The sequence below is a fragment of the Gouania willdenowi genome, chromosome 13, assembly GCF_900634775.1.
Source record: "Gouania willdenowi chromosome 13, fGouWil2.1, whole genome shotgun sequence".
Lineage (NCBI taxonomy): Eukaryota > Metazoa > Chordata > Actinopteri > Blenniiformes > Gobiesocidae > Gouania > Gouania willdenowi.
The window spans coordinates 24,467,267-24,730,849 of record NC_041056.1 but is presented as its reverse complement, the minus strand read 5'-3'; the positions used below and the strand labels follow the sequence as shown (position 1 = coordinate 24,730,849).

Sequence of the window (263,583 nt, the reverse complement as noted above, 5' to 3'; positions counted from 1 at the left end):
CCCAGCTTTATTGGCTTTCTCAAACCTGGGAGAAGGCTGACAAGGAGGACAGATGTGCAGTGATGCTTAGTACAGTAAAGGACTGGGGAATAAAAGTTGACCTTGAAAGGCAACTCAAGTTTCCAGAAATTGCAGTCACCAATCTCCAACCAGACATTGTGCTCTGGTTCCAGGCGATAAAGTAGGTGGCTCTAATAGAGCTGACGGTATCCTGGGAGGAAAGGACTGAGGAGGCACAGGAGCGCAAGCTAGGCAAATACTACCAGTCACTCATCTTTGAGAACCATCAGAGGGGGTGGAAAGCCTGGAATCTAGGAGTGTAGGTCAGTTGCAAGAGCTTACCTGGACAGTAACTCCAGAGAGCACGGTTGCTCGGTGTCAGAGTGATAACTCATAAGAACCTGTTAATGACATCTCAAAGCAGGTAGAGACGGCATCCAGATGGCTATGGTTAAAGAGAAACAAACACTGGCTGAACAAGAATGGCAGAGGAGGGGGGCAGAGCAGATTGAGGAAGGCCGGACGGGCCGGGGGGGAAGTTCCAGGATGCTGGTCCTGCTGTCAACCACTATCATGGTGTTGTGAGCCAGTTGACGAAACAGCAGTAAAAGTAAAAGCCACCCCACGTTAGGAGCAGGAGGCAACTTCTGATAGGGGTGTCTGCAATATATTTAATGTTTTAAAGACAGTTGTGTTTTGAAGGGGGCATTTATTTTGCATGCACAAAGGAGGCAATTTTTTCACTGCCTCTTATTTGTTTGTCTGTCTGTCTGTTTGCAGGATTTCAACATCATTTTAACTAAAGATAGACCTCACGGATTCTATTAAATATTGCAGGGGATCCAGATCAATATAGTGATTCTGGATCAGTTTGAAAAATCTAAAAATCTGAATCTCTCATTATTGTCGAAGTTTCAACAATTCATATCTCAGTTTGGAATTGATCGATCCTTATCACATTTGATTCAATTATGGCGGATTGCTTCCTCAATTTCCCTCCCCGAGTTTTATCTGGATTGGATCAGGGTTGCGCATTTCATCACCATTTTTCAAATTAATGGAGGTGCCATTGATAGAAAGCCTTTAAAGTGTGAAAAATCATGATTCCATATATCTGCCAAAGAAGAGATTTGCAATGCAACATTTAAGTGGGTATGCATGATTTAAAGGTCACATCACTAGAACTAGAAGTTAAATAGATTTTTCAGAAATGAAAATGTAAATATGGCAGCAGGTCACTCCTCTGCACAATTCGACTGCAAAATTGTATACTCGGTATCTTATATGGCTCCTTTCAGCATCTGTGGAGCAGCTCCAGAACCAGATCTGAACTCATCAGAAAGAAGAGTCTCTGCTTTGAACAAGAGGATTGGATTTAGTGTCAGTTACCAACATCTACAACATCACTTTTCTCCAACATCCACTACAAACGTCAGCAGTCTAGTTCTTTTAAATACCTTTCCAGATTTAACATTTTTTTATTTTTATTTATTTACCAGAACTCATAGTCAAACAATTAAATGCTCCTTTCATCGCACATAATGCCTGATTAACAACCTGTTTGTTACCTGGTGGTATAAACCTACTTTTAGGTGTTGAATGCCTTTTTTTCCTCAAGAACAAACTAAACTTTTCTGCAGTAAACTTTGGTCACAACTTTGTTGTCCACCAGTTATTGGTAAAACTTGAGCATCATTTTTTATGTTGCATTTCTTGTCAGAATAAGAAGTGATGAAGTCTATGTCCTTCTACCAAGGGGCCCAAGCATGACACCCTGTGGACCGAGTGCCAGTCAGATGTAGCATGAATCAAGACAAATCTATGTCTATGTTGTTGCTGTTGGTTCCTTCTGTCTGCCTTAAAGTTGAAATAAGTCGAAACATTTCCATTTTTAAAAACATCACAGAAAGATCCCAGGCAAATTTAGTACTCAAGCCCAGGGTGCCTTTAGTTTGTGGACACAGTATCAGTATCTTTCCACCCAAACTATATCTGCTATAGACAACTAAAGTTGTTTTAGGCTTTTTTTTTTTGTACATTGCAGGATTGAAAATTCTCTCAGCTGTAGTGGAAAGTTGTTCTGGTAAACCAATGAACTTTGAACCATTATTAGGTCAGTGGCTTTGGATTATTTCCAAAATTTGTTAATCAAACATAGAACACATTCACTAAAATCCTTCAATTCTAGGTTCTACTTGTAATGCAGTGGGAATTATGGGTTTTGAAGCAGCACTGTGTGTCTGAGTCACATTATCTCAGTGTGTGTGTGTCACATGGGGCAAAGTTCCCACTGAGTTTGGTAATATTTAACGGGACAGTTTTGGGTGATACAGCTACACACTGACATTAGGAATCTGCAGCAGCATCGTGGACATGTATACGAGTGTGAGAAACCAAACCGAGGTGAGTCTAACAGAGGGTTTGACTGTAAATTAAATACAACTTTGCTTTGATAATTGTTAAACTTAAAGGTCCAGTATTATGCTATTTTTTCATTTGTTCTAAGAACCCCAGAAACATATTATTTGAAGTTTATTTTCCCACACTCGCCTGTTTTCTAGAGTTTTAGCCCTCTGAAAAGTCAGTTCAATGACGCTTCTGAAAACGGACTGTTTTGGGGCCTTAATGCATATACATGGGAGGGCATGTCTCACTGACTCCACACAACATTCAAGATGGTAGTCCACTGTTTTGTCCAACCGCTGCGTCACATTGGGTCACAAACATGTCAGATCATGTCAAAGGAAATACAAGGCGATATAACGGTTACGAAAAATGGAACTGATTGTAACTGCTCCCTGGGCGTTTAAATGCAGAGAAAACATTTTGTGTATGGAGCTTTACATATATGACAATAAAGTATAATGTATATTCTATATCAAACCGCAGTGTTCGTTTTACTGTGAGGTAGTTTGAGAGGGAGGAGCTCACATTCTTATAGGATAAGAGGAGCCAGGATTATCAAGAGGAGGAGTTTCTGACAGGTGACATCACATGGGGAGGAAAATCCAACTCACCCGTTTGGAGTTGATTTCCCAAAATGGGGAATAACAAGGGAGGGAGGAAACAGAATTTTATCAACTTTGAGCTCTGAATAATGCTAAATTCCAACAGGTCTTCCAACTTTTCACGAGTACTTACAACCCCCTCTGTCTGCATAAAAGCAGTGTTGGAACACTGTACTTTGATGAGTCAAACATTTAGAATACATTTGGTCTATAAATTGCTTATTTGTTCTGTGCTTTCATTTTAGAGTGCAATGACATAATGAACAGAATAATTTTCAGTAAAAAAATGGAAAAAGTGTGGTGTTCTAAAACTTTTGACCGGTAGTGTATATCACTCTAGCAATACCATTATAAAGTGAAATTTTCATAATACTGCCTCTTTAAATATGTGGCATCATTGAAATAATTGAAAATCAAATGTGTGACAAGTATAGAATACCATACATATTACAATAAGAGTGAGAGACTTGTTTTTGTTTCAGGACTGGTCAGTGCTAAACAATGGACAGAAGAGCTTGATGGATTAAACATGGGTGTTTCTCTTCTTTTGGTGATCTTCCTCTTATGCTGTACTGAAGGTGAGAGTTCAGCTCAAATCAAATAGTTGCTTGTTTGACTTGTGGAGACAGCACAGAGGCCAGTTACATACTGGTAAAAACAGCTGCATTCAGTACAGTGGTGGGTGTGCCTGCAGCACTGCTTCAATGGAACGAGCCAATAACTAACACCTCAGTCATCTTTCTTGAAGCTGATGATAAATTGATGACTTAAAGGTAATAGATTTGTCCAGGGGCCAGCACAGATCAGTCATCTGTTCATGGTCCCCAAACTATCTAAAAACATTGCCATGAAAGCGGGGCTAAATCATCCACAGACATATTCACACAAATTGATGCAGAATCTATGATTTATTTCATTCTAGCTGCAGCCCATGCAGTTAGCTGACTAGAAATAAGTTATACAGTACATCATTCTGAGTACCATGCTATAAACTATTTCAGTTTTCCAATATTCCAAATCCATCCCTCATATAATGCAAACCTACAATGTCACACTTAGATTCAACTGAGGGCATTTTTCTGTGTTTATTCATCTGAGTGGACATAACGTAGTTTGTCAGAGCAGATAGAGGAGAACAGGTTAAAGCTGCGTTTTAATATTCTCCTCACCAATGTTGGCAGCATACATTTTCTGTTTGTTCTTTATCTTTATCTTAATAAAGTCAACCATCCATTAAAAATTGTGTTCTAACCTTACATGTTGAGTCTACAACAGCATGCTGTTCTATAAAGCCTTGTATTTCAGCGTATTCTTCTAAAATATTTCAATTCAGTGCAGGTACCGATTGCTTCAAAATGTATAATTATTTCAAGATGAGCGCACACATCCTCTTCAAATCGTTGCAACCTTTTTTTTAAAACAAACAAAAAATCTGACTCATTTCAAATCTCATAGAAAATAATGTACAATTTGCAATCACATATTTTAGAACTGTAATACAGCTCTTTATTAATACATTGCAAAGAAAAAAACATTTTCTATTGTTCATAATTAGTTACATTTATTATATATCAGCATCACTTATAAGAGAACTAGAATGGATGAACATGAGATCTTTAGGACAACTACGACTCTGATTTTAGCTATAGCTAATCACCTGCTTCATTTATTAAAAACAAGATGGCAAATCATATCAAATGCATAGATAAATGCATTATTTATTTAATATTAATTATTCAGACAAATTGAGCTTTAATTCAGATTCTAATTCTTGTTTAAAGCATAGTTCAGTAAGGATTCAAGGCTGATGGGCTGTGGGGGTGCAAATGGGAGGGGGTGTGGCCGCTCCTCATGCATCTGTAGTTCCTATGTTTGTACCAGGGGTGTCCAAATGTGGTTCACCAGGATTTCACTGTGTCCCTGCTCTAACACTTCTGATATCCTGAAGCAGCTCTGCTAATGAGTCTCCCAGCTATGTTGGAGTAGGGACACATTGAAAACCTGTTGGACCACCGCCCCTCCAGGACCAAGTTTGGACACCCCTGAAACTGACAGAGTGCACGGATGTAAATGTCTGCAAAAAAAGAAAAGAGCTGCCAGTGGAGGCATAGTGACTTCGGTAGCGTGATCAACCGAGTGTTATGATTGAGGATTGCGCTTAAACACTCGCAGCCCAATCATTAGACCGACCCACTGTGAATTGTCCCAGTCCTCCCGATTAGCCACTCTGTGCCTGCAACCATTCTTTCTTAATGTATCCAAGGCTAAAGAATTGCTTGACTTGAAGTTATAGGAGACCCATTCTGCTTTTCACTAGTAATTTCCACCCTGATTATTGATGATTCGCAGACATTAACTTTGATTCAAAAGTCATTGAGGTCGGCAACGTTTACTTGGATAATTCTTTAATGCAACAAAAATGTAGAGGTTTTCTATCACAATTTAATACACTTTTTTCAGGTTGTGATTTATTAAATGTTATTAGAACAAAACCAAGTTCCCAAAATATAATACTACTACTACTAATAATAATATTATTATATTTCTATCATTGTGGTGCCAACTTCCTGAAACATAATTCACTAATTGGGGAAATACCAAGGCTCAGGTGGTTGCCTAGCAACATAGTATAAAAGTCCAGCATGTCACCCCTAGTACAGTTTCGGAGTGTTATTTTTACACCACAGCTTATGTGTTGACGTTCAAATCAGCACAAATTCTATGATGAAATGTGTTTGTATTTGGTATGTTTTAATACTTTTATTCTATTTAATGCTAATTACAAGAAATGACATCTTAAAGCACGATGAAAATATAAAATTTGTAATAAAAAGGAAAAAAAACAACAAACTTATATGAACAAGCATAACCGATAGTGGGAAGAAAAAACTCCTTTCTAACAGTTTTTCTTTTAACAAGAAGAAATCTCCAGCAGAACCAGGTTCAGAGGTGGCAGCCATCTGCCTCGACTGGTCGGGGTTAGTGGACAGAAGGAGGAACAGAACAGGATAGAGAGAGAGAATATCAGAGTGTCCCAGACTAGTTGAGACGTGAACCACAGATCAGGAACTGCCGTCATCAGCTTCAAGACACCTGAAAAAGAAAAGAGAGAGAAGGGCGAGGGGAAGGCACAGACTGCAGAAAAATATGATACATTATTATCAGGTCTGCCTGCATGGAAACACCTGATGCTAATGTGTGAGTGGAATGAGAATGAGTATGGGGTGAACATCAATATAAATGGTGTGTAAGCATTGTGAGCAGTGTGATGGGTATACAACAAAGTTTAGAAGTGGGGGTTGGTTGACTGGACTTTATCCTTTGCAACCCATTAGAGCTATGTGTAGATGGTGGATTATGTTTGAATTTAGTGTTGGTGTTCTACTATATAATCTTAATTTTTAGTTGCTAATGTTTTAGGGTTAGGGCTTTGACCTCGTGGTCAGGGTACTTATTAATCAATATTATGCGGTATACGCTTTAGCAAATAAGTAGGTTTTGAGTTTAGCCTTAAAGGTGGAGAGAGTAGCAGCCTCCATTAGTAAGACTGGAAGCTGGTTCCAAAGGGGATGAGCCTGGTAGCTGAATGCTCTGCCTTCTGTTCTACTTCTAGACACGTTAGGAATTTCCAGTAGACCAGCACACTGAGAACGGAGAGTTCTGCCCGGACGACAGGGCACTAACATGTCTTTAAGATATACAGGAGCTTGATCATGTAGAGCTTTGTAAGCTAACAGGAGGATTTTAAACTCTATTCTAGATTTTACAGGAAGCAAATGAAGGGATGCAATACTGGAGAAATATGCTCTCTCCTGTTAGTACCTGATACTATTCTAGCTGCAGCATTCTGAATTAACTGGAGACTTTTCAGTAAGTAACTAGGACATCCTAACAGTAGAGAGTTACTATAATCTAGTCGAGATGTAACAAATGCATGGATTAGTTTTTCAGCATCACTCTGGGCCAAGATATTCCTGATTTTAGAGATAATACGGAGTTGGAAGAAGGCTGTCCTTGAGATTTGCTTAATATGAGAGTAAAGGATAAGTCAGTATCAAAGATAACACCTAAGTTTTTTTACTGTGGAGCTGGGTGACAGAGTAATGCCACCCTGAGACACTATTTGCTCTGATAATTTCTCTCTGAGGTGTTTTGGACCGAAAATAAAATCACTTTGGTTTGATTTCATCCTGGTTGAGAAGGAGAAAGTTATGGCTCATCCAGGATGTGATGTCTTTAAGACAGGCCTGGAGTTTTATTAACTGATGGGTTTCATCTGATTTTATTGACAATTAGAGCTGTGTGTCCTCCGCATAGCAATGGCCATTTATATTATGTTCTCTGATTATGTTACCGAGTGGAAGCATATATAATGTAAAGAGTATTGGTCCTAAAACTGAACCTTGTGTAACACCATGGTTAACTCTGGCGTGCGCTGAGGAGAGATTATTAACATGAGCAAAGTGGATTCTATCTGATAAATAGGATTTAAAACCAACCTAGCACTGTTTCTTTAATCCCAAAAACACTTTCCAGTCTCTGCAGAAATAAATGATGATCCACTGTATCAAAGGCAGCACTGAGATCTTAGAGTACCAGAACTGAGACCAACCCTCTTTCTGAGGCTAAAAGAAGATCAGCGGTTACTTTTACTAAGTTAGTCTCTGTGCTGTGATGGGCTCTCAAGCCAGACTGAAAGCTCTCGTATAAATTATTCCTATGTAGACGATCGCATAGTTGACCTGCAATGATTCATTCAAGAATTTTAGAAACAAAATGGAGATTGGATATTGGCCTATAAATGGACAAGTCACTTGGATCAAGGGTAGGTTTTTAAGGATAGGTTTGATTACAGCGGTTTTAAAGGCCTGTGGTACTTGACCTGTTACTAGAGATGTGTTAATCTAGTTCACCATATTAGTGCTAATTGGTGGAAAAACATCTTTAAATAGAGGAGTTGGGATTGATAAAAAAGACAGGTTGTTGGTTTAGAAACATTAACTATTGAGGTCAGTTCAGATAGACCAATTGGAGTGAAACTGTGTAAATAAAGGCTGCATGTTGGGGATATTTTAGGAGCTGCTTTGTTTAAGAAATTATTGATCACTTCTGCAGGGCGACATTAGCTTTGTTTCTAATTGTTCGAATTTTATCAGTAAAGAAGTTGATGAAGTAATCACTGCTCAGGTTGACAGTTATAGAGGGTTCAACAGAGCTGTGGCTTTTGGTGAGCTTAGCTACAGTGCTAAATAGAAACTGTGGATTATTTTTGTGTTCCTCTATTAAAGTTTCCGGGAAGTTCTAGCTTTGTTAGCTTATAAACAGCTCTTTGAAAACTCTTTCTCCAGGCTATATGAACTTCTATCATGTTTGAAGAGAACCACTTCCTTTTCCAGTTTTTCACGATGCCTGTTTAACAGACGCAATTCAGAATTATACCAGGTTAGCGAGCATTTTATGACATATCGTCTTCTTTTTAAGTGGAGCAACAGCATCCAGAGCTGTGTGTAGTGACAACATTGCACTGTCGTAAGACATCGATAGCTACTCTCTGTTGAGGTATCATATGGATCAGAGGTAAGCAGTGATGAAACTAAATCTTTAAATATAAGTGATCTACTATAGTGTACTCTTCTCTCAGAGTTTAAGCAAGCTGATATTCTGAATTCAAAGGATAACAGGAAATGATCTGAAAGAATAGGATTTTGAAGATATATTGCCAGATGACCAATATCTAAACATAGAACCACATAGAACCAGTTAGAACAAGGTCCAGGGCATGATTAAGATAATTAGTTGGTTTGTTTACATTTTGTGTAAAGCCAATCAAATCTAATATTGAGGTAAATAATTTATTTAGGCTGTTGTTTTCATCATCAACATGAATGTTAAAGTCACCGACTACGATAGCTTTGTCAGTGCTCAGCACCAGATCAGTTGGAAAGACAGAGAATTCAGAGAGAAACTCCAATATGGACCAGGAGGACGTAAACTATAACCAGTGAGATGGTTTTTTCTATTTTATTTTTTGGATTACAAATTTCAAGAGAGAGGCTTTCAAATGAATTGCAATTAAGTCTGGTTTTTGGGGTGACTGATAAGCTAGAGTGAAAAACTGCTGCCACTCCTCCTCCCCAACTGCCCTCACAGGGAATATGGTGTTTATCATTGCTGGGCGGGCTGGCTTCATTAAGAGCAACAAAATCTTCCTTTTTGAGCCAGGTCTCTGTGAGGCATTATAAACCTAGTTGAGGGTCAGTTATAAGATAATTCAGTCAGAGAGATTTAGACAAGAGTGATCTGATATTTAACAGTCCACATTTAATGGTTTTTTCATTGTTTTGTGTTCTGTTCATGGTTTTAATTCTTATGCGATTTTTATGGTTAATTCCTCTCCTTTGGACTTTAGTTTACACTGCTTACTGCTCTAAAATGCTCAGCACAGTGTTTATAGGGTATGAGTGCTCTGTGCTTTAAGTAAGGTAAGGGGCTTATCTATGAAGGAGTCTGTAGCTGCATATTTATTCTCAGCTAGTCATGCATGTGTAGAGCTGTGAATCACAGACTGTAAATTAGATTTTAGCATTTGCGCTCCATGTAAATTAGGATGGATTGAATAGATCAGCATGTTTCCAAAAAAGATTGAAGTTATCAATAAAAGTGAAATTATGGAGTTCGCAGCAGGATAGTAAAAAGTTGTGCTGCTGTAGGAGACGGCTAAAGCATTCTATACCTCTATTTAGTGGAGGAAGAGGACCAGCGATGAATACTTTCCCACATGTCTTCAGGATGTTAAAGAGAAGGTTAAACTCATTCATGGTCTGCATCGATTCACGTTGGGTGGTATTGTTTGTACCTACATGTTATACTATTTTGGTAACAGTTGCTGGCAGTGTGGGTAGCATTAGATTAAGTTTGTTTAAAATAGTGTGAACTGTAGCACCTGGAATACAGTGTGTGTGATGGCATGAAATAATCTAATGTTCCAAGTTCTTGAATCACCAATAATGAGTGTGGTTGGAGGAAAGAGAGTGCTAGGAATGTGTGTAGGTTTGTTTAACTAACCGGGAGTGTCCGGCGACGGGCGGGTCACAGCTGGTTGCAGTGGAGCTTCCATCTTCAGGGTTGGCTGGTATTGGAGCAGCTGTGCGGGAATGTCTGATGGTGTTCGGGTCGCTGAAGGCTGCGGGGAAGTCTCCGTTATCAGCTCCGGTTGATGTTGAAGCGGCTCTGCGTCTAACGGCCAGGGGGTCGCAGTGGCAGGCAAAGTAGAGCGGTGTTTGTCAATGTCTGTGCACATGGAGCTAGAGTGTCTCTGGACTGCTGCTCTAAGGAGTTTCCGATGGGCTACGGAGGAGTATTTGGGAAAATAGGAATTTAATGGGCGTTTTCCTGGTGGCTGTTTCAGTGTTCAGAGGTGGTGCTTCTTCAAGGATTGTCAATAATGTTAATGCTACCCATTGTTGTACGATCTCAACAGGTGAAACTCAGATGAAACTGTCCCCCTCGACCCTCACAGTCCTCAGAGGTTCTGAGGCTCGCTTCACTTGCAGTCCTGGAAACGCCCGGTGGACTGTCATGGTGTGGATCCTGAATGGGAAAGCAGAACTAACCATCTCCAGAAACAATGGCGTCCTGCCCTGGCTTAATCCAAATGTGACGGCAGAGAGAGGTCCCAACTCAAGGGGGGAGAGCTGGGTGTTTGTCCTTAGGAGCACGGAGAGACACAACCATGGTCAGGTGACCTGTGATCTTCAAGGCATCGATACTAAAACGGCAAACCTGTTTGTGCAAGGTGCACACACACGCACACACACACACACACACACACCCTGAACTCAATCAATGTGCAAAGAGAGATGAAATGTGAATGTAACCTTGATGAAACAAAAAGCAGGTGGAGAGAAAGGTAAAAGTGAGGATTAAGCGTAAATTGTGTGGGTGTTTTTTTTTGCCATCTGACCCTGTGCTTCATCCAGAGAGAGAGAGAGAGAGAGAGAGAGAGAGAGAGAGAGAGAGAGAGAGAGAGAGAGAGGATGTGGTGTGTGCCTCAATATCCAACGTCCACAACTTCATTAGGTTTCTTTTATTTGTGATTTGCTTTGAAGTGTGACTACAGTTTTCAGTTTTGAGCTAAAAAGCAGCACTCATGCCAGAGCAAATTGATTATGGTGTATGCTGATAATGGCAAATCATTAGGACCTGTGTGCTTTACTGATGATGTTTTAGCATGTTGACAGTCTTGATCGGCGTATAGATCGGGGCAGAGATGGGAATTGATTGGTCGCTGTTGTGGGACAAACTGGAGATGCTGGTAAGATACACACAGCGTTTAAAGTGTCAAAGTTGCTGAGGCGGAGATGGACAAACAGCCTCTACATAGCTTCATCAAATGTGAACAGGGTTTCACTATCTGCTGGTTTCCTGGTCTCACAGATTTAAAGATGGTGTATGCAATCCTGGGTGAAATGGTCTTTCCATCCTGAGAGTAGTTATTAGATTAGGTATGGTATTTATAAAAAAGATGGATATCTGGAAATATGGAAAGAGGGGTTCTTGAATTATCATCTACTTCAGTCTACACAGATCTTCTCATTTAGTGGAAGTTTATGTTATATTTTAAGGTTTCATTTATTCAGACAACTTTTTTTTCTCCATCAAATTTACTTTGATTTCCTGACATGTTTCAACTATCAACTGCCAGTCTCCTTCAGAGATGTGTGCTGATAGCGTGAGTAAATTTTGTCTTCTTTTTCGCACCTCTGAAGAAGACTGTCAGTTGACAGTCGAAACATGTCAGGAGATCAAAGTAAACTTCCTGACAAAAAAAAAGTAAATAAATGAAACCTTAACATATTATTAAAAAAAAAGACAAAATGAACTTGCTGGATTTACTACGCGGAAGACCAGGACACATCAAAGCAATCAGCACACGCCTCTGAAGAAGACTGGCAGTTGACAGTCGAAACATGTCAAGAGATCAAAGTAAATTTCCAGAAAAATAAAAAATAGTTGTCTGAATAAATGAAACCTTAACATATTAATAAAAAAAAAAAAGACAAAATGAACTTGCTGAAATTACTATGCGGAAGTGTATGTGTTAAAAGAGGGGTTCAGAGCAAGGATTGGGTGGTACAGCACTTAGGAAGCAAACTAGGGTCAGGAATACTGAAACAGCCATGGAGACACAACCATTAGGTGCAGGACTGGGAGAATGTCTTATTGTCTCTTGATATAGGAAATCAAGGCACTGATTGGAAGCAGGTGCAACTGAGCTAGAGAAAAGGGGCAGAACGGAATGGAATTGCAGACATTCAGACAACACCCTTTGGAAGGTCACACTGTGGAATTTTGCCAATAGTTGCTCATAAAGATCCTGATCATGCTCTAGTGCTAACTCCACTGATGTTTTTTTCCCAAACACAAAAAAAATCACACCTTAAAAGATTCACTTTTCTTTTTTTTACTTCAATCTACAGGAAATGCCTCAAATAGCACAGAAACATCTCTTTGGCACAGAGTGACAAGACAGTAAAGGACTGACCCATTGCCTTTAATACACTTTGGTGAGAGCCCCCTCCCCACTGCAGCCAATGCTACAAATCCCCAGTGACACCCACATCCATTAGCAGCAGTGCATGGTGAATCAGGTCCACCCCTGTCTGGATGCAGACCATCACTATGGCCTGACATAGCCTTTAAATTAGTTGTGCATTCTGGCACGCCCAGTTAACAGTCAGCATTCTGCCGGTGATTTGTGCACTGCAGCTTCAAGAATGCTGGTGTGGAGCTTCAGATTTACTGCCAAGCTGGGTGACTGAACATACTTTTATCTGCATCCTCTGCTTCAATAGTCCCATGTGAAGATCATGTAAATGTCAACACTATACTCTTTCTAATCTTACGCAATGGATTCCTCCTCCTTGTACAGAAACAAAGAGCTAGAAAAAGCCCAGTCAAAATTTGGTGTAATGGCCTGTACATGCAGATCTAATTCTCAGGTTACAGTAATTCTGCATGGAGATCCCTGATAAACCTGTTCAGGGACTTCATGCTACTGTATCTCACAGTTCATAAAGTGTGTGTTTGAGTCCCCGACAATGTTCTTTTCTGCAAGCCTGCACCACTTCTGAAAGAATTCCTTTACAGACGATGTCAAGGGAACATCCAACACTCATCTCCGCTGCCTTTATGATCTTCTGCAGTGCTTTTTTGTGTTCTGCACTGCAGCAGGAGTACCACGTCAAACAAGCAGAGCATCAATGTGCTATCCAGTGATGGTAGAAAGCAGCTCAGAGAAACGATTATGATGTTTTTTCCCACGTTTATTTCAAAGAGCTGAAGCGCACAGAAAATGAGGACAGATGGTTTGACAAATAGACTGTCTCATGGGGCAATTGCATCATGTCATGTTCAGACAGACGCAAAACCAATTTCTGATAAAAGGCTGCTCTGTGCAAATCTAAAGAGTGCTTTTGGATTCTTAACCAAACCCCCTCTCCAACCAGATGGTAGAGGATGAAACACTAGAGTACTCTATGGAAAGCCACTCCTTAAATAGTGTAGGAGACATAATGACAAAGCACAATCACAAGGGATTATTCAACTCACTTGTTTTACAGCACGTTCAAATGTTCAAGAAGGAAACCAATTACTCGGGGTGTAAAACACCAGCTTCATCACGATACAATGTCAATATGTTTGGATGACAATACGATGTTTGCCGAGATCACAAAGTCTGTCATGATATGATTTCGATTCGATTCGATTTACAAGCCTGCGATTGATATGATGTGATATCATATGCCCATCTCACACAATCATTTACATGTATATCAACTCCCAAAAAACAACTGAAATATCATTTGACCATTTTATTTCTAAGGACTTTCAGGTATCAGGAGTTAGTATAAATAAACCCCTTTACGAGCACTGACCGAATACTGATAGTATCAGATCTCAGTTTGTGTCTGTGCACTCACGTGCATGCAAAACCTCTAGCTAAACAACATTCTTCAACCCATTTCTTATAATCTTAAAATCAGCATCACTACTATAGCGCTGCACTTTCATTATTATTTAATTTCCTGATATATACAGCAGTTCATCATTTTTACCTCTTTTCTCGCGTGGCTTTTTTTCCTTGACTCCTCGCTTTGCTGAGCAACAATGTAAACAACACAGCTTCCATGCAGCTCTTGGGTTACTTTCGCGTCTTCGTCGTTGGTGTTTTATATCGGTTGGCTCCACATTCAGGAAGCGACAGCGGGGCATTACTGGTTGAAAACCACACACGCACACACATGGGACTGATGTGGCCAAAGTGGAGAGGATCCCTCAAGACAGAAAAAGGGTAGCAGCCATTCACTAACTAACTAACTAACCAACTCACTGTGTGTTGAAACATTGCTAAAAAACACAACAAATACAAGCATTACTTTAATGAGCAAACAGGTTTTTAACCAATTTTATTTTCTGATTGCAGAAAAAGGCAGTGTGAAAGTCCTTGGGGAAGAAAAGCTGGCTTTTAAAGGACAGACCATCTTATTCCAGTGTGAGGGCACAGGATGGTACCCTCAACCCACTGTGCAGTGGCAGGTGAACAACAAAACGGTAAATTATTAGAGATGGGCATTAATATCGGTGTCGGTTTTTCCACAGATATTGAAAAAGCTATTTGTGCTGTTGTTTGAGACAACATAATGAAAAACAAAGATGACAATTTTTCCATGACTGAAGTTAAATAAGACACATTTAATGCATTATTAAAAAAAACATAAAACAAAAAAAAAAACATATTTTTTTTTTTTAAAGTGGGGTGCAACATTAAAAAGTTTGGGAACCACTGCCTTAACCTGTTATTTCCATGATATATACAGTATATTATGTGAACTGAAATTTATTATCCATTCATCTAATTTTCCAGTCATCATGATGAACATTCTAGTAATTCAGTATAAGAATAAAGCAGAAAAACATGAAATGTTATGTACAAATAATGATGTTTTTTGGCCTGTGACTTGTGTGGAGGTGATCCAGGGGGATTTTAACACCAGCAGTGAAGAGTTGGTGAATAATCTCTTCAGTGTGAACAGCAACTTCAGTGTGAGGGCAGCAGTGAGTTCCCATGTGGACTGCCTGGCCTCTGTCTCTGCTTTATCTACGCCGCTCAGGAGCAGCACCCGTCTGTTAGTGTGTGAGAAACAAACGCATAAATACACATTATTTTAAACAAAACATGCATAGTGTCAGGCTTTTATTTGTTTCTTTCTCACTGTCGTGCTTCCTGAGTGTATGAGTGGATTTCATTTTGTTTTCCAATCTATTCACTTTGTATCGGCATTATCTGATTGTTTATCAGCACATGTCAGATTCGATTTGGAAAGAATATAAAACACTCTGGGAAGAATTTTTGTTCAGTACTGTCTGCTTACGTTATTTAATTTCTATTGTTCAAAGGTCAGCATCTCTTAGCAAACATAATTGTACATACCTTTCCAAGGAAATCAAAGTCAGCCTTTGCCACAGTTTGTCTGAAAATCTCTAATAGAATTTTGTAAAGTGCAAATTGAATTACAACGCTGCCTATGTATTTCTCTTCCGATGTGATGATGTGATCTTTCCTCAGTTGCTGAAGTGGTGCAGGATGTAGACGACTGCACAGTCCCTCTGGCAGTGACCGCCTCCCTTTGTGCTCTTCTGCTGCTCATTCTGCTCTGCATCTGCACTGTCCTCTACTACAGGCAAAGGAGACAAGCAAGTAGGCACTTTTCTGCCTCTTAAGTTGCTTTGTGTGAAACCGTGATTAAAATGATAGATGGTGGTATGATTCGCCACTGCCCTACAGCGTATGCAGTATTCTTTTGAAGAATCCAGAACTTCTGTCAGCAGAAAGCCGAGAAAATGTTTAACAAGTATTTTATTATAACATGTAATACAGATTATGCCTGCTCAGTTAATAGCAGAGGTGAAAGGTGAAAGTAACAGATTACAAGTACTCATGTTACTGTAATTGAGGTGCTTTTAAGGGTACTTTCAGTAATCAGTAATTTTACATGTACTTAAGTACGTTTTAAAAGAAGTAAAGTAATTCATTACATTTCGACACCCAACCGTTACTGAGTAAGTTATTTATTTATTTTTGTTTTAAAATTGTGAAACTACAAAACATGAAATTACCAGACAACAATCAAATGCATAACATCATAGCCGACCAACCAAATTAAACGTAATGCACTGTGCCAAAACAGCATTGAATGCCGGTTATTTTCTCAGTTTTAGAGTTAACACATTTAGCTATACTTAGAGTCTGATTAAAAAAAAAAAAAAAAAAATTGCATTGAAATCATTGGTGTTATTTTATTTTATACAGATGCCTTTGTGGAAAACAAATTAAGTTCCAATTGTGCAAGATTTAATTTCCTTTTAAAGTTTATACATGAGATGTTTACTGTATGCAAGGGAACCGTGGCAAGATTTATAAATTATTACCAAAAATGAACGTGGGGGGTGAAGGTAACTAGTAACTTTTACTTTGAGTACTATCTAATTGAGCTACTTTTTACTTGTACTTGAGTACAATTCCAATCAAGTAACAGTACTTCTACGTGAGTAAGATATATTAGTACTCTATACACCTCTGGTTAGTATAGCTTAAATCCTGAAGCAGATCTCTCTAAAATAAAAAAATAAATAAAAATGCATGTATTTACAGGATGTATGCAATGTGTTTAATGAAAATGGGTTTATGGCAGGTGAAAACAGGGTGAGCAAAAATATAAAGGAATTTATGAGATAGGACACTTGGTCAAGTAAATACAGAGCGGTTTATGGGCGATATCTAAAAGTCAGAGAGTCACACGTTTTTTACCTCATGTAATCCCCATGATTTATTCTCGACCGGTACAAATTATGATAGTGGTTTGGAAAAGAAGGATTACCACAAGGTCGGTGTGACCTTCTTCCAGCAGCTGCAGACTGTACACCTGTGACTGTGAGACACACACACATCCCTCATTTATAGTTTTCATGCTGATGAGAGAGTGCAGTGAGCTCCTCTTTGAGAAAACCACCTCTGCACAGAAATGTGTGCCTCGCATTGGACAGATTTGAGGTGATGCACTTTAATCATTCTGAAAGATTTTGGTCAGCAGAGATTTAAAGTACAGTGACAAGGCATGTCTTTGTTCCTGTAAAAAAAAAAAGAATTTATACCCTCTCCCCCCCCCGAGGGCAGCACCATCTGTGCCACTGTTACATTGTTGTGTTTGGGTTATAGCCAGGAGGACCTTTATAAAGAGAGCCATGGAGCCATGCAAGGAAACTCATTAACTCAGCCTCAGCTTTCATAGTTCAATTCCCAAGTGCCTTGAGGATATTCAAAAAATAAAGAAATAAAAGACAATAAACTGCAAGACTTTAGTCTTCACATTGCTTCAGATGCAGGGAGAGTGTACAAAAGTTCTGTAGTCAATGCAGTAACAAAGTTAGCTACTGATTCCTTGTGTTGTGTCTGTTCCTTAAACTTATTGCCACTATTTGTCTTTTATTTTTCAGAAGACAGACCACAGGAGGGCATAAGGTAACACACTAAATCAATTATCTGCTGCACACTTTCAATCTTTGTGGACACTGTATGTAACAGTGTTCTGACAAAAAAACCTTTAACATCTACTTTTTTGTCTTGAGTGAGAGTTAAACCACTAAGCTAATACAATGACACTTAAAGTTGATGAATATGTTTTGTTCTTAGAAAGACGCATTTATGGATCATTGTAAAAACCTGAAAATTAAACTCATAAATTGGAAACTGCACACACCATAAATTTTGGTTTGGGCTTGGAATCTGCTATAAAATAATGCACTTTGCGTGTTTTTGGTCTTTTAAAGTACTTCAGCCTAAATATGAGGAAACCTTTAACAAAAGTGATTCAGTGAAAGATGTCTCTGACAGATTTAACCAATCAGTGGCTGGGAACAACCTGGTTGTTGAGGCACCAGGAGGGAGGGTCAACAAAGGATACTCCAGCGAGAGTCGTGCAGGTGAGAAAGATAAACCACAAAAATGCACAAAATGACCAAAAAATACGCAAAACAACAGCAAATTTCAAACCTCCGCAAAGCTAAAATATATTTGCTAGATATTCACAGTAAGCTGGATCAGTGATCCCGATCATGTTACCATGATTATTCACACTATAAAAGCTTGTTAGAAATTTTTGTCTCATTAACAGAATCAGAATCAGAATCAGAATCAACTTTATTGACCAAGAGTAAATGGACTGGTAAATGGACTTGATTTTATATAGCGCTTTATAACCACACTGAAGCAGTCTCAAAGCGCTTTACATAACAGCTCATTCACCCAATCACTCTCACATTCACACACCATTGGGACAGGACTGCCATGCAAGGCGCTAGTCGACCACTGGGAGCAACTTAGGGTTCAGTGTCTTGCCCAAGGACACTTCGACACATAGTCAGGTACAGGGATCGAACCCCCAACCTCTCGATCAGAAGACGACCCACTACCACCTGAGCCAGTGTATGAATACACACGAGGAATTTGTTTTGGTGACCTGTGCTCTCTCAGATAGTGTAACATTAAATAATAACAATCAACTAGAATAAAGAAAAATAATTAAAAAAAAGACGTATAAACAGAAATATAAGAGTAGACACAGTAGATCAAAATATATGGGCTCCCACTTTATATCAAAACATTGCAAAACATTGCAATGAAATGTGCAATCGGGATCTGATCCAGAGGAAACTTAGTGGGATGATTACAGAACTAACCTGACATAACTGAGACAAATTTTTAGATCGGTCAATTACAAATCAATCTATGAATTTTTGAGATTTTGCCAATGATGACAGATGGGAATTTTTGAGATTTTTCACACTGTACATTGATCCAGATCTCTTTTATAGTTTAATTGTATAAGGCAGGGGTCATCAACCCTTCTTAAACTGTAAGTTACTTCATAGGTACCTTGTAGTCCGAAGGGCTACCAGTTAGAAAAACACTTCTTCAGTACTCCATTTTCATTGCTTCACTTTAATTAGAGAGTAAGATAATAAGGAAGGCTAGGAAATGTTGAGGTTTCATTATGAAACATTTTGGTTTTCCTAATTTATGCAACCTTTTCATTTCCATAAAGTCTTCTAGAAAATCCACCTTATATATATATTATATAACATACCACTGACCATACACCAGCTCACAATGTTTCAGTGAAAATCAAAATTTAAAGGTGGTTAATTATTAAAAATAGAAATAGATTTTAGATGGAGACATTGGTAAGTAGGGCTCTTGAGGGCACCTCACATGGTCCTCACAGGCACCGTGTTGGTGACCCCTGGTATAAGATCTGTCTTTGGTTAAAACACTTTTTAAATCAGTTGAGTACTTTTGACGTAATCCTACTGACAAACACAAATAATTAAAAGTTGGTGAAAAATATTACATCCTTGGCTGAGGTAACATTAGAGTAAGGTTATCTGTGTTCCACTATATCTATAGATATATAGTTACTAACGATCAAACCCGTTACAGACGCCTAAACACCAGCTTGAATCCTGCGCGGTGGCATAGACCTGAAGGAGGGACAGCTGTGCTGCGGCACGGATTACCATAAACAAATGAACATGAAAAGCTGTAAAATGCAGATGTAGAGCAGGCATGTGCAGATGCTCAAAGAAACTCATGAGGTTTTTATGTAACATGTTTATCAGATGAATGGCAGCTATAGACACTGAGATATAAACAGTGACAACAGTAAGCAGCACAAGTCTAAACTCGCTTCACCTTTGCTTGTTTACATTACTGCTTTTGCTTACTGAAAATAATATCAACACTGTGTGATTTAAGGTACAGCGACTTAAAAACCAGCAGTTCTTGTAACTAATGGGAGTTCCCCTTCTGCTCAGAATGCTTAATACCAACCAAGCAAAATAAAGCATTTTTGCGTTGGGATTTTGTACTTTTTTTGTGTATGTTATGTTTTGTGAATTAACAAGCAGAATAGAACAGGATGAGAGAACCAACATTTTCTGATGACACCCCTTGAACAGTAAATGTTTACATACTGTTCTTCTTCCAATTAATGTTGTAATATCCTTCACACACACACACACTTGCCAACACAACTACAACTAAATGCTCCTAATTTATTAGGAGCCGACTAGTGGTTCAGTGACATGCCTAGGGACTCTTTAGACACAGGCATGAATAGGATTTGATTCACAAAGACAAGTTCCCTGCCTTTGCCGCCCTTCAAGGACAGCAAAGGCAAAGACATTACGCTAAGGCAACAATCTATCTGGGGTTTGGCACAAATGGGGGTAAGATTAAAATACACAGTATGTATACATATATATACTTAGCAATTGGTCTGTACCTGACTGTTGCCCATGTGTGAAACCCTTGAGTGTGGAGTGCGAAAAAAGTAATAACAAAAGTGAGGGATGCCAATAAAGATATCATCAATAAATGTTTAGAGCATTCCATTGCGATACAACTTTTTTTTAAAAAAAATAGTTTTTTGTGTCCATCTCTCAAAGGGGGAGTTGATGACCACTTAACAGAATAAGGCAGTGTTCGAAATAGCATACAAAAGAACTACTCTCATACTAAGTCTGAGTCAGAATGAGTATGTAGTGTGTTCACATTAGATAGTATGGAAATATTGAGTACGTGAGACACACCTGGATGTATACCATATCGGGAAATTTTTTAAGTATGCCCAGTTGGCACACTAATCACACACCGCCCCATGATGCATTGCAAACAGTACATAAAATTGTACTGGCACGGGATTCAAACTAAAAGGCAAACAACCCAGTTTAAAAAATAAAAGCATCTCTTCTTGTCTTCCATTAGTTTTTAACGCTTTTGTAAATAGGGCTCTTGTTTTGAAGTTAACCGGACGTTTAGTCAGTAGCACAATGGAAGGTCTTTTATGTTAAAGGTGACATATTGTGAAAAATAATTTTTTGTAGTTTTTTTGACTACATATGAGGTAACTTAATATAATTCTCTGGTCTTTGGTGAGAGCAGACGTGTTTTTCTTTGCTCCGATAACACGACCTTGGCTACAGCTGGCTACAGCTGAACAGCCTGAACAGCCTGAAAAACTGGGCCCAAGACTGAAGGAAAATGGTGAAAAAACCGCAGGGAGGCCCTTCAGAACCCAATTCGGGTTTGGAAGAGGTCAAGGAGATGATACGCGAGGGTCTACAAAACCTATCTGCCGAGATAAAGTCGTTGGAAAAGACGCTGGAAAATTCACTGGAAAGACTACAAAGCGAAACAAAGGTACTGAAAGAAAAGAATGAAAGAAATGCTGAAGAGATAAAATTGTTGAACGCGAGGGTTGAACAGCTGGAACAAAAGGAAAGAGAGAAAGATGTCATCATCACAGGCCTAAAGATAAAACCCAGGAGTGACGAAGAAACAAAATCGATTGAACAACAGGTCATTGACTTCCTGAAGTCGAAGGACATTGTCCTGAACCCTGACAACATCAACTCCTGCCATCTCCTGCCAAAGAGAAATGATACCAGAGCTGTAAAAATAACCTTCACGAATATAAAATTCAAAGGAGAAATAATCAAGCAACGAAACAAACTCAAGGGAACGAAAGTGTACATCAATGAAAACCTGACGAAACAAAATGCAAGCATTGCATGGAAAGCACGCCAAATAAAAAAAGAAGGAAAGATTTTGAAGACGTGGTCAAAAAACTGCAGGATTTACATCCTGGAAGAAGAGGACGGAAAACCAGTTCTTATCAAGACGATGGACAACTTGGGAAAATACGAAGGATCCACCTAAACAACAACATTACTGATGGTAATCATGGATATGGACCCAGATCTATACAAACACTGGAAACAAAACTCAGACTGTGATTATTTTACGGAGACCGAATTAAATGTGGAAACCAAGAGTAAAAAAGGTCTGTCATTTATTCATTTTAATTGCTAGGTGGTGGGGTGAGTAAGGATTACATTAAATTTAAATTCAAAGTGTTTATTGTCATATGTGCAGTTAGAAACACGATTTTTTTTTTATATACAATGAAATTACTGCCTTGCTTATGAACTAAGATATAATAATGTGTTTATACAAGTTAAATCTAACAGTGGAAAATACAACACTGCCAATAAAACTAACAACAGCAGTTAGAAACACGCTTATGAACTAAGATATATTACATTAAAATACTACTTTGCTTGTGAACTGGATGTGGTGATGTGTTTATACAAGTTGGATCTGATCCCATCATCAGACAGTGGAAAATACAACACTGCCAATAGAACTAACAACAGCTGGATTACCCTTGATGTAGAGACAAAACAAGGTGACATTGTGGATGAAAAGGGAAGAATCTTCCAAACACCTTCGAAAGAGGAACTATTCTTGAACTGGAGGAATGCTAACAACGTCTGGCAGGGAACAAGGCCAACAGATGAGAATACACAAAAAAGAAGAAATCAAGAATGTTTTGACCAGAGAGACATGTAAACCCATGTAAATCTGCGATGGTAAAACAGGGGACGGGACCCGGATAAGCAAACTGCTTCTCTCGTCTCCTTTTTCGGCATGTACAAAAAATGTAAAAAAAAAAAAAAAAAAAAGTGAATGTAACCATGTCGGAAATAAACTGAATAAATAAATAAAATAAATAAAAAACTTGAGTGTCCACCAGCACACAAAGGGTAAAACACATCCATCCATTCCTTTTTTTTGTGGTCTTACAGCACAGAGAAAAGTGCTTTGTTTAAAATTTTCTGAGTTTGTGACGTCACAAGCTAAACTCCGCTGGTGAGAGAGGGCTGATCACTTCTCCGGCCGTTCGTTTTTACAGCACTTATCATAGACACAGCCGCTTTTACAGTTTAAATGATCAACTTACGGAGTTACTAAAGGCAAGGAAAGTTAAGGCAAATTTATTTGTATAGCATATTTCATACTCAAGGCAACTCAATGTGCTTTACATGATAAAACATTCAATTGTTTAAAATCAATAAGAACATTTAAAATCATCAGTAAAATCAATTAAAATCATCAGTAAAATCAATCAAAATCATCAGTAAAATCAATTAAAATCATCAGTAAAATCAAACAAAATCATCAGTAAAATCATCATGACATCAACAACATGACTAAAAATCTCTCTCAATCATATGCAGTAGAGAAAAATAGTGTCTTTAACTTTGATTTAAAAATGTTCACATTAGATGCTGACTTCAGCTCTGCTGCAGTTTGTTCCACTTCTTTGCAGCATAACAACTAAAAGCAGCATCACCATGTTTACTGTGAGCTCTGGGCTCCACTATCTGACCTGTGTCCATGGATCTGAGAGACCTGCTGGGTTCATACCTGACTAACATGTCACTGATGTATTCTGGACCAAACCCATTCACAGATTTATACACCAGCAGCAGAACTTTAAAGTCTATTCTGAGGCTGACTGGGAGCCAGTGTAAAGACTTTAAAACTGGAGTAATGTGTTCTGACCTCTTTGTTCTGGTTAAGACCCGAGCTGCAGCGTTCTGAACCAGCTGTAGCTGTTTGATGCTCTTTTGGGGGATTCCTGTCAGAAGACCATTACAATAGTCCAGTCTGCTGGATATAAAAGCATGGACCAGTTTCTCCTGATCTTTCTGAGCCATTAAACCTTTCACTCTGGAGATGTTCTTTAGGTGGTAGAAGGCTGTTTTTGTGATAGATTTGATCTGACTGCTGAATGTAAGATCTGAGTCAATCAGAACACCAAGGTTTTTGACTTGGTCTTTAGCTTTTAAAGATCGAGACTCAGGATACTTGCTGACAGCAGTCCTCTTTTCCTTGTTACCAAAGACAATCACTTCCATCTTGTCATGATTTAGTTGAAGGAAGTTTTCACTCATCCAGCAGTTTACTTTTTCTAAACAGTCACACAACACCTCGATGGGACCACAGTCATCTGGGTTCAGTGATAGATATAGTTGTGTGTCATCTGCGTAGCTCTGATAATCAACCTTACAGTTCTGTAAAATTTGTCCTAAAGGAAGCATATAAAGGCTAAACAGAAGAGGTCCAAGAACAGATCCCTGAGGAACCCCACAGGACATTGGTAATCTGTCAGATTCAAAGTTTCCAATGCTTACAAAATAGCTTCGCTCCTCCAAGTATGACTTAAACCATTGCATTACTTTTCCATTTAGTCCAACCCATGTTTGCAATCTGTGCAACAAAATTGTATGATCTACAGTGTCAAATGCAGCACTTAGATCCAACAGAATGAGAACAGATACTTTTACTGAATCAGTGTTCAACCTTATGTCATTGATCACTTTGATAAGAGCAGTTTCAGTGCTGTGATGAGAACGATAACCTGACTGAAATTTATCAAATATTTTGTTGAATGTTAAGAATTGACTCAGTTGGTTGAAGACCACCTTCTCAATGATCTTGGCCATGAATGGAAGGTTGCTGATTGGTCTATAGTTAGCCAGTATAGAGGCATCCAGTGTTCTCTTTTTAAACAGAGGTTTCACAGCAGCAACTTTCAGGGATTTTGGTACGGTGCCTGATTGGAATGAGCAGTTAATTATCTGACACAAATCAGTGACAATTGACTTTACAACAGTTTTAAAGAAGTTTGAGGGCATTGTGTCAAGGCAACACGTTGATGGATTCAGCTGCTGAACAGTCTCCTCTATTGTTTTTGGGTTCACTGTAATAAACTCTAATATTGTAGTTGACTCCTTCCTCAGTGGTTGAAGCTGTTCAAGCTTTTTGTGATTTTGCTGGTTTGTTCTGATGTTTGACCTTATTGATTATATTTTTTCATTGAAATATACAGCAAATTCATTGCATTTTCCAGCTGACAGTAATTCAGGGGCTATCTGATCTGGGGGGGTTGTGAGCTTTTCAATTACAGAAAACAACGTGCGAGAGTTGTTGACATTTTTGGCAATAATTTCAGAAATGTATTGCTGCCTTGCTTTGAACAAGCCATCATTGAATTTTCGCAGACTTATTTTGTACAGTTCTAGATGATTTTGGAGTTTTGTTGATCTCCATTTACGCTCAGCTCTTCTTCAGTCAGATTTCAAATTCTGCATTATCTTAAAGGATAAGTTCACCCAGGATGTAGGCTTATTCAAGAAGTTAACGGCTTTAAATTTTCCCCGGTACGTTGAGAAAGTGCACTCCAGGGACACACCCCCAAAACAGAGTGCTCTCAAACAGCAGTTTTATACAGGGTAATAAATCTCTTCTGTTGCTTGATTCATGTTATGTTTTGACCAAACCCCAGCACATATTTGTAATTTAGACCACAGGGAACTGTTTTAAAAGGTGAAAAATTGGTATATGTCCCCTTTAAAATGTTTTCAGAACTTTCAAAGAGTGATTAATTAACGGAGATATTTAGCCTCAGTGTGCTTCAGGTTTTTGCCCTTGTATTTTTGAAATGCATCTTGGGAAACTTCAGTGAGAACGGTCATCACTAATACTCCTAATCATACTAATAGTATATAGAGGACAGTATATACTCATTGAGTGTGAAGTACAGTAGTATGTGATTTTGAACACAGCCTTATTCTGTAAAGTGGTCATCATCTAAATTCAAGATAATGTGGCAGGAAAACAATTGTTTGCATTCATTTTGCTCTACTTCAAAACAAAATCTAAAAAGCAAGATATTGTGTTTCATTATTCTACATTGTAGCTCTCTAGATTTTAAAATCTCCCGAATACAACTCACTTCTGAGTTTGTTTAACCTAAACGTTGAGTTGGGCCAGTCACTAGAGCTGTCAGGCTTGGTCACGCTAAAAGGCTGTTCTTTACTCTGCAGATGCAGCTTACAATGAACTAATCATGGAAACTCATAGCCAGACGGACTGTGTCAGCTTTCCCAAGGTAAGTTAGTCAAGTAGAAGTTCAAATAGATCGAAGGAAGGAAAGTCCCATGACTGCAAAATAGCACAAGTCCTTCTGCTTAGATGAGAACCCTTTAAAGGATTTTGAATTAAATGTAGGACTTCCTAGAGAGACTATGAATGCAGTGCTGTACTACTAAAGTGGCTAGTGCTTCTCAATAATTCCACACATGGAAACAACTTTTTTTCTGTGTGTTATTGATAGTGTAAGTGTGTTTTCCAATGTGTGTGTCTGCTCTGACCTTAAGCCATAACTGTAATTAATTGTTGGAATGAACCCATGACCAATAATTAAAAAGATCAGCATCTGTTTCCTTCTATGAAAAAACCAACAGGTTTTTTTTTTTTTAATGTCCCGACTCCTCCAGGTCCCTGATGCCATGTCATCCCACAGCCCGTCTCTGCAGAGTGAGGCCCAGGCATCCCTATCAGAAGAAAACTTCAAAAGTGTCAGGAGGATCACCACTGTCTAAATATGTTTATTACACATGGTTACATATTTGGTTACTTTTTTTGTTCCATTTCATTGACTTGTGAAGATAATCACTGATACTAATGATCCAAACCTATAGTATGTAGTATTAATATGTCTGGACAGTGTGTACTACACGCTGTGTAGTAGTAAATATGCCACTCAATGTTACTGACATTTTTTATGCTTCAATAGCTGCATTTCCATTACCCTTGGAAATGCGCAAAATCTAAATAATGCAATAAAAACTGCTAAAAGGAAACGTCTGAATTTAGAAAAACACTGAAATAAAACTAAAAAGATTTTATGTTTTCATGAGGAGGAATTTCAGATGTTTTGATATTGAAATGTGCTGCAAAAGTGCTATGGAAACACTTTTTCGGAAAAACACGTCACAGAACGTGACGTACATGGTCACATGACCACTTCCCTTCGAGAAAACATGCCGTGGTACGTTTAAACAGAAGAGGAGACCGAGACATTTCTTAGCATTATACTTGAAACAACAAAGGAATACAAAGTGTTATAAGGAGGTTTGGTGCGTCCGTTTTCCTGCAGCAAAGTCTCGCGGGATGAGATTTCACGGGAGTTATGAGGCTCTTGCCCAAAACAACCTTCAATGGAAACACGTTCAAAGCGCAATTATACTTCAACATTTAGAAATATTTCTTTTATTTTGCAAAAATCTGAAATGGAAAACCAGCCACTGTTCTCTACTTGTAATTGCTAAAAAAAAAAAAAAAAAGTTCACTGCCCAAGCTCGAGGGTTAACTTCCATGACTTGCTAATGAAATTGCCAGTGAAATTTCATAAAGATCGAGATTTGAACTTTTTACATTTTGCCATTGATGAGAGATGGTGCAAGGTCTCTCTTTTGTCAACATGTTGTTATAAATTCTTTAAGTACTTTTGGCATAATCCTGCTAAACAAATAACACTAATGAAAATATTAATTCCTTGGCAGTGGAAATAAAAATTATACATTTTAGAAGCCAATAAAAACCATCCAGCAAACTTTTAGAATATACGATTTTAAACTCCTTACAGAATCTCTCACACACACACACACACACACACACACACACACACACACACACACACACACACACAGCTTTGGCGGTTTAGGCGCCGGGGGACCGCATGGTGCCTGTCTGTTATAAACCATTGACCAACTCCCTCAGATTACATTTCAGTTGAGTTTTTTCATATATATATTGTTTGTGTTTTTTCTACATGTATTACAATTAATAATACACACTGTTTTGCAATATATTTTCCGTAGCAGTTTGCATTCTTTCCTACTTCTCTATCCTGGATGGGGCTTTCATTTACCAGCTTTGATGATCCCAAAAGAGTTTTATTCAAGACCCTGACATTTTAAAGGCACCTCAAAATATATTACAGCTTTTACTACTAGACTTAATTTGACTTTTTTATAATCTTATATCAATACATTTAACATCTTTCATAGGAGGACATGTTGTGAAAAGCAGGAAAGGAGCGCAAGGCATGGAGGAGGTTTACTTCAGTCAAAGGATAAGTCAGCAAAGGCAGGAGTACAAAAAGGCAGAGCAAGAAAGAAAAAAAAACTAGATTAAAGAATCACAGACAGCCTCATGAGCGCTGAACTCATTAGGCGAAGGCTGGTAAGTTTGGTCAACACAAGGCCGAACACAGACAAAGTAGGAAGTAGAAGTGCTGTATTTAAAGCAGTGGAATCTGACATGATTACCTGCAAATGGGAGACACAGGTGAGGTGAGTGAGGATGATTAGCAGACGAGCACTGGGAGCAGTGTGACGATATACAAAGTTCATGAGATGAGACCATATATGATACTGGGTTCACTATAAAGATATACGGGACGATATTTTTGTAAAGAAAAAATAGACAAAAAAATGTGAAGTTTGAAAAACAACAAGTTCTGGTTGTGAATTTCTTGCGCAGTTCTGCGTACGTGACGTCAAATGACGCTGTTGCGTGTTCTCAACGGCTTGGAAATAAACCGGAGATAAAAATAGTATGAGAAGAATATGGCTTGGAGACTGAAAGAAGACAAGTACAGTAGATTAAACTACTGTTTGCTTCCACAGATCTACGCAGAGGCTTGTGCAAAGGCAGTTGCGGAACAAATCAGAGCAGGGCCAAATGACCGGGCCCTTTAAACCCAAATAATAAAGCTCATGATATCATCCTCTTACAACATGCACATGCGCGCAACAGTGGGGCTTACACATTTTGACACCACAGAGAGCATATACGTTATTTTGAAGTCCATCAAACGGACATGAAGTATAACAAAACAAGAGAACAACAAAAACATTAGGATGGTCCCTAACACAAAATCAAAGCAGTTCAGTACCACTGATAGCGACCGCATCATTTTGACACCCACTTTAACCATTTCAACTCAGAGCCTGTATCAGTAGCTATAAAGTTTAGTAAAACACAACGGCCCACATGTTCACAAACACTATCTCAATATGAAATACTATAGGCCTACTATGTCCATTTTCTTTGCTCTCTCATTCTGTATGGACAACATGGCAAGTCCACTCTGTCTCTCCTGTCCCACTGTGCTCCTCAAGTGGTTTTTAATGAGTTTTAACTTGGAGAATGAGCGGGACACGTGACTGACGTGTGAGCGCATACTGTGCATAAACCATGTTGTTTACATATGTGTCGCTTGAAAAATTGAAAAATGGCAATGAATTAACCACTGTTAAGGCTCGTAAATAGTTCGTAGTATGTAGAAAGCTTGTCATCTGAGGATGCAGTCGCTTATTTAAGGAAACTCATTTTCAGTACAGGTGAACGATTGCAGAATCCATGCAGCATTCCTGAAAACGAGTGGTCATATATGTGTGCTCCTGGCCCAATGTTCAATGGCCAGACATTTATACATATCTGATAGAAAAACCCAGTGTATATATGAAAGAAAACCTAAAAGCATTAAGTCTCTAGATGCTTATAATTGTTATGAACGTAGGTCGGACGGTAGGACGGCTGCTGTGCTTCTGTTAACAAAGGTTTCCCTGTATTTCTGATCAGTTTCAACGGATGAGTTTCCATCTCTACATTAAGTCTCCTCCTCACTGTCCCACGTCTGCATATCAGTCCATTTACAGCTTTTTATGGTCACTTTTTACTGGATCCAGACTGCGATAGCGCTCTGTCTGCTCCCGTGCACCATCGCCTCAGCAGTCCTCCGGTTGTTTTACACCGAGCCTGCGCACACATGCACCTAATTTAGTATGCATACATCACATGAAATGAGTCTATATAACCCCTGTATAAATCTGCATGATGGGTGATGTTAAACAGACTGTGCCCATACTTTGTGCGCTTCTGGGCACAAGTCATGCGAGGGCCCGCCTTCTCCGGCTCCCCTGAGCCGTGGTAGAGGCCCATCCCCTACCTCCGAAGGGGCACGGGCCCGGGGCCCCCCCTATAGCTCCACCCCTGTGCATAGGTCTTGCAGTAAACAGTCACATAAGTAAATAAACCGTGAGTTCGGATCGGGACGCATTTTCTCGTCTAAGTCCGACAGTGAAAACCTAATTTTTTCTCAAAGAAATTACATATTTATGTTTGTTTTAGTGGTAAGCAGATTTTATTAACAAACAACTGTTAATGTCAACATGAGATCAGCGCACGAGTAACATGCGAAAGTGAAACACAAACGGGGGCGCAGTGCACGCAAGAAACCCAACAGATCTATTCACATAATCCATGTATCAAAGATAAGGATAATCCATGTTATTGTGCAGAAAAAGGAATGTTTCAATGGTGTATTCCTTTAAAATTGTTCTCTCTCCATTCTCCTTGTGCCGTGAATCACAGCTATCACTGTTATACAGTTGCATTATTCAGGGCTACATCAGCTGTGGCTGCTGCAGCAGGAAAGGAAGAACGCTGCGCACAAACGACACTATGTGACCAAACCCGAAAACCAGTTCTAAATATCTGTCCGAACCCAACCCGTCTGGTTTCAGTCGGGTATCCATCTTCTAGTATCAACTGTAAACAGTTAATGCGTGCCCCTGCGGCGACTTGGCTGCTGGCTGCTGTTACCCTAACCACCGTGGTGTCACTATGGAGTCTGATTTTTAGATACTGCCCTATGCTCCTTTAAGTATTAGCACTACAAATAATAAATAAGACCAAATGAATGCAAAAACAGCTTTTGGTTGCTCTAAATAATCAGGAAAAGTTAAAGATGCCGATGTGAACATCTTTTGTTTACCGAAAGAGGATAAAAACAGTTGTGGCCCAAAAAATTATCTATGACCGCTTGGGACAACAGTTCCAACCCTGCAGGTTTGGTAGACAATGAAGCAGAGAGGAAGGGCTCAGTGCGCGGCAACCAAAAGCAGCACAAGTTGGCATTTTGACAGAAAAAGCTGCTAAATGCTTCCCTCCAATAAAAAAACATTATTTATTACCAGGTTGGGTCAGGTATGTAAGTAATGTGTGGCACTTTGCCACATTCACCCCTCTTTTCCACCCTAAGGGGTTTTTGATAGCACTGCATCACCTCTGGGGTTTAAATGTGGCCTTATATACGGTACACTAAAATGTGTTTGCAAATAAATACTTTGCTATTTTCCTTATGAAACAGTTACACTCAATAGTGAGATGTGTAAGGGAAGGTGACAGGTAATTGTATTGTTACAGTGAATGAAAATATAACCTGCGTGTCATACTGTGATGATATTAAAGTTTGAAACGGTGATAAATGAGGGTCGGTGCAGCTCGATGGCCACCATATAACCACTTTTGCTTTCGGCCATACTCATACTTTATCCTCTGAATTATTATTTTTTAGCACATACAAAAAACTGTCTGGAAAAGAGTGAGAATTAAGACGGGAATCTTCTAAATGTAACTTTCTAAATGATATACAAGCAATTATCCTGTATTTTCAATATCTTATCTAGTTATCTAGTTTCTAGTTTCTTTGCTAGTATTGAGGCACCATTAAACCACTTCAATCCTTTTATCGGGAGTGCATTCTTCATTTTTTTATGTGTGTGACTGTGTCTTGATCAATTTAACAGCTGTGCCTGAGAAGAAAAGGTTATAAAATACAGTATCCACATGAATGTAAATTATCATTGTGAGGGGTGTTTTCTAAGAGATCAATGGCAGAAGGCTCATGCGTACACTTACAGATTTATATCTGCATGCAGAGGGTGTCAAAACATTTGCATGTCATAAAAGTGAATGACGGAGGTGATTACAGTTTAATGGATCTACCAGACTCCATACAGTATCTGGCTGCTTATTTATTTAGGTTTTTTCAGTGATGAAACTGCATTGTTTGTTATGCATCTAAAGCCAGTGACAGAGAACTAAATGACATCATTTATCATAATTTATAAATAACATATGATGAGCTGCAGTGAATAAAATGATGAAACAACTGTGAGGACCTTGAGAAAAACAAGAGGAGAACCAAAGTTTTGTTAAATCACAATTACACTGACAGTTGGTGCACATCGATGAAGCTCCTCAGCTCTTGAATTGATTTTGTTTTCTACCTTCAAAAGAGACTGATTAAAGCCATGCCAAGTGCATAGGCCTAATATGTAGTTGTCACATCTTTCTTCAGGAAAAGCCAGAAAAGCATCCATCTTGTAGGAAATGAAATACAAATTAACTCATGTATAGAAATGAGCCCTTTAATGGATTTTATGACAGCCTGCAGGTTTGCATAATTGAAAGTAACACCATGACACAATCTTGCTAGTCTCACCCAGCAGATGGCTGACACAGATCCTGTCTTTGGATATCTCTAAAGTGGATGTAAAGAAAGTGTTAGTCCTTACTCTTACTGAGCTTTCATTGCTTTCTGCTTTCTGCTTTCTTACATTCTGGCATTAAGCAAACAGCTCCTGAATAATTCAAAGTTGGTGCAAAGGGGTCTGATGTGGACAGCCATGAAATGAGTTGCATGTTTGCCAGTTTAATGTCTCTCCTTATTCCATGTGTATCAGTCAGGCAAGTGGTTCTCAAACTTTTTTGGCTCAAGTACCCCTTTCTCCTGTTTCTGAATCCAAGTACCCACTTTTTAACCTTGCCTGCAAGATGGATTCTCCTGGTGTTCACAAACACCAGAATCCATCTTGTGCTGCTCCAGCCCTTACCCTTCGTAAGTAAACTGAACTGGTTCAAACCAATCATGAGGCAGTGTTGTGGTTTAGGGCGGGATATCCTAGTGTGACGAAGGCCGAAGCGTCAAAGCAAAACTGGCGCATGCGCAGTTGCGGGGAGAGGAACTAGCTGGGCTACCGCTATTAGCATAGCCCCGAATCAAAATAGAAAGATGTCGACGCAGGAGGATAAACGTGTGGAAGCTGCTATAAACTCAGTTTTAGAAGAATCCAGCATTTCCTTTTTGAAAGAGTAACAGTGAAAGTTGTGCATTTTTGGACGGTAAAGACATATATTTTCACCAGCAGAGCCTTGTTGTTGTTGTAGCAGCGTCTCTGCCGTGTGATTGGCTAAAACAAATCATGGTGGACAGGTGCTTCGCCCAATCATCTTCAAGCATTCTGTTCATGTTCCTCCCTGGTTCTGAAAGGATCGCCTGACACGGACCCAGATCGATGTGGAGAACTCGACTTCGAGGGAGGGCGACACATCAATCTGGCTGTTACCAGGTCACCCACTTTTGTCCAATTACAACATTTTGCTTAGAAAACTATTTACTGTTTAAAAACAACCATAGAGCATAATGATGGAATGAACAAGTGATAAAACACAAGATAACAAACATTTAAAAAATCTATTTACATTTACAAATGGGGTCCTGACCCCAAGGTTGAAAAACACTGATTTAATACCTCCTGAATAGGTTTATTTTGATCGTTTTTGTCATTTCCGGTCATCTCACACCTGGGTGGGTCCCCCTAGGGGTACACATACCCCCATTTGAGAAACACTGAGTCACACCATAGCCACAAATTGATGTTTGACAACATTTGGAGGACTTGAAGCTTACGGAGCCAAAAAAAACCCATGGTGGACACTAGTTTCTGCTTTTCCCACCACATCAGTTTCACCTTGAACTAAAGGTTTCCCCAGGAGTGTCTCACATATTCAGCATCCGTCTCTTTTATTTCTCTTGCTGATCACAACATGGCCAACACAGCAGTAAGTCTGCAAAAGCTTGTTACTCTTACCCCAGTTTACACACTGACTTCAGTTCATAAGGAACATACTGCATGCTATACAGAGGTGAAGAAAACCATCAGGGATGCGGGGAGGACAATCTGCTGCTAGGGTGTAGCTCCCCAGCTCCATCAACAGGGTTGGTAATTTGTAAGCAGCGACTTCACTCTTCCTTTAGTGTGGGAAAAAATAAGTAAATGGAAACTTTTGTTAATGGACCTCTGGAGTACAATGTCTTATCTCCAGGGGCTTGTTAAAGTCTACTTTCCACTTCCTGATCATCAGGGTCCATTAGCAGTCCACGCACTATGGTGCTGTTGGAAGGAAAAGAAGTGAGCAGGGAGCAATATGGACCACATGTTTACAACTAAATGTCAGACAAACGTAACCATAAAGCAGGAAGGAAGTTATTATTCTATTCATGTATCGTTCTCGTATCTGATCTCGGTAATGTTGGGATTTGATGAGTCGTGTATTGAAATGACAACTAAATATTTTTTTTTTTTTGTCAAGGTCTTTTTATTGTTACTTTTTCAATTATACATACATATAAACAAAAACATTAACATCAATGATGTTTCAATTAAGAACAGTGAAACATCCCCCTCCCCCACCCCATAGCTCCAGCTGAGCTATTCTCATGTTTTATAAACAATAACGGAAGTTCAAACATGCTGAGAAAGGGTAAAATATAGAAAGTATATAAAATGTACAAAATAAATATATGCATATGTACACAATACACACATGCCCACATATATGGATACATAAACTAAAAACGAATTGAAAAAAAATAATGAGTGAACAACAAAATAAATAACTTACCCAAAAAGTGGTGGGATCATCAGCTCTAATTTACAGTATCCTTAGATTCCATTTTCTCTATGTAACTGAGAAAAGGTTGCCAGATAGTATAAAATTTCTGGGCACTGCCCCTTGTGGTGTATCGTATTTTCTCATATTTCAAGAAATGAACAATATCATTTAGCCATGATTGAAAACTGGGAGGATGTTTGTCCTTCCATTTAAACAATATCAGTCGGCGTGCCAAAAGAGAACCAAAAGTAACCGTAGTTTTGGCCCGACGACTGAGATGCAAGTCAGGTGGCATGACCCCAAATATTGCCGCTATGGGAGTGGGTTTTAATGACATTTTTATAACATCTGTATATGTTGAAAATATCAGTTTCCAAAACCCATCCAGTTTTGGGCAGGACCAAAACATGTGTGTAAGAGTGCCTGGTGCTTGCCTACAACGGTCACACAAGGGATCAATATCAGGAAACATTTTAGATTTTGGACCAATAAAGGCGATGCATAACCTTAAATTGGATCACGGCGTGTCTTAAATAAATGGAAGAAGAGTGTATATTTACCACAGCTTCTTCCCAGACTCTCTCAGAAAGTTCTAACCACAATTCTTCCTCCCAACAGTTTTTCAACCTGATCAAAGGTTTCAAGTCGTGAGTGTTAATTAAAGAATAAACAAGTCCAATCGAGCCTTTAGAAGATGGGTTCAGTTTCAAAATCGAGTCTAGGAGAGAGCTGGTCGGTGTGGATGGAAAAGAGGAGATAAATGTTGATACAAAATTACGAATCTGAAGATATCTGAAGAAATGTGACCTTGGAATATTGAATTTTGATGTCAATTGATCAAAAGATGCAAAAGTGTCATTAATAAACATATTTCCAATTGTAGTGGCTCCTCCTTTAACCCAGACATCAAACGCTTTGTCCATGATTGATGGTTTGAAGAGATGGTTTTTTGTTATAGGGGCGTGGATTGAAATATCTTTTAATGAAAACACTCTTCGAAATTGCGTCCATATCTTAAAAGAGTGTTTAATTATTGGATTTGAAGAATATTCAGATATACGTTTAAGTAAAGGCAGATTTGTATTAAGCAATGCATCTAAAGAGGTAGAATGACAGGACAAATGTTCCAATTGAAGCCATTTAGGGGTTGAATCAGACTTTTGGGATCCTTTCCAGTAGAGTATATTTCGTATATTAGCAGCCCAGTAGTATTGTTGAAAGTTCGGGAGGGAAAATCCACCATTTTGACAATGGCGTTGTAAGATATTTTTACGTATTCTAGGTGTTTTCTTATTCCAAATGAACTCTGATATTTGTTTATCAATTGATGTGAAAAAAGATCTCGACAGGAACAGAGGAATGCTCTGAAAAACATACAAAAATTTAGGCAGCACATTGATTTTAATTACATTGATTCTACCTCCTAATGATAAAGGCAGCAGACTCCACCGTCCCAAGTCTTGTTTTAAATGACACAATAATGGGGGGAAATTAGCTTTGAAAATGTCATTAAAATCATGTGTGATCCAGATTCCTAGATATTTAAATGTGCACGTGTTAGTTTTCAGGGAAAAAAGGGTCAAAATTAATCAATTTGGCAGTAGTATTAAGTGGCATGATTTCGCTTTTTTTGTAAATTAACTTTGAACCCTGATATTTTGCCAAATTCTCCCAATGTGTTCAGTATGAACGGTAAGCCAGTCATGGGTTCAGACAAGAATAAAAGTATATCATCAGCGTAAAGGGATATCCTATGTTCCAAACCATTTTGCCATATCCCCTTCATATCAGCTCTACCACGTAGTGCAACAGCTAGTGGTTCAACTGCTACAGCGAATAATAGGGGCGATAGTGGACATCCCTGTCTGGTGCCACGTAACAGTGGAAAATAGGCAGACAGATTATTGTTCGTACGTACAGCAGCTGTTGGAGAGGAGTATAACACTTTTATCCATGAAATAAATTTGAAGCCAAAGCCGAATTGTTTAAGGGTATAGAACAAATAATCCCACTCCACCTGTCAAAAGCTTTTTCAGCATCCAAGGATAAAACTATCTCTGGGATGTTGGATGGAGTGGGGTCATAGATGATATTAAATAGGCGTCGTATATTGAAAAAAGAGTGGCGATTTTTGATAAACCCTGTTTGGTCATCAGAAATAATAGAAGGAAGAATAAATTCTAACCGATGTGCCAGTATCTTGGCTAGAATCTTGCTGTCCACATTTAGAAGGGAAATAGGGTGATACGAACCACACTCCAAGGGATTTTTATCCTTTTTGTGGATTAGCGAGATAACCGCCTGGCGCATCGTAGGGGGAAGTGAGGAGTTGGTAAAGGATTCCTCAAACACAGGGAGCAGAGCAGGGGCAAGCTGGGCAGCAAACTTTTTATAAAATTCACTAGGAAATCCATCAGGACCTGGAGACTTTCCATTTTGCATTGAAATTATAGCATTTATCACTTCTGCTGTGGAGAACGATCTTTCCAAATCTGTAGCAACTTCATTATCAATTTTAGGTATCTTTAATTCTTTAAAAAATGAACTAAGCAAAGACTCGTCTTTCAGGGATTCTGTAGTATATAATTTGGAATAAAATTTATGAAAGCAGGTGTTGATATCTAAATGATCTTTATGCCTCACCCCAAATTCATCATTCACCTCTGCTATAATTCGATTTGAGGATTTCTGATGGAGCTGATGGGCAAGAATTTTTTCCAGATTTCTCTCCAGATTCAAAAGTTCTACTCTGCGTTTTGAGAATTAGATTTTCAATATTTCTTGTCGACAGAAGGTTAAATTCAGTTTGGAGGATTAATCTTTGTTTAAATAAGTCATTAGATGGAGTAGCAGCGAGAACTCTATCCAAACTTAAAATATCACTGGTCAGCATTTCCAGTCTTGAGTAGTGACTTTTTCTGAGTTTCACACTGTATGAAATAATTTGACCTCTAAGATATGCCTTCATCGACTCCCAAACTGTTGATGCAGGCATCCCTGGGGTTTTATTGTACTTAAGAAATGAGGTTATTTCTGATGATATAAAATTAACAAAGTTTTCGTCAGATAATAAAAGTGAGTTGAGGCGCCAAGGACGATACGCAGTATGAGAAGTCGGCACACGTAAAGTTACTAATAATGGAGCATGGTCAGATACGACTATTGCTTCGTATTCACATTTAATTATCCATGGAAGAAGCCTTTTGTCCAGAAAACAATAATCAATACGTGAATATGTACCATGGACAGGTGAAAAAAAAGAAAAACACTTAGATTTGGGGTTCAAGAAGCGCCAAGCATCAGCTACTCCATTTATATCGAAGAATGACTGAATTGTATGAGCAGTTTTGGATTTGATTGAAATGCTAGATGAGCTGCGATCTAAAGCAGGTGACATAGCACAGTTCATGTCCCCGCCCAGAATGAGATGATGCGTGTCCATGTTTGGAAGGTAAGAAAAGAACTTTGTGAAAAAAGAGCTATCGTCCCAGTTTGGGGCGTAAACATTAGCAAGGATGACTGGAGTGTTATAAAGCCTGCCTACCACTATTATATAGCGACCTGAAGAATCGGTTTCAACCTTTGACATCACAAATGGGATGTTTTTATTGATAAGAATGGCTGCCCCTCTAGACTTATGGTGAAAATTTGAATGATATGACTGACCAATCCATCCACCTCTGAGCCTAAATGATCAAATGTACGCAAATGCGTTTCCTGGAGGTAGGCTATACCTACATTAAGCTTTTCCAGGTGAGATAATACCTTTTTGCGTTTGACAGGGTGATTCAAGGATTTCACATTCCAACTAATAAAGGTTACATCGCAGCCAACTGGTCCATTTGAAAGATTGTGTGTAGTCATTATCTTATAAGATAAGAGAAAATATTATCACCATTCTGTTCCAGGATAGACTTGTGTTTTAAGAGAGCTGATAATTTACCCACTGAAGAAAAAAAAAAAAAAGACAGAACTTCGACTTAGATACATCAGATTCCCAAACCCCAACACCCATTAGAACGAGGTGTTCCCCAACCCCTTTGCAATGATATACACACATTTAAGTGTTTTTAGGGCAACTCCACTAACCTTACTGAACAAGCTCTACTGAGATCAAAAATTAAAATAAAACCACTTGATAAAAGGCACAAGGCAGACTGAACAAAATAATGATACAATAATATTTTATTCAAACTTAACAGCTTTACCATTCATATTTCCTTTTTGTTGGAAATAAAAGAAAGAAAATACAAAAAACAAAAAAAACAATAAAATACGTATGAGTAGAAATAATAAATAAATAATAATAATCAAATAAAAGGAAACAACAGTTGGAAATACTGATAATGTAAAAATAATAAAAGATTTTTAGATGTATATGGTCATTTAGATAATATTTATAACAATAAATGAAATAAAAAATAATAATAATATAAATTAAATGACCTAATTAAAAACAAACATTTTAAGATAAAAGATAGCTTAAAGATAAGTAAATTATACACCAGCAAAAACTAACAAAGCATCTAATGACATATTTTAAGTTATTTACTGAGTGTTTAAGAATCATAAATTAAATTAAAAAAAATAAAATAAAAATAAGGAAAATTAACTAAAAAAAAAAGTTTAAAAGATTTAATAATGCTAAAGCAATGATAAACTCGATGAAAAGGTTCCACAATAGTTTTGTGAGGTCAAAGAATTGTTACTAGGACTAATCAGAAGATATATTCAAGTATTTATATAGAGAGAAAAAAAAAGAAAAAAAAACAAGCAGAAAATGGGTTTTCAGGAACATTGGTAAAACAGGTAACTAGAGAAAGTATATTCAAACCCCTAAAGTGTCATTCAGATTTTATCTTCTGACATTAATTATATTAACAGTATATTTATACAACTAAATATTTTGTATAATGGTATAATTACTATATGTTAGAAGCAGAAAACACAAGATATGAAAAAAAAAAAAAAAATGATGCTGCAAAACCTTTTTTTTTTTTTTTTTTCTTTTCTTTTCTTTTTTTTTTTTTACAAATTGCATTTCTTGTGCTACAGTGTTAATTTTGTTAATTTTCGTCATGGTTTTTGTCAACTGTATCTTTTTAAGTGACAATAACTATATACTATTTTCGGCATGTACAAAAAAAGAAAAAAAAAAAAAAAAAAAAAAAAAAAGTGAATGTAACTATGTCGGAAATAAACTGAATAAATAAATAAATAAAACTATGACTAATTAAAAAAAAAAATATGTGAACACAAATTATATTAAATGTATTGATATTTTTGCCGACTGACAAAAACTATGGGACGAAATTCAATCATAACTTTCTTTTTTGGAGGGTATTCAATCAAAACTACTTGTTATGTGGAAGGAGGGACCAGTCTTAATACCATCCCATATAAAGGTGATAAATAGTGTTGATAGTGCTGATTTTCCCAGCTATAATCCACTTGAGATCGACTTGCCTCCCTTAAAATGTTGATGTTGTTGTTGATTAATTTGAATTAAATGCATGTTCTCTGCACTAGTTGGAGAACATTCTCTAGGGGCAGTGCTGTCAGGGAACCACTGATAAATAACTCAAGGTGTCCACTCATTATTAAACAACAGTTCAAGAGCACCAAGGCGTGAAATTAAAGCCCCTCCAAAGTTCCCGTGCAGCTGAACTGTGTGCGTTACCATTAATAGTAATAGGGGTAAACGTCCTTGACACGACCTTGTTAGCATGTGGATTTTCCATTACTTAATGTAACTCCACACTTGTGGAGTTGGAGTTATCTAACTTAATGAGATCATAATGACGGAGCTGCTCTTTTGCTCCCTGTCGCTATGGGTATCAGTACAAGTCTGTCTATGACTGTATTTTAAGCTGAACACAATCCTCTGGGGCTCTATATTGACAATGACTGGTGTAAATGCAAAGTGCAGGGAAAAATCACACTCTTTATTATTCAGCGTGAGCAGCCTTGTTCCTTTAAAATTAGATGAAATGTTTGCAACCTGCACCTCATGGTATAGATCAGACATAGGCAACTGGCGGCCCAAAAATCAATGTAAAAAAAATCAGAAAAATACACAAAACAAATGCCAGAATACATTAAAAAATAAAAAAAATACAAAGAATTACTACAATGTAGGAAAATACAGTAAAGGACAAGAAAAAAAATACAGAAAAACTCAAAAATGAAACAAACGACAACAGTAATCAGAATCAGAATCATTATTAATCCCAGGGGGAAATTGCTTTTGTTACAGCCAATTAAGAAAAAAAATCACAAATAAAAGAATAAAACGTTGAACAAAAACGAAAGAAAGAATCAATGTTAAATAAGTGTATAATTAAGTAAAACACTGTTAATAAGCAAGGTTACTCTGAAAAATATAAAAAAATGACAGAAAATGACAATAAAGGTACACAAAAAGACAAGAAAAACACAAAAATCACTCTGCAAACCCTAAGTACTAACAAACAAGCAAAACGACAACAGAAATACACAATATGACTCCAAAAAACATATGTTTGACAGCAAAAACACACAAAAGGACAACAGAAATGCCTCACAACGAGCGACAAACATACACAGAATGACAGAAAAACACTCAAAATGACTATAAAAACTCTTTGTTCTTTCCTGTGTTAATGCTCAGATCACTCATTATTCTAAATGCTGACATGAATGCTGATCATGTGTCCTTCCGATCAAACAAACACATTTTTGTGGCCCCGCTGTGATAAAAGTTGCCCACCATGTAGATAGTATTCTCTCTCTGTTACAGGCACTAAATGCTTATACTGTATAATATGGTGGATAATTTACTTGTTTTATGCTGACAACCTTATGTTATGACATTTATTGACTTAATGTTATGGATACTTTACTGAACTCCGCTAATGGTTTCTTGAATGTTTTCTTACTCTTGGAACCATTCTTGAGCACCAACAGACCCCTGAGACCCTCAACTGCACAGAAGTTTGGGGAAATAATTACAAAACTAATTTACAATCCATAGTTAAACTTTAATAGAGAGAAATACGCTATATACTGTAAATATGACTTTAGATATTTGGATCATACCAACCAATTGTTCCTCAAGTCAAAGTTACATTTGCAGATTTAGTTGTTTTTGACTAAAACTATTCAAGTTGTATTTAAGGCCAAGTATAAATTATTACCGGGAAACATTCAAAAGTTCTTTATTGAGAGAGAAGGGGCTTACAAACTGAGAAGTAAAATTATTTTAGGTCCGTTAGTGTCCGGACAACGAGGAAACAGTTTGCCAATGTAAATTCAAGAGTGTACAAATATCAATTAATGTTTAGGAAAATATAAAGAAAATATCTTTATGTTGTATGGCAATTGTATAAGATGTTTTTTTTATTTATATTACAATAAAAATCATATAAAAATGAGACAATTTTAATTTATTAACAGCAGCAATGGTTAAAAAACAGGATGCTGAAAATTAGATTATTTTCTCTACTGTAATGTTGGAAAAGGGGTGGGACTACTACGTTTATACTTCCACCCACAAAAAGCATGTCTATGTCTATGTTTTGTTTTTTTGTTTTTTTAATGGACGGAAGCCATCTGCATCAAATCTTTAGTTTTTTGTATTATTTTTTTCTTGTATTTTTGCATTTGCTCAAAATAAAACAGTAAATTCAATCCAAAGCGAGCACAGGTGATGAATGAATGAATGAATGAATGAATGAATGAAATGTAACAAAAACAGTTTTTTTTAAACGTTTCATACCATTTGCAGCCTGTGGAAAGTTGCATTTTTGTACATAGTGTCCAGACACAGGGCAGATAAGTCGATCATCCCATAAATCCCAGCTGTACCATGTGATAATATGCTGCAGTGGGCTAAGCTGGACAACATGTTGTTATGAAGTGAAAGCCTCTTAGTGAAAAAAAAAAACATGCAATAATTTTTGAACTGCGCTCTGGTTCTCTGACCTTTTAATGTAGATGTAGCGATGCAGAAACAAAGAATTGTCTTTCCATAAAAATACAACCACCACATGCACTCGTCCTCCTATCCTCCATGCAGCTATTAAACCGTTTGTGTTGTTAATGAAACCTGTGTATCCTAGATTTGTATTCATCACTGGTTACCAGTTAATGCAGTATTGATGACTTGCTGATTGCTTACATTCATCATCCTGTTGTTCTTCAAAGGTGGTTTTCTGGTGGTCTTATTCTTTAATTTGTCTGAGTACTACACTGAGGTCTTTCTCATCCTTTATTTTACAGATGGTAGTATGCTTTTCTCTACATGTTTTTCGTGAACTTTTTAAAGTAGCTTAACAGTATCCTTTTTTTCCTACCCACGGCCACGGCTCTTTTGTTTGTAATACTGTACAACAAAAGAGTCCCAACAAGGGATGATGGAAGAAGCTTTGCATATTTAAGGAGTTCTTTAAATCACTGTAAAAAAAGTTTAGTAAAATAGCTCTGAGGTATGTTCAATCTTTCAAGCTGATGACACATAAATGCATCAGCCTATTCAGCACATGACTATTTTTATTTTTATTTTTTGCATTGGTTTACTTGAATAATGGAGATTTCCTCATCTTTTTTTTTTTTTTTTTTTTAGCTCTAAGCTTTCTATTGTATATCTTAAAAAATAACAAAATAAATAACAAAGGAATACCATCAATATAGTTTCGGACCTGATAAAACAATATTTTTCAAAGGTTTTCAAATGTTTTTGGAAAAGCTTCAAACTTCTGCATATGTAGTGCATATATAATTAAATAAATACTTTAAGATATGTAAGGGTTTAAACAGGAAGTGCCATTAAAGGCCACAAAGAACTTATTCAAGCACATTTTATGAAGTATTGCATTGTTCACTGACTAATGGGTATTGTTTTGGGATTTGGTGGACACAAGCACAAAGATGAGGAGTCACTGATCTCTCACAGATTTAAGAATGTAGAGTTGCAGATTAGAGGAGCCAAAACATGTTAAAATCACTACTACTACTACTGGAGAACATCAAGCCTCTGCTTCAGGCACTCCCACCAAACAGGCGACCTGCACTTAGGCTGCGTACAGTCAGCAGCTTTTAAAGCATGAATCAGATTTTTTTGAGAAACCAAATTTTCATGTGTGCTTGTTCATAATACACAATAAATATATCTTCTATCAGTTTAGAGTAGGAACTCAAAGCGACCCTGAAAGGATTTGCATGTGCAAAAGAGGTGAGCACGCGTGCATGCATGCACTGTGTTTACGAAAGTAAATATGGAGGCATCTAGATTTTTTGCAAATATTTATAAATTCTGAGACCTCACTCTCCTTCCACTCTCCACTCCATTTTTCACCATGGAGGTTTTTTTTCTGCTTCTTTTTTCACTCCTCTTGGGACAAAAATGGGATTTGTGTTGTTCAAACTGTCTTTAACAAGTTGTATACAGGTCACATATGGGGAAAAATTAAATGATCTGCAGTCTAAACGTAGTCTTAGAGCAGTGGTTCCCAACCTTTTGTGTCTCGTGTACCCCTTTGCAATTTTTTGAAAGTAAATACTGTCTTCTTTGTCAAATATGGTAACTAGATATTGTCTCCTAATGTCAGAAGTGTGATAAAACAGCCTCTAAAGCATAAATTAATAATTTCTAATAAATTATAGAAAAGGACTGTATTTTATTGAGCATTATTATTGTTATTTTAGAGTTAATTTGTCCAAAAAATAACCTCAAAAGGCAAGAAAAATGTATTCCTATTAATTATTAAATTGATAGACGATTGAGGGGTGCTCCTGTGCCCCTAGGGGTAGACGTACCCCTGGTTGGGAACTGTTTTAGAGAACAGGTCACAGTTAACAGTTGAAAATATGCAAATAGGGGTTGTGGAGGTATGGCTGTGATTAGACTATAATGAGAGGAATTGAACTATCTCATGAGTAATGAGAATTATGTTGTTGTCTTTATCTCAACGCAAGTCAAAACTGCCCCTGCTTAAAACTATGATATATTGCAGTCCTGGCTTGTATGGCAGCAACACAGTTAAGCAAAAATAACATCACCCAAAAAAGATGGAGCATGGCTATATATTACAGGATTAAAAAAAAAAAAAAAGTGGAGGAGGTGGCAGGTCTGCAGCCATGTGGAGAGAGACAGGCTGCGTCCGAATAGTCCCTCCTATCTTCTTTCCTATCCACTTTTCCATAACCCTGTGGATGACGTCACATTTAAGGAAAGGTGTTATGAGAGGAGTTAGGGAAAGGCCATCACATTTGCTTTGACAATCAGATACACTTCCTGTAAGTAACATAAAAATCAGACGGCCGCAAAGGTTAGTGACGTCTGCCGTGGTGAAAAAACTACAAATTTCCTAAAAGCACATTTTTCCCATGTGCCTTTAGACTATTATTTGAAGTAGTTCAAGGCATATTATTGCATTAACAATTACAGATGTCAGAAATTTCCTGTAGTTCTTCACCAGGTTTGCACACACTCCAGCAGGGATTTTGGCTGGCCCACTCCTCCAGTCAGATCTTCTTCAGATCTTTCAGGTTAAAGGGCTGTCGCTGGGCGACATGGTGTTTCAGCTCCCTCCAAACATTTGGCCTTTTACTGAGCCGCCCCTTAGTTACCGTGGCTGTGCATCTTCAATGCTCTTACTGTTGTTGGCTAAAAAATTGCAATACAGTACATGCCCCCATCCATCCTCCTCAATTGATGCTTAAAAGCACCCCCGAAGTATGATGTTTCCACCCTCATGCTTCACAGTTGGGAAGGTATTCTTGGGGTTGTTCTCATCATTCTTCTTCCTCCAAACACAAAACTCTATTTTGGAGAAAAGGATGACCAGGATGGAGCTGCCATACAGGCAAGAGGAGATGAAGAAGACCAGTGAGGAGGTTGTTGATACTCTGAGGGGGGACATGTAGGCCATTGGTGTGAGGAAGGAAGGAGGTCACAGGAGACAGAGGGGATTGGAGGAGGATGATCTGCTGTGGCAGCCCCTAAAGGGAAAATACTGATAAAAGATTTATTCTTCCTATATAACATATTTATCACTGTAGTCTGTGTTCGCTTTATTGGTACCATTTACTTTATAGTAGGAATACTAATAAAAGGAAATTTGTCACAGTTTCAAGTTATAAAATATTATGCATTGTTGGAATTATACGTATCTGGAAATAATCTCTAAACTAAGCTCTGAGTCTATCTCTGTGAAGAACAAGCTTATTGATTATGGAGGTAAGTCCAGGGAGCGGCTGTGATTGGAGAAAAGAGTTTGCACTAAATGACCTGTCTCAGAATGATGACGGAGAAATATCTGAAATGTATTATGAACACTGCAATGACAGTGACCTTAGCCTTCTGCTGTGGATTTGCAAAGACACAGTGAGAATAAATGGAAAGCTATATGATTGTAACAATAATAGTGGCTGGTATTATAAGTAATAAAAGCTGACTAAATTGTGATTACGATACGTCTGGTTCCACTGGCTGCTAACAGTGGATTCTCATCCATTCATCTTTCCTCTATACAGTATTGGGGTTTGCCCTTACAGTGTCGACGATTAGTAGACAGATTAATTTACATTAATGACAATGTGTTGTTGCAATAGTAACTCATCAAATACTAAACTCAAGCAGTAGTTTGTGTATCTGTAGCAGCAGATTCCAGAAGTTGTAACTGCAGAGCAGGGATTGTAACCGATAATCGGCACTAGTAATATAAAAAATGTGGGTAAATGTTGGATTACAAGTTTATGCAGGTATCTTATTCTTTTTTCCGTGTTTTTTAAATTTTTTGGAGGAAGGGAACCAGAAAAGTCACACACAGGGAGGAGAACCTGCAATCCCTACTTAGGGAGTTCACGACCTGTGCTTTTTGAGCTCTAAAAAACAATTATCATTCTATTAAATGTCAGTTCAGTTTAAGAGATGCTCTTTTCCAAGCTCACAGGACTCGCAATACAGAGACACATGAGGAAAAAACATCTGCAAATGTAATATTTAATTAGGGTCTCATATACAGCAAATACTTGTACTAATTAATAGAAATTATTACGTCACTTATTATATTCCACAATTTCTCCAAACTTCATTGCTATGGAGCAATAATCAATCTGTTTAATTCAGTTAGTAAGTTATTTTCAATAACAATCAAATTTTTAATTGAACTTTATTTATATATCGCCGAATACAAGTCACAAGTGTTTTCTTTTAATTAAACAAAATCAAGCTAATATACAACAACACATAAAGTTACATTACAATAAGGAACAAACAATTTTCCACATCCTTCTGACTCGTAGCACTCTTCTTTATTCATGGTCAAACGCTGCTAAATTCCCTGTGATCCTCAAATTTCATTTCCATGAAAGCATTATAGCATTACAGGCATCCCTTTGTCATTAATGCTCAGTAAATTATGTTGGTGATTTGTTTAACATAGCTCAATTATCATTTTGTTTCTCAGTGGAATGAATAAAGAGCTGTGTTGCCAAAATTCCCACACCAATCAATTCGGACATCTGCTGACTCGGCATGATGCACTGGCTTTGCTCCACTTTTAATGCAATTGCTATTGATCAATAGCACAGACAAGGCAGAATAAATGGAGTCCAGGCTTCACAGGCAGTTGACGAGGACATGAAGTATGTGGGTTTAATTAATTCCCCCGTCTTTGTGTTTTTCAGGGAGTCTCTGGCTGCTGCCTAGAATGTTGACAGCTGATCATAACATCACATCAACTGGCACTATTCCCAGTAATTAGACTCTAATTACAAACCGATACTCTGTGTACTTTGCTGGAGAGCTCCACTGGGTACGGTAGAAGTGTGTGTGTGTGTGTGTGTGTGTGTGTGTGTGTGTGTGTGTGTGTGGACTCAGTTTTAAATTGTACATTGCCTTCCGTTCCTCTCAGACATGAACAGGCTGGTAATGAAACTTTGATTGTGTTGTTTTTTATTTATTATGGTTGTTTTCAAACTGTCCAAAAACTTCAACTCTGTGAGCTAGCTCAACTCTCAGTTCAGGAGAATTGGCCTGAAAATGAGATGAAGGTCAAAGGATTATTTCTGTATTTTTCAATGTGTGTCTGACAGGCCCTGAAACTCTATGTTTGGTTTGCACATGTGTTGACATGACCTGAAGGTCAGCGTAGGGCTGCCCTGTGATATATGGATGTCTGTACCAGGCACTCATGAGTACGGTGCAAGGAGGGGTTTGCTTGCGTCTCTTGCTTTTGAACAGATAGAGTGCAGATATAATATGGATCTCCATTTGCAAATTTTCGCAAAATAAAAACAATATTTCTAAATGTTGATAAGGAAAACTGCGCCTTGAACGTCTTTCCATTGAAGGTTGTTTTGGGCAGGAGGCTCGTAACTCTTGTGAAATCTCATCCCGCGAGACTTTGCTGCAGGAAGATCGACGCTCAGAATCTCCTTATGGCACTTCATATTTCTTTGTTGTGTTCTGTCTAATGTGGCAGTAATATTTTTTAGGCAGTGGCTATTCGTACGTTTGCCGTATCAATATACCGACATTCTATCCGTACACAGCACCCCTATTTGGCCAGTTTAGGTAGCGTGACTAAGACTAAACCTAACCCTAAAAAATGTTATAACCTAACCTTAACCCTAAACCCTAACCCTAAGACGCTACGTACGTGTACTTGGGTAACCATACCAATAGCACCGGGGGTTGTCCGTACAGCAACCGTACAAATAGACACGTTCTGTTTTTTAAGTATAATGCTAAGAAATGTCCCGGTCTCCTTTTCTGTTCACACGTATCGTGTCATGTTTTCTCGGTGAGAAGTGGTCACCTGACATGGTACTTCAAGTCATGTGACCATGTACGTCACGCTCTGTTACGTGTATTTGCGTAAAAAGTGTTTCTATAGTGCTCTTGCGAAACATTTCAATTTCGAAACATCTGAAAGTCCTCCTCATGAAAGCGCAAAAACTTGTTTGCAATATTTGAGTGTTTTTTTTTTTCGAAGTTCAGCTGTTTCTCTTTACCAGTTTTTGGAGAAACACAGACGTCTTCCTCTACCACCTCCGTGTGGACTAAACTTTGCTTCTGATTCTGAAAAAACCTAATTGAAATTATACTACTCTTGTCATTTGTCCTTGGAGCTTTTCAATGAAAAGAGCCGGAAGAAGGTAGAGAAAACCTTACAAAGGCATGGAAGTGTAGTCCTGGCAGGCAGTGGATGTGAACACCAGTGTGTTTAGTCTGCACATGAGAATGTAATTTAACAAAATCATGAAAAACAGGAGTTCAATCGAGGTTCTTTTTGTTTGAATCCTTTACAAAACAAACTGACAGCTTTGCCAAATTTAACCTCTAACATGTTTTACATTTTTTTCTATTTACATTAAACAATTGATAGGTACACATCTCTCCAGACATGCAGGATGTATACACACATATGTCAGTGTCAGGTTCTGTTTAGTTTTAGTTCACTTTAGCTCTTGTGGTCCTCTTTCAGTTTTTCTGTGGGTCTTTGTTTATTCTGTTTAGTTTCCATTCTAGTTGTAGTTTCATGTTTGACCTCTTGTCTTTGTGCTTCCCAGGTCTTCCTGTTTGTCTCCACCTCACAGTGATGTCAGTGTGTTTGGCTTGTCAGTGATTAGCTGCTTCATGTTTTGCACCCAGGTGTGGTTCGTCCCCAATCCAGGGGTCCAAACACTCAGCTAAACAGTGAGGGATGTTTAGCTGAGTGTTTGGACACAGAATGATTACTGGTTCATTGTCAATGTTACCCTGCGTTTTTGCTGCAGCGTGTTATCTCCTGGTTTCCTTTTGCCTTTTTGGATTTAAATTTTTGTTTATTAAAAATGAACTGTTTCTATGAATGCTACGCCTGCCTGCTGCCTTGTTCTCTCTCTGCGCTTGGGTCCTCCGCCACACCATCTCCAAGGCGAGACACACACCCTTCACTTAGACGTATACACACCCTTCATTTTCTGATTTCTAGTATACGTGGATTTGAACTAGACTGGCGGCCTTTCCAGGGTGTACCCTGGGTACCTAAAGATAGGCACTAGCAGACCCTCGCGATCCTGGAAAAGAAGGAACAAGTGTCAGAAAAAGGATGGATTGATGTATTTGAACTATTGGAGTAAACCAAAGCAATAAAAGCTACATATATATCAAATATTCTTGCATGATTTTGCAGGCAACTACCTGATGCCTATTTATCTTTTAAAACATTTTACTCTGAATGACTATTACACTTTCTTGACAATCTTACAACACATTCCTTAAACTGAATACAGCACAAAATAGTGCACCCACTTAAGATCACATTCACCATGTTTTGTAAAATCTCTTAAAGTGATCCTTCACTGTTTTTACAAATTTGGCCTAAATTTTTTTTAAATGTCTTTATTAGAAGATGTATGGCTAACAAAACACATTATTTTGCATCATATTTGTTTTATTTACCTTTAGAAATGTGATTACTTTACTGTTTGAGAACCTGTGCGCCACCATGTTGAAATGACTTCATTGATGATGCGAATCACCCCTTTTAGTCCATTGAGTTCTATAGGAGGTGAAGCATTCAGGATCATTTAGCAGCTTTTTCAGTCAAAATAACAACTTGTGTTGCTCTGGGTTGCTCTAATAATCAGTGAAAGTTAAAAAAGTTGATGTAAACCTCTTTAGTTTATCAAAACTTGAGAAACAAAATCCGTGCCCCAAAAAAATGGTGGTGGATTATGATGTAAAAAGTCTCTAAAATGTCACAAGCCACCATTCTCCAATTAATGGCCAATAATAAATTCGATTGTAATAGCCCAGATCAACACACAAGGATCAATCGACAACACTATTTAATACCAAATACATTTGTTTTCAGCTAAAACCTTTACATTTTGATGCCAACACCTAATGTATTTAACTACTCAAGGTGAAGAGCTACTTAATGGAGTTGGTTCAGCGTGTATATACTGTAGGTGCTAAATTCAAATCTAAAGATGCTTGCCAAGTGCTCTTAAGTACAGCTTTGTTTTCCCTCTCTTCAAACAAACACTATTTATCTCATTACTTGCACCTGCTTTGTCTTCATTGAGCTGTGCACAAATAAAAGCTGACTGGCTCTGTGGTTTTCATTGCCCAGCAGCTAGCACCTATTATAAAAATGGTTGTGCACACAACAGATGAGGATGTGCATTTCACCACTCAGCGACGTGGTCCCTGCAGACAACAGTCACCCACACACTAAGGCATAACGAAAATGGACAAGGACTAGGTAGATGACAGAAGATGAAGGTTTTATGTAGAAAAGATATGAAGTGGCAGTAGTTGCAGACAATAGCTACAGATCATGAAGGAGAAGAGGATTCCACGCAGGTCGTCCCATTGTGAGGTTATTTCATTAAAACAAGGATAATATCTTAGGCTCTTTTGACAATTCTTGTTTAGTGAGTATGAGAAAGTGCAGTCAGAAAAAACAAGTTCTGATGAACTCTGGCTGGAACGTCTCCGCCCTGAATAGCCGTACCACATTCAAACAAATTAAATTGTGCGATGTAAAATCATTATCCACGTTGAATTGCCATTGAAACTATACATCACACAACTATGTTCCGATAAATTGAAAATGACTGAAAAAGGGGGTGGGCCCCTGGGCTCTCGTCTCCCCCCTTTCAAAAAGGTCTCAGAGAGGCTTTTAACATCCGCTCATAGAATATCAAATTACAGCTCGATTCAACGAGCATTAACTGAGGAGTTGTCATTTGAAAAATGGGGCGCACCCCCATACGGAGTAATGGGCCCCATTCATATATTGGTTTGTGTCAATGATTTGGTACCACCAACTGTTGCAATATTTGACTCACAAATAAATGATAAAACGACTTTAATGGAAATTGCCACACAATCAAATTGTGTGAGGCATAATCATAATCTACATTGAATTACATTTGAAACAATATATCACACGACTATGTTCCCATATATTTGTAAATTACCAAAAAGGTGGGGTGGGCCCCCGGGTCCCATTTCAAAAAAAGGGCTCCGAGCATCTCATCATATTCATTCATACCAAACTGCATCCTCATCTAACGAGAATTAATGGAGGAGTAGTCCTTTGAAAAATGGGGCCCCCAGGGTCCCCCTGGCACCCCGGGCCCCATTTATATATTGGTATGTGCCATTGATTTGGTACCACCAACCGTTGTAATATTTGACTCGTCAATAAATGAGAAATCGACTTTCTTTTTTATTTTCTTCTGGGGCCCCAAATCAAAAATTTGGCTTTGAGCGTCAATGCGTACACATCCATAGATTATATCTACCAAATTTCAGTCTAATCCGTTCACTGATAACAGAGTAGTGATTTTAACTAGTGTACACCAGAAGAAGAAGAAGCCAAGCCTAGTCTAAAAATAAAACCTGTATGGACTGTAGTTCCTTACAGTTAATACAAATGCATCATCAACGTGTAGCTTCTTATTTCAATTACCCTAAAACCCTGCAGATTTAGCCCGAACACGGAATAGCTGACAGGTATTTGACTCTGGAGGAATTTAGTCTGGATTGCAGCATTAGTAGATTAAAACTATAATCACCACATTTATATGACTGAGGTAAAGTGCCTGCATGAACTATAGCAGCACAACGGTCTGCGCTATATCAGCAGAAGCTGCAGCACCACAGGTTTAACTTTATATTACACTCACACACTCCAACATCACCGAGCAGGATTACTGAAGCAGCTCCTGTAATGTGCCAGTGTGGCACATGTGGAAACAAGAGCTATATTACTGATTTAAAAGCTTGGGCTTGGCGTTTCAGACATGCCTTTAAAAATAAAGAAGAGGCTGCTTTAGCGTATGAATTAGAATATATTTGAACCTTTGGGATAAAGCTGCTGGCTGAAAACTGGGCAGATAAATCAATAATGTGAGCACTCAGTATGAGTAATTATTTGTGGGAAACATGTAATACTAGCTTGGTCTATCAAAGCATGGGGGGGGAATGTTTCAGATAACCTTGATTAGAACCCTGCATTAGGTTTTGGCATCTGCAAGATTATTCAGGAAGCAATTTGGAAGAAAAAGAGGATGTTTTAGAAGTTTCACCCGCTGCTCAAAGTTTCCTAGAAATTGACAAATTACATATACATTAATTATATATAACATTAAGGAAAAGTAAGGTTCAGAGATTCCACCAAAGTGTTGTGACGCCTTTAATCGAGCATATTATGAAGGGAAGCTGATCACTGATTTTATATTTTATCACCACGAGCACAATGCATTTCTTTGAAATCCTTACTGCAAGTTGTCAAAAAGCACAAGATCATTTTTGTCATGTCAACAAAGCCACGATGCAAGTTTCAGTTTGTTTTTGCAGAAAAAAACAACACAAGTTTTCCAATATGCCTTTTTTTTTTATTATTTGGCTCGCAATGTTATAGTATGGAGCAACATTCAAGTGTCTTGTGCAACCTCTAAATACTGTTTCATTTGCATTACATTTGGACCCAAATAATTTGGCAAGATATGGAACCAGATGCAGGGTTCAAACCTAAATAATCTAAAGAAATGTTTTCTTGGACCACCATAATGTAATACACACATTGATTCTAACAACATGTGCAGCCTGTTCCAATACACGTTCTGGATAAAACAATCTGATTGAACACTGCATTGGGGAAGGACTGCTAGCACAAAACCTCTGAGATCCATCGTATCACATGACAAACAGTAGGGGTGTTGAAAAAAATCAATTCAGCGATATATTGCGATATTACGTCGCACGATTCTCGGATCGATTCAAAAAGCCTCCATATTGTTTTTTTTTTTTTTTTTTTTTTTTTTTTTTACTTTTATTTAACCAAGAAAGTCTTTTCCACTGCTGGAGACATTGTAACTGCACAAAGAAGTGCATGTTGACCAGCTTGTGTTTTTTCAATAAAATCTAAAAAGAAAGTACTAACTTTCTGCATTTATTTTTTTTGTTTTAGACATATACAGTACCTCAGTTAAGTTTCACTGAAGTTGGTTAAAAGGCCACAAACAGATTGTATGTTATTTTTGTTGTTGTTGGCACATGGCATGTTTTGAGTGTAAAATATGCCAATAAAATATATTTCATACATAATGTTCTCATGAACATCTTAAGTCATGTATTAAAAAAAAAAAAAAATCACAATAATTGCTTTATACTTTAATATCGGGATATATCGTATCGTATCGAGACCTATAGCCAGATACCAGGCAATACACACCCCTAATAACCAGTCAGTAGTTCAATCAAACACCAAATAGGAATTCTGAGAACAATCATGAAATCAACAGAGCCAAGTAAACCACACTAAAATTTAATCAAATGCTTTTTCTCGGGTTACTTTAAGGATTATGTAACTATCCAAACAAATCAGATTCAACTTTATTGCCTATGAAACATCACACATAGTACATGGCAAAAAAAAAAGGTTAGCATCCAACCAGAAGAGCATAGGAACAGTGATAAAATTAATACAGTAACAAACATAATATATTTACATTGTAAAATACAAGGTATTTACGGTGTGTACACTAGTGAAAATAAAGTATAAACTATGTGACATTTAATAATATTACACACACACATTTTGTTAGCCAAGTTTGACATAATTACAACTAAATCACAAGAATATTATCTATTATTAATCAGTACAGTTGTACATGATCTACTAATTGATTAGTGAATGGTTGGTGTTTAGGTTTAAGGGGCTGTCTGATGGGATGCTGAGCCATGTCTATGAGTCTTCTGAGTGAACTGACCTTAAAATAATGCAGCACTGCTTGTGCCTTCATCTTCTTTTGCAAACATCATAGTGAGTCTCCCCCTTCACTCTTAGCCCGCCTCCACCACATTCCCTTTCATGGTGTTATCATCCTCCCATTGCTCTTTCCTTAGGCCATTTCTTGGAGCATCTAATAAGTTTTCTCATTCCTTCTTGCTCCAAATTGGTCCAAGTTGGTTTCACTATTCAGAGAAGACCTGGATGTTAGCATTTGTTTGGATTCTTTTTATTGATGATTCCTATTTCTGTCTGAGTTTTTGCCATGCTTCCAATTACACCTCATTTCAGTTTTCAGTTTCATGGTCTGTGGTTCCTTCCCCTCATTCACCATCCCTGCTGTCACGTTCTCTTTGGTTCTTTGTTAAGATACACTTGATCTTTTCAGCCCTCCTCTCCTCTCTTCTCTTCCATTGTCATCTCTTCTCTCCTTCTCGAGACCAAATTTCCTCCTCTGCCTGAAAACAAGGGTTTTTCTCAGAGGCATACAATTTACTAATTCCCTGTCTACTGCGTTCATTTTCATTTTATTCAGTCAATTCAGTTCTTCATATATTTTATCCATATGGTTTCACATTCCCTTTGCTTCTGTTTTAATATCTAGTTATCTACTTGCAAGCTAAACTCAAGATTCCACAGCAACAAATGAGGCTAACAAGTTATTTTTATACATGACATAGATTACAAGTCTAAATATTATCACTCACAAATTAACGTACACTGTCACAATTAAAGCTTTAAAAAACAATCCTATAAACATTATCTAAGGTTTTATCTCGTTTGGCGTCTCCTTAAAAGTGTTCAGTAGGACCACTTCAATCATCCTCAAAGGTTGGTTTAAATCCATCCAATCACATGAACACAACATTAGAAAAGTCTTTTTTTCATGGCTCAGTGCTGATTACTTGCTGTGTGGCCAAACAAAGGTATAAGCAATGCATGTACAAAATCTCAATGTAGTCTAGCACTTTATTCTTCAAAAACATTCACAAATTATTATCGAAAAAAATACTTTGATTTTCAATCTTTTCATCCTTCCCATGAATTTTGGCAGGGAAAACGACTTCCCAGATAGTTACAGCGTGATTTAAAGCCAAACTGACATTCAAGACCACTTTATAGGACAAAAATTATTTTAACAACAGCAGCAGTATATTGTGAATTTGTACAGGGATTTTTGGGCAGAGCAGAGTTGTGTATCATCAGCACATATGGCTCACTCACACCAGACGGCAACAAACCCGGAAACAACTCAGAAAAGAGATGGATTTAAGAAAAAAACAAAGAACCCATGTAAATACCTTGTAAAATGTGGCAGAGAGTTTATCTTCCTAAAGAGCAGCAGGATGGGACACAGTTACACGTTCTATAAGATTAGTAACTGATATTTTAGCATCTCCCACAGCGGAAGGGACTACGTAAGTCAGCATGAAAAATCAGCCAATCACAAGCCCCACAAATATACACTGCTTTACAAAAGTGTTAAAGGACGTAAAGTCTGCAACAAATCTATCTAATAAATCATTAGTGAATACCAGAGAACCACATCAGTGAGAATGAGAAATTATAAAAAAATATGTAAAGAAAATAAAATGTTAATGTCTAACTTAAATATATATATATATATATATATATATATATATATATATATATATATATATATATATATATATATATAATAGCTTATTTTGTATCAAAATACTTTTAGGAGTGGCTACTTTTATTTCTCAGAACAACATGTAAAGCTCAGTTAGACTGCTCCCCAGGGATGGGTTAAAATGCAGCGGACAAATTTCAATATATGTGTAACAACATATACATGACCAATAAAGGCTTAAAGCCAATTTAATTAATTTAATTAATTAAAGATGGATTAAAAAAAAAAAAAAAAATTAAAGATGGATTAATGAGTGTGTTCTAACCTAGACCTTCCCCATTACAAGCCACACTACAGAACTCACTCACACGTGCTATTCCTTACAGGAAAAAAGCCAAAAGTGACACATATTGTGCAGCTGTTTGTTAATAAATGAGCCTGTGTAGCATTTTGCATAAGCAAATTTAACCCAGAATTGTCTTTCTGGTCAGACTTCATTTGAATTCAAATTATCAAGATTTATATCGTATATCACCATTTTGAGAAAAAAATATTGAGATATGAGTTTCCGTCCACATTGCCCAGCCCTAGTAGGAATGTTCACAACATTTCAATGTTAATAAAGGTCGACCAACCAGATTCTAATCACCTAATTGTATTTAGTAAGTGGTTGACAAGTGAGTAATTTAAATTTCCTGTACACTTACACAAATATTAGGGATACTGGAGCTTGGTTGGGGTGGTGGGACGGCTCGTAGCGGGCGCCTGAAAATTTCCCTTATTTTCAAATCCAAAACTTGACAGGTATGCCACTAGGCCATCTTGTAACCTAAAATTTCGATTTTTTGGCTAGTGTGAGTGGAAATGTTCTGTGCTTCAGTACGACATGCTTCATTAGCATGACACGGTTATAAAAGGTGTGCTTGGGAACTGAACTCTTAATGTGCCACACACGCCGCCGAAGGGTTAACATTTCTCAGATGAGAGGCATTTAGCATAGCACAGATTCTTCTTTGGAGATTTTATAGCATAGACTTGGAGTGTCTTAACTGCTCCTATAATCAAGTTATTTCTTACATTTCCAGCCTTGATGCACGTCAGCCAAAACTTTAGGGTTTAGTTACCCTTTAATGAGTATAGCCATAGTGTATAAGTAAAGTAGAAGTCACTTCAAATAGTAAAGAAGACACTTTAGACGCTTTTCTGAAGAGACAGAACAAGCAAAAATAATTTGATTTCCTATGTAAATACAATATAATTTTATTGCTCACAGTGTGAGCACAGTGTGAGGTGGCTGCGTTTGTTCGGACAGGCTTGTTCTGCATACTAAGTTTGTAAAATACATTGCAACTGGATATGCCTCATGCAGTCAAAGTGACAGTGAATTAATACTTTACATGTGACTCACTGTGTGCAGTGAAACTCAGTGAACTGTCATGAGGAACACATTAAATGTCACCAGGACAAATCTGTGTGCAGCATCGCTGCTTCATAATTCAGGAGGTGGTGAAGTCTACTAAATGTGAGTAACACTGGAAGGTTAATGCTCTTTCATTTGTTTAAAAGACGGTTATGAATTGCAGTTTATTATTTCAATTATTGCAAAATGTATGTGTTGCAGGGTATGGTTACCCAGTGTACAGAATCGTACCATAAAAACTTCAAGGGAATTTTTTTCTGGTAAAAAGAATTTTTTTCCAGTTACAGTGTTTCTTACTGATCAGACCTATGTTTAAATTTTTAACATTGCTTTAAGATTCCAACAGAACTTAACATAATTTGTTCCCTAATATTTCCCATTTACACTGATCTGTTTTTCACAGTCAGTTCTACATTAAACCAAATGAGATTATTGTATTCCAAGCTCTTTAGAGTGGCACATATTGAAACCAAAACAGATTACTGTTAAATGTTTATGAAAGGTTTATAATAACAATAACATTTTAAACATAGTGAGGAGCGAGCTACAATAATGTGTGTGGTTGAACAGATGCTGATCTTTCTCTGGTTCACTGGCTTTACTGGCTTGTCAGTGTGCATTCAAATCTAAACTATTAGACCCACATCCCCCTGATACAGTACAAACTCTACTCAACTCTACACATGTCAGTGTTTTCATGAGGCAGTAGTATCTGGTAGTACGTCCCAGTGTTGGTCCTCCAAACGAACACTGCATTGTTAGACATTGGCAACATTGACTGATGTGGTCATCTTATCAGTTACTACTTGTACCACCTTTTTTATTCTGTATCTTCTTATTAGGGCGAACGGTGGTGTAGTGGTCAGTACATCTGTCTCACAGCAAGAATACACTGTTTTCAAGTGCTGGCGTGGACACGGGTTTTTTTCTGTGTGGAGTTTGCATGTTCTCTTTGTGCTTGTGTGGGTTTTTTTCCAAGTACTGCCACATACCAAAAACATGACTTTGGTTGATTGGAATCTCTAGATTGCCAGTGGTAGTGAATGGCAATGTGAGTGGTTGTCTGTCTCTGTGTGTGTTGCCCTGCGTTGCTACTGGCACCCCCCCCATCGGGGGTCCTCTTTCATAACATTTGTTTTGATGTCTCACTATGGGATATACGCCTCCGAGTCATTTCTCAGAAGCCCACTCTCATTAAGCAAATCCTGATTGGCTGGTGAAATGTATTCATCTGCCGCAGGTAGTCCCTCCTACTATGTAGAAGGGGCGGAGAATACAGCGCCATTCCAAAACCTCTTTTCACTCAGAGCTATCTCGCGTTGCAGCAGCTTAACCGTTCACAGGTGGAACCTTTTCTGGATTCACCGGACGCTGCTGTTAATACTTTTTCTCTGCTCTCGACCATTGCTGCTTGTCACGTGGGCTTTGGGGATAAAACTGCGAGTCAGCATCCGCTGATTGTTTGTTTTATGAAAGGAGCATGCAGGCTCCTCCCTGTGTCCATACTGCTAGTGCCTCTGTGGGAGCTGCCTGTGGTTCTGGAGGGATTTAAACGTCCTCCTTTTGAACTGATGGGATATGCAACCTTGAAGTTTGTGTCCCTTAAGGCAGTGTTGTTACTGACTTTGGCGTCAGCTAAGTGACATCCATGCACTGTCAGTGCACTCATCTTGTGCTCAGTTCTTCCCGGGCGATGTGAGGATTGTGTTGAGGCCCAACCTGGCATTTGTGCCAAAGGTGTTGGGCTCAAGTTCTCCTATTGACCTCATGGCCATCTCTGCCTCACAGGGCTAGCAGAGGCCTCATTTGTTGTGTCCGGTGCACGCTGTGCGCGCCTACGTGGATTTGACAGGGAGTTTCAGGAGCGATCAGCTCTTCATATCCTGGGCTTCGCCCCATAAAGGGAAGCCTGTTACTAAGCAACGTCTGTCACACTTAGTGGTAGAAGCGATTGCTTTGGCTTACACGAGTCAGGGTCTGCAGCTGCTTCTTGGCTTGCGTGCAGATTCGACTCCTGGGTCTTGTTCAGGGGAATGTCTGTTTCGAATATTTGTGCTGCAGTGAGTTGGTCCTCGCCGCTCACTTTTGTCCGGTTTTAGCATCTGGATGTCTCCGCTCCGTGTGTGGCACAGGCAGTTCTCCTGTCCTGATTGGAACAGTGCGTGCCCTACGGGCTGGTGATAAGCTTGTCTGCTATACGGGAGCTACCATATCCCCATAGTGAGACATCAAATGTTACAAAAGGGAACTATAGGTTATTTCAATAACCCCGGTTCTCTGAGTAATGAGTGTGATGTCTCACCAGACAGCCCTTCTAGCTGGGTGAGTGAGAAGAGGTTTGCTTATTTGAATGGCGCTGTATTCTCCACCCCCTCTACGTATAGTAGGAGGGACTACCTGCGCCGGATAAATACATTTCACCGGCCAATCAGGATTGGCGTAATGAGATTAAGCTTCTGAGATATGACTCGGAGCCGTATATCCCATAGTGAGACATCTCAGTCATATTACTCAGAGAACCAGGATTATACAAATAATATGGATATTCTTATTCAGTTGAAAAGGTCTTATCTGTATTAAGTATGAAAGTATCTACACAGAGTGCAATGAAAGCACAATATATGGGTATTTTTTCCTTTCCAAAGGAAAGTTATCTTGAGCCAATTATTGTCTAAAGCAGTGTTTCTCAAACTTTTTTGGCTCAAGTACCCCTTTAACCCTTTGTCCGACTACAACATTTTGCTTAGAAAACTATTTTTTTAAAAACTATAGAGCGTAATGATGGAATGAACGAATGATAACACACATTTTGAAGAATCTCATTTTGTAAATAAATGGAAATAAACAGTATTTAGTGCAGCGGTTCCCTTTTTGGATTGTGACACCATTTTGATATCAAGAACTTGTGGCGACCCCAAATACCTTTTTTCTAGAATTAGTTTTTGACCATGTTTGAGCTCAGATTTTATTTATTTATTTATTTATTTTAATGCATTTTAGTTTAACTAGATTTATATTTCACAAAGTTAAAGTAGAGCAATACAGTTGTTTGGGATTGTGTGTTGTTTTATTTTTTATTTTTTTTAAAAAAAAGAAAGAAGAAGAATTAAAAAAATCTAAAAAAAAAAATCTGTTTTAATTTTTCAGAAATGTTTTCAGGTCCCAACCCCAAGGTTGAAAAACACTGACTTAGTGGCTGCTGAACACATTTATTTCTATAGTTTAAAAAAAATATTTTCACATCTGGGGTGAGACAAAACTGACACTTTATTTGTAAATTTTCCACTCTCTCTCTCTCTCTCAAGTACCCCTTGTAGTGTCATTGTGTACCCCAAAGGTTACATGTAACCCCATTTCAGAAACACTGGTTTACTGTATAATGAACTCAGCATATCGTCCTACCCCTACTAAATAATCAATTTACCATTCTTACAAATCTACCATATTCATAAAGTGAGGCTTTAACAATGTTGTAAATCATATTGTAATTTACTGAAAATTATATTATCCTGTAGGAAACAGCCTCCATAGTTTGTAAAGTGGAATACTACAACACATTAGATTACATTCATTCTAAAAAGTCGTTATCAACATACTACCTGCTCGTTATAATAATAGTGATATCATAGAGGTCCAATTGGGCCTTATTTTAATCTCCATCTCCACACAGCAGAAAGGTCACTGAGGTTATTCTGTACCTGTGAACCAACCCACTGTGCACAGACTGGCTTCTCCACACGCACACACGCACACACGCACACACTGATAAAAGGGAAATGCATGTTTGTGCCTGCTGTTTTTAATGTGACTTTAATAGTAAGTGTGTGAGTAAACACTGATGCTTCAGTGAAGAGGAAGATGTGGAGGAGTAAAGCACAAGTGAAATAATGGTTTCTACAGAGGCAGAGCAGCATTTTTAAAAGTGGAGGTGTTCATGGACCACGATAACACAATGTTGGCAGGTCATGTGATTTCTCAATTCAAGATTTAAAATCATAAATATACTAATGTAGATATTTTTTTTATATTTTATAGTCTCTCAACCTTCCTTTATGCTGAGCTTCCAAATAAGGCAACTTCTTTATTTTAAGCTTGAAGAAATCAATGCAAACATCTACAAAAAGTCTCCTTAACATTAATTTGCATTTTTTCCATAGAGAGAATAAAAATAAGTTCAAACACAGTGGGAGGAAATCTCCTATAAAACAAAGAGAACAAAGGATTTCACTTGAATATGTATTAGCTGATATCTTCAGAAAGCATGACAGTAAATTCAAGTGAACAAAAGGGAAACAAACGTAACCTCAGCATGAGGATGAGGTCAGTGTGTATCAAAAATAACTCTAGTAGTTCTTTGTTTGTATGTGAGTGACTTTGGAGGAGGTCACAAGTAAGAGCAGGAAGATCCAGATATATTTTACATGATGGACCTCGTTTCCCGCTACAGTGACACAGCCTTTAACAATGGTATTTGTTCCCTTGTTTTCTTAAGCACATCAGATGATAGAGATGATATTTTATAACAGGTTTATCTTTTATCAGGATTCAAACAATATCTCCCCATTGTTTAATTCAAATGAAACCTGGACGTTGCAAAACCCATAATGCACAGTGTTGGATTACATCATAATCAGCTCATTCCTTTCTACTTTATTCAGGTGTAAAAAGGAAAGCAGACGTTCACTATATAAGCAGTGAGAACTGATATCCTTTAAGGTGCTCACTGAATAAAGCAGTCCTCTGTTGTTCAAACCTAAATCATTTCCTTTCCTTGAGGTCATGTTCACTCGCTCCGGTGGCTCCGACAGCTGTTTCACAAAATATCCATCTGACAAGATGTCCCAGCGCGTGAAAGTTTCACTACTATCATCCCTGTGGACAAAATCCATTGTTGTTTTGTTGTTTTTTTTGCTCTCTTTACTGCTTTTACATTTATTTCCTTCTTTATCTGCTGCAGTAAAACACTTCCTCGCACACTTGTGTTAGCTGTACGTGTCTCATGACAGACTTAAAGTACGACCCCAGGGTTTAACTGAAGATGAACAGAGTAGAAATTCAAATTTCTACTCTGTGTTTTTTTTGTTTATGAACAAAAAAAACAAGGATTCTATTTCAGGTCAGCTTTTCATTAACAAGTGAAAGCAGTCTTTATTACACACACTGCAGACCTATATATATATACGTACATATATATATATATATTCTCCCTGAGTCGTATTGGTCGTATTACTTTACGTATTAGTTACTCAGGTTTCTTCTAACAAGATAATTAAGTATTAATTGTTGTATATAATGTAATAATAATTGGCCATTATTAATAATTAGTTAGTAAAGAAACATTTTACATACTATATTTATCCATGCGATTCATGCATTAATTTCATCCCAATGGGAGGAGAGTAGAAGGAGAGAAATGGATGGAGGTTGACACAAATGAATACAACAAGATGACGAAAACCAACTGAATATTTTTCAAATTCAATTTTTTAAAGTAATTTATTTGCCGTGTCAATCTGTCAGGTTGACATGCAGATTGACTGTTTAGAAATGCACAAGAGAAAAATGACATGTATAATCCTATTAAAGATATACATCAAAGCAAGACTGTTCAGTTATTTCATGCTCTAGAGGTGGCACCAACAATAATGAGTAAAAACAAGCTTAATAAAAAACAAAATTCAGGTATGTAAGACCTCAGAGGTCAATTGTGTCATTTTTCTTTTGCCAGAGTCAAGGGAAGCTGGACGTATGATTATTTTAAATGAATGTCAATCTGTAATAATTATACTCAAATTGAGTAACCAGTGATGATATACAACCATGCTTAAGAGGGTTCCCCTAAAGCAGGGGTCGGGAACCTTTTTGACTGAGAGAGCCATGAAAGCAAAATATTTGGAAATTTATTTCAGTGAGAGCCATATAATATATTTTAAGCCTGAATTTAACTAAATGTGAGTATAATAAGCCTCTGAATTTCTTCTTTTAAATAATGTTGTTATAATACTCACCATTAATGCGACTTCTGGTGCTGCATGGATTTGCTGATGGCTTTGTAGTCTTGTTGGTACTTGGTGAGGTTAAGCTTCATGCAGGCGTTGAGGCTTTCATCCATTAAACGTGATCCTAGGTTGGACTTGATGTTTTTAAGATGTGAAAATGACTGCTCACATGAATACGTAGATCCAAACATGGTCAACACAGCAATACTCACACGCTTCAGTGTGTCGTATGTGACAGGAAGCGCATTCCAAGTTTTGATAATCAGCTGATCTTCGAGTTGAAGTTTTTTCATTTCTGTCCACATGTGCTTGCTCGCCAACTCTGCTTTCTATTGTGCGATTCTTTCTAAATCATCATTCAGTGACTTGAACTTATTCACCCACATGTCTGAGGCCTTCAGATCAGCCACTTCTGCTTCAAAATCTCTGAGGGAGACATCAGGAATGTAACTCAGGTTGGCTGTGTTCAGTGAATACACGTTTGGATGGGTGATGAACTTAAAAAGATGAGTGTGCTCACGAAAATCTCCAAAGCGTGCTTTGAACGACTGTAGGAGACTAGATGTGAAACCAGCTAGCTGGTGGAGATCAAAGTTTTGAGTGGGCTCACTTGCTGTGCACGCATCTTTAAATTGTCTCAGTTTTTCAAAATGTAGTAAACGACCTGTTTCAAGATCCATGATAAAGAGCTCCAGCTTGTTTTCGAAAGCAAACACGGCGTGTTGAAGGGATAACACTGTTTTTCCAATGCCTTGCATTTTCACGTTGAGCTGGTTCAGATGTTCAGTCATATCCACGAGATAGTAAAACTCGGTTTCGGCTAGCTCAGGATGCTCGATGCCTTTTATTTCAAGGAAAGTCCGGATTTTGTTCAGGCAAGCCGCAAAACGGCTGAGCACCTTCCCTCTTGACAACCAACGCACATTGCTGTGCAAAAGCAGACCGTGATAGTTATTTCCAACTTCATCCAGCAGTGTTTTAAACTGGCGATCATTTAAGGCTCTGGCAACAATAAAGTTGATCACACGAATGACCAGCGACATCACTTCGCCAAGCTGCCTGTCACACATCTGAGCACAAAGTGCCTCCTGGTGTAGAATGGGTCTATTTTCATGTTCACGGAGAAGCGCCACAAATCCTTTGTTTTTCCCCATCATACAAGGAGCACCATCAGTACACACTGAGAGAAGTTTATCCATGGGCAGATTTTTTTCATGAGCGAACTCCATGAAAGACTCGAATAAATCTTCCCCTCTTGTGGACCCTTTTATTGGCAGAACAGCAAGACTTTCTTCGCGCATTGTGTCACCAGCAGCATATCTTGCAATCACACTGAACTGCGACAAATGACTTATGTCTGTTGACTCATCCAAAGCCAGGGAAAAGAACGGCGCTGCATTTATGTCCTTCGCTTGCGTTTCCTCCACTTGGTTTGCCATCATGATGGTACGATCATGAACAGTTCTTGCCGACAGAGGCATGTCTTGTATCCGTTTAATTATCTTGTCTTTGTTTGGAATATCATCAAAAAGTTCATTGGCTACATCCAGCTTGAACGTTTTAGCATACTCGCCATCTGTGAATGGTTTTCCGTTCCTCACTATTGCTAAAGATCGGGCAAAACTAGCGGAATTATAGTCACCTTGCCGGGTCCATAGGCGGAGTTGCTGCTGGCTAGCTTGCACCCTGCTCAGTAGCTCTTGGCACGCTTTCTTCCTGCTGTCTCCCGCAGGGTATTTAGATGCAAAGGTAGCATGGCGTGTGTCAAAATGCCACTTTACATTCAACCGTTTCATCGATGCGATTTTGTCATTGCAAATTAGGCACACCGCAGAACCTGCTCTCTCCACAAAGGCATTTTCTTCAGTCCATTCGTTCTGAAATATACGATACTCATCATCTTTTTTTCTTTTCGCCATCTTCTTCGTCGAAGGGTTAGCTTTGAGCTAATGGCCGAGCAGACTGATTCAAAAGGGGGCGTTTACCTGATTACCCATAATCCTGCAGCCCTGAACAAGACATGAGCAGTGGAAAATCGATGGATGGATTAAAACAAGCGATAATATTTTATGTTTTATCTGAAAAGCCGAAATCCGCGAGCCAGATGCAATCATCAAAAGAGCCACACCTGGCTCGCGAGCCATAGGTTCCCGACCCCTGCCCTAAAGCAACCTTCCCAACCTTTTTTGGATTGTGACCCCATTTTCATATCAAGAATTTCTGGCGACCCTAAAGACTTGTTCATGTTTGTTATACAATATTAATGTACGTTCACACAAACGTGACTTCAGTGACTATAGTTGCTTAAATCACCCATGATGAGCCGTTATAGTCGCGCTTTTTGCTCGCTTCATCACTTCATCTACCAAAGTGACGTGATAACCGGGGAAGTGACGTGTTGTGAAACTTGTTGCCAATTGGACGTCACGACACAGCGTCACTCTTAGTTGCTTGAAAAGTTCACAGTTTTCAACGCGCGATTGAGTCGCTGGAATTGCGTGAGTCGTGTCGCTTGAAGAGAGGTTGCATGACGCCTTTGCTTCATTTACATGGATTTTTTTATGTAATCTAGTCCCAAGAGTCGCTTTCGGTGTGAACGCACCTTTATAGATAGAGATGCCAGTTTTAGTGACAAGTTGTGTTATCTCATATTTTCATACTGCATTTTATCATTATGGTACGTTCACACCAAATGTTTTTCGGGTGTCAAAATTGTGCCTCACGCCTGTAGTTGGATGCTTGTGCTCATTGAATCAGTACGCTTGCCACCAGCGTTGAAGATGCTGGGACGGGCGTTCAAACAAGTTGGGAAAGAAATGCGTCTGTTCGCTGTTCATACCATGAATGATATTGTGGCAATCCGTTACGTTCATAATTCACCCAGTGAGTGTGAAGTGGTGGGGAACATTGTGTTGAGAAGGCTGTGTTTCCGGTCGGATGTATTTTGGTGTGAATCAGTGTGTGCACTGTGATGTTAGAGGGTTGTAGAGAAGTGTAGGTGAATGGAGAATAAAGTTTAGAGTTCCTTGCTGAACACGACGCCTCTGACTCCCGTTCATCGGCTCTACATTATCCAGAGAGTGGCTCGGCTTTATTCGCGCCTTGGCGCCGTTTCTGGATTCACCAGAGATGCGCTTGGATGAGAGTCTCTTTCAGCGCTACTTCTGTCTCTCCCTCTCTGCCCAGTTTGGTCGATGCGCTGCAATATGCCCCAAAAGTTAAAAAATCCTAACTCCAGTGTCGGCCGCGTTGGAGGCGCCGGACGCACGTCAAAAGCTTGAAATCTCAAAACGTACCGCACAGGAGGCGCGGGACCTCCGACGCTCCCTAGAAGCGTGTCCGCCATATATTGTGAATGTACACCTGATGCTGTTGACGCTTTGGTGTGAACATGCCATTATTACCTAGATTTATGTTTGACAAAGTGAAAGTATACAATACTGTTGTTTAAGATTGTGTGGCTTATTAATATGAAAAAGAACAATAATTAAAAAAAAGTTTAAAAAACAAAAAACATTTTTAATCTTTTTTTTTTAAATGATCATTGACGACACATTTCAGGCGACCCCACGAGGGATCCCGTCCCCAAGGTTGAAAAACACTGCCCTAAAGTAACTTGTACAGGGCTAAAAACAGCCAGAACCATATCTGGTGATGCCTCATGTTTGGACCCTGCCACCTGTAAGAGAGACGAACAGAAAGGAAGGCTGTGCAGTATAATGTTCTACATCTAAGGTGTGAATCAACAGGGCTCTTTGTGGTTGATCCTACTGTCAGGGACGCTGTAGGTGGTTGGGGGATGACTATGAATACGCGGCAGCCCTCGGCACTCCCATTGGTTCATTAGTGCGGTGATGATGACACGGAGAAGGGCTGGAGCTTTATAAAGCGTCGGTGAGCGGAGCTTCACTCTAATAAAAACCTCTGTGACCTAAACTTCTCTCCTGCGTCTCCTCCACCGGAAGCAGACAAGAAGAAACCTTTGACGTTTCCGTCCATCATGAGCGAGGTAGGACTCAAGTCACCGTTTCAAACAAAGACGCGTCGGAGTTTCTCCAAATTACGCACGACGCACATACAGCGCACGGAACAAAGGTTGTTGAGCAGACCATAAAGAGCCGATAGTGAGCTGTAGCGGACAGAGCGTTGTTGGTTTACACATGAATGGATGTAGTGGATGCACTGGATACACCGGAGCGCGTCAGAGAGCAATGATAGCCAGCTTCATCCATTGATCACAAACTGAAACTGATGTGTCAAACTAGTGCAGAAGGTTAAACTCGGTGCAGCGTTGAGCAAGCAGGTGTTTTCTGTAGAAGCAGGGAAGCACCGTTGCCATAGTGTCGGTGGTGGAGCAGATAGGCGCACAAACCACTGCGCGCTGTTGGTTTTTTGTCTCAGTTTACAGAGAGAGGATCCAGCATCAGAGGATGGAGCTTTCAATGGTGAAATGTTGTTAGACAGAGTCACAGATGTTTCTGCGCCTCTGCGGTATAAATAGCTCTGGATGTGAATGAGGGAGAGCTTTAAGCTGCAGTGTTGAATGTTGGATGTTTGAGTTGTACCTCATATAATAATAATAATAATAACAATATTAATAATAATAATAATAATAATAATAATAATAATAATAATAATAATAATAATAATAATGTGGATAAATAAATGAATAAAATAGGGAACATTTAAAGTCTGATGATTGTGTTGTTTCAGTTGTTGCAGATTTTTATTTTTATTTTTTTTTTTAGAAATAAACTTTGTAATAAAAGGTAAAAAGGTAAAATATAAACCATGTTCTGGTCGCAGAAATGTAAATTATTGAAATATTTATGTTTATGGGGCGACTGTGGATCAGTGGTCAAATAAACAAATGGTTGGGGGATCGAATCCCGCTCCAGCCAAGTCATTGTCGCTGTGTCCTTGGGCAAGGCAATTTACCCACATTGCGTAGTATGAATGTAGTGTGTTGGTGGTGGTCAGAGGGACCGATGGCACACTATAGCAGCCTCGCCTCTGTCAGTCTGCCCCAGGGCAGCTGTGGCTACAATAGTAGCTTACCACCACTGGGTGTGGAGTGAAAGAATAATGCACATCAATGTAAAGCACTTTGAGCATCTATGATAAAGCGCTATATAGATTTCCAATGTATTACTATTATTATTATTTGTTATTATTAATGCCGTAAACATTGATATACCTAAATGTAGGATTTGTGTAGGTGATTATTTATTCAAGAGTTATTTTGACATTAAACAATTATATAGAAAACACAATAATAATGATGTGAATTAAATTATTACCTTCATTCTCGTGGTAACATTAGTGTGGAGCTATAATATACATACAGTAGTTTAGAGCTTTACTCCTGTCTGTCTGTCTGTCTGTTTGTCTGTCTGTCTGTTCTTTCTTTCTATCTAGCGACAAGTCTTAGAGAAATTGTATGGTTTGTAGGTTATTATTTTTTTAACATTTACTTTGAAATGAAACAATTACATAGAAAACACAATCATAATGATATAGTGGTTTAGAGCTATACTCCTTTTTTTCTATCTATCTATCTATCTATCTATCTATCTATCTATCTATCTATCTATCTATCTATCCACTGTGCTTAAATATGTTTGATGAATTATGAATTCATTATTTATGCCCCTTAAATCTTCTGACTTAACAATATGCTGTGGCTGCGAAATTGATGTATTTCAGCTTCTGCGGACATGTGCATTTGATAATGTGATTGACCATCATTGTACACATCTTTTACAGTCCAGGGCCAAACACACATTGCAGACCTCAGGTTAATGAAGCACTTAAGACGTCAGACATGCTTTAAAAGTGTCTGCAGTCATACATCTGCTTCACTAAAACTGCTTATTGGAAACAAAGAAGCGAGTTAGGCCATGCTGTGGAATGTAATGATTGAATGGCAAAGTAAACAGAAGGCTAGCTGTTTTTTTAATGTTAGAAGATAAAAAGGCTAAAGACTAGTGAAAACAACATGTTGACTTGGAGCCAGAATCTGAAGCAAAGCGGCTCCGCACGTTTTGGATAGATGATTCTCTCAATGGTCAGCACTGCAGTCCTTTCCTCTCCATTTCCCTCCAACTGCATAGTCCAATACAATACCAGGGAATTTCCCTATTATTTTAAGTTTTATTTCTCTTTCTTGGCTGCTGAAACTTATTAAAAAAGTCATAAATCAAAATATACGACCTCCAGTCTATGGTGTGTCAGTGGTAACCCCAGGGAGCAAAGAATAAACCAACAGGATTGACTGAAAGCTGTCAGGGGCTCCAGATGGTGAAACATAGCTGACTCAGATGTTTCTTTGAGCTGCAGAAAAACGACAAAGCTTCCGTCACTTTGACTGCTACGTTATGTTATGTTATGTTGTGTTGTGTTGCGTTGTTACAGGCTAATGCTGCTGCTGCTGCTGCTGCGTGGTTCCTGTGGATTTGCTTTAGCACGTTCGACATCTTTCATCCCTTTGTTACACAAAAGAAAAATGTTAGGGGAACCTTGGGAAATAAAACAAAATTCAACAAGGGCCTCAGCGATTACGACTTTCCACAGTTATTGCCTTTAAAAAAACCTGATACTGATATTTAGTTTTAAGAGGACAAGATTTACAGCATGTGTAGAAATAATAAAGTTGGAATGGTTTGCTAAAGTAAAAAAAAGAGTTGCAATGACTTCTACAAGGCAGGATATAAACCAGTCTAACACAGAGTTAATACACAAAGTGCACTTTTACAAGTACACACAAACCTAATGAGGACATGTACACTTTGCATAAAAGGACTAAGGATATTTACTCACTGAGCAAATATTGGTTACCTCTATTTCACGAATGTTCCCCAGAGCCAAGATCAAATATGATTAGTTTCTTTTTTATTTTATTAATGTGCAGCAAATTTTGTCAGAGATAATTAACGCAAAAAACACAGGACACTATTGCACACTTGCATAATTGTCCCATTTTCTTTGGCCGTTTACAACAGTGTGTTTCTCAAATGGGGGTACAAAAATGGCATTACAGGGTGTACTTAAGAGAGGGAGAGAGTGGAAAATTAACAAATGAAAGCATTAAATACGGTGTTTTATTATGTTTATTTTAAGTTAAAAATGATAATCATACTAAATATTACCAGCAACTTACAAAACCACACAGAATAAGATAAAAAAATATACTGAATAATAAAAATAACACACAACAAAATACACAAAATGACACCAAAAAGAAACTAAGAGAAAAAAATACTATTACCAGCAACACACAAAATGACAACAAATGAGAGAAAAATACACAAGATCTCTACAAACAATACAAAAATAACACAAACATACAAGACAATATAATAAACAACCAAACAACACCAAAAACACAGGCACAGAGAGAATGATTTAAATAATACCAACAACACACAAAATGACACCAAAAACACACAAAATAATAATAAATAATAGAAATAATTTTCATTAGAACATAAACAGGAAATACAAGAGTCTTGGTTCCACACCATGCAGGAAATGATTAAAAAAAAACACTATTATGCTCTAATGTTATTTTTTCACAAATTTCTGAGCAAAATGTTCTCGTCGGACAAAGGGCTTGGTTTCAAACGTAAGAGAAACAAGTTTCTTGAGCCAAAATAAGACAGAAGATTCATTGCAAAAACTAAATTTGTTTCAGTTTTATCAAAAATGATAAAACAATATCTGCTTTCTTACACATTCATTTTTACATTAAAAAATGCCCACATGTATGTGTTATTTCTTCTATAAGCACCACTGTGCAGCTAACCATCAGCTAACTAACGGTTGACACTCAGAGTGACTCCAAAAGCAACAGCAGACAAGCCTCATAAAACCCGTTTTTCTCACTGTCACATTACACCATTCAAAGTCTGTGAAGCAGGCCCTGCTTATGAGATGAGTGCCACACTCAGTGTGTTCACATATACACAGCTATTGAGCGATGCTGTTCAAGTCGATTAGGAGCTCTTGTCTTGTTGGAGAAAAAACCGAACTCCTGATGAACTGTGTCAGATTTCGCGTCAATAGGTGGTGCTCAATAGGTGAAGCTCAGTAGATGGTGCTCAATAGGTGAAGCTCAGTAGATGGTGCTCAATAGGTGAAGCTCAGTAGATGGTGCTCAATAGGTGAAGCTCAGTAGATGGTGCTCAATAGGTGAAGCTCAGTAGATGGTGCTCAATAGGTGAGGCTCAGTAGATGGTGCTCAATAGGTGAGGCTCAGTAGATGGTGCTCAATAGGTGAGGTTCAATAAGTGATGTAGTTCTTGTTGACCCAAAGCAGAAAACAGGAAAGGATGAAAATCATTTTTTCCAAGTGTTTCTCCCATTCATTTATTCTCAGAGGTTGATTGGTTTCCTCGTCCGTCCAAAAGTGCTCCGTCTGTTTCTTTCTCGTCATCAGTCTCGAATTGTCGGAGTAAAAGTGGTGCATGCACAGATTTCATCCAAATGGAGCTGATGTGTCTACATGCTCTATTAGCTTGAATGTCTATTGCATCATCTGCGTCCATTCAGCTAAGATCACCTATGCGTTTAAAAATGGGACTAAGCCATTAGGTTTTCTAAAGCTACATGTACAGTATGTTAGTCCGGGACCGTTGAAACATTTATGAAGATGTTGTTCCTGGAAATGAACAGAAATGCTAAATAGCTTGAGTAGAAATTTGAATAATGCCGCCTCGATTGGCTGCCAGCACATGAACAGAAGCACCAGCTTCGTTTGGAGATTTGGGGCCTTAATAAAAAAGCAAAGACTTAACAAATGTGGATGATTACATTTACATCACACACAGTTTTCGGGCTGTTCTGAATTAGCTCGGATTTACTTTGGGTCTGACTAAATACAAAAGTACCACGGACAGGAAACAGAAATGTGGTGGGAAAAAGCCATTTAATCCACTTTAAGCATTAGACTTTTCACTAAGTACTTTGACCAAAAATAACCCCAACTACAGATTATCACAGGTATACAGAAGAACTCAAATGCAACGCAGGAAGGAGTAGGAAGAAACTAAAATATCTAACAGATTGAATAAACGGGCCCCAAACAAAACAAGGAGGATAACTGAAATATTCCCCAATCAGATTTGTTTATTAAAGGAACACAGATTCCCCACTTAGCAATCAGAATCAGGAACTCTCAATAATTTCAATGAGCTTGAAAGTCTGTCTTCACAGGTTGACAATCTAGCAAGAGACTGAACTGAGGGAGTATACTGTATATAACCTCCTCCGACTAACTGGGCAGGCAGGAAAACATGCAAACAGGCAAAATCAAGGAACAGGGAGTGACTAAATAAGCAGACTCATGACACAGATGTAATAATGATGTCAACGCATTAATAGCCTGCATGAATCTGCCGTTTCACCATAGATTGATAGAGTTTAGAGGATTTAGGACTTGCTTAGTGAGCGCTCGTCTGCAACAGCTTTCTCTTTAACTTTGATCAAAAATATTTCGTCCTAACAAGGCACTGCTGTTGGTGTAGTTTTTGCGGTGCAAAGCAACTGTAATTTCATTTGACAACCAGGCAGTAATAATCTGCTGTGTGTTTTGAGGCAGCAATCCTTCATATTGAGTTTTTCTGCAGTAAAAGGCTGGGCTGACATGTTCATGTTCACACATCACCACCATCTTGCTCCTTAGATTGGATATTATTTGCTACTCAAGAGGCCAAACCGTGAGCTTTTGTTCGGATGTGGAACCAGAGTTTTAATGAATCTGTGCATATGCCCCTTGACAGAAACAAATGCATTTCTGCTGCGACTTGATGTATCGTATTAAACCAGACCTATAGCTATAGCGTGTATATTCAGTCACATCCATTACAGGGGGAGCAGGTGGCAAATTACTTTGCTCTCTTAAAGCTGGTTGTTGGAATTCTGTCTCTATTTGAGGATAAAAATCGGCATCGTTGCAAAAACAAAGGCTTAATAATAACTCCAGATTGGCAACGATAACTGGCCTGTCCCTATGTTCAGATGTTTTAGAGCTTGTTCTGTTGGATTAGGGACAGTTTAGGATTATATTTGCCATGTTGCAACCTGTTGGCAACATTTCCATGAGCCGACCAAACTGGCAGCTGAATGCTTGGTGAGACTGGAAAAATAGAGGTGATGGAGAAACAATTGATTAAATATAAACCCAAAATGTTGGACTGAAAAGGCAGTTGTGAAGTATCTACCATTAATCTGTAATGATTTATTGTCCTGTTGTTCTCGGTGATGCAATCGTCAGTGTTTACATCACATTTACATGTATAAAGATACAGTGGAAAGGGTATGATCTGCAGACATACTGTATAACAGGGGTGTCAAACTTATTTTAGTTCAGGGGCCAAATACGAAGCAGTTTGATCTCAAGTGGGCCACAGATTTTAGGCAGGATAATGAGTAATTTTCACATGATTGTGCCCTAGTTTGGAATTCTAAGTATACATAATGTACAAAATGTGTAAGAAACTGACAATATCCAAGCGATAAGTGATCAGTCCACACAGTGTATTCACTTTAAATTTCCTTGATTTTGTGACTGATTTCTATTAAATTAAGAGCAATATTGTGTAATAATTTAAGGAAAATTAAAGGCTATTGTAAGAATGTTTGGTTTTTTTCAACAGTTTAACATAAAAATTACTGCAATCGTGATTTAAGCACAGAGGAGTTTTTTCTGTCATTTTTGCTTTCTCCTGCGGGTGGAATTGGATGATCCAAAGGGCCGGATTTGGTCCTCGAGCCACGAGTTTGACACTGATGCTGTATATGATGAGCCACAGTGAGTCACAGTATACTGTATGAGATGTAATCATTACTGCTGATTACAAAGTGGCAGCTAATGATGCAGAAAGCGCAGCAAAGAGCCACAGAATTCCCACACAGCAAATAAGTTCATAAATGAGTTCCGGTACATATTAGAGCTTGACCGATTAATGAGCTGGACTATTGACCAAAATTAATTAATAAATCTGTGATAGCCCAATTATTCAGTGCAGGCTTTATTACACAGTCTGTTTGGTGAATAACTGACTGCATTTTATCTGATTTGCGTCAATTTTAAAATTATGTTTTGGAAAAACACATATTATTTTATGAAATCTTGTTTTGGCCTACAACAAACAAGTCAAAGAGTTTATTATCTGGCTTTTCCTACTTTTAATGTAGAAGTACTTTCTGTATGCGTGCATGTTTTTCAAAACTAAGTCACTATACTGACACATTGTAGCTACTGTATGTATTCAAAGAGGATTTTCATCAAAAGCTCTTGAAACATTTTCAAGGAATTAATTTAAATAATTTTATTTCCTCGGTATGTGTAATAACAGACTGTGGAATTAGTCTGTTATTAATCATTAGGCTGACTCCGTTGTGAGCTTAATCAACAAACACTCTATCAACCAACGCAACCTTTATCAACAGAGCGGAAGATATAAATGTCAGTTTACTCTTAGTGCAACATCATAAATCACTTGAAATGGTGCCGAATGTACAGTGAAGCAGTTGCACTATGAATCGTGTTGAAGTAAAAAGCATGCAAACTGTTTTATTAATGTGTGTTGCAGCTGTTGCCTGATTAATATGCAACCGTAAATTGACTGGCTATATGCACCCGGGCCTAATGGTTCCCTGTTCTAAAGCTTTATAGGCAACAAATACACAATGAACAGTGAATCAATAAAAGAAATGGACATTTTTATTGACCCTGTTGCTTAAAAGAGAATGTACTGTCTTTCTTTCATACAGTGCTGAGAGATAAGATGCCGTTAGTGCCCCCCCCGCCCCCATCCCATTAAAAAAAAAAAAAAAAACTTAAGAAATTACAATGAATTTAATGAATGTGTAAAAATTAAAATCAATGTTACGTGTCGTCACTGCAGTGAGAGAAAAAAAGACCCAAAGTCATCTTGACTCTATGACTCTGCCCCGCAGTAAAAGTAAATCACAAATGTTTTGTCAACCTCAGCACTTGTGCATCATGCGTTCATGCTGGTGTCTGTATTTCTACATTCACCCTTAAAGGCTGAGTGGGTGGAGAAGGGCTGAATTAGCAGAGTTGCATTACCACTGCAAGCCGCAAATTCATCTCCTACAAAATCATTGCAGCATCACCTTCTGCAGATGTGAGACTGACGGGCACTGCAGGGGTCTGTAGGACCATCAGTGGCAATACAGGACGGTGTTTTAATATAGCAATGCAGACAGCAGTGAAACGAAGAAAGAACTATTGAAATAGCCACGTAAATGAGCAAATAACTAAATATTAGGGCTGGGCAAAAAAAAATCAATTTAAGTGATGAATCGAATTTGTAGATAAAAACAATTTTTATTTTGCAAATTCGAATTTAAAAAAAATAAATAAATACATTTTAAAGGTCCTATATCATGCTATATTAAGACATTCCACAATTAACTACAGCCACATATGGTTAATATTTTGCATTTTGCAAAATAAAATACTAATTTATTAAGAAATATTACTTATTTTCTTTCAACTCGGAAGTTGAGACGCACGGTTTCTCGGAGCTCCGCCGTGTGAGTGCCTCCCATTTCATGACGTAGCCTACAGAGCCCCGGCAGCATGGGCAACAAGCATGCCCATGAAACTTTGTAAACAGTTCCAGAGAATGTATTTCAAATATAAAGACAAAGAAGTGAGTATGGCTAACATTTCACTAGAGGTTTATTTACGGCTGTGGCCTCTCCATCAGTGGGTTTTATTGTAGGGATCTCTCCAGTTTGAAGATGTAATTTACTGGAAAATCCACTTTGGAACTGGCTAAGGTTCACCAAGCAGTCTTCTGTAAAGTGACGGTCACAGACTAACGAATGCTTGATGGTGTGTCGCGTGCTCCCAGAGATAAATTCGAACCACTTCTGGCAAGTAGACTCTTCTTTAGGAAGTTTGAACAAATTCCAAGGACTTTCGCAGTCAAGCACGCATTTTCGGTTACCAGACATTATCTTTTGGTACAAAAACATCCAAACAGATGTTCTTCGGCCGCACACATGCCTCTAGCACCAGAGAGAATGGGCGTGTATGTTCACCATGGACAGGCGGCACCAGCAGCGGGCACTTCCTGTAGGGGGCGGTTCATAATTCTCGTGACGTCACTAGAATTTGAACGCCTCGTTTTTCAGAAGAGGGCAGAGAAACAGCTCAGAGAACAGGATTATTGAGGATTTCTCAGAGATGCAGGAAGGAAGCCCAATATTATTTGGAGGTGTTTTTGATAAGGAATTAACATTGTAACAAGGTTAAAAGCTCAAAAAAGTTGATTTGCATGATAGAGGAGCCTTTAAATATTAATTTTTATTTTTATTTATTTATTTTTTCCCACCACAGTTTTTTTGGACTTTTTTGCGTTCCGTCCTTGTGGGTTACCGTAGTGTGATGTGAGCCAGCCCACTCTTTGTTTACATTTGTTTACCCTTTGAGTGTGCCACAGACATGTTTATTTTTTTATTCGCACTATGCTGAGATGCTAAGGGAAGGGTTTATTATTTTTTAATTGTAATGTTATAAAATATGTAGTTATCTGATTTCTTAATCAGAAATTTTAAGCTACTGTGAAGGCGCTGTTGCACTTTTAAAGCTTGAAATTGTTGAATGACAGAGTCTCATGTACTTTTTATTTTGGGATTGTTCAATGCATTTTAACTCTTGAGGACAATCACAGCAATAAAGTTGCACTTTTGACAATATATCTGATGTCTGCAGTCATTTTTAAGTGCATTAAAAAAAAAATCGAAAATCGAATCGAATTTTTTTTTTTTCTTTTTTAGGCAAAATTGCCCAGCCCTACTAAATATCTTTTCCTGTACCACACATTGATGCCTTCCCCCTTTTGGGAGGTGCTGACAACCACAATCAGACACACACACACACATGTGTTTGAGAACAGCTGTTGAGGTTTCCGCAGCGGGCTGGTACATTGATGATCAGTGGAGCAGTTAGATATTAGGAACATTATGTTCAGGACATTCATTGTTTAAACCTGGGGATTTTAGAAAGAAAATTGAAATGTATATTTCTTGTATGAAAATTACAAATAAAGTATGTAATAAAATAAGAATTGATCTGACCTTTTTTTCTGGTCTCATGAGATTTCTTTTCAACATAAAATGGCCCTAATTTCTATTTATTAGCACATTTTCAGGACATCCAACCATGACTGATGAATTAAATAGTTGATACAGCACTTAAAGTCATTATCCACTTATTGACGTAACTGAAATCCAGAATTGATTCTGCACGCGTCCCTCAGTAGGTCCTGGGCTGTGTCATATTGATGTTGTTCTCTTTTCTGCTCATTACGAACTAAATGGAGCCGAACTCCTGCACGCCTCTGCAGAGAAGCTCATGGACACAAAAAGGAATTGCTTTTCTGAGTTACTACTGCATCTCTTTTGGGATTTAATGGTAATAGCTGTAGATGAGCCCCAGCAGCAGCAGCAGAGGGAGAGGGTTTCAAGCAGTTGGCAGTCGGAGTTGAAACATGGTCCTGCTTGACAAGAGGACATACATCACAGGCTGATGGTGAAAGTCTATCATCCAACGACTAAACACTTAATTAATTTGGGATTGACCTGCCTTTGGGAAGCCCAGTGGATCCATATTCTACTGTTTAGCAACTTCTGCAGAGAAGCAGTAAAACTCAGAGCTATATCAGACAATTAAATGAAATATAAAAATATACACTTTTCTTTTTTCTGTCTTACCAATGTTAAACTGTGCAAGATAACTAGTGAGCATGTCCATGTTTGGATACTTAAAGCAGGGCAACCCTGTTTAATATCTAACCATTAAAACAGGCTTCTCATGAACACATATCCTCATTGACATTCATAATAATTTTCAACACTAGTTGGAAAAATTATTTGTCTGAAAGCAGATGGCAGATTGTTGGAGCACTCAGTTTGCTGCTTCCTGTCAGTGTTTACTCCCCCCAAGAAACGTTTTATTATTATTTTATTTTCACACATATGTTTATTGAGATTTTCAATTTAAGGACAAAACATATAAAACACACACAAATACAAAAACACAAAAATAAAATAAAATAAAAACCCTGCCCTACCCTAAAACCCACCCTTCACTCAATTACAACAAAATTACTTTCTACAAATCAAAGTCTTTTACAAGGCGTAAAAAGGGCAACCAAATGTCTTTAATGTCATTTAAAGTTTGGCCATATAAGTCAGTTTCTCCAGCACCAAGTTACTGGACATTAGTGTAATCCACTGTTTCACTCCAGGTCTTTCTGTGTCCGTCCATTTCGTTTGCACCAGGCAAAAATTGACAAGTTTCTTGTTCTTTGTATTGCATTTGAAGCTATTTGTAAAAATGTGCAGTACACAGAGTTTACCATCAATGGGCATTTTGCATTCAATCAAATCCAAAACGGCCGTATACATTTGCTTCCAAAAGATGATTTGCAGTTCCTCACACTGCCACATACAATGATAAAGTGCTGCCTTTTCTTCACCACATTTGACACAGTCATCAGGAATATTAGGGTTGAAATGATGGAGTTTCACTGGTGTGATATAGGTTCTAAACAACCACTTGTGCTGAACTAATCGGAATCTTGTGTTGTTAGTTTGTTTTTGTGCGAGTAAACAGGAGTTATTCCACTCCTCTTCTGAAATGTCTTTTCCATATCAAATCTCCAGGCTTGTAAATGTGAAAACTCTCTTTTGAGGCTGCAATTAAAATATTATAACATTTGGAAAGCAAGCCCCTACTTTGATGATGGTTAACAGCCATCTTCTTTATAGTGGACAATGGGGGCAGAAACGTTTTATTTACTGATTCATTTGTATTTATATCCCACATGCTGATAAACCTTCATCAGTGCTTTCTGCTGTTACTTCTGGAGATCAGCGACTCTGCAGAGAACTTAATAAGTGGATGAAAAAATACAGTTTGCCCATATTTTCGTTCTGTTTCAATTGTTTGTGGCCTATTTTTTTTTTGCTTAAATCATTAATAGTGTCTGAGTGTGTCTGGGAACTCGGACAGAGCACGCTGCCAGGAGTAAAAAACAACAACCAAAAAACAAATAAACAGTGTCCTTTAATTATTTTTCCATTCCACTTATGCTTGATACGCATCCACCACATTTCTTTGATTCTCATTACTGAGCAATAATGGTAGAAATGTGTGTAGGTTCAAATCTACCCATCACGGAGAGGGTTTATTTATTTATTTATTTGTGGATAGTGCTGACACCATGGACTGATCCATCATACATCAAACACCGTAAAGTACTTTGATCCAGTGGGGTCTCATGGGACAGAAGATAGTCATCATTTCACATAATTAGGCTCTTAATTTGATCACCTTGCTCCTCTCAGCTCATTTGCGATGCTGCTCTCTTGCTGCCTGACCCACAAAAGCCGCATTTTCTGGGTCACCTGCGGATGTAGCGAGTGCTTGCGTGATTTCATGTAGTCCTCGTATTTTTAGCTTGAAGGAGCTTAGTTTTAATGGAAACAACAGGTTACCCTGACATTGCACTAGCTGCAGCTATCTCAGGCTTGAGGGCTCTGGCCTTTCATGACACTACGGCGAATAAAGCCAAAGCATACATAAAAGATCAGCAGAAACATGAAGTCTAACAAGCCAAGAGAACAACAAAAAACCTTTGGCTACTTGGCCCCTAATAATAAAACAACACACATTCAAAGTTCAGCACCACGGATAGCGACAACACCGTTCTGACACCCACTTTAACTGTTTGATCTAATGAGAGCACAGCAGGCGACTGTGTCAATTGCAATAATGTTATTAAAAAAAAATTGACACAGCGGCCCACATGTTCACATTAAAAAACAAAAAAATCAATATGAAATAATAGGGTTACTCAAAACTAAATGAATCATTTAAAAACTACTTTCAGCAACTCAGAGCTTCCCAGAAATAAGAACACTGCATAATTTAATCACACATTTCAGCCTTAATGAAAAAGCCAAAACTGACTCGTGATTAATAAAAGGGTCTTTGTGGCATTTTTCTCCACTGACTTTGACCCATTATTGGTTTTCATGTAAAACTATATTGGAAAAATTTAAAAATAAATGAAGTCTTAATTGCCTATCAATATGTAGAGAAAAATATCGAGATATGAATATTGGTCCATATCACCCATCAGGCCTAATGTAATCAAAGCAGTAATGTTTTATCTTGTAAATGATATTATTGTCTAAACTGTGGGAAATGAGGGGTTCAAACACTGCTTAAGGTTGGATTTTATTAACATGAGTGTGTTACCTCAGAAACTAATGGGAATCACTAGACTGATATAATGCCTTGTTATGTAGCATGTGTTGCTAATGCTAATGCTACACCACTTTAGTTAAACAAAGTAAAAAGACTGTGTGACTAAAATAACTTGAAGTTTTGCATGTCAGCATTTTTGTTTGATGTTAATTGTACTTGAAACCAGTTTGATAAATTGCTTACACAAATCTGAAGATTATTTTTTAAAGTACCCTGACTTAAATGATCTTTTATCTCTTTTTTTCCACTTAGGGTGATTATTTTAAGTAGGTGAATTGGTTTGTTTTATTGGTAAATAACTTGAAAATAGTCTAAATGATCTGAACAAATTTTTTTTGTTAATAAAACCGAGATTGTGATTTTACAAAGAAAAATCATGAAATGATTGTTTTCATATATCACACACCTCTTTAGCTGAGCTCATGAAACGACTTCATTTATTTACCGGCTTGCTGGTTAGTTATTTGCTCCTTTCATCACCACAGTTTCCTCCATACCGGTCTCCTGAGATTGACAACTCCCAGGCTAATGAAAGAAACAGAAAAAATGTAATCTCCCCAATTTCAAGGCTCATTAAGTTGGGTAACAGATGGGGAGTGTGAAGAATCAGTTTGAAGAAGGGTTGTGAACTTGTGATGTCTTCTTCCTAGTTCTATTTAGCTCATCGTCCATATTTTTTCTGGTGGAAATCACTGTATTAAGATCAAAACAAATGGTTTCTTATCCTGGAAGTTATTTATAGTGCTGGCTGGAATTTCTGGGACACTGTCTTGTAATAGAGCACATTATAAAAGCCAAGTTTATAACTGTAAAGCAAAATGTCTTTGATGCATTTACCGTAAATAAGGAGGAAACAAGTACGTCTTGTTACTTTGTAGTGTGATGCTGGTGGCTTGTTTTTTGCTCTCATTTTAACAATTATCCTACATAACCAAGACAGCAAATAAAGAAAAACACTCACATTTGATTGGTTTAAAGTGAGAGCAAGCAAGTTTGGGTTATCATTTCTAACATCCTCTTTGCCTATTATAAATCTAGTAATATCTGCTAACACGTCAATGTATTTTTCACTGCTGTTATATTTGACAAGCAAAGAAGGAGATGATCTCAACTTGATGATTGGTGCTTTGTTTACCAATGTAAAAATAAAGCTCCAGTAGGTAAATCTGCTGGGAAAGTAAAGTCTTATCGAAATGATTCCAGATTCTACCTATTGAGCAATTTTTTGCAAGGTGTTTTAATAAGGCCTTGGACTGTATGTGTGTGCCTGTAATTTCCCATTACTTTGTGCTAGATGTTAAACTTTATTTTTAATTTAGATAGGCTATATGTGTGACAATGTGTTTTGTTAAGGGTCCCATATTATGCTATTTTTCACCGATCTCCAAAAACATAGTATTTGAGGTTTATTTTCCCAAACTCGCCTGTTTTCCAGAGTTTTAGCCTCTGAAAAGTCACTTTCTGAGCAACTCTACACCAACAGGCTGATTTGCGGCCTACTTATGCATATTCATGAGTGGGCGTGTCTATAGACGGGACACTGATTTCCTCCTCCCCGCCAGAGGACGGCCCGCCCTCCTCACACCCACTCCGTAGCTGAGCTCATGCTGCTTTATAAATATGAGACAGTGAGTGGGGGCGGGGCGTTCACCGATACATACATGGACTGTAGAAAATACATACATAGCACTGTGCAAAAGACGCTGAAATTCTCACCTTTGTGGGCGTGTATGTTTACATGTCAATCACAGTAGAGAGCTTCCTGGAGGTGTGGCTTCTCCAGCTCAGTGCCGCTTCAAATTTGCCATCAAAGTGGGAACGCGTCACCAAATTGGAGCGAGGTGTTTGGGCTCACCCTGCAGTAAGAAAGGAGCAAATCACCCTCTAACTAATGATTTAGGGAATCAATGAAAAAAACACTTTGGGCATGTGTATGAAGCCTATATAGCACTTTTATGATGTTTAAAGCACAGAAAAGTTGATTTAGCATAACATGGGCCATTTAATGTCACTCCTCTGCGTCTCAAACAGCATGCTTTTACTTAACAATAAAAATAAAAAAAATAGATTCTTTGTAAATAATGTGCAGGTTGACAGCGTGATGCTAGGGGAATTTTTTTAATGGTTTCTAGTTGGACAAACTGAACACATTATATTTTCCATATATGCTTTGCATTGGCAGAAAACACGACAAAACTGAATAGATTAAAACATTTCGTGGTGAATAACAACATCAACCCCACTATCGTCCTCTACACACACTGGCTGCCTAACAAACCACAATCCCAAAAATCTGCAGTGTGGAGTTATTGACCCAGCACTGATTTGGAAATGCTTCAGTATGCCCTGCGGCCTATTTGACATTATGGTTTATGCAACTGCCAATGGAAATCACACACACACACACACACACACACACGCACACACACACACACACACACATGCACGCATGCACGCACGCACTAATGAGCACACACAGACACCCACTGAGATGACTGATAACAGAGGAGGAGAAAGCTGCTACATTTTGGGAAATTTGGTACATATTCTTTTTCAAAGAGCAACGTTATGATTAATTTACACTTACACATACAGTAAACACAAATCAGTACAAACAATACCATACCTAAAATATGTTAATTATTCAATTGAAAGTGGAGATTTATGACAAATGGTGACACAGCAACATACTAGCACTGCATGGTACTTGTTTACAGTAATAGGAGACTTTCTCTTGATTTTTAATGAAAAAAATGCTAATTGATTATTATTCAAAAGACGATTAAAACCAATGGGATTAATCAGAAGTATAATTCAGTTGGTTAGGTTGGTCGAAGTAGGTTTAGTGCAGTGGTTCACAAACTGGGGTAAGTGTATCCCTGGGGTACACATCTCAGGAGGTACACAGAAACATTTGCCAGTTTATTTTTTAACATTATATTTTCTTAGTTACATGCAAACAGCCTTTTTTCTAATCCATCAATAATAATTTTTGGCACAAGTCTTTAGAAATCACCAAAAGGTGAAGTTAAAAGACACATTTAAGACTGCAGACACAAATAAATAATGTATAGCATGAGCTAAGGGGTACTTGTGATAAGAAATAAAGGCTAAGGCGTACATGGGGCAATAAAGTTTGAGAAGCACTGTGTTATGGCAATTATATTTGCCGCGACAACTGATTTAGTTGCTTCTATCTTATCACCACTGTTGAAGAAAAGAGTCTCTCTCGACTAAATGCCCCGGTTTATTTACCTTTGGGTAAATAATAAACTATTTATTATTATTTTGAATGCCTTCACCCTCAGGACTTTATGTTATGAGGCAGTGGAAAAGGGCGCATAGAGAAAAGCCCAAGGTACTCCAGGAAGCAAACAAGGCTAGAAAATATTATGTAAAGAAAGTTACTCTGACTATAAACAATAATATGGCTGACAAAGGCAGTGGGTGAGCTGAGACTGCACTGAACAGGGCAGGGAAAAAACAGCTGAACCAGCACGCACATTGAAAGCAAATAAAAGGAAGTAATATGTAAGGAGTATACTGTCCAACATTTGCATCAATCATCCCGGTCGTTCACCTATAAAGCCAAAAAAAAAAGGGATCCACGACCCGGGATGTCACATATAGGCTCTAGTGTAAGATTTGTGTTTTCTTTTCTATAAGAGGTTTAAACATGTTCGCTGATGATGTACTAGAAAACTTTGTCCTGAAACATCTTCCATTTGCAAGGATTGGCAGTTTAAATACTTTATCATCATGGACATTGTTGTTCTGTTTTTATGCAAGACGCTTCATTCAAACATCTCTGTGTAAAATTCACCGTATCAGTGAAAAGACATTAAAAGGATTTAACCAAAACCAAAACACTAACCCTTAACCCTCCACCAGTCTGATTAGTGTGGAGAAACAACTATTCTATTTCATAACATTCATTTTGATGTCTCACTATGGGATATACGCCTCTGTGTCCTATCCCAGAAACCCTTTCTCGTAAAGCCAACCTGATTGGATGATGAAATGTATTAATCCGGAACAGGTAATCCCTCCAACTATAAGTAGAGTAGGTGGAGAAAATAGAGCTCCTCTGCAGCAGGAGCTCGGTGTCTCATTCCTCAGCTGCGAGGCGATGGAGAGCCTGGGTCTCCTCTGCTTGCCTTCAGTAGAGCCACTCTTCGCGGCACACTCCATCTCCAGCCAGCCCTGACTGAGAAGGTTTACAAAGCGGCGCCGCTTTCGACCGGAGCACTCAAAATCCCCTAGGGAGGAATGGACATTTTCAATGGAGGCTCGGCTGTTGCCCCTCTAAAAGCGCCCAAACGCACGTACACACACACACACACACACACACATTTGACCATATCATGAGGACGCACGGGGGATGTCGATCGCACCTGAGTATGTGGGGCTCTGCACCACTTGCGTGCCCTGCTTTTCCTGACATAAGGGGTGCCTATGGGTATCATTGCGTCCAGAGAGGTGGTCACCACGGACGTCAGCCTGACGGGCTGGGGCGTGGTGCATGGGGGGCGATCTATGAGGGGTAGCTGGGATGTGTGAAAAACCTCCAGCGCCCAGAGCTCTCAGCTGTGTTTTCTTTTGCTGAGGCGTTTCCTTCCGTTCCTCACGGGCCACCACGTCGTGTTGAGGACAGACAATACAACCACGATAGCGTAGATCAACGGATGGGAGGATTACGCTGCCGTCAGTTGCACCTGCTAGCACGCAGGCTGATCCTGGGGGGTTGTGGTTGCCTCCTCTCGTTGAGGGCGACGCACATCCCAGGGGCCCTTAATGTTACGTGGGGTGGATGCTCCACTAGGAGGAACAGATATGGGCCCGTTACGCACAGGCCGAGATGGACCTGTTTGCCTCAAAAGAAAACATGCATGCTATCGCTGCCTGTCATGTGGGTTTTGAGGATGAAATGGCAAGTCAGCATCTGCTGATTGTTTGTTTTATGAAAGGAGCACCAGGCTCCTCCATGTGTCCAGGCTGCTGGTGCCGCCGTGGGACTTGGTTGTGGTTCTGGAGGGTCTTAAGCGCCCTTCTTTTGAACCAATGGGACGTGCAAACTTGAAGTTTGTGTCCCTGAAGGCGGAGTTGCTACTGGCTTTAGCATCAGCTAAGCATGTCAGTGACATCCATGCAGTGTCAGTGCACTCATCGTGTGTTCAGTTCAATCGTGGCAATGCGAGGATGATATTCAGGCCCAATCCAGCTGGCTTTGTGCCGAAGGTGTTGGGCTCATCTTCTCCAATTGACCTCACGGCTTTCCTTGCCTCACAGGTGAGCAGGGACCTCATCAGTTGTGTCCTGTATGCGCTGTGCGTGCGTATGTGGATATGACTGCGAGTTTCACGGTAAGCGATCAGCTCTTCGTCCCTTGGGCTCCGCCCCATAAGGGGAAGCCTGTTACTAAGCGACGCCTGTCACACTGGGTAGTGGAGGCGATTATTTTGGCTTATACGAGTCAGAGTCTGCAGCCGCCTGAGGGCTTGCGTGTTCATTCGACTCAGGGTTTAGCTACTTTCTGGGCCTTGTTCAGGAGAGTGTCTGTTCAGGATATTTGTGCGGTGGTGAGTTGGTCCTCGCCCCTCACTTTTGTCCGGTTTTACCATCTGGATGTCTACGCTCTGTGTGTGGCACGGGCGGTTCTCCTTTCCTGATCGGTATGGTGCTGCCCGGTATGGTGCTGGTGTAGCATGCGATAAGCTGGTGTAGCATGCGATAAGCTTGTCTGCAATACGGGAGCTACAATATCCCATAGTGAGACATTGAAACGAATGTTATGAAATAGATATTCTGGTTATTTACATAGCCCTGGCTCTATGAGTAATATGAGTGGGATGTCTCACAAAGACAACCCTTCTCACTGCCTGAGTGAGAAGAGGTTTGCTTATTGAATGCCAATGTATTCTCTGGCCACTCTATTTACAGTAGGTGGGACAACCTGTCACGGATTAATACATTTCATCAGCCAATCAGGTTGGCTTTATGAAAAAGGGCTTCTGTGTTATGACTGGGAGGCGTATATCCCATAGTGAGACATCTTACTCATATTACTCATAGAACCGGGGTTATGCAAATAACCTAATGTTCCTATTGGTGCTTTCTGCTTGGTATATAAAGTGTTGGTCGCCTCAATTTAAAGAAAGTTACAGTTGCCATCTGTAAATAGGCCTAAAGTCCAACTAATGTTTCATAATGTAGGCTTACCATATGCCAAATTTGACCAAAAATAATAGTAATAAAAAAAGAATCCAATGGGAATCAAATGAGTCTTTCTAACAGTCTGGGCTCATTACATCAAGGAAGGCGACGTCTCCCTGCCTATCGCCAAAATAGGGCCCACAAAAGGGTCAACAAAGCTAATATATTCAGGGTATAAATGTGCTGAAATGGGGTAAAAAAAAACCAATACAAAAGAAAGTGGTTTTTCATGCTTCTCAGTGACAATCTCCTCTATGTCCCACCAATTATTGCTAAGAATGGGAGATAAAACATATTTACATTCGTCAGATGTGCAATGTGCTTACACTGTATGCTTCTGGATTTTCTGTTATTCTGCTTGAATCACCCTGTGTGTCAGCGGCTGTGTGCGCATCTGTGTGTATGTATGTTTGTCTGGCTCCTATAGTAATTCAAAGCCTGCAGGCACACATTCGGATGTAGCCACTATAGATATTAATGCAGTTAGCTCCTGTTGTAAAATGCACACATGTGTGGTTTCCTTCAAGGAAAACAACAGCACACACACTTAAAGTAACTAATTGGCATCTCTTTTGCATCTCCTTTGACTCTCAGTCTTCCTTTTTAACATCAGTTCATTTGCTTTTTTTTTTTTTTTTTAACTTGTATTCATTCTACAGGTAACACTGATTAGTGAAAAAAGACTGACTCTGCAGACTTAAATGAGCCAGCGTTTCCTTTCAGTAACCACACTTGTCCATAAAGATTTCTCCCCTCTCTCACTTGCCCTCGGGAGTATTTTACTTTCTCATCACCTCGGTACCGAGTTAAACCACCAAGCCATAAACACAATGACCTCAAACTTTGTCTTGAATTTTTTGTGAGTGGTTAAGCCCCATTAAACCTGTAATGAATACAGTATATTGTCAGTGTTGGCAGAGTAGTGCTTGGTTACACTAATGTTGAGTCTATTGGGTCAATTAAATATTTTTTTAAAGTCCCACTGTCCAGAGGTGTAAAGAGTACTGATATATCCTATACTCAAGTGGAAGTAGTGTTACTTCATAGTTAATTTCACCCCCCACGTTTCATTTTGGTAATAAATCTTGCCACGTTTCCCTTGCAACAGTAAACATCTCATTTATAAACTTAAAAAGGAAGAGATCAAATCTTGCACAATTAAAACTTAACTTACTTTCAAAAGCATCTTTCTATATAAAATAAAAGGTTTGTCAAAATGTACAATTATTTTTTATTATATCGGCTACGATGTGATGCATTTGATTGTTATTCGGTCATTTCATTTTTTTTGTAGCTTCACAATGTCCGTTGATCATTTTAATACAACAACAAAAAAAATATAATACTCAGTTGCGGTTGGATGCAGAAATGTAACAAATTACTTTACTTCTTTTAAAACGTACTTAAGTACAAGTCAAATGACTGATTTAGAAATATACTCAAAAAGTACAAGTATCCATAAAAGCAACTCAATTACAGTAACATGAGTACTTGTAATCCATTACTTTCACCTCTGTCAATGTCAACGTTTTTTAATGTTGCCTCAAATTAAACTAAAAGCCCTCAATCATGCTTTCACTGAGAGTCTTTAATTAATATGTTTATCTTAACATTACATTTTGTAGTTTAATTAAATATTTCTTGTATTTTCAAGCCGGCACTTGAAGAATGACTATGTATGGGATTATTTTTATTTATTAACGTATTAATTAATTCATGTATTTATTGATTTATTGATTAATTTATTTCATAATTAATTCATTTATGTATTTGACAGGGACATTGCACAATAAATGTATTGCACAGACCAAGGATAGCTTTTCATCTGTAGTCTCGAGGCAGCAGATAACAGTGTGCAGACAGTTCATCGAATGGCCCATAAACATTTTAAAATACAGCAAAAAAAATAAAAAGTCAAACACCAACAGCCAATCAGCCAAATAATTCCTGTCGTGGATTGTGATGCTTGACAGGAATCCAGCATTCAAATCTGAGTGACTTTTGATGATAAATGAGTGTCTTTTTAGCGCTTATAAATAAAAAAAAATAATAATAAAATGAAAAAAGCAATAAATCTACAAACTTTTTCAGGGGATATAAATCATTATTCTGGATTTGACACAAAACCAATCATCTCAACAGATACTTTTTAAATGATCACTTGATAATTGTACTAGTTCCGTTTGTAGACTGTGCACGTAAAACCAACTTTAGGGACAACAGCTCCAATGCAGTTACCAATTATTTTCATAATTATAACAAAGTGTTTCTAGAAAGAAACTGAAGGAACTTAATAATTATACTGTCCTCTGCTTAGTAAGAGTTAGGGCAGGAATAAAGTGGTGTTACTTTCTCACCTCCATATGAAGCACTTTGAAATGATTTAAGACTCTGTATCACTTCAGGTTTGTCATGACAAACGCACAAAAAAGAGAAGGGACATCGTTGTGACAGGTTACCTGCAGTGATTAATGCACATACTGTATCCTACACTGTTTAATTAAAGCAGAACCGTATCAAAGACTTGGCTTAAATTAGAAAGTTCATCCCAAAAGGAGTGAATGTGTTGTGCTCTGAGTGAGTGATGATGCTTTTCACTCTCTCCCCAGCATCAAAGCACAGCACACGCTGTTTGAACTTTATTGAAAACATTGTATTAATAATGCAGAGTGAGCGAGGCTTGGATAGGAGGAAACACAACACTACGCCGTCTTGACTCTTCAGCGAAACCCTTGTGACACATGACCAAATGAGAAACTTTTCAACCCGTGGGCTAATCATTTGTAGTGAAAGTAGCATTCGTTGGCCCCCTTTGCTGGGCCCAATGAGTTTATCCGAGCCTGTATGCCCGTAAACGTGATACATTCTCCAGGTCACATGACCTGGCCAAAGACGGTCCGTCTCTCCGAACTTACACGGGCGGAGTATTGATACTGTCAAGCGCTGTATAATGGCCTGTGGAATCATTTAAAATAACTCATATGGGTCAACTCTTTAGGTCACAAAGTCCGCGGTGTACCTTTAACGTACCAGAAAAATAAGCTTGTAAATTAACACTTGCTTTACCCACTGCCTTTTTTGGACTCTGAGCACTTTATGTTGTTATGTTTATGTTGTAGTGTCACACATACATGTTCAGACTCACTACTAATACTTCTAATAGAGTCACCCCTCTATTAGAAGCTACTATTGGCTTAGCAACATGTTGACACATGGACTAGTAGATCTGGGTACTGATTATAAAAGTTCATTCAGTGAAAAAGCAGCAATTTCATTCATTTTGAATATTTTTTTTTGAATATCAATATCCAAAAAAATAATGTGAATTATAATGCTGTGTCAGCAAAAAAGAAAGTGTTTACATTTTTGTTTGTTTTCTCCCTCTGCAAAGTAGATGAAGCAGTCAGACAGTTGATTCAGGTTATTTATCTTCACATTGCCAATAGTTGTAAAGTACATCTGAACTGCTCAGAATGGGTATTGATCCCACTCTCCTCACCTCATCCCTTGCTTCTCACTACATAGTGGTACGCTGTCACACCGTCCAGCCTGGGGGACACATGCAAGCTCATCCTGAGAAAGAATCTGACAGTGTGCATAAGCAGCACTATTTAAGTGGAAGTGAAAGTGGAAGTTTTTAATGAAAAAAAAAAAAGCACCAATATGAGCCAATGAAGCATCCCTCCACTGTTTGTTGATTCAAATGAAAATACCCCTGTAATCACATACTGTATCAGCAACTTTATTTAATTGTACTTTACTCGTTGATTTGTGGGAAGTTCCACTGGAGTTTTCAGGTGCCTGCATTTGTGAAATGTACCTATATCTTCAATATTTGTATTGTATTATTATTGTATTAAAGTTGTTCCCTGAATGGACACTGGTGGTAGCTTTAAAGATAAATGGGCCACCGAGGGGGGTCCCGTAGCACAGGGAGAGCCAGCACTGAATTAATTAGCATGTGTTGATATGGATGAGTATCAAACCGGAGGATCATTTGATGCTATCCGGTTTATATCTGCTCTAATCCACAGCTCTTGGGTGACTGCATTTCATTTCACACATTAAAGGCTAAAATAATTTAAATACAAAGTAAGAACAGAACCTCCCCGTATATTAGCATTCCAGCACGTTTCAATACCTTTAGACTTAGGCATGCTCTTTATTTTTGGTAATGTAACCTGAATGCATGTTGTTTAAGACCATTCAAGAGCAAACAATCCAACATTGACTTCCCTGTTATCATCCTTAAATGGTGAACATGTCTACTAAAGTAAAGTAATGGGACTTCCTTGACGAATGTAAAAACTAGACTGTAAAAACTAGAAATACAACAAAAACTAAACAATTTTAGTTGCCTTTGATGAGATGTGCTGGGTGTGATGTTTGATGCCTGAATCCAATACCAAGTCATATCAAACTGAATTTAAAAAGTAAATTGTGAATTATGAAACCCTCTAGATCAGGGGTTCTCAATGGGTCTCACCCGAGACCCACATTTTGCCACGGGTCATTAAATTGTGACCCACTATTATTTTAGGATTCAACCAACCAAATTTAGTTTGTTTAAAATAACTGTTGAGAACACACATATGTACTGTAATCTTTTATTTAAATATAAATCTATACATTTTTCTGTGCAACGTACATTTCACAGCATGCCTGTCAAAAGAAAATTCCAACACGAGAGACATTTGGTACATATTTACTTTTGACCAGCTGTCCACAATCCATTTTTTGGTCTCTAAATAGCGAATCAAGTTAAATTAAAGCAGCAACATAGACAAAAAAGGCTGAGGAACTAACACAATAAACCAACCCCTCAAAAAAAAAAAAAAAAAAAAAAAAAACACTTGATAAACTACTACTATTAAACTATTTTCATGTTACAGATGTGAAGCATGGCAGTAAATAAGGATCAGACAGAATACCTTAAGAATCTTCCTGATGTGCAATAGCCACCTTTGAGGTTTAAATCAAAGTCAATTTAATTACTAAGACGACAAAGAAGAAATTGCAGTTCGTCAAAATTACTGACACACGTGTGTGTGCATGTGTGTGTGTGTTTGTGAGCATTGAGTAATCCTCTCTTCAGGTGTTATTGCACATTAGCTTTAGTGTTTAAAGTGTGCTGTTTTTGAAGAGTGTCTAGGTTTTGAGCTGCTGTTTGGGTTTCTTCTGTTCTGCTCTGCTCTTTAATTGTTAAACTTCTAGCATTATTGACTGTCCTTGATGCTAACAGCAGCCATGACTAAATAATAATCAGTGTTCCACCTCACCTGTCACCCACTTGATCGTTATCAGAGTTTCTGCAGAGATGACAATAAGATGGCCTCTGTTCTATAGATTGTACGAGCTGTGTAGTAGCTTTGGACTAGTTCTAGTTCTGAAATGAGCACAAACTAACACACAGACTGTAGTGCACATTAACACAGCATCACTTTGCTACTGCATCTTAGTTAGCAACACATTGAGTTATAATATGTCACTCCTGGTCTAGCAGGAAGTTGCTTTAGGGCCTTTTTTATTGGCAGAGAATCTTCACCCTGCAGGTCTCCTTGCCTCAGTCCAAGTGCTCAAACTCTAAGAACTGGTTGAAAAGTATCCAAGGAGCCTGGGAGAGAGCACACTAGCTTTGCCTCAAGTTAATGTCAAAAGAATCATGAGGACCAGGCTTCATTAGTGAAGGGTACAAAACCATGGCATGTTGTGAGCTCATTTAGATTTGATGACATCAGGGAATAAATATGGCGGACTAACGCTTCTATATTGTGGGTTTTGCTCCACAGAGACAAGGATCCGGAGCCGCTGCTGGCAACAACAAAACCTCTGGAGGTCAAGGTAAGATACACAATCATACTATAATATCTGTGTGAATATTTTCCTTAAGTTCAGCCATTTCTCCACTACTGAGTTGTGCACTTCAAAAAAGATCCTCCATTTGATCAGCTTACAGTGAGAGATTGAAGATGTGACAAGATGAGAGAGAAAGGGAGAGAGGATGTAGTCAACCGTACTTGACAGTTCTTATGTGTAAGATAAGCTTTAAGAGACGCATGTCACATGCCTGACGGTGATACGAGCTGAAGGTTGCACATGTCAACATCCAACCTGGCCTCAAGGCTTTCTGTCATATCCGCTCAAAGTCCTCCTGGAGGTCGTGCCATCAGATCATTGACTGGGCATGGTTTAAGTCATTTGGTACTGTTCATCCAAACATCTGTGGCTTGGAGTAACTATGACTCCATGTGCAGATTATATTATTTTTTAACTGCTTACTAAGTGTACTGCTATTTTACATTAAATTAAGGTACTTGCCCCCAAAATGTGTATAATACACCTGGATACATCAACTATAGTTTGATGTCTAAATAGACCAAGAAGCCAGGAGAACTGTCCAATCATTTTCAACAAGGAATCATAAACCATTCAGTTTAAGTGTCATTAAAAGTATTAGATCTATATTTGTATTCATTTCAAATCAATCAAACTTTATTTACTGCACTTTTCATAGCTAAAATATAAACCAAGTGCTTTACAGCATTAAAACTTACAATGAATAAAAAGTATCCCACACAAACAGTCCACAAGAAACCCCAACAAACATCAAACAAACCCACACACGCCACAGAACCATAGAATTAAGGTAAAGACAATGGCACCTGATACCTGGCTGGTAAGGAGGATCTTGGCATTGGATGTAATTTGTGTTCTGTGGTACATGATCTGTGTTATCTCTTTCACGAGTGTCTTCTGGCGTACACTTATATTATCTTTTTTCTACCTAAAAAAGGAATATTGGGGGGGGTTATAGCAAATATAATATCTATACCTATACCTATAATCTTTACCTAAAGAAAAACTGTTTTTAATTGAGTAGGAAACTAATTTTTTTTTTTTACTGCTACTTGTTCAAACTACAGTAGCTCAAAAATGATTCCACCTCCATAACATTCTTTACTACTTCTTTGCTGTTACAAACATGAAGTGTGGCAGTAATGTTAAAGGTTCATAACTACCAAATACCTGGTGATTCACTTTAAAAGCATGTGTAAAGCCAAAGATCCCCCTTGACACCAAAACAAGTTGCACCCGGGTTCAATTCCCTACTTCCTTGTGTGTATTTGGATTCCACACTTCTGTCCTGTTCTGCATTAACACCCTAACTCGCTTTGCTGATGCTTGGTCTTCTTGCACCCAACGGTGAATTGACCTTAAGCTTCTGTCAATGCAGATGTCTGATGGTTTCCTGAGCAGAGACTAACTCCACTGTATCTTTCAATTCCTGTGGGAAATAAAGACTGTCTCCATGCATTATAAATCATTTTTACTGTTAAGCTTTCTGTCATTGAACCTATCACAGGAAAGCAAATAAAGGCTCCAATGAGAAAACTAATATCCTCCAAGCTTTCACCTCCTCTAAATCTTGACAGTGAATTGATGGCTCATTCTGACTCAGCACCACATCAATATTCAGGTATAGCACAAGTAAACTCAGCAAGTTTAGGTGTATAATATGCTGATTTATATACTCTATTTAGGTAATCAGTGAACCATAATTGGAAAAAATACATTCTCAGCACAAATTGAACATGCTTGTGTATGCGCTTTAGTAGAATATAAAATGGAATTACAAATGACACATGAATAAATATATTGTAAAATAGCACAAGTGTGACCAGAGAAGTATTCACATCGTTTTACATGAAGAAAATTATGACAACAGATGGCGTGACGTGTATAAGGGGCCAAAGTATTTGCACACATTTTATTGAAATGACTAAATAAGTGTACCAATTGAAACAGACCAGTAAATGAGAACAAAAATGACAAAACCACTTGTAAAAGACCAGTAACTTTAGGCTCGTTTAGGTTTGGCTCATATCATATTATCCCTATACAATCATTAAATTAGATATACAAATTTAAATTAAGTTTTATATTATTTATATTTTTTTTGTCAAAAGAAGTGTGCTGCCTCAAACATGAAGAAGGCAATACAAATACAACAGTATTTCAATATTAAATTTATCATTTTTTCATTTTGATGATCTCAGTGAAAACATGCATCATTAACTTTGGAAGTGTTATTTTGACATCGGTTTCCCTTCCTGTTCAAAAACTACCGGTAATCTGCCGTGCCAGACATTAAACATGGTTGTTGCAATACCTTCTTAAACCAACAATGTCATGCATAATAAACGACACTGAATATCTAAAAGCAATTTCAGCTTATCTGTAAATGCTGGTGTGCGCCTACATTTTTACTCACACAGTAAATTGAGAGTAAAGAAAAAGGACTGGAGTGCACACACACACACACACACACAAACACTACACTTACCTTTTCATGTCTGACCTTGAAAATTAATTTGAATACTGTGAAAAATGCTTTCCCAGCATGTTTGAAGTCTTTTTTATGTATTTAATACAGAAATGTGAAGATGGAGAGAGGGAACAATGGGGGAGTAACTCTCTCGCCCACTCTATATATGCCAGCAACAGTCGAGTAAAGTCTTTAGAGACGACCTTGCAGAGGTTCAAGGACAGACGCAAACAGATACTGTATATCCATATTCAGGGCAACAGATTTCCAGCCAGGAGGCTTTATGCTCTATTATTGGATTAGATTGTAGAATTAGTTCTTTTTTTACACTTTTCTGAGCACTGTTTTCAACATGTAGAAAACAGCACGAGCAGCTTTACGTTATGCTAATGGACAGGAAATAAGTGTTCAGACTACATCAAAAACACTGTCTGTCAAGCTTCCACAATAAATATTTTAATAGTTTAGTCAAGGCAACTGGACTTAAAGATGCTTCACTTCTTATTAAGCGACTTCTTCAGACTCCCAACTAGTCCCAATCAGGGTTGGGGTCAGTTATATTTGTAATCACATATATGATCATTAATTACATTTATGGTGTAATTACGGATGAATAGGAGCGTAAGTGCTTGCCTTTGCCTTTTGGTGGACTGGCGCTGTCCATTTTGTACTCACTTCCTACCGCCTGTTGTCAGTGAGTCAGATAATGGAATAATAAACCTGCCTTCCTTTGATTTGTTTAAGAAGAAAAAAAAAAAAGATTTAATGAATTACATTAAGCACATTGAGCAGATCTTTCTAATTAAAAATAACAACTGATTCTGATCAACACATCCTTTTGCACCACTTTGGCCTACTGTAAATGTGCCGCTCTGAAACTGTTTAACGTTACCCAAAGTAATAGTAATCACATCCTGATCTACTCAAGGCTTTCATCAATTAACAACATTTGTCAGTACAATATATCTATTACTGTAAAAAGAATTAAAAAAAAAAACAACTTGTTCTTAAGTGATACAAACTTAAACTTTATTACTTTTTACTGCAGTCACCAATATGGTCTTTAGTCCTTTTTTTTTTACTTTGGATGGATGAAATGCAGATGTCCTCTATTGGTGCCATATGCTACAATATTTATTGACGTTATGAATTCAAGTACAACACAGAGCGCTGCTCCAGCTGATGCTCCAACTTTAAATCGTAACATTAGAACAAATCACACTAGCAGCAATTTAAAATTTGCACATGATGATAAGTAACTATTCATTTTCAGGTCAACATGGCAATCTATAAACCAAAACAACCTCCATTCTCAATTCAAATAGAACTCTTCCTGTAGGGTGTATATGATTTTATTTTTTTTTTTCAAAAACATTTATAGCAGAAAACATGCTTTCTTTTATTTTATCATTCTTTCTGTCATTTTTTCAAACCCCCCCACTCTTTCCAAATAGTTTAGAGTTGCTAAACTAAAATAAAAGGTGACCCTAAGTGAAAAACAAAAGAGCCAATCAATAAACTAGACCTTCATGTGTATTTGTGTATCAACCGTTTTGGTCTCTCTCACGCTTTGCTGCCCCTGCAGTGGTTTCAAGGTTTCAGGAGTCATTGATTTTTTCTCTGACATTCCCACATTGGCTTTTAACTCTGGACAAATAAGAACGGGCGCAAACGCATGTTCTCAAACAGAAATGTGAACCTAAAAGGCAATTTTCACACACTGTAGATATGCAAAATATCTTCAAAAATGCCAAAAAAGAACAACAAATTGGAAATGCAAGATTAGGTGTGAAATGATCTTTGAGTCATGTAGGCAGACACTTTTCAATTTTAAAGATACCCGTTAAATAAGAAATTAAGACATTCTACAGACGATGGGTTCTGTAAATTATGAGGTAGATAAGAATGGATTGTACCAGATTTTAATGCTCACATTTGCTCGCTCTGTTGGATATCTGTGGAGTTTTGGGTGTCACTCTCTTAAAAAGAATTGCTGAGTCATTAAAAGCTGTACAAAGGAAAAGTACCGCAGGTCATTTCTCGCTGCGGCATTCAGACTGGAACCCCTGAACCATGTCACTGTGAGCAATGAACAACAGAACCGTGTGTAACTTTCCTTTCTCTTCATTATGTTGTCATTTTCAATACTGTCACATTGCTGTTGCAGCTCTAAAAGTTCCAAATTGTAGGACAAAGCTTATTACCTTGCGTTTTTATTTTTTCTATCATGCTAAAAGTCATTATGAGATGTTTTTGGTAAATGGCCCATTTTGTCTCAGTTGCCCAAAAATGAACCAGTATTTCCTTTGCTAAAGACAGGGTTGCGTTGCAATTGCTTAACTTGCTGGGCTCTCGGGGTTTGCTCTAGTGCGCTGAAGTGGTATGGTGGGTGCCTCTGTATGGCAAGGGGTTTGTGAGGTGTCTGGGAGCAGTGCCTCGGGCTTCCTTGGGTCCCCTCCGTGGCCTGCCTCGGTGGTCTCATGGGTAGGGCTTTTACACCCACATCTGTTGTGGAACCAAAGGTATGTCTTGGATTTCTAGATAGCTTACTTTGTGACGTGAAAGGTTTGCTTCAAACAAATAGCTCTGGTACACTTGTAAGCACACACTCACTCCCTCTTTTCACTCTTATCTTCATAGTATCTGAGAATTTTGATGTTTTTCTTTTAACATTCTCTCTACATGTGTGTGGCACCACAGATTCCTCCTCTGCCACAATAGCAGCATCACGTATATCAGCACGCTCTCATCTTTCTATTTAGTATACTCCCTAACCCCTTTACTGATATATTTCTTACTCAGGTGTAACACTGCCCTCTTAATTTTAAGCTATATTTATCCAGTAAAGGGCAAATCTTCTTGCACAAATCATAGTTTTCACAAAAATATTGCACTACGTGTGGTGTTAACCTATGATGGTACATGCTGACATGGTAAAGGAAAAGGGAAAAAAAAACGGTTTCTCTAATCAGCTATGGGGCCAATACGCTATAGCCAGCTGTGGCTCAGGTGGTATATGAAGTCGCCCTTGGTGATTAAACTCTTGACTCTGACTACCCATGAAGAGAAATACCCTTGGGTAAGACACTGAACCACAGATTGCATTTCATACATTAGTAGATCACTGAAATGTCTCCATTCAGATTACATCACATACAGTATATAATGAAGGTGAGAAAATTGTAAAATGTAAGTAAAGGTCAGTTATGGTAATATTTATACAAATAAACTAGTTGGCCTTTATCCCACTACTTGCCCCTTGTAATCATGATCTATTTGACAAGAACATCAGTAAAGGCCGCCTGATGTGATCTGACAGTGTGTTGGTGTGGTGGTTGGCATTATTAGGGCTGTGGATTTCACTGGTTGATCAACTGGAGGACCTTAAAGTTTGCAGTTCCTCCTATGCTTCCAGATTCCTGCATTAAAACAAGCTGAAAGGCAGGAGCTGAGCCCAATATATACAAGCTTTCTCTTCTCATTTAACAGTTGAAGCTTTGATTTTCAGGACATTGTTTGCCTTCTACGGGTACGTATCCTGTTGTCAGCACCAAATATAGCTTAATTGATTAAAAAAACAAGTAAAAAGATACTTCCTAATTTTCAAGAAGTCTGCAAAAGTCTTCCTTCACTTAATCGAAGTGTGAAACATTAAATTAACAAATGTTTGAACCCACGTTTTAGAAATCATCATTATGCTTCGAACTGTTTATCAGCACATTTGCAAATGATAGCCCATCTTTCAGATGCACATCAAGTAGTGACTCACATGTTGATCTGACAGTTTAAATGATCTTTTCTTGCCTTTCATGTTCATTTACATGGACAGAACAAAATCCCAAAACCAAGTCCCACATTAAGCCTCTTAAAAAGATATGTCATGTATAAATAACTAGGAAAAAGAGAAACACATGTCGGTACAAAAACAAGTATCACATCAGCAGCAGCAAAGTTTCATTGTGCACTGTTATATAAATGTAATTTATACTGATTTTGTTACAAGTACATCAATGAAACTGAGCTGATTGTAAACCTTTGACTTTGGGTGCATAATGTCTGTCTCTGTCTGTGTGTATCCTGTCTCCCAAGGTTAAAATACCTTCCTTTATGTATCCATATCCTGTCCAGTCAAATCCCACTCAGAGCCTGATGGATTTAAAGAGGGGTGATCAATAAGACGTCCCTGCTCAGTGAGCTTCAGGGAGGCTTTAAAAGCAGGCATTGTAAGACAACCAACCAAGAATGGTCACGTGGTCACTTATGGATCCATTCCATGTAAACCCCTGACCTCAAAGGGGATTTCATTTCTACAGGTTTCTTTTATTTGAATACTTTTCATCTCGAGTCAAACGATCAGAGGCACAGTCCAGTAGGTGAAAAATGTGGTTTATTTATCGTCCCATTGTCTGAACATGACTAATCCTTACCCAAGCTATGAGAAGGCACAATGAAAACCAGCCCACTGAGGCAAGGCAAGGTACATGTATTTGTTTAGCCAGTGCAATCTATACACAAGGCAATTCAATGTGCTGTACATGATTAAAAACAGAACAGAAAACATTTAACAGTTTAAAAATCAATAAGATCATTAAAATCAGCAGTGAATCAACCATATCATTCTAAATCTCCCTCTCACTCATATGCAGTAGAAAAAAGAGTGCCTTTAACTTTAATTTAAAAAAAATGTGTCCAGAGATCTAAGAGACCTGCTGGGTTCATACCTCACTAACATCTCAGTGATGTATTCTCGACCAAGCCCATTCATAGATTTATACACCAGCAGCAGGACTTTAAAGTCTATTCTGAGGCTGACTGGGAGCCAGTGTAAAGACTTTAAAGCTGGAGTAATGTGTTCTGACCTCTTTGTTCTGGTTAAGACCTGAGCTGCAGCGTTCTGAACCAGCTGTACCTGTTTGATGCTCTTTTGGGGGATTCCTGTCAGAAGACCATTACAATAGTCAATAGTCCAGTCTGCTGGACCAGTTTCTCCTGATATTTCTGAGTCATTAAACCTTTCACTCTGGAGATGTTCTTTAGGTGGCAGTTAGAAGGCTGTTACCAAAGACAATGACCTCCATCTTGTCATTATTTAGTTGAAGGAAGTTTTCACTCATCCAGCAGTTTACTTTTTCTAAGCAGTCACACAACACCTCTATGGGACCATAGTCATCTGGGTTCAGTGATAGATATAGTTGTGTGTTGTCTGCGTAGCTCTGACAATCAACCTTACATCTCTGTAGAATTTGTCCTAAAGGAAGCATATAAAGGCTAAATAGGAGGGGTCCAAGAACAGAGCCCTGAGGAACCCCACAGGATATTGTTAATCTGTCAGATTTAAAGTTTCCAATGCTCACAAAATAACTTCACTTCTCAATGGTTTAAGTACTACTTAAACCATTTAAGTACTACTTAAACCATTGCAGTACTTTTCCAATGGGTTCAGAACCAAACCAATATTTCAGGTTCTAACTGATATATTCCACAGTCTGAACAAGACAGATTGGAATTGAACAGTCCCTTTCCTCTGAGGCACTGCCCTATCAGATCCCACAATGAAGCCCCTTCCGTTTGTTTCTAGGGTCAAAAGACACATATCTCCTCAAGCCCTCACATTAGAATAAGGCTGGATGTGACTATGCCTTAAAAAATTAGTCTATGTTGCCCCCCCCCCCCCCTTTTTTTTTTCTTCTTTTAACTAAAAATACTCGATTCACATTAGAAAATATTTTAAAACCTTTTTAATGGATGTATGTTTGCTCCCATGTAAATCTGTGATTACAAATTAACTACCACAACCAGCATTGCTGTACAGTGCTTGGTGGTGCAATGCTTCATTAGATATTTGCATTCGCTGCATCTTTTGTCAGACTGCACAGGCTTCTGTACAGTTAGATGAGAAGGTTATGTTACAGGTGATGTTATAGGTGATGTTATAGTCTCATGAGTCACATCTGTATTCCTTCTTTTTTTCTTTCTCTCTAGATGAGTCCAAAACGAACGTCCCAGAGGACTTCGACATTGACATGGAAGATCCAGAGACCGAGAAGGCAGCGGTCGCCATCCAGTCCCAGTTCAGGAAGTTCCAGAAAAAGAAGAACGATGATAAGTCATAGTGAGCATCTTTGCAGTCTGCCACTGTGCGCTGGAAAGACAGGCGGGAATGACAGCACAGTGACAATGGTGTGACATTTGCATGTAAACAAATTCATACCTGTTGGAACTGCAGGAGTTGTGATGTGATTTGGAAAGAAATGAATGCAATAGCCAGTTAATCATATGAAATGTCTGTGAATTTTCCCTCTCCTTCATAATATTATCCTCACTTTCATGAATTTATAAAGACGCTTCATCGTAGAAGAGTTTCTTGTTGCCGTTTGTAGCCCATTATTCATGACGTCTATTCGGTGTTTGAGTAAGAGTTTGGATTATCCTCATTGTAACACTTATTCCATTTCTCTCTGTACCGCTTACATCTCTGTTTTGTTAAAAGCACCCATACTTTGTAAGTAGATTAAGTAAAATCAGATGTTAAGAATGAAGGTTACTGTTGTTCTGGAAAACATATACTGGTGCTTTTAATCCTCATCAAACTTCACCCAGAGCCATTTTTTTCTTACCTGCATGAAGCTATCATACAGTGTGTCAATGTACATTGAATAAATAAAAAGTGTGTGGAAAATGAAATGGTGTATATGTCAAATACCTCAGGCTGCATGAAACTGCTGAAAGATGCTGGTGGGACTTACAACACATTGACAAAACTAAAAATAGGAACTGTTAGAAATGAGCTGAGCTGAATCTATTTCTTCTCAGCTTGATGACCTTCTCCATGCAGAGCCAGGCCAAGTGAGTGACACCAACCTGCTGAGCAGCTCACTGTGAACCCAGCCAACAAGCATTCACTGCTTTAAATGTTGAAAAATTCAGCTGAGTGATGCAGAGAGGCACATCAAACAGATATTTAAAAGAAAATCATTAAATGTTGGCAGTGGAAATCCGTGCGGTTGCTGTATCAATTTACCGACATTCTATCCGTACGCAGTGCCCCTATTTGGCCAGTTTACTGTAGGTCACGTGACAAAGACTAAACCTTACCCTAACCCTAAAAAGTGTTGCGACATAGAGTTAAAACCTAACCCTAACCCTAAGACGTGTCATACTTGTCCGTACGGCAACCGTGCAAATAGACACTTTCTTAAATGTTTGACCTCCAAAATATAATAGAATATAGTTTTGGCCTCATTACATACTTTGGCGGCTCTCTGAAAAAAAAATATTTCAGGCTTCAAACTGCTATGAAAAACAATTTTTGACCAATTTTCACAATCTTTAGCTTGAGTGGTTAAGGCCATCCTTTAGTTTGCTTCTCATTTAAATCACTAGTAGGTGAGTTTGTTCCAGTGGGCGTGCACTGTAGCTCTTCCCACTCAACGTTCTTGAAGTCAAAATTCAGCACTTAGGGGCACTGCCATCTTGCAAATTTGACATCATTTGGTGCCAGAGTCTGCGCAGTAGGGTTTGGTGGAAGGAGCCCTGGTCACACGCCCCGTCCATTTCGCGTACTGCCCTGATGACTTACGCAGCCCAGCTACGCCAAGAACTTAAGTAACTTTCCCGCTGGAAATTCTACCAACATCTTGTTCAGATGATCAGATCATAGAGGTTAGTACTAGTGCTAGTAGCTCAAAAAAGATGAAAAAACTGAACGGAAAAGTTTAATGTCATCTCAGCTTTCCTTTATAACGTAACTGCTATTCACAGAGAGAGCAACGCAAGATCCGAGGCTGTCAATCATCGTCATATGACGTCAAATCCCATTTTTTAACCTAAAATAACTTTTTTAAAACAAACTTCACAGAAAATTGAGTACTTGAACACAATGTACGGTGATAATAACTAATGATCACAGCAGAGTTTAGGTTTGACAAAAAATTACGTGATAAGAATTTTAACTTTACAGTTTGACCCATATCCCATCCGTCATCATTGAGGAGGCGGGCTTTATGACCTAAACTGCAGCCAGTCAGCAGGGGGAGCTCTAAAAATAAATGCTTCACTTCCTCGGTAGGATGTCTATCTTTTTTACAGTCTATGGTTTGTCCCAATGGAGTCTACTAGGGAAGAAATCATAATGGCCACGGTTACACAATGTTTTTTTTTTTAATTCTGATTTAATTATTCGGAATTAAATTATTCAGAATTAAAGTATTCTGCTCCATGTTTACATGGTAATAGTAATTCCAAATAGAGGTTTATATGGAAAACAGGTTTATTGGGCTTTATTCAATTCTGCTTTGGGTCTGGGTGTTGGTCATTGCGACAGGACGAGCATGCACAGAAAGACCTTAATTAATTCAAAGCAGAATGAACGTATACTGAGGAATTATTCCATTCGGAATTAAAATCAGAATAAACCAGCTATTTAATTCTGATTTAAGTTTATTTAGAAATGGCCATTTTTATTAGGGATGTCCCGATACAACTTTTTCACTTCCGATACCAATATTGCAGCCTCGAGTATTGTACGATTACTGTTACTAAGCATCGCCTGTCACACTGGGTGGTGGAGGCTATTGCTTTGGCTTACTCGTGTCAGGGTCTGCAGCCGCCTACGGGTCTGCGTGCACACTCAACTCGGGGTCTTGCCACATCCTGGGCTTTGTTCAGGGGAGTGTCTGTTCAGGACATATGTGCAGCGGTGAATTGGACCTCGCCCCTCACGTTTGTCCACGTTTGTCCGCTTTTACACAGTAAAACCGCCACGGGCGGTTTTACTGTCCTGATGTGATCAGACTTCTGCTCTGGGGCTGGTACCTCTCGATAAGCATGTCTGCACTACCAGAGTTTCCATATCCATAGTGAGACATCTCACAAAATATTATGAAATAGAACCGGGGTTATATACATAACCTAAAGTTTGATGAGTAATATGAGTGAGATGTCTCACCAGACTACCCTTCTTGCTCGAACAAGGAAAATAATTTTGAATGGTGCGCATCTGTCCGCGTCCTTCTTTTAAAGGAGGTGGGTCTCCCCCGAGCGGATGAACGTGCTTCACCAGCCAATCAGGATTGGCAGAAAATAAAAATAAATGCTTCTGAGGAATGCAGACAGAGGTTGCATCCCATAGTGAGACATCTCACTCATATGACTCATAGAACCGGGGTTATATACACAACCTCAAGTTCTTTGAGGTCAGAGAAGACTGACTTTGGTAAGCCTCCCATTTTTTTTGTTCCTGCAGAGACAGATTGGGGCTTTAGCTGGCTTTGCTATAGACATTATCTGTGGCCATTGCCCTCTTAAGGGTAGGGGATATTTTTAAGGCTTGTTTGTGGCAGTTTCTGAAAAAATGCGGTGGTACAGGGATGTTATGACATTAAATGTGTTTTTTGTTAAACATTTGAAGGTTTACCATAAAAATGGTGGAATATTCACACAGGAGCAACAGAATTCTCTCCTAAACACAACGTGGCAATTAAAAGACAGTATACACAACAGAGCTATTAGCTGACATAACAGCACAACAGTGACTGAAAGTATACTTTAATAACTTCTGACAGCAGCTCGCTAAAATGATGTAGACGAGAGGCAAAATAGGATGGCTCTTTGTTCAATGGGCTATATAAGCTAAGACAATGAAGCTGTTGATAAAAATGCTGTATCATCTTGTAGAATACTGGAGACATATAGTATACTATAAAAACTGTCATTAAACCCAAATAGAAACAATATGGGAGGACAACAGCACAGATTTAAAAATGATGGACACATTGGGAAGCGAGTGGAACTGGAGAGAGGAGGCAGTTATAACCCACCAGTGCACGACCACTCAATATACTAAATTAAAAAAGGAAAATGTCCAATTCTGGATTGTGGTTGTGGAAAAAAACTAACAGTGTTTTGTTTGTATTGCATTATTACTAGATTGTTAAAAGAACAAGAATGAGAGATATGTTTTAAGGAAAAATAGGAATAATATATTATTATTATTATTAATAAATATTACTCATTTTCAGTCTCCAACTTTTTCTAAGGGACAAACAACAAAAAGTAGAACATTTCTTTTTTTAAAACACAAGGTTAATGTGTTAGAACCAGCAGTTTATATAAAACTGATGCAGAATAAAATGTGAAATATATAAAGAAGATAAAATAATAACAGAAAAATGCTGCAAACTTCAAATACCAAATTAACTTAGTCAAATATTTCCAAATTGTAAAACGTATTATTAATAATAATGATAATAATAATAATAATAATAATAATAATAATAATAATAATAATAATAATAATAATAATAAAACAACATAAATGCATAAAAAGTGCAACAACGAAGATCCCAGCCAGTGCCCTTTTGTACTATATTTTATATTTTATTTATAGTGAATATGAATTGTTTTTTTTATTTTTTTATTTTAACTATAACAATGCCAATCAAGGATGATATTTTTATGGATCTATATTTTCTGCAGCTGCAGATGTGTGATTTTAAGAGGGTTGATGCTTTTGAATAGTTTAGTTTAGTTTAGTTTAAAACTGTAACAATGATGAGCTGGAAGAAAATAATACCATTGTGTAAACCGTGATACAGACCAGGTAGGTTTACTTCATCTTCCAATAGGAGTGTTGTCCTAGAAACACTGGCCCCTGGCAGTGCTGCTGCTCCACTGACCCTATAATTGTGAATCAACCTGATGCTATTTTTACCTCTATAATGACACTTCACTCCACACAGTCCTAATCCTACTTCAAAGGACTATCAGGGTATTTACACTATATGCAGCATATTATAATTAATCAAATATGCTATTTTTTTTTTTTTTTTATTATTTTTTTAATCACTGCTTTGTCTTAAGCTGCATAAAAGATTAGAGTGTAACTTACTAATAGTGTCACTTTGGACACGATACAGAAAGCCAGAAATATGCTTAAATGTGCAATATGACCTATTTTATCTCTAATAACATTACTAATAATTTTAAACAAAGGATGATGTCCATTCGTTCACGTTTGTGAGCAGGATATCTCAAAAGGTTTTGAACAGATTTATATCAAATTTGGTGAGCTTATAGAGAATGTCAAAAGGAAGAAAGTGTTCGATTTTGGACATTATTCAGAAGGCACTGTAGATACAGTATCCAGAAGAATATTTAAATGAAATTTGGTCACTGATCTAAATAGTGCTCTTGTTAGCAAAACCTCAAGCCTACAAATGTAACAAAACAGACGACACACTTGTTTTGTTTGCTTATTCTGGATTTAAAGGTCCTATATCATGCTATATCAAGACCATCCAAAATCAACTGCAGCCACATATGGGTAATATTTTACAATTACAATTTACAAAATAATAATAATAATTAAAAAAAAAAAAAAAAAACTTATTTTCTTTCAACCCAGAAGTTGAGACGCACGGTTTCCCGGAGCTCCGCCTCTCCCCGCGTGAGTGCCTCCCATTTCATGACGTAGCCTATAGAGCCCCAGCAACTTGGGCAACAAGCATGCCCGTGAAACTTTGTAAACAGTTCCAGAAAATGCATTTCAAATATAAAGACAAAGAAGTGAGGTAGGATGACCGCCAGCGGAGGGGACAGACAGACTTCAGAGCAGAATTCAGTTTAAACTTTTTTTAATTCATTTTTCTTCATTGGCTGGTGTAACATATTTACAGTGAATCACCAAAACAATAAACCAAAAACTGAGCAAACACAAAAGAAACGGGCATTGGGATGCCAGGGTACATTTTTCAAATCCTGAACATATCTACTTTACCCTATGTTTGTTTTACTGTCAGCTTTATCAGTTCTACTCCATTTATAGGCAGTCTATACCTGTAACTCCTCCCACAGGCAAACCACACCCGATCTAAAATCAATTAACTCAATAACAAAATAAATTTTCTTAAACAACATACAAAACAGCAAAACATGAATTATCCAAGCATCCATAATGAATTCATGTTAATTTATTCACCTCCAATGTTTTAAAAATCCATTCCAAACAAAAAATATACAAACACCTCAGCACAAATGGTTTGTCCCAACACCAGCCCACCAAACACCCCTATTCACTTGACTTGGTTTAGTCCCTCTGGTTTCCTGCAAACCTGGAAGTGCTGCTTTCAAAATGGTGGCGAGTTAGCTGCTAACAAACAAACAAACAAACAAACAAACAAACAAACAAACACAAATGCTGGTAGGCCTTTCCCTGCACAGTGGAAGCCGTTTGACTGGTAACATGGTTATTGGAGAGGGTGCACAACCATAATGAAACCAGTAACCAGAACAATGATAACAGACAGATGAATGGAATGATGATGGCAGTAGCAACAAGTCAACAGATGTTAAACTGCCAGCATTAGATGACTGTGCTCACTACCTAACGGATAATGGATGGTGTGTCGCGTGCTCCCAGAGATAAACTCCAACCACTTCTGGCGAGTAGACTCTTCTTTAGGAAGTCGAACACACATTTTCTGTTACCAGACAATACCTTTTGGTACAAAAACAAAGTGTTTATTTTCCATGTGCAGACTGGATAGACAATGAAGAAATGACAATGACCATCCAAACAGATGTTCAGCGGCTGCTCGCATGCCTCTAGCATGATGGAGGGGCGGCACCAGCAGCAGGCACTTCCTGGAGGGGGCGGTTCAGAATTCTAGTGACATCACTAGCATTTGCTCAGAGAGCTGGATTATTGAGAATTTCTCAAAGATGCAGGAAGGAAGGACAATCATATTTTTGGGGTGTTTTTGATAAGGAATTAACATTTTAACAAAGTTAAAAGCTCAAAAAAGTTGATTTGCATGATATAGGACCTTTAAATATTTTTTATAGATCAAAAGTCAAGTTTGAGTTTTCAACTTTGACCAATAAAATTGGCAATGAAAGGAAGAACAAATATGATAACGAGCACTCCCAACATAATGAGAAATCATATTGTTCATGTAAAAACTAAATCTGGTAACTTCGACCTCAATACCCTTTGGATTGCAAGAAACTATTTCCAATTACATCATTTTCATCACAGTGTTGTTTTTGAGGTGACAAAATGGTGCCCAAATTAAATACCTGCTGTTAGGAACAAGATTTGATGACTCACCATTTAGAAAAAGATTTCCCAGATTTTTAAAGGCTGCATAAGTTTAAGTCCTACTGTAAAGTTTTCAAACTTAAGAGTCTGAGGCATTTATTTATTATGTATTTTTACAATAACCCATGAGCTCCATCCTAATCCCTCAAATGGCTTTCCAAAATAACTGAGCAAAACATATGGGCTAGGGTTATGAAATCTAACATTTATCTATCTAACATTTCAATATTCACATTTCATGTGCAGAAAAGTATGTGAACCACTTGTGGACTTTCTTTTGCAGCATCAACGTCAACCAAACAGTTTCTGCGGTGATTTGGGAGTCGCTGACATTTACTTTGGGGGATTTTTGCTCACTCATCCTTGCAGAATGCAACGAAAGGAGAAAGGTTAAATAAGTACGTTTAGGTCAGGACAATGACTCGGCTCAATTACGCTAATCGCCTCCAAGTTTGAGAAGTTTTTGATGGTAAACAGAGTTGACTTTTTAACAAAGCATTTTGGTTGTGAAAGAATAGTCCAATATTGAGGTCATTCCATAAAAGACTTGAGATGGGTATCTTTGTTTATTTTACCAACAGATGCTTCCCTTTATCAACCCATTTAGCTTTTATTTTGCATATAAACCATGTTGATTGATTACCTTTTTATTGTTGATGCATTTGGTCCAACAGCAAGAGTATACTCCCATTGCAAATCTTTGGATGGTGTGTTTAGGTTTAGGTTCAACTGTATCAAAAATGTTCATTTTGTGGGTGTATGCATTTTTAAAAAGTATTATCATTTCTTTTATATCAATAAATGCATGAGAGTTTTGTCTCCAAGTAGCTCTTCTTTTCCTGACCATGTGTCATTTCATTGGTTAACTTAGCTGTCAGTGTGTCCCACCTGATTCCAATGTATTGATTGTTTTGAACAAAGGAACTTAAATATTTTTAACTTTAGCACCAAGGTAAATAATTTAATCAGAACTTCAAACTTTTGAATATAGATATTGGGTAAAAATTACAATTTAAGTATATTAAATTCATAAAGTTACACATGTAATTTATGAATTTTCAGAGTCTTGAGCTTTTATTTAGGACTTCAATATGCTAGGAGGATAGGAAAACTTGATGGAGGAAGAATTGCCTCCTAGGCTCAGGATGGTTATTATAAATATTTTTTTTTGCATTTCATTTAAAACTTGAGGCAAATGAGCCTCACCTGGGACCAATAAACTTGAAGGCACACAGAGTAGGAGGAAAAGTGAAGGCAACACAAGGTAAAGGAATCTGCAGGTGGGGTTGGGAGTGGAAGAGAAAAGCAACAGACAAGCAGAAAAAAACAAAAGCCTCAAACGTATTACTGGCAATGGTGTCCTACTTCTACAGAAGCAGCTGTAAAGACACAAGGCTGCTATTAATGTACGTACACTCACCATTGAATGGATAAGTTAGCCTACAGGCTTTCTCACACATACAGCCATCCAAGCTTGAGTACAAGAAAGGATGTCATAGCTATAGCTGGGTTTCCATTACTGATTTTTGAAAAAAAAAAAAAAAAAAAGCAATAATTCTAAATGTCGACAAAGTATAATTGCGCTTTGAACGTGTTTCCGTTGAAGGTTTTTTTGAGCAGGAGCCTCGTAACTGGTGAAATCTCATCCTGCGAGACTTCGGTGCAGGAAGATCAATGCTCCAAACCTCCTTATAACACTCTGCATTCCTTTGTTGTTTCACGTCTACGGCGCCATGTTTCCTCAGCGCGCAGTGGTCTTATGACTAGGTACGTCAAGTTCTGTTACGTGTATTTGGGGAAAAAGAATTTTCCATAGCGCTTTTGCAACACACTTCAATATTGAAACGTCTGAAATTCCTCCTCAGGAAAGCTTAAAAATTTTGTAGCGATATTTGAGTGTTTTTTGTTTTTTTTTTCGAAATCCATTACCAGTTTTTATTGTGCTATTTCGATTTTGTGCATTTCCAAGGGTAATGGAAATGCAGCTACTCTTGCTTGTGATAATCACCTGCGTGTGAGCTGTTTGCAGGAACAGCAGGCCTGCTGCTAAATTTTACTTGTGACTAACATATAATAAACTGCACTGAGAAATAGAATTAATGTGGTCATCTTTCCTCGAAGCTGTTCAATTAAAATATCTGGGAAGAATGTGTCTTACAATAATCAATCATAACCAATAAAAGCAAACCTCTTGGTACTGTTAGATTGGAGAATAAAATTTATAACTCGGCATTAAATTGCCCACTGATAACTAATATCCATGGAATGATATATTGTCTAATTTATTGTATTTTGTGTAAAGTTACTAATAAAAACATGGTTATGGTTATGGTTCAGTTTGTTTACGAAGGACACTTTGACATAATCTCTCGATGAGATGAAAAGACAAGAGAACCAGAGAACATTGCTACCTTTTTTTTAAAGTAAACGTGGGATTAGGGCTGGGCGGTATGACCAAAAATGTATATCACGGTATTTTTCAAAATTCTAAGTTTCACGGTATATGACGATATTTTTTATTCTTTTTTTTTCATGCATAATCAGGTGTTCACAGCATTTTCTACTGTTTAATAGAGGATTTACTGCAGTAGATTGTCTTAGGATGGTCTATTTTACTGTCATGATGAGTGAATATTGTAGAATAATTCCACACTAGTAGTAAATAATACAAGTTTGCAACAGCAGTCCAATGGCTCTATACCGCGCTAGCTTAGCTTAGCATTAGCTTGATTTCTAGCTTTAAATGCTGCATACTCAGTGATGTGGTGGTTTCTTATGGTGAATAAGGTAGTGTTTTGTTTGCAGCTCCACCAGGACTTATTTCCGCGTTATAAGAATTACAAATTACGATCCTTTGCTCTCTTTTTTTTTGTGTATTACTGCCAACATGCTAAGCTAACCGTGCCTCCGTGTCCGTGAGTGTTGTTCTCCTGTAGCAGAGGCATGCGCACTCAGGCACATGCAGCTTCAGAGCTTTCAATTGTGTCTTTCTTATCCATTTACACGTATGATTTACACCACAACTAACACCAGAGCGCTACTGTTTACCTTCCTATTTAGAAGTGCAACGTTGAAAAAGGTCCGGTCTGAAACGCGGCGCAGCGTCGCGTTCCGACAGTATTAAAAATTAATATCATAATGAAAATATATACTGGTATTTGATATGAACCAGTATACCGCCCAGTCCTACATGTGGTTACATCTCCTTTTGATCTATATTTACAAGAAAGATTTACACTGCAGTTACTGTATATTTAAATGATAAACAAATACAGGAGGTTATTGCTTTAAGTCTCTACTAAGCTTGCATATAATTACATTTTTGTGTATTAATTAATTTATATGGATATGCTTTCAAAATTCTGTTAACAAATGGCTGGGCTTGAAATGATATATGAATCCCTTGGTGAACACATTTCTGTGCTCTTCTTATCTATAAAAGGCTATGGAACAGATGCTGGATCAATAATGAAGGTCACCACAGGTAAATAATAAAAACACCAGTACAATGTCAGGGAAACCAAACACGAGTTCTTGTGAGGGCAAAGAGAGAGGGTGACTGGTGAGGGTGTGACTGATGGTGGGGAGGTGTAGTGTGAACTCAGGAGAATGTTCTTCCGATTCTTGCTCTGTTTAATTGCCCTGTGTCTCCTGCCAACTCTTCAGGCACCTCATTATGAAACCCAGTTGGGAAAACTCTAGTTTATTTCTGACCTGCCTCTGCTCAGTGACATCACACGATACACATTGGTGTCCTCATTAGATGGGAATAAAAACAATTATGACAGAAATCTACAATAATAACCATGACAAGAACGATAATAGCAATAACAAGAGCATTCGGGGATCAGTAATCCTGATCATAGTACCATGAACATTCACACTTTTTAGGCTTGTAAATATATATATATATATATATTCCCAACTATACCAATACAGTAAGTCCAAAATGTTTTTTTTTTTTTTAAATTGAATGAAATGCGTAATTCAGATCGAATTCGGATGAAACTCAGTAGGGTAATTGAGGAACAAACAAGACATAACTGAGTCAAATGTGTGCAGTATTAATGTTCTGCAAAGTGTCTTAGTTGGCAATCCTAATAGTGTCTATTTTTAGTTTAGTTGTGTTAAGTAGAGACGGTATGTAAATGAATGATTTGTAGTCTTGTGGTTTGCTGGCTAATGTGTTTTCTAACCTCTAATCAAACTCAGCTACCATGAGTTCTTCGGATACTTTTTTAGGATTAGGCGTGTTTATGTGGGAGTGGCATCCCTGTATTAATACAGCCCTGACTTTATCCCATCTTTATTCCAGTATAGACAACAATATCCAAGGCCTGAGGGAACGCTGAGGAAATGTGACCACACGGTAAAAAGGATCAAATCAAGATAGCAGAAAGATTTTGGATTAAAAGAGATATCTAGCCTTTATGCAGCTTTGATAGCTGGTATTATAGAAAGTACAGTTTAAGTTTTTCTTTGAAAGGCTGCATCCTCCTAACCAGCTGTTGGAAATCTACATCTCTCATGCAAAGCATGCTGCTCTGCATTTTAAATTTTATTCCACATGCCACTCGGTGCTGCCACAGGAGACTTGATCTATTCAAATGGTGGCCCTTGGGCCTTGTGTGGTGCAAAAATAACCTACAAGTTGCCAAGCTCGAGGTGCTTCGAAATAAGAGGAAACACACATTTCATTACCGTTTATGAAATATGTTGACATCTGACTTTGTTTCACTCCACTAGACATTCTATTTTTATTCATTTTTATCTTCTTGTCTATCTTTTTTACCACCAAAGGTTCTTGTTTATTGAAACACGCAAATGTTTCTTGAAGGAGTTTTAAAAAAAACCAACAAAAACGTTTTATTTGAATCGCTTGTGTTGTTTTTTAAAATTTGGCATATTGGCCGTGGAGAACATCTAACCTGGCTCTAACAGCTGGTTATTAGAGGTGTGTGATACATGTTTGTTTCACTAAATGCTCAGGTTCTTCACATTTAACCTAAAAAATATGAATATAACAACCAACGTGTTGTGTGTGTGTGTGTGTGTGTGTGTGTGTGTGTGTGTGTGTGTGTGTGTGTGTGTGTGTGTGTGTGTGTGTGTGTGTACTTTATTGTGCATACTGTCAGACAGAGTCAGCTTCCTCATCCACAGTTTTAGCCACTGTAGAGATCGGTGTAACAGTGTAATGCTGATCTTGGTCTCAGTGTCACCTCTGGCATGAATATTGCACTGTGCTAGGAATTCTCCTACATACACACACATGCGCACACACTTACCCTTGATGTTTGCTTTTTTGGTGCTGAACCATCTCTTTGCTGCTGTGGAAGTCCAGAGGCTTCCTGCTTGATTGCTGCACATGTGCTGTATTGAGTGACTGCACAGTGCCATCTGTTGTTCAAAACCAAAGGGAAATATAACCACCAACCTGTGCAGAGGTTTGTTTGATATTGTTTTACTTCCGGAAGAGGCAATGCCAAGGTTATTTGAGGCAAGTTGTTTTGGTTTCAGTAGACTTCAAGATAGTATTGTGCAAATAAATCAGGAAATAATTCTAATTCTTGACAAAAAAAAAGTCCAGTTTGTGATCGTTTCAGTGATAAGGCTGAGACAGATGGAACTTTCAAAAGAAGCAACTGCTTGTTTACTCGATCAGATCCTTTCCATAGCCGAAGCCCTTGAGTGTTGCTGGTCTGTAGTTGTTGGTTCTTGTCAAAAGTGTTTAAAGAAAGAAAACAGCTGTGACAACTACGCTATCTTAACTAAGTACTGCCCCCAGTCTTGTAAAAAAAAGTACCTAAAAGCCATACTTGAGTTAAAGTAAAGTTACTTGTAAGAGTAAGTCACATATTGAAAACCAAAATTCATTTGGAATTGTGTAAATTGGCAATGTGTACCTGTATTTTTACTGAATGACTGGCATCCAGTGCTTTGTCCATCACTGAATTCTAGATAGAGGAGCAACATCGTGCCGGTACATTAGATTTTAAGTCTTCAGTTTATGACTCATACTATTATTACCTCCGCCAAGGTGTCTGTTTTCAGGAATATGTCAAAAGTACGTAATGGAATGTGACAACATTTTAACCAAAGATAGACCTTACTACTGATACATGGAAGATTCCATTAAATGTTGGAGGGTGAGGGATGTTATTTGCGCACTCACAAACACATGCTTTCACTTAGGATTACATATGGCTTTGAAACACTGCGTCTCTCACACACCTTTGCATATCTCATGGGTCACTGACGCAGGTTAGGTCAAAGGGCGGGGGTCCAACAAACAAGTAGGGGCTAAGAAAGAAAAACCAGAAGCATCCCGGAGGTTGGCCTCTTGGCATCTGGAACCCATCGCAAAGGAACGCAATTGAACCAGCGCTGTATGATCTTGTACTCATTTGTAAAACATGTTTGTAATAAATGGCGTCAACTGTATTCCTTGACTTCAGTTTTATTATAAGTGCAAGTCTTCCTCTAGCATTAAATAACAGGGCGGGATTTCAGCTCTGGTGGGCTGTGTAGACCTTCGGGACCGGAGTCAACAATCCCAACAAGGGGATCTGGATCAATATACTGATTCTGTATCAGTCTGAAAAATTAAAAAATCTCTATCTCTCATCTGTAAAAGTCTGTATTGAGTTTGTTTTCAGCCCTTTGTGGGGTCCTCTTTTAGTTACACCTTTTCAGTAAGTCTTAGACTAGTTGATTTACGTATTTGTAGTTATCGTTTCTAGTTCATGTTTTGTTAACTCTTGTGTCCTTGTATTATGAAGACTGCTTGTGTCTCCACCTCCCAGTGATGTCAGATTGTATTTTATTTTCTCACTCCTGTTTGTCACTCAGGTGTGGCCCATTCCCAATCAAGCCTCTCTCACTATTTAGCTGAGTGTTTGGACATCAAATGGTTGCTGCTTTATTGTCTTTTTGTGTCCCTGCTCCTGCTCCAGTACCAGTTCCCCCATCTCCAGTTCTCCGTATGCCAGCCTTGTTTTTGTATCTTGGTTTTTGTAATAAAATGAACTAACCACTGCAAACCACTCCTCCTCCTTAAACACAGATCTCAGCTTGACATCATCCTTGGCTAAATGGATCGATCTTTAGGAAATGTGACTACCATGTTTTGTTGATTCTTTAATTACCCCACCAAGATGAGCAGAAAAGTGTTCAGTATGAACTCAAGTACGCCATCAGGAGGGCCAAGAACACCTAGTTGAGCCTCTGTCTGGAAAAGGTCCTTGTCCTGTGGAAGATCTGTGTGGTCCAAAGACTCCTCACGCCAAGGAGACCGACCACTACAGGCCTGTTGCCCTCACCTTCCACCTGATGAAGTCAATGGAGAGGATCATCCTCAAGCATCTTCGCACTGTGGTGGGCGCTGCTATAGACCCCCTACAGTTTGCCTACAAGGTTGAACATTGGGGTGGATGACGCAGTGACCTAATTCCACACATCTGGAGACCCCTGGGAGCGCTGTGAGGGTCATGTTTTTTTTTACTTCTCCTGCGCTTTCAACACCATTCGTCCAGTGCTGCTGCGAGGGAAGCTGGAGGATGCGGGAGTGGAGGAACAACAGGCTGCATGGACCATCGACTATCTCATAGACACACCCCAGTACGTGAGGCTGCGTAACTCCATGTCTGATGTGGTAGTCTGCAGCACAGGGGCCCCACAGGGAACGGGCCTTTCACTGTTCCTCTTCACCCTGTACATGATGGACTTCACCTACAGCTCCAGCAGCTGTCACCTCCAGAAGTTCTCAAATTACTCAGCCATTGTTGGCTGTGTGTCTGAGCAGGACGAGTCGGAGTACAGCTTGGTTCTAGCAACAGTGGGTAGAGCTGAAGATCTGTATTCAAATCTGTTCCTGAACCTGACCCAGCAAGTCGGGTTTTTGGCTGACCTGCCACTAGGGCAGGGCTCCTGGAACAGTTAAGTCACACCCACTCTATACTATAAAATCTAAAGAACAATCTATGCTTTGTTAACTACCCACAGTGAGGTGAGAAACCACCAAACGTCACAAATCACCATTCTCAGCCAATAGCAAAATTCAATTGTAATAGCCGGGTTTCAACTCTTACATTTTTACAACAAAATACAACAAATACTTTCACTAAAATGTTAAGAGTTGAACTATGGGATCAATCAACAACACCACTTCATACCCAAATACGTTTGGTTTTTGTAGAAAAAAAGTGATTTTGGGGTTTAGTTACTCTTTTAGAATATAAAACAAACTCTGATCTGTGCAAACATGACTAAGGACTTTATTAACCAAATCATTTCTCCCATAATATCCACAAATAAAAGTGATCTCTTTATATATATTCACATTGTATAATTTCATATTGTGACAAAAATCCTCTCTTTTTTGGATATCCAGCCATTCCTATTAATTGTCATTTGATCGGTCGCCATGCAGTCATCAGAGGTTGGGAAAACATCACGATTGGTCAGCATTGGCGATGGTGTTCAGTATCCATTCTTCTTCTCCTCTAGTCGCTATTCATAGTGCTATAACCTCCCCAGTTTTTCAATCACAGATTTTATCACACTCTGACAATAAACCAAAAATAAATTAAATTAAATTAAGAAAGCCACATTTTCCTGCAGAGTGCTCCAGTCTTCCTCCCTTTCCCTTCTGGTTTTATTTTACTTTTATTTATTTTATTTTTTTTTTTAGATATTTTCATTTTTTTTTATATAATAATAATAGTAATAATAATGGATATAACTGTCCTTGATATAAATTCAATAGTAATCTTTTTTCAACTCTTTTCAAATTTTAAATAAATCATTTTAGCAATCCTCCTATTTTGTTGCATCAAAATAAAAGTATGCTCAAGTACAAAATAAAAACTGTGAGAGAAAATTCATCAGAAGAGGAGCGAGGTGTGAAAGAGTGAAAAGTGAGAAAGCAACAGAGAAGAGCAAGAGAAAAAAAGAAAAGAGTGAAAGAAAGATAGACTTAAAGGAAAGCATCCACTTCAGACGCATGTCAGAAACGGTTCTATATACAATTTCTGTTGTGGAAAACTGTCCATTCTGTGCCTGTCAGCGGACTGTGTCTCCTGCTTCTGTGGCTGCAGTAGTCCTTTAGTGTGAAGCAGTTTGGGTGTGTCCCACTGTTATACCAGAGTGTAAGACTTGGCATAGGGGTTGTTGCTCTGCTTCAGGTGTCCTCTGGAGTCCAGCAGTGACTCCTGGGAGGTGCTGAGCTTGGCAGCCTGTGCTTGGGCTAGATCGCCTGAAGACGTGACCTCTCCTCGGACCTCACCCCGGGCTTCTCCCCTTTCCCGGGCATCTCTGTGGGGGAGTGTGGAGGCAGTCCCCAGCTGCCACTGCTGCACCTCTCTGGGTGACGGCACTTCCATTGGGGTGGGCTCCATAGGAGGGGGCCTCTTCAAGGTGCGACTCCTCTGGGGCTCCAGACAAGTCTGACCCATGGCTCCTCCACTTGCTCCTGCGACTCCTCTTGTTTCCCCTGTAGCACCTGAAGCAACTCCACTTGCTCCAGCAGCATTTCCTCCACCACCTCCTCCCCCGCTGCTGCTGCTACCACTACTGCTACTGACCCCTCCGCTTCGGGCTGGTAATGGCACACCACGGTTCAACAGGAAGTCCATACGGAGATAAGGCGGCAGATGAACCAACTCTCCTGCTGTAAATCAAAAAGCGATGAAAAAGCAGATACATTATGTAAAGTCACACAAGGTGTTTTTCCTATTTGTTCTGACTCTGTGTGAAACATAATCAGTGTGTTATCATTTTGAAAGTTTACAAAACAGGTAACACTTGAAGATTTATATAAAAGGCTGACACTAAAACAATTTGCTTGGCTCATGAATCAGATTTATTGATTCATGAGCCAAGCACAGATCAATGCGGTGTAAAATTAGAAACAACATCATTGTTGTCGACTCTTCTCTGGTGGAGATGAGTCTGAAGTTCAACCACCCAAAGAGAATGATGATGGTAAACTTCTACACTGCTATCATTGAGAGCATCTTCACTACATCCATCACTGTCTGATATGCTGCAGTTACTGCTCTGGACAAAGGCAGACTGCAGCGTATCATCCACTCTACAGAGAAGGAGATCGGCTGCAATCTGCCATCTCTCCTGCAACTGATCCCTCCCTCTCTGGACACGCACTGATGGAGCTGCTCCCCTCTGGCCAGAGGCTGCCAGCCATTATGGACAAAAACCTTACGCCACAAAAACAGTTTTTTTCCCCTCTGCAGTGAGCATCCCCTCCTGAAATCACAACTCCATGTCACTGTCTTCTTGTCATTTTACTGTGAATGTAATATTTAGTGATACTATCCAATATTTTTTTACATTCGTCTTATTTATGTCACCAAAACAGAAAATCTAATTCCCAGTACGTTCTAACATAGATGGCAGTAAAAATATCCTGATTCTAATAGAAATGTGGGGTGTGTGTCCATAGGTAGAGAGGAAAAAAAGTGAACTAATTAGTCACAGCTATAGTAAGTTGACTGATCACCCTTCTGCTTTAAATTCCAGTGAGTTGCTGGAACTGAGGCTGGTGTGAATGCATGGACGGACTGCCTACGGGACATTTTGTTATTTTGTTTATGTACTTAATTTTTGGCATGCAAGTGTAGACAGAACCATCTCTGGAATGCTCTTTCACACACTCTGCGGATGCTGGACTCTGTGGATGTTTTTAAAAGTCATCTAAAGACTCACTTTTTTATGGAGGCTTTCTTGACACACTCCTGTTTGTGAATGGACTCTTTTATACATTGTAGCATCATTGAAGTGGACTTTTATATGCATTGTGCCCTTTTTAAACTGTAAATTGTGAAGCACTTTGTGACCCTGGTCTGAAAAAAGCGCTATATAAATAAACTTTACTTACTTACTTACTTTACTTAGCAAACGCCATCAAACATAGAATTCTACTAACTTCAAACATTTCTATTTTGTTTCTTTTACTTAAAATTATAGAATAAACATTAGCATTGCTTTAATTGGTTGTTGACTGCTCTTAAAGAAATATTCCTGTCTCAAATAGAATTTGTGTAATTTCCTAATAAATTTGTTTTCAACATGTCACCATAGACTGCCTTCATAGGATGCCTCCTCTGCTGTCTAATTCACCAGCGTGGGAAGCTCATTTTATAACACCATTATTATGATGTAATTGAAAACTCAGTCCAGTGTATATTTCAGTAATTGAATGGTTGCTATCAGAAGAACTGCCTGAAACACGAGGCAATAGAAAGCTGAGTATTCTGTTATCTCGGCTATTTCTGTTTGCGACTAATGCAATCATTACAGAAATAATCAAATCTGAGTAGATAAACAGTCGGTGGCTTTTGGAGCAAAAAGTCTGTCTCAATGTTGTGGCTTTGGTCTTTGTGTTTAGTTTTATTACACACAGTAAACTCTTATAAGATGTACCGTCTGTACTATTTGGGTCACCGTTTACACACGCACACCTACATACACACAAACACACTCACACCTCCACTATATAGGAATGTCTGCAGAGTAACCTTGACAAATGGATTTGTGGGTTCAATGGTGGAATACATAATTTGCTGTTTCATAATAAGCCTTATTAGTGCCAGCCTGTTTGATGAGTGGCTAGGATTGTTAATTGAATTAAATATAGATTTAAGTGTTTCTTTGGGAGCTCATTAGAAATGTACTTTGAAAATCTATTAGCTGGTAAATTGCAATCTGTATAGTAATGGGACTGTGTGTGCATGACAATAATTAATCTATGTGTAACAGCATGTTCTGCGTTTTTTTATATAAAGGTTAAGCTCAGATTTAAAAAAGAATAAAATAAAAATCCACATGTTCTTCTACACACCTGATTGTTATGGCTTGTCTTAATTTTTTTTTTTTATATTTCTATCGTGACAATCAGCTCATCGTAAGTATGTCCAAAGTTGAAGTCAAATAAAAGCTTATTTATTTTTCCAACCTCAATTTTTTTTTCCTTTCCAAAAATATTGTAATGTTATTGCAAACCCATTATTGTCTATTGGGAATGGGACAATATATCGTACCATAAGTTTTCACAAGATATACTGTATATCACAAGATATACCATCAATGGTATCGTGATACTGCAATTTTGCCTTTTTTCCATAACCAAAAATATATGTCTCGTATCGTTATTGTGAGCCAAAATCATATATTGTCTGGTGAACTTTGTATATCGCCCCGCCCCTATAGTCTATCGCAGTGTTTCTCAAACTAGTTTTGGCTCAACTACCCCCTTTCTCTTCATTCTGAATCTAAGTACCTCGTTTGTCCGACTACAATATTTTGCTCAAAATACTATGAAAAATCAACTATAGAGCATAATGATGGAATAAATGAGTGATAGCACACATTTTAAAGAATCTCATTTAGTAAATATGTGGAAGGAAACAGCATTTAATGCCTCCATAATAGACTTTTTTCTATAATTTTGATCATATACGGTCATCTCCCACCTGGTGTGTGACCAAGACTGATCCTTGTATTTTAAGTTCATGTTCTAATCAAAATAATTTACATCATCATTATTATGATTATCATTTTTAACTAACAAAAAAAAAACATTATACACATATTCATCTGTTAATTTTTACATTTCTCTCTCTCAAGTACCCCCTGTAACGCCATCGCATACCCCAAGGGGTACACATACCCCCATTTGAGAAACACTGGTCTATCATATCATAATGTGAACTCAGTCCATCAATCCTAGTGAAAACTATTCTTTGCATCGTCTTTTTGTCTGTTTCTATCAGTCAGGATTCTCCAAAGTGAACAGGTGTGAGTTGTCATGTGTGCGTCTGATTGTATTGTGGTTTGGTTGGGTGAAGTGTCCCCGGGTAAATGCTGCACACTGTTAAACCATAGGCCAGAAGTCAGCTCATGATATCTACATTATCATCCTTCTGGGTTGATGGAAAAGTAAATGCTGAGGTTTACTGCTAACTATTTGTGTCTTCTGTAAAAACAGATATTGTTCTCTACAGTCCATGAAGATGCTTAGTGTAAAAGCTGCATCATTCAAAATAACCATTCACGGATCGTTCAAGAAATCTATATTCTTTGCATTTTTCTCATGAGTTCATACACTTTGTCCTTTGTCTTGTATTCTCTTTAATGACTCACTATAGATGCATGGTCGACGACCTACACCGTAAAAGGTAATACTACGAGGATCTTATGCTAACCCTGCAGTCCTGCTGCAGTCCCAGTGAAACCAATAGCAGGCTGTTAGCACCATCCCTAGAGACTAACAGTCTGCCATTACACTGAAAGAACTCTACTGTAGCAGCAAAGTGTTGCTTTGTATTGTGTAACAATAGCTTCAGATCAGGTTGACACGCAGCCTCTACTTGTCCTTTCCCCCTCATTAATGGTTGATACGAGTCTGCAGTCCTGTGTTCAAAACTTTCTGAACATAAAGCGATGTGAAACTTAAGACACAGATCTGATAGCCTTGACACCTGTCTGCTCTGACAGAGGATTATGGGATGGTTTACACAGACAGACCTACACTTTGGTGAGGACATTTCCCACCGTGCTAATTATCAATGGCCTTTGCTGCCTCTAAAATGGCAGCAGAGGTGCTGATGGATGAGCTGTGTTCATGCGTTAGAGAAAGTCGACTGTGCCTTTGTGTGCCTGGTACCCTGTGTGTGGTCAGCAGCCTGTCAGCGGGCTCTGCCAAAGCACGTACCGGTAATTGATCTGTAGCGCTACTGTGAGCAGGGTCAAGCAAGGTGAGACTTTGACTTCAGAGAAAACTAAACACATCTTTTTTGCATTTGTATCATATTTTGGTTTATAAATATTATTTACTAAAGGCTGTCAGCTTTCAATTTAAAAAAAAAAAAAAGCAGCATCATAGTAAAATGTCAAAATCTTTCTTTTGACACTACACTCAGACAGCAAAGGAAGCTCACCTCAAGATATTATCAATTTCAAGACACTTGTGTTCTTATCTGTGTCATATTGAACTGTCATTAATGCCAAATGTCAGCCTAAATATAGCTGTCTGTATGGATATCAACAGTTTGTATGATTTTGTATTGTCGTGGTTAGTAATTTCACCTCATTTAAAGAAGGTCCAATGCTCGATTCTCATATATTCTTGCATATACATCATAAGCCCCTGTTCTATGAAATACTTTTCCACAATTATTTAAATCTGAATAAACTGAAGTTCTACTAATGTTCTAACAATGACAGAGTTTTAATGTGAGGTGTGAGGACAGTGCTCACCAGGTCTGTGTGCCTTGGGCACAGCCATGTTCATGACCCTGCTGACATCCTGAGGTTTGGGCGGTGAGGCGGTGAAGCGGCAGATGCCCGACTCGGACGGCGTGCTGGAAGTTAGGCTGTCGGTGTAGTCGTTGGTCCCTGCAGTCATCTGTTCAGATGAAGTGTCAGAGATGAAGCACTCGGTGATGGTGAACTTGGCGTGGCGGAGCTGCTCCTCCATTTTGGCGTGCTCGTAGGCTCTGGCCAACTCTTCGTAGGTGGAGGACGCACTCTCCGTAGACACCATGCTGCTGCGTGCACGATCTAAAGATGACATGTTATGAGTTGTCATATAGTGAGAGGCTGACCACCATGCAAAATAATAAGTTTGTGATCCACAAAATGAGAAAAAATAAGTAATGTTATAGACTTCACAGTGCCGGTTCCATTGGTGGATATCTCATTGTTGCGTGAAAATAGCACGAGAAAATGTTATGTATGCATGGAATTACCAATTTGTTGACATGTTGGTTATTTATGATGTTTTTGTTGGTGAAAAAAAACAATGCAGTGAGACCAGATGTATCAAATATGATACAAATTAAAACTCATAAATGAAAATTGATATTTTAATTTCTTTTTTTGTTTGTTTGATTTTCATAGAGTCCAATAAAGGCTCCAATTTCAAAACATTGGAATTTTTAATCTTTTTTTTTTTTTTTTTTTTAATGATTCAGGCTTTCCAGGGTTAAACCCTAACTATTACTGTAAAGTCCATCCTGTTGTCTGGTAGCTGTGATGTCTACCCACCACCTTCTCTCCTCCTCTACCTGTGTCCTGTGAAGGGCTGACGCTGTAGCTGTCACTCTCTTTGTCCACAGATCCCGTGGCTCGTGGTGTTGGGAGTCTCCAGTCGGTTGTCAGAGTGTGTGAGGAGCTGGTTGGGTGTGGCCGGTTAAGGGTCCACTGGCTGGCGTAGCGGCTCCGTGCTGCGGCAGGACCAGCTTTGGCAGTGCGTCTGGCAGTGGGATCTAGTAAACGGAGAGGGGCCAACACTGTTAATAGCTAATACGAGTCACACAGGTGGTATCACACCAAACAGCAGATATAATATAATATATTAGAAATATTCATGTAATATCCAGAGCAAAACAAAACCCAACAGTGTATTGTTGAATGCTCCATAATGACCCCAACCTCACTATATCTGAACTACATAGTGACTTCATATATTCTATGGAAGTAGATTGCAATGACTTTCAGGGCTGGTTTTACATTTGTATTCTCTACAATTCTCTAAAGCAGTGGTTCCCAAACTTTTCACAGTCTTAAAAACACAATAATGTACAGTCATATACAATATAGCCCTAGTGAAATTTGGCCCTGAATTTTACCAATCCTGTTGAGCAATAATATATAATAAAAAAAAATGATGATAATCTGTAAGCACACAAGGAAACATCTTATTCAGATTCATCACTTGTTTGCTTTATTTAAGTCCAAGGTTCCCAAAGTGGAGTACGGGTACCCCCAGGGGTACGCTAATTGTCGTAGGGGGTACATGAATAAAAAATAAAAATTTTAAACTAGAATATAAATCGACCAGCAGTCAGGAGCCTCCATGCATTGCCACAAACTACACATTAGCCGATGAAAGAGTACTCATGGTTACAGAAGATTATTCTTTTTTTAATTTATTATTATTTTTTATTATTCCTCAGCAGGATAGGTATAATTCAGAGACACATTTTCACTGTAGGGCTACATTGTATATGACATTACATCAGTGGTTCACAACTTTTTTGGGTCGTGACCTCATTTTAATATTACACATTTTTGGTGTCTCCAGAGACTTTTTTCTTTCTTTCTAGAATTAGCTTTTGATAATGCTTGTTCTTGTGGATCTTGTTGGGTTTTCTCTTTCTTATTATGAATTTTATATTTTGATAAGTGCATTGAGATGACTTTGTTGTAAATTGTGCTATACAAATAAAGTTGAATTGAAATGAAGATTGTTGTGTGTGTGTAATGTTAAAATTTGATTAATCAAACATTTAAAAAATACATTTTTATTCAGCATTTTTTTTTTGAATTCCAGGCCCACCCCACATGGGGTCATGATCCCAAGCTTGAAAAACATTTTGCATTTTATTATTATATTTTTTAAATGTACAGAAGTAAGGGGTACATAGCCTAAGAATAAATGTCTGAAGGATATATACTGATATAAGTCATGAGCTTATTGGCATTTTCAGAGAGAAACCAATGTATTTTATGGGAAAATGGTTCTACAAAACATTTATTGATTGAACAGTAACACAATATAATATTCATCACCTTGAAACTGAAATACAACTCGCTCCAACTTTAATGAGAAGGGTGAGGTTGAGAGGATAAACATACAGTAACTCTGCAATGTGTGACTGAATTTCATATTTGCTTTTGTTTCTCTGCCGGAGGCTGCATGAGGGGGCTCTGCATGTGTAATTCGTGGCAATGCATGGAGGTTCCTGAATGCTGGTCAATTGATATTCTAGTTTCCAGTGTTGTCATGCTGCTTTTAAGTTCTATTCAAGTAACCCCTATGGGAATTTGTGTAGCCCTGGGGGTACCCGTGCCCCACTTTGGGAACCTACGCTCTAAAGGAAATGTTCACTTCTGCTGTCTCACTGGTATAAGAGTCGTCATACACTTACAGTATGAGGACAGTCTAAGAAAGACAGGGACCATAAGAGATTAGCCCTGAGTGATGTTTCAATGAGTGGTGAAAAATGTATTTGATGGTGTGTAAAAACAATCTCCTTTAATGGCATTTATGTGACAACAACAATAAAGATACAACAGAACAATCATCTTACGTACCACATCACAGCTCATTAAAACACAGTTACTGCTCAAGACATGCAACAAGTTAGGGTTGGAATCACAAGATATTGCTTTTCATGCTTATTAGTAGAAAAAGAAGTAAATGTGAGCACTGACGGTGATGGGACTCACTGGTTCCAGGCCTGGCATCCGACACGTCCACCAGTGGCCCAGTGGCTTGGGACAGAGACTGGTAATGGACTGTGTGGGTGACCGTGGAGGACTTTTGCTTATTGGTTTCACCAAAGTCATTGTCTGTCAGCAGCACAGTGGACCTGTCATCTGAGGGGCAGAGCAGGAAGGAGCCATAAGTATCAGAAAGGAATCTGGTGTTCTACTCTGCCCGTCTCACTGTGGGCGTCTCACCGATTGTCTCCATGGTGTCCCTCTCCTCTATGAGCAGCTGTGCTCGAGGGATGTCAATGTGCATTCTTAGCGTCTGCTGCTGCTTATTCACAGAGTCCGGCGTCCGTGTGTTTTTACTGAGGAGAGTAAGAGTGTTAACTTTTAATTGCCACTTCATTCTTTTTTTTTTTCTTTATTCTTTGTCTCAAACTTCACGACAGAATCAACATCAAAATATGAAATACATAGGTTCTCATCACTATTCAACGAAAAATAATCAAGAAAGAGATTTAACACTAATTGTGTATCTGTATCCTTTAGTTTGAGAAATCTAGTCCTGATTCTCGTTACTATCAGTGACCAACTATCAGCATAAAGTGGTCAACACATGTCCATTCCAGCCAAATGTACTTTAACACATACAGTGAACAACATTGTAACACATACACAGACAGAATAGGATAGTGATCTCCTTACTTTGTATGTACAGTATGTATGTATTAATCAATTAGAATTAGTTTGTATTGTTTTTTTTTAAATTATCACTGATTTTTTACAAGACTTTAATTTACAATCAAGTTTCTTCCATAATTTTATAGCACAAACAGAAATGTACAAGGTTTTTGAAGTTGAGTGGACTTTTGGATGAATAAAGTAAAGTTATTCCCTTAAATTGTAACCATAGTATTTGGTAGTTCGTAGTGCACAGCTTTGTGAACTATGAACACTTAAAATAAACATCCTGCCTGAATCAGCTACATATTGGCTAAAATATCTATGAACTTTATCAAATATTTCAGTTTTTTTTTTAAAATAAAACAAACAAACAAACATGAATATATGTGGAAAAACAGGCATCGAAGATCCTTTTAAAAAGGAGCTTTCAGCTATCAGGAGGAAAGAAGGGCAACATGACAGCAATGTACTTAATTTATACTGATAGATACTGTAAGTCTGTGCCAAGGTGATATTTATGTCCGTCTCTTAAAGTAAACACAGCATAAATCAGACTTAGGGACACATACCTCATCAGCATTTCTGCCAAACTTTTGGCATCTGTGAAGAGAGCAAACAAGTCATTATTGCACATCATGACAATGTCCCTATGGCCCTGTTCTGCACACCGACGGAAAAAAGGCCACTCAAGCATGTTTTAAAGTTGCACGATACACAAAGACAGGTAGACTTTGTCTTTTTAATTACTTTTTGTATTGATCGCTTAAGTGGTTTTTAGATCTTTTTTCAGATTAACACACATATCAAGTGCTGAAATTGCCCCTCCACTCACCTCTGAGTCTCTTGAGCCTTTGCTCCCTCCTTCTCCTTTTTAGCACCATGAGCATAATAAAAACCAGCACAGCACCCACCAGGATGGAGGTGATGGTCACCACCATCTTTAGCCCTCCACTTCCTGACATGTTATCTGAGATAGGGTCTCCTGTTTTCAGCAGAGGAGGGATTGTACCTTAAAGCAGACGAGAGGTAAAGATTTCATGTAAATTAGATTTAATAACAGTTTTGCATAATGAAAATAACTGGATTATAGTAGCTTGAGTCACTTCGCTAACATGGAAACAGAGAGCCGTCCACTTTTTAATCCTAATTTTTGAAGATTTTTCATTTTTTCAAGTATAGGTTCAATTTTATTTTGTAGTTTTTCTGGAATGAAGGGACAAATAAAAGGATTTTAAACAAATGCTGAACATGACCTTAAATCTATTTATTCCAAAGACTTTCCATCTATACCACATGTGTCAAATTCATGGCCCGGGGAACGAATGTGGCCTTTTGGAGCATCCAATCCAGCCCGCAAAAGAAAATAAAAAATGATAGAGAAAACCTGAATCATTGTTTAAATGAAACTCATATTTGCAGTGCTCACAGTATTCCTGGTGCTTTTATCTCATGATTTCAGTCATTTTTAATGTTAAACTGTTGGAAAAACTCAAAATTCTCACAAAATCATTCAATTTTCGTCAAAATGTTATGCAATTTGTGTTTTTGTGTTTGTTTTTATGGTTTATATGGACCCTGAAACTGAAATAAAGGTATGAAAATAAGAATTCCCTTAATTCTGTAGAAATTGGTCAGAAAATATAGGGCATTTAAAGTGAAGAACCTGTTGCGACTAATATCTATCACTTATTGATTGGATATGGTCATTTTCCTACATATTTAGTATTTTATGTATACATAGAAGTGCAAACTAGGGCACAATAATGTTTGAAAAACTGGTTTTCCAGCATAAAATATGCGACCCAATTGAGATCAAACTGCTCCATATTTGGCCCCTGAACTAAAATGAGTTTGACACCCCTGATGTAAAGTACATGTATATGTAGTTCTGACATGTACCCACATCTTTTGCTCCTGTTTCTTTATCCGTTGGAATATAATACGGTATAATTTATCTGGTTTTGCAGAATGTTTTTATGTTAAGAAGTATCTGATAACTCACTTCCATCAGCGTTGAGAGTTGCAAAGGTGATCCTCTTTTCTGCTGAGCCAGCGCTGTTGGTGACTTTCATCTGCAGTTCATACCAAGTGGACTCCTGCAGGTCATACAGGATGTAGCTCTTGGTCAGTGACGTGCGCTGGGCTGTGGTCCAGGTGGCTGAGTCCACCACTCGGTACTCCAGAATGAATGAGGTGATGGGACAGCCGCCATTGTTCCAGCCGACCAGGTTAAGCCTGGCCCTGGTGGAGTTGATGCTGGTGAAAAGTTCATGTTCTTTGGCAAACTGAGGTTCTGGAGAAAAGAAGAAGAAGAAGAAACCATCAAAGGACAGCCTGGCTCACGCTTGATAACTTTAATTGATCACATTTAAAAATATATAATAACGGAAATAATGAATGAAACATAAAAATGTGAATAGAAGAATTTGACCAACAATCAAAAAAGACTAAAAATGAAGGTATTTTCTTTTAAACAAGCCTAAAAGACAAAGTCCGCACCCTTTCCATGAGTCTTTGCTTCGATAATTTCACTGATGCGGCCCGGGCCCACTCCATTCTGAGCTGTAAGGGTGAATTTATACCACGTGCCGCATTTCAAGTTCTCCAGACGGTACGAACGCTCACTGGGGCTGATGGGAAAACTCCCCCACTGCTCACTGTTGTCTTCTGAGTACTGCAAGATGTAACCTAGCACAGAGTTGGTACAAAGTCATAAAAAAAAAACTTCCAAGTATGAAAACATTACATTTCAATTCAGTTGAGTAGATACGTGAGATATAGTAAATCCTTAAATCATACGCGGAGTTCTTGATATAATGTACATTATATACAAATATTTTAAGTGCCATAAAACACAGTGTCTGTACAAAATACATATGAATTCATTTGTTGTTTTTTAAAAAATACAAGTTATTTTTTGGCACTCGAGTCATGTGACGTTCTTCTTCTTCACAATGTAAATGGTGAAGCGACACTGCGTCCAGCAGTCCATGTATGGTACTGCAGCAAAAATTAAGCAGAAAGCAGCAGCCGGCTTGATTTTATCACGAATTTACAACATTCATCTTTAAAAATGAGGATTTTTAATGACACATTCAGCTTCACACAAGCTAAAAAAGTAAGAAGACATCAGGGCGGAGCAGCTTTCTTCCTGTAAATAAGACAATACATTTTTTTTTTTTTTTTTTTCTTTTTTTTTTACAGCTGTTTTACTGTGTTTTGGACTTAATGTTGGAATTCATTGTTTTTTTTTTAATGTCAACATTTTGAGACCACTTTTGATGGAATATATGGATCAAGTAAGGCATGGCATGGCTTTAAAGGCGAGGAGTGCTGGCTTGTTTATGTTGAATGGTTTATATACTGATGATTGTAAGCTTTGAAATGGTATATGATACTTGTGATATGCATGCATTTTGACCTGTATTGAGGGTGGTGGACGTTACGGCGCGTCAACGCAAGTTTTTGTTGTCAACATTATCAATTATGTAATAAATTTTGCATTATTGTATATTTTACGCACATTATGGGTGGTGTGAATGTCGAGACGGTCTACATATGTAAGTTTTTTTTTCTTTTGCACCCCCGAGCAAGAATCTCAAACTCCTATGCCTTAAATTCAACGTGCTTAGTAGCTGGATTCCATGGCTTCACATAGATGTAAGATTGAATGACTACTGCTTATGAACAAGAAGATTATGTTCTAACTAGTGATGTATCGATTCACTCAACTCCCAATACGATTCGATTCACGATACTGGGTTCACGATACGATTCTCTCATGATTTATTTTACAAAATGGGAATGTAGACATATGATGACTGAAAAATATACCTTTATTTTTTTGGGTTCAAAACTATAAAAAACTGTACTGTTTTCCTTTTATTTTTCATTGTCAAAATAATCCCTTGATAAACTATTCAAAACAATGCAATTTAACTAAAAATAAATCCTGAATGAAATAAATAAAGGAATAATACAAATAAAGAAGTTGCCTACTAATTTAAATTCTGGTTCTATAGTAAACAATGCAAAACTGCATAATAGTTCTTTTTCTTTTTAAAAGTGCAACTGAAAATATATTTTGTACCTTAACAATTGGACTTAAAAAAAAAAAAAAAAAAAAACAGTCATTGTACTGTATTTAGGTCAGATATTTGTTTGGACCAGCAGAGGGCGCTGGTAACCCAGTGGCCGGTTGGCATGCAGCTAATCTAGCAGTGAAGAAGAGATGCTACGCTAGCAGACAGAGCTAATAGAAAAACGTGACTTTTACAGATAGTCACGTAAAATTACAGATATTCTTTCGGTGCTAAAGGGGTAAAGAATCATTTATGAATATGTTTAAGAGTAGAAGGCGTCCAGAAAGAAAGTAGTAGCAGTTTCCGTCCGCTGCCAACACTTTTGGATAGCGCCCTCTGCTGTTTAATGCGATTCAATTTTTACAGTATCGATGTGAACAGTGATACCTATGAATCGATTTTTAACTGCCTTACGATTAATCGTTACATCCCTAGTTGTAACGGTGCAGAGAATGGGTGAAAGCGTCTCTGAGGCTTCTAAGTAAAGTTTGAACCAACACAGAAACAACATGGTCGCCTTTAGCCAAAGTCATTCATTCACAGTTCTTTTACAACTGTTATACAGTCTGAGATGAGAGGGATTAACTCTACTCTTGTGTTGAAATAGGATTTGTGTACTTTGGTGAGCTGCAACACAAATATCCCACAAAAAGCTCTGTCTGAAGACAAGAGCTTTCTTGATTAGGAGCGATGATGAATCACCACAAACAGCCTCACGGTGAGTGCGCTTTCTTTAAGATGGAGTGCTTTAATCTTTCTCCTAAGCACATCTAATCGTTCCCGCTGCTTTTAAATCGACCTTCCAGTGGGGGTGTTTTGGTTCTTACCCGCAAATAAAGAGACACAATCACAAGAAGGGAGAGGCTGGAGCAGAGTGAGAGCAGAGATGACACAGCGGAGCGTGGAGATGAAACCTATTTGTGGGCAGGCGGTCCAATTTCTTGTTTCATTTAGCACTTGTGTGTGTATGGTCCTCACCTCTGATGGAGCTCCCACCGTTGTCTCCAGGTATCCATGACAGGGTGATTGATGTGGTTGTTGTCTTGGTAACAGTGAGGCGGGGCTGGTCAGGAGGAACTGTGCATGCATAATGACAGAGAGAAGGTCAATGGACGGTCAGAGTCCAATGATCACACAGTGTATTTCTGAAATCATTTTAAAAAGGTCTTAAACTGCAGAATAATCCTGTTTTAAAGATGAGATCTATGGATTTCAAACCTCTAAAGCTCAAGGCAACGGATTATAGTTCTATTCCATAAACATTCTTAATATATAAACGTACTCTTTTCTGATTGCGAGATCGGGGGTTCAATCCCTGTCTATACCTGTCTATGTGTCGAAGTGTCCTTAGGCAAGATACTGAACCCTAAGTTGCTCCCAGTGGTTGACTAGCACCTTGCGTGGCAACTCTGTCCTATTGGTGTGTGAGTGTGAATGGATGAATGAGCTGATACGTAAAATGCTTCGAGACTACTTCAGTGTAGGGATAAGGTGTTATATAAATCAAGTCCATTTACCATTTACTAATTAACAGAGTAACCAAAACTAAACTTAAACTTGTTGTCTTTTTTTACATGTGTCATTTTATTGATACACTTTGTATTTGCACTTTACTAATAAACTTGTAAACATTAATGGGCCCATATTATGCTAAATCAACTTTTCTGTGCTTTAAACCTGATAAAAGTGTTATTTGGGCTTCATACACATGGCCAAAGTGTTTTTTTCATTGATTCCCTCAATGGTTAGTTAGAGGGTGATTTGCTCCTTTCTTACTGCAGGGTGAGCCCAAACACCTCGCTCCAATTTGATGACGCGTTCCCACTTTGATGATGAATTTGACGCGGCACTGAGCTGGAGAAGCCACGCCTCCATGAAGCTCTCTGCCATGATTGAAATGTAAACAGACACGCCCACGAAGGTGAGCATTTCAGCGTCCTTCGTGCAGTGCTATGTATGTATTTTCTACAGTCTATGTATGTACCGGTGAACGCCCCGCCCCCACATTCTGTCTCGTGTTTATAAAGCAGCATGAGCTCGGCTACGTAGTGCGTGGGCTGTCCTCTGGCCCTACGTCACCGTGAGGGGAGGAGGAAGTCAGTGTCCCGTCTATAGACACGCCCACTCATGAATATGCACAAGTAGGCCACAAATCAGCCTGTTTGTGTAGAGTTGCTCAGAAAGTGACTTTTCAGAGACTAACACTCTGGAAAACAGGCGAGTTTGGGAAAATAAACCTCAAATACTATGTTTTTGAGGTTCTTAGAACAAATGGAGATGGATGAAAAATAGCATGACATGTGACCTTTAAAGAGTAACTAAACCCAACAATCACTTTTCTTCTGCTAAAAACAAATGTATTTTGGTTTGAAGAATTTTTGTTGATTGATCTTAGTTAAACTGTTTACATTTCAGTCAAAGTATTTCAATTTGGCACCTTTGTAATAATTAAATTAAATCGGGCTTTCGCCTTTAATTGGCCATGTAATGTACATTATTGGAATTTGTCTTCTGCACTTAACCCATCCCTGAGGAGCAGTCGGCAGCCATTTTGCGGCGCCTGCGGAGCAATAATAATAATGTAAGAGGGACTGCCTCTATGGGTTGAAATCCGGTTACTACAATTGAAAATGGTGGTTTGTGATGTTTGACCACTTTTGGCCCTGCCCCTCCGATAAAAACTAGCACCTGTAGTTTCTGCAATCTGTGGTGAGTAGGTTGGATTGAAATAATTGGGAAGAGAGGTATGGTGAATAGGTAGTTAGCGTAGCATAGATTGTTCTTTGGAGATCTTATAGTATAGGCTGGCCATGTCCTAAGTATTCCAGGAGCCCCACCCATAATCAATACATTTTTTAAAATTTCCACTCGAGACGCTCAGGGTTTAGTTACTCTAAATGAGTATAGCATCATTGTATAAGTACAAAATCTCTCTGATCGCCTACCTTGGACTTGCAGGTTAAGCGTGATCTCATCCGATCCCCAGTTGTTGCTAGCTACGCAGCTATAGTTCCCAGAATCCTCTGCTTTCACAGTGCGGATGATGAAACTGCCGTTGACATGGACACTATGACGCCCATCCACCAGGACCGGTGTGGGAGTACCATTCGTGCTGCAAAAAAAAATAATTAGAATGTTCCTTATAGTGTCTTCTCTGCACCATGGCATGGTTATTGGAGCTGGACTCACTTTCCCTTGAGCCACTTGAGTGTTGGAGGTGGATCTCCTACAGCTTTGCAGGGTACAACAATATCCTTCATCCATGGAGTAGTGACGGTCCCATTGAACGTCAAGATCCTGGCTGGAGCTAAAGGCAAAACAAGTACTTTAAGGTTGTTCAAAGTCATAAACAAGGACATTTATGCACTCATATTGTCAGATTGAATCATTTTGGGACAGTTTTAATTGTTCTGTTGCACCTTTGGCTAAAGGCTCCACTGTTATCTTCTCACTGTTGTTGCCATGACCTGCAGCAGTCACGGCTACCACCCAGATGCTGTACTGCCTGTTTCGGGCCAAGTTTGGGATCTTGTAAAAATATACATCTGGAGATGCCTCAAACTCGCTCATCACCTGTATATGTGTGAGAGAGGGGGGGATTAATGTATCATTGTGCAGTAAAAATGTCCCGTTTTGTTTCATATTTCCACCATGGTTGATACACTGATTGTGATAAACGAATACACAGGTCGTGGGAGTTTTGTGGCATACAAATACTATTACCATCGGATGCAGGTTCGAGCAGAACACGATGTATTTCCTGATGATACCGTTGAGTTTGAGTGGAGGCAGCCAGGAGACGAACACAGCTGAGCTGCTGGAGGCTGCAGCTTTGACTCCGGCTGGAGGCCCTGGAACTGCAGAGGGAAAAACCAAACACAAATAAAGACATTAACTTGACTGAAACAGTTTGCCATTGATGTCTAGTGAGGGCTGTCGTACCATCCTCTTTAGTACGGACGTAGATCTGATCACTGCGAACACCGTCTCCAGCGTTTGTGAAGGCTAACACCTGGATGCTATAGTTGGTGTACTTTTCCAAACCATCCAGCTCCAGAGACGGCTGACCGGTGGTCACATTCCTAATTTCTCCCAATTCTGGCAAATAAAAGAGGATATATTACAACAATGATGCATATTAAAATGTTACACAGCAACAACAGATACTATGAGGCAATGCTCTTTCTCTGGATTTCCTTTCTTCTTCTTCTTCTCTGCTAGTTTTTGTTGCCGTCACTCACAGCTCTGAAATTATTACATTGTTAATTATTGATGAATCCGAGCCAGACTGCAGGTTGGATCACTTCAATAGTGCTATAAATCACACATGGAAGTGAGGGCAGATATTCCTTTTGTGCAACACATCATTCACATTTTATTGTTTATCTGACTCACTAAGCCATCACCTCATGATTTATTGTGTTTGTAAAGCCGAGGCTGACTATTAGGTGTGCATATATATCATGTTATCTAGATGCTGGATGATAAAGAGTGACGTGAAGAAGAAATTGGGGCAAAAAAAAGCTGGTAATATATAAAGCTGGTAATTTTGAAGCATGAAGCAAGAAAATGAGAACAATGATGATAATGTCAAGAAAAATCGAACTGAAATCTGTGGGTTGTTTGATGAAAAATAAAGGTAAAGTGAGGTATTGAACGAAAGGAGGAAAAAATAGAAATTATCAAATGAGATCATTGGTGTCTTTATAAAATGAAAAAATGTAAAAAGAGTGTAGAGAATAGAAACTGTTCCAAATTAAACATTAATAGAGTTGTGTTTGGAAGATTTATTGCTACAGGCTAACTGGTGTCAAGTCAAACCAGCTTCTATGTGTTTGAAATGAAACATTAAACAGCTCTCCATCTCCCTCCAGTGGAAAAGTCAAGACACTGGAGAAATGTGAGTGTGTTTTATGACATTTGTATTTTATATGTGTGCACTGCTCATACCTCCATCAGGCAGATTGGCCCAGTAGATGACTCTGTAGCCCTGCAGGTTCCCATTGAGAGCCTCCCTGGGTAGAGGGATCCAGGACAGAGAGATGACCTCTGGAGACTTGGCCACAGCCAGGACGTTCTCAGGAGGCCGAGAAGGCACTAAAACAAGATGATGGAGGACAAATGAATGAGTGTTGGAGTGAAACCTCAGGGAAGGTGCTCTGAGTAACCTCATCAGACCCACTTAGAAAACAAGCACATTTATTTGTAACTTTTTCTTTAAATAAATCATATGCTTTTCATAGAATAAATGTTTATAATACAAAGCTATTGATGAAAAATGCATTATGTAATTTGTAACACAATGACACAATAAAGACCCTGATAATAAATGTGATAGTGTGCTGCAGTCTGAATATGTCCACTAGATGGTAGCATTTTCAAAAGAATATGTTTCTTCTGAAAGGGGGATGTCAGGAAAACAATGAATTTAAAAACCATGCAATCGTATAGATCAGATTTGGGCCAAATGTAGCCCTCCGTCTAATTTATTGTGCTCTCCAAAGTAAATCCCCAAAAAATGTAATCCAAAAAGTTGGAAAGAATATGAAGCCCTACATAATACACAAAAAACACACAAAACATAAAAAAAATACACAAAATTACTCATTAAACATAAAATAAAAACAAAGACAGTACACAACAATCACTTAAACAAATAAGATCAATACAAAAACACACAAAAAAGCAACACATTACAGAAAAGCTCCAACGGCACACAAACTATGAACAAAATTACACAACTCGACAAAATAAATGCAGCAAATGCACAAAATCACACAGAGAACACAAAAAATAACAAAAACACACGTATTGACTCCAAAAACACACAAAATGACTAAAAACTGACAAAACATCAAAACCACAAAGACTGTATTAATGCTCTGATTGGTCCTTATTCTAAATGCTGACATAATTATTTCATGTTTCCCGTGGATCAGATACAATGTTTTTGGCCCCTGCTGTGCTAGAGGTGCCCATCCCTGGTATAGATCATTATTCTAATAGATTTATCCATTAATTATGACAATGCAACATAATCTCTGGTAATACCACTAAATATGTTACCATATCGGTCCTGTGCTCAAACAGCTGGAGATGGTAAAAACACAATGGAGCAGCTCACCATCTTCCAAAGTCTTGGTGACAACCTGCTGTGATGAGGGCCCCGTCCCTGCTCTGTTTGCAGCCTGCACCACCACGCTGTACTGGGTGAACTTCTTTAGGTTGTCCAGTACGATGTTCTCTGTGGTGTCCCCTGTGGTGTCGAGGCTGATGATGGTAAACTGATGGTTTCCTCCTGGGCTGTACTCCCTGTAGCCCACCTGGTATCCTCGGATCACTCCATTCTGTAGGTGTTTGTGTGGAGGCTGCAAAAGGACGAGTTGGAAAAAAAATAATATATATATATAAATATTCAGAGAAATGCATGAAACTGTGCTGCAGGATAACATGCATAAAATATTATTTAATAAACAAAACTACAATCAAAATAAATATTAGAAATAAGGATAATAATTTGCCAAATTCACTGAATTCGGCACAGAATTCAGTGAATTCACTGAATTGATTCACTGTCACTGAATGCACAATATATAATTTCAAAATAGTTTTTTCCTACAAATCTCAAATTAAAAGACCAAAACAAAAAAAAGTGTAAATTCCTTTTATAGTTATTCATTGATTATCAATCACTTACGCCTAATTATTTGAGTAATACTAAATACAAGTGTGTTGTGTACCTTCCAGGAGACTTTGATGCTCTGTGGTGATGTGGGCTCTAGAGTGACATCTTGTGGAGGACCATCAGGTGCTGAAAATGAATCAAATCATTTGTCACATAACTGGGTTCAAAAAGGAGTAGAGACAAGATGATCTATAATACTGGGAAGAGGTGCTCTGCTGCTATTTACATTCATTAATTAGTCTCAAATAACTTACATAAAATTGGTCTTTACCATTGTTTTTTTTTTTTTTTTTTTTTAAGCTAAAACAATTGTTTTCCTTAGAAGTAGATATTTATTGTGCTGAAAATCTTGGTTTTATAGCGTGAAATTCCTTATTTTCAGGTCAGACTAAAAACAAAAGCACCCAGATCAGTTTCATCTGTGTGGAACGAGGTGACATTCCTTTAAAAATGAGCCCAATTAAATAGACGCTCCTCTAATTAATGAAATGTGCCCAGGTCTAATTTCCTGTAAATCTTATATTTAGAGAACAGAGGAGAGACATGAGCACATTAGAACCTCCCTCACCTGCTTCATCAGTGGTGATGGTGAGCTCATTGCTTGGATTGCTGTTGCCAATAATGTTTTTGGCGACCATTCGGATGTTGTAGGTGGAGGAAGGATGGAGGTCAATGATGGTGGCCTGGTTAAGCTGTGGCGACACATCTTTGGTTACCTGGGCTGACAGCCATGAAGCTAAAAGAAGCAAAACAATGCAATGTGAATAAAACCCAGTCAAAAATAACAACACACACATTACTTTTAGATTATCTCTCTCGTTACACATTTGTTGTGCTATACAGATAAGAATAGCCTTTAATGTATCTGACCTGATTTATTCTTGCACTCAATGTCATATCCTGTGATGGGGCTGTTGCCGTCAAAACCCATAGTCCAACGGAGGGCGATGGTTCGATCTCGAACCTCACGGATCTCAACCTCTGGAGGATCAGGTGGTTCTGAGGAAACATGAAGACACTCCGGACTTTAAAAAAAAAACAAGGACAAGACGAATAGATGAATGTAATTCATCATTTGAAGGGATGGGATAAAGATCAGGAGTTACAATAATGACAATGAAATGAATGCACAAACGAACTCAAGGTCAGAGATACAGACAGACACACACTTCTCTCAACTGTGATGCCATGCAGTGAATCTTACCTTGGACTGTCAGCTGTATAATACCTCGGTCCTCACCGAAGGAGTTGATGGCATGACAGGAGAAGAACCCAGAGTCTTCACGAACAGTAGGCATAATCTACAGAGAAGAACATCAGGATGCAGGAGCTCAGAATAATGACATTATAACATCAGAACAAAGATCACTGAGTTGTGTTGGTTCAATGTAAAAGTGTATATGGTGGACACATGGTGGAATAATGCTTACAAACACCAAAAGGTTCATGACATGGTCTTTGTGACCAGGCAGGTTTTAGTTGTGTTTTTCAATCCCTCCCACTGTTCTTTAACACATTTGCTTGACTTCTGTCTCTAATGCAGGATGAAGCAGTGTCTATTTCTGGGAGTGTGATGACCAAGGTTTACCTTGCCTTAACACCGTCAACAATAAACTTGTGATGTAAGTTTATAGTTATAAACGTAAGCAGAATAAAGAGAAAAACCAAGCATCCACAATAGACCAGAATGAACACATCCCAAAGTATCTTAACCATGAACTGTATTGGTTGACGTCTGGATGACATTTAATATTTTGTTGTGCTATGAAAACAATGCAGACAAAGCTTTTGTCTCTTACCACCAGGGTGGAGATGACCTCGTCAGCAACTTCTTTGACAGTCACCACATATCTACTGGTTTCTGGGTTGATGATACGCTCTTCTTTTTCCCAGCGTACCATGATGGGTTTCTCTCCGTGAGCTATGCAGCTCATCTTTTTCTCCTCACCCTGCGTAGCTAGTGTTGTGTTTGGGTAGGAGGTGATCATCGCTGGGACTGGATGAACATACACAGGGGAAGAGGGGCGAGGAAAGAGAATAGCATTAGAAAACAGATTGTATTTATTTATTCATTTAATGTTTTAATTAAAATTTAATAAAAAATACAATAACAGAAACAACTTTGTTGTCCTATACCACAGTGGGGACCCAAAAATGTAACCCCCTAATCTGAGGGTCACATTATCAACATTTATGTCAGCATTTAGAACCTAAATTATGAATCTAGATTCTAGATTACTATCTATCCCAAAATCATCCTTTTGAAAGTAACAATCTGAACATTATTATTGTTCTTGATAACTTTTTTGTGTTTTTACAGTCCTTCATGTGTTTTTTATGTGTACTCTTTATTTCATGTGCTTTTGTTTTTAAATTGTTTACATTTGTAGTTTGTGTGTTTTTGGTGTCATTTAGTATTCTCTCATTTTCTATTTTTATTTTATAATCATTTAAAGTGGTTTTGTCGTCATTTTTGTAACTTCTTATGTCATTTTCATGTATTTTTCTATTCAGCTTGTGTATTTTTCTGTAATTTTGAGTGTTTTTGGAAGGTTTTTTTTACGTGTTCAGTTTGGGGTTTGCTGTGGCCCCTGTGGGCTGCCAGTGACCCATATCAGTCCCATACCATTCACTTATCCCTTCTGGGACTTTGCTGAACCCATGTTTGAGTCTCCAGTAATATTCATACATATAAAGGAGCCCTTCTGGTAAGCCCACGCTGGCTTTGATAACACCAGAGAGGTGAGGAAGAGGCCAAGGAGCGGAGGAGGAAAGTGGTGACTCCTGAATGAACTCCCTTAGGTCTGAGTGTGGAGCTGATCTGACTTCATACTGTAACCACACATACAGTATAACCAATTCCTCCAGTGTGGTCTGAGGGAGTGTTTGTTAAGAACGTTGTTTCCCAACGTTGGATCTCACACTTATCCATCCTCTCATTTCGTCTCTCACTCTTCATCTATAGCAGTGATTCTAATCTCAACCATAGGGCCAACTACTGGGCCACAAAACAATTTCAGTTCCGCACTTGTGGGCTTTGAGGGCCGCGGGATCGCAATGCAGCTTCCCACCACTTGGTGGCAGTGAGGCGTCATTCAGTTTTGGAACACGCTCCAATAAGCAGCAGAAGAAGACAGGTCCAAACGTTTGGCTGAAGTTATGGAAATGTTTTTAAAATGAAAAAGTGAAGATGAAAGTGATGCCACACCCTTCTCAAAGGCAAAATGTATCCGTAAGTACAACCCAGAAAATGGGCTACAGATGCAGAAACCATCAATCGTGTCACTGACTGGCGACTCTAAAAGTGCTTTAAAAGCCAGCTACCTTGTAGCCAGAAGTGTGGCAAGAAGTAAGAAGGCGTTCACAATTGGTTCTGCCTGTTGCTGGATATGTGCTATGAGATGATCGGGGATGCTGATGACCATCCCACTGTCAAACGACACTGTGAGTTGCCGTATTGCTGAAATGGAGTCAGACATACAGCATCAGCTTCTGGAGAGAAGTCCACTGGTGTGACAAATGCTGCACTGCTGCTGGTTTTTGTTCACTATCGCTGGGACAGCAGTTTGCATGAGGACATACTTTTTTATGGAGAGCTACCAACTTGACCTACAGCTGAGGAATGTTTCCGCTGCATGGACAGCTACTTCACTGAGAATGGCCTGGACTGGCGGAACTGTGTTGGAGTGTGCGGTGACGGTGCAGCGTCAATGACAGGCAGATACTTCATCGTGCACCAGAAGCTAAATGGACCCACTGTTTTCTCCATCTTGAAAGCCTTGCAGCAAAAAACATCTCACCAGAGTTCCATGAGGTGATGGATGTAGTTGTGAAAACCATCAATTTCATTAAAAACAATGCTGTGAACTCCAGATATTTTGCTCAGCTTTGTGAGACCATGGAAGCAGATCATGTCCAGCTGCTCTATAACAGTGAAGTGAGATGGCTCTCAAGAGGACTAGTCCTCACGCTCCTCTTGCACATTACTATAACACCAAGGTCACAGCTTAAACTTGCCGACCTCTGTCACATTTTTTCACTGCTGAACGAGTTGAACATCTCACAGTTATTGCAGACAAAGTTCAAGCTTTCAGGAGGAAACTGGCTTTGTAGATGAAGACGGCCCAGGAAGAGAGAATGGGAATGTTTTCCACTTTGAAAATGATGTTGCTTTGCCATCACATCTGGAATCACAGCTTCTGGAAGTTTGCACTGACAGCACTTTAAGGCTGCAGTGGGACAAACTGGACCTAAGCTCCTTCTGGATTGTTGTATCAGGAGTACCCATGTCTAGCACTGAGTGCTGTCAAACTCCTTCTCCAATTGACGACGACATACCTGTGTGAATCAGGATTCTCCTTTGTGGCCACAACAAAGACCAAAGCTCCAAACAGACTCAGAGCATCACTGGAGGCTACCCTGAGAGTGAGCCTTTCCCCAATTCCACCCAGTCTGGATCTGATCATGTCTGAAAGGCAGGCCTGAGTGTCTCATTAAGAGGTCAACATGAAATGGGAGTTGTTGCATGTTAAAAATGGACTGTTGTGACTGTTGTTAATGTTCATTTGTCACAGATTTGTATATTTTGTTGAGAATGTTAATGTTTCAATTGCACTTTATTTAAATTCTATTTACAGTTTATTTATTTAATTTGATACTTATTATTTTTGAATGTATTTATTGTATTACCAAATCATTTTATTTATCAGAATTTTTATTCAGTTATTTTAGTATCTAATTCAAAATATTTTGGGATTTCTGATTGTTTTTGTTAATAATATTGACTTGATCCTTTATATTTGTTCTTGTAGTAACTTGATTTGTTCTAATAGCTCACCTGTTCAGTGTTGTTGTATGTGCAGTTTTACATACACAATAAAAAGAAATGTCTTTGAGATGATCACAGTGTTTATTTATTTTACAAGGTTATAGCTTGTTAAACTGTAAGTTGGATTGATTTAGTTTTTGAATACATATCAAACCAAGACTACGATCAATTGAAATCAAAGTGTTAATATTTAAATGGGACCTGGGCCAAATTGGGTCTTGAGTTCAAAAAGGTTGAGAACCCCTGATCTATAGCGAGCTGCCTCCTGGTTGTAATACTCACACACACAATATTCACTCTTGCGTTTTCTCAATAGTGTCAAAACTTCAGAACAATTAAACCTCTTTAACTCCTGCAGTTCATCATTACTTCACTTATTCTGTCTATGATGCAAGTACAATATTGAAATGAGTAATACTTGTGGTTTGATTGCCATTGCTTTAATGCCAAAATTCTTTTCTCTTTTTGCAATTGACCGATCTTTATAAATTTTTACCCAGTTTTATCGAGTTGGTTCCTCAATTAACCCACAGAGTTGCATCTGGATCAGAACCAGATTGCACATTTTATTGCAGTTTTTTTGAAAAATTTGGGGTGCAATTACATTTGGATCTACTGTTTTGTTATTAATGGGGATAGAAATGTCTTCCAAGTCTTTAAAGTTTGAATGATCATGGCACCATGATCAGGGTCATAGATTCAAATAAATGCCAAATTTCTTCCCGTTAAATTGGAGTTTTTTCCTCCGCACTGTAGCTGATTATGTGGATTAGTTGGGATTTTTCTTAAGAATGTTATATTTTGATTAGCGCAGCAATATGACTTGTAATTTGAGTTATATAAATACAGTTGAAATGAATTGAATGAAATATCTGGCAAAAAATATCTGGATATTTTGTGCTTGGCAGAGGTTTGCGCTCTCTGACTGCGCTTATTACCTTTTATGTTGTTTGGCCAGCGTTAAAATAATGATGTTATCTATACATCGGCAGGCCACTCGGACGCCAAAACAACGTATTTGTTTTGTGTTTTTGAAGTAGGAGGTCATACAGATGTGAGGGATGCACAGAAAACTGTAAAGATTTGATGTATTAATAGATTTCTGTTGTTGTAAACACAGCAGTAAACATATGGTCACTGCACGCAGAAGGGAAACGACAGCTACATGAGGTAAATACCTGTGTGAATCAGTGCTCTTAGCCAGGAGCTCCATAACTTGTGTTTGAGACTGTGTGAGCATGTCTGCACTCCTGAATCCATGTGTCTGCGTGCCTGAGCACTTTACTGTGAGTGTGCATAATATGCATGATTGTGTGTGCGGCGCTGTCTGTGTGAGCTAAGTGGGCGAGCAGAGAAAAACCTGTGCTCATGACACATCTCAGCCACAGTACATGGTGGAGGAGAGAGAGAGAGCATGTTCCCCCTGCAGCACTGACTATGATCCTATCTCTCACCCGCTCTCTCTCCCTCCTCAGGCTCCCGCCAGGACAGTGATGATTTAATGATGAGAGGGAAAACACTTTGATTATCCATACACAGCAGACAAGTCCGCTGGCCCTTCTGTTGTCTCAGATACATGCACCACAAACCCATTCACAGTTGCACACACATAACAATGGACATACACATTCACGCTAGCGAGATCCATTAAAACAACGAAAGGCAACGAACGCTTGTTTTTTAAATCTGTGTGAACATAAATTGAAAGCAGGACATATAAATAGCAGAGAACCATGACACACACACGCACACACACACGCAGTTTTATTTGATATTAAATCAGCTTTTAACTGTTGATGCAAGGGCCACTTATTGTACTTGACATTATAATTAATCATTCATCATTCATTAGTTTGTACTTGTGTGATTGGCAAAATGCCTGATAGCGTTTGAACAACAATTGCTCTGATCATTACCGTTAATTTTTTTAGAAGGAAACTTAGAAGCCCCTTAAATGACTATGTTTTCAACCCAGCGCACCTGCATATTTACAGCATTGATACTGATTATTATATATTAGTAAATAAGGCTACATGATGTGATCAACTCTATGAGGCCATGTGTAATTGTAACACGCTAACTGAAATGCTATTACACAACTCTGTAAACTCATTAAGTGAGGAGATTAATCATAATTACAAATATTTACTCACAATACTATATCATAGAAATTAGAATAATTTGGGTCAGTAGCAAATTGACCATCATGTTAGTTCAGGCAGGCACAGAAGCCAGCCCTATCAGCTGACATTAGCCATCACCTAATTCAGTTCATCATCAGCTGACCATGTTCTATGCTTCCCATTGTTTAGAGTTAGTCACAATGCTGTACTTAAGCCACTGTTGCCAATCATCCAGCTGACCATGTTCTATGCTTCCCATTGGTTAAAGTTTGTCACTACGCTGTACATAAACCACTGCAACACGCCTACTTCTGCACGCTTCGTCCGCAAGCGCCTCGCAACTCACCCCCACCTCTTCTGTCTAATTAAACAATGTCTCCTGTTGCCATCTAAACGTCTGTGCTTCTGTTCCAGGAGGTCATGCTGACCGCTCTCTCTGCTTATGCCTTTCCATGAAGCTCATGGAAGAGCGTGGGGGGAGCTCCCTTCGCTTCGGGCTTTCCACGCAGCTGCGTGGAATGACAGAGAGGTCCCAGAACAGAGCCAAATCTAAAATGCATATTAATAGACAATTTGACTGATCCTGACTGAACTGGTGTATGAGATAAAGCACCTTCAAGCTTTGACAAACATCTGTGAAAGAAGGCATTAAGATTAGCTGCAGAAAAATGATGGAAAACCTGTATTTTCTACAGTGAATGGTACAAAAGGAAGGATTGGCTTTATGGATGCACCTCACTGAACCGGCTGTTCTGAGTTGTTGTCGTCATCATTTTCTCCGTGTTTCTGTGTTTCCAACACAAACAACGAATGCGCTGTCGTGTCATGAGATATATCTTGTTGGGAGAGTATGGAGGCTATATTAAATAATTGTTTATGTTTCTTTAATGGTGTTTTACGACGTTGATTTTGTTAGATGGCTAAATGCTTGTTCATGTGGATCTTGTTGGGTTTTTTTTCTTTCTTATTATGAATTTAATATTTTGATAAGCACATTGAGACGACTTTGTTGTAAATTGCGCTATACAAGTAAAGTTGAATTGAATTGAATAAACACTTGCCAGCAGAAACATATGAAATTGTCATTGGTGTTGACATTGGTGGTCCCGATTTGCAACGCCCTGCCTACCCAACCCTAGTGCTCACGACACGTCACTGATTTCAATCAAGTAACAGTACTTGTACTTGAGTAAGTAAGTAAGTAAGTAAGTAATCATTATTTATAGAGCGCTTTTCACAGGTCAAAACCACAAAGTGCTAAAGTCTAAAGAGAACATGGAAGAACATTCACAAATAACATGGGAGACAAGAACAGGAGAACTGGGTCGCCAAGGGCATTGGAGGCACCTCGTATTTAGATGAAGAATGGGAAAAACAACATGGGGGGAGGTGAGGGGAAAAAAAGCAGATTATGAACTGAATACCCTAAAGGAGAACAAAGTAGGATATATCAGTACTCTTTACACCTCTGGTGAATACATTGAGTATCAATATGTGCTTTCTCATCTAATATTCACTCTTCTTTACCAACAGCTTCTTTCTTTGACATGTCTCTTCAATGGACTCCTTCCATTTTCCATCATTTTAATAATAAAGACATATTGCCCACAAGCTCGTTCCTGGAATTTCTGTCCCAGATCCTGGTTGTGATTTGATGATTCCTTTCCTGCTTCATATTATAATTGATGATGCGGTCTAAGCCACCTGCATTGAGTGACGTGTCTATATCTGGACGCTGCAGCTTTAAGTGCTTTAAGAGCTGATGGTGGTGTCAGATGGACCTGCCTTTGGTTAGGCTTTTCCTGCCAGGAATTAAGAAGCATTATTGGGTTGCTCGGGGTGCACACCAGCTTGGATTACTGCCTTAAGATTGTTTGAGACAAGAATCTAATATCTACCGTAATATATGTGAAATGATGTTATCATCTATAACTTGATCTCATAAATAATAAAAGTAAAGAGCAATATGGTTTAACCAAATCAACAAAACATCTTCTCTCCAAAGCAGCAGATAAAAAAAAAATTACACTCGGGTGCTGCTGGCCTGTGTGTGCATATTGTGAGGAGGTGTTTGTGTGTCTAAATTGGGACCGCCAACGTTTAAACCTCATCTCTTATTCAGTTACAGCCCCTGCTTCTCCCTCTCTCCCTACGCTATCATTTCCATAGCCCTGCTTAGGATGGCGCTGATTTATTTTGCATTGCAACGATGAATTTTAAGTGAATTGTATTAAAAGTCTCCTCAACCCCTTCTCTAAATGTTATCACTACCTATCAATTTCTACATCTGTGTGAGGAAATCTCCCCAAGTCAAATTTGATCACACAAAGGTCACACGTAAAAGGATGCAGAGCTCAAACTGTAAAGTGTTTCTGTTTGTGTGTTTACGTTACGTGTCTGTATATATAATTATGTAACATAACATAACTCTCTGTTCACTTAAAAATACTATGTATGTGTGTTTATATGTATCTTGATTGAGCTTTGGTGGCCTAGACTAAGGTGAGGCTCCTTTCTCACTTCTTCCTCATCTTTATGCATCCAACATGCAGCACAAGCAGAGCCCTGGGCAAGACCCGTTCTTTTTGATAGCCTGTAATTGCTCGGTTGATGTATATTTTTTAATATCAGCAGCATTACAGGGGCATGGCAATAAAACACATACGGGTCGGGGAGAAAGCGAGAGTAGGAAGGCGTACTGAAGAGGGTGAAGAAGAAAGCGGAAAGTTTGGGTAGGAAAGAGAGATAAGAGGAGAAAAGGTGATAAAGTGAAGGAAGGCAGAAAAGCAGTGGTAGGATAGATTCAGACACAAAATACAGAGAGAGGGGTGAAACGTAGGACTCTTTGTTTAAAGCGCTAGAGGTGAAAATTGGCTTTTACAAGGAAGAAAAATCAAACAATACAAAAAAAATCGAACAAAGCAAAGAATTCACAGTAGTGTTGACCATTGACGTAGCTTAAGGTTCACTGGCTTTTTCAGTAAACAGATCTACAATAAACACAATAGAGTAGCTTATTCACTATTTGATTGGTTAGATTTTGTTTTTTAGATATATTTTTATGGTCTTGCCATAACTTATAATTGAAGTCGATGTGCTAATTCTTCTGCACAGAAAAGTCCATTACTTAATATAATTATTATTATTATTATGGAACAGTTTGACAAATTTTGTCCGATTTTACTGACCAGGGTGCCGAATACGGTATACAGAATACTGGGGACACTCCTGCTATCTTCTGCTGTTATTGTCGGTGTGACGGTTATTGATTAATTGTCCAACTTAAATTTCCCCATTGAAACCTACTGGAACAGTGAAAACATACTGATTCCGAGGGGTATACTGAGAGTTATACTGACTTTGAGGGGTAATTCTGACTTGGAGGAGTTATACTGATTCCAAAGTGGTATAGAATGGCCCCTTCAAAATAAAAGCTAATCACTTCATGGCTTGTGTTCAGAAGCCAAATAAAAAATCATTTCAAAAAAGGTAATCCTTTCAGAATAAAAGCTGATTCTTTAACAGTTTCCTGTCCTACCTGTTTTACCCGAATCCTCATTTGCATTTTCTTTAGGAAAATAATCATCTTGTTACTTCTAAAATTCTGGACAAAAATGTGAAATTGAAAACAAATTTAGATTAGTAAACAAATGGATGTCTCTGATGTGATTATCAGACTGAGATTGTCTTTCTTTTGATGTAAGTATAGTAAACCAATATAAAGTGCTGGAAAAAAAACTACTTCCATGACCTTTTAACCCTCATCACAATAAGCCAGAATAAGACATAGAGGAGCTCAAATGTTTTAATTTGTTCCTGTCTGGCTAAAAACTGTAATGTCTAATAAATTTGGCAGAATTAGCAATTTTAGGCACAGAGGGGGCATGTCGAGCAGCCAGATATTGAACAAGGGTTCAAAAACTATAAATGTGATATTTATATTTTTAATTCTCCTGGCATTGCTGGGAGTGCAAGAAACAAAAAAAAGGAGTAAGAGTGCGCAGAAAGCAGAGCGATGCGCCGACTGTCTGAGCATCGAGTGGGCTTCTAATTAAGATATTGACTGATTTAAATGAGGCAGAAATGTGCTCAAGAATCTTTATGTAAAGCACGCAAACGCACAAGAAGGCACACATTCAGCACCGGCAAACAATTCATATCCTCCATAGCACTTGGACACGTAGTCTATTAGCATTATGGATAACAGAAAAAATCAAAACGTCATTGTATAATCACTCCTACCTGGGTAATTTCACACGCACACACACAAAAATCAGTTAAAAAGATGAACATAAACACAAGAACAAGAATAAGTGACTGCATGTGAAAGGTAATCTGTTAATAATAATTTATAAAAAAGGCAAGACTGAACCAACAAAAAAGCACAGTTCAGTCAAAATAAACAGAGCAAACTCATATGAAAGTGCTGAAGCACAGCTCACTGTATCCTGTAACGTGAACAGCTGTGAAATGACACATCGATGCTAACTGGATTCGCAGCGACTTATATCGACACAGCGAGAAAGTAAATGCACAAGAAGCACAGAGAGGACCGTGGACTGTTAGAGGCAGATTGATGATGTCATTAAAGCTCTGTTCTACACCATTTTACCATTTTTATTATCACTCATTACAGCGGGGCAAATAAATCTGCTCATCTCATACGTTGGCTGATATTAGTTTAGGGGTTAGGTTACAATTTGATTTCAGTGATGATCACAATGCTATTACAGCACAACAAACAGTTTATCTGTATTATTCTTTAACCACGTAGCTACAAACTGCGGCCAGTGTTCAATACAATGCTCGCTTTGTGCTCACACATTATTAAAATGAGGTTTTTGAAAATAACAATTTATTGTTATAAAATAAATATAGAATTTTTAGTGGAAACGCGCATCAAAGCTGCAATTATAGCTGCTATTATAGCGCTTTTAATGAAACTACTAGTTATGGGAATAGAGCATCCATTATGCAGCACTGAAGTTGTAAAATTCCTTTTGATCGAGCTGAATACCACATGGAGTCAAACCCTTGAGCTACAGCTAAGACTGCACACACACACACACACGCATATACAAACATGTAGGCTGGCACACACATTAATACACACAATTTTAATACCACAAACAATAAAATACATACCAATATCAAGTCTAAATTCTCTCTCAGGACACCCAGAGTAAATAAATGTCTCCCTAAAGCCAGGCACCTTAAAGGTGCAGTCTGCAACTCTTATAAAAGTTACTTTTTGTCATATTTTAAAGCTGTCACTATGTAAGGACTGCTTTCCATCAAACTAGTAGTTTGTGTGAAAAAAAATAGGCTCATTGAGCCCCCCCTGCTGCTCCTGCAGCCTTTGGCAGATTGCCAGAATGCACCGCGACCGGGCAAAAAGAACCAATCAGAGCCAGGATTGTGTTAGATGGACTGTCTGACAGCTGTTGCTCACAGGCCCCGCCCCTTTTCCGGAGTTAGAGTGCCGTCTTCTTTACAGTGTATGGTCTGGAGGAGTAGAAGAAGGAATTGGTGACTTTTCTGCTTGAAAGGTAATTACTGCTGCTTGTAATGATTTATGTTTGATTTGTAATTGTTACACTAGAGAAATCTGTAGTGCATGTGCTCATGTGCGCGCAGCAGCCTCCGTGTGGGCTGCTGTAAATGACACTGTTGTTGTTGCTGCTGAGGTGTGTGCACATAGAGAGAGAGAGAAGTGCTGCAGTAAAATGCTTTTAACAGAGCATGTTATATTACTGTGATGTTGCTGTCTGGCTAAAGTTAGCTTGTTAGCTCCTCTGAGGAAGTTTGGAGGCAGGGCAAGAGAGCAGCGGGGAGGGAGGGGGAGAGAGGGATCTGAAAGTTGCGGACTGCACCTTTAAACATTCCAATTCTTCTGTTTATCGTACAGTATAGATGACATGGAGAAGTGGACAACACAAGGCCAGCAGGTGAAGATTAAGAACCCCTATTGGTTTAATTAACCAGAACACAACACACTCACAGTTACCTTTTTGTCCCTGCAGGTGGAACATCACCTCAAAAATTGTACAAACCACCCTGCTGAACATGAATCCAAAAGGTCAGAGAAGATCGAGAAGATGAGCTTTGTACTGTTAGTCAATGTAACATGATGGGAAATTGGATTAAGAAGCTATATAAGCTCAGTCTAACCTGTTTAACTTTCTCTATGACCCTCAGAAGCACATACTGTATAAAGTCTAATGGACTCCAATAGACACACTACCAGCATATCATGTAGCAATACAGATCCGACACATTGTCTGCACTTCTCAGCAATCAGTTGAAATATGTAACTCACCTCACATATATGTAAAATGTCTTTTTTTAATCATAACAGTTAGAAATCTGTGTTTAGTGACGCTCAGATTTAAGTCTGTTGTGGCTACATTCAGTGTTTGCATTGTGTGAGGTAGAAAAAGGAAGAAGAATAGGTTCAGCATAGCCATAGGTCAACACTGCATAGCAACTGGGCATCCCAGTCAGCGAGCTGACCTATGAAAACACACAATGTGATCCTCTCTCAGCTCACGTCTGCAGCACTGACAGATTTTCAGGCCATGTTCATTGGAAAGCTTGATTAAAGTGACCCAAAAAACTATTTCTACAAACATACCGTTTCCACAGAGAAGAAAAGGTGGACATAGAAAGTTTTTGAAAACCTCACTTCTTTTACCTTTTTTTACTGCCTTCAATGATACTTATGCAGATGGTGCACTTGAATGACGAATAAAGAGGTGCAGACATAAAGAGGCTCTCCTATCAGTGGGGAACCTTGTGCTCCAGTTTGATAATGGTTGCATGGGGAAAAGAAGCCCCACTTACATCAAAGTGTTATAATAAGCAGGAGCCACATGCTCAGGCTTTTTGTTAGCAGGAGACCTGTCCTCAATAAGGTTAACATGCAAAAGCCACACACATACAAACCTGCCTCATTAAGCCACTGATGGTGTTTTTAGTAAATGTGACATTAATCCAACGTTATCAAATATTCCTGTTTTACCTTTGAACGTCACTATCCGACTTATTACTTAGGGATCGACTGCAGATATTATTAAAAAAGCAACTATTTATGAGAAAGCAGGAGATTTAGACAGTGCATACAGTAATTATATGAGGGATCAGTGGCTTTCATATTCCTGTTGTTACAAGAAGCAGGAGTCTGGGCGGTAATGCATTTTTTTGGTCAATAGATTTTCCGTTCAGAAAAGGATATTCGAAATAAACTATTTGATTTTCATTTATTTAATTCAAAAATAAAACTTTACAAACTGGTTGATTTTAATTTTTAGTTTCTAAAAACCAAAAATCATGTTTTTCATAGGTGCGATCAATTCAAAATAAGAGCGCATATGAAGACGGTGCTGTGTTTCTGGCAAGAGCATCAAAATACGACTTCCACCCGTGGTTTGTCGAACCAAGGCAACAATATCATCAGAAGCTTTGCTCTGACATGACATGGCAAAACAAGGCTTGACATTTGCAGAAAACTCTCTGAACCCGGAGACACACACTTATTATTTAAAAAACAAAACAAAACAAAAAAAACATTCTGATCCATGTCCATCATTAACTTTTGTTACACAGCTGCACTGAACAGCGCCATCCTCAAACACGCTCTTACATTGAAAACTACAACTTCCGGTTGCACAATATGTAAAAACCATTCCATTTCTTGTTTTTAGAAACAGAAAGATTTTCTTTAAAGTTTTGTTGTAAATATCTGTATCATATTTGTATATTTATATTATTTCATATTTGTACATAATTTGTATATTTGTACTATTATTATTAGTAGTAGTAGTATTATCTAGCTTACTTTATTTTCTACTACTGTAATGCGTGTGTATCTGATCCTTATTTTTTAACAGTCTTTTAGTTAATTATACACTTATTTAACGTTTATTCTTTCTTTTGTCTTTGTTAAACATTTTATTCTTTATTTGTTTTTTGTTTTTTTTTCTTAGGTGGGATTGACAAAATCATTTTGATTCTGATCCCTTCTTGATCCATATTAAAAAAAAAACACACACACATTGCATTTCAATTTAGATTTATATTGTAAAATGAGTCAAATAACCACTTTTTTTTTTTTTTTCAATATCCTTTTCTGGTGATCCAATGACTAAAACATACCTTGTTATTACATAGGGGGCTCTTATTGTGAAAGGCTAAAAGCAGGTGTTGGTGTTGGATGTGTGTGCTCATCGCCCTAAATATCCATTGTTTGTTCACAGTATTTATTTGTTTATTGTACAGGAAGTTGCACTTATAATCTCAAAGTGGCAGCCCAATGAATAAGGTGGATGATATCTCCTCTTTTTCTGTCTCCTCCATGTACTGTGAGTGGCTTGTAAATAGAGCTCAGACACTGTAATACACATGGATTGTTTTCCATCAGCTGTTATCAATAGTGCATCAGACACGGACTCTTACTTTTGACAGTGAGGTACATGGACTTGCTGACATCAGCTCCCACGTCGTTGCTGACCTTACACAGGTAGAAGCCGTTGTCATCCTCCAGCACGTGCTTGATGTGCAAAGAGCCGTTGATCAGCAGTTGGACACGGGAGCCGCTGTTTAGGAGGATGGGCTGAAACTGAGGCACACCCGCACCTGCTCACAGTGATGGAAGCAGAAATAACAGAAGGAGAACAATCAGGAGATAAAACAAACATTGTATACTGTACAGAGTATGTAGGTGATATAACTGTGTCCATGTTTGTTTTGTGCGTGTGCTCATCTGGCCATGTGTCTGTGTTTACAGATTTAATGACAAAGCCTGTCAGATTTAGGAAGGATTGTAAACACGTTTCTTAACGCCGAGCCCAAATCCTTAAATCGCCAAACAGCTGCTGAGCGAAGAGAAACAGGCCAGAGCTGCTGCTGTGATGCAATCAGAACAGACATAATGCTCATGTTTAACAAGACGGCAGATTGGATGCAGAGCAACAAGAGCATAAGCAGGAGCAGAGAGGCCTGGTGAGGCAGCTGTCCCTCAGCATTTGGGGGCTGAACATTTTGAGATCTTTGGAGATAAATAAAATCGCTCTCGGAGAGTATCTATTTTATTTAAACTTGAATTTTTATCAAATAAAAAGTACTATTATGCTTAAAATCTTGATGGTACCTGTAGTGAATTTGAACCACATTCTCTATTAACAGATCATGATGCTGTAGATCAGAGGTTTCAAACTCACATGTATAAATGTGTGAATGGGTTTGGTCCAGAATACATCAGTGAGATGTTAGTCAGGTATGAACCCAGCAGGTCTCTCAGATCTATGGGCACAGGTCAGATAGTGGAGCCCAGAGTTCACAGTAAACATGGTGAACAAACAAGCAAAGAAGTGGAACAAACTGCCAGCAGAGCTGAAGTCAGCATCCAATGTGAACATTTTTAAATCAAAGTTAAAGGCACTTTTTTTCTCTACTGCGTATGATGGTCATGTTATGGTTGATTTAATGTTTTTACTGCTGATTTTGATGTTCTTATTGATTTTTAAGCTGTTGAATGTTTTATGTAGCATTTTTTAATCATGTAAAGCACAATGAATTGCCTTGTATATGAAATGCGCTATACAAATACATTTGCCTTGCCTTGCCTTTAGTTCAACAGTCAAATACAGACCAGTTAGATCACAAGTGGGTTTTAGGCAGGAAAACAAACAATTTCAACACTATTATGTGTAAGTTTGCACTTCTAGTTATAAATTAGACATAAAATATAGAAGACATTGACAATATCTAAGCAATATGTGACAGATACTTAAATGTCCTTTGAGTTATTTATTTTTTGACTAATTTTTATTAAATGTGGGGAGATTTTGTCAAATAATTTGAGAAAAATTGCAGGATTTTGTAAAAATTCTTTCAACAACAATTAACAACTGGATTGTGTGGTAATTTACACAATGACTCATTTTTTTTTAATTTTTTTTTTTGCTATTTTCACTTTCTCCAGTGGGCCAAATTGAATGCTCTGAAGGGTCAAGTTTGGACCTCAGGCCTTGGGTTTGACACATGTTGTAGAGAGACCAGATAAGCAGATTTCAGCCACTGAACCGGAGACACCATTATATCTACAACATAATGGCGGCCACCTTGTCTCACGTATGAGCCAGTTTTCCTCTTCTTGGCTTCTTTACAAGGACTTTTGAATAAAATAACTGGACCTCTTGTATTATATAATATCTTTTTTATAAAACCTAAAGATAAAATTCACTACAGGTACAGTTTTATTATTATACATCACTTCATGTCACCAACACTGAATCACACACAACGTTAATTTTCTCTTGCACTTTCTGTGCTGTATTGACACCTGTGCACACAGTAGGATATTTAGGGAAATGTGTGTTTTGTTTGTTTGTTAACGTGTATTTACGCAGACATCGCCAGCGGAGCATCAAGTGTTGACTTTTGTTTAAAGTCCTCTGGATCTTAGCCAGCAGAAAGGAAAGGGTGGAGGGGGATGGGGGGTTTGAATAATGGACTCTGCATATGCATAAAGCACTATTCCTCCTGCTAAAAGCTGCTGACCTTTACTTACTGGTTCACAGCTAGCACAGACACTCATTTGGCTTTTGGCATCTGTTGTTTCAGAAAGAGCATGACAAAAGGCTCTTTAGTTTACAAGAGAAAGGACATGGGATACTTAGGATACACATAATTTAAAGGGATTTCGGTGCTCGTTCATAAAGCAATAAGTGCCTCGTGAAGATCTGAGAACAAAGCATGAATTGAAAGCTAAAGAAACAGAAAGGCTGGAGGTTCATTCAAAAGCTCAGTCTCATCTCTGCACACGTACAGATGCAGGTAATCAGGCATGGAGCCTATTTGTGCACAAATGGTTTTTTATGACTGTTCGTGGATGTGCACGCACACACTCGCACGCACCAAGCTGCTCCTCATTGGTTGGTGAAGCTTTCATATGGATGATGGAGCAAACATCTGGGGCTCCTATTCATCGGCCCTGCTCAAGTGGCTGACCTCACCTGCTGCCTCCTGGTCTGTGTGCCTGCTTCACTCAGTCTCTGATCCTTTTCTAATGATGCAGCTGGACACCCTGTGAGGCCTCAACCTGTGATTGTGCTGCAAATGGTTGTGTTGCTTTTGTGCCTTCACACACTGATGCACCAGCATCAAATGGAAACCGTATCCCCTCTTTTTCGAATATTTTTTTAGGCTTTCTCCTGTAAAGCTTAATATTGCTCTTATGTTAGTTTCTGTCTTTCCTGTGGCCACAATACAGTGATAGCCAACGTACGTACTGTACACACCTCTGTGTTTTATTCAATGCAGGACAAATGACTTAAACTCCAGCCAGTAAAATACTTACATACTTACGTAGTAGGCCTACTGTCTAACACAAGTTTCATATACTTTTAAGTGATATGTAATACAACAATACATTACAGACAGATTTCCTCATTAAAACAGTGCATCCTGAACATGTGGACAAGTAACTCAAAAATGTCAAATCGTGATAATGGGTGCTTTTCTTTTGAAAACCATGGGTATGACAAAATCCAGTGTCCCCTCCCTTTAAAGATGCAATATGTAGATTGTAAACACAATCTACATATTGTGTAGATAGAGAGGTGTAACATCCTCCTTTCTGTTACACCTCTCTATCTTCTAAGTTTACAACAACAACAAACTACCAATGCAACAAACATTTTTCTTGTCCAAATTAGCTCCTGCCCAAATGTGATGAATGATGATGCATCTCAATTGATTGCTAATGTAAGGGGCACAGCAGTAATTTAGCAAGCAAAGTAAGAATGATCATTTTTTTAAAAAATGTCTTTAAAATTACTTTAGCTTTTTGTCACCATAATATTACACATATTTAGTGTTCTTATGCTACTAGATGTACATGAACGTGCATGACCATGTCTGTTGCTGCAGGTTACCACAGTATTTGGAGTGAACTGAAATGCAACCCCAATTAATTATTTATTCAAAGTTCTTTAAAAAAAAAAAAAAAAGGAATAATATTTTACATTTTATTGTGAGAAAATGTATTCTTTGTAATGTTGATATGAACATGAAATTAAAGAATATGAAGGAAAAAAAAACATGGACTTTCTTGGATCAGGCCCTCGTCACACGCTTATATGTGTGTATTTCTACTAAATAAGTAGTGCAAACTGGTGTCTACTTTCAATGTACCTTTGGAGTGCTCCCAAACTATGGTGGGTGGAGGATAGCCTTCTGCAGAGCAGTTAAGAGTCACAGTTTTTCCATAGATGCCATCTTGATCCTCAGGCTGAACCACAAACTGTGGAGGAACTGCAGAAACACAAGCACTGACATTAGTAACAGATGACAGTGAAGTATTCTATTGGATGGATCAAATAAACAGGTCGTGTTGTGTCATGTCTAATGCTAAAACACAGAACAAGAAAACAAAAATGATCAAAAGGACACCAAAAAGGTACTAAACAACAACAAAACTACACAAAATGATTTCGAAAACACACACAATGGCAATAAAAACACAAAAAATGACAGTGAAATGTACAAAACCACAAAAGACAAACTAAAATGACTCCTAAAACACACAAAATGGCGACGTTAACTACCATAAAAATACACAAAATGACTCAAAAAAAAAAAAAAGACTCCTAAAAGCAAACATTAAAGAGGAAAAAGAAAGAACTACAAAACGGCCACAAAAACAAATGAAACCCATTGATTTTACCTGTATTATTGCTCAGATTGGTCAATATTCTAAATGCTCACAATAATGTTGATAATGTGGAACCCAATCACATTTTTTCAGGCCCTACTGTGATAAAAGCTGCATATCTCTGGTTTAGCGGGTCAGTCGCCTAAAGCTCTTGTTGGAATTCTCACCTCTGACAATAAGTTGACTCTGGTGCTCCACTGCTGCAGCTTCATTGCGGGCGATGCATGTGTAGTTACCATTGTGATCGGGGGTAAGGTTGGAAATTCTCAGTGAGCTGGTGAAATCGATGTTATCCACGGTCACACCCAGGCTGGCTGGGATTGGCCTTCCATCTTTCTGCCACGTGATGTCCAGCGGGCGGTCGCCAGACATCACCACACAGGGAATGAAGACACGCTGACCAATAGTGAAGCGTTGAAACTCAAAGGGTTGAATGTAGGGAGGGACTGAGAGAAAAAAAAATAACATCCAACAGGTTTTTAGATAGTTGTTTTAAAGATTTGATTTCACAGTAAAAAATGCACTCAATGGCAAGAGCAATCCACCAAACAGTGCCAAATATCCTTATTGCCAGATATTGCCAGTTATCTGGATGAATGATTGTGATAATGGTACCATGATCACTCATACTTTAATGGTTTGGAAGACATTTCTATTCTCGTTAAAGGTGCAGTCTGCAACTCTTATAAAAGTGACAGCTTTACATCAAACTAGTAGTTTGTGTGAAAAAAACAGAGCCCCCCCCTCCTGCTCCTGCAGCCTTTGGCAGATTGCCAGAATGCACCGCGACCGAGCAAAAAGAACCAATCAGAGCCAGGATTGTGTTTGATGGACTGTCTGACAGCTGTTGCTCACAGGTCCCGCCCCTTTCCCAGAGCTAGAGCACCATCTTTTTTTACAGTGTGTGGTCTGGAGGAGTCGAAGATGGAATTGGTGACTTTTCTGCTTGAAAGGTAATTACTGCTGCTTGACTTACATTATGTTTGATTTGTAATTGTTACACTAGAACTCTGTAGTGCATGTGTTGTTTGTGTGTGCGCAGCAGCCGCCGTGTGGGCTGCTGTAAGTGATACTGTGTTGTTGCTGCTGCTGAGGTGTGTGCACATAGAGAGAGAGAAGCGCTGCAGTAATATGCTTTTAACAGTGCATGTTGCTTGTTAGCTCCTCTGAGGGAGGGACTTTGGAAAGTTTGGAGGTAGGGCAAGAGAGCAGCGGGGAGGGAGGGGGAGAGAGGGATCTGAAAGTTGCGGATTGCACCTTTAATACATATACAGTGGGACCAAATGTGAGCACACTCATTTTTTCGAAACATGGCGATGAAATTCAGTATATTGATCCATATCCCCTCCAAATATCATGGAATCTTCTATAGTGTAAGGTCTATATTTGGTTAAAATGTTGTCAGAATGCGTTCAGTACTTGTTAACAGACAAACAAATAAATAAATAAATGTTGTTGAAACTTCTGTCTTATTTCTTGTCATTGTTGATGAGAACACCCCTTTGTTCCAGAGTAAAAATAATACCAAGCATAACTGTAAATCTCTTTGCTTTATCTCCAAGTATTAAAATATTGTTCTAGTAAATCAGATTACAACAAACCATTCCACTGTTGTTTAGGTTATTTTAAATATATTTAGAAATAACCCAATTCAAAAGGATGATGGAAGTTACAGATAAATATTAAATGCCCAAAAATAAAAATCCAGAAACAAATCTTCAGAGTACGATTCTCATGTTGTTCAAATAAGATCTGCGCAAATGATCTCAGTCTAAAATCTCTGTGATATCTCTGGGATTCAACCATCACACAGTTATGTGCACCGGTGTCCAGTGAGTTCAAATAAAACTGAAATAAGCAGCACTTAGCATTTAGCAGCTTATTTAATTCACAACAAAGTGGAGATAATAGACTCCAGGGATCCCCAAAGACACTTCCACCACGTTTTAAGCATGAGGCGAGTAAATTAACAAATGCACTTGCTCACTACAGCACCGCTGGGAAGTGTTGCTTTATATGATCACTCTGTGTTTGTTACTCACTGCATTTTCTCCCTTCTATCTCTCTATCTCCCTAGGAGAGAGTAATATAGTGACAACGGTCTAACATGCTGAACCCAGGGAGGGGAATAGGAGCGTAATGAGGCAGCCCTTTTAGTAGTACCTACTTCAGCTGTAAGATCTCAGTGGATATCAGTTACTCAGCCCTTTAATACACGCAGCAATGATTGTGGCGGCATACGCAACATTCATGTGCTGAAGAAATTCAGTCAGATACATTTTACCATAGAGTTGTATATATACTAGGGATGTAATGATTCACTCAACTCTCGATACAATTCAATTTACAATACTGGGTTCACGATACGATTCAATATGATTTATTTTACAAAATGAGACTATAGACAAATGATGACTGAAAAATATTCATTTTTTTCTTAGAAAATTAAAATTAAAATACTGTACTATTTTCTTTTATCTTTCATTGTCAAAAGAATGCCTTGATAAACTATGCAAAACAATGTAATTTAATTAAAAATAAATTCTGAATGAAATAAATAAAAAATTAGTGCAAATGAAGAAGAAGACTATTCATTTAAATTCTGGTTCTACAGTAAACTATGCAAAACTGCATAATAGTTCCTTTTCTTTTTAAAAGTGCAACTGAAAATTTATTTTGTGCTTTAACAATTGGACTTTAAAACAAATCCCATATCAAAGAAATAATATAAATTAACCAACTATGGCTTTCATTCTCTCTCTCTCTCTCTCTCTTGTTTCTCCTTTTCCTCTCTGTGCCATATATATGGCATATATACTGTATATATATATATATATATATATATTGTTTTTAAAATTTTTTAAAGTACTGCAATTCAGTTTTAGCGTATCGATGTGAACCGTGACACCTTTGAATCGATTTATAACTGCCTCACGATTAATCTTTACATCCCTAATATATACTGAAACACTGTGTTTCTATGAACACAGTATAAGCTTTGGCTCATACTGCTTTGAAAGTACAAACCCTGTTTTGTTTTTTGTTTTTTTACAAACTGTATAGAGACATTTTTGGAGTTTTGGCAAATTTAACTATAAATGTTCACGAGAACGTTCACTTGTGATGAAGTTGAACTGCCAAGCTAATCCCAAAAAGTACATATGCACATAATGCATCATTGGGAAAATAAATGTCAGATTGTGTTTAGTTGTATTTGTCTGTAGCCCTTATGGTTCTATTTTTGTTCTGTTAGTCTGTGTTGGTTCTGTTTAGTTTCCATTAACTCTTCCCAGGTATTCCTGCTCGTGTCTCCACTTCCCTGTGATGTCAACATGTTTGGGTTGTGACTGATTTGCTGACTCATGTTTTGCACCCAGGTGTGGCCCTTTCCTCATCAGGCCTCCTGCACTATTTAGCTGACTGGACACAGAATGGCTACTGGTTCGTCAGCAATGTGAACCTCCTTGTGTGCTACTATGTTTGTCCCATGCGCCCTGGTCTTCTTGTGCCTTTTGGTTTTGTAGGTTTCTGGATATTTAAAGATGGACTCTTATTTTCAACATTCCAGCTGCCTGATTCTCTCTCTGCACTTGGGTCCTCATCCTAAACTCTGACACATGACATTGTATAGTGTGAAGCTGAATGAGGTGGTTGGAAGCATTGAATACCTTACTGGAAAAATGTCCAAGCGTATAGAACCTTGTCATTCTGTGTTTTGTTATTGTTTTACTCCATTTTCGTTCCAAAGTCCAAAAAATATGTCAAGATTTGATTCAGTAGTGTTTTAAATGGAGTTTTATTTTAAACATAAACTGCCAATGTTGCACTGGTGCAGCCGACTTTCTAATCTAAATAATCACCAGCACACACCAATAGATGGTTGTTTACATGTGACATTCCTTCCAATTCACCTTCATCTGAAAATCTAATTATTAATGTTTAATTTAAGCTTTGGAAAGGCTTTGGACAGATTGAATATTGTAAATGTTTCATCTTCAAGGAATAAAAAAGTCCTATTGGTGTCATGTGATGCATTAACAGTGACCTGCAGATCTGGCATGTTGTTGAACAGTGGAAATAAATGATTTTTCAGAGAATATGAAAACAGTAAAATATTTTTGGTGTTCTCTGGCCAGGGTTTGAACCTACAATCATATCTTATCATGATTGTTGGCAATGTTTTTGTCAAGCTGTCTATGGATGTACAACACTTGTTGTTCTGACACCAGCCACATTGTGTGGATTTTTATAAACGTATCTATACACCAGCAATCTGTACAAAAGATGACGATCTTTTCTACATAAGCGGAACGTGCCTGTTATCACCGTGTCAGGATGGCCGAGTGATTCAAGAATTCATCTTTCCGCTGCTGTGGGTCACAATCCCATTTTTGACATACGTATATGTTTTTTCATTTTGGGTATTTCCTGGGTTAAGGTTAGGGTAAGGGCTAGAGCTTAAATAAAAGAGTTAGGGTTTGGGTTAGGGCTAAAATAAAAGGGTTTGCGACTGACGGAACTTTAAGTCACATGGTGCACCTATCACGTCACCTAAACTGGCCAATGAAGGGCGCTGCGTACTGATAGACTGATGGTCAATTGACACGTATTACGTACTGATAGCCACAGCCTTTAAAATATGTGAGCTGATCAGTCTCTGTATATAATAATTTATGTAAAAGAACATCCAAAATATCACGCAGTGACACACTGTGACATGACGTGTACTTTGAAGAGTAGGCACAAAATTAGATATGTTTGATTTAATCAAAGGTAAAGGATTAAAAAGCTATTGAGCATGGATATGTGTGTGTGTGCTGCGGCTTGTGTGGACTGACCTCTCACTCTCAGATGAACACTCTGTGAATCCATCTTGTTTGGCTGAACCATGACTTTGCAGGTATATTCCCCAGCATCCACCTGCTGTACGTTGGTCAACTTTAATGTTCCGTTGTTCTCAAAAGCCCGTTGTCTGTGGTTAAATGGTAGCAGTGCTGAGTTTTTGTACCACTTTATTGAGTAGTAAGGATAGCCAATCACACGGCAGTGAATAAAGGCATCCCGCCCGGCGACTGCCGTTATGTTTTTCATTGGACGAATGCTGGCACGTCCTAAACAGAAAAAGATGGTGAGGAAGTACTCTTTATAAATACATGGTACATTTACTGTGTGAAGCGGACTGTTTTGCTTTTTACATATTTAAAGTTAGTCCTGATAGAGCATAAAAGATTAATCTTCAACAGGTTTTTTTCTCACTTGGTTTCCTCACGTTACTACCTCTAAGCAGGAGGTAAAACCTATTGAACCAATTAAAATGAAGGGAATTATTCTGAGAAAGTCTAGATTACATTCCGTCTAATTATTGCTTAAATTTTGCCTTAAAAGGAGTTAAATACACTTAGAAACAAACATAAATACACACTCGTACACACAAGCTTTCCACAGATAAATATATTCAAATTTATTCATACAGATAACAGAAGAATGTTCCTCTGGCTATTTACAAACTAATCCCAAATATGTGTATGAGCAAAAAGCGAGAACATTTATTTTATTTTATCGGAATGTGGGTTTAAGCACAGCAGAAGTCTGACGATAAGAAGTTCAAAACTACAGAGTTTCAAACAATTGATGATGCTTAGGTATAAAGTTTTGGATTCATTTTTTTAAACAAGAAAAATCAAAGATTGGGCAATTTTAGAAGAATAATCATGTCTGCACATGCTGTTGAATGTCAACACTATATGTAGTGCAATCTTTTTGCGACAGCAATGCATGTTTTATTATTACAATTAGATAAATGAATTTATTTTATTGCATAATTGTGACCATCACCAGCCCTCCCTAAGGAAGGGTAAGAAACACTTTATTATAGGGAGGATTTAAAAGAAAGGGCAGTGTTAGACCTGGTTGAGGGAGAAGGGAACAGGGAAGAGGGAGTCAGGGTAGGTCAATGGGAGGGGCTGAGAAGAATCAGGTGTTTTAGGTGAGAGTGTCGTGTGTTGTTGCAGTTGTGCTTATTGTGCTATGACATATATAAATTAAAACCCAAATTGAGCAAAGTTCACACTTTGAATAGCATTGTGCAAACACTTGTAGTAAAGAGAAAGTAACACACACTCAAGCGCACTCGCACATCCACACACACATAGAAACGCACACAGGTATGTGTATTGTTGTTCTTGGAGGAGCTGATTTGACAAGCACCTCTTACGTTTATTCGAGCCTGGTGGTACACGACCCCGGCCGAGTTGCTGCACGTGCACCGATACAACCCACCGTCCTGCACCTGGGTGTGTGTGACATTAAGCTGGCTGACCACATGGCCCTCGTGTGTTTCGTAGTGGCCCAGGTGGTGATGGCTGTCTTTGATGACTGGGTCGTCGTCCAGTGACCAGGTGCACCTGGGAGGAGGCGTGCCTTTGATGTTGCAGGCCAGGAAGACGGGTTCATTTGGGTTGACCACTTTTTCGCTAAAGGAGGAGAGGATTTTTGGCGTACCATCTGTGTTTGAAAAGGAGACGAGCCGTCAGTCATTGTACATTTCGAAGTGCAAAATGTTTAGTATTACCGATGAATACAGATTATCATATTGCATGTTTTGTAAGTACATATTTTGGTACACTTTAAACTTTTTTGTTCCAATACTTGTAAAAAAAAAAAAAAAAAAACTGAGGAACCTTAAGCACGTCCCTTAACTCTAACTGCTTTCAGGTTTCTCTTGAAAAATATATTCTTAATCTCATTGAGACTTTCCTGGTTAAATAAGGTTAAAAAAAAATGCTCAAAACTCAAAACTCAAAATTTCTTTAAATAAGTGTGTTGAAATAAATACACAAATGAGGTATGGTCTATACCAGTAGTTCTCAAATTTGTTTGGCTAAAGTACCCCTTTCTCTTACTTTTGAATCAAAGTACTCCCTTATGTCTACTACATTTTGCTAAGAATTATATATATATATAAAATTATTATAGAGCATAATGATGGCATTAATGAGGATTTTAAATAATTTTATTTTGTAAATAAGTGGAATGACAGTATTTCGTGCTGCCTGAATAGATTTATTTCTATAGTTTTAATCATTTACGGTCATCTCCCTCCTGATGTGGGACAAAGACTGATCCTATTTTCAGTCTGTGTTCTAATCAAGATCATTTCATCATCATTTTGTGTGGTTTTTGGTGTAATTTTGCTGTTGTTTGTCTGTTCTTTTATTTATCCAGTATATTTTTCTCTTATTTTTCTGTGTTATTGTTGTCACGTGTATTACTATTATTTAAATTATTCTATCTCGGTGTGTGTGTTTTTGGTGTCGTTTGGCTGTTTCTTGAGTCGTTTTGTATGTTTCTCTGTTATTTTGTACTGAGCTTGTGTATTTTTCTCTCATTTAGTGTTTCTTTGTTGTTGTGTTGTTGCTGGTAATTGTGTTTTTTCTTTCTTAGTGTGTGTGTTTTTGGTGTCATTTTGAGTATTTTGTCATTGTTTTTCTGTTCTTTTCATTATTCAGTATATTTTTCTCTTATTTTGTGTTTTTGTTGTCGTTTTGTGAGTTGCTGGTAATATTTAGTGAGGTTATCCTTTTTAACTAAAAATAAACATCATAAAACCCCATATTTTTAACACTTTCTTTTGTTGATTTTCATTCTCTCTCTCGCAAGTACCCCCTGTAGTGCCATCACGTACCCCTAGGGGTGCATGTACCAGCATTTGAGAAACACTGGCCTACACTGTATAAATGCTCGACCTCATAACTTGTGAATAGAATTGACTGTGATACACCATGGTGTTTTGTTTGATGAGGTGAGAACAGCAACAACACTTTACAATTTTTCATTCTCATTGTACATTTAAAAAAAACACTAAATTAACCCAATCTCCATATAATTAAAAGTCAATTGAAAAAACTGGTTACTGCACAAACTATTAAATCATTTTTTTAAATGTAGCGCTTCATTCTATTATCTACCATCTTGGCTTTATTTTCCATGTTGATACAAGTTGTATTTAAATCTTTTGCTGGGATTTTTAGTGGTCCACCAACAAAATACTCAATTATATGGATAATTCTACAGTGTTTATCTACAACATGCATATTTTACAGTAAGCTGGCTTTCTGTAAGAGTGTGGCACTTTCTTTCTTGAACGCAAAGTGAATCAATGTAAATTGAGGGAAACCAAGACCTTGTGTTGGTTACCACATACACACACACACATAATACACAGTGATCCTTTCAGACAGTGGTTGCTTTGGTTAATGTTTTCCCGCCTCCGCTCCCTAATATCTGTCTGTACCACATGATTATTGAATTGCAATATTTTTCTTTTAATGGCTTCCTAACCAAAGAAGACAGTTGCCTGAGCAACACCGACAAAGTATACAAATATCGTCACAAAAATCCTTTCAGAACTTTTATGGCGTGAAGAGTGACATAGACACACTGGCGGCCATGTGAGTCGTGCAGCGTACCATTACCACATACACTTTGTATCAATTACATTGGACTGAACATTTTTACTGCTTGAATAAAACCAGGACTGCTGCAGCCAAAGTGGTATTTTGTCAACATTTGTGAGTAAAACGGATGATTTTGTGCTGCAGGAATTTTACCTTCAAGTATAACCTGAACGAAGTCTTGTGCAGACATCTTGCCCTTCCTGGCAAAACACTGATAAGCTCCACCATCACTTTTGGACATTCCCTCCATGATGAGGTTTTCCCGGTTAAGCCCAGTGAAACGAACATTGTTGCCGGGATAAATGATCTCTCCATTACGGTACCATGATATCTCGTATTCGTCCGAGCCACTCACGCTACAGGACAGAGACACCTTGCTACCCACGCTGCCCTTCACTTTCCGAGGGCTCACCACTGCTTTCAAAGGCTCTGCAGATACAGGACAGCATTTGGTTTTGGTTTAAAGCAGAAAACACATTTTCTATTGCTACAGAAGTGGAGAAAAGAACAGAACGTGAGCTGTCCGCGAACAATTCTACTTACGTCTGACATACAAGCGTCCCATAACCTTAACGTTCCCATAGCTGTTCCATACTTCACACACGTATATTCCAGAATCACTGGGCTGCACACTTTCTATCAGCAACCCTGAGATGGTCTGACGAAAGCGACTGTCAGGCTCCAAAGGGCTGTTGTCCTTCAGCCAGCGGTATTTAGGATTAGGGTAGCCTGAAGCTTTGCAGGGCAGCTCAACTCGATGATTAATCATCACATCGCGATAGTCGAAGCCATCCAGGATGCCTGGCTCAGCATTGGTGGGGTCTGAGAGGGGGACGATATTCCAACGTTAATAAGAGAAATACAAGGAGTGATTATGATACCATATTGATTATTCAGGTTAACGTTCAGTTCTGTGTACTGTGTGTATACAGAGGTGTAAAGAGTACTGATAGTTCCTACTCAAGTAGAAGTACTGTTACATGATTGAAATTGTACTCAAGTACAAGTAAGTTTTACATAAATACTCAAGTACAAGTAAAAAGTAGCTCAATGAAATAATACTCAAAGTAAAAGTTACTAGTTACTTTCACCGCCACATTTATTCTTGGTAATAAATCTTGCCACGGTTCCCTTGCATGCAGTAAACATCTCATTTATAATCTTAAAAAAGGTAGGCAAAGTTTACATTGCATTATGATACTGTTTCCCTTAGTTTAAATGCAAATATGTCACAAATGTGTGTCAAGGGATCATCAGCCTCTCTCTCTTGTGATGTTTTTTTCTGGACTGTCTCCAATTCTGTCCATGGTTCACTTTGGTCCACATGAACAGCAAAAGGCTAGTTTTTCTTCTGGTGAGAAAATAACCTCCATTCAATGCTATTTTGGTGCCGTGCATTACGTTTAATCTGATTGGTCTGCTAAAATGTGATGCATTTGATTGTTGTCTGGTCATTTCATTTTTTCATAGTTTCACAATTTCTGTTGATCATCTTAAAACAAAAAATAATAACTTATAACGGTTGGGTGTAGAAATGTAACTAATTAATTCTTAGAAAATGTACTTAAATACAAGTACCCATATAAGCAACTCAATTACAGTAACGTGAGCATTTGTAATTAGTTACTTTCACCTCTCACCATATCATATGTTGTCTATACACAGGCATGCAAGAAGTAATTAGAAATCCTTTAAATTGGAATAATAAAGATGTGTTTTTGTTATATGTGCATGTCTGAAAGTGACAGGAGTGTTTACTTGTAAAGGACTGGTCAGAAATACAATTGATAATTCAATATAACAACAAATTTAAAAAAAAAGTGTAAAAATTGTTTTCTCTTTATCTGAATTTTGGATATACAACCATGCAGGAATGTATTGGTGAGTGTGTTGCATGTTGATGAAGAGTGAGATGAAAAAGACTGAAAAAGTCAGCAGTACTGACCTGAAACAATGAGACGTGCGCTGTTGCTCTGGCGTGTCTCTCCAGTGTAGCGATGTCGTGTAGTGCAGCGATAGTTATTCAGCCCATCTTCAGGCAGGACGTCCACGATATACAAGGCTCCCGTGGATGTGATAAGATATCTTTGTCCTGGAGCAGGAACAGAGAGCAGGGGCAAAGGAGAAAAACAATAGATTAATAAATAATCAACTATCATAGCAATAATAAAACATTCTGTTGGAGCCACTTTCCAAAAGCGAACAACTTGTTTAACATGATCAGAAAAATGAAGACTTTCATGAATTTGCATTTGGTCTGCCCTGTATAACGTTGGCATACCCATCGGTCATCCAAGTGTAGTGAGTCTGATTCCTCTAAGCCTTAGGTTCCCAAAGTGGGGTACGCAAATTGTCATAGGGGGTATGTGAATGAAAATGAAAAACACTGTGACAACATTGGAAACTGGATTATAAATAGAGCAGTTAATTCTGATGCTAGGTTAATGCTAATACTAGGCTAATGTTATTGCTAGGTTAAAGCTAATGCTAGGTTGATGCTATTGCTCCGTCAGTCTGCTCCAGGGCAACTGTGGCTACAATAGTAGCTTACCACCAAGTGTGGAGTGAAAGAATAATCCCTTGATTCTGTAAAGCGTCTTTGAGTGTCCAAAAAAGCACGATATAAAATTGATGTATTGTTATTATTATTATTATTATTAGGTTATTGCTATTGCTAGGTTAATGCTAATGCTAGGCTAATGCGAATGTTAATGCTAGGCTAAAGCTAATGCTAGGTCAATGTTAATTCTAGGCTAATGCTAATGCTGGATAATGATAGATAATGCTAATGCTATCTAAGGCTAGCTAATGCTAATGCAGTGTGACGCGGGCCAGCACCTACTGTACATCCTCACTTGCATGTTTTTCAGGAAATACAAATATTCTAGTTATTATTATTATATATTATTCCTCAACAGGATAGGCAAAATTCAGGGACAAATTTCACTGTAGGGCTACATTGTATGTTGTGTTTTTCTTTTAAGTGTGCAGGTGTAGGGGGTACATGGCTTCAGGTTAAATATATGAAGGGGTACGGTGCTGTGAAAACTTTGGGAATCACTGCTCTAAGCTTTATATGGACTTATTGTAAACTGTGACTCATTCAAATGAAACACCTTCAAAGGTCTGTTCTTTGCTAATTCCTGCTACCTAATACAATAAATAGTTGTTCGAATAAGTGCACATGTTTCTATTTTAAATATAATTCAACAGTTAAATGAAATAAATCAAAACCTTACATAAATAGCCTATGGTGCTGAAAACTGCAATAATCCAATAAGAACAGTGTAACATGTAAGTCTTTGCCCTTTAACAGCTTTCCCTGTCTCATCTCTGTGCTGTCATGACTTCCCGGCGCCAATGTCTGATATAGAAAGCCAATTCCTCTTTGACTGTCACTGCCAGTTCTATAAATACGGTAACATTATGTTAATTTTACAGATCAAACCAAGCTGAGTGGGGTTGTCAACATTCATAAGCAAAAGAAATGTTCTTCTCCCCCATCACATGCATGCTCCCTTTCCCATGGGAGCAGATTGATGTCGAAATGGATTGAAAAAGCAATTTGCAGAGGATTGTCTTTTCCATGCAGTGGTGGGAATGCCGAGGCTGAGACTTTCCAGGAAGACTTAGAAGTTGGTCAACTGGAGGTATTTATGAATGAAAATGGTGACAAAAGGCCTACCAGGTGAGGGTGCAAACTTGAAACAGTTCTGACTATTAATAAAAAATAACAATAATAACAACAATGTTGGTAGAAAGTTAAGATTGTGCCATCTTAGGGCTATTCCCTGGTGGTGGAATGTTGCAGCAAAAATAATAATTAAAAAAAAAATCCAAATATTATCTTTTCTCAGTTAAAAACCATAGTTTATTGTTGATTGGTAGTGAAAGATATTAGTCACATTGAATGAGGTGATAGCATAGCATAGCATAGCATAGCATAGCATAGCATAGCATAGCATAGCATAGCATATTTTCCGTGAATATGATTAAATAAATGTAAACATTTAAACATATAAGATAACAAATGTAATGATTAATATTGCTGAAATGATACTGTTGGTAGTAAATAAATAAATATTGACATCATTGCCATTATTACTTAACATTACATTGTCATTATTACTTTCATCATATATTTATTTGTATCTTCCAACCTCACATCTTGTTTTCTGTATTGGCTCTTTATTTATACTTTAGGGATGATTTCATTTGTTGTTACAAGATGCTGAGGTGTAATGTTGTTAACACACTGCTCAAAGTGGTTGCAGTACTAACATATAGAAAAACACACCAAATCGTACACTTTCACTCCAATGCATCTAACATACTGTATTTATTGCTGGTCTAATCACTGGGAATCAGATAGAAGTAAAAATGTATGCAGATAAGATAATATTTGTGTGAATCTTTGTTTTGTTTTTGCTTTGGGTCAGAAAAAAAATAACAAAAAAGTACCATCGTCCTTTATTGAAAAGCTTAAGTACATCACTACTATCTTTATTATGCATCTGTGTGTTTATTGGTAAGGCTGACTAACAGTAATAACTGCACAGTCTGAACCAATTACCTTTAAATATTAAATAACTGGTCCTAATGTTAATGCAATATGTTAGAGCCACTATTATCAACATCAAACCACTACAAGTTTTAATGCTCCACTAGAGACTAATGAGTATAAGAAAAAGGAAAACCCTGCGTAATGGGCTTGCATTTATGTGCATTTTTCATGTTTACACAAGCAAATTAAAATCAACCTCGCGGGGTTCAGAAGACAAAAAAAGAATCCAGTCAGAGGCGAGTGAAGGAAGAAAACCTACAGTACACAGCTATTGTAAGCACTGACCTAGATAGCGCCGACAACAATAGACTCCACGGATTTGATGCCCTGAAGGGGTTTTTTTACGGGTTTACATGCAGAGTTAGATGGTCAACCAGTAAGTGGAATCTATAAAGTGAGGTAGGGAGGGAGGCTTGGAGCGAGGAGTTCTATGTGTTTGCTTTGCTTGCATGTTAACCTGACAGCAGCTCTGTATTCGTTAAAACCAGTATTTATCTAATGTGAACAATAGATGAACACATTTCATCACTGCTTCTGTTTGAGCCTTTTTTTTTTCGAATGGTTTTGCGCATCTAGATCTGGATGTTTGGGTCCGATTTTATAGCTCATTGCAGGATGATTGGATTAAAAAAAAAGAAATAAAGAAGAAATAAATCACTACAATGGTAAACTGATTTATCAATCTGATGCACAAATCAAAGAAAGAAAATGCTCTGGTCTGAAGCTGCCCACTGCACACACTGACTTTCTCCTTCTATTCTCTCCTCCCTTCTGGCTTCTCCATTTTGATTCTTTACTGGTCCTCTGAAATCTCACAGTGGAATCCATCTTGAGTCAGACAAAATGGTATTTCCCTCCAGCCGCTGCGAGCTGCCGCAATTTTCTCTTCAAGCACCTCTATGTTCCTTTTAAAACGTCAGAGCTCAGTAGCTGCCAGGGCAGTCAAAGGGGACACTGCTGTGGATTCAAAAAGGACCACTATTCTACTGAATCACGTTTCTCTCGCTTTGATACATTTCTCTTTACTTCCGTTTGATTGTATTGCTGCATCAGCCTTCAGGAGTGAATTTTGTTCACAATTTCATTTTAGTACCAAGTGTCCATTAAGGACTGAATAATTATGCAGTGTAGTATTTTGTGGACTATATAAACTGCTGTGGATTAATCAGGGCTCTAATCGAGGCCTCAACTTTAAGATACTAAGCACCCATTTCCTTTGTTATTATTATCAATGTGTGCCACATTTATTCACTGACACTGCTCCTGTGAAGTGAGAAAGTGCTTCACTCCACCAGACACATTTCATCTAATCATCTCCACTTTGCAAGAGACAGAATCTAATACGAGCAGCGGGCTCTCTCTCAGCAGCCCTAATAAGCCCCGACGTGCAGATGAAGTAGTGTCACAGGATCCTCGCAGCAAACAGACGGGGTGGGTGGGTGGGTGGGGGTGGGGGGGGGGGGTGCTGGGATTTCAATGAACGCTCAGGTGGTCAGATATTTGCTGACAATGAGGCAAACGCATGACATCAGCATTTCTTTATAGAAACCTGATCGTGTCGTTAACATCTGTTGATCACTGTGACGAGGGCTTGCTCATGTCTGACCTATAATAAAAATCATAATAATGTTTTACCCAATGTCAGGGTGTGAAAGTAATGGGTTACAAGTTCTCACCTTACTGTACTTTTTTTTTAGTATATTTCTAATGTTCTAATATTTCTACACCCAAACGTTGCAGAGTAAATGATTATTTTTTGTGATTTTCTTTTTATATCCGTTGTATTGACATTGAACATAATCCATATGTTCTTAATCGTGCCATTTCTGATCAAAGCTCAGCCACTTTCTTGGGTTCGAGTTTGGATTTCTACCTATTGTGTTGTTATGGCACTGTTTTAGAGTTGTAGCTATACTTAGAGCCTGAGAATTGCTTTATTTTGAGTTGAATTCCTTGGTGTTATTTTATTTTATTTTTTAAATCTACACTTTGACAAACCTTTTATTTTATTTATTTTTTATCCTTTGTGGAAAATAAATTAAGTTCCATGGTCTCTTCTTTTTTAAGTTTATACATGAGATATTTACTGTATGCAAGGGAACAGTGGCAAGATTTATTACCAAAAATAAACATGGGGGGGTGAAAGTAAGAAACTAGTAACTTTTACTTTTACTATTCAATTAAGCTACTTTTTAGTTGTACTTGAGTATTTTATGTATGACTTACTTGTACTTGAGTACAATTTCAATAAAGTAACAGTACTTCTACTTGAGTAGAATATATTAGTACTCTTGCACCTCTGCTTAATGCTAATGAATAGCCTGTTCTGTATAATGCATATGAAGGGTTTGTTTTGTACAGGTTGAAATGGTGTGCGTTAATCGTGTTTGTGTGTGTAAATGGTGAGTCAGACGTAGCGAGGAGGGAGCCAGCTTTAGTCGGGTCAGCAGACAGAGATGATAAATAACCTGATAATGGAGGACGCCTGTGTGTGTTCCTGGACTCACCCCAGCTTTCCTGAAGCTAAACTTAGAAAGTCTGGGCTACTGGTTACCATGTGGGTAAAAAAAAAAATGTACATTTAACATGTGTCTCACAGTGGATACTCTAATCATCTCATATTATCATGTTTCACTTTGTTTTTTGTTTAAATACCATGATCAAACATGAAATCACTGTAGTTTAACGTCTGATAGCACACACTAAACACACCAGTGAGCCACAGGGCCACAACCAGACACAAATTAAAAATATGGGTTGAAAAACGTAGGTAACAACTGAATATGTCAAAAAGGCAGCATGACCGCAAGTCATTTACTCTTATTAATACTGCTCACTCTATTGTATTTTTTTCTTCCTTTATTTAAGTATTGGTTTGATACTGTTTTATTTCCTGTTTCAATGTTTTGTTTTTTTGGAGCTCATACAACATCTAAATTTCCCCCATAAGGGGATCAATAAAGTTTTTCATTTTATCTTATCTTGTGATAATGGAATTAGTAGTTAACAGTTCCTGTCCATTGTAAAACCCTACTTACCGCTTATTCATTATCTTCTATTTTCTGTACTGTCATGTTATCTTGACCTTTCTGTCTGTATTTCTCTTTCTTACTTGCTTGCTGTGTCTTTGGCTGCTGTAACATGTGATTTCCTCACTGTGGTATAAAATAAAGTATAATCTAATTGTGTCATGGTTTGGCCCACCCTGCAAATATGACACTGTAGAGCAGAGATGGACAACTCACTTAAAAAGTAATGGTTTGATCCAAGGGCCACACTAATAATTCATGTCAGTATTTCGAATAATGACCAATTTGAATGTCATTATAGTCATTTTTATATTGTTTTTTTTTTCTGTTTTTGTTGTTGGTTTGTGTGTTTTTAATATCATTTTGTGTATTTTGTTGTCTGTGTTTTCTTGGTAACATTTAGTATATTCATCTCTAATTAGGGGTGTTTTTTTCTTTTTGTTTGTGTGTGTGTGTGTGTGTGTGTGTGTGTGTGTGTCTGTGTGTGTGCGTGTGTGTGTGTATTTATCTCTCATTTTTTTGTTGTTGTCTATGCATTTTTGTTGTCATTTGTTAGTTTTTGTTGTTGTTTTGCATTTTTTCCAGATTTTTCTCTCATTGTATGTGCTTATGTGCATGTACTTTTGGGGCTGCACAAAATTAGACCAAGGGCCTCATGTGGCCCCCTGGGCTGCCAGTTGCTGTACAGGATGAAGTGGATATAGAAGATTAATGAATGAAGGAGTTGATATTCAGGAGAATCCCATTGCATTGACTTCTTCCCCCTAATCCTCTCAGACTCATTTCTGCTTGTTCTGAGTTGGTGTTACTCTGCATCCAGAAACAGTTCTCCAAGGGCCGAATCTCAGACAAAGAACAAATCTGAGCTGATTGAGATCAGTTTGCAGGACTGAACTCTTCACCACAGAGTTCCTGGTCACTGCAGGGCTACACAAAGAGGACCTGAGGCCAGAGCTTCCAAACCAGAAACATAGTGAGTCTCCTTGGTCGACGTCCTGGACTACATACTGTACCAATAAAGACAAAACTTAGAGCCATGTTTTTTTTTTTTCTGATACTCTGGAAGAAATGTAAAACCAATCATAGAAATATGGGTATGACATCATTGAAGAAGTGTTTTTGGATTGTACTGCTGATCAGCCAATGTTTAAAGCTCCATGTGCTCATTTATGGCCCATTGGTGAGTGAATGTGAATGGGTGAATGTGCTGATACTGTAAAGCGCTTTAGGGCTACTTTGTGGTAATAAAAGCCAAACTTAAATCAAACCCATTTAGCATTTATCATTATGAAATTCATCATAAGTGATTTCAATTTATGTGAAAATATGTATTTTATTAAGATCAGTCTCGTGACACTAGGCTATTAGTGTCAACAATTCTTTTCCAAAGATAAATACTATATATTCTGTACCATGCATGTTTTTTCAAAGCAGTCTGTTATAAGGGCATTAAACACTGCTATCTTGTCACTATAAAGCAATTTAAATATTTAAACACTCAATTAAAGTTTTGGATTTTGGGTGAAATTACAAGATCTGAAATGTGTAGTAAAGTAAAAAGTGTGTCCAGCATTTAAGCAGTAAATGACATTTTACAATGTGATGATATGGCTGATGTGCCATTCTGTCTTTTTTCCTTCAAACCTTTTTCCTGAAATAAGGATAAACAGCCTGCACCTGTAATGGTCACATCTAAATAATCCTTCTTTTCTCTCAAGACACCTGCAGTTTGAATAGATTTCAAGTAGAAGACAGAGTCGTCTTTGAAACCCTGCTAAAGAAAGCGTCCTTGGTTCAGAGTAAGTTTTGGCATCAGAGCTGGAATGCTAAGAGATTCTCTGTTTCTTATTCGACCTCAAAAACCTCTGTGTTCCTGTTTGGCTCATTCTGCTTCCTCCCCAGCTTCTTCGCTCGCTGCTGTTTGTTGTATCGCCCTCTCTCCATCGCTCCCTCTCTCCCTCCCCTGCTCTCCGTCTCCCTTCCTTTGTGTCCTGAATGCTAAAACAGTGGCTGGCTGTGTCAGAACACTGCAATGAAATCCTGCAGTCTCAAACGCCCCAATTCAAGTAAACATCTTCAGCTACCAAGAAACTGACCCTGAACCAACAATAAACAATTATTACTGATATAACCACTGCCAGTAATCAATTACTCTTCAATTCAAATACATCAATTTTACATAAAAATGTGTTTATTAACATCTATATTATCTATTACTTTCCTAAAGTGCATGTAAATCATGCATTAGCACCGACAAATCAAACTAATAAAGTACAAACAAGGCTATGCTGCTCTCTAATTGGTGTGCACTCTTCTATTAAAAGGTGTTTGTACAGTCATCTACTTTAAAATTACTGGGCGGTGCTGCCTGCACAGTTTGATCTGGCCAACCAATGTACAACCAGTGCCTTTTTTTGTGATGGTGGTGGAAAACAAAGTACCGAAAGGAAAATAAACACAAGCAAGAAGAAAAAGCTCAGACATAACTAATCACAGGCATGAAATGCTATGGAAGGTAGATTTACGTTACCTAAAGCAAAGGCAAATAAAATGAAAAGTACTGTAATATACAGGGCCATGTAACATGGAAATGCTCTTCCAGGACAAATTATTCAAGAAAATAACAAATTTAGATAGAAAATGTATTAACAAAACAGCTCTAGTTGCCATAATGTATGTATGAATTAGGTTAAGTTTGATTAGTTTTATGTGATCGATATGTATATTGTTAAATAACTGTAAATGTACAGTATATTCATATACTGTAAATGTATATTGCTGTATAACCGATCTTCTGATGTTAAAAGCCAAGTGTTGGAGGAATTTTTAATTGGAATTATATATGACTGTATGAATGTTGTTTTTATTTTGTAAATTGCTTTAGTTGCTGTTTGTGTTGCTTTGTTGTGTGATCTGTTATATGCAATTGTAAAATGCACTAACACGACAGTTGTATTGGGTGTGGACTCCAGGAAGAGCCAAAGCTAATCGAGATCCAAATAAAAAATAAAAAAAATAAAAAAAAGATAAGATACAACCTTACGATTTCTAATGAATCCTGAATGTATGTTTCAAGATGATTTCTGAGTAATAGGGAGGAAGCCAGTGAGCCATCAAGTAGAAAACTCAACATTTTGGTAGAAATTAACCCTATTGTTTGAACCAGAGACACAGCATCAGAATAGTGAATGTCTAGTCATATGTTTACCATTTACAGTGTAATTTGTCGTGCAGTATTTGTTCTGCATTATTATTAATATTAGTAAAAGTATTTATGTCATTTTTCTTGCTATTTTCCCATTAGAAATCATTTTTACCAAAAATGCAGATGTAGTGGAAAAACAGAGACTGATAGTGGTTTACCACCACTGCTTTAAATTATATATACATTTTCATTTATCATGAATAATTTGTGTGTTATAATTCATGCAAAAAATGTCCAACTGCCATGAGATGGACGATTCATATTTAATAAACAAGTGAACAAGTGACGGATGTCATCTCAATAAATCATGGGGTCCCCACTCCACCCTTCATTTCTGCCTATTCTCTGTCTAGATTGCTTTTTGAATCGCCTGGTTTTAGAAGAGATTTGTTGGAAAGCATGAACGATAAATAGATATTGTATATATGATATATTCCTAAGCTTTTAAAGGGTCCACGACCTGCAACAATCTATAAAAGCTTGATACAGATGAAGACGGTAGAGTGACTCTAACCTTGCATTGAAAAATTGTACATCATCCAACATATACAGTGTATATATATATATGTGTGTGTGTGTGTGTGCATCATTTGTTGTGTAACCAGCTTGTTGACATGGTCTAGGCCTCCAGTTCAAGCCTTCACTTTTATTTCCTCTTTTAATTTAACTTAAAGCTGATATCCATAGTTTTTGGGAAATTTATGTTTATGTATGATTCTTTTGAAATGCAAAAAAAATATCTAACTAGTCTTTTACTATGGTCTACTGCCAGTGGTCATTAATATACATTAATGTATATTAGTCCCGCCTTAGTCCTATAGACCCCCAAGAAAGCGCTGACTTCGCCCAACCAATAGGCTTCAACTTCCTGGAGCGGGCCACTGTCAATCAAAGTGAATGGGTGTGCACCGTCACAACAGCAAATAGGAATCACTGAGCAGCATAGCGTCATGGAGGAGCGCTCAGAAACTCTAGTTACCCATTCCACAATTGCCAACGTATAAAACTTTTACTAAAAGAGAAAAGAAAAGTCCGGGTACAAAGCTTGTGGATAAACGTCTCCTTGACCGCAACAGAATTTATCTCGTAGCTGCTTTTAAAAGGATTCTGAAGGATTTGACCAGGATTTGGTGACATTTCTCATGGACCTGTTATAAACATTTTAATCAAAAGTTATGGCACGCTAACAATAAACGTGTAGTTTTTGTAGTTATGCGACTTTGTTATGTTTTGCAATGCGCGTGCACAAACGTAGAGGCGTGGCTTCTGGTAGATTGGCAGAGGAAGGGGAGGAAATAGAGGTTTTGAGGGCGGGACATCGAGACGTTCTCTCAGAAACTCCGGATATCACATTTAATATAAAAGTCCAAATTAGCAATCTTCATCTTGACGCTGGCATTTTTAGTTATTTATTCCCGATTCAATGGAGATGGCCTGAAATGATCTATTTCCAGTTCTTGTTTTAATCTATTACTTGTGGTCAGTAATCAGTCAATAGCTATTGTTGATTCTGATATGGTGACGTGAGTGATGGAGCACAAGGAAGAGCAGAATGAGGAAGAGGTTCATGTGACACCAGAAGAACATCTTGGCATGGAGAGAGGATTACATTAGCATTACGCTATTGTAGCTAGCTAAGATAGGCAGCAGGTGATCTCTCTCTCTCTTTCTCTCTCTCTCTCTCTCTCTCTCACACACACACACACACACGCACGCACGCACACACACACGCACATCGTCACATAAACTGCTGAAGAGGAGGGAATCTCTGCAAGGTTAAAGAGTCTTGGGGGTGCTGATTTATTTGATGAGTTTGGCAATCCAGTAATCTCTGCTGAGGCTCAGCGCCATTAAACAGCATGATGATAAGCAGGTGTGTGCACCCAAGGAGATCAGAACTGCAGCATCATAAAAACAATGCAAACCACGGACAATTTTTAATAACAAGAAACATCAGAGACATGTGGATGCTTTCTTAAGCTGCACCACCAGACAGTGTTGCTTGTGTTCAGTGATTTTTAGATTAGTGTGAAAACTCATTCAATAAAACTTTAACAAGTTTCTTTTAATTAATCTGAAAAAAACATTCTTTCCTCCCAATACAAAGCAACAGCCACCTCTACTGTACCTCAACCCAAAGTATTTTATCTTGTTGGTTAGCTAAAACTGTGTTATAATTGCATATACAATCGTGCTACTACATTGCAATGACAATCATTAGGTTGTATCTGGACCTGGATCAAAGTTCTTCAGGCTAATTTAGTCAAGTAGTGTTTCCTCAACCTCTTAGCCAAACCTTATTTTTAATGAAAGGAGGAAAGATTCAACTTTTGCGGATGATCTTCGGTGCAGTGAGAGCAGCTGTCCTGATTAATCTTAAGGACTGGCTTTAACACATTATCAGGGCTTTTGCAGCGCTTCATGACCATAGTACTCAGATTTGTATATGTCTAAGAAAGACATTTAAACAATGATAGTCCAGTACCAGGCTTGAAAGGAAATGACTTTATACAGGTTTTTAGCCGTAAATGGAATCTAACTTTGTGTTGGTATTGCCTAAACTGGTCTGTCAACAACAGAAATATTTCTTCCTCATATTATTAATAACAGTTACTTATAATCATAGGTTGCGTACTTTGAATTGTTAACTTACACTCAGATTTTAAAATGTGTGATTACATTTTGACCTGTATTTCCATCCCAGTGAAAGACGTTGCATACGTGTGTATGTGCATATTGTGCCAGTCGGCCATCATAACCTAATTATTGCAGCAGCTTAAAAACAGCAATTAGCACATTTCCATCAGACGACACTACCGTCATTTGTAAATTCCATTTCAGTATCATTCATGACCAGCACACACACACACACACACACACACGCACACACATACACACACACACACACAAAGATTTAATTCAGTGTTGAGCTGCTGGCAGTGTTGAATCCATATCTGTGGAGTTGTGGAAATTGCTTATGGTAATTGGAGTTATTGTAAAACCAAGTTAGTACTTTAATGAAAAATTCCCATTTCAACCATCTTCTTTTTCTCAGTGCAGTACTGACTTCGCCCCAAACGGACTTGGTGTTTCCTCAGTGGTCTATAACAGCTTGCCTGGATAAACCAACATGTGTATTGGAAAACTGAACCAGCTGAGAGAGGCATTTTTAGCCCCTGTGACCCTAAAGGACACAAGCTTCAAATCCTGTATGCAGGGGCGGGGCTTCAGGGGGGGCTGGGAGGGCAGCATACCCCCGGATAGGAGGTAGGACTTAAGGGAGCCGGGTCTCTCCACGGGTCAGGGGAGCTGGAGAAGGCCTCCATGACTTGTGCCCAGACGCGTACAGAGTATAGGCAGTCACCCATCATGCAGATTTATACAGGGGTTATAGACCCATTTTGTGTGACGTATGCTTACTAAATTAGGTTCATACACGCGCAGGCTCAGTGCAAAATAACCGGAGAACTGCTGAGGCGATGGTTCACGGGAGCAGACGGAGCGGTATCTCAGTCTGGATCCAGTAAAAAGTGACCATGAAAAGCTGTAAATGGACTGATATGCAGACGTGGGACAGTGAGGAGGAGACTTAATGTAGAGATGGAAACTCATCGGCAGAAATACACAGAAAACTTTGTTAACAGAAGTACAGCAGCTTTCCTATAGGTTAAGTAAGTTAGTAAGTTACTAACTTACTGATACAGGCTCAAAATGATGCGATCGCTATCCATGGTGCTGAACTGCTTTGAATTTGTGTTGTTTTATTATTAGTGACCATGTAGCCTAATGTTTTTGTTGTTCTCTTGTTTTGTTGTACTTCATGTAAGTTTGATGGACTTCAAAATGACATAGTCGCTCTCCGTGGTGCCGAAGCCTCGCTGTTGCGGGCATGTGTATGTTGTAAAATGATGATATCATGAGCTTTATTATTTGGGTTTAAAGGGCCCGGTCATTTGCCCCGCCCCCCTGCCCGGCTCTGTTTTGTTCCGCTACTGCCTGTATGGTGTATGTGTTTCCTACTCTAACACACCTCAATATGAGGTATAAGCTCATTATTAGCAAGTCTGCAAAACTGCATGATGACTAAAGCACGGCGCACAAGTGAAATAATCCCTCCTGATCCTGACCATAGACATTTTTTTTATTATATACTGTATATAGAAAGTGTCTATTTGTACGGTTGCCGTACGGACAACCCCCGGTGCTATTCGTATGGTTACCTAATGCAGCGATTCTCAACTGGTGGGTCGGGACCCAAAAGTGGGTCGCGGAACTGTACTGAATGGGCCGCGGACAGCTGGTAAAAAAAAATACTTGTGTCGTGTCTCTCAAATTGTCTTTTATTTTGAAAGAACCTTTCTTTTGGCAGACATGCTGTGAAATGCATGTTGCACAGGAAAATATATAGATTTATATTTTTAAAAAGATTATCTATGTGTGTTTTTAACAGCTATTTTTGAAAAACTAAATTTGGTTGGTTGAATTAAAAAAAAAAAGTGGGTCACGGTTTAATGATTGTGGAAAAATGTGGGTCCCAGGGTGAGACCAGTTGAGAACCCCTGACCTAATGTATTATGACTTATGTAGCATCTTAGGGTTAGGGTTAGGATTAGGTTATAACCCAATATTGCAACAATTTTTAGGGTTAGGTTAGGTTTAGTCTTAGTCACGTGACCTCAACTGGCCAAATAGGGGCACTGCGTACGGATAGAATGTCGGTATATTGATACGGCAACCGTACGGATAGCCACTGCCATAAATATATCAGGACTTAACTGGGATGGTTTCATTTTAGATTCATGTTGTAGAAAAAGTCGCCGTCTAAAAGGAGCAATGCATAAAATCACATGACTGATGTACTGGTGAATTGAAAAGTTATGAATACATTAATAAATCAAAATAAAATGTGGATATTATGACAAACACTTGAACATATTTGATTAAAGGAAACAGAGTTAGTGTTATGTATCTACTGATGCCTTTCTTTAATTGTGATCAACCTCTGTGTGCGCTGATGGCTGGCGTTAAAAGCACTCGGTGTAAATACATGTAAAATATATATTTTTACTGCCCTCAACAAAGCTTTGTGTAATTACTTTTATAAAAGTCTCTAATCTTTTTTTTTTTTTTCATTTTTCAGATATAGTGAGGACAATCCTTAGCAGTACATTTCTATTTGGTTACCCTTTATATTTATGGTGCTGTTTGTTTGCTATTTATACAATTTTGAAAATGAGAAAATAAGTATTTGGTCACCTGCAAACAAGCAAGAACTCTGGCTCCCACAGACCTGTTACTTCTTCTTTAAGAAGCTCTTCTATCCTCCACTCATTACCTGTATTGATGGCACCTGTTTGAACTTGTTATCTGTATAAAAGACACCTGTCCACACCTTCAAACAGTCACACTCCAACATCCACCATGGCCAAGACCAGAAAGCTGTCTAAGGACACCAAATAAAATCTAATATACCTTGCACCAGCAACACAGTCATAGTCAGTTACCAGTATATTTGGTTACTACTTGAACCATACAAATGTAATACCAAACTGAAGTGAACAGGATGAAACAACCAAAGACTGCATGAAAACAGGAGGGGTACCAGAAACCTTACATGGTCCTATCCTCGCATTGTGCATACATCTGGTCTGGGACATGGGGAGTGAAAAAGGCTGCAGTGGACTACCCACTCCTGTCCTGTCCAACAGAACCCGCTCATGCTTAGGTTAGAATGATGATTGAGTGTTGCTGCAAAAACTGAAAGAGCATCGTCTAAAACAGAAGGACTGGAGCCCCTAACTGAGTTAAGTTTGCAATACAGTCTTTCCATGATGAGCTGTCATAGAAAATGATGGAATATATTTATTTAGATTTTTTTTTTTTTTAAAAAAAAAAAGCTTTAACTCAGTGTTTGTTATTCTTGGCCCAACAAGATGGAGCTGACTGCAGGATATACAAGATTTTGTGGTTAATCCAGCTTCGAGCTGTAAACTAAGGGTGTAAGAAAAAATTGTTTCAACAACATATCACGATATTTCACCGTGCGATATTCGTATCGATCCAAAAAATGTCCAAATCATTTTTTTGTCATGTTTTTTTTTTTTAGAAAAAAGCATTTAATTACGCCAACATATGTATAGCTCCTGGTCACTAAGTGTCAGTGAACCACATCAGACTTTGTTAAACTACGTCAAAACATTTTAGCTGGAAGCTGATTGCAGTTAATTTTCATAAAACATACTGGGCACTTTTATAGATGTATGTGGTTACTTTTTTTTTTTTTTTTTAAATAATTCAAATACTTAACAGACTCAGAATCTGTTGTAGAAGCAAAAGTTAAACTTTTTTGAAAAATAAAATGTGACAGTTTGATAAACATACCACTTCTTTTTGATATTTGTACTTGAATTACAGTTAGTTACTGTCAGTGCCCAATCCTTTCGCGGACCTGATCCTTTTGGATCCTTTCAACGCATGCGGGAAACGCTTCGACATCCAATCGGCCTATTTTACAGCAGTTTGTGTACAATTTTAAAGGTTGAAACCCTGAAGAATTAGAAATGTATGTTTTTTTTGTATAGGTTGCATAAACAGTCTGCACTTTTAATGTATATTATATACATATATACATTTTGTTATGTCAGCTGTATATTGTAGATGCTTTTCAAAACTTAAATAATTATTTTTTGAGTGAATTACGATTTATTTTGGTTTTTATTTAATTTTCTGTTTGGTTTTTGATTGTCAATATTGTGTATTGTGTTTTGATCCATTTATATATATATATATATATATATATATATATATATATATATATATATATATATATATATACTGTATATATATATATATCGCCTTGTGGTGGTTTTTCCTTTTTGTCTCTTTTTTATCAACAATTAAAAACACCACAAAATTGTCCCACATTTACATGTGTACTATTAAAATGTTTAACAAACGTTTTATGGTCGGTTTACATTCAAATATCACGTGCCAGCAGCTCTGTGGTAAAGATTGTGAGTGAAGGAAGTGACGTAGTCTCCGCGCATGCGTTGAAAGGATCTTAAAGGATCAGGCACTGACAGGTACCATTTACTTGTTCTCATAAGTTTAAAAAACATGAAATAAATTGTATTTCATACAATTTTCTACTTGTTTAGGTGAAAACTGCAATTATTGATATCACGATATATCGTGATGTACAGTATATTGTATCGTTGAGTATCGGCACATGCAAATCGTATATCGTCAGATTCATGGCAATGCACACCTCTAATGTAAACATATAGGACAAGACCAAACAACAATACTGGAAGCGACCGAGCATGTTTGCTCATCTGCAAGTGATCAATAATTCCGATTTCTGTGAGTTTAATCTTTAGCCAAGGTTTAAAATCAAATAATACAAACAAGGTGAAAGCCTCCAGCAGCCAATGAACAGCCTCACCCCCCCCCTCTCCTATTGACTCAGCCCTCATCTCCCCATCCTCACCCACCCTGAGCCTCCTCCTCTCCCTAAGCACAGATGCATGCTGAGTGATAGGCCTGTGGATGAGTCTGGACAGTGCGTCTGAGGCCCTGGTTTTTAATAGGCTTCTGTTCTCAGTAATTATGCTGACACAATTTGATCAGTGTGGGGCTAAGTATCTTCATCTGAGGGAGATCGGGGGGAATTAACGCTGATGTAATAAGTACAATTTGTCACTATTAAGATGGAGGTGTTGACAGGCACTGGTGTTGTCAGGGCAACTGATGGTGCTCCCCTGCTACAGTATGTATTGTGCTGCTGCATCTGAAAAGGGAAAAGCTCGCCTGTAGTAATCGATTTCTTGCCTTGCTATGCACTGGCAAGAAAAGCAAAAACACATGAGCATAGAACAGGAGAAAGAAATCTTTCAGGAAAAATGACACGTGAGTGAGTGAGTGAGTGAGTGAGTGAGTGAGTGAGTGAGTGAGTGAGTGCACAATAACATGTAAGGACTTAAACGCAATTAGTTAGTGAACGGCTTTTTAAACATCGGTGTCCTACAGTTACTCTGCTTTAGTGCCCACACTGAGAGCTGCCTTTAGTTTTATTACTGAGATGAAGGATGCTTCCAAAGCCCGTGGCTTACAGTGACACAGCGAAAGCAATCAGCATCGTTCCAGTTGAAATGAGAGTCTGCAGAGTCGGGGGGGGGGTAAAAAATGTACTAATGAGACAGGAGTTCAGACCTCCTTCCTTCCCGATGAGACAACTACCAAGATCCTGACCCTCTTATCAATCTGAATGAGCCCTTTTCACAAAGAAATTAGAGATTTAGCATGGTTGAGCACAGGGAGGACACTCCACTGAAGAACACGTCTCCACTCAGGTTAAAAGAAAGGTCCTCCCAATCTGTGTGTAATTCTCACTAGAGAATTATTGATGATTTTATACATTTTTGGTGAATAATTCCATCAATAATAGTGTAATTTGAGCAGAAAAACACACTTATGTGGAAATCAAGTGGGCGACAAATAAAGAAGAGCATCAAAATGATATGTTTCACTGCAAATGTATTCTCCTTTTTTGGACTGCTCCAAGCTATGATCCAGCCACACATACTGGCTGTTAGTGAACTGAATTACATAACATTCTGTTAATGTGAGCAAAGAAGAAATAAAAGATGAAATTGTCTGATTGTCTAAATGTATTTTCTTTAAGGGTTAATAATGTTAAGACAACTGGTGGCTACTGTAAATCGTTGTTAATTCTCATTGTAAAGTCAACATTAAATATTCAAGTACTGAAGATTAAACATTATTAGCTACAAGAAATGAATAGAGCAAGTTGCTATGTTTTGTAAAGAAGGGTTACAATGGGGTTTCTCTGGTTTTCTTTTATCTCAAGTTACTCCAATGTGGCCCTTTTTTAATATAATGTAGCCAGTGTAAATTAAAACAGTTTTTTTTTTTTTTAATCACAGAAGCCCTTTTTCTTTTACAGCATTAAGTGTATTGTCATGCATTCTCTGATGACCCAAAATCTTTAATTTGAGAATCATGCACATTATTTTTTGAGAAAAGTGAAACTATTTTATTTTATTTATTCAGTTTATTTCCGACATGGTTACATTCACTTTTTTTATTTATTTATTTTTTTACATTGTTTTGTACATGCCGAAAAAGGAGACGAGAGAAGCAGTTTGCTTATCTGGGTCCCGTCCCCTGTTTTACCATCGCAAATTTACATGGGTTTACATGTCTCTATAATGCAGATAAGTTATTTTAATTAAAATAATATTTAATTGGAAAAAAAAACAATTAGGTAGTGCATTAAGAAATATGTTCAGTTTTCACTGCATATATTTTTGTGCTAATTTTCTTCACCCTGAGGCTTTTTTTTGTGGTTAGAGTGTTTTCCTTTCTGACAAACAAGACAAAAGTGATAGTTAAAGTGGTGTGTGTGTGTGTGTGTGTGTGTGTGTGTGTGTGTGTGTGTGTGTGTGTGTGTGTGTGCGTGCGTGCGTGCGTGCGTGCGTGCGTGCGTGTGTGTGTGTGTGTGTGATGGCTGTGCAGCAGGATGAAATCACCTGGGCAACCATCCCTTTACATTACAATAAGGGGTGACATGTGCTGTCATCCTATCAGGATGGACAGAGGGTGAGCTCAGAATGAAAAAAGAAAAGCAATATAGTTTAGATAATGATCTGACGGTCACCTCGAGAGGCTGCAATCTGGGTTTGGATACAAAGGACTGACAATGATCACAATGTCAGGTTGTTTTATTAGACAAGAAGATTGTTCCTTCAAAAAAAATCACTCTAATATGAGACTGTAGGGAGGTAAACGTGCAGAAGATAGACGATAAATGTAGGAAGTGAGTGGTGTTGGTACGAGATCTGATAGATCAGACAAAACAAAATTGTAATTCGTGAAGTTTGAAGTTATATGAAGCCCAACATATCACACAAAACTCCAGAAACACAGAAAAACAACAGAAAAATACACACAATGTCAACAGAAGTATACAAAATGATGACAAATACACACTCAACAGCAACTTAAACACTACAAAACAACAACAAAAGGACTTCAAACACACACAAAATGCCAACAAAAGTGCACAATATGAAAGAAAAATACAAAAATACACAACAATACCACAAAAAATATCTCAAAAACACACATGATGACTCGAAAAAAACACAAAAAAAAACCCCACACAAAAGAGCGACAAAGACAAAACACTTTGTTTGTTCCTGTATTAATACTCAGATTGGTCATTATTTTAAATGTTAACATAAATGTTAATAATGTGGCCTTCAGATCGGGCAAGCACATTTTTTTGGGCCCCGCTCTGATAGAAGTTTCTTCAAGCCTTGCTTATAAATTAAAAACACACACATACTGTGTGTGTGTGTGTGTGTGTGTGTGTGTGTGTGTGTGTGTGTGTGTGTGTGTGTGTGTGTGTGTGTGTGTGTGTGTGTGTGTGTGTGTGTGCGTGCGTGCGTGCGTGTGTCCCACAGGCTTTGTTAGCACTTCCACAGTATGGACTGTCCAGCTGACATCACCGACTGTACCAGCAGCCAGTATTGGTAAAGTATCATATACACTGCATGCTCAAAATAACCTACATTTATAGTATTCCAATCACTTTTATCCTCACACTTTAAAGCACAGCACCAGCTCTAAAGCTCTAAATGTATAGAGAATTATTTTCTCTTTCTCTCTCTCTTTTTGTAATTTATTTTTATACATGTATGTAAATGACTGATGTGAAAGCAGATATTTGTACATAACTCAAGCCTCCTGCTATATGTTAATGTCACCTATTGTACATTGGATTAATAAAAAAAAGTAACTAAATAACTAATTTTAAAAAAATACATGTGAACAAAAACTATATAAAAAAATTAGATATTTCCTTCAACTACTAAGTATTTCTACTTCAGCTTTCCAAAAAACCTAAAAAAAAATGCATCTTTTATTTAAAATTACGTCAATATGGCCCTTTTTTATATAACGTAACTAGTATAAATTAAAACAGTTGCTTTTTTTTTTTTTTTATCACAGAGGCCTCTTTTTGACAGCATTAAAGGTATAATGTACAATACATGTTAATGAAAACTACAGTATATAAAAAAAAATTGATATTTTCGTCAACTAGCAAAAATCAAACAATGGTTTTTCTACTTCAGCTTTCCAAAAAACCTAAAAAGAATTTTTTAAAAAAGCATCTTTTATCCAAAATGATGCCAATATGGCCCTTTTTTATATAATGTAACTAGTATAAATTAAAACAGTTGATTTTTTTTTTTTTTTTTTATCACAGAGGCCTCTTTTTGACTACATTAAATGTGTAATGTACAAAACATGTTAATGAAAAATATATATAAAAATATTGATATTTTTGTCAACTAATAAAAACTAAACAATAATTTTGTTACATGGGACGAAATCCAATCAGAACACGTGATCACATCAAATCTGTCTGTGTATACACAAACACTAATACTATCCACAGGTTGATAAATGGTGATTAAATCTTATTATTTATTATTTATTTTAATTTATGTAACTATATCTGTAACACATTTATTAGGTTGAAATTAGACCCGAACTGCTATATTTTTTAACAAATGACTGACTGAAACTAAATAGAAATCAAATTACTGTCAAAAATAACACGAATACAATGTTATTCTTTTTGTGTCTTTATCTCAAGGTTGGTTTGTTTTCTCTCCTCTTTTCTTCCTCATCTGTCCCCATGTCTCGCACCTTCTCTCCCTCCTCGTGCATCCCTTCCTCTCTCCTTCCTCTCATTTTCAAAGCGCACACTGCCTCTCCTTGTCCACAGTCAAAGACTCTCCTCTGTCCATATAGCTGCCATTGTAGAGAGCTAGTGCTGGCCTGCCACTCTGTATGCACAGTGGCCGCGTGGCTCCACAATGGCTCATTTCAACCTCAATTTCCCCCAAAATGAATGGAGCCCACCCCGGTGCACGCCGCATGCTTTTTAATTGGCCCAAGTTAGATTCAAACCATTAAACCTCTGATGACAATACATCTTCACTGAGCCCAGTGCACCCTCGCTTAGCCCCACACGCACACACACACACACACACACACACCCTCTCCATCTCAGGCTGCCAGCACATAAACGTCTTATCTCTCAGCTCCAACCCAGCACGGACTGCATGAATATTCAGCAGCTTCCATCTTTGTTTCAGCACAGTAGGCACACAATTGCTTGTATACACACACACACACACACACACACACACACACACACACTGAGACACGTGGAGGTAAAAAAAACACACACACAACAAAAAACAGCCATGCACATAAACCCATAAAGGACAATAGGGCTGAATCCTGCCACCTCTATTTTCAAACAGCCACTGTTTATGCTTTGCTGAGTTTAGCTTATTTGTCTATTTGTCTACTGTTCAACACTACTGTGTAACTCAATAACTGTCACCACTCTGATACCCTCCCCCACAACCAAATTCCTTCATTTGTCATTTGCACATTTGTTGTTTTTTTTTTGTTTTTTGCCATAGTTGTTATATTTTATTTCATTAATTATTTTTTTTATATACTTTTTCTTTTCCCTAATTTATGTCTGTTCCTCAGTCGTATATAATTTGAACTATTATCCTGGGGATCAATAGCAATCTATTCTGTTCTATTGTATTTCATTTTATTAGCTGCAATGTTTAAACGTTAGTGTGTACGTGAGATTGATTAGAAGTCACAGGAGGAGACACGCAAGTGTATAGTTCTCACAACGTGGTGATTTAGCGCATTCTTTGGACATCAAGTCAACATATAAATCTTCAGTGTATGTGATAGACTTACCTGTAATCAGGAGAGGAGAGCAGAAGAGAGGGAGAAAGAGGAAAAGAATTAGAGGACGATCATCATAATGTGTGTAATGATGTGAATATATAGTTGAGAGGCGTATGGACTCTGTAATTCATTCTCTAATATGTGCAAAAATCAATTTACACTAAATCCAAAGGACATCGCCTTTGGTGCTCGAATTAAATATTGGATTAAAAGGTTTTGATGATTTCTACAGGCTTAAAACAAAAGGCAAAAGTAGATAATTGTATCTTTTAAATTGGTTCATTCATCCACAAACACAGAGGTCTACTGTTATTTGGTGTGATCGGTTGATCATTAAAGGTCACATGTCATGCTATTTTTCAATCATCTCCATTTGTTCTAAGAACCTCAAAAACATAGTATTTGAGGTTTATTTTCCCAAACTCGCCTTTTTCCAGAGTTTTAGCCTCTGAAAAGTCACTTTCTGAGCAACTCTACACAAACAGGCTGATTTGCGGCCTACTTATGCATATTCATGAGTGGGCGTGTCTATAGACGGGACACTGACTTCCTCCTTCCCGCACGGTGACGTAGAGCCAGAGGACGGCCCGCCCTCCTCCCACCCACTCCGTAGCTGAGCTCATGCTGCTTTATAAACACGAGACAGAGCGTGGGGGCGGGGCGTTCACCGGTACATACATAGACTGCAGAAAATACATACAAAGCACTGCATGAAGGACGCTGAAATGCTCTCCTTCGTGGGCGTGTCTGTTTACATGTCAATCACACCAGAGAGCTTCCTGGAGGCGTGGCTTCTCCAGCTCAGTGCCGCGTCATATTTATCATCAAAGTGGGAACGCGTCATCAAAATAGAGCGAGGTGTTTGGGCTCACCCTGCAGTAAGAAAGGAGCAAATCACCCTCTAACTAACCATTGAGGGAATCAGTGAAAAAAATACTTTGGCCATGTGTATGAAGCCCAAATAACACTTTTATGATGTTTAAAGCACAGAAAAGTTGGTTTAGCGTAACATGGACCCTTTAAATAAATAATAAATTCATTGTTTATGGTGCCTGGCATTATTAGGAGAAATGAAGGCAAACCCAAGCCCTACAACATGATTCTTTTGAAATATTTCAATCCAGGTTTGGATCAGCCCCTTTCCCCCATGAACGTAGTCAAAGATGGAAGAAGGATAATTTCTCTCTCTCTCTCTCTCTCTGAATAAAAAAGAAAGTGAATGCTCAAGCAGCTCCTGCACTCTTCAACCATTTTACACCACCAGCTTTGATCTCCTTATAGCATGCTGCCACCATAGTAACTGGTCAAAATCTCTGTGTGTCTTTGTATTAGAAGCTTTTCCTGTCTTTTACCTCACTTTGACTCACATACATTTGTTTTTCAGTCAAAAATCCTCCCTCGTTCTCCTTCTGTGTCACTCTTCCTCTGTCTCTCTGGTCGCCGCGAGGGTTTTCCTCCTCGTTTAGCTCATTAGTGTGTGACAGTAGCCGGCAGGATCAATTACGGGGGAATGTGAGCTTGCGTCTAGGTATCATTACCCAGCAAAAACTATATTAGTTTAGTCTGAGGGCAATTACATAAGCAGAAGACCGTCTGATTATTCTTGTGGCCTGCCTGCTGCGGTGCTTTGGTAGAATCTGCTCCTCATCTGTAGCCTGTGTTGGCCTTTTACACACCTTTATTATGTGAGGATAACGTGTAATAATCAGGATCAAAAAGCCCTTTACATGACTGCAGAGGTGAAGAGCACATGGTGAAACAGAGAATATTGATACTCAGTAATATAAGTCAGTGACCCTCTAGATATATAGCTTTAGGTTTCAAACACCAATTTTCATCAACTCTCACCTTCCCTTGCTATTTCTACCACTGTGGCAAAACAAAATACATATTGTATTAAATATGTATGAGTTCAACTTGTAAATTAAATACCGTTACAACACAAATTTACATTGTGTTGTTAAAACCTCTTTAGACCAGTTGCCTCCATGTATTGTATCTTATCTTACATGCAAAGGTCAAATCACAGTACAAGGTTAATCAGGGGTCACCAACATGGTGTCCGTGGGCACCAGATCGACCGCATGGACCATGTGAGGTGTCCTCAAGCCTGTTCTGGAGCTCTAGTCACCATTGATCTCTAAAATCTAAAATCTTAAATCAAACCCACACAGATAAAGGCAGATGATTGATGTAGTCAGTGCCTTAGTAGAGTTACATTCTGCTGCACGTTATGAGTTTTTGTATTAAATTAACATCTTTAAATGTTTATTTTTACTAAAATGTTATGACAAATGTTTTTTGGTGTCGCAGATTTGATATATGTTTTAAAATATAATGCAAAGTGGATTTTTGATGAAAAGAGGAACATGAGGTTTGTCTGTGAAATGTAACGGAAATGAAACAATCACATAAATTAGTTTTTCGCAGTGTGTCATAGAAATATATTACATTTAGGAAAAAATATTTTTTTGGATAATATATAATCAATAATGTATTAATACTAACCAGTCTCCTGGCTGTGTACATGCACAAAAACTTAAAACAACTATAAATGTGTTTTTTTTCTCTCTCTCGAAGCTCACAAGGGAAATCTGTAATACATTTGAAAGCATAAAGAGTTAAAAGTGTGATTATTGTTTGATTTAGGATAACATACAGTATCTCTGATTAGTATTTACTTTTTTTCAGCTCTACTTTTCCAAGTTGTTTCAATGCTCTCTGTGCTGCTTTTTAAGTAGTCTTCAGAGGCCTTAATCCTCATTTTGTTCCACACTCTCCATTCCTCTACTTCTCTGTCCCCATTTTACATTGCTTCTTTCTTCCATTCCTTTTTCTCTTTTCTCGCTATCGCCTCTGAGGGCAGACTTTGGGGCGTAATCCTGCCTTCCAGACAGCTGCACATCACTAGCTGTCTGTGAAAAGCTGCACAGCACACTCTCTCTTCCTCCGTCTGCTTCCCATCCTCTTTACACATCTACGCTCCCTCTGCCTCTCCTGGCTCATCTGAATACACAGAGCAGCCAGATGCAGCCCGTCACTGATGTCAGACTGTGACACAAATTACCTCTATTTGATTCGTAATGGAAGCCATTAGTGTCAACCAGTGCAACAGCACTATGCCATAGGAGTAGGATTTCATTTCAGTCAGAACTACAATTCTCTAAAGAAACAGGCAGAACTTTTGTCTTGTTATTTTTCTTGAAATGTAATTAATTCAAAAATACAGATCTTCTAAAACAAATATTTATGATGCAATATGAAACGATATGATTTTATGATATTGTCTTGTTAAAGCTAGGGTAGGAAATTTTCTCCAGATACACTTTTTAAGTTTTTGGCTTTTATGGTCAAATACTATGGTCTTTATGTCCAGACAGAAAGTAAGATCTTATGTGCTCTGAAAAAAGAATGAAGAAAACATGTCATCTGTAGCAGCTGAAAATCTGTAATAACTTCGACCAATGGAAAAAAAACTTTTTTTTTTAACCAATCACGTCTCCCTGTCTCCCTGCTCGTTCTCCATCCCTCACACGTACGAGCTCACACTGAAAGTGCGTCACCGCTGACAGAGTTAAAACAGAGTTTGTGGTCACGTTTTTTAACATATATAATGATAAAGTTTATTGTTTACTTACTGCTGAATGAGACATGAGACAACAACGTTTCTACATAATACAAGCGATGAGCTGAGCTCCTCTTCTGCAGCAGCTGTGCGCATGCATGTGAGTGAGACGGAGCACAGAGGGGAGGGGCGAGGGGGGTAAAGGCGGAGCCGTCGGGGAGGCTACATTTAAAATCATGCTGGCTTTTGAAAATTGCCCACCATATCTTTAAGTTTGCTGTAGAGCAGACATAGGCAACTGCCGGTTTAATTTTGGTCGGCCCCGAAAGTGAACGCACAAAATGACTCCAAATGTGAAAAGTGACCGAAAGATACATAAAACAAGAGCAAAAACCACACAATATCTCCAAGAAAATAGACAAGATTAAAATATATATATATATATATATATATATATAGACTCCTTAATGGCCCACGTCACGAGTGACACTAGATGGCGCAAGCGGGATTCGCCAGCGTAGCTCAACGGCGGCCATCTTACCTCAGGCAACTGGCGTTCTGACATTCTGACGTGCTCTACGGTAGCTGTTGGAAGGTGAGTGATCAGCTTAAACAAAAATACCCTTAACTCGATAAAATATTGACAGATTTACAAAGCCTTATTACAAACCTTATTATACGTAGGTATGACATAGAATGCTTGTACATGTTGAAATGGCCGCTTGCCATTAGAAAATTGGTTGAAAATTGAGAAAGTTAGGGTTATTTAAATAGTACATGCACCATTGGCATCGATGTAATGAGCGTGGCCAGCTGTCTGAGGTAAGATGGCCACCACGTTGCTACGTCGCCCCCCATTGTCTAACAGCGTGGGTTATTCATCTATAAGTAAAGTAAGTAAGTAAAGTTTATTTATATAGCGCTTTTTTCAGACCAGGGTCACAAAGCGCTTCACAATTTACAGTTAAAAGGCACAATGCATATAAAAGTCCACTACAATGATGCTACAATGTATAAAAGAGTCCATTCACAAACAGGAGTGAGTCAAGAAAGCCTCCATAAAAAGTGGGTCTTTAGATGACTTTTAAAAACATCCACAGAGTCCAGCATCCGCAGAGTGTGTGGAAGAGCATTCCAGAGACGAGGAGCTACCGCCTTAAAAGAGCGATCACCTCGTGTTTTAAAGCGGGTGCGGGGGACCATCAGCAGGTTTTGCGAAGAAGACCTCAAACTCCTGTTTGAAACATAGGGCTGGATCAGACCCTCAATGTATTCAGGCGCCTGGCCATGAAGGGCCCTGAAAGTCAGCACAAGGATTTTAAAATTCATCCTGTAGGTGACAGGGAGCCAATGTAGAGTTTTTAAAATAGGAGTGATATGGGCTCTCCTACAGGTACGGGTCAGGAGGCGTGCAGCAGAGTTCTGGACCACTTGTAGACGAGCCAGATCCTTTTTGCTAAGGCATGTAAACAGACTGTTACAATAGTCCAATCATGAGGAAACAAACGCATGGATGACCATCTCAAGCTCAGGACCAGAGACTATGTGTCTCAGCTTTGAGATGTTTCTCAGGTGGAAGAAACAGTTCCTGATGAGCTGCTTAGAGTGACGTTCCAGGGACATCCCTTCATCAAAAGTTACTCCAAGGTTCCTTATAGAACTTTTAACAGTGCTACTTAGGGCGCCAAGGTGCTGTTTGATATGGTGGTTTGCCTCCAAGCTAAGCTCCGCCCAACAAAATACGTCACAGTGTTTACAAACAATCGAAGGGTCTATACAAAATGACAACAAAACACAAAACAACAACAAAAACACACAAAAATTATCGAAAAACACACAAAAATTATCGAAAAACACAAAAGATCACCACTAAAATATTAGAAAGATAGCAACTAAATTAAACACACAAGACCATAACAATTTCATATTCACATTAGTCATTATTCTAAATGCTGATATGACTATTGATAATGTGACCCTCAGAGCAGAAATTGGCCCCTGCTGTGATCATAGTTGCCAGTCTCTGCTTTAGAGAATCATTATTGAACTACACTATTTATGAATGACTTGTTTTTGCTACAAAATCATATCATAAATGTGCTCCAGAATCACATGACATATCATGCACCTATCTGTGTGTGTATTAACCCACCGATTGTGGCTTTATACAAGCTTTCTGCATGAAAAATATAACTGTGAGCAGTTGCTGTTTAGTGCTTTGATCTTCCATTAGCGTTACATTTTTGCACCAATATACATCCACTTCAGGAAATCATCGATTAGTTAATGTTATTATTGTGGTTGACTATGAAGAGACATACTGTACATTTATCTGAGTTACTCTCTTTACTTTATTCATTTATTTCCTTCGTCCGCTGACCTCTCTCAGGTGTTTTACAGCTGGGTTCTCGCTGCATTATTTAATGTTGGGGATCATCTGGGGGCTCCCCTGAACATTAGGCTGTGGTTATAGAGCAGAAAGATTATCAAAGACCACATGTCCACCAAATCACAGAGCAACTGTCAGCGAGAATGAATATTCAAGCACAGCATGTGTAAAAGATTAATAATGTAATGGCAGTATAAGCCCTTAACATACCAGATAATAAATCTGTGTAAGAAAAATGATTGAAATGTTTGTCTTTAACAATTTTAGTATCAACACAATCAGAGATTCAATTTGGGCTTTGTATTAACCACGTGTTTTTGTGTTGCAGATGAATAGAAAATTAGGTTAACATTACAAAATGATATTTTTTTGTAAAATAAATAATTATCTTGTAAGTGCTTAGTCGTTTCTAGTAAAGTAATGTGATCTCACAGGAGTGCATTAGCAGTTTAGAAACGTGTTGACGGCACATTAACATTTTACCTAGAGTGCATCTTCACAAATATATTGTCAAATGCACAAACGTGAGGGAAAATGCTGGAGCTAAAAGGCTAGTGCTTAGTAATGCTCACATTAGCAAATAATGACTTATACCTTAAATGTGCTCAGCACCTCAAAATTTTTGATGAGTCATTCGTCGACCTTCTTTCTCTACCACTCCCTCACAGGCAGGAGAATACTCAAATTGGAAACTGAGATATTCAACCACTTACCCAACCAAATGGGGTGATTTCCAGTGTGAGATTTCATCTAACAACTGTTATATATGACAAGTGCCGTGTGACTCACCCCACTAGAGGTAGTGGCGCTGGTGGTGGTGGTGGTGGTGGTGGTATGGGGGGGGCACAGACACTGTTACCACAGGGACTTGGAGAGACACACTCCAGCATTTGCAAAAGGCTTAATTTGATCTACTTGTGAGTGCAACCTTCATCCACTTGATGTAATTAGGCCAAGAGATGTGACTAATTAGGAAAACGGTGAGAAATGAGAGCAAAATAAACTGCGGCTGATGTGAGGGCAGAAAGAGACGACTGTAAATATTGACATGGGAGTCGCTGACGGAGTAACAAAATGAAAACTTCAAGTGATGAACTGTCGTCACTTTATTCATCCTTTATATTTGATCAAGTGGTTGCGTTTGTACTGTAGTGATTGTTAGTATCAGTAGAAATCACATCTTGTACACGTGCACAGAATGAGGCCCACACAGTCATCATCACATTTAACTACTGTAAAAGAACTAGTCGTGAAAAAAAAGTTATTTGACATTAAACGTAATTTTCATACAAGTGTAAGGAAAAATTAGTGCTTACATCACTGCCTCTTTGTGCATATATATATATATATATATATATATATATATATATATATAAAATATACTCATGTCATATACAGTGTATAATATACAATGAAAATTGTGACTGAAATTCAGACACATAACGAATGCAACACTCCTATATTGAAACAACTTAATAGTGATAAATTGTGTTTTTCTGATTATTCTAATCAAAAGACATTGTTTTTCATGATAGATTTTAACCAAACTTAGGTAAAAAAAAACTGCTTGAAATTATATTTTTACATCTTTTGAATTATTATTTTTCAAATAGACACATCACACAATAAATACCAAATAACTGTATTCTATACTTAAACTTTCTCAAATATAAATTCAGTTCAAATTAGACAGGTAACTATCTTCCTGATAGGTGACGCATCTGTGCATGAACTTTGCTTAACAATTTTTTTTTTTTTACATCAAAATAGAACAGTCTACACAGCCCAGATTAAAGAATTGTCATGTTCTTTTTCAACAATATTGTCACGTCTACATTTTTTTTAGTAATTGACACCTTTAGACATTCTCTCCTGCAGTTAAAAAGACACACTCGCTTGGGACAAATGTAGCAGAGATGGAAAGACTTATGTCACCCCCATCCTGAACAGATGTATGGTTTAATATTGCAATATCTTGTCCCACGATATATCGTCCCACCGTAGGTTTCGCCTAAGACTCTGGATAAGCAGGTATAGAAGATGAGACACATTTCTAAATGTGATATTTCATAGTGAGTATTTCAAGGCTGCATTTAACCTCTGTGATAATTGGCTTGCGTATTTGCACATCTTGGTAGTAACACACGATAAGTGAATTGTACACAAATTTGTTGTATACATTTCACACATGGTTCATTCTTATGTAACCATGTTACATAATCCCGACGTTATTTATTTTTTTACTTACTGTTACAAATTCCACCTATTTTGAAACTTTAAACCATTACTTACTGCTTCAGAATTGAGCTTCTTAGGTATACAGTATGAGGCAACCAGAGAATATTGAAAAAATCGGGCCTCAGCTTATTAATATTTTACTCACTGCAAACTTCTGTAGCCCTTAGTAATCACGACTAGGGGTGTGTATTGCCTGACATCTGGCGATACGATTCATATCCCGAGACAAAGGTCACGATACAATAAGATACAATATATTTCGATATTAAAGTATAAGGTGATTTTTGCAATTTTTTTATATGTATGACTTAAGAAACAACTAATCTGTAAATTTGTGCACCTCAATGAGAACATTATGTATGAAATATATATATATATATATATATATATATTTTTTTTTTTTTTTTTTTTATGTATGAAATATATTTTATTGGAATATTTTACACTCAAAACATTGGCTTTAACATGCCATGTGGCAACAACTTAAAATAAAAAAATAACACACGTGACATTTAAATCAACTTTGACTTTAGTGCAACTTAACTGAGGTATATGCCTAAAAAAACAAATAAATGCAGAAAGTTAGAACTTTCCTTTCAGATTTTACTGGAAAAACACAACATGCCCATGTTTCAGCGCACATCTTTGTGCAGTTACAATGTCTTACCTGGTTAAATAAAGGTTAAAAGAAAAGAGATAAAAAGAAAAAAAAATCCATATGGATGCATTTTGAATTGATCCAAGAATTGCGTGACGTAATATTGCGATATATCGATGAATAGTTTTTTAACTTGTATGTGCATAGGCTCTTTAGAAATATAGGTATAGTATAGGATTCATGTTTGATAAGTGTAAATATACAAATGAGCCCTGATTGAATATAGATGAATCGCTTAATAAAATAAAAGTAGGTGCTCATTTCTTGTTTGGTTTCTCCTGAGCCTTTAAAGAAGGGCCTTTTAACCTGTTGACTATACTCACAATCCTCTTATAGTGGCCTCCCTTTAACATTTGCCAGCTGTGTTTTTCCAGATGAAATACTCAGCTCTAATCCAGTAAAGGTCTTCTGAAATGTTGAGGTGCATAATTGGCAATCTGTGTGAGACCCAGAGGCCTTGTTCACTTCATTTAGAGCATTCACAGTGCTGCTGCAGCACGCAGTGATACTTCATGTAAAATAAAAAAAAAATAACAAACACTGGTTATCCTTTTTTTTTTTTTTTTTTAAATGTTTGCACCCTGTGTGTATTTGCTTATCAACCTTCCAGTAAACGGACCAAAATAATATCAAGGAATAAACAATGCATTGTGCGTCAAAGGCCATGATTCTTTCTGTTCTTATTAAACACACCAGATTTACGTAATGAGTTCCATTGAGCTCAGCTGCACACGCAGAAACACACATTTACCTTTTAATTGAATTTTAATCTCTGTTTGCAGTCGCAAATCATGCAGAGCGTGGTAATTGTCTATTAACGATTGTCTATTAATGCGCAGGCAGCACGTTCAACTTGTAGTGTGTGGTTGTGAGCAGACAGTGTGTAGTCTGCAGTCAGATTTTGCTGACGGGGCAGTGACTTTTGTAACCAAAAAAATGTGAGCAGGGTTGACATGTGTGTGAAGAACAGAAACGCAGAGAAAATGGCCTTCCTGCCTATAGAACTGTGCTATAGTTTTGCTATTCTCTCTCTGTGTGTGTGTGTGTGTGTGTGTGTGTGTGTGTGTGTGTGTGTGTGTGTGTGTGTGTGTGTGTGTGTGTGTGTGTGTGTGTGTGTGTGTGTGTGTGTGTGTGTGTGTGTCTTCTCCAACCCCTTGTTGCACTCTCTCTCCCCATCCTCCAGTGGTCTCATTAGGTTGGGACAGTGGAGGGAAGGTGAGATGGTTACTGTGACAACAGCAGAGAATGATGGGCAGTGTGTGAGTGTGTGAGAGTGCACGCCACTGTGTCTTTGTGATTGTGAGAAGTTTCACTACAGTATTCAATATCACACTGAGTGAGGCAGAAGTTGAGTGTTCTCCTGAGCTATTTTTCTTTACGAATTGCATTTTATTTTTCAAAGGAACTTAGCGAATCAAAGTAAACTAATCACTAGGTTGCATAATGGAGGTTATTTGCTAAAGTTCTTTCATATTTTCGGGGAATTAGGCACACTGATGTGGCTCACTGCAGTCCAGTGCTAGTAAATGATGGGGCAGAGCTAAGATTAGACCAGAGTGATTGACAGGTTGATAGAGCCAACTGGATGCCTGCCATTCCTCCCCCGAAGATAGTCTCTTTACAGTAATGAAGCACAGCGTGCCAGCTAACACGAGGGCACAAGCAGGATAGGAGATAATGAGCAAGTTGAGGACATTCTGTGCAATCCTCTCACTATCATTTTGACTTGCAGATGCTCACAGTGTTGGAAGGAAATGTCATTGGAACCTGAGGACTGTGAAGTCAACCTCTGACCAAAACTAAGAAATGCACCAAAGATAGCCAAACCCATAAGATGCTCCTGCTATTTAGTATGGGGCGAGGGGGGGGGGGGGGGGGGGGGGGGGGGGTGATACTGTAAGTGAATGTTGGTGTGCTACTTCCTGTGGTGTGAATGACCTTTCTGATGCAGTGGTCTGATACGACCAGCTGGGAGGTGACAAAATACCATTATGGAATGCTAAAGTAAAGCATCCACGGGGGAAGGATTGAGCAAGGTGCTTGAAATATACTCATGTCAGGCTCATAATGAATGCACTCCTATATTAAAACAATTTAATAGTGATAAATTGTGTTTTTCTGATTATTCTAATCAAAATACATTGTTTTTCATGATCGACTTTACCAAACATAGGTAAAAACTGCTTAAAATTATATTTTTACATCTTTTTGAATCAACACATCACACACAATAATATCAAATAACCGTATTCTATACCTAAACTTTCTCAAATATCAATCCAGTTCAAATAAATTGAAATGAAATGCTGCATAAACAAGTTCTGATGAGCTACGGCCGGGAACGCGGAACGTCTCCGCGCTGAATAGCACGTACCACGTTCCCGAGAATTCAGTGAAATGACTTGGTTCCACCGAGTAAAACAAATGAGATTGTACAACGTAAAATGGTAATCTACGTTGAATTGCCTTTGAAACGATATATCACATGACTATGTTCCAATAAATTTTGAAATTACCGGAAAAGGGGGTGGGCCCCCAGCCCCCTTGTTTCGAAAAGGTCTCCGAGAGACTCTTGACATCCACTCATGTATGGGCCCCCTGGCGCCCCCATGGCACATACTGAGTAATGGGCCCCATTCATATATTGGTATGTGTCAATGATTCGGTACCACCAACTGTCGCAATATTTGACTCACAAATAAATGAGAAAGCGACTTTAATGAAAATTGGCTAAAAAGTTGTGCAAGGCATAATCTTTATCTACGTTGAATTTCCTTTGAAACAATATATCACACGACTGTGTTCCCATAAGTTTGGAATTTACCAAAAATGATTAGACAGGTAACTATCTTCCTGATAGGTGGCACATCTTGTTACTTGTCACTTTGTGCACTAATCCTTGCTACTCAGTATTTGTAACACATTTTAATAAACATGATCAAAAACTAATTCTAGGAAGCAAAAAAAATGTCTCTGTGGTTTCCGGATATTTTAAATATCAAAATGGGGTCAAGACCCAACAGAAGTTGGGAATATTTGGATTATACCTTTAGGTTGTTCTCGCCCAGCCAAAGTTATTAAATTCAAAATCCTCTCCAACTATAAATTGTTTCCCAAAAACATGTTGGATGTACAATCTCATCATCCTACCAAAAGAAAGACAAAAAAGAACACTGGGTAATAATCATCTGTGTGTCACCTTTGTGCTAAATATTATGGACTGCAACACATGCAATTATACTGTATATATATATATATATATTTTTTTTTACATGACAACAGGGAGGGAGAAAATTCCTCAAATGAAACGTTCATTTTAATTTTAATATAATTTCATACACATTAAGAAACTGACAGGAATACAATGGCCCCAAGGGAAACCATGAAGCATTTGAAAGACGTTTTTAATGAAAAATATTAAAAAATAATAAATCCCTCAACAGTAATTAGGTTTAGAACATTCAACAAAAGTCGGAGAGTTGATGTGGAAAATGAAGATGAAAGAAAAAGATGAGAAGCCTGGCTTGTCTGCATTAAATAGAGCAGAATTTTTAATAGCACGGCATGTGTGACACGTACACTGGCTTGCTATGTTTCCTTTGAAGTTCCCCTTGTCTAATTCTGATACCACCTGTGAACTCATCCTGAACCCACGGATACGTGTAAGGGATAAGTGGACATGTGCGAGCACACACTAAGTATGTAAATGATTACTGTAACTATGTCAGAGGAAGTGATGACCAGCTGAATCCAATACGGTCAATGCACAAACCACACAATCCATTCACATACAAACACATACGTACAAAGAAGCCAAAATTGAAGCAGTGGTAATCTGATTATGTAGCAGCTGTCGCAGGCGGCCTTCATTTCCCTGTTTTATAAGTCACTGCACACACGTTCACAAACACACACACACAAGCGCCCACTGTGTGTCAGAACATATACTGTAATATTACTATTACATGCGCATTTACACAATGTTCACCAAAAAAATGTAATTCAATACATTGGAAAGAATATAAAGCACACAAGTACACAAAAAATACACAAAATGACTCTTAAAACATAAAATGATAAGAAAGTCAGACACAGCAACCACTTAATCAAACAAAAAGACACATTACAGAAAAGCTCCAAAGACACACAAACTGTTAACAAATTACAAAAAATGACAGAAAAATACAGAAAACAAAAATAATGTGACACCAAAACGCACAAATCGTCAACATGAATGCAGAAAATGATGTAAAAATACACAATGTTACAAGAACACAAAAAATTACAAAAAAGCATAAAAACTGATAAAATATCAAAACTACAGACAAAGGCCCTTCACACCATCACCATCCCGTATTAATGCTCTGATTGGTCATTATTGTAAATGCTGACATATATGTTGATAATGTTGCCCTTGGATCAGCCCTTGTCACAGCCTGACACTATTCAAATCTGTGTGCGCACATGTAGAATGAGCCAAGTCGAGTTTCTTTAATAGCTCTTTTAACAACTCGAGCCCATGTTACTCCCCCTTAAACATGTTTGTAATTCTTCTCCAGTCTGCATTTACTTCACCCATCAGAGCATCATGTTTAAGGGGGAGTAAACAGCTTCTTAATAGCTAAGAAGAGGTTTACGCAGTTGACATAGCACTCTTCTTCTCTACCACAGAGAAGCCACAGCGGTCACAGATTTTTTTGGGTCACAAAGTTTCACACAACACCACCAGCCCCTGAGACACGGGACATGCTATAGAAGCTAAGTAAACCCAGGAACACTGCTGCTTTGCCTACCATGAGTCTACGGTAACTGTTAAGCCCCGAGGCTTCCTCAGAGCCGGGCGTTTAGACTTTGTTTGGGTTGTTTTTACAATAGCTTGTGATGTGCCAAAATCTGTGACCCGAAAAAATCTTGTCGGCTGTAAAGAAGAAGAGTGCTATGTCAACTGCGTAAACCTCTTCGTAACAATTAAGAAGCTATTTACTCCCCTTTAAACATGACGCTCCAGTGGGTAAAGTAAATGCAGACTGGAGAAGAATTACAAACATGTTTAAGGGGGAGTAAATGTCCGCCCAGAAGCCACAGGGGTTGGAACTATCGCCACGTGTGGTCACATATTTTTTTGGGTCACAGATATTGGCACATCAGCGGTCTTCCCCCGCTAACAGAGCCTCCGTCCTGTGCTGCTGATGTTTTCCAGATCTGCTTAATACACAGACATGTTACCACTACAGCTAACGTTAGCATGTATATTAGCCGTAGTATCTGCCGACCAGCTGCAGTTTGAGCACAAACAAGGAAAGAGCGAGAAACGCTTGATGTTGTGCTGCCTTGCCGTGCAGGGGTACTAGGACCCTCGTTTGCTGTGTTGTGAGGCCATCTTGGGCAAAAGACAGCTAATGCGGCTAGTCGACGTCACGTAGACAGAGACAACACTAAAGTCAACTAGTCGACTAGTCTGTTCAACCCCTACTATGTTGTTGCCCTGAATGAGAGGAAGGGTGCTATATTGTCCAGGATTGCACCCACTTCATTCAGTTTAATCAAACTCCTTTATTATCCAGGGCCGTGGTTTGGTTATATAAACCTGCCTGATGGGAGAGGCGAAAAGGGAGCCTGCAGAAGGTCCTCAGTAAAAGCTTGTTCAGCTATCTTGCAAAGACAACCACTGTGCCATTATTCTGGAAGTATTTTAAGTCAGAAGTGCTGTATATTCACAGATTCCTCGCATTGATATCTCATGACCAAAATGTGACACGAGCACAATACATACCTCTCATTACTCTTTTGTAACACAAAGAACATACAACAGAGCTGTTTGCTTCATTAGAGTCGGGCTGCTGAGCTAAAGAATAATACATTGATGGCATTGAGCTGCAGATTAAGAACATGTATACAGCCACCAGCCCTCTGTCTGGGAAAATTGCATTTTGTCTTCGATCTGCACCAGACCCTTCTTGTTGGGTAAAACGATTTCTTCCCCGAAATCCAAATCATTTTCTAATCCACTATAGATAGGTATAGGTAGCACATGGTGAGCCGTGCATCCTCCTACTGGACTACGCAAAAAAAATCTTTACATCAAGAATTATTTTTTTTTTTAGGGAAGCGCCTGCGGAAAAAAAGGCAATTTGAGCAAGCAGGTGCTGAAGGCAAAGCCCCGTACAAAGCTGGGCTTTGGATCATAGAAATAGGAGCTGAAGAATGTGCAAAAAGCTGAAAAGCACTGAAAGCTCAATGACGGCAACAAAGTCTGAATGATTTTTACATCAATGCACAATTCATACAAATTCAAGGGAAATAGATAAAACTTCACAAAATAATGCACGTATACACACACGCACACAAACACACACACACACAAACACACAGAGGAAATATTACTCTTTTCCTTCCCAGGCTCTTTTCAAATCTCATCACTGCTTCACGTTCTTTTCCATATCAGAGTTAATGGGAAGAAATGGAAATGTGTCTGACAGTTAGACAGTCGTCACGCTGATATCAGGAGCAAGGCTTCCCTCACGACTGAGATGAAAACACGTTCTGTGACAGATGAGTCAGGACAACTGCCGGTCGATCTCCAAATCTTGAATCAATCTGTCTGTCAGCAGAGAGCTGAGAATTTAGCAGGTCAGTCTGTTAATTAGTGAATCAGTGAAGCAGCAACAGGAATGCATTAGTTAATAAGCAGGTCAGCCAACCAGTCAGTAAGTCAGTAAGTCTTCATTTAAGTCGAACATTAGATGGCCAGCCAGACAGTCAATTAGTGTCAATATGTTAATCGGTGAGTGCTGTCAGTCAGACAGTTGGTGTGATCGTGATGAACCAGCAGCTCATGGGGGGATAATGACAGCCAGTCTACCATGGCCAGATGTTTCTTTATAGCCTGTTTCAGGATGTGACAACATGTGAACAGATCCAACCCAGTGAAACTGCCAACTAAGCTGCAAATGATAAGGAACTAATATTATTCTATTACAAATGTACAACAAAGCAGACGTTCAGAAAAATCGCCATAAATTGATGATAAAAGTCCAAGTCACTGTTGTAAAAATCACCTGTGAGCCAGTTCAACAGATCAGGACTCAGCAAGCAACTGAAAACTGTTGTCTCCTGTCTCGTGTGGGTGTCTGCGCTGCTGGGGGAGGGGTTGTAAAAGACTGCATGACGCTAAAAAAAAGTGAAGAAAGCAGCAGGATGAGTGCCAATGTGAGTCCTTTATGACACAACCCCTCTGTGCATCAAATATCAGAAGCAAAAATGTTCACTTTCATCATCTGAGAGCTGTTTGCTGAGGGGAATTTTCGGTTGCCATTGTCTGTGACTGCTGCGTGTGTGCGTGCGCGTGTGTGTTTATGTGTGTTGACACAGGGGGTGGCAGCACTTACAAACAAAATGGCATATGGTGCCTTGCTTTCTGGCAATCATGAGTAACAAGTGAGCAGGGAAATCAACAGTGAGTGGAGGGGTTTGATGAAGCGGTGGAAGGGCTTTTCTTAACGATCTCATCTTTGCGTGTGCGTCTGTGTGCATTTCCACCCCCAGGGCAATACAGTGCTGCTTTATGTAGATGAATGTGGAACAGGTCTTGCCATTTAGCAGCGTTATATAAATACATTATAACAGAGCTGAGCAGCAGCAGCTCGGCACTGAACCGTTCTCAACACAATATCAACAGATGCCTGAGGGCACATTTTTCATTCTTACTGCTGTTTGATTGCAATATGAGAGTGTTTTACAAAATCCCACCCACCTTTTTCCGCTCCACCTTGCTCTGCCACCTGTACACAGCACCACTGTTGCCCTATGGCTCTAAGTCCCACTAGGCAGAGACTGGTGTGCAGAAGATAAAGGATAAAGGCCCTGGTAGGTGTTTACCACTGCATTTCAAATTGACAATTCAACCATTATTATTATTAGTAGTAGTATTATTTAAAGATAATAAATTGTACTACTACAATACTATTGACAACACAAATATGGATATTGAGATGCAACATTAGAAAACAACAGCTGACTTTAAAACGTTTCAATGTTTGAAAAGTCCTTTAACCGCTGCAGATAAAGCCCAGAGGCTTCACAGTCCACTGAAGTGGGTGCATGTTAATGTGCATGCATGCACGCAGACTACCACCCGTAGTGGGCAAGTCAAGTCTGAAAGAGTTTATGCTGCTATAAGAGGGAGAAAACTCAGTTTGGGTTTGTTTATTGAGTGTAGCATCACAAACTAGGGATGATCCATTAGTACCTACAATCGTACCAGCGCTTCATGGAAACCCAACCCAGAAAACAGTTTCTGAAATTCCTGCTTAGTTTGCTGACGGAAAATATTATATAAATACACTTGACGTGACAAATTCCTCTAAATATGTGCTTTTTGATAAAATAACCTTGTTTTTGTGCTTTATTTATTTATTGTTTTACAGATTTCACGACTCTATCATCAATTTAGAATCTTAAATACTGTCACAGGTGCTGGTTTGTGTTTCAGCCAATGCTCAAACGATTTCCTGAGTCATGGTTCCCTTAAGCACTGGTAAAATTTTGGGTGCTTATCAGATGATTATGGTTTTATCCCCTTTTTCATGGACATTCCCATTTATAGTGCTGGTTATAGAAAATCATGGTAAAGTATTATTAGTGGCTTAATGATTAACATACAAGCAACATTTGAACTACCTACTAAGGAGATGTATGCTGTCATTATTTACCTATTTGGCAGATTGGTAGATTTCTGAGTTAGTTGCAGAATAAATAGGTTTATGATTGTCTGCATCAATGTGTTATTGTACAAATATGATCGTATTTGCACAATTGTGATAGATGGACGTTAGCAGCAGCATTTCATTATCTTAATAAACATCTATAAAATAGCTCACTACAACCTATAGGTTATCGCACATCTACACACACGGACCAACTTCAAAGGATCTGCTGCTGCTTTGTCTGGTTCAGATCAGATGTAAACTCCACCCTGCACAGAAACAAGGCTGTGGGAGGAAACCAAAGCAGCTACAGACTAAAGGCAAGGGGAGAACATGCAAACTCTGCCCAGAAAGGCTCCCATGCCACTTCCAGAAGGGCGTTAATACACCACTGTACTCCCTAGTGCCTCAAATACAATTATCTTGTTAAAATATAGAACTTCTGTGTGCTGTAATTTTTGTTTCAAGCTGAATTAGAGCTGAATGATGACCATGTGACATGTCTACACAAAGGTTCAATCAAAAACCCTCTGAGATAAAACAAACAAGTCATAAAGCAAAATGCCTGAGGCATATACATGAATCCAGGAAAGTGAACTGACTCCACATAGGACCTTTAATTAACCCAGAATCTAACATTCTGTACAGTCCAGCAGGGCTTCAAATAATGCAGGGAGAATTATATTAGCTAGCGTTAGCAGAATGAGAGCTATTGTGAATGTTAATGTGCATGGCCGCCATGCTGATTGCTGCCTCACTGTACATGGCCCGGGCCTCCTGGATAATGGACTATTTTTAGAACAGCAGGGAGAGGCTGGTGGGGGAGATTCAAGGGTGAGAGAGAGAGAGAGAGAATGTACTGACACTCGTGCACTACTGAAGGAGCAGAGAAGACAGGAAAATGTTATGGGCAACCAAGCAACTAATAAGCTTGAACCTCAGCACTCTGCATAATGCGACAGCTCATTACCGCCCAATTAGGCATTACAATGCCTTGCTTACTGAGGTTTATTGATGCAAATCAAGCAGAAAAAGATACCCAGGTGCCCCAAAAAAGAGACGAGGTGAAATTGACATTGGATGAGAATTTGATTAAAGCATCGGCTCTGTGGCACTTCAATCAATTTACAAAATCACAGAGGGACAGGTAATCCAAATTTGTGTATGCTTCTGACAATACGGAGCAGAGCTCTCATTAGCTCATTATCAAAGAGCTTGAATCTCATGTGATTATATTGTTATGACCCTAGTTTGCAGAACACAGGGGAGTGCCCGTCCGTGTGATGTCATCATTAGCACTGTGGGTTGGGTGATGATCTGCTTGGCCTGCAACATCCTCTCTTACACTTGTGTCCATCCCCAGTGCTGAAACCAAACTCCTGATTAATGAGTATTTCTGGTGATAAATGTAACTTATCCTAAATAATATGCACATGTACATGTACTCACAAACACACTCACAGAAACCAATGGTTGCTTTGTCACAGAGGCAGCTATTATTCACTGGTGCAAACCTGCAGACACCCAGTAGGACTCTTCAATTTCCTTATAGCATGCTGGATTCCTAATTCCCATCATTCCATATGATACCCATAAGGATTATCACATGCTTCGGAACTCAGCTGGGATCAAGTCTGTGGTAATTACTTTAAATACATAATATTACAGTTTTGTGTCAGGTTTGAACGTGTGTGTGTGTGTGTGTGCGTGTGTGTGTGTGTGTGTGCATGCTGGGTGTAGGGCTTATGTCAATGATCAAGTGAGATGTCTTGGTTAAATATCAGGGTTATCCTTCTGTGCACAACATTAAAGCTGATATCCAGAGTTTCTGAGAAATCTATGTTTATGTATGATTCTTTTGAAATGCGATAAAATACCTAACTAGTCTTTTACTATGGTCTACTGCTGGTGGTCATTCATATACATTAATGTATATAAGTCCCTCCTAAGTCCTATAGACCCTTATACAAATGGAAACGATCGCAGACTGTGCACCCAGCCAATAGGCTTCGACTTCCTGTTTTTGAGACTGTCAATCAAAGTGAATGCAGAACTGTGCACGGAAACAAGTATATATGATTTTGGCTCTTACCTGACCCATAGACCTATATCAATGTGACATGATACGACCTTGTTATTTTCCGTAATGCACGTGCAGAAAAGTAGAGGCGTGGCTTTTGGTAGATTGGGAGAGGCAGTGGGAGGAAGTGAAGCTGTTTAGGGCGGGACGTTGAGATGCGACATTTCTCAGAAACTCCGGATATCAGCTTTAAGCTTTGTCCAATTTGTCCACGAAATGCACTTGTTTTTATCATTCATGCAAAATGTAAAAATATATAAAGCATAAAACATGCATACAACATACAAACATATTGTATCTCATATTCAAATTCACACTCAGCTTCAAGTCACTGAATATGACAGCTGATCAGTTGTTCCCTGTTTGATCACAGATTGTGATTTAGATTTCATTCAATTGATTAAAAACACATATAACTATAGTGAATGAAAAAACATTAAAATCCTTTTTCAAATGTTGAGTCTGTGTGCATTTTGTATTTGTTTAGGTTTGCTAAGATGATGGAGCACTTTAAGCTCCAGTGTAGACTGTGCAAAGTAAGAATGTCATTGTACAGTTTCCTTACTGTGCACATGATAATGAATCTATAAACAAAAATTCAATTTTGGTCATGAAACGTACAGGTCCTGCACATTAACTGTGTTTCATCACTCAGTCAGAAATAGAAACATGTTAGTTCCCTGCAAATTGATCAAGAGAGATTATGTATTAACATTACCATCCTGTTTGTCTGAATATGGCTACAGTAGTTTTATGAGTAGATAACTGCACATAACAATGCTGTGCTTCCTATAGATACTGTATGTGGTAGAATGCTGTACTGATGGCATTGAACTGCAGCTCCAAAGTTGGTTATCCATGTTGCAGCTATGTGAGAATAAACCTGCATTTATGAAATCATGATTTACTGCAGATCATTGAGTATTTCAGGTAGTGATCCATGGTATTTCACTAAAGTGAGTTATTGAATGGTCTTGGTTTTCAAAGCAGAGAAAAATATGCAGTTTCCATTTTGTTGTTATGAAAGGACGGAGAGGATGAGAGACACTGACACAGACACTTTTCCCCAAACGTGTCCCATTCAATGAGAGAATTTGCCAGTCAGTCTCCACCCCACACACGTGTGCACACACACACACACGTGCACACACACATTCACAAAGAAAAGCCTGGGTCAAGCTAATATTCACGGGTGTCAGGTGGAATAATCCATTCTGCTAGAGGAAAGAGGGGTGCGCATGTGCACACAGGCCTGGTTTGGGTTGCTTTCAATGGACCAGTGGTGTAGTCCGATAAAGGGCAGCCATCTATCTGCACCCACCCAGTCAACTCTGACACTGTTTCCAAGGAAACGCCACCCGCGGGAGCCAGTAAGGGAGGGTGGGGACCTTGAGGGAACATTATTCTTGTGTTCTGCTCGAGCGCCAGGAGGAGGAAAGAGAACCGGAATGAGGGGACGGAAGGATGGAGGAGTGAAGGACAGAGAGGGTTTGGAGATCCAGGGGAGGGGCGCAACTTTAATCTGACATGACACACACACACACACACACACACACACACACGCAATGGTAAAACAGAATGACATAGCTAGAATATCTTCCTTGCATACACTTTGTGAACAAATGAAACACAGCAGCCAGTTTACCTTTAGCTTTCTCCAGATAGTAAAAAAAAACAGAATACAGATTATGCATCGCAATAGATATGCAAGCATTTACAAAAATATTTTACCTTTAAGCAATAATTCCTTTACAATTAATTAACATTCAAGAATGGAATGTTTTTTTAAGAGGGAATTGTTTGACAACTAATGTTGTACCCTATTGTTCCCTACAAACATTTAGTTTTTCCTCACAATGTCAAATATTTCAATATACTAATAATTTTTTTTTTTTAGCATTTTCCAAAGATCGCTCTGTGAAATAGTCGTTGGCCATGTTGCCTAATGCCTGTTTTAAAGAGAACTGTTTCAGATAACTGCCTATAGGCCTATTCTCTATTGACAATCTATTGACAATCATTCAAGGTAAAGACTTTTCAAATTTAAAATAAAAAACTACTGGTTGATCAAAATGTAATTTTATTTGTACTTTTCCAGCTTTTGGGAAGAAAAAGTTTTATATTAAATGCATAAATATTATTAAAAAAATTGTTTCTGATAAACTATAAACTAGTGGATGCAAAAGCAAACAATTCATGTACACTATATAATTCAGACAAAGTGTTTTTAATTATTTGTCTTACATAAATGCATGTTTTGTTTTTGCAAAAAATAAAGTAATAATAATAATAATAATAATAATAATAATAATAATAATAATAATAATAATAATAATAATAATAATAATAATAATAATAATAATAATAATAATAAGCAATGTGTTTTTCTCCAAAACATTAAACACATGGATAACTGATAAATATGGTCACTATGACACGACATTGAAGTGAACTGAGATCATTAAAAGCTAGCACTGTAATCTTAAAGATGGACTTTTACCAAAAATTTAATGAACGCATCATCAATATGACAGGACTAAAAAAAGACTAAAAGAAAAATGTAAGGAAATATTTGCTTAGGTAAAGGTACTACACTAACAACAAACCATGATTTAACTTGCACTTATTAAAGATGAATAAACACAAAGTTAACCTCTATATGGGTTACATGATTAAGTGTGCCTGGCTGTGCCATGAGAAACAATCCCAAAGTCATTATCATTATTATCACAATCCCACAGTACCTTTAAATCAGCCTACACAGCACTAAAGTACAGTGAGCCCCACCATCCCACAGCCGCGAGCACCAATTAGAAGATGTAATCTCTGCACATCTATCTGCCAGGAGGCCTGGGCACAAACGCTGAGCAAAGAGAGAAGAGGAGAAAATCACTGTTATTATTAGCAGACTGCGCTGTAGCTGTCTGTACTGGAGGCCTGATCTGCCTTCATTGCACAGGCTCCGATTTAACAGCCCCCGTGCAATCACGGAACACGCACAACACCTTGTTTTTTTTCTTGTGTGTAATTCTGACCTCACACAGACAGCTACAAGAGGCACAGCTTTTGTCATCCAGCCAGTTAGAGTAATGGGGAAGTTGTAAAACCAAAGGATTTCTTCTTCTATCCTCATCTTAATGCTGTCATCCTTCAATTCTGCATGGCTGTTTGCTGATTGCAGTCTGTGTACTGTCTCGCTGTGTAACACTGACTTAATGTCATTTTTCTAAAGGAGGAGCTATTGCAGCGACCCAGATGTCCAAAAAGTATAATCTAATCTAAGATGATGCAGGCTCTGGATTGGCTAATCCAACAACGTTCTTCCTAATCTGACGTCTAATCGACGACATCTGGACAAGATGAGATAAAAACAGTCAGAAGACAATCTGATTGAGTTATTTGGGAACAATAATCCCGTGTGTACAGTACCTGTATTCATGTAAGTGTGATTACATTCCATGTTTAACACGGAATTACACAGACACTGATTTATTTCTTTATTTATTTATTTTTTAAAGACAAAGCTCTATAAGACCCCATAGCATTAAATGCTCTATTCAGATACATTCACTGAATCTTTATTTTGAGATCAGTTGCTTTACTTTATACACCTTTGAGTTTTTTGTAGGTAAATAATCAAAAATATAAATAATGTAATGCCTAATAAATAGTTAACTAATGTTCCTCCAGTGAACCTTTTCTTTCATCAGACAGCACGTCTTACTGCATTCACACCCCATCCTAAAAAGAAATGAATAAATGCAGAGTCTATTTCTGCTGGTGTCAACATGTTCCTTTGAGTGTATAATGGATCACATCATCAATAATCAATTCAATCTGTCACCCACTAGCAGGGTTTTCCCTCATTTTTGACCATTCTTATTGCTTCAGTCCACTCGAGGTGTGATATGAAGCCTAAGTGGATGCTCGCCGCTCCATTTTCTTTTCTTTTTTTTTAAAGCTGCAGAAAGAGCACATCAACAGACCAGTGTTCTCTGTACAAAAAAAAAAATAAAAAAAAAAAAACAGGGTTGGCCTCTGTGAAGCCGATTCAACACCCCAGACGCAACACACACTTCACTGCATTGATTATGCGTCAAAGTGATGTCTTCGCTTCAATCTCTCTCTCCTCATAGCTCCCATTTTCATCCTCGTGCACGGATTTTGAGTCATTTATTTACCTGCAACCACATCAATTATTTAGCCCGCATGGATGCAGAGACTTCCATTTTGGTCGTTTTTACATACTTGTATTGTTTCCCCTGAATAATGAAATGTTAATGGTAATGACGTGTTGTTACACCAAACAAAGGTAACTAAGGTAGCCATGTCGCAGAACAAAGAAGTATGAGGTCCTCCTCTAAATCCTTACAAACTACATATGTCATGCATACGCTTTGTTTATATCAACATGGAACAAAGTTTCATTTAATCAAGCAGCCAAATTCTAAAATGACTGTTTTATGAGTGTTTCCGATTCAGGTGAGCTGTAAACATAAATGCTCCATGGCACAGACCAAATACAGAAAGTGTTGAAGATGACATAGAGCGCAAGGCATTGTGGGTAGGCAATAGATGAGTGCCTCTTCTTCTTTCTGTTTGTCTGCCCAGAGAAGTCTCTCCTCCAGTAACCACGCCCCCAAGCAGGGTTGGGGTCAATTATAATTGTAATTGCGTAATTGATAATTGATTATATTTATGACATAATGATAATTGTAATTGGGAAATGCTATTGCTGTTGTAATCGTAATTGAATTGCAATTGAGTTCAGATAATTGAATTTGTAATTGTAATTGGCAATATTTTCATAGATAAGGAAGCCTAACAAAGTAACTAAGAGAGGAAAAACTAATTGGATGATAGGTCATTGTTTTTAGTGTATTTTACAGCTGATTTAAGACACGAGTCAAAACTGACAAAGAGATGCTAACACCAAGCTACCACAAGCGGAAGGATGCGTTTTATGAGGTTATTTATTAAAAGGCTCAGTATTTGTGATTAATTGAATTTGAACTTTAGTAATTGACGACGTAATTATATTTGACTTTCAGAGGGAAAAATAAGTATTGGAATCTTTAAAAATGCCTTTCCACGTAATTGTTTTTCTAGTTGTAATTGACCATGGATAATTGAAAATATAATTGAAATTGAAAAATGGAATTGACCACAACCCTGCCCCCAAGTGGCTAATTCATGCAACTGCATCAGAGGCTGTTTGGAGCGGATCAAAAAGTGTGCTGTGAACACAAACTGAGCTAAATGAAGCCCAGGACTAACACTCCACTGCCTGTATTGTCTCTCTCCCTCTCTCTCTCTATATATATATATATTTTTATTTTTTTTTAATTTTGATGTTTTTTTCTGAAGAATTTTACATTTTGATAAGCACTACGAGATTATGACTATTGTTGTAATTTACGCTATATAAGTTCAATTGAACTGAAAATTAATTCTATTCTATTCAATTACCTCCTTTAATTTCACAAAATGATCAAATCCCAAATAAAATCATCAGATTATTTTATGACCACCTTTGTTATTAAGCGCTCCTAGTATTATAATATAGTCCACCATCATAGCATGCAGATATACCATGCTAGCTTTCAGCAGCTGTATATTACCAGCAGCTATATATTACCAGCAGCTGTATATTACCGTGTGATAACACACAGTGCAGGGTATAAAATGCCGGCGCCGCGGTCGATGACTCGGCGCAAAGAGATCCTCCTTCAGAAGTGGGAAGAGAAAAGAAATATATTTTGAAAGCTGTTGAGTGATGGCTGTGTTTTTTTTTTCTTCATTGCTGCAGCTGTGACTAAAACAGAGAGAGTGAAAAAAAAGATGTGGTGTTTCAGGGAAGGAAAGAGAACCTTCAATAAGGTTGGTGACCATAACAACCAAGAGGGTGTCTTCCACATTTTTCAAAAAACCTTATGTGATCAATTATAAAGCAGCTGAATGTATGTGATTTTTTAAGACTATCTAATTTACCAAAGAGTATATTCTCTTTAACGCTATCTCCCATCTTCTATTTGGCCGTGAAAGAACTGAGATTATGAGTTATCCTGGATTATGCAAAGGACCCAGTGCACAAACACTTATCGGTTTCATTTCTTTGTCCTCCCAATGATATTCATGCTAAATCCCACAGCGCCATATCTTCACTCACAGCTGGCAAGTGTAACTAAAGGATTATTCAAGCGGCTTCTGCAAGCAAATAGATTTCTCCCTACTTCAGAGAAAACTGCTAGTTACGCAGTGCCTATCTGTCCGCTAGGCATGCACAAAAACACGTCTCCCTTTTTCATATTTTTACTTGTTTAAACAGACCGTTTCAAAGAGCGAAACGAAGAATGAAGAGCAGAGAGAGAGAGAAAGCAAAGAAAACAAGCACCAAACATGACGGCCTGTCAGTGCACGGTCACAGCCTAGTCTGTATCACGCAGCTGACTATATACTGTTCACCTGTGTGCACAATGGCACCAATTAAAACAGATGGACGTATATATTATTTAAGAACTATACACAGAACTAGCCAGGGTATTAGTGGATAGGCAAAACAATGCAGCGTGCTCCATTCAGAACATTTAGTCCAGGTGAAGTTCGAACTCGAGCAGCTAATTCTGATTCTCTGCGTGGCCTCCACACTGTCCCTGAGGGAGAAGATTATTTATTAGTATTGATCGCTGGGTAAAAAAAAAAAAACCCAAGCAGATGAGAGCACATCCAAAGCTCTGACAGATAGAGGTTTAGCCAAATTCAGAATACTATTAGCTGACAGACACACAGGGCTCCCCGACATTTATGAATTATCTGAATGACTAGTTTGTTATACACTTCTTAAATACAACATTTTCATGGTTTCATTCTAATTAAAGGGTAAGATAATAAGGAAGACTAGCATTTAAAAAAGGTAGGGAATACTTCTGTTTTAGAAAGCAACTTTTTATTTTTCTTAAAACTGCCATCCGGAGTTTCTGAGAAACGTCTCGATGTCCCGCCCTAAACAGCCTCTACTTTTCTGCATGTACATCACGGAACATAACAAGGTCGCATCAGGTCACATTGATATAGGTCTATGGGTCAGGTAAGAGCCAAAATCATATTTACCTGTTTGCTGTTGTGATGCATGCCCTTGTTTCCGTGCACAGTTCCGCATTCACTTTGATTGACAGTCTCAAAAACAGGAAGTTTATTGGCTGGGTGCACTCGGCAATCGATTCCATTTGTATAGGGGTCTATAGGACGAAGGAGGGACTTACATACATTAATGTATATGAATGACCACCATAGGAGTTAGGCATTTTTTTCGCATTTCAAAACAATCACATGTAAACGTAGATTTCTCAGAAACTCTGGATATCAGCTTTAATTCATGCAATTGTTTCATTTTCATTGCATTTCATGGGTAATAAGAATCTTCCTATTTTACTTCTAACTAATCGTAAAACATGTAAGATGTTTGTACAATTTAACAATTTTGTAATACTTTCCAAAAGTCCTTTTTGTGTTTTTTGGAGTGAAACAATTTTATCACAATCCACGAACCAAATCTGCAGCTTCTTCACTGAAATCCTATCACATTTGTCCCAATGTTTTGATTGAAAATCAACATTTGTGCAGCATTATTTAACTAGTTTGAAGCCTGGCAAGAAAATCAGATTTTAAACGGATCTCATCCTTAGAAAAGGCCTGAGGACACCTCAAGTGCTCCATGTGGGCACCATGTTAGTGACCCCTGATATAAATAAAGACTCATTTTAAGATTTTAAACCAAAGTAATTAAATAAAACATGTACAGTAACTGGCAATATGCACCTTTTCGAGTTGGTTGCAACACGCCAATAACCAAGAAAGAAGAAGATTTTAAATATAATTACTCTAATCAAAACTATTTTTAATACAAGAGAATTTTAATTTGTCACTATTACAAGCAATAGAGGTTTAGATTCAGACGGTGGTCCTCTCCACAGGGGCTCCTAAGGCTTTTGGTTTTAATATAATAGGCAGTACTTAGAGTCATTGTGCTGATCAAGGCTATACCTCACCTCTATTCTTTGGATCATTTTTCTTTAGTTGTCTTCTGAAAGCTATTATGTAAATATATCTAGATCAGCAGTCCTAATCGTAGACCCAAGATGCATTCCACCTGATCTTGCTGAGCAGGCAGGGCCTCTTTGAGCCATTAGGCTCTAAACAACTGTGAACGCTTGTTATTCGCACCACGGTGTGTGTTTGGAGTGTGCCATTCACTGTCTAATATCTATTTCAAAAAGAAGAAAAAAATAAGTTGAGTCGATGAAGTCTTTTTATACAGCTTCTACCAAATCAGTGTTGATTGAATGTCCGTGCAAGTCAGTGTCCTTGAGCAAGACACTGAAGTGCAAACTGATCCTGCTGGTAGGCTTGCACATTGAATTACATGGTAGCTCTGTCATTATTGTTATATTATAAGGATTTTTTTTGTTTTGTTTTGTTTTTGTACATAAATTTAGGGGTATTTGTGCCAACAAGGCATATTCAGTTCTGTAAACATTTTTTTCAAAAATGTTTAATCAGGATTCATTAAATACTGTATGCAAAGTTCCTCTGCTGCAAACAGTGTTAGTGTGATTGAGTTGGCTGCTTAATAAGGTTTGTTTTGGGGTTTTCTTCTGGCTGATGTGGATACGTCACGTTCGGCCCCTGTCCAATCAGAACCCTTTCAAGCCCCCAGACCGAAAGTCTGGGGGTTTATTCATAAAGGTGAATAAACGTGTTTTCCATGGGAACCTCAATTCGGAATGACTATTTCCATGCAAACACGAGGCAGAATACTTAAATTCTGAATTATTTAATTCTGAATGATTCATTCTGAATGAAAAGAAACATCATGTAACCATGGCCAGGGTCGAGGTCAATTACATTTTTTTGTTACAATTACATTTCCAATTACCCACGTTCAATTACAGTTCAATTACGATTACAGTTACCAGCATTTTTCCCAATTCCAATTAAAACACAATTAATTTTTACCCTCAAAAATTTAATTACAATTACATTATGAATTACTACATTTCAACTAATCACAATTACTAAGCTAGAACAATAGTCAGCAACAGTAGGAATGAGAAAAGCTGACCCATTTATTATTAACCAATTGGTTACATATATTTAAACCTTCAACATAATATCTACAGTATTCTACAATTGAATAAAATAAATAAAAAGTGAATTGCAAAAAAAAAATCTGAAATTTGAATCCAATATCCGATATTTGTTTTCAGTCTGATATCGGACGGATATCCGATATCGATATGGGATCGGGACACCCCTACCAAATAAGCCTGTGTCGGCATCTGACCAGCAACCCTAAAACTTGACTCCGTCTCATTTCATTCAAAACCGCAGTTCATTTTTATAGAATTTTCATAGCAATTACAATTATCTAAACTCAATTGCAATTTAATTACGATTACAACTGCAACAATTATTATCCCGCCATAATTGTAAAATCAATCAATCAATTTCGCGATTACAATTATAATTGACCCCAACCCTGACCGTGGCCAGTGTGAATTCAAGCAAGCCCAATGAAGAATGGCATCCGCCATATTAAAGTAAATAAAGGTGATGGATAGAGAGAGAAAGGCGGAGAAGCGAGAAAATTGGAGAGTTGGGCTTGGAGAAACAGGCAACAATTACACTTGCCCTGGGAGGCCGAGGGAACCTGACCACGTTGCTATGGAAACTCAAGTACAGCAGAAAGTAACAGGAAAATCAATTCAGACTGAGCTTATCTCTGAAACTCTCTCTCTCTCATTCCATTCTCATTTCCCAGGAGCAACAAAAGCATGCTTCCACTCTGAATCACATTTAACTATTACTGGGCCGAGCTGCAGCTAATCAGCACAAACACAAGGAATTTTATTCTTATTCTTGTTAAGTGACAAATGTGAGGAGTGGGTGGAGAGTCCAGAGTTTGTCCAAAAAGGAATCCTTTTGAAATAGCATGAAAGGCGAGAATATACGCTTCGACACAAAACACAAATCACCTTCTGTCTCAGGCTAAACCATTCACTCCTGCTCTGTCTTTTCTCTCTCTCTCTCTCTCTCTCTCCTCCTCAGTAGCTCCTTCAGAGGGGCAACAGCAGCTGTACGCAGGTGATAAGCCAGTGCAGCGATGGGCGCCGCGCTCTGATTGGCTCGCTCCACTCCTACGCTGATGTGAAGATTGCAGGCTGTTTCTGTCAAAAGGCCATTCTGCCTGTGGTTGTCATCTCGTGACGTCACGCCCACAAATGACAGTGTGTCTTTTCACAGACGCCCCACAAGAAGATTTACATCTCTCCACAGTGATGGCCCTTCACCACACAAACAGTGTGTGTCCAGATTAGTTTTTCAAAGTAAAATAAAAAAAAAAGCCACGTTCACACAGCAACACAACACTCTAGTAGTCTAACATACAACGGCTTCATGGCCAAAGCTTTTTTTTTAATGTGAAATATTATTTATTGTTTCTTTAGGACATACTATAATTATATATCCTTTGTACTAAATCTCCTTATATTACATTATAGCCTTAAATAATCCATATAATAAAATATATCCTTTCTCAGGTCAACTTTTTCTAGGCCTATTTTTCTGGAACGAGGACAAAAAATTTCAAAACATCTGATTTCAACTAAATCTAAGTCTAACAACAAGGCAAGGCAAATTTAATTGTATAGCGCATTTCTTACACAAGCCAACTCAACGTGCTTTACATGGTCAAAAAGTGCAACAGAAAACATTCAACAGCTTGAAATCTATATGAACATTAAAGTTGGCAAAAAGAAAATAAAAAATCATCAGTAAAATAATTTAAAATCATCAACAAACACATTACATCAACAACATGACCAAAACACAAGCTTTTTATATAAGCGATGAGACAAGTCAGATAGAACAACCTCAGGGACATTTGGCAAGTACAAAAATGAACAAATAAGAACTCTGCCATCTCTTTTTAAATACTAAACTTAATACACATTAAACAACTCATATACAGAATAGAATAGAATAGAATATCCTTTCATTGTCCTTGTACAGGGTACAACAAAATTTGAGTACAACTCCAAGGTGCCAGTGAGAGAAGAAAATAACATGAAAAATTAAAAAAAAAAAAAAGAAACACATTATTTGATATTTGTTTCCAAAACCAAAATGAAAAAACGGAAAACGCCTTGTTTTTCAAATTCAAGCTCTTTTGCTTCCGTACAGAAAACAAAAAAATGAATAACGAACTGTTTTCTTCATTACCGATTGGCCAAAGTAAGTGACCCAGAAGTGTACTCTCATGCGACGCTAACGGCTATGCTAACGGCAGTTCGGCATGACAAGATCGTTGCTTCCAACTGTGCATCCGAAACGTGTCCTTTTCGCTTTAGCTGGTGTTGGGCACAGAACCTCCTCACGGACATTTCGGAGGATTTGGAGACTCCTAAGTGTTGCAGAGCTAATGATATCGCGGAATGTGTAATGCTTCACTTCCGGGTCACGTACTTTGGCCAATCGGTAATGGAGAAAACGAATAAAGGTGTTCGTTTTCCGTTTTTCGTTTTCTGTACCGAAGCAAAAGAGCTTGAATTTGATAAACAAGGCGTTTTCCGTTTTTTCATTTTGGTTTTGGAAACAAATATCATATAATGAGTGTTTTTTTGTTTTTCATGTTTTTATTACATAATGAAAAACAAATGAATGAATGATACACGGATTCAGGAAGTGACATAGGAAGGTTATTTATTTTTAGGGTAACAAATGAATTTATCATAACTCTATTTGAAGTCAATGTCATTAATAATTATTTTAATATATTTTTTTAAGCTATAGGGAGCCATTGCAAAAAAAGTCAAAGAGCCACATGAGGCTCCAGAGCCGCAGGTTGCAGACCCCTGTCTTAGTGCACTTAGAGCGGGTGTTTATTCCAGACCACAGCTGTGTTAGATGAGTGCTTGTTTTCCTATTGACTTGATATTCTTGTTGATTCATTCTGTTCATTTCAAATCTGTTAATAAACGATGGATTGATTCAAGCAAACCAAAACCCATAACTTCACTTTACTCTAACAAAACTCAAAAGTCAAATGTGTTGTTTTCATCACTGGCACGACAGTTTAAAAGGGAAGGTGCGTGTGTGTGCGCGTGTGTGTGTGTGTGTGTGTGGGTGTGTGTGCAGTTGTCAAGGCTCCATCCCAAGGAGCAGAAAGAACATGAATCTCCAGTAGATATAATGATATCTGATGCCTCGCACTGTATATCAGATAGAAGACAAAGGGTCACCTTGCAGTGAAGCTGGTCATTTTCTCATGAAGGCTCGACTGTGTTAAAATTACGGCTGAAGTTCACTTCAAGCCTTTTTCATAAAGCACTGTTTTGTGTTTTCAGGTTTTCAGTAGTTTTGGCATTAGAAGTTAAACAACTAAGCTTTTGACTTAAAATACAGCATCATCTGCTTCAAAAGCGACAATGTTGACAAACCAGAATGAAATTTATTTAGTTTTTCAGATAATTAATCAATAAAGTTATACAAGCCCAGTATATTAGCATATCACTAAGACACATCGTTACTATTAAGGTACAAGGAGAAAACAAGTTTAGAATTAAAATTGTGAGTGCATGTTTTCATCAAGCTTAATTGATTTTCTGTCAATAAATATTTCACTATTTCTCTTTCATATTCTTATTTCATATTTCATATTCATATTTTTTCATTGTCACGCACAGTTATAGAAGTTTGTTTTGTTTGTTTGTTTGTTTATTTTTCATTCAGTCATTAAAACAAAGGCTTTACATCTAAAAGAAAAAAGTAATAAGAATATCTATAAATAATGACTTAAGGGGTCATTGCTGAAGTACACCACTTATTGATGCCTTACCCCATGCACACAATTCCAAAATACACAAAAAAACAAAACAGCACGCAAATAGATGAAAATTGACAATGGCTTACAAAGGGTTACAATTAAAGTCAAAACTTGAAAGAATCTAACATAAATATTGTAGGACTGAATGAGAAAACCAGAGTACATTGCTTTATCAAGCAATATGTAAACTCTAGTTATAAAAACACAAGGAAAACATTGTTTTTCATAAAACGATTTGATTTATTTACTTATTCGAAATAGAAATAATAACTGTTCGAAAAATATACTTTGTGTAACTTTTTCAAAAAGGGTAAAAACACATTTTATTGAAATTCCATAACAACAAATTTGATGTTGCACTGATGAAGACTATTTTTTATATATTGACAGACAACTTGACATGGTTATTTAACTAGTTTTTTATCTGGACTGTGGTCATTTGATCAATATCTGTTGACTTTTGACACTGGTTCCTCCATTCTAGCCCAGTACGTAAGAATACTTCTTTTGATTGGTGTCCAACAGGTGTTCTAAGACAATATTCATGTCTAATCAGGGTTAGTGATGCTCAGCGTGAGGCTGCCGGCTCCAAGGCTCTGTGTGAAAGTTTAAAGAGGCTCAATGTGATTTAGTGTATTTCTCCAGACTTACCACCCTGAGAGCAGAATAAGAGCCAGTATTAATCCGTGATTGGATGGGAGAAGATGGAGGAGAAAAATGGAGCGAAAATCCCTTTTAGGTCAGCAAAGTGATTTGAGTTATTAAGTGCCTTTTTTGTGTTAATCAGTCACATTTAAGATGGGATCAGACACTGCTGCAATATGGGATGTGACTGAGCTCTGCGGTTTGTCTCCGTATGCCCCAGCGCGTCTTCAGATGGGAACATATGGGCACACACCCGTGCGTAAACTCACCACCTGTCACCATCACACACAGGAGCACCCATGAACATTGGGTGCTTGCACCTACACAGCCTCAGTCATTCTGCAACCCACGACCAGGAGAGTTTATAAGCAGAAATTAATTGCTTGTTCCGGCTGTAATTAGCTCACACCATGCTTATTACTAATCTGTGCTTTGGCCTCATGCCAGACTATAGTTCTGGCCTGACTCCAGTCTATTTTCAGCAGAACCCTGTACGATGAGCACAGAAAGGACACACTCCTCCTCTAATGTTTCCTTTTTTCACCCCAAGTGAATAAACACACCAGTTTGCAGTTTGCACATGTATAGTTCAGAATGTCTGCTTTGATACTGAAGTATTGCACTGCTGTGTAAAGTTAGGCTACGTTCAGCAGAGTTCATTTTGACCACAAATTTTGATTCAGTTTTAGTCTTTCCACTAAAACATGATATAGTTTTAGTCCACACTTAGTCATCAGGACTATTTCAATTATAATCTAGTTTTCTAGCAGATCTTAAAGCTAATATCCGGAGTTTCTGAGAGGACGTCTCAATGTCCCGCCCTCAACTGCTCCACTTCCTCCCCCTGCCTCTGCAATCTACCAGAAGCCACGCCTCTACTTTTCTGCACGCACTCCGCGGCCTTGTTTTCGTGCACAGTTCTGCATTCACTTTGATTGACAGTCTCAAAAACAGGAAGTTGAAGCCTATTGGTTAGGCGCACTCCACTCCATTTGTACACGACAAAGGAGGGACTTATATACAGTACATTAATGTATATGAATGACCACCGGCAGTAGACCATAGTAAAAGACTAGTTAGGTGTTTTTTGGCATTTCAAAAGAATCATACATATACATAGATTTCTCAGAAACTCTGGATATCAGCTTTAATGTGCAATTCAGATTTTTTTTCAGGAGAAATATAATTTTGTTTGTGTGCTTTTTTAATATTACACATGAAATGAGACTTCTATCAGTTCAGAGTATGAACTGAATGTGACTGAAGTGACCCGTGACCTGGGTAGGATTTGAAAAAATCTTATTTTATGCGGTTCATATTGTCTTTAATATATCGGATACAGGTCACATATGGGCAAAGAAATTATAGTTGGGATACAATTACCTGCAGTGTAAACATATGTAGCACAAGTGATGTTTTCAGCAAACCCTACAAAATAAGGCAGGGTTTGTCAACCACTGGGTCTTAAAAACTGTGCAATTCATGGAACTTAGTATAAAAAAGACCTGTTATTTAATTTATTACTGCAAATATTTCTCTAATGATTAGCACTTATGTTTTTGGGGTAGACTAATTTTACTGTCTTCCATGTCAGTAGATAATAAGCTCTGTGAATGGTTTGGTGTGCTGCAGGGAGATGTTTTTTTTTGCCAGATCTTTTCAAGGTGTTACCTGCTGTGTGTTTAAAATTAGCTTGGTTGAGCTGCATCACTATCCTGGCCAGCATAACACAAAGAGCAATGGCTAAAATGATAATAGCAAATATATGTTGTATCCCATTTGATTTGTAAAACATAAATATATGATTATTTGCTTGGAAAGACACAAACTATTGGCAATGGAGATGAATGTTGGAGCCTATGATGTATTTTTCAATTGATTAGAAGTAGTTGTGCAAAGTATGCATCCATCCACATATGTTTAAATGTTTGCAGTAGGGATGTCCTGATACAACTTTTTTATTTCCAATATGATACCAATATTGCAGCCTTGCGTATCGGATGATACCGATATTGATCCGATATCAGCACGAATCATACATACTTTTATTACTTTTTTTTTTCTTTAAAAAAAAAAAAAAAAAAGAAAGACTTATTTCGTAGTGTGGAATGTTAGAAAAGCGTTGATCAAGTGATGTTAATCAAACAGAGATCAATAGTCAGCAACGGTAGGTATGAGAAAAACTGACCAATTTTTTATTAACCAATAATTGGTATGAATTTTAACTTTCAAAATAATATCTACAGTATTCTACAATTGAATCAAATAAATAAAAAATGAATTGGGGGAAAAGAAATTTAAAATCGGAAATTCGGAAATTTGAATCCGATACCCGTTTTCAGGCTGATATCGGATCGGGACACCCCTAGTTTGCAGCACATTATGAAAATATCACAATAACTGGTATCAATGTTCGGCTTGGGTTTTTAATATTTTTTCAAAGGATTTCCTTTTTTACTACATTAACGGTTATCCTTTATAACTGCGTTTTTTAACACGTGTAAGTTTTGTTTCAGTGGATATTACTGGCCCGTGTAATACTAATTAGGGCTAAGGCTTCAGTCGACTCAAACACACTTCCCCAAATCAGTGCTTATTTCAGCTTCTGTCTGCGGTCCAAGTCAACAACAAAGAGGCATCCTCCACAACCAAATTGCCTATTAAAGACAAGAGCATGTTGAGTCTCCCATTGCGCCCTGCCATCACCCCCTAATCATTTTCTTCTAAACAGCCTAATGGCAGCCATATTGCTCCTGTTTATTAGTAAACACTGATGGAAGAGTGCCCGCCTCAGCAGTTGTTGATTTTGTCTATCCATATGGAGTATCAGCTGGGAATCCCAGCCACCATGCCAGAATGGTGTCTGCTGTTCAGTCTGCCGTCACTAAACAGATTGCCTTATTGTTTTATGTGCACGATGATAATGACGGAGGATGGCACGGTAGAAAATTCAAAGCCTAGATTAGCCATTAAACAAAGCTACAAGCAGAGTTTTTTTTTTTTCTTCTTCTTCTTCTTCTTCTTCTCTTTTCTCTTACTACTTACTGGTGAAATAAAGCAAAAGAAAAAGGAGAAAAAAAAGTAAGCATTTCATTTTGGTTTCAAAATGTAAATGTCAACACTGCATTGTAAATCACCTTATCTTAAAAACACTTTTGGAAAGCCTGAACCAAGATCGATTTCCCTCTATCCTTTTCTCGCGCTTATATCGATACTTATCAAATATGTATCACATCCTCAAACCCTCACTGCAGCTAAGATGGAGACTTCAAACAGCAGCAGCTCAAAGAGAAATCCAGACGAGTGCAAGGTTCTGTGTGTTTTTTTTGGGGGTTTTTTTCAAAGCGGCATAGCAAAGTGAAAAGAGTGAAAACAAATAAGAATATTACAAATTCTGAGCCCTAACAACCACAAACCTGCATTTATAATAATAATTAAAAAAAAAAAAAAAAAAAAAAAAAATGTATTCCCAGCTAATTTAAAAGCTCTAACATCAAAGCGTTCAGAACAGTGAACAAACGCTATCCTACAGCGAGCCCTGAGAAAGACAAGAGGGTTTAGTATTCAACAAAAGCCATCACTGAGACGCTCTGTACACACAATTCATGTATACAAGAAAACACCCCCCAACTATCTCCGCTCCAACCTCACTCCCTGCTAAAAGGGTTTCATCTCGCCCTCCTCCAAATCCCCAAACTCCCTTTCACACAGCACTCATATGTTGCAAATGCACAAAATGCATCGTTCAGCTCACGATCCTATAATTCTCTGTGGCAGCAGTGTGATTAATGCACACAACTATTGATTTTTCCTTTTCTTTGCCCTTTTCTTTCTCATTTCTTTCTGCATAGTGCTCCCAAACACTCCCCTTCTTAACAGAGATCACAGCTATAGCACAGTCAGCACACTCATTTACAAATAAGGGAATATTCATTTTAAAAGAACATTATAATAACACAAAAATACTACCACTGCACAGCATGTTCGAAGGAAAAACATGCTGTCCAAACAACAGGCCCCCCTCATCTCTCTTCGTTTTTCAGCCTGATGTGTGCATGTGGACTGGGAGAAGGGGTGCAGTGAAAGACAAGGGTCAGCATTTCACTAACTGCTGATTTGTGTGGGAGGAGGGGGAAGCAAAATGATAGGCTGTGTTGTTTTCATCAGGTTTTTACTGCACGATGGATGGAGAACCAGAGGTGTAAAGAGTACTGATATATCCTACTCAAGTACAAGTACTGTTACTTGATTGAAATTGTACTCAAGTACAAGTAAGTCATATATAAAATACTCAAGTACAAGTAAGTAAAAAGGAAGAGACCAAATCTTGCACAATTGGAACTTAATTTATTTTCCTCAAAGACATCTGTATGAAATGAATGTATTCTTTCTTTTTTAAATAAAATAACACCAATTAATTGCAATTCAAAATATACAAATTAAATAAAATAAAAAAATATATATATATATAAGTAAACGAAAAGCTACATTTCTGAACTCTCAAACAGTGTCATGTCAAATGTGCCATGTGGGTAACAACCTAATAGGTAGAAAAAAAAATGAAGAAAAATAGAAACCTTATACTGAATCGAAAAAAGTGGTAATAAAGCTCCATTCAATGCCTTTTTGCTGCCGTGCATTACGTTTAATCTGACTGGTCGACTATGATGTGATGCATTTGATTGTTGTGTAGTTGTTTACATTTTTTTGTAGTTGCACAATGTCCGTTAATCATTTCAAAACAAAAAAAATAATAATTTACTCAGTAACGGTTGGGTGTAGAAATGTAATTAATTACTTTACTTATTTTAAAATGTTCAAAAGTACAATTCAAATAATTCAGTAATAGATTCAAAAAAAGTGCAAGTATCCATAAAAGCAACTCAATTACAGTAACGTGAGTACTTGTAATCTGTTACTTTCACCGCTGTGGAGAACACATTAAAAGAGAAAAAACACCCATGTGACCACTATCACACAGACAGGCACATAGACATTATCACTGTGTGTGCGCAAGCTGATTTTAAAATGAGGAACTTGATCTGAGTTGCTCTGCGGTTACAAGCTGAGATCACGCTCCCCGGCTTGAGCCGTGACCCATTTTCCAACCGCCCCCCCCAAGAACAACATGATCAACAAACCAGATTTATACGAGGAGGGTAAAACTGGAAACTGAAGAGGATGCTAAAATAGAGAATTCTGTTTTTATTAAAGAAGGGGCAAGTAAGAAAGAAAGGAAAAGATCACGTGCACAGCTGCCATGACGCAGTGTGTTGTTTACTAGAGAAGCCTCACCCACACTATGCTCTGCCTCTTAAACCTTGTACTTCTTATTTTGTTGTGCCCCCCCCCCCCAACACCCAAACTCTCATCTCAATTCCTTCCCTCTAATCTGTCCTCGCCTTTTTTTACGTTTCAATGCATCTTCTTTCCTTTCAAACTTCCACCACTGTGCCCTCGTTTCAAGGTTGCCCTGACTTTGGGCGTGTTGAATTTACAGCCCCATCTCTTTCTGCCTCCTGGTGCCCTCACCGTCAATCCCAGTGAAAAATGGAGCTGATGGCACATCACTGGCATGATAGATACCTGCTGAACAGCAAACACATCAACTATACAGTAAACCTTTGCAAGGGATCCTTATTAAACTCAGCCAATAGCTGGCTGCTAAGTATTTGAGGCTATTAGCAAACAAACAGTTTAATTGCAGACTTTAAGCACCTCAATGAGCCCCAGAGAGTCGGGGGAGTGCGTCAAACATCTGAGCGAAGACATATTTTAACAAGTTGGGGTAGACGACATTAATGTGACATCACTTAAGCATTGGCGGTTTCTATTTGCATAAAGCTAATTTTCAAGAGCTGCACCGTGCAGGAGGAGCTGAGTGGGGCACTGTGCCAAGCAGGTTATGCAATGAGATAAAAGGGAAAGAAACGAGTGCGATTATAAAGGCCAGGAGAAGAGGAGGAAGATGAGAGCAACAGAGAAGGCTCTGATAAGAGTGAAAATTTTATTTTGCAAGCCATACAAAAATCCCCATCTCACCTCTTTGTCGCATTCTAACTGTGAATATAATGTTTGTTAATTTGATTAAATGAAATAAATACACTTCCTTAGCAGATTTTTCCCTGGCATTATTAGCTGGAGTTGAGGTGTGTTTGTGTGTGTGGGTGGGGGGGGCAAGGTACATTCTGAATTAAAGCGTTGAGGTCTGTTGCATGTCAGGATGTAGCAGAATTTTTAAAGTGTTGAGACGTAGCTGACCATTTTCAAGGATTATAACATGTTCTGTGCAAATATAATGTCTATGATTTCTTTTTACCAATAAGTGGCGCTATGACTACGAATGACGGTTGGATTAAATCATAATTCATTTTTTTTGGCATACAAATGAAAGCTGCTATAACTAAAGCGAGGGTAGGCAATTTTCTCCAGATAAACTTTTTAAGTTTTTGGTTGAAATTAAGAAATTAAGATCTTATGTGCTCTAAAAACGAAACGAAGAAAATCCATCAACTGTAGCAGCTGTAAACCTGTAATAACTTCGACCAATGGAAAAAAAACGAACCGTTTAACCAATCACGTCTCCCTGTCTCCCTGCTCGTTCTCGACCCCTCGCATGCACAAGCCCACTTTCAAAGTGCGTCACCACTGACAGAGTTAAAACAGAGTTTGTGGTCACGTTTTTTAACATATATAATGATAAGGTTTATTGTTTACTTACTGCTGAATGAGACATGAGACAATGAGGTTTCTACACAATACAAGCAATGAGCTGAGGTGAGGCAAGGGGGGTAAAGGCGGAGCCATCTGGGAGGCTAAAGTCGAAATCACGCTAGCTTTTGAAAATCGCCTACCCTACCTTTAATTAGCATCTACTTCGCTCTACAAACTCTTAACTTCCATAAGCGTAGCACATCATCCAAGTTAACAGGCTGCTAAGAGGAATATTTCAATCTATAAAGATTCAAATTTATTGTCAAAAATGTTTTATAACACAACCAAATAAACATGTATGTTTAAAACAAAAATACTGTATGAATGTGTGAACTACTAACAGTGCGGTGTTGGATGCAAGATGTATCTCTCTATAAAAGCAAGGAATCTCTGTCTGTCTGTGATAATGATGCCAGTCCTAATATGCGTTCAAATTTTAATGAGTTTTTTAACGTGTTTAGGCCCTCAAAAATGCAATCACTTTTTTTTAAGAAAAAAAAATTAAAAATAATAATAATAATAATAATAATAATAAAAACAAACTGGTGCAATACAATAGGGTCCTACACACCGCTGTGCACAGGGCCTAACTAGGTCTATTAAGTGTCAAATATGCACAAATAAAAAAACATCTTTAATATTAAACTATATGTTAAGGTTTCATTTATTCAGACAACTTTTACACACGGTGCCTCTGAGGAAGACTGAAAGTTGGCAGTCAGAAGATCAACTTTCTTGAAAAAAATTGTCTGAATAAATGAAACCACAACATATAATTTAAAAAAAAAAGACACAATGAACTTGCTGGATTTATTATATTAAACCATAACTAACAATTTCAATGTCTTTGTTTTTTCAAGCAGTCACAAAACATTCATTCAAACATTTTATGAAAAACTTTTATTTAAAAAAAAAAAACTAATTGGAGCAAAAGGGATGTTGTTAGATGATGAAATAAAATGAAAGTCAGCATAATATATGCTAATAAACATATAAATGATAAAATGTTGCAACAGGAAAATGGATTTAAAGCAGTAACTTCTACTAAAAAATATATAAAATAATACAATGTAACAGGATTGTCACGACTGACTCATAATTTAATATTTTTTCCATTTTAGTTGTGCTTTTTTTAGTAAAGTTATGTTGCTTAGGCCTTTAACATTTGCCTTAACTATTCTGTATAATATAGTAAAATGAGTACATCCTGTATTAAAGCTTGATACAATTCACGACACAATCGCAGATGTTGGCATTATTATTTCTGAGCAGAAGAAGGCAAACGAGTGCAGGTTTGTGTTGTACTTTGCTTCAGGGGAATCAAAATGTTACTGCAAAAGAGGCACACATTTTGTGCTCAAAGTGCACTCTGTACATGTTCAACCTCCTGCATCTTAAAGATGAGCACAAGGTCTCTGTAACATTATGTTTTTTTTTTTTTCTTCTTTTAATTCAGTATCTACGTAAGGTCTGGTTCTGCTGAGGCTCTTGTCTGCGACCAAGGCCGCGCGGCTCATTATGCTTTCCTCATACCATAAATGATGAGGGACAATGGGAGGAGAGAACAAAAACACACACACAATCCCAGTCTCATTCCCTTTTTTAATAGCATGCTCACTTGACATGCAAACACACAAGGGCATGTAAGAAGAAAAAAAATACAGCTATCTACACGTGTGCACAAAAGGTGCATGTGATCGCATTTATGTGCATTCAAATCAAGGTTCCCCATACAAAATGCAGACAGTAGAATATAGCAGCACACCTTTTCTACACGTCCCTTCAATTTCTTTTTTTTTTTTTTTTTTTTGGAGGGGGGGTCGCTTTCATCTTTCTATTGCCTCTGTCAATTGTTTATCAAAAGCAACAAGGACGAGATCCCAGCCAGGGATTTGAAAGCTTGCAAAGCGAAAACTGATTTAAAATTCATGACGGGTTAATGGTGTGTTATTGGCAACATTAGGACCCGATGAGCCTGCATCATGCTTATTCACATTAAAAACAGGCTGCTTCAAATGACTACTAAGCAGTCCTTGATCTGAGAGGTAATTCATATTGTAATTAACTTTTTAATCACAGCTGATTAATTAAGACAGGCTCCACTCTGTAATTACACATCTTCTTTTTTTTTTTTTGGAGCCGAATGTGAATCCTTGCATTTTGAAGAAATGTTGCTGCTTGCTGGTGTTTTTCTAGCTACTCGTTACTGATGTTTACACATATATCTGGCAATTTTCAGCAGGTTGTGATCAAAGGTTTAAATGTTTCAGCGTTTCTTAAGTGCATGTACGTTAAAAGCTTTCCTCCAATTGGCAAGACACATGACCCGCCTACATTTTTTAAGAATCCTGTTTAACAACAAAAGAAAAAAAAAAGTGTTTTTTTTTTTTTTCTTTTCTTCTTCTTTTCATTCGGCTGCACAATGCAAGGGCAGAGAAGAGCATTGGATGTTGCTCTTTGAAACAAAAACCTGAGATAAATAATTCAGTGCAACTGTAGAAAAGCTTTATTTTATGTCCACTGAGACCGAGTCTTCTTTTATGAAAAAGAAGGGGAAAAAAAGGAGAAACAGGACTGTGGAAATCTGGGCTGTGTCAAACTGCATCCACCTACCTTTGTTTCTATACTGTGTTCTACACACACACACACACACACACACACACATATTTTAAACATACGCTCTCCATAACACGGCGCATGGTGAATTCGCTCATGCATCAGAATCTACCATCAAATATTTATCAGGAGCAGCAGTGATTTTGACCATGTGCTCATGCTTCTGACAGCACTCGCCTGCTGAAGTACTTATTGAAGTAAACATGGACAATCCAGTATCGTTGTTCTCCTGAATGCTTGTGAAAGAACTCCAAAAAAAAAAAAAAACCCAAGCATGCATTGAAATCAATTCAAAAACATCGTCCAAATTCTACATGCTGTCAGAACGGCAGGAGACGACACAATTTAAGCTGATTTAGGAATTAAAAAAGATAAATAGACGTAGTCATAAACAGTCACAGTGCAAACCTCTGCCAAGCTCCAAATCTCCTCTTTGCCAGATATTGGCAGTTATCTGGATCAGTGATACTGATCATGGTACCGTGATCATTCACCCCTAAAAGGTTTAGAAAAATGTTGTATTCCAATTGATAACAATACAGTAGGTCAAAATGTTTTTGAAAAATGGCGTCCGCAATCTGGATTTTATTCAGATGAAACTCGCTGGGATAATTGAGGCACCAACTCGACATTACTCAGTTAAATTTCATGAAGATCGGTCAATTACAGTACGAATAAAGATGTGAATTTTAAACTTTCGCCAATGATACAAGAGAGGGATTCTTCAATTTTTCAAACTGAACAAGAATCAGTATATTATTTATTTGTCATTAGCACTGCTGTACCTTTGCACTGTTGTATTTGACCTTTTATATATCTGGCTTTAAAACTATTCTTAAGTAGATATATTTTTATGTGTCGTAACAACATACCAAGCTGCTACAATTTTATTATATGACTGTGGTATGAGAATAAAAAGTTATCTATCTATGAATCATGAAGGTATTAAAGGCTGTTGTGTCATTTGTTATCCTAATTCCTAATCGTAACCCTACATAACCCCACTAGATCCCTCCACCTAACCCAAAAATTGCCAACATAGCTCCAAAGGTGTCATAATTTAGCAAACGACACTTAATGACAGCCTTCATGACACCTTATTCATGCTAATAACAGATAATTACAACGTAATTTCAGCCTTATGTGTAAAACTTCAAGTTAAGTGTTACCGGTATATAACATTTTGTCAAAATCTGTTGAGTATTTTTAACGTTATCTTACTAATAAAAAAACAAACAAATCCCAGTGAAAATACTCCTTGGTAATTACACATAATTGTCAACATTCATGTAAAAACATGCCCCGCTACCTATTTACACACTGATGGGCACTTTTCTTTACAGCTTCAGTTGAAGTGAACATCATCTCGGAGCCTTGTCAACATGATTCATTTCATTTGCACAACCTAATCATATCTGCATGCTGCATATTTGCCCCGCTCACTGTGACATTAGATGATTTCTTAAACCAGCAGCTCACAGCGAGTAACTTGAGTAACCTCGAGTCGCTGGCATGGATCAGAAGACACATCTTCATGCTTGAGCACACACATTTAAAATGCCACTAAAACACCGTCCCAGATTCTGCCCTCAGTCAAATGACATCAAGCGCTCACTTACAGGTCCCTAAACGTCCCTGTGTCAAGCTAAAACAGCCAGCGGGCAGCGCATGGAGCAATCAAAGAGATAAGCATTCCATTTAACGAAGGAAAAAAATTCAACCCACAAAAATGATGCTGCACCACTGGATCCGAAACGATTGGTAACTGGGTCAATGCTACGTAAACTATTCCGCTTTACCTCTTGCTGGAATCAAAATAGAGTTGGCTGAGGTGAATGTGTACAGGCGATAGAAGATCAGTGCCCCATGGTGACAGTTAAAAACATTCTCAATAAATAACACTAATTGTATATAAAAGAAATTTCACCAGCCCACATTTCTAAATATTGCTGTCTCTAGATAGAGATATCAAAATAGTCTATACGTGGGACTGGAAGGGCTTCGGAAAAACTTCAGAAGATATGCAATATATTGAGAGAAACACAAGAAAAAATTCAAAACCCGAATGGACAGACTAGGACTGCTGTTGTTTTAGTGAGGTCATGGTTCAGGGATGGTGTGTTTTTGAGGACGAGCAATGTTGAGGTGAAGCAGATGGTTTTGTACAAAAACATGCCAGGATAGAATAATATTGGCTGTCCACAAGGTAAGGTTTGGGGATCCAAGGCCAACACAAAGGCTGTTTTTGAAATTGCATACTAACGTACTACTCATACTAAGCCTGATGACATAATGAGTATGTAGTGCATTCCAATTAGATAGTATGGAAAGATTGAGAACACGAGAAATGCCCGGATGTCTACTACGTCGGGACATTTTTTAAGTATAGTCATACTCAACTGCCCATGGATTTCAAGCAGAACATAAAATCGTCCTGAGACCGGCTTCAAGCTAAAAGTCAAAACAATAGCATCTCTTCTAGTCTTCCATTATTTTAACGCTTTTGTTATTAGGGCTTTGAAGTGAACTGCAAGTTTTGTCAGTAGCACAAAGGAGGGTCTCCGAAAATCTCCAAAATGTCAGCATGAAATGTGTTTCCACGAGTTTCATGGATCAAATGACCAAATGTTAATTTTCTATTTGGTCACTTTCTGTCAAAGGTGGCGAATCAACTGAGATATTTATCTTCCGTCTGCTTCAGGTTTTTGTCGTTGAAGGTCTGAAATGCATCTTGGGGAAGTTGGAAGTATACTTCAGTGGGAACGCTCATCACCCTTATAATATATAGCAGACTCATTATACTCATTGAGTTTATAGCGTATAGTACGTTAGTATGCAATTTTCAACACAGCCAAAGAACATACTCTACTAGTTTTCTACTGGTTTGGCTCTTATGTGAGTGGGACCTTAATAAAGACAAAAACAAATCCATGTACTTTTGAGAAAGCAGTGGGTGGGAATAGTTTTAAGCAGTCAACACTGTGGGCCTGTACCACAAAACCAAATTATGGCTGAGAAAGGTAATTTCCCTACATTACCCTGAGTCTTCTGCATCACATCAGTGGATAATCCTTTACTGCAGTAAATGGCCACAGTAACTCACACTAGACCAGAGCAGGTTATGCTCCATATAAAAGCTCAGCAGGTCTAACAGATTCAGGTCTCTTGGAAAATGACCTTCACATTTATGATGATGATGCATATCAAAGTACATGGATTTGAGAGGTGCGCTTAGAGAGAAAGAGTCATGTAGTAGCCCTTTTGATTCACCTGACTTCTTAATGAGATGTTGGGCTTTCCCCTAAGGAGAAGATGAAGAGTCCAACAGAGGAGCAGCTGCTCAAATGCAGCATCTCAAATCTAACTCACTTCGGTGGGGCACTAGCATTCATTGAACTAGAGACCTGAAACCAATTCAACTATAGTCATCCCACAATGAGCAAATAAAGCTGAAAGCTGCAGTATGTAGAATCCATGAGACTGGTATTGAAACAACCATGCTCCACCCTTCCCTCCCTATTTTAAACTTGACTTACTTCCTGTTTCCCTGTCATTCACCGGCATTCTGGTGAACGTGCACGTCTGTTATCATTCTCCCTCTTAGACTCTTACTTCTCCACGTCGGTCGTCCTTTTATTTGCATGCTTTGGCATGTAAGGCACTGTGCCCAACGCCATGATAGAGACATTTCCTACTAGAACGTCAGCTATTGCACCTTCACTACCAATAGGGCATGAAAGCACATCGAGTTTTGTCGAGTAGCCAATCGTGACGCCTAGAACAGCTCATGGGCCACTTGGTTTGTTAAAAGATCTCTGATTACAGAACTAACAGAAGGTGAAGAAGTCCAGTGTCCTCTCAGAACACTTTGAATTACACTATGATTTTTTTACCTAAAAAACTCTACATACTGCAGCTTTAAATCCTAAAAAACTTAGAGAAATTGTCATTATTACCAATTTCAAATATAAAATGAAGCAGAAGTGCCTTAATGATGTGAAAAAAAATACTGAAAGGTATAGAAAATGTTTAAAGTAACGGTTTAAAAGCTGGTAAAAAAAAAAAAGAATTGTCAGCTAGCCGTATGTTAACCACTGTTTGGTTTGTATTTCCATTTGTGACAAGAAACAAATAAAGTAAAATTACACTTTTCTGCTTCCAGCCTGCAAAGTATTGGATGGTGCAAACTCTACCCCTTTCACATGAGCGCAAAGTCACCCAGACAAGAAACCTCAGGTGAATATAGTGATTTCATGTCTGTGCTGCTTACTCAGACTAAGGATTTAAAGATATATGTGCAGCCAGTTTACTGAGAGAATCTGAGGGCATATTTATCCCATTTTGTGATACAGACAGACACTCATTAATATGACCTACCTGAGCTGAGTGAAACAGTGTCTTTCTCCCATGATACAACAGACACGTAGGCCTCCACAGAAGCTGGGATAATGCACTTGAAGACGGCTATACTGCCTCGCATAGCCTTCTGGTCAGCCACTCTGACCGTGTAGGGTTCCCGTGAAACTATCAAACAAGAAAGAAACACAACCAAATGAGCAACAGTATAAAACAAATAATTATTAAAGTAAATAGATAGACTTGGTGCCCGTCTAGGCCCCAGATAAATGACAGGAGGCTGGATTTGATCATGTGTATTACTGCATTGGCCTGCAAAGTGGAAAAGCTTTATTAATTCAATACGAAATCTTAAAAAAAAACAAAAAAAAAACATGGTGCAATGCTTTTTTTAGCTATTTATATATCGCAAAGTTGTGAAACAGAGACTTTTAATGTTGCTTCTATTAAATAGTATAAATACTATTAAGTAGCATTAATAATGGTAATATTTTTCTTTGTTTGATCTGATGTCATGAGGCCTCACGTTTTTCACCCTAGTTTGCAAAAAAAAAATGAAGACAGTTTAGTAAACTTTTCTGTTTAAATATCTTTTTAAAAGTATTTCTAACGCAAGAAAATTATTAGTGACAACAAGCTGATGAACAGAAAAATAATACTGAAAAAATCTTTGTCTTCCAGGAAACACATACAGTATTATATTTATCTGTAGGAGCAACTTCATCCTTTTTTAACAACATAATTAATGTAATCATTTTATGTTTACTTTACAATTATTTCCCTTGTGGAGGTGATATAAATGAGGAGGTATTAAGATGAATGTCTGAAACTTGGACAGAGCCTGTAATTCCTTCTTTATAATATTCCAATATTATCAAAATTTTGACATCAAGAAAAAAAGGCATAACTTACAACAACAAATAATACAATTTAAAGTAACTCTGTTTACTCTCGATTCTTGATGATGGTTCTCTAAGTTTATGATCACTGGTGCAATCACAGTATTTGTTGATTGCTTACTCACCAGCTTTGATGTGGACATCCTGACTCCTAATCTTGCCAGAAGGATTCTCAGCGGTGCAATAGTATGTGTTGTCGTGGATCAGCTTGTTGAAGCTTGATGGCAGGAAGTTGAAGATCTGAAGGGTTCCATTTGCGTGGACGTGGCGAATGCCTGGCACATTGTAGATCTCCTCTCCGGTTGCCAGATACCAGCGCAGCGAAGCAGGCGGCGCGCCGCCAGCAGGACAGGGCACAGAGGTCCCTGTGGTGCTGGCAAATACTACCTCTTGCAAAGATGCATTGACAAAGTATAGGCTGGAATGTAGGTCTTCACTGAAAACTGTGAAAAGAAAAAAGACAGGACATTGTTTTAGACTAATTTGTCTGTGCATATAAAGACTCCAGGTTAATATAAATGTGGTTCATTTGGTTGTTCTTTGACAATACTTCACCTCTAAACCAAAAAGCTTCTTCATTTTTGTGTTTTTAAGTTTGGGATGCAACATGGTGGAGTCTTTGATCCCTAGTGTTCTTTATGCAGATCTATCTCGTTGTTGCTAACCCATTAATAGAAGAAATAAAATTTGCAACAGTGCAGGTCTTCTACGATGACCTCCGATGCTAAGTAGTCGTCTCAGAATGGGTGAAACAGTTTGGTTGAGAGATCAAATGTCTACAATTTTCTTACAGATTTTTACACAAGGAGGGTTCACATGTTTTCAAATCCCAGGGAATGTTTGTTCTGATATGAACAGTTACTTTGTATTCTTGCTTACAATAAATTGTGCATCCTTAAAGATGATGTGCTGTAGGAGTGGGACGATACACTGAGTTCACGATACAATGCGACAGATGCGATAACGATGCGATATTTTTGGAAAGGGAAAAAAGACAAATAAAAATTGCAGTTGAAAAAATAACCATGCTCTTATTTACTTCTTATTTATTTAATTCTGGACATACTTACGTACTTACTCTGGGCATGAACTTTTCAACTCAATAGGAATATAGAGTTATCTAAACTCCCAATGCGATTCCACTCATACCTTGACGATAAGTCTTGTGACGTTTCATTATTGTGATATATTTTCCATATAATATCATCCTACATATAATGTTCAGTGATTTTACATTTTCCACATGTAGCCTCCAATCACATTCAAGTAGAGGCGAGTACACCCCGGCCACCCTTTAGTTCTGCCTCTGCCAAACTACAAACAGTCGTCTTTATTTAGTTCAACGGTTGTCTGTTAAGACTAGTTGGTATTTAACATATGATGCATTTAAAATCCTAAGATTAGTATTCCTTTATAGCTGTTCATGCAAAGTGGTTTTATTCATGGCTCGCATAAAGGGGTTTGGACATTATCAATGTATTCCCATCACTGGGGTCACTGGAACATTAAATTAGCAAACTACATCTATTATTAAATAAGGTCAGCCCCCTTAATCATGGTCAATGCTCAATTTAAGCTGGCATCACAGTAACAGGAATGACATTAAATGCAGATTGAGCAGGAGCATTCTCCAGAGTAAAGGAGGGTAATAAATGTCAATGTTGGCCCAATTAACTCCATAGAAATCTACAGCTGTTGGACTTCAGAGTGAGAAAGCCAGTATTTGTTCATATTCAGTCATATCTGAGCATCAGAGTCTGTTCATATCTACAACATGTGTATACCGTATGTGTCATTGCAGTCTGGTGCACTCAATGGCTCACAGTGGCCTTGGCAGCTGGCTGAGACCGTCTCTTGGGAAAAAACATTTTAGCACTTCATAAATTCTTTACAAGGTTTCAGATTGCAGACATTTCCGTGCTTTTCTCTGCTCCAGTAGCTCCAAAGCAGCAACAAGATCCTCCAGTGAGCTGCTCATGTATGCACGCACATCCCCACTCATCAACGATGCAGATTAAGTATGCGCTCAAAATTATTAGCACGTAAAAGATCAATAATTCAGCCTTGTCTCACTACGAGAATTAGTTGGCATTTTCAAGATTTAGACACAATTGGCACAAGCATTACAAACATTAGTCACGTATTACGAATGTTATTGTGTAATAAATGTTAACATTTATCAATACGACACATAGCTGGAATATCTTAGAAGTTTTTTAAAATTAATCAATGACATTAGTGTAAACATAAGCTATGTCTGTGGTGTAATAGGATTACATAATTCAAAGGTTATTATTTTCTTCTTTTATAGGTCAGCAGGGAGTACACTGAATTCTGCCTCTGTCAAATTTTCACAGTGGATAAATCCGTATTTGAAAAACTGGACTTTCAATTTCAAATGAAATATCTGAAACTCTCCCCAGAGATCTTTCCAGCAGAATAACTTTTTGTATACACTTGAGTTCCAGCTTTTATATCAAAAAAGTTTGGGGCAATTTAAATCTTTTAAAATGCAGAGGAATGGAGCGCCTGGCGCTCTTTGAAACTGTGGCACTGGGCGAGATGAAAATAATGCATCAAAGTCATATTAAATTCTGATTCATTCTCTTTCCCAGGTGGCGAGGAGAGTATCAATCTTCTCAGAGCTCTGTTGATAATGCAGACTGGAGGTGGGGAGGGAGGCGGAGGTTTCAGGACCCCATCTTTTCACGAGTTGTGTTCAAGGTTGTTAAAGAGAAAAAGGCATGGAAATCAATCATGTGGATTTGATTAGAAATGTCCAATTATCCATTGTTTATCTTCAGAAAAGATACTTATGATTCTGTCCTCCCGCAGATTTAGACACTGCTCTAGTAGTTACACACGTTGGGTTCATAATTCTAGCATAATCTTATAAGAGCAATTAATGGGTTTTTTTTTTTTTTTTTTTTTTTTTTAATGTTTGAACTATGTTCAATAGTCAACATCGTTTTTCTTGTCGTACACATCGAAGCTTGTTATTATTGTACTAAAATGATTATTACTGGTGCTGTGCAGAGGAAACAATTTAAGTATAATTAGGTGAAATAGTATAATAAAGAGGTGTGTGGCTGCTTAGAAAGCTTTATTTCTGTCTCATTACTGTTACTCTTTCTCATAATAAAAACAAATCCACATTAACTGGCTGAGTGATAAAGAGCAACATTATTCATCATCCTCAGACCCAACAATCTCTCATCTGTTTGTGTGAACTCTAACTAATGAACAACAACAACAATTATTAAACCAAAAAAAAAAACCTTGGAAAAAAAAGTACAGGTTTTTAGCAAAGTCATAAGAATCTGTTGCACTACTGCATTTTTTTGATGGTGTAAATGCTGATTAGGAACATCAAAAGACAAGAGAAACCTCATCTGGATCAGTGATCATGATCATTCACACTTTAAGGATGTCTGTGAGAAATGTCTATACTCGTTAGTAACGACACTGTAGGTCCAAATATATGGTCAAATGCCTAATCCGGACCTGATCCGGATGAAACTCAGTGAGGTAGTTGAGAAACCAAACCAAACGTCATATCTGAGTGTATCTTCATAAAGATCGATCAATCATGAACCAAAATATGAAGCAAACTGTTAAAATGATCCATAATAAGTATATTGATCCAGATCCTCTCAAATATTTAATGGGATCTTCCACAGCCCAAGGCAGTGGTTCTTAACCTCAGTCTGTTCACCTGGCCCTTTGTAATTGGGTAAATAAAATATGATTGATTTCTTCAAAATATAGGTATTTATTTCAATCTAACACACACGTGTAGGCCTGGGATGATATTTCTTTTCTTTGTTCAAAAAGCTTTTAATTTCATTTATATTTGTAGTTAAAAAAAAAAAGTTATAACTTTGTTATCCCAATTTCTCTTTTAATAAACTAGTTTGTCATTAAAATTTTATTTTGTGTAACATATGTATGTGTATCTTGAACCACTGGCTATGCTGCTAATAGACAAACAAACAAACAAAGAAGTAGATACATGGTAGTTCAAATACTACCTCCTTGGTGAAGGTAAAAACAGGCTAAGCTAAGTTTGTCATTAATTTCTATAACTATCTCATATCTTTGATGTTGGGTGTACAGACCAGTTAGGACTCAAATATAGTTAGGATTATATTATAAATTCACTGAGAGAGAGAGAATATGTGATTTTACTAAGGACCTTTAAATGAATGCCATCAGGTCATGAGATAGCACTCATTTAAAAGTTATAGTTTTGGTGTGTCACACAGTGTAGGAATTACCAGCAAACTAGCAAAATGAGGATGGGAAAGAGTTTGTTTCTGATCCCTCCGACATTTTTAAAGGTAGGGCCTAGTCCTGGTGCATTTGTTGAACAAGTAGATCCACTGTCTGACTTGTCATCACCATCGTGGCACAGGGATACGGCTCTGTGTGGCACCGTGTGCCTTGAAGTGACAGCAGGAACCTGAGATAATTAAAGCAGCACCCTGAAGGCAAGTCAGCCTGGGATGAGGATATCATACCTGTTCCACTCACCTTCTACCACACTGACAGCAGCTGAAGCCATTTTGTCCTTAACAAAATCCCAATTCCTACATGCTTATTGTCATTTATTTATCTATTATAGAAGTAAATATTTGGGTAAAGTAACCAGCAGCTATACTTGGATCCACTACCCATAATTTAAACCAGGGTCGGGGTCAATTACATTTTGCAATTACAATTACGTCTTCAATTATCCATGTTCAATTAATTCAATTTATTTCAACTTTATTTATATAGCGCAAATTACAACAAAGTCATCTCAAAGCACTTAACAAAAAATAGAGTCCATAGTAAGAAAGAAAGGACCCAATGATAACGGGTCGGTTTTGACCCATGTCTTAAGTCAGCAGTAAAATACTCTTAAATATATTATTTATTATTTACTTTTGTTTCGGTGTGGGCATATGAGCCTTTTTTTGTGTCCGTATACCACTCAATTTTAGTAATTTTTTATTTTTTTTAAACTATCAAATGATTCTCAAGAGAACTGAGAAGTAGTAGGAAAACTTGTTATGAAACATATTTAAATAACTGTTAACAATAACTTCATATGTGTAAGCCATAGAGCTGTAACATAGTTCCCCAGTTACGTGTTTAATTAAATTGCAGTTGACAGTTTTTATAAAATGTTGCCATTTACAATGCCAATTACAAAGTCAATTATATGAACTCAATTACAATTCAATTATGTTCACAACAGCAACAGATTTTTGAATTACAATTGCAATTATAACTACAATAAAGAAAATGCAAGTGAGGATGCAGGGGGTGTCCCGCGTCATTGAACACTGCATTAGCTTTAGCCTAACATGAACATTAGCATATGCCTCACATTAGCATTAGCATTTGATAGCATTAGCATTAACCTAGCATTAAAATTAACATTAGCTAACATTACCATAAACCTAGCATTAGCATTAGCCTAACATTAGTATTCATATTTGCTAGCATTGATATTAACCTAGTATTAGCAATAGCATTAGCATTAACCTAGCAATATCATTAGCCTAGCATTAGTCATCAGAAAGCTGAATATTTTAAAAGTTGAATGGTTAAAATACGTTGAAGAATGACTGAACAGCTGAAGTTCAAAATTAAAGCCGTTCAATCTTAAATTGCTGAAAGTCCCAATCGAAATGAATGGGGACATTTTTAACAAAAAAAAATAATTTAATTTTTTTTTATAAAAGTTAAAAACCACAAAAAAACAACCGCCTCTGTGCTGAATTTTTGACATGTTTTGATGACTTCATTGTCAAAATCGATCAAAACGCTCCAAAATTCTGCAACAGAAGAAAAAAATAATAAAAATAGTGAAGAGGCCCCCAGCATCCTCACTTATTACATCATATTGTAATAAATTACCAAATACTCGGTTACAGTTATAATTAACCCCAATCCTGATTCAAACACAGCATAGAAGCGTTCCTATAAAATGAACAAAGCTTGTTGTACATCAAAAGCCCTGAACTTTAATGTCACACACTCTCTAATAGTTAGAAGTTCTGAAGGCAGCAGACAAAACCAATCAGGGCTCCAGAGTCCAGCGTGAGTAAGCATTGGTACTGATCTGATCTGCCCCGAGGCAATACACCATGCACAGAAGTTAAATGACTCTCTTCCAATTTGCTCTCATGAATATTAAGCAGCCCTGTGACAGTGAAGAGGCCTGGCTGTGTGCAAGCTGCTGATGCACTCCAACAGATCTGTCCTCTGATGTCTAGGAGGGGCGGACAGAACGAGACCCCCCCCAACACCCCCTCCACAACAGCAGATGAACTTCCCGGTCCTCTTCTTCCCTGCTCTATTTTCATGTCTTAAATGGGCCGACGTGGCAACCCGTCTCATCAAGGGAAAAAAACCGAGACCCCAGACTCTGGTGTCTCGTTAAGTAAAACTGAGCTATAAATACATTGATGTCTAAATTATGCTGCTGCTGCTGATTATGATGATGGTAAGTGCATGAGAAGTGATCTGATGAAGGTTTAAACTGTGGCAGCTCCCTCTGCTGCCGCTACTTAGGAGGAGGGAAAACAAAGTCTGAAATGAGGAAAAGATACACAAGCGAGTGAGAGAAATTTCCAATTTTAAAGTCGTGGCAAAATTATGAAGCAATGTTGTATTATTACTACCTGAAGCTTTTACTTATCCATTACAATGGTTCACTAATGTGACCAACAACAGTTAATGGGAGCAGCACTACAGTGTTGCCTCTACTCAGCCTAATTAACAGGAATAAAACTATGTATTTATAGAAGGCTAATGCTAATCCTTTTGACAAACAGGCCCAGGCGAATATATTTATAAATGGTTTTGTGTGTGAATTATTCAACTGAAGTGCAGCACTGGGTGATGTGCCATGTGAAGTAATTGAGAGGCGGCTAAATAGAAGCTTTTGATCACAGTTTGATGCATGAGAGGAGGTGGAGTGATCAAAGAAAAACATCAAAGAAGATTTATTTGCCTTTTTTTCCCCTCTATAAATTGTGTTTGTGCAACCCGCATGCATGTGTATTTGTGTGTGTATATGTGTTAAATTTCACAAACATTCTAAATTAAAGTGCTAGGCATTTAGATTTGAATTTAACAATTTATTCCTTTAAAAATGTATTATTTTGCAATGAGGAATTCAATTCAAATCACTTTATTTGTCACGAAGAGGACATTTAAAAGGGGAAAACAGCAGCTTAAAGACAGACCAGCTGTACCATTGCACAATCCAATAAAAAAAGTACACATAACAATTTATATAATTCTTTAAGGGGTGAATAAATAGTTATTTTCAATCAGAGACACTTATCATCCTTATTCTGCTTTGTAAATACAGTACTAGTCAACATTATCAATATTATAGTAATGACAATAAAAAATTATAATTAAGACTGATAAATTATAAATATGGCTGCCAAGACAGGGCAAAACTATTCTGAGCACAATTGCTGACACACCTGTCATGGTTTCCAGTATTGTCACAAAGTCTTCAAAATACACTAAAAATCAACAAAGTTGATGTTGTTTTACTTCATATCACATTGGGCATCATTTCTTCCACCAAGGATGTTTTTGCCTGTGTTACTTATTTATTACTTCTGCCAGGAGCGAAACGTAGAAGCAGTAAGGTTAGGTCAGTTTGTGTGTGTGTGTGTGTGTGTGTGTGTGTGTGTGTGTGTGTGTGTGTGTGTGTGTGTGTGTGTGTGTGTGTGTGTGTGTGTGTGTGTGTGTGTGTGTGTACTTGGAAAGTTATGAACGGATTTGGATGAAATTTTCAGGAAAATGTATAAATGGGACCAGGAACAGGTGATTAAATTTTAGTGATGTTCTGCCTACCAAAAGAAAAAAAATATTATATATATATACAGTAAATCCCATTTATTTTCCCATCCACACTGTGGAACTTCTGTTAAACATTGTTTTAGAACACTGATAATGTCATCAACAGTGATGTGTTCCAATTAGAACACTGTGTCGATGTCGATGTCAGAATTCTATGCTATGCTAATGCTAATGCTAATGCTAAGCTAATGCAGTGTGACGCAGGCCAGCACCTGCATCTTCACTTGCATTTTTTTCCTCCTTACCGCTCTGCGCTTATGTTTTACCCATCCAGACAGTCTGTCTGTCTGTCTGTCTGTCAGTTAGCAAGACAACTTGTAAAGTTATGAATGGATTTGGATGAAATTTTCTGGAAAATTGATAAATGGGATGAAATTTTCAGGAAAATTGATAAGTGGGACAAGGAACAGGTGATTACATTTTGACTACCAATAGAAAATATATAGATATATATATCCCATTCATTTTCCCATCCACACTGTGGAACTTGTGATGATGTCATAGGTGATCGCAGAGTCAACAGCTCAATGTTGACAGGTAGTAATGGTAACACAGCTCAATGTTGACAGGTAGTCATGGTAATCTTGAGTTTACTATGTTACCATGACCGGAGCGTGTTAGCTGAGCTTGAGCTTTTCTAGTTTATTTTATTTATTTATTTATTTTATTCCTTTCATGAAAATGCAACCCAACAGTAATTACCCTTGTACATCAAATAATATCACAGTGAAACATTTGCATGATTGGAAAGGAGCAGAATAATAAAATTCTTATATTTTTGCACATTAACTTAATCAATACATAATTGATGACCCCACCAACCTTCCCACATAAATCCACACATTTTTTTACTATTCTTTGACAACCCAAAAATCACAAATCAAAATCTATAAATAACCCTACAAGCCAATTCTCTAAAGCATATTGGCAGATTTTTTTTTTGCCGTATAATCATTATTTTTTTAAATTAACAAATATTTGTACAAACTTTAAAATCATTATCTTGAGCATTCCACTGTTTGTGTCTGTGAGCAGTCTAACTCAAAAAGTAAATGACGGATTGTGTTGAAATTTTCACAAAATATCCAAAATAGGATAAGGAACAAGTGGTTAAATTTTGGGGATGATACATATAATTATTCTGTATAAAAAATAATAATTATAAATCCCTATGTTCAGCTCTTTAACCTTGTTGTACAACACCTCCTGCTGGTGAATTTGCACATTGCATGCTGTAGTCATCTGTTCCGTTTCACTTTCTGTTTTGATCATACAACAGCAGCCATGTACTAGTAATTTCTCACAAGCCTTTTACGTGTGAATTATCATAATACCATGATCATTTGTGAATATCTGGCAAAGTGGATATTTGGAGCTTGGTGAAGGTTTGTGCTCTCTGGGTGCTCTTGTAGAGAAAGTGTCTGTGGACAGTTCACTGCCAATGCTGGACCTGGCAACACTCAGGATTGGAAAAAGGTCTGCACTCTCAGCATTGACATTGAAAACAAGGCCCATGATAGATTCTGTGCTAAAATGACTTTTCGGCCAATATACATCACAATCTATAATGTGTTATCCTGTTTCTCTCACATTCTCTGTTAATATGCATTTAGGTTACATGCCATGACACATCATTTTGGATGGCTATGGAGTTCAGTCAATGCATTAGCACTTTTGCCAGTAAGCAGCTCTACATCTGAAACTTCTATCCTATGAGACTCAATGCTATCATACTTAAACAAGCCTGATTGAGACTTGAGTGGACGTAATCAAATTTCTCCCAAACTAATCCAATGGTCAGCATACTCTGCCTTTATTGATAATATAATTATGCAGTAGCGTTCTCGTTGAACAGATGCCTGTTGGCAGAAAGCTTACCGCAGTTAGACAAGTGGACATGGCACATACTGGACAACAAACCCTATTATGTCACTAAACATTACAGTAAGAGGCCTTCTTCAGGCATTTTGCTTGCTTTTGGGGGGCTGGTGGGTAATGGGACTGCTGTCTACGTCAATGCCACAAAAGTAAAGTTGTGTCTACACAAGAAGTTGTTGAGGAGATGGCGAAAGCATTTTTGCCAATAGTGGATTTTACATTTTACATGTGTTACTAGAAAAGAATAAGATCAATTTTGCATTTTCTATTTAGAAATCATTGAGCTAATTATGATGTGGTCAACTCTGGCCCACACTTTGTCAAACGTTTGTTCCTTTCAGAAACATCACCAACCGAGAGTTAATGTTCTTAGTTTGTTATTTCTGTTGATTTTCCTGAATATTAATAAAAACTCATGTTTAGACTCTTGTTCTTTGATTTGCCAGAAGGTTCAACATTTTTTGTTTCTCGGGGCCAGCAGCACACAACCAAAAACATATTAACGGAAACATAGTGCATACATAATACAATAGAAATAAATAATAGAGAAAGCAGATACAATACACACAAGTACAGTAAAAAGATAAATAACTGGAAAATCCTGATTTCTGTATCTTACATCTTAGAGTCATTGCTATAAAATATCAGCCCTATTTTATTGCAGAACAGTGTGGTCCTTTCCACTGCTTATGCACATACTGTAGTTTTATTCAATAATGTGTCACTCCTTGCTGCTAATTCGGGCAATAATAGAATTATGAAAGGGGTGGTGGCCCTCTGAAGATATACGGCTGTCCCTGTTTGGTCCATAAGACGTCTGTGACCAGCAGCTGGTGGAGTGTGTTAATGTTGATGTCACAGCAGCTGGCTACTTTCATCCTGTTAGCTTTGCTTGCATTTATCATCCCCTCTCCTCTTCCTTCCACCTTCCTCCTCCCAAGCTGCTACAACTGCTGCTGTTTGCGGTGCTCATTTTAATACGCGAGACTCATTTGACTGTCTTTATAGACTTATCATATTAAACATTTATTGCAGCCATTTTCCTAAACCAAGCATGTTTATTCAACACTTAAGGGACCACAGTGGGGCTCTTTTCAGCAGCCCCACCTCCTCCTCCAAGTACTCCCCACCCCCAACCTCACCATCTACCATACACACACGCACACACACGTATGTTTCTTTATTTCCCTCCCTTATAGCCAGCTTTCTGAATAACTACTTATTTACCACACGCGCCACAGCTTTAGAGAAAGGAGAGGGTTTATTTCCTCTCCTTTTCAGATCATCATGTCCTGACTGGATAGAAACAAACCACTAGGACCTGTGTAAACCAACCAGCCAAGCGGAGACAATTGTATGCAGAGCATTTAGTAGTTTGAATGAATCGAGTTTTAATTTAATCATCTGATCAAATACTAATTAGCATAATCACTTGCAGGGATGACTGGTTTAGAAAGAGAAACACAGAGCAACACATAATAGATCTCATATAGGTGTTGCTTAGTGTTATAAATCACGCAGCATACACACACACCCCTCTGCACCCCACCCCCACCCCACACCCCAAAACCCAAAACGTACAAAAACAAAAAAATATTGTAAACATCAATGTAAATTGCACAAATACAAATTAATAAAACTAAATAAATTGAAAAAAACATTTGACACATGGATAAGCATAGGTAATTTGAATATGTGAGTCAGAAGATCGAAAAATCCCTGAAGAAGGACTTCTTCCAAAAGGTTAAACATTTTCTAGCCTTCTTTGATGCAAAATCATCAATTACAACATCATAAGGAATCTGTTGTGTGACTGTATGATTGATGTTAATGATGGAAAGTCCAGAGTGACATCCTGTGAAATAGTGGACCTCAAGTACAGCCTACGAAGCTTCATACATCAGTTGCACGCGCATTAACGTACGCTTGTTGCCCCCGTGTGTGTCGGGCTCAGACAGAATACCTTAAAGACTTTTGGGCACGGGTCATGTTTGGTTAGTATTCTGTCTGGCTCTGGTCAGGCTCAGATTGAAAAATAACGGCCCGGTCCGCACTCACACACAACCTCTGCAGTCGTAAATCCCTGTCGGCCCGCCATACATGACTCTCAGCAGCAAGTTGACGTGATAATCCAAACTAACTTAAAGTGAAAATGAATGGTAGTATAAAACCCAGGCATTTTTTTTGCAGGGGGGTTTGGGCGCTGGTGCACCCCAAATAGATTCCACTCTGGGTGGTCACCCACAAAGCTGGTAGCAAAAAAATGTCCCTGCACACACACAACTGCTACATGGTACAAGGCCTTTGTCCAATTGACTTCTCTTTAAATAAACAATCCAAAACAATTCACTTGTTTCTTGAACAACCAGGTCACTAAAGAGGCAGTTTTGACTCATACTTCAACCTCAATCACAATAGACCACTGCCATTCCTGGTGTCCTTTGATTTGATCTTGGACAAATGGCTCACTGCATCGTCACACCTTGGTCCTTGTAGAGGAGACCTGGGAATTCTAGAAATATCACAAAGTGCTAAGATTATTGACAATGCACTCAGTCTCACACCGGGCTGGGAGATCGATGAGTGGCTGGAAGGACATAAATCAGACCCCTGTGGCTTCACTATACGTCAGACCCTGACCCACCCATCCAACCCTCCAATTAAGCTCATAGATGCAGTCTTTTAAATAGGAACAACAAGAAAAACAATAAAAAAAAACCTCTCTAAATGTAGAAGATAACTTGTAAATTCACACAAACTACATACAGTATAGTTACACAGACAAATGACTTGTTCTAAGTATCTTCCACATAGGCCTACTTGCTCACACAAACACACACACACACACACACACACACGCACACACACACACACACACACACACACACACACCACAACAACAAGATGACAGCACTTTAAAAATGGCCATCTAAAAATAACCTCCTCTAACTTGGTGCTAAATCTTAGCATCTCTGCCAGTTTTACAAATAAGAACGGTGTTGAGGAACTAGGGTGGACACTTTGTCTTTCTGCCACTCCGTCGGTCTACGTTGGCCTCCTCCATGTACCTACTTTGATATTCCTGCTGTATAGCACAATAACTCTGGTGCAATATCATCTAGAATGTGATCAAGAGTAACGTGATTGCATAAAGGTGAAATATACAGTAAGATGCTCACAGGGAGTTGAAAGATACCTTTTGTATAATTTCAAAAGAGGATGTGTGGGCATTTGTAAGAGATGGCTATGAAAGACGAGAGTAGGAAGCCAAGTTAACAGGCAGCATTAGCAAAGAAGACATATGACTGGTAGACTCTCAGTGAGATACAATACATCAGGTATGCATCAGCCCCGAGTCTTTGGGATCAATCCAGCCTTGAGCCACAGAGTGTGAGTTCCAAACCTAGCACTGGTATGTGGAGGACTGGATTAAATTCCAGTGCTTGTGTTTGTCTTGATCGGAGATGGATGGCAAACCCATCACACCTCCACCAGCTGTCTTCTGTGAGGACAAAAGCTCTAATTGGCTACTTGAATGTGCAGTGTGTAACACACACCCAGAGTGGGGCAAGCAATACTGTACATGCAGAACTGTGTTCACCAAAGAACTTAACACAATCAAACCAAGAAGAAAAGTGTTTGACCAAATGTCTTTTTGTATTCGTCATAGGTTTTGTTTACTTTAGTCAGTTGTTAATGAAAACAATTTCCTACCCAGAATTTTGTTTGATGGCTACAATTTCAGATACATGCATTTATGATATATGTGCGGAAGATTTCAAAGGAAACTGTTCTGACTTTGAACCAACTATTGATGGCCAAGGATCTTTCTTTTGAAGATGTTGCATGGGAATAATAAGTTCATTGTTGGCCAGAATTAAAACTTCCATGGACACTGTCTGGGTAGGTAATTAAAAGTGTATTAGAAACACTTTTACAAATGTTCCTCAACATCAACGCAGCAAAAACAAGAAGTTCCACCAATGACACATAGAGATGGACATAGGCTCTGGATTACTCAATTTAAATAACAAAATATATGCTACTTTTCACCAGCTTGCCCCCCTGATACCAGTCTTATACAATATTTTGTATGGTAGCATTTTTAAATGAATAATAAAAGGGAGTCTTTATCATCATCTATTTATTATTCTTCCAAACACGAGTTGTGATCAAAGCCTTTTCCACCTCACACATAGCACCAGGCCCAGTTTATTCTCGACATTTTCCACGTGTCCATTAGAGGAACACAGACAATCCTTAAAGCATGTTTAAAGTTAGAAACTCAAATTATCGTAGCATGCATGTTTTGGACTGATCAGATAAAACTCATGCACAGTTGAGAGAACATGCAAACCCTGTTCACTGCGTTTTCGGGGTAGTCAAAAGTTTGTATTACAGATTTCCCAAACACATTTGAAAAAATACAATCCTTAATATAATTTACATAAGATATAAATATTTCAAGTGCCATAAAACACAGTAACTGTACAACATACATATGAATTAATTTGTTGTAGATTGTGTATTGTATTTGCTGTAGTATATGTTTTAGTGAAATGGTGCCAAACTTTTGAGACTTTAGGTTGGTTCTTCTTCTGTTGCGCAATTCTTCTTCACAATGTAAATGGTAAAGTGACACTGCACCCAGTAGTTAATGTATGGAACTGCAGAAAAAATGAAGCAGAAAGCAGCCTGATTTCATCATTAATTTACAACATTAAGATACGCAACCAGGCACATTTTTGTAGTCTACATTATCAATTATTTTACTGGTTTTTGCATTACTGCATATGTTACGCACGTTGTTGTTGGCGCGAATCTTGAGGCGGTCTATATATTTAATTCTATTTTTTATTTTGGCCCCCTTGGCAAGAATCTCAAACTCCACCTATGGTACTGAGACCTTATTATATTTTTTTTTTTTTTGTAATTTAATAAGGACAAAGCTTCCTGAACGTACATCTTCATGTATTCTTTGGATTTAGCCAGTCGGGACTGTCAAAAAGAAGCTCTTACGCTCAGATCTCCCACTCTACCTGTGGAGCACGACAAAGTAGCACATGTCACTATGACAGGCACTGAGAGAATTAAAAACATCATCTCTACTGAGAACCCAGTCTGAGATGGAAACCCCCACCAGATGTACTACAACCTCACTTTGCATGCCTGATCAAACACCTCCATCTGGGTGCTGAGGGCTCCTCCGCTCTTCCCTGCAGATGTTAAATGATATCGTTAACATTTTAATGCGAGAGACATTTACACGCAGGATTGTGCGATTACACCTCTGAATCAGTGAGATTCAGACAGACACAGTGTGATCAGTAATTAGATTTTACATTGGATGAAGCGCAACGCACACATACATGCACACACGCTTAGAAGTCGCTAAGGCTTACCCCTAATTAGGCAGCCAGACAAGCTTGAGGATGTATAGTAAAGGACCACAGTAGACCTTATTACATAGCTCAGATATATGAAGTGTGGGATATGTGTTATGATTGCACATCAGGGTGTCTATTACCCAACATTAGCGGCCCTTTCCAGTTCAAAATGTAACCCAACAAACCCTCTTATAACTCACACAAGCGTGTCAGAGTTAAGTGGGTTTGTAAACCTAATTTAATTCATTAGATTTTCATATCAAAGTAAGTCTGCATGAGATGATCTATCACTGAACTGTAGGCTGCGTGTTTTCATGGGCTAATTTGATTTTATGGGCTATGATACCCTTGTGCAACCAAACCCTAATTGGCCATTAGTAAACTCATGGCTGTGAGTGCAGCTCGAAGGAGGGTCAGGTTTCCCCTCGTTGCTTTGTTGAGTTTATGAGGAACCGCTGAGATGCTTTGACATCCATGTACAGATTCTTCTCACATCTCCAACAGATGAGGCCCTTATCAGTGCCAACCCGATCTTATGGGAGAACGTCACACTGCCACGAAAATGAAAGAATGAATTATTTCGTGCGTGGCAGCACGGTTTTCGTGCTGAAATACACAAATTGTTTTGCGCTGCTTGGAAATAATTTCAAGCTGATGTATTAAAATCAGAAGATATTTTCCTAACCATAACCTTTACCCTAACATGGAGTGCGTATCTTTCTGTTTATTTAATTTATTTTTAGTTTTAATTTTGTTTAAAAATGAAAACATACACAGAAAAATGCATTTTAAACAGAACAGAAGGTATTTTGCTGAAATAGTAAAGACAAGCTGCTGACCGTGCCTTGCTTTTTAGTCCCCGATCCTAACATAGAGTGTGCTTGGGTTTGTTCTCAACCTGTGGTATATTTTATTTCTCGGTTATTATTCTTATTAAAATATATTATGATGATAAGAGAATGTTTCCTGTCGCCTTTGCTGTTATCTATTCTCCATACCTTTAACATTTACCATGTCCCAAACCTAACCATACCTTTTTTATGACCTGTAGTGCTCCACTGTATACACCAACCAAGTTAGCTCAGTGGTTAAGGTGTCGTCTCACGCATGGTCGTCTCGGTTTGATTCTCTGTTTGACTTTTCTCCAACCGCAGTGTATTTTTGTGCCCAGCGACACAAAAAACACGTTATGTTTTGCAGCACAAAAAACATGACAAAATTGTGTTGGAAAGCACGAAAAAGATTCGTGACAATATGAGTGCACCACATTGCAATATATACAGTAGACTTAGTAGCCGATAATCAAGGTTTCTCCAAAATCGACTATACTCTCAAATGTATTTCCATGTAGAGTTATGGGTTCTTACTAATGTGGAGTCATTTAAAACTGGCAGACTGACCTCTGTGACAGACTGTTTTCTGTTCTGTGAGCTACACTCAGACAGATGTTCCAGAGGAGCTGCCTTGTTTTTAAAATGGATGTGTATTTAGTTCAATAAAGGTCACAACTAATTGAGATCAAGATTTGATTACGTGATTTTCTAACCTCCACGTAAATGTTAATTCATTGAGAAAATATGGGCTAAGTCCTTTTTAAGTCATGTGAATCAGGTTAAGCTAAGAGCATGTCTACAAATCATTGCTATGCTCACAGGGACTCGATGAGGAGCCTTGTCTCGTTCTATCTTTCCAATGAAAATTTGAATTGGCCAGTTTAGCTTGCTGTGGTTTAGCCTTGAGGCAGCTTTCAGGCAGAGACATTTCCTCGCCTGTGCTGATGGCTGAATTTATGGATGCTGCTACCATTGGTATTGAAAACAGTGTTGACAAACAGAAAAAAAAAAAAAAAAACTGACATAGTGAGTCAGGATCATCCCATTTATGAAGAGTTCAATTCTGCTGCTTAATTTGACGATTAAATATAAGAAAATAAGATGTTTTTATCAATGTTTGATGATTAATAGATAAGATTGAACCATAAGAACTCCTGAAGGAGAATTTTGTTTTGCCGGTTAAAATTCAAATGATACAAAACACCTTAAAAGGAGGAATGCCATTTTTGCAAGCTGAACTCTCCCTCCCGTGTCAAGAGATTTTCACTAAAGTCTACTGTTTCCTATGGGCTGCCATTTTGTAATGTTGTCCAGCCTGTGAATAGGAGCAAACCAAGCATCATGATTGAAATATCCCAGAATGCAATGAGGAAAAAGCGCAAGTAACAACAGGCATTCCCCAATCACAAAGACACTAAATGACATATATTTCTGCAAGAAAATGGAACAAGAACAAATAGCTTTCTCCACCTTACGGTTAGCAGCGAATGGCTGAACGTTTTAGGACACGGTCCCTGACACCCATCAAGGAGGTTACCATAGAGACAGGCCATTGAGCGTGTGATAGGCCTAACTCTGAAACAGCAAGAATTGTCGGGAAGCCAATCTCCTTGCTGGCTTCTGTCTGCAAGGTCATTCATTCATTCTGACGACTGCTCAGCCGATAAACACCTCATTTTAATGACAATCACCAAAACATCCAGCCCTGCACACAGACAGGTATAGCTAAGCTCCTGTGCACTGATGTAGGAAAATCAAATTTTGTCAAAACAAACAGCGAGTGCTGCGTATAAGAAGAAAGTTGCTAATATTGTTGCAGTACAAACAGCAAAACACAAAAAGTCCAACGTCTGCACACATCGCCATCTGCTGCTTAATCCCTATCAGTTGTTTGCCACAGGCCTTCTCAATAATCCCTTATGCAATAAACGGACACAATCTTGCATGGTAGTTGATCTAATGTCAGAGTCAGATGATTATGATTAATGAGGACATTTTATTGTTCCTTTATGAGTTTCAGCACAAGGTGGGCTGAGGGAGATACCATTTTATAGGGAGTCAATGTCAATTATGGCCACCAACTGAGGGTTGCCTCAGCAATGAATGAAACACCATCACAACCAAAATCCACTTTGAAGCCTATTTAATCATTTCAGCCAGAAGGGGGAAAATCCTTTTTAGGGACTCGCCATATCACACTATTTCAGCCCTATGATGCGGTTGAACACATGCATACCTGTGAAACCCATTTTTTTTTTTCGCCGTGTTGTTTTTAAATCAGCTTTTTTTGACCCTCTGTTCGAAATTGAAACCGTTCGGACGGCTTTTTCCACCTCAATCCTCATCTCGTCATCTTGTTTTTGTGCAGACACGCTTCCTTCCATTCAACTCGCCCCTTTCCCTGTTTTCGTACACACCCAGTCAGCCATAATCCCCCTTATAAGAGACCGTGGCCAATGGCGAATGCAATAAGCTGTATCAATTTTCAACTATTGATCGTGGATACACTTTATGAGCACAAATGTGCACAATGTCAGGCACATGTATGCGTGCGGTGGTAGGAGATCATGCGTTTAGACGAGTGCTGTGCTGGAAAACACTGAAAAATGGACGCAGCCAACAATGGTGTTTGAAAGCTGCAGTTTATTGATGGTGGTGTTTTATACCCTTCTATGCACAATTTATGGAAATGCATTTGGTGTGTGTGCATTTCTTGTAAACATTTGACCTCTGCAGAGTGAATTTGACTAAATAAACTCTGTTTCAGAAAAAACTAAAATATGCACATTAATAAAAAATACAATCCAAAAATATTGTTTCAAACAAATGATTTAAACAGAGGATGATATTGTTAAAATGTGCCTATATATTCAGGCTGTGAAGGTGTTACCAACCTAATGTAAACAATTTGAATATAAACAATTATGAGCTGAAAAAAAAAAAATCAAATAGAAAATAGGAATAATTTATCTTTAAACGTTTTTACAACAAAATAAAGCTCATTGCCATAATTGAATTCATACAAATGTAAAAACATTTAAAAAATAAAATAAAGTTACTTTTCCCTCCCTCAGTGATAGAAGGGGAAAGGGTTAAATCCAATGTCCATAATATCTGAGACGTCACTTATTACTAAGGGCCACAGTGGAACAAAATTGTGACAGGAACGGAGAATCATTGGGTGGAATTTTTTAGAGAAGACACACATTGAATGAAGGCAAAAATAAACATATTGTTTTGAAAATAGATCATTTCCAAGGGTAAGTGATTATTTTATACAAACATTGCATCGTATTTAAATCTTTGAAATTCATGGTCTGAAGGCCTGAGATGTGGCTGCTGAAATTTTAGGGAGATAACATTTTAAAAGCCAAATTTCTGTTTCTCCTTTCTACCTCCTTTCTAAAGGTGTCAACCTTTTGATAACCTCATAAAATCCATTTCATGTGGGTCACAGGTGACCTCTACCCTCCCTCTCAGCCGTCTATTACTGATATGCCCTCTATATATAGGGACTATATGCATTAATAGGGAGAAGGAAAAAAAAGAAGAAAAGGGAAACTTACCATTCAAGATGCTCTGCAAAAAGATAAAAGCCAATATCCACATGCCCTGCTCCGTTCAATCCCTCCAAGCTATGCTTTCTCTTCTTCCTCCGGCCGGTGCCTCCCTGGGTTTCTCTTCTGTGCGCTTGGGCTGAGGTTAAACATTTGCCACTGTGTTGAAGAAAACCGGATCTAAGTGTCTATACTTTCAATATCAATTTTCCCCACTTTTTCCTCTTTTGCTGTTTCTTTCTGCTCCCTCTTATGTGAGCCCCCCCTGTGTGATTGTCTTAAAGAGAGCTCAGCTCAGACTGTCCTCCTCTGCTGCGCGTCTTGCTGCCTCTCCCCGTTATTCAAAGGATGCTGAGGGGGTGAAGCCCAGGTGTGTGTGTGAGTGTATATGTGTGTGTGTGTGTGTGTGTGATGCTGAGTCAGAGCCGATGCTGGGAGGAAAAGAAATCCCTCAAATCAGCTAGAATAAAGATTCTATAAAATGAGAACCTCCTTTTTTTCTCTCTTTCACTGAATAATCCTTAGAAGTTAAATATTTAATTTTATAAAATGACAACAAGTTTTAGAGAAGAAAAAAAAAAGGAAGAAGCAAACAGCAGGCAGACGATGGCAGACTGAGAAAGGGGAAAAAAAATGCTTGTTTTTTTTTTCTTTGACTCCAAAGTCAGATTATCTTCATCGCTTCTGTGCGTCCATAAGCAAGGAGCGAACAAGCGCATCTTCTCCACCGCCGCACTCTAATCGCAGCTCACTGACGCTCACTCTGAGCATCCCACAGAAAAAAAGAAAAAAAAACCCTCTCCTCTGCCCCTGCAGACGCTTTAATTCCTCATTGCCTTAAAGGAGCAGGGGCGGCTGGTCCGTCCTGAATCCAGGATGCTACTGGGAGAGCGGGCATTTACATTAAGGATACAAGAAGCGCCTGCATTGGGATCTTTACGCACGGAGCGCAGTTTGCTGTGGCACAGGTGTGCTCGGCACACAGCGGCACCACATCTGGATTGGACAGAACCTTTAGCTTTTATTTGAGGAGAATCACATCAAAGAGTCTGTTTAGGATTGCGCAAGGACGCACGAGTGACGTTGGAGGAAATGTGAGGTCAATTTCTAAAGACACTTAATGTGATTTGATTGCGTAAAAGTAAAAAAAAAAAAAAAGACAAAAGGAATGGATTGTAGCCGTGTGTCAGTAAGGGGATAAAGGGGGTAACACAAAGGGTCCCCAACCCAAAAGGCACGCGCACACGCACACACACACGCACATTTTATATTGCCTCCCTCATCCCCTAATCCCACCCGCCCCCCTTTATTTTAATGCCTGCCTTGGAATCAAGGGTAAAGGTTGTGGATGTGCAGTGGAAGCCTGTGGGCCTGTCCACATATAGCCTGCTAATATAGTCCTACAAAATGTAAAATATCCACAAGCAGTGTTCAGCTCAACTTTTATCCCTCATGACAGAATACTGTGTGCACTGATGTTAAGATTCTGCATTTCAGGAGCTCGAATCTACATAGATACAGCAGTAAGATGTAAACAAAAGCAAAAATGTGCATACGTTTTCCTTTACTATTCTAATTTTAAAGCCACTGACAAGTCAATACCCATGTTGCAGAGGAAAAAAAATAATTATTCTGATATTTGCATTTGTCACACAATTCCAGTTAGTTAACTAAAGCGGGAAAAAAATCAGTAATGTCTCAAACTCCATAATATGTTATTTTATCAATTTATGCTTTTCCTGTCATTTTTACTGTGTGCAAAATGATTCTGCAGTCTGGATTAGACATCTTAAATGGCCTGCATTTTAGACTATTACCATTGATTTCATTCTTAGGAGTTAAGACAGCTGCATCCAGAGGTTTTCTTATCAAGAGGCCTTGAATCCTTAAAAATATATTTTTCAAAGTTCATTGGCTTAATGCATGTGCTACAAAACCTTGCCCTGCTAAATCCAAGCAGTTTGTGAGCAGACCGGAATAAGCAAAAAAAAAAAAAGAAATGTTTAGCTGAAATTGGTTTTATTTGGATTTGGATACCTGAGGAATATATTTTCCCAAATTTCCCCAATATGGGACCAACAAAAGGTCTATCTTATCTAGTAAGGCAGGTGGTCATAATGTGACGCTATCTGGCATAGGACGGTTTTGTGCATGTATTTCTACAATAACCAAGTATTTCTTGGTTTATTTTCTGCAGACAGAGTTCATTTTGTACATTTCACCATTCTGTCTTATTGTTGTCTGCCCAGGCTTCCTACAGTATCTCTGCTGTCAGTTATCCCCCTACCTGTCTGCATGCATCTCTCACTGCTCACTCTGATGCAGCAAACACAGGCACTGCTCTGCATTCGCTGAAGCCTGTGGAAGAACACACTGTTCTCGTTGCCTCAAAATGCTTAAAAGGCTCCATTGTTGAAATACAAATATCCTTACGTCACCAGTGTCGCTGTCATATAGTGTTACTAACTTACAGAACCGTTACCTATTTTAATTTTTTTGTTCAATATGCAAGATAAGTCTAAACTATGATGCTAATAGAAAACACAAATGAATCAGGGCAGTGGGTCAGTGAGATCTTGCCGGTAATTTAGAGAGGATTAGACGCACTGTGCCAGTGTTTTAGCTCTAAACTCCAGAAATGGATGGATAACTAGAGTCATTAGCTGATGCACACAGTTAGTTTTAAACACTGGCCACAATGGTTCAGACGCTAAGTTGTTGTTTTATCTGTCAGTGAGCAGTTATACGTGCCTTAATGCACATGTTTGCTATAATAATATTCCTACAAGTTTAAAGGCATAATACTCGTAGAATTCATTAATTCATTCATTTTTAATGCTACCTTGGAGCGCAGAAGAGAGTTAATTTGTGCCCCAGGGCCTGTACTACAAAGCTGGATAAATATATCTGGGATATCGCTCTGTTACTTAACCAAACCATCGCAATCCCAGAGCAGCTGTACTACAAAGCTGGTTATCAACACGTTAACTTAACCCTCCTATTATCCTCAAATATTACTAACACATTTTACCCTTGGGGTCAATCTGACCCCAAGGATATTTGTCTGCAGAAAATTAATTTCAGAAAATTGTTGACCATGTTTTTGTGTGAGGCAACATTAATGACCAGAAGAGTATGAACCAGAGCCGTATGAGAGAGTTGCGACAACTCCATTCACTCCAATGGTTTGTTTGTTTTTTTACAGCAATGGCGGCTCATAAAGCCTCACATTTTGTCCTGGAAGTGAGTAGTTGAATGTTGTAGCGCATTTCTGATGTTTAAATAATCATATTGGATATTATTATTATTATTATTATTATCAGCGTATCTAAATCCATTAACGTGTGGTGTTTTGTAATGACCCCTTTTTTTAAAGAAAATGAAAGAAAATTCAAAGCAATACATACTGTATACCAGGGGTTCTCAACTGGTCTCACCCTGGGACCCACATTTTGTCACGGTCATAAAATCGCAACCCACCTTTTTTTTAAATTCAACCAACCAAATGTAAAATAGCTGTTGAAAACACACATATATACTCTTTTTTTAAACATAAATACTGTATATACATTTTCCTGTGCAACATGCATTTTTACAGTATGCCTGTCAAACAAAGGTTTCTTTCAAAATAAAAGACAAGTCCAACATGAGAGACATTAAGTAATTATTCTTTTTTGACCAGCTGTTTGCGAGTGTTTAAGGTGGGGTTGAAAACAAATGTTCAAGTGCAAATTTGACCTTTTTTAAGTAAATCAGGTTTGATTCACTGATCTATAATAAAACATACATTATTTTATTTAATAATAGTAATAAGGCTTTCTGTGGTCCATTTAGCTGTTTGGGGTTGCTATAATAACTGTGGAAATGCAGCAGAAAAATGTCCTCAAGGCAACATAAGCATAAACATGTGCTGCACACCAATTCACATTTTATTAAACAATACCAATAAACATAACAATAATCTGTATTAATTGCAAAGGTCAGGCATACAATTAAATACAAGTTGCTTTAAAGACTTTTCAGATGAAATATTACAATATCACACTTTGACCACTTCAGTGCAATTTTAGATCTTCCAATCAGTTCTGCACCATCATAAAAAAAACTGGTGGCTATGCATCAGCATAGTCCACACATTACAAGAAATGACTATGACTGTCTTTTTTGATGTGTGTGATGTTAGCGACTGGATGGGATCTGGCATCCAGTGCCCTAAACATAAAGAATAATAACTGAGGAGTAACATTTATTTAGAGTAATAAGTAATATTAAATGACTGCTGCTTTTATTATTACAGTACTTTTTATGAGACATGTACAGTATATAAACAATGCCAAGACCAGGGTGGTGGTATCTCTTTTTAAAAAGGGGGATTGGAGGGTGTGTTCCAACTTTAGAGGGATCACACTCCTCAGCCTCCCTGGTCTATTCCGGGGTACTGGAGAGGAGGGTCCGCCGAATTGTCGAATCTCAGATTCAGGAGGAGCAATGCGGTTTTCGTCCTGGTTGCGGAACTGTGGACCAGCTCTAGACCCGCAGCAAGATCCTTGAGGGTTCATGGGAGTTTGCCCAACCAGTCCACATGTGCTTTGTGGGCTTGGAAAAGGCATTCAAACGTGTCCCTCTGGATTCCTGTGGGAGGTTCTCCAGGAGTATAGGATACCGGACCCCCGACACGGGCCATCCTTTCCCTTTGCAACTGGCCTCAGAGCTTGGTCCACATTACCTCGTCTTCCTTCCAGTGAGTTTTGGACTCCACCAAGGTTGCCATTTGTCACTGATTTTGTTCACAATTTTTATGGACATAATTTCTAGGCGCAGCCAAGGTGTTGAGGGGGTCTGGTTTGGTGGCCTCAGGATTGTGTCACATTTTTTGCAGAAGATGTGGTCTTGTTGGCTTCATCGAGCCATGATCCTTTAGCTCTCACTGGATTGATTCACAGACAAGCGTGAAGTGGCAGGGATGAGAATCAGCGCCTCCAAATCAGAGTCCATGGTTCTCGACCAGAAAAAGGTGGAGTGCCTTCTGCAGGTTGGGAATGAGATCCTGCCTGAAGTGGAGGGGTTCAAGTACTCATCTTGTTTACGAGTGAGGGAAGGGTGGAGCGGGAGATCGACAGGCGTATGCAGTCATGCGAACTGTGCATCAATCAATCGAGCATATGAAGAGGGAGCTGAGGCAAAAGGCAAAGCTTTCAATTTACCGGTCGATCTACGTTCCTACCCTCACCTATGGTCACGAGCTTTGGGTCATGACCGAAAGAACAAGATGTCGGGTACAAGCAGCTGAAATGAGCATCCTTCATAGGGTGGGCTCTCCCTTAGAGGAAGACCCAGATTAGGCTGAAGAGACTATGGGGGTATGCTACAAAGCGAGATTACCTCTTATCGCTCTAACTTCTGGGATTTAGTCAGTGTTTGCTCGCTAACGTCTTACGGAGCTAAATCACCATGGTAACTTAGGCTGAACGACTAACCTGGTCGGCACCAGGTTTTGTTCTGGCTAGGATCTTAACGAGTACTAAAGCTCCGCCTCTTGACCAATCAGTTCTCTTAGAAAAACGACCTGCCCATTGTTAGAAGATCCTGGCTGGTGCAAATCTGACAGCTGCATTTAGGAAAGAAAGAATATTAATGGATAAATGCAATCCTTTCATTTACTGATGACATCCTTTAGGGATTTAAGATATAGATTTATATCTGATGGACTGATCTACAGTCAGCTGATGAAGCCTGTCTATGTATGCGCTGATGGGTGAAGTCATTAATTCATTCATTCATTCAATCGCTAGTGAGGTTGACCGCATCAGCAGGAACATACTACAGTGCAACAATGTGCTCTCCTGTGTGTGTGATAAATAGGTCTACTTGAATAGAAAAACATGTGTGCTGTAATAAAGGGAAACTGATCAGAGCGCTCACGTATTTACACATTCACAGAGTCGGCGTTTCACTGCCAGCATTCCCTCCTGGTGTGCGCTGCACTAACACTGTTGCTCTTCGCTATCATCATGGATTTAAATTCATTCATTTAAGATCATAAGCTGTTTCTCCATTGTAAAGACGGTCACTCTGCCAAGTTTCTCTATTGTAATGATTGGTCAGACGTTGCAATCTCCACCCCTTTTATGTAAGCACGCACGTACCCAGGCTCAAAACATTTGGCTTAAATTAGCGTGTAGTTATTGACATTCGTAGGACAGCTTCTCTCTGACAGGGAATGTTTGGTTAGGTGAAGCCCGGTAACGAAGATTAATCCAGGATATAATTATCTAGCTTCGTAGTATAGGCCCAAAGTGCCTGGGAACACCTCGGGATCCCCTGGGAAGAGCTAGACGAAGTGACCGGGGAGAAGGAAGTGTGGGCCTCGCTGCTCAGGTGGCTGCCCCCGCGACCCGACTATGGATAAGCACAGTTCACCAAGTCAAATTCCTTGTGTGTATAACATACATTACATGGCAATAAAGTTGATTGTTTAAATGTTTAAAATATTTATTCAAGGGAAAACTGATATTTAAGACAAACCCTTTCCACAGAGTAAGCAAAAAGACCAAGAGAGGCATTGGGCTGTGCCATCTCACATTTTAGGGGAAGTGAATCAGTGATGTGATCTACTGTAGCTCTGCAAACTAGGTTTTTATGACAAACTGGAATTTTTTTATTTCATTTTATTTTTTAGGGAAAATGAACTGGAGAAATGAATGCAAACAAATCAAAAGGTAAAGCTTTTGGGCTGTGCAATTAAAAGTAATCAATAAATTGGATATCACTTAAGCAGAGATGGGTAACTTCTATCACAGCATGAGCCACAAAAATGTGTTTGTCTGGATGCCAGGGCCACATTTTTAGAATTAATGTCAGCGTTTAGAATAATGACCAAGTTATACAAAAAACAAGAACAATGTTTTTTTGTATTGTTTTTGTTGTTGTGTTGCATATTTTTCTCTCATTATTGTGTATTTTGTTCATTTGTTTGTTTTTATTGCTGGTGTAATGCTGTTTTTCAGTTTGTCATTTTGTGTATTTTTGGAGTCATTTTGTGTATTTTCTTGTGTGTGTTTTTGTTGCCCTTCTGTGTGTATTTGTTATTGTTTTATGAGTTTTGGGAGTTTTTTTGTGTTGTTTTGTTTATTTTTCTGTCATTTTGTGTGTCTTTGGAGACATTTTGTATGTCTTTGTAGCCGTTTATGTGTTTTGTTGTTATTTTATGCATTTGCTTTGGAGGCCATGCAAAATAAGACCAAGGGTCTCCCCCTGCATGTGGCCTCCAGTCCACCAGTTGCCTATGTCTGATCTAGTTCTAAATGCATAAATAAGGGAAACAGTAGTGAGGCAACGGGCCTAGTGTAGCATTTTTGACATACACACTGAAATTAACACGTGTCCAATATAGTTCCCAGTAATGAAATAAAGACCAGTAGTTTGTAAAATATTTCTGGTCAACTCAGTTCGACCAAACTAAATGCCAAATTCAGTTATATGATACAGAATTGAAAGCTCTATCTTTTGGATGATGTAACATTTAACTTGATTTCTCACAATCAAGGCGCTATTAATACAGCCTGTGCAAAAAAAATATTCTAATACTGTGGCTTTTATTATGATGCATGTCAAGAAACTACCCGATACTACCAGATGGTCCGTAAGGCACAATTCATTCCAAATTGAAACTCTAAAACAGAGTGCATGCTGATACTTCAGTGACTCCAATGATTCTGCTGGTGACA

At 38.2% G+C, this 263,583-nt stretch overlaps 4 protein-coding genes across 10 annotated transcripts; 2 read left to right on the top strand and 2 right to left on the bottom strand.

Moving 5' to 3' along the window:
* The first annotated feature begins 2,316 nt into the window (after positions 1 to 2,316).
* Positions 2,317 to 26,946, top strand: igsf5b (immunoglobulin superfamily, member 5b). 3 transcript variants are annotated; one of them, XM_028465209.1, is made up of 10 exons: positions 2,317 to 2,403; positions 3,491 to 3,586; positions 10,489 to 10,803; positions 14,494 to 14,621; positions 15,039 to 15,204; positions 15,637 to 15,768; positions 17,568 to 17,589; positions 17,962 to 18,050; positions 25,863 to 25,927; positions 26,316 to 26,946. In XM_028465209.1, exons 2-10 carry the CDS (start codon positions 3,538 to 3,540, stop codon positions 26,418 to 26,420), a joined length of 1,071 nt encoding a protein of 356 aa, XP_028321010.1. In that variant the 5' UTR covers positions 2,317 to 2,403; positions 3,491 to 3,537; the 3' UTR covers positions 26,421 to 26,946. The 3 variants fall into 3 exon arrangements, with proteins under 3 accessions (XP_028321010.1, XP_028321009.1, XP_028321011.1); XM_028465208.1 differs by having other exon boundaries at positions 17,565 to 17,589; XM_028465210.1 differs by lacking the exon at positions 25,863 to 25,927 and having other exon boundaries at positions 17,565 to 17,589; positions 26,316 to 26,341.
* Positions 26,947 to 63,533: 36,587 nt separating this feature from the next.
* On the bottom strand, positions 63,534 to 65,123 carry LOC114474659 (protein ZBED8-like). The gene has a single exon (XM_028465089.1). It carries the CDS (start codon positions 65,121 to 65,123, stop codon positions 63,534 to 63,536), a length of 1,590 nt encoding a protein of 529 aa, XP_028320890.1.
* A 1,946-nt stretch (positions 65,124 to 67,069) lies between these two features.
* Positions 67,070 to 101,741, top strand: LOC114474710 (calmodulin regulator protein PCP4-like). Its single transcript, XM_028465180.1, has 3 exons — positions 67,070 to 67,213; positions 92,521 to 92,572; positions 101,040 to 101,741. Exons 1-3 carry the CDS (start codon positions 67,205 to 67,207, stop codon positions 101,168 to 101,170), a joined length of 192 nt encoding a protein of 63 aa, XP_028320981.1. The 5' UTR covers positions 67,070 to 67,204; the 3' UTR covers positions 101,171 to 101,741.
* A 14,664-nt stretch (positions 101,742 to 116,405) lies between these two features.
* On the bottom strand, positions 116,406 to 256,445 carry dscamb (Down syndrome cell adhesion molecule b). 5 transcript variants are annotated; one of them, XM_028464263.1, is made up of 33 exons: positions 255,866 to 256,436; positions 236,452 to 236,769; positions 235,449 to 235,595; positions 166,910 to 167,056; positions 165,508 to 165,786; positions 165,118 to 165,393; positions 162,716 to 163,012; positions 161,347 to 161,619; positions 156,676 to 156,954; positions 155,989 to 156,108; positions 152,248 to 152,427; positions 138,642 to 138,838; positions 138,047 to 138,143; positions 137,713 to 137,841; positions 137,411 to 137,578; positions 136,898 to 136,968; positions 136,282 to 136,525; positions 135,108 to 135,254; positions 134,100 to 134,255; positions 133,875 to 134,014; positions 133,577 to 133,730; positions 133,347 to 133,464; positions 133,103 to 133,269; positions 131,136 to 131,234; positions 128,575 to 128,763; positions 128,078 to 128,368; positions 126,908 to 127,084; positions 126,645 to 126,675; positions 125,641 to 125,756; positions 125,392 to 125,556; positions 123,240 to 123,440; positions 122,431 to 122,733; positions 116,406 to 117,823 (listed from the first exon to the last, which is right to left on the bottom strand). In XM_028464263.1, exons 1-33 carry the CDS (start codon positions 255,906 to 255,908, stop codon positions 117,291 to 117,293), a joined length of 6,252 nt encoding a protein of 2,083 aa, XP_028320064.1. In that variant the 5' UTR covers positions 255,909 to 256,436; the 3' UTR covers positions 116,406 to 117,290. The 5 variants fall into 5 exon arrangements, with proteins under 5 accessions (XP_028320064.1, XP_028320067.1, XP_028320068.1 ...); XM_028464266.1 differs by having other exon boundaries at positions 125,407 to 125,556; positions 255,866 to 256,435; XM_028464267.1 differs by having other exon boundaries at positions 125,407 to 125,556; positions 133,881 to 134,014; positions 255,866 to 256,434.
* Between the last annotated feature and the right edge of the window lie 7,138 nt (positions 256,446 to 263,583).

Excerpts from the sequence above, each read along its gene's own strand:
- dscamb (XM_028464263.1), bottom strand. The coding sequence starts at position 255,908 with ATGTGGATATTGGCTTTTATCTTTTTGCAGAGCATCTTGAATG. Across the intron at positions 161,620-162,715 it reads GGCTCGAATAAACGTAAGAG|GACGTGCCAGCATTCGTCCA; the intron begins GTGCTTGTCAAA and ends TTTTCTGTTTAG. Across the intron at positions 125,757-126,644 it reads TTGGCAGAAATGCTGATGAG|TAAAAACACACGGACGCCGG; the intron begins GTATGTGTCCCT and ends TACTCTCCTCAG.
- igsf5b (XM_028465208.1), top strand. The coding sequence starts at position 3,538 with ATGGGTGTTTCTCTTCTTTTGGTGATCTTCCTCTTATGCTGTACTGAA. Across the intron at positions 15,205-15,636 it reads CAGCACCCGTCTGTTAGTGT|TTGCTGAAGTGGTGCAGGAT; the intron begins GTGAGAAACAAA and ends ATCTTTCCTCAG. Across the intron at positions 25,928-26,315 it reads ACTGTGTCAGCTTTCCCAAG|GTCCCTGATGCCATGTCATC; the intron begins GTAAGTTAGTCA and ends CGACTCCTCCAG.
- LOC114474659 (XM_028465089.1), bottom strand. The coding sequence starts at position 65,123 with ATGGCGAAAAGAAAAAAAGATGATGAGTATCGTATATTTCAGAACGAA.
- LOC114474710 (XM_028465180.1), top strand. Across the intron at positions 92,573-101,039 it reads CAAAACCTCTGGAGGTCAAG|ATGAGTCCAAAACGAACGTC; the intron begins GTAAGATACACA and ends CTTTCTCTCTAG.